The 288,358-nt window shown below is 42.8% G+C and overlaps 1 protein-coding gene across 3 annotated transcripts; it reads left to right on the top strand.

Moving 5' to 3' along the window:
* The first annotated feature begins 40,349 nt into the window (after positions 1-40,349).
* Positions 40,350-204,119, top strand: LOC146347135 (cadherin-7). Of its 3 annotated transcripts, none has more exons than XM_084849948.1 (12): positions 40,350-40,750; positions 57,124-57,536; positions 115,171-115,465; positions 136,050-136,169; positions 141,043-141,210; positions 145,278-145,465; positions 157,667-157,920; positions 167,050-167,186; positions 168,436-168,557; positions 177,721-177,838; positions 185,302-185,553; positions 202,799-204,119. In XM_084849948.1, the coding sequence occupies exons 2-12, from the start codon at positions 57,327-57,329 to the stop codon at positions 203,290-203,292; spliced, it is 2,358 nt and encodes a 785-aa protein (XP_084706074.1). In that variant the 5' UTR covers positions 40,350-40,750; positions 57,124-57,326; the 3' UTR covers positions 203,293-204,119. The 3 variants fall into 3 exon arrangements, with proteins under 3 accessions (XP_084706074.1, XP_084706075.1, XP_084706076.1); XM_084849949.1 differs by lacking the exon at positions 40,350-40,750 and adding an exon at positions 40,814-41,253; XM_084849950.1 differs by lacking the exon at positions 40,350-40,750 and adding an exon at positions 44,411-44,462.
* The last annotated feature ends 84,239 nt before the right edge of the window (positions 204,120-288,358 follow it).

A 288,358-nucleotide genomic window follows, 5' to 3' on the forward strand; every position in this document is an offset into this window, starting at 1 on the left:
AGGGCATGGCATTTCACCCAGTTGCATTGTTATAAAGCCAGATTTAATTCTCCAAAATTATCAGGAGATTTACAGCTTGGAAATTCTGAAGGCTAAAATGCAATCTGCAAAAAAAAATAGCAAGGGAAGGAAAAGCAATTTTCTTTTGCGAGCATATACTATCAAATTTACTAATTTGGACACTAACTCCATTCCGAAGCTTAGCCAGCCTTTAATAATTTAACAAGTAGCCCTGATAATCTGCTACATTGTGCACAGTCATTGTGCCGTTTCTAATTAAAATTGACAAACCCCCTGAAACTTGCCCTGGACAAATGTGCTGGCTTTGAAACAGTTCAAATTAATTTAACTATTTGGGAACATTTTTGTTTAAAATGTGGACATGTTGTAAAGGCAGACGGAAGCTTCAGTGATAGGTATGAAATTCTTTTGAAATGTCATAGAAAACACGATTAAGGTTTTTAAAAAGCAATGATTCACAGAATGTGTAAGTAACAGCACTGCAATAGCTTAGCCCAATGAGACTACATTCAGGTCTTTTTGTTTTTTTATTTTACTTCTGGATAGGAAAGGGGAAGTGGAAATCTCTTTCCATTGTAAAATATGCTACCATCCCACTCATAGAACCTATGGGATGTAAATGTGACATATATTACCTTAGGTACTTTATAATACTTGTGCATGTACATTCTGTATATGGTCTCATTTCCTCACTACAGAACAAGAACTCACATTCCAGCAAAGTATGAACCTAATGTGTATGAGATGCAAGCTCATATGTACAGTAAATGAGCAAGTGCACAGAAATTGCTACGTAGTTCATTCCCCAAATCCATGACCATAGATCCATAAAACCTATATCGCCAAGTAGTGAATATGCACTACAGCGGTATTCACATCTTTCTTCTGCAAACTGCAAAGTTGTGAAATTAAGTTGTGCTTATCTCTATGCCAGTGATGGGCAACTTGTGGCCCTAGGTCTGTATGCAGCCCTTGGTTTAATTCCATGTGATCCTTGACCCAATCAAAAGCTCTCTGCAAATTATCAGTTCAGACATCCAGCAAAAACAATCTGTCTCTCCCCTGGCAGCACAGGTGGGAAGGAAAAGGGAGAGAGAGAGAAGGGTAAGAGAAGGGGGGGTACGGGGGGGGAGAGAGAGAGATAGAGAGACAGAGAGGCAGAGAGACAGAGAGGAGTGACCACACCCACCACTGGCCTCAACCCCATCCACTGCCAGCATGTAACCCCTGACAGATCGCCTCAAAGAAAATGTAGCCCTCAACACAAGGAAGATTTCCTGTCCTGCTATGGAGGCTGTCATTTCCCCTCTCATAACATTTCTGGAATGATGCTACATCATGAGGTAGCATCGTTCCATGTGAGCCATTAACCCTATCGATTCGAGGCTTTCAAAGAGCACATGTGAGAATAAAGTGTAGAGGGTAGACAGGGCAGTGTGAGCCAAGCCCATCGTCCCTGTCCCTGCCAGTTCCACTCCTGACCTTTCCAGGTTGATCGGGAAGGTCTTAAGGGGGATTCTTTGGCTGAACATGCTTTGAATTCTCCCTGTGATTGGGAACCCTGAATACGCACTTCATACATACATCACATACATCATATATGACAATACACATATATGGTGCACCATACTAGGGATGGACTGGTGCCCACCCTGCCCTGTCCAGGTTCCCCAGGTACCCGTCAAGCCCCTGCTCCAACTCGCGCACACCTGGAACCACACTCAAGCTCTCCTCTACTCGCACTCACCCAGGCTGCTCGCACCAAGCTCTGTGATCGCCATTTTTTGAAAAATACAATGGCGATAGTGAAAATGTACATATCTGCATATATGGAAAACAGGGCCATTAATGGTCCATATACACAAGATTACAGGCATTTGCTTGCCTGTAATCTTGTATATATGGACCATTTACAAACCCATTTTGCATATATGCAAATATGTGCATTTGCAAAAATGCACATATTCTCACATATGCAAATATGCAAATTTGCAAAAAAAGATGCACTCATTTGCATATATGCAAAATGGGGCCACGAATGGCCCATATACACAAGATTACAGGCAAGCAAACACCTGTAATCTTGCGTATATGGGCTATTCATGGCCCCATTTGCGTATATGCAAATATGTGCTTTTTCATGATCACAGAGCTCGATGCCCTCACCAGGGTGAGTGTGGGCAGCTTGGCGAGCGTGGCCAGGGGCAGGCTGGGGCAGGGGTTTGAGCTGGGGCAGGGGCTTGGCAAGTCCAGCTTGGGGGCACGGGTGGGCTTGGAACAGGGCTAATGCAAATGTTGTGCTAAGAATCAATGGAGGCTATTTTATTTTATTTATTAAATTGCTTAATTGCCCATCTGGCCAGTCACCTGGCCTCTCTGGGCAATGTACAATAATAAAAACAGTTTAAAAACAATAAAATTACACATTAAATATCATTTTCTAAAATTTCCCTAACCCACCCCAAATGCCTGCCTGAACAACCATGTTTTCAACGCGTGGTGGAAGCTTATTAAAGGGGGGCATGGCGGAGTTCCCTAGGGATGGAGTTCCACAGAGTGGGGCCACCACAGAGAAGGCCCTCTCTCTCATCCTCACCAGCCTAGCGGTCCTGGCTGATGGGATAGAGGAAAGGCCATCTGAGGCTGATCTTGTTGAGCGGCCTGTCTGATGTTGTGGGGTGCTCCTTGAGATAGGCTGGGCCGGAACCACATAGGGTTTTAATAGGGATGTACGAAACACCTACCTGGCTCTGTGCTGGGCAATCTACGGTGGGGGGAAGGTGCTCTGTCCCTCCCCCTGGAATCCTCCCCAGCCGGCTCCGCTCCACGGCAACTCTGTGGAGCTGCCAGCCGGGGCCGCCCGTAGCTGGACATCCAGCCACTGGGCTGCAGAGGGACGCAAATGGTGGCTGCCGTAGCTGCCGCCATTTGCGTCCATGTCTTTAGCCGTGATAGGCTATGTAAATATATACATAGCCTATCACGGCTAAAGACACGGACGCAAATGGCGGTGGCTACAGCGGCCACCATTTGCGTTCCTTCCTATTGCCGTGATAGGCTACGTATATATTTACGTAGCCTATCACGGCAAAAGACAGGGGCGCAAATGGTGGCAGCTACGCCATTTGTGTCCCTGCCCTGAGCCGTGATAAGCTATGTAGATACTTACATAGCCTATCACGGCTTGCCAGGGATGCAAATGGCGGCCGGTGTAGCAGCCGCCATTTGCGGCCACAGCCCAGCAGTGGCTGGAGTTGCCGCTACTGCCAGAGCTGCCACCGCTGGAGCCACAGCCAGGTAGACTCCATTTTGCAAGGCTTTCGTGGGGTGGTGGGGCAGGTTGCTCCATTCCGCCACGGATTCCAGGGGGCTGAATTCACTGGAATTTGGCCTCCCTGGGATCCGTGGCAGAATTCTCTAACATCCCTGTTTTAAGGGTCAAAACCAACACCTTGAGTTTGGCCCGGAAAACAACTGATAGCCAGTGAAACTCCTTCAGCACCAGAGTGATGTGATCACGCTGGCGGCTGCCTTTAATCAGGCGAGCCACCGCGTTCTGCACCAGCTGCAGTTTCCGAACCATCTTCAAGGGTAACCCCATGTACAGTGCATTACAGTAGTCTAGATAAGAGTAGACCAGGACATGTACTACCAATGGGAGCAGATGGTCGGGAAGGTAGGGGTGCAGCCTCCATATCAGATGGAGTTGGTATAGCACTGTCCGGCTCACAGCTGACACCTGAGCCTCCATGGACAGCTGGGAGTCCAATATGACCCCCAGGCTGCAGACCTCGTCTTTCAAGGGTAGCTGTACCCCATTCAACACCAGGTCAACATCCCCCAACCGCCTCTTGTCTCCCACCAAAAGTAGCTCAGTCTTGTCAGGGTTCAGCTTCAGCTTATTCAATCTTGTCAGGGTTCAGCTTCAGGTCACATTTTACTATTAGGAAAAACCCTAACATAGTAGTACAGAAAGTAAAGTAACTTTAGTTAGACAGTGCTAGAGCTGGGCCATAGGCAGATGGCAAGCAGGAACTAGGACATCAAGATGGTAAAGATTAGGGATGGAGAAGACATCTGTTTGGTCCATATTTTCATGTGAAGTTAACTAATTTTGCACTGGTAAACCAATATGTAAATGGAAACTCAGTTATCCTTTGAAATTTACACTTTAGCAATATAGTTTCATTCAGTATTAACTGAGCCAGAATTTCCCTGAAGGAGAATTTTCTGAGAAATGTTCAAAGAACTGTATGTTTCAGCCCACCCCAGACAGTTGGAAAATTTGCATCTTCCTGGAGAATATTCAGCAAAATGACCCTCCCAGTGGGCCAAATAAGGTAGAGAATTTTGGAAGAGCGTTTTTACTCATCATCCCTAGGTTTTACGTAGAGTGAACTAGGTAAGGCTGGTGCTTCTGTCTGGTTAATGCTAGGAAACAAAGCCTTCTTCTGCTGTTGTTCAAATGTCAGTAGAATATGCTTCCAATAGCTCAGGTCGGGGAGGGATGATCTGGAAGATTAGGAAAGCTGATGATCTACAAGGTGGCCACTGGGTGGGGCAAAAGTGCATGTTTATATAGAGAAGTTTGTGCTATTGGATTCTGCAGAAGAAGACAAGAGGTTCTTAACTGTTGTTGTTGTTCAGTCGTTAAGTCATGTCCGACTCTTCGTGACCCCATGGACCATAGCACGCCAGGCCTTCCTGTCCTCCGCTCTCTCCCGGAGTGTGCTCAAGTCCATATTCATTGCATCGGTGATGCTATCTAGCCATCTCATCCTCTGCCGTCCCCTTCTCCTTTTGCCTTCAATCTTTCCCAGCATCAGGGTCTTTTCCAGTGACTTTTCTCTTCGCATTAGGTGGCCAAAATATTTGAGCTTCAGCTTCAGTATCTGTCCTTCCAATGAGCACTCAGGGTTGATTTCCTTTCGGATTGACTGATTTGACCTCCTTGCAGTCCAGGGGACTCATAAGAGTCTTCTCCAGCACCACAGTTCAAAAGCAGCAATTCTTCGGCGCTCAGCCTTCCTTAATAGTCCAGCTCTCACAGCCATATGTTGCTACTGGGAAAATAGCTTTGATTATAAAAATATTTGTCGGCAAGGTGATGTCTCTGCTTCTTATTATGTTGTCTAGGTTTGCCATAGCTTTCCTCCCAAGGAGCGTCTTTTAATTTCATGGCTACAGTCACCGTCTGCGGTGATCTTGGAGCCCAAGAAAATAAAATCTGTCACTTCTTCCATTTCTTCCCCTTCTATATGCCAGGAAGTGATGGGGCCAGATGTCACAATCTTAGTTGAGGATCTTAATAGGGTCTAGTAAATTATGCAGTGGGAACTAAGAAAAGTATTCTTAATTCATAGCATTAATAGAAATGACAGCGAAATGTTAAGTGTAATCCCACAAGGGACTGAACAGCCAGTGTGAGAGGGCCTGTGTGGCCCTGACCTTCTGTAGATTTCTGATGTCTGTCTGATTTGCGTGAATGGCATGGCATCTAATTCTGATTTGGGGCTGCCAGCTATCCAATTTTTCTCCACAGAAAATGCTTTGCATGGGAATCCTTGGGGAAACGTACTGTCCTAAATATGCTCCCTAAATTCATAAATGTGTCTTAAATTCATTGTATTGTTCAAAATTGTAGGGATGCATAAGAATTCTGTTTCTGTTTGCAAATCATGTGGACATGTCCCACTCGCAATCCCGAGCACAAACATTAGTAGAAGAGCTTTTTTGAGAGAAATGTTGAGAAATTCCCAAATTTGTGATTGTATTACAAAATGTGTGTGCGCGTTTTTAATATGCAGTTGGAAATGCAGATTTTTAAAAAGTATTTTCATGCTTTAGTCAATGCTGATGACACACAGCTCTATTTCTCTTTTTCATCTTCGTCAGGTGAGGCTGTGGATGTGCTAAATCGGTGCCTGGCTGCGGCAATGGACTGGATGAGGGCTAATAAACTGAAACCCAGTCCAGACAAGACTAAGATGCTGTTAGTGGGTGGTTCTCCTGACTGGATGGAGGGTGCTCAACCTGTTCTGGATGGGGTTGCACTCCCCCTGAAGGAGCAGGTCTGTAGCTTGGGGGCCCTCCTGGAGCCATGTTTGTCCCCTGAGGCTCAAGTAGCCACTATGGCACAGAGTGCCTTCTACCAGCTTTGATTGGTGGCCCAGCTATGCCCCTATCTGGACAGGGATAACCTGGCTTCAGTTGTCTATGCTCTGGTAACCTCCAAGTTAGATTACTGCAATGTGCTCTATGTGGGACTGCCTTTGAAGACAGTTCGGAAACTGCAGCCTTTGCAAAATGTGGCAGCCAGACTGATAATATATCAGTCTGAATATATAAGACCAATCCTGGCCCACTTGCACTGCCTGCCTATATTCTTCCGAGCCCAATTCAAAGTGCTGGTTTTGACCTGTAAAGCCCTACACAGCTTGGGACCACTGTACCTGATGGAACACCTCTCCTGGCATGAACCAACCAACCAACCATGCTCTGCCTCAAAGGCTCTTCTCAGGGAGCCTCCTCCGAGGGAGGCTCAGAGGGCAGCAACAAGGGAGCGGGCCTTTTCGGTGATGGATCCCCATTTATGGAATAATCTCCCTGATGAGGCCCACCTGGCACCAACCTTGTCATCTTTTCAGTGCTAGGTTAAAACTGCCCTCTTGTCTCAGGCATTTGGCAGTGTATAATGAGTCTCTTGATTGTCTCTGACTGACTGTTTTTGTTTTATATATTTGTTGTTTTTGTTATTTGTTCTATATTATTATGTGTATGGCTTTAAAATTTATATAATGTATTTTAATGGTTTTAATTTTTGCAAACCACCCAGAGAGCTTTGGCTATGAGTTGGTAGAGAAATATAATGAATGAATGAATGAATGAATGGGATAAAAAGGTACACTTTTGAAAAATATGCACTGAAATGCATAATTTTCCCATTCAAAATGTGCACTTTTCTGGTTGAATGAGTGGAAAAACAGGTTGAAAATGAAAATGGAAGTGAGACAAAATGAGCTTCTAAGTGAGTTTTGGAGAATTTAGGTGAGCTCAAAAATCACTGCTTCTCCCATCTTGGTCAGGACTTCCTGAAGTATACATCAAAGCTTCATATTATTTTACTAAAGAATGTGGCCCTTTTCTTTTTCATTAGGCAAATCCTCTTTTTTTTAACCTTTAGATGCTTGCCTTAAGTGATGGGCTTTCATATTCCTTTCACCCTATTATATTTATAAAGTGTGACTATCATTTAGTAGTAAAATATGACAATATGTAAACAAGAGTATATGCTTTTAATTGCTTTCTCTATTTGCATGCTAGAATAATCTTCTCTGCCTGCAAAGCAGCAAGCTTCCTCTTATAAATACAAATAACAGGCAACTTTGACTAAAATCTATGCTGAATAATGCATTTTCTCCCCCACCCCTGCCATGACCACCATAATTTCTGCTACAATGAAATGCATTCAGTGGGAGTGTTCAGATGCTCTGGTTCTGAATGTAGTATGTATTATTAATTATGTCACAAGGTCAGCGGTCAGGTCTAAATAGCTTTCCCTATTTCTAAGTGGATGATTGCCCCCAATGGCCCCTAGAACATGTGCAAGGAAAAGGGGAAATAAATAAATTGGAGGCTAAGCAAAATGTTAAGCAATGGCAAAGTTAGACTTCTGATTGTACATTTCCATGCAAAGAGAAGAGGCACAAAGTGAGTAAATAGAAATTGCAACAATGAATGGAAAGGAAGGGGATATTTTCCTGGAGGAGAGTTGGTTACCAAATCTGATTTCTCACCAGCTGCTTGAGATCCAAGCAAGATAAAGGGCCAATAGTTGTTTGCTGCCTGTCATGGCAACTAAAGAGCTGGGTTTGCTCCACATCAGTCATGACAGAAAACTAAAAGGTATTTATCTCTTTCCAGTGGGGAAAGGAAGGGAAATAAACCCTCACATAAACACCAATAAAGGTTTTGCCTGACAGCAAGTGATCTATCTGCTCCCTAACGTTTCCAGCATCCAATTTCCCTCATGCTGAGGCAATTCCTGTCTTTATCAACTTCCATGGCCTCATGTGCCTAGAAATTACATACAAATCAACAGCATAAGAACGAAAATATAGGCCCCTTTTTTTAACGGGGACAGTGGTTTATAATAACGTTAGACAAATTGCTACTCTTGCTGCAATTCCTAGTGGACAAGAGTCCCCACAATTGGCAAAAGAACCATTGAGGGATGGCAAGATGGGCAACTGCCCTTCCGCCTTGTGTTTGTGACTTCGTGTCACTATGTTTCACTGGCTCTAGACACTGTAATTATTGCTTCAAACAGTGAAATGGGTCTAAGAACTAGCTATCTATGTCAAAAAGATGTGTCCCTGCATTCTCCTTGCAAAAAGTGTCGAAGCCCAGGTCGCTCTGTGGAATGCAGAGATGACTCGGGCGGTTGACACGATTGCACCCAAGCACCCTCTCCCTCTGAGCAGAGCCCGGCCAGCTCCTTGGTATACACCTGAGCTGAGGGCAATGAAGCAAGAGGGGAGACGGCTAGAACGCAGGTGGAGGAAAACTTGTGCTGAGTCTGAACGAACACAGGTAAGAGCCCACTATCGAGCCTACTCTGTGGCGGTGAGGGTGGCAAAGAGGCAGTTCTTTTCCACCAGCATTGCATCTTCTCAGTGTCGTCCGGCAGAGCTTTTCCGAGTGGTTCGCGGCCTGTTACATTCTGGGCCAGGGAGAGAGACGGTGGAACCCTCGGTAGCACGCTGTGACGAGTTTGGATAAACTTTGAGGATAAAGTCGCTCAGATTCGTCATGAATTGGACACCACCATTAATGCAGTTCCATTGGTAGAGGCGTTCATAGCACCGTCTGGTCCAGTTTTATTGGATGAGTTTCAGTTACTGAGGCCTGAGGATGCGGACAAGGTGCTTGGCCAAGTCCGATCGACCACTTGTGTGCTTGACCCTTGCCCTTCATGGCTTATTAAATCAAACAAGGAGGGGTTGTCCGGCTGGGTCCAGGAGATTGTAAATTCCTCCTTGAGAGAGGGAGTGGTGCCTGCTGCTTTAAAAGAGGCAGTAATTAGACCACTCCTGAAAAAGCCTAACCTGGACCCAGAGGATGTTAACAATTATAGGCCAGTGGCCAACATCCCCTTCCTGGGCAAGGTGCTTGAGCGGGTGGTTGTAGGACAGCTCCAGGCACTCTTGAATGAAACGGATTATCTAGATCCATTTCAATCGGGCTTCAGGCCTGGTTTTGGAACAGAAACTGCCTTGGTCGCCCTGTGGGATGACCTCTGCCGGGAGAGGGACAGGGGGAGTGCGACCCTGTTGATTCTCCTGGACCTCTCAGCGGCTTTCGATATCATCGACCATGGTATCCTTCTGGATAGGTTGTCTGGGTTGGGAGTTGGAGGCACTGCACTACAGTGGTTCCGCTCCTACTTGGATGGCCGATTCCAGAAGGTGGTGCTGGGGGATTATTGCTCTGTGCCATGGCAATTGTGCCATGGGGTTCCACAGGGCTCTATTCTATCCCCCATGCTGTTTAACATCTACATGAAACCGCTGGGGGAGGTTATCCGGGGGTGTGGGCTGAGGTGCCATCAATATGCGGATGACACCCAGCTCTACCTCTCTTTCTCATCAAAACCAGGTGAGGCAGTGGCTGTTCTGAACCAGTGCCTGGGCACGGTAATGGACTGGATGAGGGCTAATAAACTGAAACTCAATCCAGACAAGACGGAGGTACTGTTAGTGGGTAGTTCGTCTGCCCGGCTAGGTGATATTCAACCTGTTCTGGAGGGGGTTGCACTCCCCCTAAAGGATCAGGTTCGTAGTTTGGGGGTGCTCTTGGATCCAGAACTGTCACTTGAGGCACAGGTGAACTCAGTGGCACGGAGCACTTTTTATCAGCTTAGGCTGGTATACCAACTATGCCCTTATCTGGACAGAGATAGCCTTGCTACAGTTATCCATGCTCTGATAACTTCTCGTCTGGATTACTGCAATGCGTCATACATGAGGCTGCCTTTGAAAACGGTCCGGAAACTTCAGCTGGTCCAAAATAGGGCAGCAATATTGTTAACAGGGACTGGCCTGCGAGCTCATATTACGCCATTACTTTTCCAACTGCACTGGCTGCCAGTCCATTTCCGGGCTTGATTCAAAGTGCTGGTGTTAACATTCAAAGCCCTTAACGGCTTGGGGCCAGGTTACCTGAAGGATCGCCTCCTCCCATATGTGCCTGCCCGGACCTTAAGATCATCATCAGCGGCCCTTCTCCGTGAGCCCCTGCCAAAGGAAGTGAGGCAGGTGGCTACTAGGAGGAGGGCTTTTTCTGTTGTGGCACCCCGGCTCTGGAATGAGCTCCCTAGTGAGGTTCGCCTGGCGCCTACATTGTACTCCTTTCGGCGCCAGGTGAAGACCTTTTTATTTTCCCAGGCATTTTAGCATTTTAGCTTTCTAAATTTTTAGCTTTGCTGTTTTAAATCTGTATTTTAAACTCCTGTACTGCTGCTAGGTTTTATTGTGGTTGTATTGTTATATTGTGGTTTTAATGTTCTATATATTTTAAATTGTTTTATTGTGTGTTGTTTGGTTTTAGTTTTTGTGAACCGCCCAGAGAGCTTCGGCTATTGGGAGGTATAGAAATGAAATAAATAAATAAATAAATAGTGCCTGTTTCCCTTGGGGCGATGGGGGGCTCAGGGGATACAAAAGGGCAAATCTGAAAGTGACTGAAAGTGGCAGGTTTTCTGTTTCATCTCAAACACAGTACAGTTGTGTTGGGGCTTTTCCATAAATCACCCCCATGCTGCTCTGGACTGCATGCATCTGAATGATATAGCCACACGAGCTAGGCTCATTCTATGTTTTTCCCATGTGATCAGTGCTGATTCTGTGAGAAAGGCTAGGGCCAGCACTAGGGACTGGCATTGTCAGGCACCTGCTGAGGCCTACAGCCCAGAAGAAGGCCCACTAGTAACCTATGGAGCCCCCTGGGCCAGCTGCTCCTTCTCCTTGTCACTGTTGTGGCCCCACTGGAGGAATCCTCCTCAGAGGAAAAACTAGAGTTCTCAGAAACCACTGTCACCAGATCAGGAGGAGCCTGGGCCCTCAGGGGAGATGGCTGCAGGTCTGTCCCTGTCAGGGGAAAGCGACTATGCCTCTGAGGCCAAGGCTGAGCAACCTCCTGGCCCCCAGGAGCAACGTCACCTCAAGCAACAGGCCAGGAGGGCTCCCATGAGAAGGAGTGCTTGCTTGTAAAGAAAGACTCCTCATGAGCCGGGCTCTGATGAGAGAGCTCTGATGTACGGCTCTGGTGTGGAAAGCATGCACTGTCTGTCTAGCCAGCGCTGGGAAAAAACAACAACAAAAAAACATTCTTTCAGCTCCTGTGTCTTCTACCTTGCCTTCCCGACCTTGCCCTGTGAATAATGCTCTGTGCTACTGACCATTGAACTCCTTCTTGACTCCGCTTCTGGACTGTGTAACGTACCTGACTTCCTAACCATGCTTTGACCTCTGCCTGCTATCTTGACCACTCCTGCCTTAGCCTGAACCCCATTGGACTGAAAACCATGTGCTTGAACATTTGCCTGCTTCAATACTTTGCTCTTTGGTTAGCTCCCTTCACTTGGAGTCTGCTGCAGCCAGCGCAGGACAGTCACTGCCTGTTCACCTGCTAACTTGTTCTGAGTTAGCTAGTAATGACAGAGTGGAGGAGAAGGAGCAGCTGCCCTCTCTACTTTCCTTCTTGGTCACTCCACAGCTTAGGCCCAGAGAGGTAGGGGCACAGGGCAAGTGAATGGCCAGTGATGACACATCTGGTGGCCACAGAAAGAGGAAATGCATCACCAAAAAAGAGGACCAAAGAGGATAGTGATTTGCATAAAATGTGCATATGCTAACACGTATACAGCGATGCAAATTTTAAAATATTTACTGTAATTTAAACAGATGTACTATTCACCCTAGTGGGGAAGACTGTGACCAGGTGACCTGTGCACCTGCTCAGTCTGCTGTTCAGGTGCTAACTGCTGATGGGCAACTTCCAGGCCCCTGCTCTCATGTCTCAGGGGTTTTTCATCTTTAAACTGGTCTTGGACTGGACAGCCCATCAAACAGAGGACTGTCCTCTAGCAGACTGTAAAGTAGGACACATGGCTGCCCTAGGGCAGCAGCAGAGGGGAGGTGGGCCCACTAAGGAAAAGGGCCCACTAAGGGCATCTTACCTAAGGACCCCAAAACCCGGAGCCAGCACAAGGAAAAGCCCACATGACCAGCCTCTAACATGGTTGCATCATTCAAATGCATTCCACAGCCACGAGAAATTTTCTCCTAGAGCAGCAGCTCCCTGGCATATATATCCATATATGTTTGAAAGGGTTTGTTCTCACTGTTTATTCAAACATTAAATACTTAACATGTTTATAGTGCCATTATTATTCATCAGGGGCATATTACATAATCCTTCAAGATGCTAACTTGAGCACTATTCTTCTTTAGTTATTAAGAGGTATAAAAATAGAAAAACTAATTTTGAGACTCTGCTGGTTTGTGGAGGCTACTGCTAAAAAGATGGAGATGGAAATGCCACCGCATCTGTGGACCTCACCGTACAGCCCTGGGGTTCAACCCCAAGAGCTTCCTTTACAGTATCACATATGTGTTCAAATATTTAACAAGCTGTTGTCAAAAGTAAACCAAGTATTAGATTAGGGTTTAAAGTAAGCATAATAAAATATTCATAAGCACTAACATTAAAATGTCTGCATGTAAAACAAGTTTAAAGAAATAAAATCAAGTTCAAGGTTTAATATGAAAAAACAAAGAAACAAAAGAATATTTACTCAATAACCCCGATTGGCTTAAGCATAGTCAGTTTCTGCAACATAATCTTGCAAATTACTTCAGTGAGATATAAATGTAACTCTCTATGCTCAGTAATTATGGGTGTGGCACACAAGAATGTGTGTGTGTGTGTGTGTGTGTGTGTTTTAAAAAATGTTATTTCTGTTTAAATTTAGATAGATTATGTGCAAGTACCGTCTGTAGCTTAGCAGCTTGCAGTTTACATTCTATCTCTGCCCTATACCTACTTACGTTTGTATGTCCTAGTGTGTGTGATTTATATCATTTTGTGGTGTGTGTGTGGGGAGAACATACACTTCCAGTTACATACAACAAAAAAGCAACTTTGATAATTTGTCTCTAAAACATAGCTATGGCTTTTCTATCTTCTGACATCGACACTCAAGAAGTAAACTTTCTCCATGTTATTTGATTTAACTTTTTGCTTTCATAGTCAGTAATACTATCATTCAGTGGAATGAATAGATCTATATCTATATCTATACATCAGTATATTATTATAAATCCTACCCACCACATTAATGAAAAGACTAGTCATTTTAGCATATCTGATAAATCAGAAACCCATGTAAAGTTTCAATCACCTTTTTTTGCCCTTACTTAAAGTATCTTCTTCTAAATTGTTTAGGCCAGAAGTAGGCAACCTATTGCCCTCCAGATATTTTGGACTACAACTACCACAACCCTTGACTATTGGTCATGCTAGTTGGAGCTTATAGGAACTGTGGCCCAAAACACCTGGAGGACACCAGCATGTCTATCCCTACTTTAGGCCATTTATACTGCTAAACACAACAAAAATGTGGCAAAAAAATAATGTTTTACATATGTCTGATACATTTATCTGAGATAAACACAGGGTGGCCTTTACTGGTTGGTCCGTGAAACTGTATTCACCATTGGCTGAGCTGCTGTGATGGAAGAGAAGCTTGAAGGCACAGCTGCCAGAGTCCTGTTAGCATACTGAAGTGATCCCCACCCCCATCCGGAATATTCTGCTCAGGACTAAACTGTGATCACAAATAGCCTGGGCACTGAAGGTCCCCCTGTGCTATTGATGCAAAGGTGAGGGGACACAAAAATGATAAAGTCTGAATTTAAAATAAACTGATTCTCTCTATCAGTAGAATATAAACCAATATGAAAGTACCAGTACAATGTGCTATTCCCCATCATTCATATGCTGGGCATTATTCTGTCGTTACAGTTATTGTAGCAGACATTACAAGGCTGCCTCTCTCTTGCTCTTGAGAATTCCTTTGTTTCTCATGTGTCAATAATCCTCAAAAGCCCACCGTGTGGTGCACCGTTATTCCATCATGACAGCTGTCAACGTGTCACAATCCTGCATCATTCTTGCTGTTTCCTGGGCCCATAATTTAAAGTACAACAACATACAGTGCCTTAAAACATGTCAGAAGACATGATAACATGGCCATTCCAGAAAAATGACACCCCAAATAAAATGGAGGGACTAAAAAGAAAAGACAAATTAAGTAACCTCTATGAAAAAGACTTTTGGCTATAAAAGGCAAGAAATGTATAAGTGACTCAGGGCCACTTCATATGTAATGAATTCAGAGCATGCAATGAATATACATTTGGATGTACACAGTATACAACAGTAGCACAGGAGACAGAGCTGTAATGAACCAGATCTCCAGGCCACATATAGCATGCATACACATGGGTCCTGTTTAGGTGTTTACCTGAACGCATATGGGCTTAAAGCGGGTTCGATGGGGCTGTGCACACTGGCCCTGCCCCCTACATCTCCTGGTGCCCCCCCCCCCCAATTCAGACTGTTTTGAATTGGCAAGGTCTGAAAGGGAGTACTATTCACGTTTGCTTGAATGCGAGTAGAACTCACTGTGCAATCGTGGACCCTGCCTTATTAGGGTTCCCAGTTCCACTGAGATCTATTTGTGTTCAGGAGAGTAGTTCTTTCAGACTTTGCTGATTCAACACAGCAAAGTCGGAACTGAGGTGAGCAGGGTAGTGCACCCAGAGACATAGGGTGTGGGGCCAGCATGTACAGACCAGTTGCTATACCCACTTTAAGCCCTCCTGCATTCACCTGAATGCCTGACCAGGGCTATGGTGGACAACAACAACAACACCCTTTATTAACCTTCCTAGAAGGCATACCTATATTTTACATAAGTAATACAGGAAGTTCCTCCTAAGGTTATAATCCTGTGCATACTTACTTGGAATTAATGGGGTTTATTCCATTTGAATTTATGTGTGCAACTTTGGGGCTTGTCCGGGGAGAGGTACACTGGGAAGGATCCAATGGCATGCTGTTGGAGTTGCGCTAGCAGTGAGTGATGCTTGCACTAGCAGAGACCAATAGTTCTGGGTAGCACAAGTTACCCAAGAAACCGTTCACATCAACAAGCATTGTTGATGATGCACAAGTGTTGGTTTCTGCTGGCGCAACATCAATAACATTAGCATTTGTGCTCTGCTGGATCCTTCCCATTTAGTATAATGATTCATAACATGGATGAAGAGGTCAGCTACTCTCCCTCTTATTCTACCGCCTCAGTCATTCTTCTGTGAAGATGACATGCACATCTCTCTCCCCATATGGGGTATAACAGATGCTCACACAGTTCCAGTCTGGAGGTCTTCAGTCAGCTGCCCTGAGGCACCAATTTCTGGCAAACATGGAAGGTCCGGCACAAATACGGGCCACCACCCCTGCTGCAAAGACTTGCCCATTTTTTTCAAAAGGAGAAAGCTCCACAAGTGCAAAGGTATAAGAGCTGTCCCCCTCCCTACTGAAATGAATGGGCAAGCTTAGCTGACTTACATGTGAGCATCAAAATGCACACGGAGCTCAGTACTGGGGGCAACTTGATTAGGGCTGGGGTACCACCAGTCTTTTTCTCATTCTCCAGCAGCTGTGCTGAGCAACATATATTAGCTTCTGGAAAACTTGCCAGTATTTAAAATATCTACTTATGAGCCAAGAATCGGTCAGTGAAACATTGTTCTAAAAATATAACTTATCAGTATTCAAATATGTGTCTTGCTCCATTTCAGAATAATCGAAGTACTTATTTTAGAAACTCATTTCTACCATATGCAATAGAGACTCCTCTGTTATAATCTTTTAAGGCACTTTATGTACTGTCTATATAGGATTTATATAGCTATCTGTGCTGTGTATTGTAGTTTTAACCCTCTAATTTTTTGCTAAGTAGTGTAGCTGTATTGATTCAGCATCTATTGCACTACAAAGTGGTGTGGCCTCATTGATTTAACTTCTAAAATGCTACTGAGTAAATCTAACAATTTTCAAAAAATAATCTTAATTGAATTCACTTACAAGATCCTGATTCAATTTCAGAAGAGTCGGTCAATAACTGATTATTCAAATCTGACTCATCATATTTCTTATCCTCCACCACCTAAAACATAGAAAAAACTTTGGATGAAATGGTGATCACAGTGAAATCAAGGTCAAATCTTCCACTGAGTTTAGCCAAAACAGAATTTCTCCACTGGGTGAAACCACTTTATTTAGGCATTATATTAATACAAAAATTATAATATTATAATAATGCAAGATCCTTTACAATTTCATCACAGGAATTCCCAGGACTTTTGCCAAGTGCCACATCATAGATACAGACTATCTTGAATTTTCTTACTTTGTTTCAGATCTTTCTAACCAGAAGATGCAAAGCACTCAGCGCCTGCAATCTTTCCTGTTTTACTGTCCAAATAGATATTGAAATTGTAGATATTGAGTAGGACAGCAATCCCAGGGCCCATCTATAAGGCACTGCTTTGACCCCCCCATCACAACTGCGCAGCAATGCGACTGTGAATCAGCAAGCCCTGCAATACACTTGCGATGTACTGCGCACTTCCCTAGGAGACTTGCCATGCCCTCTTCTTTTTTTGCTATTATACCGAAATGCACAGCTGTGCAGTCCTGTGAGTGTGGGGGTGCAAGACTTCAATGGCTGCTTTGTATTTGAGGAGCTCTGCTGTGTGGTTCCGTCCCTTTTTAGGTAAAAAGTGGGTGTTTTGTGCTCCTTCATTTCCACACCATCAGTTTGTCAGTTACCCAGTCTGAGACTCTCGCAATGGTTCTCACTCACATGCGTGAGTGCTTCATGCCTAGCCATCGCTCCGAAATGGTGGCTGGAGTGATGTTGGTCCTCCCCCAAGACCTCCCCCCCCCCGGCCCTTGGGTACTGAGTCCAAAAGCAACCGTTGTGAAGATATGAAGCTGCAAAAATGTGCGAAAGTGTGATTAACTAGATGAAAATGCCCCTCTGTGCCTCTGTAACTGCGCAGCTGCGAAGGGATGGGGGAAGTAAAGGGGGGGTCATAGAGTGATGCACGCACTACGCATGCCTGCAACACGCCCACTGCAAAATGTGAAGTTGGTTTGGGGAAGGGACAGATAGCTCACAAGCGCAGGGAAACCCATAGCAAACAAAAAACATGGCAGCAAAATGGCTTCTTGGAACTCTGCATTTTCTGGGCGAAAACCACTGATGGCTGCGAAGTCACAACTGTGTCATCTATGACAAGGGACCTTGACTTGCCCCCACCCTGGAGTAAAAGCCAGGTGTAGATGGGGCCCTAGGCTCTCTGGAAGAGTAGATTAGGGGCCATAGGATGCTGCAGACCTCCCTCTCTGCCTGGGAGGTCCATTTCCAAAGGCGTCCCTAGTATGGCAGCAGGAAGCTCTACTACCATTACTGTATCACCAGTGGTGCTCTGACAGCAATGGGAGAAGGAACAGAGCATTCTGGGGGATGTCAGGGAAGCCATGGGTCCACAGGATCCTAAGACTCCTTGTTCCTATGAAGACTCCAGGATCCTACTCCTTGTTCCCTGGGAGTAGTACATTCCCTCCCATTGGAGTCAATGGGAAGAGGGGGAAAAATAAAGAAAAAAATAAGGCCCCACCCCCAGTACTGCTTTCCCTGGCCACAGCGAAGTCTACAGTGGATCTCTCTCCCACCATGGATAGGCAGGATTGCTCTGACTGGCAGGGCCCCATGTTTGCAGCTTTAAACAAAATAAGCACCAAACTTTGGACTATTGAATTCCAATGTTTGCAACTGGAACAATTACACATTTAAGATAAATGTGAAAACCTGCTTATTTTGCTTAATTTTCTTAATTTGATGATTAACGTGTAATTTATATGTACGTGCTACAGCAATTGCTTGTGCAAAGCAAGTGTTCACCTGTGGCTTTCATGTTCAACCATAACGTTACAAGCAATGGTAATAAGTGGTTGTGTTACCTTGGATGAATCTATAAAGACACACTTCACACAAATGACTTTTCATGTGGGTCAGCCTCCATGTGGTTGTGTTACAAATGGCAGCTGCACTGCTGTTTGGCTCTCTGAGCCTGACCTTAAATCCATGTTTTGAAACAAGAAATGGGATGACTGAAGGATGGAAGGATTAGATAGCCAGTGGTGAATGGGAATAGTAATCCTGACAGAAGGTGCTAGTAAAACAAGGCCTGCTTAAACAAACGAACAAACAAACTCTGCCAAGGCAGCATCTAATTTCCTAGCCTTCACCAGACTGTCCACACATTTCCGATCTTTTCTCTAGACTGGACTAGAAACTTCTGCCCCCGCCACCCCCGCTGTGCCATGGAGCACTGGTTATATTGTGGTGAGAATCATAACACAGCAGCTCATGACCAGTAGTGCAGCTAGGTAATTTTAGACCTTGGACTTAAAAGGTCTTACCATGGGTGAAGCCATGTTTATTACCTCCATTTTGAAGCACACAATTCACAGTTCTCTTCTCCCCCCTTCTCCCCCACCATTCAATGCTTTACAGCTGCTTCTCAAGTCCTGTTAACATTAGAGCAGCATTGGTGGGGATACATTAGAGCAACAACAACCACAATCAAAAACCAACAACAACAACCCCCCAAACAAAGCTGTTCACTAAACCTGATACCGAAATAAATACTCTGAGCATGTGCAGTTTTGCATTTTAAGCTCCCTTATATCACAGCACCGTCATAACTCCAGGAATAAAATGGTGTGTGCTTCTGCTACCCTGGTGCCAAACACATTTACTGGAGAATAAGTATTATTGAGTTGGAGAAAAGTATAATATATTTTAAAGTAAAAATAATACAATGAGCATGCATATATGGCTGCCAAATGACCCCAACTTTCAAAAATATGAAATGGTGAGGCAGGGACCTCCAGCATCAGCCTCAGGCCTAGGCACTGACAGTGGGCCTCTTTGCCATCACCCTCATCACCTGCCACTCTCTGGGTGGTCATTTTGGGGAGGGGGTTGGACTGCAGGGCCCTAGACTTTGCCCCAAGGTCCAGCCCTAGCTGCACCACTGCTCATGACTTTTCTGTCCCAAGTCCAATAGCAGTTGCATGTGTGTGTTAATGTAGCTTCTCCAGTGGTTGCCTCTGGCCTCTGTGGAGCCTATAAGGGCACTCTTGCCAGGGTTGGCCCATACTTTTTTGTTCTCAGAGGCCGAGGAGCAAATGCCCCTTCCCCAAGCATTTGGATGCCCCTTCCCCAAGCACTTTCCCCAAGGTGCATAGTATCGACTGCCAGCCAAATTCCTTTGACACCTGAGGGAGAAAATCCCACAAGCACCTCTACCCCTCCCCATCAGTAATCCCCTCCCCCAACCACCAGCTAACAATTCGCTGCCCTTTCATGACACCTAAAATCAGCTGCTTGAGGTGGCTCCCTCACTCTGCTTCATGGCAGGACCTGGACCTCTTGCCACCCTGTCAGGAACAGGGAGAGGACAGAAGTTCTTCCGTTGTGCCACTGCTGTGACAGTCTTGCTGCAGAATCCTGTGCCCTGCTGCCATTTCACAGAAGAGCAGTGGGCCATTGATGTGTTAATTTATCTGCTAGGGCCGGTCTCACTTCACAGATTTGCTAGAATGATTCTTTGCACAGATGGAAATGGCAGGATTTGAGAAACGTGGTCTGGTTACAATCAGCAGTGAGGAGCTTCGCTGAACACCAGTCGAACTGCGGCACCATCCACTTTTGCCTACCAAAGTATGCTGTGTGCTTCTATGTCTTGAGTGGTGAACTGGAAAGCGCATGAAAAGAGGTAAATACATACCAAATTCTGACTGTTTGTCTCATGTTGCATTTCCTTTATTTAGCAACTAGTGTGTTGCTTCCAAACACTAAATATGCTAAAATAGTGTGAACTGGTGGTTTGTTATGTGTGTGTGTGTGTGTATGTGTATATATATATATATATATATATATTCCTTTAAGAGAAATCACAGGCAAGGATTCTAAAAGTTTTATAAAAGTGGAGAAAATACCACCACCTGATGTTAGAGACACAGGTTTAATGTCTGCAGAAAAGAAACTCTGCTGTATTTTGTGCTCCTGCAGCTCGGCCTATTTCTGCCGTCTGCTCTCGCTCCTTTTTAATTAAATATATTCACACATGAAATAATTTGGTGTAACTTAATAAATGTTTAAGCACCATTCTCTTCCATGTAACTGTCTTGTAGTTTATGTCATTATGGCCTACTTTTCAACAGGAGAATGTCTTAATTTTGAGTGTATCAAATCTAATCCTACGGTTTATTGTGGGTAACCCCGGTTGGTCCTGTTCGAAGCCTTTCCTCCTTTTTCTGAGGAATGGAAGTTGCACGGCTGCACTGCTGGTGGCCTGAATCACCTCAATTTGTTCTAGCAATCAGAGGCAGCTGCTCCGTGTGAAAGGAGTGTGGACCACTGAACAGAGCATTAAGACTTGACCTCAGGCTGAATGTGAAAGACTCAGCCTTTTCTACTAGGCCACTGGAGCATGTGCAAACAGATTCGCTGAGGTACAGAATGCTCCAGTGATTTAAAGCAAGTTTTCGTCTCTCTTTCTCTCATTTTCCCTTTTAGAAATGAAACAGGACAGGAGACAGACTGGGGACAATCTTAGTAACATCTGTTGCCTTTCACTTGTGCCTTGGCTGAGGACAATATCTTTTCAGAAAGTACTGACATGCATGAGAAAAGAGGGGAAAAAGGCTTCAACAGAGAAGCATTAGGACATGTTTCCCAACACACACCGTTGGTCCTCCCCCCACCCCCCGTATCTTCCACAGCCCTTTTGATGGAAAGTAAAACTCCCTCCAGTTCCCATCTCCCTCCCCTTTCTGGTAAAATTGTATGAAAACAAATCTTTAGCCAATTACAAAGTCCAAGTGGGCTCTCTAACACTGCAGAACTGTTAAGTCTGCTGTCTTTTGCTTTTCTTCTTGCAGTGAAAGGATGCTTGACAGCCCTAATCTTAAACACACTTAATAAGAAGTGTGAAGAAATTTATGCTTAACATTGGTTCACATCTGTTACTTTTTAATTTTCTCATTAATTTAAGTCAGCTAATCATAGCTCAGTAGCAACGGCACTATTTTAACACTTGTACTGTGAGTTTTACATTATAGTGGGTGTTCGGGGTTGTTGGTTTTGTTTTGTTTTTGTAATTGTTTAGACAAGTTCCTCTCCAATTCCTCCGTAACTATCCTGGTCCCCTCTACTCCACCCCTTCCAAAGCAAGACAATGAAATAAGTGCTAATTTTACCTAATTCTGAGGGAAACAATTATCTGACCCCTTCCTCACATTGCTTTTCACAGTCAATTTTGCTCAGTCCATCCATGACATGCCTTCATAAAAATGACAGATGAAGCAGCTGAGTAACTGGTGGGTGTATTTTCCTCCTGCAGGCATCTTCTGCTCAGAAAAGCACCTATTCTATTGTTGGCCTTAGGAGTGAGGAGTAAATTCTATATCATACATGAAACCATTTTTAGATCCATTCCGTTGTTGTGGAGATAAATTAAATGGGATCCACTCAAAAGAGGACCAATGCCAAGGTACCAGGTTTATATAGATAAGCAACAAATATGTATGCATGGCATGGAGAGATAAAGCTGTAAATAAACAGGAAAGTGTCATCATCTTCTACAAGAATATACATGCAGATATTGAGGATTTAACACATTTTAATGTATTTTTAACCACTATTTTTAAAAAGAGAAATAGCATTATATAGGTCATGTCCATTCTTATCTATGGGTTTCTAAACCTGTGTCTCCAGCATTCCCTACAACTATGAAGTCTTGTGGTCTATTGCCTATCAGTTTGGAAGTGAATTGAGGCCAACTCAAAAAATAAGAATGTGGCTTCCACATGCTCAGGGAATTCCCTAGACAGGCAGAAGAATAGAAGTTTGTACATTAAAAGAACATCAACCACCACCACCACAACCAAATGACCTGACAAGGATCTGTGAGCTTCCAGGGCATACGAAAATTCCAGAGTAACACATGCCATTGAATGGAGAAGAAACATTCAGGTTTACATTGAATGCCAAAGACAGGAACTCCTGTGATAGTTGCTACCTTTTGATTTGGGGAAACACACTGCTGCCCAATCACAGCTATGCTACAATTCTGGGTTTCTCTATTTTCTATGAGCTAATGTCATTTCTGCCCTGGGGAAGGAAAGAAAAAAAGACAGAAGAGGGGAACCATAGGTTAGGCAAAGAGTATGAGTCTATTTAGTCTATGACTGAATGCAATTGAGACATGGGATGTTAGCATGTCAGTTGGAAAAAATGGTGAGGACAGGCTGAAACATGGAATGCTAGAGCATGGGAATGGAGGGGGTAGGAAATTGATCTGCTCAAGCCCCTTACAGCTTAAAGTAACTATCCTGGAGGTTCATGTTAAAGTTCAGGAGCATGCCATGTGATTAAAAAACAACAAACACCTACCTTTCCTCTGCTATATTGTGACATTTCATGAGGAAGTAAAATAAAAGGAACCTTTTCCCTTTCCTGCTCTTCTGAGCTACCACCTCTGCAGAGAATGCTCAGGCTTGTGACTGACAGCCAGCTGCCCCTCCACACAGCACAGCAACCTCTGCCTTGAGAGGCCTGATCTCTATAAGGCTGGGTGGAGCCCTGGACAAGATCCCATGACATAGAAATATACTGCAGCATTTTGTTGCAGGTCCCATTTGCTTGATGCTAAATTATTTCCTAATCACTCAACTGCCTTTGCATACTCCTTGGGGATGAATGGACAAAACCCAATGCTTCTCCAAGTACCCAATATTTAAGATGTTCAGAGTAGGCCTTTCTGGTTGGTCCGTGACTAACAGAATGTTGCTGTGTAATACCTTGAAGGCAGGCTTCTCAGCGATGGGGCCTGCCCTCTGGAACACCCTCCCTGTGCAGCATGGCAGGAAGCATCTGAGACATGTCTGAAAGGCTTCTTGCAAATACACTTGCTCGCCCAGGTTTTCTCTGGCGTGTAAGTAATTGCGATTAGTCATCAATTGCTCCATCTTACTGTTCCTTATATTGCTTTGTATCGTTATTGTAGTTGGAATTGTTTTCACAGTGTATTTTAAATGTGATTTTTTAAAACATTTATACGTAAACCACTTAGAGTTTTTATTATATGCTGCAGTAATTATGTATTATCAATGAATCAATAAATATATGCAAAGGGGGCTGAAACAGATCACTCAGATGTTAGTCCAACAGACACCAGTACTGCTTCTTTCTAAGCAATGACCACCATTTGGAGACTATTATATTTTATTTATTTATTTATTTAATTTATTGATCGCCCATCTGGCCGGTCACTCAGCCACTCTGGGCGATGTACAACAATAAAAACAGTTTATACAAAAAAATTCAACATTAAAAACAACACATTTCTAAAATTACCCTAGCCCACCCCAAATGCCTGCCTGAACAACCATGTTTTTAATGCGTGGTGGAAACTCATTAAAGAGGGGGCATGGTGGAGTTCCCTAGGGAGGGAGTTCCACAGAGTGGGGGCCACCACAGCGAAGGCCCTCTCCCTCATCCTCACCAGTCTAGCTGTCCTGATGGGACAGAGAGAAGGCCATCTGAGGCTGATCTTGTTGAGCGGCCTATCTGGTGTTGCTGGAGGCGCTCCTTAAGATAGGCTGGGCCAGAACCGTATAGGGTTTTAAAGGTCAAAACCAACACCTTGAATTTGGCCCGGAAAACAACTGGTAGCCAGTGCAGCTCCTTCAGCACTGGAGTGATGTGATCTCGCCAGCGGCTGCCTTTAATCAGGAGAGCCGCCGTGTTCTGTACCAGCTGCAGCTTCTGAACCGTCTTCAAGGGTAACCCCACGTAGAGTGCATTACAGTAGTCTAAACGAGAGGAGACCAGGGCATGTACTACCGATGGGAGCAGATGGTCGGGAAGGTAGGGGTGCAGCTGCCGTATCAGATGGAGTTGGTACAGCGCTGTCCGGCTCACAGCTGACACCTGAGCCTCCATGGACAGTTGGGAGTCTAAGATGACTCCCAAGCTGCGGACCTGGTCTTTCAAGGGTAAGCGTACCCCATTCAACACCAGGTCAACATCGCACAACCTCCTCTTGTCTCCCATCAAAAGTACCTTGGTCTTGTCAGTGTTCAGCTTCAGCTTGTTCCTCCCCATCCAGCCACTCACCGTCTCCAGTCCAGACATTTGGACAGGGATTCTATGGCCAACCTTGGTGAAGATCTGAACGAGAGGTGGAGCTCTAATATTGATTACCTGTGGGTGGGGAGTGGGAAGGAAGCACCTGGAATTAATTCTGACCATTTCTTCAGCAGTGTCTGTGTGTGATTTATGTATTTATTATTTATTTGTTACATTTATATCCTGCCTTTTCTCCAAGGAGGCATACATGATTCTCCTCCTCTTTTTTTATACTCACAACAACCCTTAGCTGTTGTTAGCTTAGGCTGAGAGTCAGTGACTGGCCCAAAATCACACAGTGACCTTCATGGCCGAGCGGGGACTAGAACCCAGGTCTCAGTCCAACACTCCAAACTTGGCACCAGATGCATTTTTTCCCTCCCATGCAGTACCCTTTGTCCTCCTAATGAACTGTACCCAGAAGGATAAACTGATATGTATCAGCAGCAATCCACTTTTTAGCTGTATCAGATAAACATGTAAACATGTAAAGGATAAGGTTGTAAACCCCCCCCCCACACCTTCATATTACTTCGTTAGTATTATCACTACTGAAGAAGATATATCAAATGCTCTCTTAATACAATAAAAACTAGGGATGGCGGAGAATTTCTCCACGAATCTCCGGGAGGCCGAATGCCAACGCATTTGGCCCCCCGAAATTAGTGGAGAAACGGTCCGCCCCCCCGCCCCCCCCGGGATGGGACTTACCTTTGGCGAATGTCCCTAGCGCTGGCGGCTCCCGGCGGTGGTTCGGCGGCGGCTGCTACCGCTGCCATTTCCCTGTAAAAAACCCCCCAAACTCAAGCAAACGTGATAGGCTATGTAAAGATTTATGTAGCCTATCACGGCTAGATTTTCAAAAAACACCATGATAGGCTACGTAAATCTTTACGTAGCCTATCACGGCTGACTTTGGGGGGAAAAAAAAGCACGTACGCAAATGGCGGCGCCCATGGGCGCCGCCATTTGCGTTCCTTATTTGGGCACGTGTAGTCTACGTAAACATTTACATAGACTACAGCGAAAATAAGGGCAACGCAAATAGCGTTGCCCTTATTTTCGCCATAGTCTACGTAAATGTTTACGTAGACTACACGTGCCCAAATAAGGAACGCAAATGGCGGCGCCCATGGGCGCTGCCATTTGTGTACGCGTTTCCCCCCCCCCCCCCAAGTCAGCCGTGATAGGCTACATAAGGATTTACGTAGCCTATCACGGCTGAATGCAGGGACGCAAACGGCGGCGGCTATAGCCGCCGCCATTTGCATCCCGGCCGGCAAGGAGGATTTGAGGCCGGAGGGACGGGGTGCCTCCCCCCCGGCCAGAATTTCGGCCGGAGGGATGGGGAGCCTCCCCCCCGGCCAGAATTTCGGCCGGAGGGACAGGGTGCCTCCCCCCCGGCCAGAATTTCGGCGGGGAGGGATGGTGCGCCTCCCCCCCGCCAAGAATTTCGGGGGGAGGAAGGGAGCGCCTCCCCCCCACCGTGAAGCAAGCTGCGGGACGAGGTAAGGGACTTTCGTCCATCCCTAAAAAACGGAGAATTCACATGACCATATTTATTATGTGCCTAATAATATATCTGCCTCATGATATGACAGGCAAAGTGTGTGGGTAAGGAGCAATTGGGGGATAGGTTGCACACCGAGACACACTGCATCTCTGTGCAACCGCTCCACTGCCACTGGGGACCAGGAGCCACCCAGTGTCAGGGATGAAGCACATAGCTACATCCTGATTTGTGTTTCTTGATCAGACTAAAGAGAGACAAAATGTAGGAAACTGGAGGGATAGTTTATATATAATTTCAGTAATGATGGGTTGACTTGGTTGAGTGAAGCTATTATCATAGATTCATCTACCATGAATAGATGTTCTTTGCATATGAATGCAGGTCCTGTCAGTGGAGGCAGTCTTATTAAGAACTTTTCCAGAAACCAAATAAAGTATGTCTGAACCACATTTTATACTTAGCATAATATTCCTGCAAGCCTTGAGCACAATCAAGAAATATCCTATATTTACATAAATGAAACAGGAGGTAAGCTTGCTCTCTGTGTTTGTGTGGAGTGGGGGTAAGGAGGAAATTATTATGCTGTGTTTGTGCATCTGTAGAGCACACAGACTACAAAGAAGTTTTAAAAATAAAATAAAAATTAACACATGAAGAGTCTGAAATACTATTAAAGTGTGGGGTTATGAAGGAGTAGCTTGCTACTGCTATACTATTTTGAAACATGTCCACAATGAGTGCTCTAGTGGTGGGATAGCCCTTTAGGGGCCTGAAAAGCCATTCAGGGGCCTAAAAACATTTGTGTTTAAGTATTCACAAAATGGTGTAGACCAGGGAGGGCAGAATTTCATTTCATTAATTTTATTTCTATACCACCCAATACCCAAAGCTCTTTGGGCGGTTCACAAAAATTACATCCCAGAATATAACATAATAAAAACATAATATAAAAAACTTTAACATAAAAAACTGTGAACAATTTAAAACAGCTAAAAATGGTTACAATGATACAAGAATCATGTTATAATGAATGACATCACAACCAATAACAAATGGGTGCCTCTTGAAAGAAGCTATAGATATATCAGTCATAAAGGCTCTCTGTAGCGGCTTAGCTAAGCTTAACACTTGCTTGCATTGTTTTTATGAACCAAAGTCTGTTTTGGGGTCTAGATATAGGAAACCTGTCTCAAGTCAAAAAGTTGTTTATGGCTTAGAAGTGATAGTGTACAAAGTCACATTAAGAACAGTACCAGAGGAACTAGAGAGGAATCGACTGTGGGCTTTACCCTATGAGAAAAGACACAGATGGTAACAGAAAAAACCCACAGGGTAGAAATTAAGAAATTTTGGGAATATTCTTTAGAATGAAGACGGTAAACACCAAGTCACTTCATTACTCAGAAGAGGTGTGGCCCTAAAAAGACAAGGAAGGGTCCTTAAAAGAGCTAAGGGACCAATCAGCTACTATGGTTTCCATATATAGCAATGGGTGTTTTAGAATATCTGGCAAAGAAATAGGGTATGAAACCTGATGTCGTGTTAGTACTGGGGTCTATTTCCATAATCAAGAAGACTGGTGTTACCACAGCCTAGATTCTTGAGTGAAGTCGTCTTTTGCTAGCAGATTTTTTAAGTGTGTACTGTTCTTTATCTTTGCATCAAGGGCATATGGTGATTGGTGAATGTGTAAGTGTGAAATTGTCTTTCTTAAGTAATTAAAAGCAAATTGTACTCCTTCTGTCCAGTTGTTATTTGAGGCTCAGTACTTTCCAATACTAAAGGCAAACCACATTCTAGAACCTTATGCCAGGCAGGGCATAGGAACCCCCAGAAATTCTAGGATGGCTTCTTCCTTGGGCAAGTGTACTTTTTAAATGGTTGAATGACATGTTGGCTAAGGGACTTTTATAAAGTACTTTTAAATTAAAGTATTAGTACTATTTGGGCAAGGGATCCATCGATGATCCTTTTAAATTGAACAGCAGTATCAACTGGTAGAGAATCTAAGGATCCTTTAAATTATTCCCATTTATCCAACTTTTCTTACTCTGGAATTTCTTCCTACACTGCCATACTTTTGTGGATCACATTCCACATTGCAATAGATGTGCTGTCTGGATAATTTTCTAGGTATGAAATATAGTGCATCCATCTTAAACAGAAATTCAGCCTTGAGGTAGATGTTTGTGTGGTGTATAACAGATGGTTAGGAACTTGACATTTATTGTTCTAAAAGCAAGTTGCATGGAAAAGTCCCTTGTGATGAGCTGATCACTTGATAATATCCACCTGTAAATTTTTAAACTGCATCACTCTGGTGCAATTAAAGCAATAAAGAATGCAGCCAGGATGTTTTTCATGAGAAGGAAGAGATGAACAGTGCCTGAACACAAAGGGTGCTTCCAGATGGAGGAATCAGAAGGTATGGTGCAGATGAGCATAACACTGCCAATATCATACTGCCCCTATGGTGCAGCCACATTTGGAATACTGTGTACAGTTCTTGTCACACCTAAAAAAAGATATTGTAGAGCTGGGAAAAAATGCAGAAAAGGGCAACTAAAATGATCAAGGGGCTGGAGAAGCTCCCCTATGAGAGAAGGTTATAAAGGCTGGGTTTGTTTAGCTTCGAAAAAAGGAGGGTAAGAGAAGACATGATAGAGGTCTACAAAATCATGCATGGTGTGGAGAATGTGTATAGGGAGACTCTTTTCTCCCTCTCACATAATGCTAGAACCCAAGGTCATCCCATGAAGCTGATTGGCGGGAGATTCAGGACAGATAAAAGTACTTTTTCACACAGCACATAGTTAAACTATGGAATTTGCTACCACAGGATGTAGTGATGATCACCAATTTGGATGGCTTTAAAAGGGGGTTAGACAAATTCCTGGAGGAGAAGGCTATAATTGGCTACTAGTCCTGATGGCTATGTGCTACCTTCATTACCAGAGGCAGTGAGCCTATGTGCACCAGTTGCTGGGGAACATGGGTGGGAGGGTGCTGTTGCACTCATACCCTGCTTGTGGATTTCCGGTCGATAGCTGGTTGGCCACTGTGTGAACAGAATGCTGGACTAGATGGATCCGTGGTCTGATCCAGCATAGCTCTTCTTATGTCCTTATAAAATCTATCTTGTTCTCCTTAATGAAGAATGTAATTGTTCTGCAGTAAGAAAAAAGATGGAAGTGGTGGGAAAACATGGGAGGGATACGAATGGAAGATGAGGATGTCTGGACACCCCGTAAAATTCTGTGAATGAGGCAGGATGATGGAACTATAAAAATCTCACCTGAAAGCACCCCAAAAGAACTGTGAAGGAAATGAAAGGCACGCAAGTAAATATTTTCCTTGATGACAAGCATTTCAACAGGATGAAAGGGACTTGGTTTTTGGTAGGCACTTTCTATAGATGTCCCCTTATCCAGCATTATTCCCCCCCCACACACAGATTACCTGTGCTCCTGTTTTACTACCACTACTATTCTATTAAGGAATTACATAAATGGACACATCCTTGTGACTAACAGAAAGCTTCTCCAAGCATTGGCCAAGCTATGAATTGTCTACCCATGTCTAGCCAGAAAGCACAATAGAGTCCTCACTGTTTATTTGACAATGGGTCAAAGTCATCACCTTCTTAAAGGTTCTTCACACACAGGTAACCTTTAGCATTTTGTCTATAAGCAATCTCGTACCCCTTAGTAAGCTAGAATTGCCTGCCTCGTCTTTCTTCTATGATAAGACTTTTATACTTCACAAAACACCAGCTTCCCCATACAATATATTAATGCCTCAGTCAAGATGCAGGCAGTTATTTCAGTGCTTTTCTTTGTTCTTGAAAAATGAACTCTTAACTTGAAAAAAGAACTCTTGTTTTCTGGTGAAACAAGATAATAATGGCACAAAATATATAATAATGCATTTTTTGTACCATCGTGTTTCATTGGTAATGGAACTAGTGTGGATACCAACAGGTAATGCAAAGAATATACTCACAGTTACATGACAAGCACCATGCTTATGTACATCCTAGCTGGGAAATGGCAACTAGAGTAAACTAGTTCAGTCCGGAAGTAGGTAACATGAGATTTGCATACTGTATCCACTGCATTACAGTATATTTTTTGCTAAGTATTTATACCTTTGAAATTTGCATCTGCATAACTCTTCTTAACAGATATATGCCCCAAACCAGTGGTTCTTTTTGGGTTCCACACACATGGTGCTTCTTTATTTACTTCACTGGAAAGAGCAAAGAGATGTGCTAAGCAAAACAATGTGCTTACATCAGTGGTGGGCAACTTGTGGTCCTCCAGATGTTTCGGCCTACCATCAGCCTTAGTCAGCATAGCCAGTGGTGAGGGATAATGGGAGTTGTATGCTAAAAACATCTGGAGGGCCACAAATTGCCCACCTGACTTAGATCATTGGGTTAAGTATGAGTAGAATTTATGTATTATTGATTGTTGCTATTAACAAAACAATGATCAAATGACATTTTTATTGTATCATCAGCTGAGTAATCAAGGTTTAAGTCAACAGTGAATTAATGGATAAGTGGGACATGGAAACAGAAAGGAGTATTTCAATATATAATGAATTATAAATGGCCATTGAATTGAGTTCTTTACTATTAGGAAGTTTTTAGTTTTTTTCTTGACAGGTGTTTGTTTAGCTCTTTTGAGAAATTGGAATGAAGGAAATGAGTGTAGATTGAAGAGAGTCAGAGCATATGTGTCTGTGTTTGATTTATAGTTATATCAGCTTGGATATGGAAATAGATTGTATTCTCACATCTCAGGCTGAAGGTCATTTATTCAAGTCATACACATGGATTTTGGCTTCCACGGAGAGAGAGAGGGGGAGAGAGGGAGAGAGAGAGAGAGAGAGAGAGGGTGCGTGTGCTTGGAGCTACTTATATAGGTGCTTATATAGAGAATATGGAGCGCAAAGCACGCTATCGTTCTGATGGATTATTAAATGGCAGACTCCATCTGGCAAATGAAAGATAAACATCCTGAGAACTTTTCTTTGCTGTTCCAGAAAATCATAGCTGTGTCTGGGAATGTAATGCTTTATAATATTCCATACACCTAGCAAACTGTTGTGCAATTGAGTTGGTGTTTGTTTTTTTAAGAATTAAGCCTAACTCAATATACTGCCTTTTAAAGCATATATGTTGATATATCTGAATGTAGCATTACACGCCATAAGATAAATCATGTAATTGTTTTAGGATTAATGATGGAATAGCTGGCTTAAAATGGTATATAATGCTCTCTGTGTTGTATTCTTTCAAGTTTCGATTTCAGTGTTTGTTTTCAAATGATTTTATTGTATTTGTATGCTGCTTTGGAAAAATTCTGCATTTTGAAAGCGGACTACAGCTTGTTGAATTAAATCAATAACATGAATAAAGTCCATAGGTGTGTCATGAGGCTTGAGTACATTAGGAACTGAGCATGGAGTTTAGTGTGTGCACAGGCTGAAGGTCCTTGTGAATAGAGGACAGCCAGTATATGCTTGCTGTTAATTTGCCTTTCATGACCAGTTCTGTGCTAGATCACTTTCCCAGGCAAAAAGGGGACTTGTGAGCCAAGGTGCTGGTGAAATTACTCAAAATTGAATGGGAACTTTCCTTCTTGCATGTAAAGTGATGCATGTTGGGACAAAAAATCCCAGCTTCAAATATAACCTGATGGGATCTGAGCTAGTGGTGAGCAACCAAGAAAGAGATCTTGGGGCTGTGGTAGACAGCTTGATGAAAATGTCAACCCAGTGTGTGGCTGTTGTAAAAAAGGCAAACTCCTCGTTAGGCATAATTAGGAAGGAAATTGAGAATAAAACTGCCAACTTCATACTGCCCTTTTACAAATCTATGGTGGAACTACACTTGGAATACTGTGTACAGTTCTGGTCATACCTAAAAAAAAAAAAAGATACTGTAGAGTTGGAAAAAAAAAAAGCAAAGAAGGGCAACTAAAATGATCAAGGGGCTGGAATATCTCCCCTAAGAGAGGTTACAACAGCTGGGATTGTTTAGCTTGGAAAAAAGGAGGGTAAGAGGAGACATGATAGAGATCTACCAAATTATGCATGGTGCAGAGAATGTGGATAGGGAGACATTTTTCTCCCTCTCACATAATACTAGAACCCGAGGTCAGCCCTCGAATGAAGCTGATTGGTGGGAGATTCAGGACAGATTAAAGGAAGTACTTCTTCAGACAGTACATAGTTAAACTATGGAATTTTCTACCGCAAGATGTAGTGATGACCACCAACTTGGTTGACTTTAAAAGGGGGCTAGACAGATTCCTGGAGGAGTCTATTAATGGCTACTAGTCTTGATGGCTATGTGCTACCTCCAGTACCAGAGGCAAACAGCCTATGTACCCCAGTTGCTGGGGAGCATGGGTGGGAGGGTGCTGTTGCGCTCATGCCCTGCTTGTGGGTTCCCGGTCAATAGCTGGTTGGCCACTGTGTGAACAGAATGCTGGACTAGATGAACCTTTGGTCTGATCCAGCATGGCTCTTCTTATGTTCCTTGGTAACAATACACTACACCCAGCAGAGCTGAGGGGATATGATACTAACCTTCATTACAAGGTTGTTGCAAGGATTGCTGAAATGCTTTCAGAATTCTAAAAGCTCTCTTTATGTTAAATATTATCTTCAATATGTCTCTTCATAAAGAATAATTTTCAAAGAAAAATGTGTTCTCTCCTCATCTGGATACAAAGCTGAAAAATTTGCATCCAAATATGAATAACTGAAGATTCGCCGGTCGCCTCCATTGCACACGCTCTGGTTCCATCCAGACTAGACTACTGCAATGCAGTCTGTGTGGGGCTGCCTTTAAATGTGGTTTGGAAAGTTCAGCTGGTACAGAATGCAGCTGCCTGGATGCTTGATAAGTGGGGAGTTATTCAGAAGATGTTACACCAAGATTATACCAGGTATATTGGTTGACTATTTCTGGGCTCAATTTAGAGTGCTGACCAGGAGTGGACAACCTGAGGCCTCCATAGGACTCCATAGTTTAATTTCAAAAGCCCTCTGCAATCCATCAGGTCAGCAGCCTGCTAGGTAGGAAGGAAACATGTGTGCATGTGTCAGAAAGAGAGAGAAAAGAGGGTGGCAGAAAAAGGGGTGGCACTACGCCATTTTGGATCTGGCCCCACCCTCCTGGTATTGGCCCTGCCTACCACCATGTGATCCCTGACATATTACCCAAAGGGAATGCCACACTCGACAGAAAAAAAAGGTTCCCCATCCCTACCCTAAATGTTTTGGGATCAGGTTATTTGTAGGACCACCTGTATCCATATGGGTCATAAAATCAGCCTCCAAACCCATGCTCACAGGCTCATTAGACTGGCGGGAACTGGAGACAGTGCCTTTTCAGTGGTGGTCCCTGAAGGAAATACATTTGGCTTCATCCCTGTTAGCCTTGTTTAAATAGACCTTAAGAATGCCTTTGTTTCAATCTGAATTTTACTCTAAGTGCTTTGCTGGGCTTTTAGACTGTTACTGTTTTCAGTTTTGGAATTTGATTGTTTTGTATGCATTAAAAATGTTTTAGATTGTGTTAATTATGTTTCTAAATTGCCTTGGGGGAGCTTTGCCCTGAAAGGTGGCATCTAGATCTGTTAAATAAATACATGCAATAGTCTGATCTCATCGCAAAAGACTGCATACTGAAGCATTTGTACTGAAGACTCTTCTGTTCTTGAAACCTGCTCTTTAAAGCTTCTACTTTTCCACAAAAAAAGAGATGCATTTGAAGGGCAGAATCAGTTCCCATGGTTAATTGCACTTGGAATCTATACACACAAGGATGTTGCAGGCTTTTTGTGGTTGAATGCATCATATTATAATTCATCTACGGCCTTGGGTGCATAGGTTTGAGATGGGAGTTCTTCTTGTATCTTCAAAATATTTGTCCCTGGCTGGATGCACAGTGCAAGGATGTTATGTTGTTGTTCTCCACACAGAGAGCCTCATCATAAATGCACACCTCAAAAAAGAGGTTAGGGGACATGGTAGCAATCACACTAAAGCTGCTCTTTGAATTTACACTTACTGAAATATCAGGGTTTGTGTTTTATGTTTCAAAAGCTACACAATTTGAGACTGACATATTTGATTTTCTGAGTGATTAGGAAAACATGCACATACACCACCCTGTCCTGTTTTCATTTTTAAATGGGGGGGAATTGCTTTATTCTTGTGATATTTAGTTATCAGTGTTGCCACAGTTCACAATGTGCTTTGAATTAAAGAACTACATTTAATTAGAAATCTACATAACAGCTTTGGTCTTTGAAAGTGTGCAAAAGCTTTGAAGAAGAAGCGAATTTGCCAAAAAGGCAAATCAAAAGACCAGGTTTATTTTGATGATATTTCCGTGGTTGTAATCCATGTTTCTAAATGGGAGAAGTTGAAAAATCTGAGTCTTAAGAAAAATGTGATCTTGGCACCAGCTGCACCAGTGTTTACTGTATGCCATTTATATTATAAGACAATGCTATCTTTCTGGCTAATATCCCTCCCAGATTTTCCTCTCCAAGAAAGACAAAAATTAAACAATTAGAAATTAAGAAAGAAATATTGGGATTCTTCTTGTAAAGATGACTGGGATTTCAATCAGTTTTAGATGTAATTGCTCTATTTTTCAGACACTGATTTAATTGCTGCATTTTTCAGATACCCGAGCAGATTGTTAAAAGCTGCCGTCTCTTTGTGCTTCCTGTCAATGTAAAATGTTCACCACTGCCTTTAAATATTTCCTATAATTTACTAGTATGATAACCCCGCTGAGTCACTTTAGGCTGTTGGTTTTGACATGAAAAAATGATATTGTCACTTCAGGGATACTACAGCTTGTTGGATGCTGCCCAGCCATAGGATCCCAATTACATCCCAGTCAAACTTGATCTAGGTATGGTAGGACACGGTCTTTAAGGCCCTGGGAGTTTCCCTACCACTCCCCAAATTACCCTCCATACCTGCCTCCCCTTTCTGGGGCTATGATCTGATTTTTTAATAAAAGAAACACCCCCCCCCCCACATTTATAAGTAAACATGTTTCAGAATGAGATTAGATGCCACTTGATAGCAACAGGACTATCATCCATTTCGTGATGATGAGGTATAGACCCTCTTCAGCAAACCCACTCACCAACAGTCCAGAGGTGAGAAGGTTGGTGAGCAAGAATGGCCAGGAAGGAAGGTTGCATTACATCACCTAAATTTGGCTGCCAGAAAAACCTGGAGTAGTTTTGGGGAGAAAGTTTGTTCTCTAGTTCTGAAAGGCACCGGCAAGGGTTATTCTCTTTGCCTTCCCTTTTCTGGGAATACTGTGGATCTGATTGGTTAGCTGAGGGGGGAGGTGTAGATACACCATTTTTTGATGTCTCTGAGCTGCTCAGTATCTTTTTTCAGTTTCTTTCCCTGTCCTTGTGCAAAGCTGCTTCCCCCTCACTGTAACTTGCTTTCAAGTAAGATTCAGAGCTCTTTTCATTCCCTCCCCCAGCACTATCCTCCGTGAGAAACTCAACAGCAGGTGCTGCAAAGAAACTTCCTTCACCTTTATTTATTTATTTAATCATGTATTTATAATTCCAATTGCAGCCAGAACTGGATGGGCTGCTTTGTAAATTGATTGACTGACTGGTGCCTTTCGTTCCCCCCTGTGTCACTACCTCAGCAGACTTCCTCCACTCCCCAGTCCCACTTGAAACTGGCATCACTCTTTCTAACTCCCCTTTTCCACACCAGAAAGAAAAAAAGGCTAATTAAGGTAAGAAACAAAACAAATGAACAGGGGAGGGGGGCTTTGAGGTAGAGGGCTCTTAGAAATAACAATCAAATGGTATCATGCAGCTTTTCTAGATTTTCTTCTGTAACAGATTTTTTTCTGATAAGAAAAAGGATGGAAGGAACAGTGGGAAAACAAAGAGGGCTGCAAATTAAGGACAATGTCATCTGGACCCCTATAAGATTATGTGAATACACAATTAAAAGCTTTGTCTGGAAGCACCCAGGTTGTGATGGGGAGCTGCTGCAGGGAAGGAAGAAAAATCTGGGATGGATTTCTTTGGGGAAGGGAGAGAAACTGTGTAGCCTAGGCTTTTTAATTCTGGTTTTGAAAACATGCTTGCTGTGCTGGCGATTGCCAGGAAACTGGTGACAATATTTAATTTTCAGAAATTAAAAGACCTGCAGGGTTTTTTTACCCAGGCTTATGGGTAAAATGCCATCTGTGCTATTAGCCCTCCTCTTTAATTCTGTGTGAAGGACAGGTCACCACTAGCTTGGTAGAAAAGGAACTCCACACTCTGTCTTAAGAGACACCTTTACTATATTTTTGCTGGCTAGTAGAAATATATTTTGACTCCTAATCCTAGACATAAATTGTGGAAAGGAAAGGTTCCTCCTGTGCAAGCACCGAGTCATTGCTGACTCCTAGAGGGACGCCGCTTTCGCTGGCATTTTCATGGCAGACTGTAGCGGGGTGGTTTGCCATTGCCTTCCCCAGTCGTGACTACCTTTCCCCCAGCAAGCTGGGTACTCATTTGACGAACCTCGGAAGGATGGAAGGCTGAGTCGACCTGAGCTGGCTACCCAGGACCCAGCTTCTGCTGGGATCAAACTCAAGTCGTGGGGAGAGTTTCGGTTGCAATACTGCCACCTACCACTATAACTTTATTGGGACAGATTCCACCATAGTGTGTGAAATAAGGAACTAAAGAAAGATTCTTATGTTTCCTGGGCACCAGTTATCTCAAAGGCTGAAAGCATAAAATGTTTTATGTGGCACACTATATTTTCAAAGAGGTAGGTCTCACTGTGTCCACTGACGCTTCCTTCCAGGTGAGTGGGCATAGGTCTGCAGCCTTAGATGGAAATGAGATTCTTTCTTAGGCACCCAAAGCAGGCATTTCTCTCTTTTACTCTAGAATAAACACAGGGGGCCTGATCCAAACTGAGAGCCTAACATGGGGTGAGGGTTGACCCTCCCCTACTGTGGTCTCTAGGGATGGCGGAGAATTTCTCCCCGAAATTTTGGGGGGCCGAGCGCCAACGTGTTCGGCCCCCCGAACAAGTTTCGGGGAGAAATCCTCCGAACCCCCCCTGCCCCCGCACCCCCCCCCGGGACGGGACTTACCTTCGCCGAATGTCCCTCCCGGCGGCGGGTCCGACCAGCGGTTCGGCAGCTGTTCGTGCAGGGCGGGAGCGGCAGCCAGTCTTTTGACCAGCTGCCGCCGCCGCCATTCCAATAAAAGAAAAAAACAAACAAACGCCCCCGTGATAGGCTACGTGACGATTAACGTAGCCTATCGTGGCTAGATTTGCAAAGTCAGCCGTGATAGGCTACGTTAATCGTCACGTAGCCTATCACGGGGGCGTTTTTTTTTTTAAAACTTTCGAGTTCGCAGCCGGGCAAGGCGGGAAGCCTCCTCCCCGGCCTGAATTTCGGCCGGGGCGAGGCGGGAAGCCTCCCCCCCGGCCTGAATTTCGGCCGGGGCGAGGCGGGAAGCGCCTCCCCCCCACCGCGAACAAGCTTCGGCGAAAGGTAAGGGACTTTCGTCCACCCCTAGTCTCAATACAGATTGCCCCCCCCACATGCCTGCAATTTATATTACCAAATAGTGATCCATTTGCTTGGACAGTATTTGGTGATGTAACTTGCAGGCAAAGTGGGGGGGGGGGGATTCAGGTTTGCACTAATGTATCACTATTTGGAAATAAAAATTGCAGAGCGTCGAAGAGGTGAACTGGATCAGAACCGCAGCAGGGTGGGAAGAGTCCCCCCCCCCCCCGGTTCATGTGAGAGTCCTGATCCAGCTCAGTCCTCCTGCACTTACTCTAGAGTAATTCTTTAAAAGCAATGTTTGCTTTGGGTCCTAGTAAACTGAACTTGCTTCTGAGTAAAAAAAAAGTTATGGTTGCAGTTTCATAATACACTGCAGCCCATAGATTTATTGCCTGGACAAATAGTGTACACATTCAAGGCCAGGAGACTTGAAGCTACCTGCATACGTAGATATTCTTCAGAGATTCTTCTCAGGGTGCCCCAGGCATCTGAAATGAGGCAGTAGAATGCTCTGTCCAAGGAGAATTGCCTGAGCTGGTTCCCATACTGTTGTCTTTCAAGCATCAAGTGAAGACCTTTTTATTTTCTGCTGCTTTTAATCTATGATGGATTTAAAACAACAATCACCAGCTGCTGTTTTAATATTGTTGCTTGTATTATGTTATAAGCCACCCCAGGAATGTTTGTATTTATTTATTTTTACACTTAACAGTAGGATATAAAGGATTAAGGGCACAAACAGGAAAAAGTCCTACAACTCCCAGCATTTCCCGGCCAGCCGTGCTGGGAGTTGCAGGTCTTTTTTCTGTCTAAACATGCATAGGATTGCACCCCAAATAAGCAATTAATAAAATCATCCATATGCAAGTTTGATATGGCATCATTCCATTTGTTATCTCACAGACTGTATAAATCCAAACTCTGGGAATAATTAATTTCTGGCTCAGAGACTCTCATTGCCAGAGGGCCAAATCTGTTGTAGCCACTTCAGCTTCTGTCTGCTACGCCTGTCCCCTATCCTTGCATCACCAATGGGAACAATGTGGGTCTCAATGGAACTGGGTGGGTGAGTGCAATGTTGAGGAAAGGCAGGCAGGCTCTCCTTGCAAAATAAAGTGAAACTGGGAAAGCTGAGGAGTCGGAAAGGGCACGTCTATAAGGCAAGAAAACAAGTTCTGATTAGTTGTGCGACTTTGCTTTCCTGCCTCGGGAGCTCAATTGATCACTGCTTCTATGACAATCTCCCTCACTCTCTTGCCACCATTTCTCACCCTTCGCTTCAGTTTTATCCCGCTTTCAAATGCAAATCCCACCCCAGGAGCTAGTTTAGCTGCAGCCCCTGCCCCCTCTCTCAGTAGAAATCCACTCCCTGGTTTTGCTTTGAATCCATCTGGATTTAGCCATATCAAGAGAGGACTGGATGACAGTGGTAGGGATATTAATAGAACAGTGGTGGTGGTATGTTAAGAAGAAAATCCTTTCCACCTCAAAGAGATCCAGAAAGCCTCCATGCGGGGGGTCAGTACTGTGCAGCAGCTGTCCAAGGCCCAAGGCTTCAGGAGGGCCCACTGGCCCTGACCAGCTCATGCTGGCATGCAACAGCCTCTGGGAGGTCTGCACTGGTCTTGCCCCTGGTCTGTTGTGCCATGCACGGCAAGGGCAACAGCAACTCCTCTTCTTCTTTCTTCCACTGAGGCAGAGGGTGGCACAAGGCAGCTGATCTTCCCATGCCAACATAAGCAGGCAGGAAACCAGTGATTGAAAGGATCGGCTACCCTTGGCTCCAATGGCTGGCCTGCTATTTCACTTCAGGAGGTGCAGCGGGAAGGATTTCATCTGATGTGCCACACCCAAGGACTGCGTGACGAACGTGCGAGGAAGAAGAGGCGGGGGCCGCTTTTGACTGTGCCCACTTGCTTGCCCTCTCTCTAGGCAGCGTAGTCAGGCCCAATACCCACCACACAGGTATGCAAGTGAGCAAAGTCAGTCGCTTGTTGTGCACCCTCTTGCAAGTTCACCTTTGTGCTCTCGCTCTCTTTCTCTCTCTGGATGGTCCAGCAGCCGGGGTTGGGTGCAGTGAGCTCAGTACTGCCATCCCGCTTGCTCGCTCCAGGTGACCCTTCTCAGCCCAAACTTCCCGGCCCCCCAACTAGGGTAAGAGAGAAAGTCTATGTGGTGCCTGCTCCTAATCCTCTACCAGGGCAAGAAGAGAGGATGCTCCTCTGAGCGCTCTCACCCTCTGGCTCACACAGCAGCAGGGCCGGGGCCCAGACTCCCCACCTGTAGGGAGAGATCAGGGGAGGGCAAGGAAGATGCTGCTGTTCCTTGCGGGATCAGCTGCTGCCCCTCCACCCTTTCTCTTAGTATAGTGGGGGGGGGGAGAATTAGGCAAGCGGTGGCTGGCAGGGTGTTACTCCTGATCTCTCAACTGCCCTCTCTCATCGGGGCAGGACTGGGCTCAGGTGGTCTGCCAGGAGCAGAAGGGGTGACTGCTAAACTCACCCTCTCTCGTTCTCTCTGGTGGCACAACAGGGCACAATGCCCCCCCCCCCGCCCCACACACTATTGTGCCACCCCCAGAGACGGGGCCGGGGAGCTCCTGGAACAAGCCCCCGGCTCTGCCTGCTTGCGCACCTCCCGCGCTCTCCCTTCGGGTGCTGGGCCCGCGAGAGGGCTGGGGCTGCCCGCACCACCTGGACGGGGGTGGGAAGCACTGGCAGAGGCAGCCGCCCCCTCCTCTTGCTTCCCGGCCCTCTGTGAGCACAGCACAGCGGGCCCAGTCCTTGCCCTCGCTCCTCCTCCAGGGAGCCGGCCCTTGGGAGCGCGGGCAGGCCGCGGCAGCCGCCCTCCTCCTCCTCCTCCGCGGAGGCGTCGCTGTCCTGTGCCGGGCACGGAGCGCGGGAGGGGGCAGCGCTGGTCCAGCCGATGGAGGCCAAGCCTCCCCGGGACTTCTGCGACTCGGAAGTGGCCAGCGGGCCCTCCTGCGACGGCAGTTGCCCCGCGGCCCTAACCGCTGGTCCGCTCGCTCGCTCGCTGCGCGTCTCCGTCGGCAGCGCGGCGGAGAGCGGCAGCGCGGAGCGGGCACGTTGCGGGGGGCCTCCGCGCCCTGGGCCCGGCCCCGTCTCCTTGGATCTCTCGTGCCGGGAGGAGCGCCGAGGCCGTCCCGATGCCGAGCTGCAACGTGGTCGTCCCCCGTTGGAGGAGGGGGCAGGTCGGGCATCTCCCTGCGCTTCTGCTCCCCCCCCTCGCCCTCCCCAGCCGCGAGGAGCGCGGCGGCCGAGCGGGCGAGGGAAGACGCGCGCGTCTCGCCGCTGACAAGGGGGGAAAGGGGAGGCGGGAGGGGCCTTGCGCCGAGGAGCCGCTGCGCTCGCACGGGAGGCGCCGATTGGGCAAGGCGGGGCGGGGATCGCGCCGCAGGAGCGGCCCCCTCGCCGCTCACTGGCTCGCTCCGCCTCTCGGCAGGCTCTGATTGGCGAGGAGGGAACCCCCTGTGTCGGAGTCTGCCCGAAGCTAAGCCGCTCGCCTAGGCGAGCAAGTTCTATCGCGGCGCCCGGGCACATGGTCGAGGACACGCGGCAAACGCGTCGCCGCTGCAGCCCAGCCGCTTGGATTAAAGGCTTCTCGCGCCGCGGCCGAGCGGCGAGAGGGGGGACAAAAGCGGAGAAGAGTGGGAGGGAAAATAATTTCAATTTTTTAAAAATTAAAAACAAACAGGTAAGGCTGCCTCGTGAGCGATCGCGAGGGGAAGGGCTTGTTCCCCCCCTTGCCTTGGTTGTCCCTCCTTGCAAGCCCCTCTCCCGAGTCTCAGGGCAAAGTCGGATGACGAGCTGCAGCTTAGACTCGCAGGCGTGTGTCTTGCATGCATCCCGAAGTTTCGTTTCCGATCGCGTTTGCTCTTGAACTGCTCCGTGGCAAAGACGCTGCCTGTGCTAATAGAGCCTTTCCGGAGAGAGGTTTAGCATAGCTTGCAAAAACCTTCAGAAGGAGATTTCTGTGTGCGTGTGTGTGTGTGTGTGTGTGAGAGAGAGAGAGAGACACAGAGAGAGAGTCCCTCCCCCCTCCATCCATCATGCCATGGGAAGATATTCCTGGGAGCAATCGGACTACTACTGATGACCCTTAAAAAGAAAACCACCAGAGAATTTCTCATGAAGTAAATCACGTAGGCAGCTGGGACGAAGCCGGCTACTCTTGCGAAAGGGAGCAAAAAAGAAACAAGCCGAAACACAAACAAACAAACATGCTTGTCTTTTTTTCCTTTTAATGTGCTGGAGAGCTCAAGTATCACCACCTTGTGCTTGGCCTAATATCCGGTACCGATGCTGTGGATGGAAAGGATAGTGATGCAGAGAAGATCTGTGCCAGTGCCTCTGTAGCTTCCTCCATCCCTTGGAGCCTAGGATGTTTCATAGTTGTGCAAATGTGGAAGTGAGAAGCGGGCATGTTTAAAAATTAGCATGCACTTAGGAAGGTTAGCTCTGCGGTGTTTGGATGTTTTGCGTTTGAGTATAGTCTCAGAGTTTTTAGAATTGGCTTTTCGCCCTGTTTGGATGCTCAGACATCCAGTTGAGGAATAAAGTAAAAAAAAAATTTAAAAATGACCTTTTGTGTAATGCTCAGGTCTTGCCTCTGTAATTCAGGTGAGTCCCAGTTGCCTCAAATATCACGTTTGTTAGCAAAACAGGGATGGGTTTATGAAAGGGGGAGATTTGTGACCAGTGAAGCTGTTTGATTCTGCAAATTGAATCGTTGATACTTTAATCCTTTTTCATTGTTAGGAAGAATAGCCCTGTTTGATAGATAGTGACTGGAATCAGAGCTGACTTGAAATGGCATTCTTGACTTTATAGTTTCCTCTAGCAAGACATACTGCCCTGTCTCTCTCCCTTCCTGCAAATTAAAGTGAGTTATCTCAAAGCTTTGCTGGATATAATAATGTATTGGTAGGAAAACAACCATCACCACCACCTGAGCATGGTAATGATGTACAAACTACTTTAGGGTTTTGGTTTTTTTCCAGACGATGTGAATAATTTTGGTGGTAGATGGCACCAAAGACATCTCTTCCATATTCTTTTTTAGTCTAAGTTGGGTATGCGTTTCTTTCGGCAAAAGTAGATTTTCTTTTGCTACCTTAATTCTTGGATGATGAAAGTGATAGGTAAGTAGCCAGATATTCTAGCAGGTTTGCTCCAGGAAGCAGCAGTAAGAATTCTGGTTGAAGCCTGGCATATGAATTGTAAAGGCAAAGCAGACAGATTATCAAAGAAGGATCTTAATTGGCATACTGGCACTAATGTTATGAAGAGTTTCAAAGGTCACAGCAATTGGAATTATGATGTTTAGCAATAACATTACTGTAGATCTCATTAAAAGTATGTGCCCCGTCTGCGTTGTTACGCTTACCGTTGAAATTTGTGGCTAGAGATTAGATCTGTCTTCTGTTCAAAATCCCAAATCTAACTTTTAAGTCCCTGAAGCTGTGAGTACTAGAAGGATTGTAAGGTAGATGGCCTGTTTTGCCTATAAAAAAACAATGACAAAGAATCCGCCAACCCGCAGAAATAGGACTAAGAGATTGAGTGATGATGTTTTTGCATTAAAATAATGTTCCCGTTGATTTAGATCCTTTATTATCAAAGCATAATTAGTTAGGGATTAGACAGGGAAACAGGACATAGTGATATATGTATTACAGCCCAAACCAGTAAGGCTATTCATATGTGAATATCAAAAGTTTACAGGCTTTGTTAGAACTACACCTGGAAGGTTTGAGCTGGTTAATAAGAAAGAGATAAAAAACAACACCATTCAGTCTTTAATAATGATCATCTTTCTGCAGAAAGATATTAATGTCTTCAGGGTTAATCAGAGGACATTGTACCTTTTACAAAGTAGAAGATTATAACTAATTAAGTACTGCTATAGGTCAGAGGGATGGTGTTAAAAATTAGGCAGACATCCTTCAGTCTCCTTGTGCTGATTTAATTGCAAGGGGCTGCTTCCCTTGCACGTAAGAGAGTAATTTCAAAACATCTGTAGAACTGCAATTCATCTTAGAGTTTGTCCAACAACTACAGCCAAAGTGTTGGCATCTATTTATCATTCACATATTCTTCAAAACTGCACCCTAGGTCTTTGGTGCATGCATGTGTTTAACCTTTAGAAAAGTCAGCCGCTAAAGGCTTGGCATATTAGCCATTCATATAGAAACCCATGCTTGATTTATCCTGAGTCAATGTTCTTTCAACAAAGAGGGGCATGTTTTTTTAAAATCCCGAACGTACTCCAAATTCAGCTGGCTAATGGAAGTTGCTTATTTTCAACTTTTAAGTGATCTGGAGCTAAATATAGACAACCAGGGGACTTGGATGAAGTGAGACTGTTTTGCATTCCACTGGCTGTTTCGCCACCAAATATTGCAGTAACACTTCTTTCGTGGGGGGGGAGCACTCCTCATTTGCTTTAGCTGATCAGGCACCATTTGTTCATGCATTCTTTTATGCCAGCCCTGTGTTCTACTTTCTCATGACAATAAGGAATCAGATGAGCCTTGCTGAGGGGGGTGGGGGTGCAGAAAGATAGATGATGCTTACCTTAGCCTCTGTCTGACACAGCTATACGTGTGGCAGCTATAAGCAGCAATACATGAGTGCCTCCTTTGGGAACATGGTGGCTCTGCAGGGAGATACCACAAAATAATCTCTTCTCCTGGGTATTATGGAGACGTCTTAATCCTGAAGGGGAAATCAGAACCAAACAAAGACAGAGTAAGTGCTAGAATTTGATTCACAGGTCTCTGTTTTAGCTATAGAAATAATGTAGTGTAATAAACTGTAATTTCTCTTCCCCCCCTCCCCCATGGACACTTAGGGGATACTTAAGATGTTGTCTTCAGCAGAAGTTGTGGAAGACAAAAGAAGGTATGCTAGAACTGCTAAGAACTTGCATGCGTGCACAGACAGGTAGAAGAAGCAATCCTTTGATAGGCTATCAAAGGATTGAAGTGGAGAGATGGCTTTCCCTTCTAACTAGGAAATGGTTTTCCTCTCTACTTATATTCAGAATGAGAAACAAATAGAATGAGAAGAGTTCAGTGGAATGAATGTTCATTCATGTCAAAGGCTCGTCTGAGATACTCTAGGCTTCAGTTACCCAATTCCTATGGCAAAGTGATTAAAATGTCCGCACCTCAGTACTATTTCCTGAGCCTTGTATCAATAGCTACAATTGCTTTTCTTTTTTTGTCATTTGTTCATTGTGGGAAACCATGCAATTCCCAGAAGTATAGCTACTGCTTGTCTGTAAACTTGTCAATCCCCATTCATTTGCACCTGAGGAACCTGGAGTTAGTTCAGTGTAGCAAGGCCATATGTTTGGACCAGTGCACACTCCTTGAACAATGATCAAATTTAGATTACAGGAAGCATGCCATATATGTGTGAGTCCTTTGGTGACTATTTAGCCAAGTTTAATAATAAGAGGATGTGTTCTGTAGTAAGCACTCTCATCCACTACAAGGAATTAAATGGGTTGAATCATGCCAGCATTAGTTTTAGAGACTCATCTTACTGAGGAGGGCCCTTCCATACCTCTTCCAATTAATGACTTCTGCCTCTGTCTTTAGCTAAAGCCTGGGTCAACTGCAATTTAATTATAGTTGTAATGTATGCTAGATAATGTATTTTCTAGATTCTTCCACCCCTTAATTATCTAGAGTTCATGGAACAAGTATAGTGTTGAACATGCCTGTGAGTTAAAACAAAAGAAAAACGTTTTCTAAGATTGGAGATGTAGTTCCACTTGAAAGCCCTCAGGAGAGAGACTTCGGCGCTGTACTAAAAACGATCCAGTTTCCAAATGGGATTGTGAAACAGAATGACAAATTGTAAATGCTATAGCTGATCAGCTATCATGGGGCAGACCTACTGCCTCCATGGTATTCAAGGGGTTATAGTTCAGACACCAGGGATGACAGTCAACTGTAGAATTATCGCAACACACAGGACATCACTTGACTGAAAGACTGTGGAGTAGTGCGAAAATGAAGGGATAACTCTTGCACTGTTGACCTTGATGGAGCACAATTTTCAAGCTACCATTGCCTGAACTCCCGATCAGGGGTGTTTCTGGGAATAGTAAGAATCAGGGTTAACATTTGGGCAATGCCGTAATACTAAGATGTTAAAGCCATTAAGAAAAGGGGAAGCAGATGTGAAGGAATAATTGAGGGCTTTAAAAGGCTGTACATGACTGTGTGATGGAGGACTCTTGTGAATAATCCTGGCTTGGAAAGCTTCGAGAACAACTGCCTTTACAGAGTAGCCTAACTTATTTTATAACAATAATGCACTGGGGAGTGTGCAGGCTGGAAATCAGGAATGGAGAAAAATACTGATTGGGCAGAGGCCTGTACAGAAGATCAATCTTCCAATAAAATGGCAGACTGAGATTTGGGCTGGAATCGGCCTGTGGATGGGTTTAAAGGGAAAGCAGGGGAACGTTTACCTGAAGGTAAAGGTCAGGATAAGGTTGGAAAAGTGTACATCACTTCAAAAGAGCAACAAGAGAAAGTTTTACTGTTGTTGTAGATACTGTTCATGTCATAAATTCTATTCAGGTTAATGATTCATGACTTCTAAGCCAACTTCATTACCATTATAATTATTATTATGATACTAATGCTAATTATAGTCAAATATAATAATTAGCATTTTTAAATGTAAGGAAAATCTCAGCCATTATGCATCCTGTCTAGAGCTGTAGCAGCATACTATAGTTAGTCTTTATTATGATTGGTCACATACTGTCATTATTAATCAGTCTTTTCTGATATCAGTCCTCAGTGCTAAACATATTTACATGGGAGTACTTTATTTCAATAAAACATATTCCCGTATGAGTATGCTTAGAGTTACATCAGGAGCATCTCATTCCAGAGATTAACATTGCAATCTTAAAATGTAATTTACTTGGAAATAAGTTCTGTTGAGTAAGTGGAAGTTTTTTTCCAAGTAAATGTTCTTGGGATCAGGTGTAAGAATATTTAGTGAAATATTTTTGTCACTGTAGTTTAGAAAACAGTTCCATTCCTGAATGGGACACACTGAAATATATAAAAGTAGCAAGAATTTTTAATAAAAAGTAATCTCTGTAGTTTTATAGACTAGCTATTTGAATATTTTTTTTTAAAAAAAAATCCAGATAAATCATGCAGGATGCTTCTTAGTCAGGGTATATTGTTGTTGTTGCTTTTAAAATCCCTTTTCTATGAAGTATACATGAGGATCACTGCATCCTATTCCAGTACAGAACAAAATAACTGAAGGTTTGTATCACAGAATATGCATCTGTGTGTTCTAATATTCAGATTACTGAACTGAAATTGCTGAGTTGTTTCAGAGTACATGGAGTGCAGTGATTCAAAATGAAAATATTTCAAATCATTGTTAAAAATAGAGTTTTTAATAGAACTTGAGGGGTTTTTTGGAACCCCTTTGAACTGTTTGATCTTCAGTTATAATTAGATGTTTAACATATATGCTAATTGCAACTGCAAATAATTTTTCCTCCAGCTCCTTTTGCCTGTTCATCAATTGTGCATTCCGAAGACATTCAAGGTTGAGACAAGTGCATTTTAAAATGGAATCTTTGAGTCACTTTCTCCTTCACTTAGTACTTTACGCCTTGAAGCAGAGATAACACAAATGACACCTAAATCGTAGGCGGAAGGTGCAGTCTCTTTATTGCTTTCAGTAGTAGTAATATCTGTTGCTCAAGCTGACAAACACAAGCCTGAATGTATGCCTTGGCAGTTAAAAGGCCTTTCAGTAATATGAAAGCTGTGATGATATTTAACGACTTTGTACAGTAAATGATCCTGAAACGATGGTTATACCGGCACATACATATAGCACAGTAATGTGTATTTGTGTGTTTATAGCTATAATGCATACATCTATATGAAGCAGGGGATAAAGTATATTTAATAAATAATTGACTGTTCTGCAAGAATGCAAGGGTATTATAAACTAGATATTGCTTTCTCGTTTTTTAGAACTTACCGCACTGCAATGTTAAACAGACTGGAAAGGCAAAGAAATAAAAGTAAAGAATTTGTGCAGATAAAATAACAGCCATTAAGACTAAAGCAAGTAAACTACCCAGTTGGAAAAATGTGTTGCCACTTAACTGAACAAAAATAATTAGAACAATGAAACACCCTGTTCGCATAATTTGAAAACGGGTAAATAATGAGGTCCTCCTCCAAATGATGCAACTATTTTGTAGGCCAAACTAATTCACTCATTTATTTTTTCAGGTATCCTGGATAGAAAAGAAAACCACTCTGTGGGTCAGGCACCAGGTGTGCATAGATTCACCCCTCCCCCTCTTGTTGAGGGCACCTTCTGGCCCATGGTTCCATTGGTTTAGTATAGTAATGCTTTCTGATATTTTGCATTTTCCTAAGAAAAGCTGTTGGGTTTCCTCTGTTATGAGGTTTGTGAGGTTTCTTACTACATCAGGATTGAAGTACATATTATCAGAAACACAGAGCGTTTGGCCAAAATAGACCTATATCGAGTTTCCCTCTCGTAGTTCAACTTATCTCACAGCTTGATGTCTTTACAGGGGTTCCTAACCTTTTGGAGAAAGTGGGCACTTTTGAAATGTTGAGAGAGTGTTGTGGGCACTCTTATAAAATGGCTGCCATGGTGGGGCTTGCCTGTTCACAAGATGGCAGAGGTGGGGTTTGAACTCCAAAATACAAAACCACTCTGAGCCATCTTTATTGCACATTCCCCCCCTCCCCCCCAGAACACCTCATGTTTACCTGCCAGCAGAAACCAGTGGGCTGGATTAATGCTTAGCATAAGTGAAGTCATGACCTGATGGTCTGATGTTCTCAACGTTCATGCTGAGGGCACCTTGTCAGGGGTGGCTCAGGATACAAATTAGGAGACTTCTTTAGTACAGATGGAGAAGAACTCCTAGTGGGTGCAGTCGAACCCTGGTGTGTGCCTGTGGTAAGGTATACTCAGAGGCAGTGAGGGCGGCAAAGAAGCAACATTTCACTGCCTCCATTCAAACTTCTATATGCCGCCCAGCAGAGCTTTTCAGGGTTGTTCATGGCCTATTACATGCTGGCCCTAAGGAGACTGTAGACTCATCTGAGGCATGCTGTAATTCCTTTGCTAGGCACTTCCAGGATAAAATGTCTTGCATCCGCCAGGTCTTAGACTCAAGTCTTACAGCAGGTGAATCGGGTGAGGTGTCCAGAGCACGGGTTAATCCTGTTTTCTTGGATGAGTTTCAGTTGGTACAGCTTGAGGATGTTGATAAGGTGCTTGGACTGGTTTGTGCAACCACTTCAGTATTGGATCCTTGCCCCTCTTGGCTTATAAAAACTGTCAGGGAAGGAACAGCTGGCTAGGCCAGGGAGGTGATCAATGCCTCCTTGCGAGAGGGAGTGGTCCCGGGCTGCCTCAAAGAGGCAGTGGTGAGACCTCTCCTAAAGAAATCCTGCTTGGACCCAGAAAATCTTAATAATTTAGGCCAGTGGCAAATGTTCCTTTCCTAGGCAAGGTTCTTGAGCTGGTGGTTGCCAACCAGCTCCAAACAGTCTTGGATGAGACTGATTATTTAGATCCATTTCAGTCAGGGTTCAGGATGGGTTTTGGCACGGAAACAGCCTTGGTTGTCCCGTATGATGACCTATGTCAGGAAAGAGACTGAGGGAGTGGGACCTTGTTGATTCTCCTTGATCTTTTGGCAGCTTTCGATACCATTCACCATGGTATCCTCCTGGGGTGATGGTCTGAGTTGGGGGTGGGAGGCACTGCATTGCACTGGTTTCACCCCTACTTGGATGGTCGGCTCCAGAAGGTGGTTCTTGGGGGATATTGCTCAGCCCTGTGGACTCTCCAGTATGGGGTTCTGCAGGGGTCAGCTTTGTCCCCCATGTTATTCAACATCTACATGAAACCGTTGAGTGCGGTCATCTGGAGTTTTGGAGAGCACTGTCATCAGTATGCTGATGACACACAGCTCTATTTCTCCTTTTCGTCTTCTTCAGGTGAGGCTGTGGATGTGCTAAATTGGTGCCTGGCTGCAGCAATGGACTGGCTGAGGGCTAATAAACTGAAACTCAATCCAGACAAGACTGAGATGCTGTTAGTGGGTGGTTCTGCTGACCAGATGGAGGGTGCTCAACCTGTTCTGGTGGGGGTTGCACTCCCCTTGAAGGAGCAGGTTTGTAGCTTCGGGGCCCTCCTGGAGCCAACTTTGTCACTTGAAGCTCAAGTAGCCTCAGAAGCATTGAGTGCCTTCTACCATCTTCAGTTGGTGGCCCCACTTTGCCCCTATCTGGACTGGGATAACCTGGCTTCAGTTGTCTGTGCTCTGATAACCTCCAAGTTAAGGTTACTGCAATGTACTCTATGTGGGACTGCCTTTGAAGATAGTTTGGAAGCTGCAGCTTGTGCAAAATGCTGATAATGGGGACCAGAAGGTCTGAACATATAAAACCAATTCTGGCCTGCTTGCACTGGCTGCCTATATCCTTCTGAGCCCAATTCAGAGTGCTGGTTTTGACCTGTAAAACCCTACACAGCTCGGGACCACAGTACCTGACAGAACGCCTTTCCTGGCATGAACCGACGTGTACACTATGCTCTGCATCGAAGATCCTCCTCCGGGAGCCTCCTCCAAGAGGGTGACAACAAGGGAGAGGGCCTTTCGGTGGTGGCTCCCCATTTATGGAATAATTTCCCTGACGAGGCTCGCCTGGCACCAACATTGTCATCTTTTCAGTGCCAGGTTAAAACTGCCCTCTTCTCTCAGGCATTTGGCAGCATATAATGAGTCTCTGATTGTCTCTGGCTGATTGTTTTAAATTGTTTTAGGTGTATGTTGTTGTTGCGTGTGTTAGTTATTTTTTTTGGTCATTATCTGAATGGTTTTATATTTTATATAATGTATTTTAATGGTTTTTAATTTTTGTGAACTGCCCAGAGAGCTTCAGCTATGGGGCGGTATAGAAATATAATAAATGCAATGAACTGATATAACTTGAAGCTACATGTCATGGAGGAAGAAATATGACATGGGCCTGCCATTTCCTTCAGCCTCCTGTTCCTGATAATTTGTCGTTTCACAGTAGTGGTTTGGGGTATGCCTTTGGCTCCTTTCAGTTTGTGGATGAGGTTGTGCATTATAGTTGCACTCCACATGGCAATTTTCACACTCTTCATCAGGTTTAGTAGAAAGGGTAGCAGCAATTTTGTGTCACAATAAAGGTTACAGCGATCCTGGAGTATAAATGTTGCTTTGGATCAAGACATTTCAAAGTGCTTTGAAAAGAGGCCCTAACATGTTGCAAATGTTTTACTGACATTTCTTATGAAAATTGAGTTGGTATTTTTATCTCTGTTAAATAACAATCTGTTGCCTCTCTGAAATAAGCTGACAGTTTATCAATATCAGATGGAACTGTATGGCTGTAATGGCAGCTGAAGGGGGCACAAACAGCCTCTGTTCAGCTATCTGCCAAACTTTGACTAAGGAAGCTTCACTATTGTTTGGCGGGATGTCTGAATGGTAAAACCATGATTTGAAGTAGGACTTATTTACTGATTGATCTCTTACATTTTAGTACTGCTCAATAGCTCACATTCTCTGGACAGTGTACAAATTAAAAACACCAAATGCATGTGCTCATTATGGTTTGGGAAGTTGTCTGAATGGACAAACCATACTTACAGCCGTAGTTCCATCTCCAGAGCCAGCTGCGTAATAGAAGCAGGAGTGTTGAGTAAATGGAAAACAAAATGAAGCGTGCAAACTCTCAATCGTGGTTTGTTGAGCAGATGAAAAACAAAGCAGAGAAGCAGCTCCAAACCATGACTTAAGTGTGGAAGCTCAAACCATGGTTTGTGTTCTAAATTATGGTTAGTGCAAACCGTGGTTTGGCATGATGTCCAAATTGAGCCATCTTCTTGATTACACATTCCCCCCCCCCACACACACACACACCTCAATTTTTAGCCATGAATGGGGTTGGAAACAAATGAAATGATACCTGTTATGTGTTTAACTGCTAAGCTTTATTTCAAACTGTGGTTTAATTCAAAACTCCACATTGAGGTCATCATTCTGCTTAAAAGATACTGAATCTCCATGTGATAGGCCGGAGTATTGGTAATCCATGATAAGCTTAACAGCGTCCAGCTTGTCTCCCTGTTGTTGAATATATTTCCTTAAGTGATAAGGGGGTGTGATCCATCATGACTCATCTTTTGGTGACTATGATATTAGCTGTTTCTCAGGTCCAGGTTATCAATGAGAGCTGCAGTTATCACATCAGTAATGTAAACTGTATCCTCTTCATGTTGATATTCAATGGTGGTTATTATACTTGTTTGCCTATTATATGTAGAAAAGTTAAAATAAAGAGAATTTCACCCTCCTACACCAGTGGGGTTTCTGTGGGCCCCACAGCAGCTGTTTGAAATAGTTGTAAAACATTTTTATTAAGCATGAGCCACTTCATACTCCATGTTGTGGTTCTTTGATATTAATGTTGAGTCATGCTGAAATCAAATTGTATCTTTATTTTCTGCTAGTACTTTAGAGGAACTCCATGGGACTTCAATAGCAGACTTATACTGTCAAAATAAATGATGAAGGAGGGGTAAAATAACATTTGTTGAATGTGGTTTAATATTTTTTGAATTCACAATAAGCAAAATCTTGATCCAGCATTTTCTCCTGACCAGTGTGGTACTTTAGAGGTTATTTGGGTCATTAGCTGAAGGTATTCTCTCTCCAAGCCAGTAGAGACTAGGGATGTACGAAAGTCACTTACCTTTTCGAAGGGTGACATTCGATGTGGGGGGGAGGCGCTCCGTCCCTCCCCCTGAAATTCTCTCTGGCCAGCTCCGCTCCGCGGAGATTCCGTGGAGCCACCGGCCCGGGCCACCTGCAGCCAGACATCCGGCCGCTGGGCAGCCTGCAGGGACGCAAATGGCAACTGCTGTAGCCACTGCCATTTGCGTCCCTGTATTTTGCCATGATAGGCTACGTAAATATTTATGTAGCCTATCACGGCAAAACTCCCCCCAAAACAGCAGACACAAATGGCGGCAGCTACGGCGGCCACCATTTGCGTTCCCTTTTGTTGTTGTTGTTTTAGCCTACGTAAATATTTATGTAGGCTATTACGGAAAAAAAAAAGGGAACGCAAATGGCATAGTGGCCGCCATTTGCGTTCCCTTAGTTAAGCTGTGATAGGCTACGTAAATACTTAACGTAGCCTATCACGGCTTCCGCAGGGATGCAAATGGTGTCCCTGCGTTAGCTGTGATAGGCTACGTAAGTATTTACATAGCCTATCACAGCTACATGGAAGAAGTGAATGGTGGCCGCATCTGTGGCCGATCACAGCTAACGCAGGGACACCATTTGCAAGTCAGCGCGGACGGCAGCAGGTAGGTGCTCCGTTCCGGGCCCATTTCGTGGAGTGGGGGGGCGGGGGGGCTTCGTTCCGCCATGGATTTTGGGGGGCCGAGTGCACTGGCATTCGGCCTCACCGAGATCCATGGCGGAATTCTCTGACATCCCTAGTAGAGACTGAGACATTGGTGTTTTAAGTAGAGAAACTTTTAAATTGCTCCCACTTCGTTAACAAAGTCTGTTTGTGGTTTATTCCACCAGCCTCTTAAATAGAGACCTTCTGGAGCAAGGAAGTACCTCAGGAGGGATTACTATAAAAAGACATTAAATGGATTCTTTAATCAGAAATGCTTTTATTTGCATTATGGTTTTGCCCTCTGGGTACCTTTCGGAGAGTATTACGCAGAAACTGCATAGCTGAAAGAACTGTGCAGAGAGCCAACGTTTGTTAGCATAAGTCTGCTTTTAAGGCAGATGACGGTTATTAAATATATGAGGTAAATTCATTTATTATCTAGGATGTTTCATGGCTTAGCGATTCAGAGATATGGAAGTTGGCAAAGATGAATTCTTATTTCATTTGAGGCTTCCTAAAACATAATACTTCTCCTCACTGCTGCCCCACAGTATATGTGACCTGGTGTCTGCTTTAATTTCCCTCTCATTTCCTTGTTGGTATCTGACACTTTAAAAAATTGTCCTGTCTGCTAGACATCTTGGTCTGACAAGGAGGAGAAAGCATTCCCATAAGAGCGAGAAAGCTTACAGAGAATTAAAACAGTCATAAGATGTGCCTGCTGTGTGCCAAAGCTTTTATTTTCTGCGCCTGGTCTGTCCTACCACCCAGCATTGTCTTATTTAAGATGGTGAACAACAAACAACCAAAACTACAATATAACCAAGTCACTTGAAAGATGATTTAAATGTTCTATTCACGCCTAAAGAACCCATGAGTGTGCCATGATAACATAAAATCACATTTCTCTCAACCCTTGCGTGACCCTTGTGAAGCATTCCCCTGTAATAATATTTTTTTCTTACAAAATTGTACCAATACCTCCAATATCAGAATCCCTTGTATGATCTGGAAAGGCTCATAACCAAAGGCACATTTTTTTAAAAAAATTACTCCTCGAAAATCACTTGAGTTTATGCCAACATTGCATTGAACATCTAAAATCAAATTATTTTTTAACTTTTGAGAAGGTACATGGGCAGGAGTTTAATGTGCAGCACAAGATATATTACATTCCATTTTAAAGTTTGGAGTTGATCCACTCACCAGTTCACTTGGTCTTATGGACAGGAGGTTTAGGCTAACATGCACCTTTTATACTTGTTTTTAGCTGGTTAGATCCCTAATTCTGACAGCTCAAGTTGGCTATTTGCAGAATATATGGGAAATAAAGAGATGAATGAATGAAAGATGATGCCTGGTTTGAGTTAAGGATGAAAGGCTTAAATGGAGAGAGCATTTCATAAGATAGATAGTTGCTTAGATTATAATGCTCCATCCACATGAAGCCAACGTATCTCAGTTAACAGACTATTTGCATATTACATAAATATTGTAAATACATAAATATTACAAATATTACACATAGGAGGCATGTGTAGCTTAACATATTGCCATTAATGTTGATGGAACTTTCCAAGAACAGCAAGTAGTTGATATTTACACCCTCCCTTTCTACTCCATGGTTCAGAGTATTGTGTGTATTGTTTCCCCCCGTTTTATTCTCTAAGTAGTCCTGTGAAGTAAGTTAGGCTGAGAAATAGTGGCCCCAAATCACTCTATGCTTTGTGTGTGGGTACTGGACTTCAACCAGTGTCTCCTGTTTCTTTAAGAATGCTCCTAAAATCAACCAATCACTAACGCTGACACACAGCCTGCTCTTAAATATGTTTATTCAGTTGTTAAGCCCCAATCAGCTCAGCTGGACTTCCTTCCTTGTAAAAATGCTTAGAATTACAGCTTTTGTTGTATTCAGATCAGTAGGACTAGCATCTTGATGCTAAATATTTGTACCAGTGCATCTGCCTGTGACACTGGCGTAATATCACTGTAACATTGCAGTAGCATCATGTGTTGAGAAATACACCTAAAAAGTACATGCATCTGGTTAGGGACTGCTCTTACCAGAGAATGACATTGAGAAAGGAATAAGGGATAGCAGGCCAAAACTCCATTGACTTATCCATCAAAATGGCCTGCTACCAAGCCCCATGCTACTGGTTTTGATCTTCATAGCCCTTAAATAGCCTGGGACAAGCATATCTTAAGAAATTGCCTCTGCCATACAAACTGGCCCATGACCATTGTTCCTGCTTGGAAGCCCTCCTTCATGTTCCCTCACCAGCAGAGATGAGGCTGGTTCCACCTAGTCCCTTTTGGCTATGGCATCCAGATTGTGGAGTAGCTCCCCAGAGAGGTATAGTTGGCCCAACACTATCTGCTTTCAAAATGGCAATAAAGCTAATGGGTTTAATACAGACTAAGTTAGTTGAACTTATGTCCTATTGAAATCATGTTCATTAAGACTTTATTCCCACTGATTTCAATGGAAACTTAATTCAACTAACTTAGTCTGAATCCAGTCCAAAGTATATGCATGAATTAATAAATAAACACCTGATAATATTCCAGTAAGCTTTTGGACTCTCTTAAAATGATTGCCTCCGTGAACTGTTTGTTTTTATCTAGCTGCATTCTTGTTTGATGTCTATTACTTGTTGGTTTTATTTATATTATTTGTCTCCATGAAGTGTTTGTTTTTATCTAGTTGCATTCTCATTTGATGTTTATTTGTTGTACTATTTGTTGGTTCTATATTATTTGTCTTATTTTATTTCTTGTAAGCTGCCTTAATTATATTTTACACCAAAAGGTAGAATATAAATGAGTAAACTAAATTAAACAAATGCCATTCTATCCTTTGCCTTTGTGTTGAAGACTACTACTTATAGATAAGAAACTGCTTTATACTGTGTCACACTAATAGTTCATGTGACCTCTTACTGTTGATCATAAGTAGTAAGTCTCAGTCAGAAGTATTTCCTAGAGCTTCTTTTTGAAATAATTAATTTGAAATATCAGGGATTGAACAGGGACTAAGTATGCATACTAGCACTGAGCTGAAGGCACCTTATCCTCCTGCTTACACTTGTGATCTTCAAACTAGTTATTTGACAGCCTTGCTTCTAACATCTATAACAACCTTATAGGCATCAAGAGCTAGCTTAGGGACTTCCAGGTGCAAGTCTTGGGACCAAGCCTGTAAAATGACAAGCAGCAGCCAGAAAAGTCCTGATCCCTTGGCCTGTGAAGCCCTGTGATACCTAAGTAGATCAACTGCCTGCTGGTTGATGATAAAGCTTTGCACCAGCCATGTGTTTTTCGAAAATCCACAGACTAGATTTCTAAGGGGCAACAGAAACTATTCCAAAATACATGACATCATACTGCCTTTGCTAGTAAAATTAAAGAAGACTACATGCCACTTTCAGATATAATGATAATCCAGAATTGCTGAGTAATGTGATAGTGCATGCTGATTGATTGTCCCTTCTTGGATCCTCACACCACCAGGAGTGGTTAAGCTAACCAGAATCTAATGAGAAAACAAAAGCTTCCCATCTGAACCCAGACTGCTGGTTTGTTGCACCCCTAACGAACTGTAATCTGAAGCCAGGATTTGAAGTTGGTTTCCCATTCCTGGTTTGTTAGGGATTGACAAGCCAGGGTCAAGGTTCAGACATATCGGGAACATTTCCTTGTTAGTTTCTCAATAGATCTGAGTACTCCGGCTAGTGGGGGGAGCCAAGCAGGGATTGGGCATCAGGCATGAGCAATGCAGCTTCATGAATGAGAAGCCAGAATTCCCAGCAATTCTGGCTTATTGTTACGTCCATATGTGGCCCTCTCCCTCATATACACACAGACACTACTTAGCAATAGTAATGTAATTAAAAGAAAAACACCCAGAATGTCAAAATATTACTTCTAACTTCCTTGTGATGGATGAAATGAAACATTTTGTGAACTACAAGTTGTAGCAAATGAAACCTGAAAGAAATGTCATTTACAAGAAACAATACTGACAACAATTCTTGTCTGCTTTTCCTTTATAGGTACCTCTTATACCATTTCTCTTGTGAAGGCCATTCAGTAGTGGAGACCTTTTTTAATCGAACACTCTGAAAATTATTATCTCTGGACTCCCAGCTGACATCCTGCTGGAGGCTACAGCTACTAAGCCAACTGGAACTGTGCCCACTCTTGTCAAGGTTTTTTTTTATTTATTTACTTTCCTTACACAGGGAGAAGAAAAACAATGAAGTTGGGCAAAGTGGAGTTCTGCCATTTTTTGCAGATAATAGCTCTTTTCCTCTGTCTTTCTGGGATGAGTCAAACAGAACTCCCAAGATCCAGATCAAAGCCCTATTTCCAATCTGGGAGATCACGAACCAAGCGTAGCTGGGTGTGGAATCAGTTCTTTGTACTAGAGGAATATATGGGAACTGATCCTCTCTATGTAGGAAAGGTAGGAAATCGAATCAGACTTTATATGGCACAGCTACTTGTTTGATGCAAGCCATTAAAATGTCATCATGAATTATATTTGTGTTGAGTAAGCTGTTATAAAAGATTTTTTTAAAAAAAATACAACAAATACTGAAATTCCAAGCACATTTACTTGGAAGTAAGTTCCATTTCTTTCAACAGACTTCGGTCTCCCCTTAGAAATGCCTCGAGCACCGGTAAGGATATGTGTAAAGTCTTCTGCTCTGTCAGTGCCTCTACCATCATGGTTAGCAACAACAGAAGTCAAACCTAGCCCTTTGTGATAGATCTGTGTGTTTCCCAAAATTAAGATGAGAGCTTTTGCCCATGTCCCTTTGCTTGGCTATCTGGTGTTCCATACCGATCTGCCTTTAGGGCAGCGGTCCACAACCTTGGGTCCTCAGATGTTGGATTACAGTTCCCATCATCCCCAGCCATCATGGCCTGTGGTCAGGGATGCTGGAAGGTACAGCTCCACAATGTCTGAAGACCCGAGGTTGGGAATCACTGCTCTAAGGCCTCTGCAACCTCCTCTTGAGAACTGAACCATCCATTTAAATATAAAGCTGCTAGAATCTGCTGTGAGAAGGTGCTGTGATGTCCAGGAACTTGGATGAGTTTCGAAGGGAATCAGACGAATTCATGGCTGTCAATGGCTACTAGTTATGATGGCTATATGTTGCTTCCAGGATCAGACTCTGAATATCAGTTGCTGGGAAACAATAGCAGGAGCGGGCTGTTGCCCTCATATCTTGGTTGTGGGCTTCCCAAAGGCATTTGGTTATGGTGGGAAAGGGGTGCTGGTCTAGGTAGGCCTTTGGTTTGAGGCAGGTGGGCTCTTCTTATGTTCTTCTGTAACTGCTTTACAATCTTCAGATGCTTGGGTATTTTTCTTCTTTTTTGAGTTAGCAAATGGGTTTCATCTTTCTTACGTATGTCATTAGTATGACATTTCTTGCATAACAGTTTAGGCACCATAACAGGATAAAATATTATATAGAGGGACCCGAATTCCACCCTTGAGTCTTTTCCCCATCCTCTGCAGTTGGATTAATTGCCCGCCATGTTATGCACCGTTTGGACGACACTGGTTTCTCCCCCCCCCCATGTATTTATGATATTATTCAAAAAACACCTGCTGCTGTACATCTATGATTTTTATAACCAGAAATGAAAGTGATGGACTATTGGAGGCTCCATGTGGTGCTCCCATATGGTCCCTAGAGATACACTTGCTTGGAGAACCATAGCATAGCATATGAGCTGAGCCCTCAGTTAATACAGCCACAGCTTCTTGGCGGCGTTGGTCGTTCTTGCAATCACGGTGGCTAAATAATAGGAATAGTTGCGGTTACATTGCAACGTGAACCAGCTTTTACTTTGAATAGGGAATGAAGCATTTAATTGCTGAGCTCATTTGGCTAAGTGCACATATGTTGGCAATAGTTAGGAAGAGGTAGGTGACTTGGAAGCCGACTAACTGCAAATGTTTGTTATTACTGTAGAGTATGCTGGGTGAAAATGGATTGCTTTGTGCTTCTTTTACTTCAACAGGGATTGTTTGGCATACAAATAATAGTGCGCAGCACTCTGAGATTCTGTGCATGTGGATTTGAAGCTGCAGAAGAAATATCATGTGCTATTACATTCTCTGAGAAATACTATAATTAATGTCTGTATGGAAGTACATGTACACAGGCAGGCAGCGTTAAAGATGTGCATGAAACCATAATATGGGAATTTCCATATTTCGTTTGACTGCTTAACCATGCAATCTTAATGTTCTTTAATTGATTTGCTTTGGATTGAATACAGATAAGAATTCTTCTGAAGCAATGAGTTTGGCATTTCAATAGCTCGCAAGTTTATCCAGCCTTTCTAAACAATTGAGAAAGCATAGTGTGGCTAGACAAAATAAAACTTGCAACTTAAACAAAGTGATTGATAAACTGTTTTCTGATCTTAGGACACTATCGTTGCAACAACCCTTTAGTCCAGGGGGTCCCGAATGTGGTGCCCATGGGCACCCCCTTGATGTTGGCCTGGTTCCTTCCCCCTCCTGATTTTGTTTTACTTATTTTTGTCATTTAAAAAAAAAAAAGTTTAATTGTGAGTTAGGTAAGCTGCAAAGTTGCGCTGCCACCGTTATTTCCAAGGATGCCCCTGGGACCCCGAGACATGCTTAGAAAATAACAATGGTGAGTGGCTGGAGCCTAGTGCTTTATTTTGAAATGTACCCAGAAACCCCCCCAAAGAGAAAAAGGTAAGCTGGGGGTAGTGGTAGGGTGTGTCTTCAGGGGCGAGATGGATTGGTGGGAAGTAACAAGACGTATTTTGCCTGTGCTGTGTATGTGTGTGTGTGTGTGTGTGCTTTTCCTTTTGGGTGCATGCATATTAGCTTGTTTGTTTTGTTGTAGTGTGTGTGTTTGCCTGGGTTTGTATTTTCTTGTGTGTGTTTTACCTGGAATATTTTAGTGTGTGTGTATTTTTCTGGGGGGTGGGGACAGGAGGTTGGTGCAGCTTTGTGGTGTGGGTGGGTGTCTTTCCTGTGTGTGTGAGTAAATTCAGAACATTTTATTTATTTATTTATTACATTTATATCCCACCTTTCTTCCATTATGGAACTCAAAGTGGCTACATGTGTTTCCCAGATGGTCTCCCCTCCTAGCACTGACCAGACCCAGACCTGCTTAGCTTCAACAAGGTGGCTGCCTCATGTGCCTTCAGACCATGCCTTGGGATGTTAGGCCTGTGGTACAATCTGGCCCTCTAGAGATCCCTATCTGGTCCTCCAGCATTCCCCAGAAGGCCCCACCGCCTTCCCCTGGCCCCACCTCCTCTCCCAGTCACTGATGTTTCGGTGATTTCTGGCATTTTGCAGTTCCTTGGCCCTGCCCCCTTCTCCCAACCATTAAGTTGAAACAGAAGCTTAAATAAGAGCTTTAAGCTACAATATGCTAGTATTTTGGTCTTATCCCTTTGGCCTCACCCCTTTTGCCTTCAGCCTTCCCCACCACTGTAATGCAGCCCCCCCGCCCCTCCAAGCATATCTGAAATGCAGTCTGGCCCTCTGACCAAAAGAGGTTCTGTGCCCCTGGATTAAGTCAATCAAACACTTTTTCTACTTTGGGGGAGATTTGCACAAATTTGCATTAACACATTTGCACGCATGCACGAGTGTGCATTAGCGCAACTGGAATGAAATTCTCCTACAAAAAATCCATTTCCATCAAGGAGCAGATGACAGAGCAAAAGATGCCTGACAATCTGCGAAACACAGATGGAATGGATTTAACAAAATCCAGAAATCCCAAAGTCTAACACATCTCCAGGGTACCAGATTGGAGAAGGCTGCTCTAGGCCATTACTTTCCCTGTAAGGCTTATTGTATGTCCTTTCCAGAGACTTTGATTGTGATTGTACATGCTACACATGTTTTGCTGTCGTAACTCTCTTCTATAGTCCTTTAGTGACAAACTGACAAAAGACAGTGGGGAAAGAATGGGAGAGATGTAGAGATAAAGTTGGACAATATTCTGTCTATCTGTTTGTCTGTTTGTCTGTTTTTGTACTTTGAATCAGAAGGGAAAAATGGAAAGCCCCATGACTACAAACCTGCCTTTTCTCATTTATTAAAGGAAATTTATTATAATCTACCTAGTGAGATGATTTTGAATGGGAAAAAATGCCCACTCTCAGCATGGAAGTCTCTCTGTTTATAAGTATACATCAGTATTAATCTTAAATAAGAAGGCTTTCTTTTCAGTTACATGTGACCTGATTCACATGTAACAGCAATCCAGACTATGGGTTGAGTATGGGTCATCGTTGAATCATGAGTTGTTGTTATGTGCAAACCTTGCACTACGGTTTAACTATGGGTTGTTAAACACGGACAACTGAGAATTCACAACCCAACAACAAACCATTGGTTCTCTTCCTTGGTTGTTCATAGTTAACACGTAACAACCCACAATTCAAGAACAACCCATACTCTGGGTTGTCGTTACATGCAAAGCAGACCAGAGTCTCTACGATTGGCTTACAGATCACTAACATATGCTTTCTAAAAAAAACATTGGAGAAGTACCCTATGTTGTACAGGATCTTGCTCTGAGATGACCTCTGAGTCCACCAAGAATTTATAAACTACACCTTCATACAAACATGGATTTCAGGCTGGTATATGTATATATTTAAAAAAAAAATGCAATATTAAATGACATAAACACTAAACAACAATACCATAACATTGAGAGGATTAAAACTATTACTTGCAGCCAGACTAAAATATAGTTTAACAAGAGAGACTTTAAGTGGTCAGTAGTGAGTGAAAGTCAGAATTTAATAAATTACTGGGTGAAATCAGAATGAAAGCTCGAGCCATATAATATTACAGTCCTCTAATGTGCAGCTTATTGCCAACTACAGAGCCCTCAGACCATTCAGTGGTATTTGACAGATATATGAACAGTTTATTTTGTATCAGCTGCAGGCCAGTGTATCCAGTCTACAATTGATTGTATAGGCATCCAAAACATTTTGATGGCTTTAAGAGGCAGTCCATGTGAAGCCAACCACTGAACTGATAATGTCCTTATTTGAATTTACTAAGAAACAATCAGTGATTCAAAAGTTGGACTGATGAGAACTGCTTTCCAGAAACCAATTGAGGATCTTACAGTGCAGTGGAGTTCAATGGGTCTTACTCCCAAGTAATCATGTATAGGATTGTGTTCTTAATCTTACTGCAAGCTTCCTCAGAAGTTGAGCAGTGTAACAGGTAAAGGGGTATATCTTCCATAGCACACTTCCCACGTAAGCAGTGCCACTAGGGGATTTTGGTACCCTCTTTTTCCATACTATTTTCCCAAGACTAGTTATCTAGACTTGAGCAAACGGATTCAGTCATGGCTGGGGATGCTTGAGGATTTCAGTTGGTCCACATTTTTAAGCAAAGCAATCTGATTTGCATTGCCTGGACACAAGGCATGGAACACAGTTATCCTTCTGTTTTCTTACTTCACTGAGTTTTAGGATACAGCTTTTGGCTCAAAAACATACCAATATGTGTATAACATGTACATTTTAGGTTAAAATCATTAAAAATATGCATTTTAGGGTAAACTGCATACAAAAATACTTGTTTTGGGGAAAATGCATTAAATAATGCACATTTTGTGCTTTTTTTTAAGAAAAAAGATTGATTTGGAAAACCTTTTGTTTTTCTGGGTCATTGGAGAGCACAGGTCTGGTTGGTAATCTCACCAGTCTTAGTTTCTGAGTGGTGAAAATTTCTCCCCAAGAATAACACTGAAACAATTCCCCCCTTTGTCTCTATGTGGCAAAATTGGAATCCTCACAACCTTTAAACTATTGAACCATTTGTTCCCTCTCCCACAGCTGTTTCTTTGTCCTTTTGCCTACTGCAAATTAATCTCCTTTTGTGATCGAGCCCTTTCCCAAATCTGTATTTTTACGCATTCTATGCCAATAGTTCTTGAAGCCCATGTGGATAGCTGTTGTCCATTTCCAAGTTAGTCTTCTTTCTCGATCAATACGTTTCTACTTAAATGACACATTATAGCACGTCATACACCAAGGGTGGGCAGGCTTCAAGGATCTACTTTGGTTTTTACTAGAACCTCAAATGCACCTTTTTATTTAAGCCTAAGTGGGGGTAGGGAAACAAAACAAACAAGTCACATAATAATTTATTGCGAACAGAAAAGAAAGTCCCCCTCCCAATTATTTTGAAGCTATTATAAAGGGGAAAATACACTTTATTGAGGATGCACTCCTACTGAAACTTACCTCGAGGTAAGCATGAATACAAATCAGGCAGCATGCCACCTAGGCATGAATAAAATAAAAAAACTGAGTTAAAAGCAGGAGAGAGATACTCTCTCACCCCAATTGTTTTTAGTCCTGAAAGAAAATAAATGAATGAACCATTTTCTCACATATTAAGTAAGCCAGCTGATATCTATAACTCCTCGGGGATTGGGGGGGAAATTTGATTTTCACAATGTGATTCCTCATGTGCTGTGCTGGCCACCTCCCATTGCATTGGGAGGAACTGGAATTCCTCCCAATTCAAATAGAAGATTCAGAGGAGCAATTTTTGTCAGGATCACAATAGAGCAGTTGTGATCTTTCCTGCCTGCTGTGATCTTTATACTTATCACCCCTCCCCCAGACTATTTGAATTAAAACAAAAACAAAAAAACCCATCCATGTTAAACGCAAAACATGCACATTGAATTTTATAGCATGGCTTCCTTGGCCCGTAGTGGCACAGTTTAGATTCCTATCTCCAGATCAGTATCTCCATGAGCCAAGCTTACTTTTCTCCACAGCTGCTATTCCAACTAGATGTCTGCCTTCATCCGCCCTGATGTTTCCAGCTTACCCACTTCCTACCCACACCTATATTTGTCCTTTTGGCTCTAGCTTGTTCCGCTAATCACTGCCCGAGTTCTGTGGCATGCTTGTTTCATGTGTCATATTCACCAAAATTATAGCTTCAGTGTAGTGTACGGGCAACTGTAATACAGTGTTGGCTAGAGATTTACGTATAGCACTTTTAGCCCTTGGCTCATTCTCTTTGGTGAGTGGGATGGGAGAAAAAAATAATTTACCAGGCAAAAATAGAGAATCTTTACTTAGGAGTCTTCATCTCAAGTAAGAAGACTGTTGATTCTTTCTTTCTTTCTTTCTTTCTTTCTTTCTTTCTTTCTTTCTTTCTTTCTTTCGTCATTTAGTTTGAAAAAACTAGACCTCAAAGTAAAACTCCCATTTCATCTCTTCTCTCGCTCCCCCACATCCACCTAAACTCTATGCATGTTTAGACAGAAAATACTCCTACAATTCCCAGCATTCCCCAGCCCGAAGTGCTGGCTGAGAAATGCTGGGAACTGTAGGCTTTTTTTCCTGTCTAAATAAGCGTAGGATTGCACCCTTAATCTACCTCAAATGAATGTTGTAAGGGATACTGAGGTGTTTTATATGATGTTTTAAGCATTATATTATTAATCCACATAGAAATCTGTCCTTCAGATTAACAGTTGTTACCAAATGTCCAGTGAAATGCAAAATAAATGGAGAACATAAAGCTCTGAGAGAAAGTGTGGCAGAAGCAAAGAGTGGCAGAGAGCAGTGGGGAAAGATCTCACAGAGGAAGGACCCTGTGGTGCTGGCAGAAAGGGAATGGACAAGCAAAGGAGCTTTGGTTTCACGTTCGGTGTTTTTTCAAGGGGATAAATGGATCATCAAGCCAAAGAGGCAGATTCTGCAGGGCTGTGTGAATGAACATTCCCATACTGATTTGAAGTAACTGATTTGGTTTTATCTCTCTGTTATACTGATTTTTTTGATTAATTATATTAAATGGAACAGCAAAAATGAAACATGTGCTATCAGTTCATTTTGCAAGAGAAAAGATATGCAATAATTAACAACTTACTTAGATGAAAAGGTAAAATAAAAAGTGAAATTGACTCTCAGCATTCTTCATATTGGTTTATTTAGTGCCCAATGGCCCTGATTTTTATTTTCATTATTGTTTTGCCTTCATAACAGTTGTTTGCTGGATGTCATATGTAGGACTGAAACTGAGAGCTAAAGCCATAAAGAAACTGCTGAGCCCAGAGCTGTAGTGGGATTTAACATCTCTGATAGGACGTCCAGCATAGTTTTCACTGATTCATGTGAGATTTCAGCTGAGGGTTTTATTCCACTGAGATCAGGAGAAAAGTGTGACAATACTAACTGCTTATTTCCGGGTGATTATTAACCCGTATCGTGTTATAGTTCAATGGATCATAATTCCTGAACATGCTTACCTGGCAGTTCAGGTAGAGCTTCGGTAATGTTGGCCTTTTCTAAACATGAACATAATTTACATTATACAGCACAATCCTATGCATACTTACTCAGATCCAAGTCCCATTGAGTTCAATGGTCTTACTCTTATCTAAGTGTGTGGATTATATTGCAGCTTCACAGTGCGGTTCTATACATGTCTGCTCAAATGCCAGGTAAGTCGGTAGTGGATATAGGATTGCAGCTTTACAGTTCAGCACTAAGAGGGGTCATGGAGGAGTGAAGTGCACATCTGTCACCTCATCCCAGGGTAGAGGGGTGGCGTTGGGGCAGTTTTGTTGCACTTTTCAGACCGGTGGATCTTTTTCTTTTAAATTGCCCCTGTTGGAATCATTGAGGAGCAGGGAATTAGTGATGCCAGCTCCAGTCTGATCTTGGCCTCTCTCAGGAGAATGGAGCAACTTTGGCCCTACCCACCTCCATAATCCCCATCCCCCTTTGGTGGTCTTGCACTCTCCCCTTTAGAGCCTCATTCTCTGAGCACGTGGAACTGGGCACCCAGGGCAAGTGGGGTTTAGCTCCTCTCTACCAGTAAGAGGGTACCTCATCCCCATCCTAATATGCTGCAGCCAACAGATCCGGGGGTTAGGATTGCTCTGTCCATGTCAGTATTTTTCCTGGTATGTTTGCATTCTGGCTAAAAAATTATTGTGATCCTATAATATGAATATTTTATTTTGCTGTCATAAAAGCATGACAAATGAAAGTGCTAAGATTCTGACCCTAATTATTTATGGATTTTTGTCTTAGGATATATATTTTTTCAAATGCCATACCAATACAAAGCAGCCACCTGTCTTGCATTCTAATTGTAATAGTAAAGACCTTGGATCATTTTTACATAAAATCAGGTGCTATTGATAGAAACATTACTTGAAATGGAATCATGTTTGTAATTTTTGCTCACATAGAAAACATCTGTTTCGCCTAGAAAGCTTCATTTTTTTTTCTAGGAAAAAAGATATTGCAACTTGCTTAATGTAACAGTTGCTTAATGTTTATTTTCTACAGTCTTTGTGTATGTGTGCATGTGGGGGGGGAAAACTTGAGTATACTTGAGGAGAAAATCTGTTGTTTTAATTCTGAGGGCAATACTGATAGAAGTTGTGGTAAAAAGAGCATGGCTTCAATTCAAGAGAGCACATTCAGAGCAGCCATGAGTATACAGGCATAGCCCTTTTAATAAAGCTACATTCTTGTTGTTCTGCTGTTTAGCCAGGAAGGGGAAGCATCGGGGATGCATCCTGTTGTGACCTCATAATGGCTTACTTGCAAAATGCTTACTTCTATATGTACAATTCTGACCATTCCCAGCTATACAGTCATGCAGACAAGGTGATGTAGGAACCACATGATTATCAGCACAATTACAGTACCGCTTACAGCACCACTGCTGTAGCTGTTTCAGAGACTGTAAGCCTGTCCCAGGAGACCCTGCTGACTATTGGTCTCAGAGCAATACAAAGATTAGATGAGGTCAACTTTCCCAGTGAAGGAAGAAGGAAGAGTTAGCGGACCTTTGGATCTTCGGAGGACATTGTCACACCTGGGGAATTGGTTGGGTATAGATTAAAACAATTGTATCCACTTGGTGTGGTTTTTATGTTATGCACCACCTAGAGAAGGTTCCACCCTTAAAGGCAGCCCTGGGCTTCCCTTCAGCCTGGAAGAGGAGCCTTGACAAGCTCTGCCTTCCACTCAGTGCTGCTGTCCATGGTCCTGTACAGCCACTACTGTCTACAGCATGCTGCTGTCCTTGGTACTGTACACTCAGAAGTACAGATTTTATGGGCCATAGAATTGCTAATTACAAGTCCTATTTTTTTTTGTGAAAATTAGGGCAAAGGTTATTATTCTTCCCTCCTCCTCCTCCTCCTCCTCCTCCTCCTTCCGTAATTTTCTTTCTAATCCTGTGTGTGTGCGTGTGTGCGCGCATACATAATCTGAGTGCCTATTGGAAGATACATGGAAATTTGTATTGAACCTAGTAAATTCCATTTAAATCAGTGTAACTTAATTCCATGTAATGTCTTTCAGATTAATATGTTATATGGGGGATTGCTTCATATTATATTATAAAGGCTTATATTTCTGCACTTAGGGAACTCTCTGCCACTCTAACTCAGAGTTTCACAATCTGGCCCTTTCCCGCTGCCAGAGCATCCTAGGAAATACTGTTTGAAGGATTATCTGCCTGCTTCCTAGGATTATCTAAGGACTGGGCTTCTATGGCAGGGCCCCCCACCCACCCTTTCATGGGTTTTTTTTTCCTGGAAAAAATTGCATGTAACAGAGTGTGGGGTATCAGGATCCTTCAGCAAAGGAATGGATTAGAGGACAGAGAAGGACTATGAATCAGGATTCCTGGGTGGCTGAGTGGTTTGAGAATGGAGGTTTCTGGGAGGAGTGTTGGTTTTATCCAGTCAAAGCAGCTGTCAGGCCTCTGAAACTCTTGGTCAGGAATTGGATTTGAGTGTGTGTGTGTGAGAGAGAGAGAGAGAGAGAGAGAGAGAGTTGTATGTTGTATGTGAGTTTTATACGAATGCAGGTGTATGTGCACATGCATGTGAAACCCCCACCACTCTAGCAGACACCAGATGCAACCCTTGGGCCGAAAAGGTTGTGCACCCCGATTAGAATATTAGGGAATAGTAGTGGGTCTGGGGATAGGATGCCCAGAGATTCTTTAGGAGTTGGGCTCCACATGTCCTTAATTTGAGCCAGCGCTTCTGTTCCGTGCCAAAAGTTACCTTTGAAACATGTGATTAATAGACAAAAAAAGCCACTTATCATCCTCAAAACCCAGAATCAATCTATGCAGATGAAGGGATGGTTCCTACTGAGTGCCATGGGATAAAGTGGACAGTCTGCAATATGGGACATTGCTCAGAAGGGACAAAAGCTGATCATCCAAGAGAATTTTACATCCTGCTGACAGAGAGTATATTTTCATTTCACCAGTTCACCAGAATTGCTTTAGATTAGACTATTTTTTGATTTCTACAACTTCAGTATGTCAAATCAAAGATTGCAAGACTGATACATTGGTAGTGTGAGATCATGTCCCAGTATGTTTGGAACTGCAATTTTCTGATACTTCCTTGTCTTTGGCATTTTAATGTTCCACTTCTTAATGATGAGAAGTTTAAAGCCCAGATGTTAGCTGAACTAACATAGTATTTCAGTGCTAATGAGGGTACAGCAGGTTTGTGCACCATTGAATGGGAGGCTTGTAAAGCTTTTATAAGGGGCTGAATTATCTCTTATGCTTCCTATTAAAAAAAGCTTTAAAAAACTCAACACACTTAAATAAGAAGCTAAAATCTCTCATAACTCAGTTTGCTACTTCCCCCACAGCACAACTTTATCAAGAGCTACAGAATACGAAGTATGAGTTGAATAATATCCTTTCAGAACAGGCAGAATTTGCTCTAATTTGTCTGTGACAGAAATATTGGAAAAATGGTGAACGTCCTAGTAAGATTCTTGCACATTGCCTTAAACAGCACCAACATCAAAATATTATTTCAGCTGTTAAAGATGAGAGTGGTGAAGCATATACGTCTCCTACAGACATAAACTCACAATTTTTAAAGTTTTATTCTGATCTGTATATTACTGGTAATAAGATAACAGTGCAAGATATGGACACTTTTTCCCCTCATATTCATCTTCCACGTTTAGATTCTTCACAAAAACAGCTCCTTTTAGCTCCTCTGTGTGGATTCCCAGTTGAATGGTATAAAACATTTTCTAGTTTTTTAGCCCCAAAGTTGTATCGCCTCTATAACCATATTTTTGAAGTTGGCACCCTTTCTTCATTCTTAAATGATGCTCACATTACTGTGTTTCCTAAGCCAGGCAAGGACCATACCTACTGCACAAACTATCTACCTATATCATTAATTAATGTAGATATCAAAATATTAACAGAAATCTTGGCTGATAGATTACAACAAGTCATGGCTGTATTGGTTAGACCAGATCAGGTGGGATTTATTAAAAATAGACAAGGGGCTGATAATCTTAGATTAGTTGTTGATCTGGTTGCTTTAAATTCTGAAAGAACTGATCAGGCGGCCATCATTTTCTTGGATGCAGAAAAAGCCTTCAACAAAATTCTTTGGAAATTTATTTTTACTACATTGACTAATTTTGGTTTTCCTATAGAATTTTTGAAATGGGTTAAAATTTTATACTCCGCTCCTAGAGCAAGAGTAATGACCAACGGTTTATTCTCAGCGTTGTTGTTGTTGTTGTTGTTGTTGTTTTACTAGGGTGGGGCACCAGACAAGGTTGCCCACTTTCCCCATTGATACTCAATTTATGCTTGGAACTCCTGGCATGTGCTATTAGACCAAATAAAAGTATTCATGGAGTGGTCCATTTTGGATTAGAATTTAAAATTAGTCTTTATGCTGATGATCTTTCGTTGCTTATCTTGAGACTCCAGTCGTTGGTTCCAGCTTTGATGAAATTGATTAATACCATTGGTGAATTGTCTGGCTATTAAATTAAAGTCAGAAATAATGCCGATTGGACATAGGATATAATCTAGTGTATTAGCCAATTGTCAATTTTGATGTTGCCCAGAGTTTATTACTTATTGGGAATAATTATTCCTAGAGATATATGTATCTCAAATGATTAGTTTAAATTCAAACAAGATGATTAATGATATTTCACGAGATATAGATAGATGGGCATCTTTAAAGCTGAGTTTATGCGGTAAGGTGAATAAACTTAAGATGAATACCATACCCCAAATTATTTATGTTATACGTGGGTACTCTATATTTATGTTGTTGTTGTTGTTCAGTCGTTAAGTCATGTCCAACTCTTCGTGACCCCATGGACCATAGCACGCCAGGCCTTCTTGTCCTCCACTCTCTCCCGGAGTGTGCTGAAGTTCATATTCATTGCATCGGTGATGCTATCTAGCCATCTCATCCTCTGCTGTCCCCTTCTCCTTTTGCCTTCCATCTTGCCCAGCATCAGGGTCTTTTCCAGAGAGTTTTCTCTTCGCATTAGGTGGCCAAAATATTTGAGCTTCAGCTTCAGTATCTGTCTTTCCAATGAACAGTCAGGGTTGATTTCCTTTCGGATGGACAGATTTGACCTCCTTGCAGTCCAGGGGACTCGTAAGAGGCTTCTCCAGCACCATAGTTCGAAAGCAGCAAGTCTTCAGTGCTCAGCCTTCCATATAGTCCAGCTCTCACAGCCATACGTTACTACTGGGAAGACCATAGCTTTGATTAGACGGACCTTTGTCGGCAAGGTGATGTCTCTGCTTCTTATTATGCTGTCTAGGTTTGCCATAGCTTTCCACCCAAGGAGCAAGTGTCTTTTAATTTCATGGCTACAGTCACCGTCTGCGGTGATCTTGGAGACAAGAAAATAAAATTTGTCACTTCTTCCATTTCTTCCCCTTCTATATTCCAGGAAGTGATGGGGCCAGATGCCATGATCTTAGTTTTTTTTAATGTTGAGTTTCAAACCAGCTTTTGCACTCTCTACTTTCACCCTCAACAAGAGGCTCTTTAGATCCTCTTCACTTTCTGCCATTAGGGTGGTATCGTCCATGTATCTGAGGTTGTTGATAATTCTCCCGGCAATCTTAATTCCAACCTGTGATTCATCCAACCCGGCGTTTCTCATGATGTACTCTGCATATAAGTTAAATAAGCAGAGCGACAATATGCAGTCCTGTCGTACTCCTTTCCCAATTTTGAACCACTCGGTTGTTCCATGTCTGGTTCTTACTGTTGCTTCTTGACCCTCATACAGGTTTCTCAGGAGACAGGTGAAGTGGTCTGGTACTCCCATCTCTTTAAGAATTTGCCACAGTTTGTTGTGATCCACACAATGAAAGGCTTTAGCGTAGTCAATGAAGCAGAAATAGACGTTTTTCTGGAATTCGCTTGCTTTCTGCATGATGCAGCGAATGTTGGCGATTTGATCTCTAGTTCCTCTGCCTCTTCGAAACCCAGCTGTACTTCGGTAGTTCTCGGTTCACATACTGCCGAAGCCTAGCTTGTACGATTTTGAGCATCACCTTGCTGGCATGTGAAATGAGCACAATTGCTCATTTCACAATTTTCAAGTGCGGTAGTTTGAACACTCTTTGGCATTGCCCTTCTTTGGAATTGGAATGTAAACTGACATTTTCCAGTCTTGTGGCCACTGTTGAGTGTTCCAAATTTGTTGGCATATTGAGTGCAGCACTTTAACAGCAGCATCTTTTAGGATTTTAAATAGCTCTGCTGGAATACTGTCATCCCCGCTAGCTTTGTTGTTAGTAATGCTTCCTAAGGCCCACTTGACTTCACTCTCGAGGATGTCCGGCTCAAGTTCAGTGACTGCACTATCATGGCTATCAGGGACATTCAGATCTTTCCTGTATAGTTCTTCTGTGTATTCTTTCCACCTCTTCTTCATCTCATCTGCTTCTGTTAGGTCCCTGCCTTCTTTGTCCTTTATCATGCCCGTCTTTGGACAAAACGTTCCCTTGAGATCTCCAATTTTCTTGAAGAGATCTCTAGTCTTTCCCATTCTGTTGTTTTCCTCAATTTCTTTGCATTGTTCATTTAAGAAGGCCTTCTTGTCTCTCCTTGCTATTCTCTGGAACTCTGCATTCAGTTGGATATATCTTCCCCTTTCTCCCTTGCTTTTTGCTTCCCTTCTTTCCTCAGCTACTTGTAAAGCCTCATCAGACAGCCACTTTGCTTTCTTGCATTTCTTTTTCTTTGGGATGGATTGAGTTGCTGGCTGCCTCCTGAACAATGTTACGGCCCTCCGTCCATAGTTCCTCAGGCACTCTGTCTATCAGGTCTAATCCCTTAAATCTATTCCTCACCTCCACTGTATATTCATAAGGGATATGATTTAGGTCATACCTGAATGGTTTCGTGGTTTTCCCTACGTTCTTCAATTTCAGCCGAAATTTTGCAAGAAGCAGCTCATGATCTGAGCCACAGTCAGCTCCAGGTCTTGTTTTTACTGACTGTGTAGAGCTTCTCCATCTTTGGCTGCAAAGGACATAATCAATCTGATTTCGGTGATGTCCATGTGTAGAGTCGCCTCTTGTGCTGTTGGAAAAGCATGTTTGCTATGATCAGCTTGTTCTCTTGGCAAAACTCTATTAGCCTTTGTCCTTCTTCATTTTGTACACCAAGGCCATGCTTGCCTGTTATCCCGGTGATTTCTTGACTTCCTGCTTTAGCATTCCAATCCCCTATGATGAAAAGGACATCTTTTTTTGGTGTTAGTTCTAGAAGGTGTTGTAGGTCTACATAGAACCGATCAACCTCAGCGTCTTCAGCCTCAGTGGTTGGGGCATAGACTTGAATTACTGTGATGTTGAATGGTTTGCCTTGGATTCGTACTGAGATCATTCTATCATTTTTGAGATTGCATGGATCACTGCCTTGTTTTGGCGAAGGGGCTTACGTAACTCAGTGAAGCCATAAGCTATGCCGTGCAGGGCCACCCAAGACAGACAGGTCATGGCAGAGAGTTCTGACAAAATGTGGTCCACTGGAGAAGGAAATGGCAACCCACTCCAGTATTCTTGCCAAGAAAACCCCATGGAACGTATCACAAGGCTAAAAGATACAACGCCGGAAGATGAGCCCCTCAGGTCGGAAGGTGTCCAATATACTACTGGGGAAGAGCAGAGGGTATTTCCAAGCAGCGCCAGAAAGAGTGAAGCAGCTGGGCCAAAGCCTAAAGGACACTCAGCTGTGGATGTGTCTGGTCTGGTGGTGAAAAGAAAATCCGATGGTGTAAAGAACAATATTGTTTAGGAACCTGGAATGTAAGATCAATGAATCAAGGTAAGCTGGAGGTGGTCAAACATGAGATGGCAAGAGTGAACATCGACATCTTGGGAATCAAACTAAAATGGTCAAGCATGAGCGAATTTAATTCAGGTGACCATCGTATCTACTACTGTGGGCAAGAATCCCTTAGAAGAAATGGAGTAGCACTCATAGTCCACAAAAGGGTGGGAAAAGCAGTACTGGGGTACAATCTTTAAAACAATAGAATGTTCTCAGTACAAATCCAAGGCAAACCATTCAACATCACAGTAATTCAAGTCTATGCCCCAACCACTGAGGCCAAAGAAGCTGAGGTTGATCGGTTCTATGAAGACCTACAACACCTTCTAGAACTAACACCAAAACAAGATGTCCTCTTCATCATAGGGGATTGGAATGCTAAAGTAGGAAGTCAAGAAATCACCGGGATAACAGGCAAGCATGGCCTTGGTGTACAAAATGAAGCAGGACAAAGGCTAATAGAGTTTTGCCAAGAGAACACGCTGATCATAGCAAACACTTTTTCCAACAGCACAAGAGGCGACTCTACACATGGACATCACCAGATGGTCAATATCGAAATCAGATTGATGATGTCCTTTGCAGCCAAAGATGGAGAAGCTCTATACAGTCAGTAAAAACAAGACCTGGAGCTGACTGTGGCTCAGATCATGAGCTGCTTCTTGCAAAATTTCGGCTGAAATTAAAGAATGTAGGGAAAACCACTAAACCATTCAGGTATGACCTCAATCATATCCCTTATGAATATACAGTGGAGGTGAGGAATAGATTTAAGGGATTAGACCTGATAGAGTGCCTGAGGACCTATGGACAGAGGGCCGTAACATTGTTCAGGAGGCAGCAACTCAATCCATCCCAAAGAAAAAGCAATGCAAGAAAGCAAAGTTGCTGTCTGATGAGGCATTACAAGTAGCTGAGGAAAGAAGGCAAGCGAAAAGGAAGGGAGAAAGGGGAAGATATATCCAACTGAATGCAGAGTTCCAGAGAATAGCAAGGAGAGACAAGAAGGCCTTCTTAAATGAACAATGCAAAGAAATCGAGGAAAGCAACAGAATGGGAAAGATTAGAGATCTCTTCAAGAAAATCGGAGATCTCAAGGGAACGTTGTATGCAAAGACGGGCATGATAAAGGACAAAGAAGGCAGGGACCTAACAGAAGCAGATGAGATGAAGAAGAGGTGGAAAGAATACACAGAAGAACTATACAGGAAAGATCTGAATGTCCCTGATAGCCATGATAGTGCGGTCACTGAACTTGAGCTGGACATCCTAGAGAGTGAAGTCAAGTGGGCCTTAGGAAGCATTACAAACAACAAAGCTAGTGGAGATGACAGTCTTCCAGCAGAGCTATTTAAGATCCTAAAAGATGCTGCTGTTAAAGTGCTGCACTCAATATGCCAACAAATTTGGAACACTCAACAGTGGCCACAAAACTGGAAAAGGTCAGCTTACATTCCAATTCCAAAGAAGGGCAACGCCAAAGAGTGTTCAAACTACCGTACAATTGCGCTCATTCATTTCACATGCCAGCAACGTTATGCTCAAAATCCTACAAGCTAGGCTTCAGCAGTATGCGAACCGAGAACTACCGGAAGTACAAGCTGGGTTTCGAAGAGGCAGAGGAACTAGAGATTAAATCGCCAACGTTTGCTGGATCATGGAGAAAGTAAGAGAATTCCAGAAAAACGTCTATTTCTGCTTCATTGACTACGCTAACGCCTTTGATTGTGTGGATCACAACAAACTCTGGCAAATTCTTAAATAGGTGGGAGTACCAGACCACCTTACCTGTCTCCTGAGAAACCTGTATTAGGGTCAAGAAGCAACAGTAAGAACCAGACATGGAACAACCGATTGGTTCCAAATTGGGAAAGGAGTACGACAAGGCTGCATATTGTCGCCCTGCTTATTTAACTTATATACAGAATACATCATGAGAAACGCCGGGTTGGATGAATCACAGGTCAGAATTAAGATTGCCGGGAGAATTATCAACAACCTCAGATACGCGGACGATACCACCCTAATGGCAGAAAGCGAAGAGGATCTAAAGAGCCTCTTGTTGAGAGTGAAAGAGGAGAGTGCAAAAGCTGGTTTGAAACTCAACATTAAAAAAAGAAGATCATGGCATTTGGTCCCATCACTTCCTGGCATATGGAAGGGGAAGAAATGGAAGCAGTGGCAGATTTTATTTTCTTGGGCTCCAAGATCACGGCAGACGGTGACTGTAGCCATGAAACTAAAAGACTCTTGCTCCTTGGGAGGAAAGCTATGGCAAACCTAGACAGCATAATAAGAAGCAGAGACATCACTTTGTCAACAAAGGTCCGTCTAATCAAAGCTATGGTTTTCCCAGTAGTAATGTATGGCTGCGAGAGCTGGACTATAAGGAAGGCTGAGCGCCGAAGAATTCTGCTTTTGAACTGTGGTGCTGGAGAAGACTCTTACGTGTCCCCTGGACCGCAAGGAGGTCAAATCAGTCCATCCTAAAGGAAATCAACCCTGAGTGCTCATTGGAAGGACAGATACTGAAGCTGAAGCTGAAATATTTTGGCCACCTAATGTGAAGAGAAAACTCCCTGGAAAAGACCCTGATGCTGGGAAAGACTGAAGGCAAAAGGAGAAGGGGACGGCAGAGGATGAGATGGCTAGATAGCATCACTGATGCAATGAATGCAATGAATATGGACTTGAGAACACTCCGGGAGAAAGCGCAGAACAGGAAGGCCTGGTGTGCTGTGTTCCATGGGGTCACGAATAGTCGGACACGACTGAACGACTGAACAACAACAACAACAAGATGCTGTCCTGCTTGTTTTACTGTCTCGGAGTCTCCTTTGCTATTGGAAGTACTTATTGAAGCTAATCAGATGTATCGACCTACGATTCATGTCTATAAACATTTATTATCAATGAATAAATATGACACAAGTGGTTTACAGTAGGAATGGAACAGGGAATTGGAACGTCCTATTTTGCTTAATCAATGGACTGCCGTTTTGGGGTCTGTATCGGACTTTTCAATGGATCTTCAGTTACTTTTTCAGCAAAAGCTCTTGTTTCAGATCTATTGGATGCCACAATGTCTTTTTAGTAAACTAGTAAAGGCTTGTCAAATTAAGCTAATTGTTGGAGGTGTAATGCAGTCAATGCTTCTTTTTTTTAGGTTTTGTAATGTTTTCAGTTTGTTTTGTTTTGTAAAAAATCACAATAAAAGATTAATTAAAAATATATATGTTAGAATACTTTAACACCCCCCCCCCCCCGTAGCTGATATATGAGGCTTAGGTGTGAGATAGGCATGGACGCTAGAGACAAAATGAACTATTAAACCAGTAATTTATCAAAGGGATATTTCGTACATAAGGGGTTACTAATATTTACTTTGAGGTTTTCAAAAGACTGCTTGGTGACAGTTCTTTAGACTCAAAAGACACTATTGCTGTTACAAACCTCTAAGGACTTCTTTTACCTCAGGCCAAATTTCCTAAACATCCATGTCAGCCAAATACACTTACAACCAGCTTCTGGGTACAGTCTTCCTTTGACACCAAAGCTCCTCCCGTTGTATAACCGGCCACTTGGCAGTTTATCTGGGTTTTTACTGACTGCTTGTATAACCTTCCTCCGGCAAGATCTCTGGGCAGCCTCCTGGCATAACACGGCCACCTGATCCCTACTCCTGGTCTTCACCATCTACCGAAGGTTATCCCACAGAGAAAGAATAGCTATTCCCTTTCTCCTCAGTTTTCTCTTTGTCCTTCTCAAACATCAACCAACAGACCTTTTCTCTCTACCCCAGACTAACTCTGACTAAGCTCCTTAACTGTCAACCATCATACCTTACCTGTCATTTCCCAACTGCTGTTTTCCACCTAGCTAAAATCCACAGCCAATCAGAATTGAATTTACTCATCTAACAATATTCAAAGCGATTGTCTCTCTCTCTCCCCTTCAGGATGTCACTAAGCAACTACTGCACAGGACTAACAAAACAAGACTTCAGGCCTCCTCATATACATTGTAGCTTCACAAAGGCCACACAAAGTAAACCTTACAGAACAGCAAGGTATATACAGGCATTTCTCCACAGTGTGCATTCTTACATAGTCTGAGTGCACATTGGAAGATGCATGGAAGTTTGTACTGAACTTAGTAAATTCGATTTAAATCCATGTAACTTGATTCCATGTAATGTATTTCAGATTGGTATGTTGGATAGAGCAGTTAAAGCAAAATTGCTACTCAAATGATGTACGATATATAACTTCCAAGGCTTATCAGATTTGTAGATCAAGACAACAAAAGGGCATCGAAAATAAGGAAATTATACATAGAAAATAGAGTCATTGGTAGAGCACATGAGGTGCATGTAAAAGGTCCAGAGTCTGGAATATCCAGGCAGATTAGTGTAGACATGGAATGGTCTTATGGGTAACTGTAAGCATGACACAGACAAGCAATAGGGAGATCTGTTCATCTCTAGTTTCAGCCAGTTTGCTTGGTCATTGTTAGAATGGATTTCTTTATTCTGGGATTATGGTCTTTTCCTTGGTTTGGTTAGAGAGCTGTACAACAGTCCTAGCCCAGTGGAATGCTGTAGTTGAAAGTGAAACTTGTGAAAGTTCATTACGCTTTGAATCATACATCATTTGGCAAATGAGGGACAGCATGAAGAAGGAAGGTACTCCACATTGACTACTTCTTATACCTTCTCTCTGCATCCTCGAACACTCTTGAGTATGAGGTAAAGCAAAGCATAATGCAGAACAGCAGTAGCAGCAGGGTATGGTTATGTGAGAGTGGGTTACACAGACATCAGTAGGCTTAAAGCTGGATGAGTGAGTTGAGAACAACATACCCAAATGTGGTGGAAGTCAGTGGCAAAACAGCAACAGAGAAATGAAATATCGATCAGGGTGAAAGCTCCCCATAAACTCAAACTGCACTAGGTGACCAAATTTAGTTAAGAAAAATTGAGTTGATTTAAGTTGGCTTTAAGAAAGCATTTGGCACATAGTGTCTGCATATTTCCAAAATAAATTTTAATTGATCCTTATAAGAATCTCCTTTAAAAATACAGATATTCCATTTTTATTAATTATAAGGTAGTAGCTATTACTACTATGCTGTTGTATGAACTTTTATTATAATATTATTATAATTTTCTTTCAAGAAAGAACTTCAGTTTCTGGCTTTGTTACTTGAGGAAGGGGAGTAAACTGATCTTATTAACAACAACAATAAAAGAATGAGGAAGTGATCTTAACTTAATTGCATGCTGTTGTCCTTCAGTAACTATTAATGGGTCCAATCTAGATATACCTTTACCCCACTGAAATCAATACAATGTAAGGGTTGTATCCAATTGGTGTCACTCTGCTCTTTGATCCAGTGGAAGCTTACATCAATGGAATATTGGGGAGGCAAGTTTTGATGATTCTCCCTCCCCATTGCAGCCCTCCTTACAACCTCCCATACTGTTCTGAAGGGTCCCCCAACCCTTTGAAGCAGAGTTTTGGAGGCACAGGGGAAAGGGGGATCACTGAAAGTCACCTCCCTCCATGTTCCATAGGTGGAAGCCTCCACTGGATCAAAGAGTATTCCATCAGCAGAGTGACATCAAAAGGATACAACCTTTTGTCATAACTCATGAGTAAACAGAAGGTAAATTGACAAGTATAACTAACTACTTGGATTAGCCTTTGACTATAGTATTTATATACATTTCCCTGAAAATAGTTGAACCAAACGGGATATCGGAATACAGCCATATATGATGGCAAGGAGCTTCAGAATGAGATTCATGTCTCTGGGAAATTATAGAATGATTACCAGGAGGAGGTTGCAGTAAGTATCACAGCTGGATCATTAAGAAGAGAGGTGTAAAGTTTATAATTAAAAAAATCAGATGAAGAGTAGTGTAAAAGAGCTTGTGGTTAGTGTTTTCTCATCTGAAAGGTGTTCTTTAGTATGATAGAATATATATTTTCATTGCATTTATGTAGAGACATCCAACAGAAGAATAAGTTGAAACAATATTATGCCTTTTCCTGGCATAGGCACCCTAGGGACTCCAGTCCCTACAAGAATATTGAACTCTCACTATTGTATACAACAACAACAACAACAAAACATGTACCAGGTAGGACAGTGATGCAAAAGTGTGGCCTGCAGATTGCCCCTCAAGCTCTGTCTGGCAGCTCCCCAGATCCCCAGAACAACACCGGGGGGGGGGGAACCGCTCTAGGACTGGGCTCTATGGTTTCTGCCATCGAAGCCTCATTCCTAGAGCATTCCCAGAGCATCCTAGGAAACACTGCTTGAAGGATCCTGCCTGCTTCCTAGGATTATCTAAGGACCGGGCTTCTATGGCAGGTACCCCACCCACCCTTTTATGGTTTTGTTTTTTTCTGGAAAAATTGCAGATAACAGAGTGTGGGGGATCAGGATCCTTCAGCAAAAGAATGGATTAGAGGACAGAGAAGGACTATGAACCAGGATTCCTGGGTGGCTGAGTGGTTTGAGAATGGAGGTTTTTGGGAGGAATGTTGGTTTTATCTAATCAAAGCAGCTGTTAGGCCTCTGAAACTCTTGGTCAGGAATTGGATTTGAGTGAGTGGGGTGTGTGTGTTGTATGTTGTATGTGAGTTTTATGCGAATGCAGGTGTGTGTGCACATGCATGTGAAGCCCCCACCACTCTAGCAGACACCAGATGCAACCCTTGGGCCGAAAAGGTTGTGCACCCCAATTAGAATATTAGGGAATAGTAGTGGGTCTGGGGATAGGATGCCCAGAGATTCTTTAGGAGTTGGGCTCCACATGTCCTTAATTTGAGCCAGCGCTTCAGCTCAGAACCTGTGTTCCGTGCCAAAAGTTACCTTTGAAACATGTGATTAATAGACAAAAAAAAGCTACGTATCCTCAGAACCCAGAATGAATCTATGCAGATGAAAGGATAGTTCCTACTGAGTGGCATGGGATAAAGTGGACAGGCTGCAATATGGGATATTGCTCAGAAAGGACAAAAGCTGATCATCTGATTTCTCTTGCATTCCAGTGGTGTCCTGAAATACAGTATTTACCTTCTTCTTTATAAGCAAGTAGCTATCATTCACTGCTGCTGAGAAAAGTAAAGACCTTTACATAGGATCAGCATTGTGATGGGGACAAAACCTGCCCAACATGCATGACACTGAGTGGCTTGGCTTCCACTTAAAGGGACCTCATAGATGCTGGTGCAGTATACTTCAAGAGGCATAGCCATGTTAGTCTTTTGCAGCAAAAACAATGAGGATAAAAAATTAAAGACTCTTAATTGAAATGTAACTCTGTGCGCAAAGTGCGCAGAAGTGTGTTGTATCCAAGGGCTCCCACAGTTTGCAAGGCCTTTCTTTTGAGCATGTGTAGGATGCCTTTGCTTGCTGATTAATGACAAGCAGCAGCAACAACAAGCCTGACATTAGGGGTATCAGCTTTTAGACAAACACCATTGCTTCCAGGTAATTTGGAGTGCCAATATTTCTTGTTTCAGTTTTTTAATGCAGTGCTCCTTTATTTAGGATCATGATGTTAATGCCAAGAAGTAATTAACCTGGAGAGGGTTCTTTCCCCCTGTAAATATAGGGTGAGGGCACTGTGATGGGGAAGTGTAACCCACCTAATATCCTGAGCACTTATGTTTTCTCAATATTGTCAGCAGCAGGTAGAACTGAATAGTTTCACTTACAAGTTATACCTGCTTCATGGTTTAGGCTTATTGTTAATTATTGTTTAAGATGATAAAGTTTATTTTATTATATTAATGATTAACATTGCTTTGCATATTGAATAAAGTTTTTAAAAGTATTGAGCTGTGAAGTTGTAAACTGTTACTTATGCCTAGAAGTGGGGCTTACTTTTGAGTAGATGTGCATAGAATTGAGCAGTGCTGCTGAAGACTGTTGCTTGTGCCTTCTTAAGAATATTGATCTCTTTGTGTGCTTTCTTTGGCTTGGATTTTTAAAAAACAGTTACTTGTAGCTTGCAGTGGGTCTTACACATCCAGCAGACATTGCTTTCTACTGAAAATTGCACTTTTGGAACTCACCCCCTGTGCTCTTGGCCTTGTCCACTGCTGGAATGCAGCCCCTGAAAGCTCCCTCAAATTTGAATTTGGTCCTTGGCTGAAAAAGGTTCCCAGTCCTGGTCTAAGTAGATGATCCATATGCACAGTTATCAATAGAGCCCAGATCATATTACTTTCATTAACAAAAGTATGAGGTCAAATTTAGAATAGCCTGAGCAACATTTAACGTTTACACAAATGGTAGTGACATTTACATCAAAATACCATCTTCTGAAACACAAATAAATAAGAGGATTCAACTACTTACTCTTTCTGAGTTGCCCCAATTTTATAGCACTTTTCAGTATTAAGGATGGGCGAACCAGTGATTTTCGAGCTCACCTAAATTCTCCCCAAATCACTTTGAAGCTCATTTCGGCTCGCTCTCAGTTTTGTTGTTTCGACCTGTTTTTCATGGAGGATAAGTGTATCAATGGCTACTAGTCATCATGGCTATGTATTTTCTCCAGTAGCAGAGGCAGTATTCTTTAAATTGCTTTCGAACTGTGGTGCTGGAGAAGACTCTTACGAGTGCCCTGGACTGCAAGGAGGTCAAATCAGTCCATCCTAAAGGAAATCAACCCTGAGTGCTCATTGGAAGGACAGATAATGAAGCTGAAGCTCCAATATTTTGGCCACCTAATGCGAAGAGAAAACTCCCTGGAAAAGACCCTGATGCTGGGAAAGACTGAAGGTAAAAGGAGAAGGGGACGGCAGAGGATGAGATGGCTAGATAGCATCACGGATGCAATGAATATGAACTTGAGCACGCTCCGGGAGAGAGCGCAGGACAGGAAGGCCTGGTGTGCTATGGTCCATGGGGTCACGAAGAGTCGGACACGACTGAACGACTGAACAATTCTTTAAATGCCAGTTGCTGAAGTATATGAGCAGAAGCATGCTATTGCATGCTTATGCTGCTTGTGGGCTTTCCATAGGCATCTGGTTGGCCATGGTTAACAGAATGCTTTAGGCCTTTAGTGTGATGCAACATGGCTCTTTTTATATTCTTATGATCTATTCACTAATCCACAGTGAAAGTTTTAATCTATACTTTTGAATGACAAAAAAAAAATGGGGTAGGGTTGGTTTTACAATCTTTATAAGTAGAAAGTAGGCTTGAGTTAAGAATAACGCTAAAACATTTCCAGTTTGCTTTGTTTCCCTTTTATGGAATTCCTTTAATGGTTTTATGGACTTCCATAAGTGTTACTGGGGACAACAGCAACTGCTTGCACCACTATTTTGTCTGTGTAACAATCATGTCAAATTATGTGTGTTTAAAATGATATTCATATTAGCTCTCTTGGGTCAGCAGAACTTTAAAACTCTCTTGGGTCAGCAGACCTTAAAGCTAGTTGGATTTATTTTCCTTTTTCACTTGGTCATTAAAATCAGTATGTTCACACCCCTCTGTTGTGTAAGACCCGCTGATTTTAATGGGGATTGCTGGGGAATTGTGTTAAGCGGTGAGCTACAGTTCTGTTGTGCAATCTACAGGAATCATAGGCACTGAAACCTCCAACCTCAGATCTAACGAGGAGTCAATATTTGGCACCGAGGAAAGCATTTGAGAATAAATGGAATCGACAAAAGATGAATTAGATTTGGTTCTAGGTCTGTAAACAGTTTTCAGGAAGGAAGGCTTAGGGACATAGGAAGCTGTTTTATGCCAGGTCAGATTATTTGTCCACCTATCTCAATTTTTCTCTACTCTGACCAGCAGTAGCTTCCCACGGACTCAGGTAGTGTCTTTTCCATCACCTCCAAGTTGATATTGTCAGTTAGAAATGGCAGAAGTTGAACCTGGGACCTTCTGCCTGTGCTCTACCACTAATACAGTGCCCCTTCCCTTAGAAGCATCCTTACTTTCCTCTATGGGCCCCCCTTTTTCTTTTTCTCCAAAGGTGCTAAAGTAAAAGTTGAAATTATGCCCTTGTATTGCCACCCCGTTTCCTGTAATTCAAGCAATAAATGTAATATTTTCTTCGCTGGTTTTTTTTTACTGATTATAATGCATGATAATTGAAAATACTGTTTTTACAAGACTGGATGGATTTGGGGAAGCTGGCATAAAGAACCAGATAATAAAACTTGTATTTATAAGCTGAATGTCTTTGGTGTGAATACAGATTGGGAGAAGATGAGAAATTTTATCGGAGCAACTTATTGGGTATGCCAACCAAAACAGTACACTTGAAGCTTCACACTTGTGTGTGTGTGTGTGTGTTTGTGTAACCTGCCCAGCTATCTGCCACTCCTGGTGTCTCCACATAGAGCTGTGGCCCATTTTGAGGCCACTCAAGAGTACAGCCTTTAGTGCATTGACTCTCTCCCTGTGGATCTCCCTGATTGTTGATATCAGGCAAGCACCAACTGTATTTCATTTTTGGTGCCTGCTGAAGACATTTTTATTTAACAAGCCTTCCCTGACTAACCAGCCATGATTTTATTGGTACAATCTGATTTAAAGGTTTTAACTCTTCTTCTTCTTCTTCTTCTTCTTCTTCTTCTTCTTCTTCTTCTTCTTCTTCTTCTTCCCCTTTTATTGTTCACTGTTCAGATATTGTATTGATGTAGAGCAGTATATAAATTGTGTAAATAAATAAAATGAATAAAATCTGCTGTGCAAGGCAAAACTCTTGCAAGCAGATGGCATATAATTGAAGCTGGTGTGTACTGGGTTGTAGTCACTAGGGAAAAAAGGACAAGAGGTGGTGGTGTACAGCTGACAGAACAACCAGCACAAGTAATGCAAGGAACATGTAGCCCCAATGAAGTCACACTGAGTTGCACAATGGTCTGCACAAGCGGCATCAGAGTATTGGATTTGACACGTGTGTAAGGATGAAAATGCGGTTTCCACAAGTAGCAGAAGCTTTGCATTTGCAAGATAGATGCACCCCATAGGTCAGGGCTGCCAAACCACTTTCAGCTTGAGGTTTGAATTCAATTTTGGAGAAGCTCTCAGGGGCCACATTGCAGGCAGGGTGGATCCAGATGCAAAAGAGGTGGGCCAAAATACCAGCATATTTTAGCTTAACATTCTTACTGATGGTAACTCTGGCCTCACTGGAGTCCGTGGCAGATTTCTCCAACGTCCCTAGAATAATGTTGTTCCAATGTATCAGTTCAGGCTGTGCAATGCACAGTGTGCAAACCCACTCCCGTCCGGGTTCTCCGAGTGCCTGCCCAGCACCTGCTCCCACTCGCCAGTCCCCAGACTGCGCTCGAGCCCCTCCCGTGCTTGGCGAGCAGCCCGCACTCACAAGGGCAGCCTCATCAAACTCTGCAGTCGCCATTTTTTGAAAAATAAAATGCCGATCACGAAAATGTGCATTTTGCGAATGTGCATATTTGCTTTTGTGCAAAAATATACATTTTCGCCCATACACAAATGTATGCATTTTTGCAATCACCATTTTATTTTTCAAAAAATGTCGACTGCAGAGTTCAATGACGATGCCGGGGTTAGTACAGGCTGCACACTGAGCAGGGGAAGGGGCTCAGAGAGTGGGGCTCGGGGTAAGGGCAGGGGTGCTTCCGCCAGATTCCCAGATGGAATCGGGTGCCTGTGCCATCCCTAACTGCTGGAGTTGTGAAGTCTTTCTCAAGAGAGATGTAGATAGACAAAAAGGGGCGTGGTGGAACAGGGTGTAGCAAATGCCAGTAATATACCTTACCTTATCCATGTCAGCAAGAGCTTGTGTAGTGCTGCGGTAATATATGTATTAATGTTTGCTCCATAGAATGGGGCTCCATGATACTGAGAAGACTGTGTAAGACCCACAAGATGGTAGTATTCAGGTGAGCTTCAGTAGTGGACTGGATGAGGCTCAGTGATACAAGATGGAGGTTCTGTTGCGGGCTGGGTCATCTAGCTTGGGAATGTTGTGTTCAACCTGTTCTTGATGGGGTTGCACACCGCATCCAGCACACAGTTGGGAGTGCTAATAGATCCAGCATTGTCTCTGGAGGCTAGGGATGTCAGAGAAATATGCTGCGGCTTCAAATGAGGCTGGATTCTTTGGAATCCGGCCTCAGGAATCCGCAGTGGATCGGGTCCACTTACCTCTGCTCCAGGAGGACTGGAGGCGGAACGGCACTTGGCTGCTTCTTGCCAGACAGAGCCATTCGCCTCCTCCCTGTCCCTGCTGATTAAAAATAAAAATGGCGATCGGGAGGATGTGCCCGTAGACTTATACACAAATACAGTCATGAATCTTGTGTATAAGTCTATGTGTCCATGGGCTGAAACGCAACATTCACAGCTCTATTTTGCGTATAAGTCTATGGGCACATGCGATCAGCAGGATGTGCCCATAGACTTATATGCAAAATAGAGCTGTGAATCTTGCGTATAAGCCTATGGACACATAGACTTATATGCAAGATTCCTGACTGTATTTGCGTATAAGTCTACGGGCACATCCTCCCGCTCGCTTTTTTTTTTTTTAAGACATGGCAATCGGCAGGGACAGGGAGGAGGCGAACGGGTCTGGCTGGCAGGAGGGAAGGTAAGCGCCCCCAAGACAGTCCCCCGCCCCGGAATCCGAGCGGAGTAGAACTGCTCTGGAGGATTCCGGAGGGGAGGAACGGATCTCCTCCCCCCCGCCCATGGATTCCCCACCGGAACAGACAGTGGGGAATCCGTACACCCCTACTGGAGGCCAAGTGGCTTCCATGGTACAAAGCACCTTTCCCTGCTGAGGTTGGTGTGCCAGTTGTGAAATGTCCTGGATAGAGGTACCCTGGCTGTGGTTATCTATACTCCGATAACTTCTGCAATATGTTTTATGTAAACTGCCTTTGAAGGCTTCTCAGTAACTTCAGAATACAGCTGATATTTATTTAGGCTCAACTGCTTGTATGAGGGAATTCAGTTCTTTAACATAATTAAGACTACTTAGGATGAAATCCTATGTATACTTATGTGAGAGTGAGCCCCACTGATCTCAGTGGATTTACTTCCTAGTAAATGTGCATAGGATTGGGTTGCATGCTGACTTAAATTCAAATGATTCAGTCAAAAGGGGTGCAAATTGGAATGATGGGGTGATCCCTTTGAAGTCTTGGCAAAAATCCCATTGATTTTTTTTTCCTGGACTAGAAATGCAGCCATAAATAGCACATTGCCCTTTCAAGATAATTGGAAGAACAGGATGTGAAATAAAGCAATTGTTCTAAAGAAAGTAAAAGACCAAAGTTAAAACACTTCGTATATAAAAAATGATGTACTTTTTAAGCAAGCTACAATTAGTAACAGAAGGCCAATCAATGAGACAGTATTGCTTTACAATACAGAAAGATGAGATGTCTTGGAGACAGAAAGCTTTAACATGGGTACATGAAAGGGGGTAACAGAGGGCCTGCAAATCTACCATATGTTTTGTACTCATAGTGATTACATTGTGATCACATGGCCCGCATGGATAGAAGTGAAAGACGATTCTGCCGGGATGAGACTTGCAAATTGGATCAATTAGGATTGGAGAGTGCTTAGACAATCTGGTGGAAACATTTACATGCTGTGTCAAGTGAAACTTCAGGTTGATCTGTTACTGGCACCGGGGGCAAGTGATACCAGTTTTAGCTCTTATACATACAAATAATATATGCTGTGAGGGAAATTCTGGTTGAAAAAGATCTGTTTAAAAACAATCCTGTGGAAGCTATAGTGGCATCTCCCTTCAGGAGATGGCTGATGATGTACACTGTCCAAAAGTGTGGCAGGCACATTAGTAAGAATGAGCTTAATGAAGACAGATTTGGTATAGGTAGGAGAGAATGGGGAGAGTCTGATTTAGTTTGCAGTTAATGGAATCATTAATGTAAATAGCTAGTTTGCTTACTGTCATCATAATCACAATCCTTCAGTTAGAGGAAAGGGTCGGCCTCTGGGTATAGGTGGAGCTCACTGTGCTTAACCTGAGTTCATTTCATTTGGAGGGAAAGACAGCAGGGGGAAAAGATGATTAAAGAAGAGAGCTCTGATTTTCATCAGTGGAAGTTGGAAGCCTTTGTGTGCTAAAGTGATGTATCCTCCACCAAATCTTTTGTAAGGGCAAGTTGAGTCTGCGTTATAGTGTTGAATCAAGTATGTGTGCATGTACATCTTAGCTTCTGTATGGCACATAGACTATAAGGCTGCAAACATTTCTAGGAGACTCTGGGCTGTTTCAGGATTTGCTCAGACTGCACAATCTGAATATTAATGAAGATTCAGCAAACCCACAGGACCAAAATATAACAGCACAAGTCATTTTTGTAATTTCTCACCGTTGGGTTGTTAATGGAACATAAATCTATTATAATACTAGCAATTAACAGTCATGGCTAACTTACAAGAAATGCCAAGAGAAGGACATAGCAAAATACAAACTCATGCTGTTTTTACCGATCTAGGTGAGGGGAGAAGAGCTAATGTACTGCTGTCTCAGTTCTAATCCATTAATGTCTTCATTTGCACTTTAAATGTTGCAAAGTGCTTTGTTAAGCAAATATATTTCACTTGCTTGTGTGGGGCTGTGAGGAGATTATGTTTGTTTAGTGCTATGTATATCCAGTTGAATAATGGCATAAAAACATACATGCTAGAAATGTTTCAAAAGATCTGTGGTGATGATGCACTTTATACTGAATCCAATGCAATTACTGCTTATTATTTTTGAGAGCTGTGGTTTTTCCACTTAAACTCTTACAATGTTTCTCCCCTTGCAGCCCACTCCATGTGAAAGATCACAGCCTATCCACTACCTTTCATCTTCCTCTCCAAGGGTCAAAGGCTTATTAGACTTGCTCATCCTTGTAGCAGGGTTGGGCGAAGATTTTGTTGTGTTTGCATTTTGGTGCAGACTTACCCAATTCACACCCCACAGACCAAAACACAGACTGGAATGCAGTCACAACTGGAAATTCACATTTTCCTGAAGTGCCATGCTCATGTTCTGTCAATTTAGAAAATGTGCACAAACAATGCACATTTTAACAAATGTGAACCTTTGGAAAAATATACACAGCATTGCTTTCTCTTATGGGGGGAGGGAAGAATGCGTACATATCTAACATGTACACAAGAATGGACACACGTGCACAGCAACACACACAGATTTATTTGTGCTTTTTAAAAAGAATAATCTGAAAATCAGAATGGAAATGGGTTGGAACAGTTTTTGGTGGTCAGTTCCAGCAACTTGCTCAGAAACTGACTTGGCAGGATCACCTTGACGGAAACTGACTTGACGGGATCTCATGGAACCCTAATGGCAAAGGACATAAATGTCCTTACATTATAACTTTTTCGTTTGGAAGGTTGTGTTTTAATCAGTCACCAGGACTAAACCAGAATGGGGCTTAAAACATATATTTGAATTGGTGTAAAGTAGGGGGTTTGAAGCAAGTGTTGGCAACGAGAGGGGTATGGAGTGCTAGAATGGTTTTTATTTTATGTATTTATTAACTCCTATATCGCTTAATATATTAACTCCTATATCGCTTAATATATTAACTTCCCCAAGTGGTTCACATTGAAATGGTTGCCATCAGCAAATTATTACATTAGACATCTGGCATGTGGAGTCCATTTCTTATAGCACCATGAACTCAGTGAAAGACCAGTACCTGGAAACATCTCATCAGTCTGATGGAGTGGGGAGAAAAAGAAAGACATAGAAAATGAATGAATAAGTCTTAGACTGTCCTTCCAAGTTCTGTGTTGCCTGAGAATAGCTTTCAGCTGTTCCTGTTCATTGAACTGTCCTGTGATGGAGAGCATCTCAGATATTTTATGATGGCTACCCCTTTACAATAGTATTATGTAACCCCTCAGTCCATTCCACATTCTTGCACACTAGTTTGTTTGTTTGTTTATTTATTTCATTTCTATACTGCCAAATAGCCAAATGCTTTGGGCAGTTCGCAAAAATTAAAACCAAAGAGCACACAATAAAACAATATAAAATATATAAAACATTAAAACCACAGTATAACAATACTACCAGAATAAAACCAGAATAAAACCTAGCAGCAATTCAGGGATTTAAAATACAGATTTTAAACAGCAAAGCTAAAAGTCTAGAAAGCTAAAATGCTAAAATTCCTGGGAAAATAAAAGGTCTTCATCTGGCACCGGAAAGAATACAATGTAGGTGCCAGGCGAATCTCACTAGGGAGCTCATTCCACAGCCGGGGTGCCACAGCAGAAAAACCCTCCTCCTAGTAAGCCACCCACCTCACTTCCTTTGGCAGGGGCTTGCGGAGAAGGGCCTCTGAGGATGATCTTAAGATCCGGGCAGGCACATATGGGAGGAGGCGATCCTTCTGATAACCTGGCCCCAAGCCATTAAGGGCTTTGAATGTTAATACCAGCACTTTGAATCAGGCCTGGAAATGGACTGGCAGCCTGTGCAGCTGGAAAAGTACTGGCATAATATGAGCTCCCTGGCCAGTCCCTGTTAACAGTCTTGCTGCCCTATTTTGGACCAGCTGAAGTTTCTGGACTGTTCCAGAAACAGACTAGTGTGTCTACACATTAGTAGACACACTAGTTCCTGTGTCTACTAATCCCTTCAATTCTGCTATCTGCACTCATTTGAGCCCATGTGTGTCATATTTGCTATATTCATCTGGCATCCATTTTCTCAGCATAGGGATGCCATTTCACATTTCAGATTGTGAGAGCAGAGATTTCAGTGGGCATGGGAGAATCAAGATTCACATAGAGTGTGATCCTGTGCATGTTTAGACAGAAAAAAATCCTACAACTCATGGCATGCTCCAGCCATAGGATTGCACCCTTAAAGACACAAAGGCCCGCTCTTGAATGTATCAAAAATACATTGCAAAAAGGATGTATTTAACAGCATTTCTTGTGGTTACCTGTTTATATCTCATATTAACCAGCGGTATAAGTGGTCCTGAGGAATAGTAGGAATAGTCACTTGATGTCTGAAATTTGAGTGGTAGAAGGAGAGTACTGGCTGTAATACTAAACACAACTACTTCCATTCTACTGCTTATTATTCTGCTGCTGTTTAAACCCTGCATCCTTCCCTCTTTTTAGCCAGGGCACAGAGAACTAAAAAACTATTGCCAAGCATACTGCTACTTTCTTTCCCTTCCCTTCAGGAGTAGCTGAAATCAAAAGATGAGGAAAGAGATGTGCACAAGCCAAGAACTGTGCATTCTACAGTCTTGTCATGCAACTGCGGAACTGGTATTGCTGGATTCAGCATCATGCACCAAAAAGAAAAAATGGAGATAGATAGAGAATGTTTCTAGTCCTTAGAACAAAATAAAACCCAAGAGTCCGGCCAAATCTCAGAGGTGGGCAAAAATGTCTTCTGTGTGGTGAGGCGGAGGACCATGATTTAGTGACATGCACAGCTTCATGATGGCTGGCAGAAGAAGAACATATTTTGCAAAATAAGTGGGTGTGTAGAAATGTGCTTAATTTTTTTTTAATCCTGGTTTTCTTTGTTTTGATTTTGATTTTCAGAAAGCCTTGCATGTGCTCCATTGAAACGTTGGAAAAAGGCTTTCCATTTCAGCTGCAGGCATTTTTTTTCTTTCTCACATCTGCCCCATCATGCCCCAATGAGTGCTTCTGTGTCTACATAGGCATTAGTGCCACACTTTGGGAATGAGGACTATAATCGAATTCTTTCTCCTGTTTAGTTGTTTTTCTTGCAATTAGCCTGCACATTCCTCCTCCATTTTTCTCCACACTCTTGTTCATTAAAACACTCAAAGCATTACAAGCGTGCTAGCCCTCCCATCCATTTGAGCACCTTCTTGAGAACCCATTCACCGAGCTGAATTGTGAGTGAAGTGTGTGTTTAAGCACCATTTCTGAGAAGAGATGCTTTTCTGGAAGGGCTTTTATTAAATTTGTATCTGGTGTGACGCAGACTCAGATAACCTCACTCCTATTATAAGCGAGCCCAAAATGTATTGCTGAGGCAAAGGGTTGTGTGGGGAAATAGGATATAGTATAAAAAAGAGGCTACAGAGTACTCAAAAACGTACATGCACACACATACCCATCCAAAAAATTCAGCAGTATGACCCAATCAAGAAAGGAAAATCATTCTGCAAGGCATATGTGGTCCTTGGCCAAATATCATGTGGACCTTGGCCTGCTTTCGAAAGACCTCTGCAAGTGTTCAGTTCAGATTTCTGGCAAGAGTGATCTGTCCTTTCCCTGCAGGCCACTGGGAAGAAGAGAGAGAGAGACTGAGAGATAACAAGACAGAAAGAAAGGGCTGTCAGGAATACACACAGAGAGAAAAGGGAGTGGCAGAGAGGGGTTAAGACCAGGAAGATGAGAAACTGAGAAACACCAAAACTGATGGATTTGCCTACTCCTGCTTCTGATAACCAGGTAGGGAAGTTGTTGTAAATAGGAAGAGAGTTGAGTCTTCATTTCATTTAGGGTGCTATTCTGCTACAAATGACTAATATAGGTATTTGTGGGCAGGCTGGGTAGTTATTTTTCATGTGGGCTAGTAACTTTCGTAGATGTATTTACAAGTCTGGGATAAAATCTTCATTTCCTTTGGAATTATAAAGCCATTAAGTACAGATGGTTACCATCCAAGCACAATATCTAGAAGCTTCAGCAAGATCCAGACTTTTTTTTTTTTTAAGAGCATGCTCTTGTATAGACTTAATGACTGAGAAAAGCCTGAAAACACAGGCAGTTGCTGCTAAAAAAAACACACACCAAAAACCCAAAACCCTAAATGTGGATTTTATGAGATCTCAGCTTCCACGGAATAGGCATAAAGCAAAGAAAGACACACATAAAACCCATTGAAAGAATAGGTTTACAGCCCAGTCCTCTGTGTGTTTACTCATAAACATATTCAGTTTACTCAGAGTTCATAGAATCATAGAATAGTAGGGTTGGAAGGGGCCTATAAGACCATTGAGTCCAACCCCCTGCTCAATGCAGAAATCCAAGTCAAAGCATCCCTGATAGACGGCTGTCCAGCTTCATCTTGAATGCCTCCAGTGTGGGAGAGCCCACTACCTCCCTGGGAAATTCAGTTTAGTTCAGTGGGACTACCTCTCATTTAATTGTGCATTGGATTGCAACCGTACATACTCAGTTAAGTTCTACCACTATGTTACACGCACATACTTGGGATAAATCTCACTGAACTTGGTGGGAGGTATGACTGAATAAATATGGATATTATTGAACTGCACCAAGTCTAATTGATTTGAATGGGACTAAGAATGCACTCCCATACCACTAAATTTAATGGAAGAACTCATCTAGTTTTTAAAAGATGTTACAGTTTGTTCCTAAACATGTTTACTCAGAAGAAAGAAAGACTTTAGCAAGACGTTCTTTCTAGTAGGTATGCTTGGGAGTTCTGATTTAGGCACTTTTAATGTTCTCTGAATTATGCCCAATATATTTGGATCAAGGTTTTTTTCCCCTGATAATGCTCCTGTGTTCTATTTATCTGCTATTCCATGTCCAAAGTCTTCTCTTCTAGTTAGTGACAAATAATCAGAACAAAATAAGATTAAAACTAATACAAATAAAACAAATATGCAAGGTTTAGAAGCAAACTAATTTATGGAAATCCAATCAATTCATATACCTGCCTCTAGTGTACATAACCATTTCATAGTTTAAGGGGCTAATTGCAGAATTTGGGCATTTCTGGGGCAGAATATGAGAACCTTTTTATATAAAAAGTGTATGTTTGCCTTTTTTCTTAAAAAGAATGACCAGATCTGAGAAAATACCCTGTTTCTTTACTGTGACTATAAGACATAAAATAGCTGACATGATTATATATGCCATTGTAGAATTATGCATCTTTATCAAACAAAAATGGAAAGGGAATTAATTCTCAGCTATATTGAGAGAAAGATAAATTATTAATGAACTCCATATTAATAAATTATCTTGCTTAATGGTATAGTTGAGAATTAAAATCATGGAGTTAGAAGGGACCTAATAAGGCATTTAGTCCATCCCTCTTGTCAGGGCAACTAAGGCAGCTAGGGCTTCCATCCTAAATATACTTACTAGAAGTAACAGAGTGATCCTAAAGCCCAATCCACTTGCTCCAGGGGATTAGGATGAGGTGGATGTACTACCCCACCAGCAGAAAGGAACTCTCCTGGCAGGTTAGGGGCTCCGTCCACCCTGGTGGCCCAGTTCCGCTTGCTGAAAGTTACTGCCAGTGGTAGCAAGTGTAAGGCCCTGGAAAGAGGCACTCCAGATAAAGGGGCAACTTTGGATCTGCTGGATCGAAAGCCACTTAATTCCAGTGAAGGAGGCCCAGATTGAGTCACTCAGCCATGTCAGCCTGGAGCTGGTGGAAATACCCCCCCCCCCCCAACACACACACATTGCTTTCAATGAGGTAGTTTAAAACAAAAAGATCTTCCAGGCTGAAAAGCCTAGCAAAAGCATCCCTTACTTTCATGGCTAGTCAAAGCCATCAGGCCTTGGGATGAGGCAGCGGATCCACTGCTTTACTCTTCCCCAATCTCACTTAGGATTGCAGTGTACTGAACACAGTACAAAAACATAAGATTCCTGCTGAATCAGACCATCTAGTCCAGCATTCTGTCCAGTGGCCAACCAGCTGCCCACGGGAAACCCACAAGCAGGATATGAGGGCAACAGCACCTTCCCGTCCATGTTCCCCAGCAACTGGTGTACATAGGTTAATACACAATAAGGCACAATATTTCAGACCAACAGCATCCCAGACAAAAGTCTGTGTAGCCATTTATTAGATCTCTGATGAAAGAAGATGCCCTAGTCAGCAGCTAGTTTTATTTTAAGGGCTACTTTCAGAAAAGTAGAAGAAGAATGTAGGGCAGGTCTGCACCTAAAGTATCCTGTCATCAAGTGCCACAGCCACCACTTTCTCCACCCACTGCTCTTGCCTCTGGATTAGTACTGGGAGACCAGGTATTCCTCTTGGGGCAATGTGGTGGATCTAAGTTCCAGATTTGTCTGTTCACTGGAATAGACACATGGAGTCTATGCATGTGGACGATGTTGGTTACCAACTGGGTACTTGTAACATGACATGGTAACTTCAATGGCATGATAATTTCAGTTGCATAGACTTCATATGTCTATTTCAGCAAACATACAAATTTGGGACTTAGGTTTACCACTCTGTCACTGACAGCCATCCACCTCCATGGTAGTTGTGAAGCTGGAACTAACCACAGCATAGGATATTATATTGCCTCAATAACACATCTGTTAAGGGTGTGGCCCTTAACAGCTGCAATTTCCTAGCATGCATTTTGGAGCTTCAGTGAACATAGAAATCCTTTAACACAACATTTTAAATCAAAAGGTTTATTGTTCATGAAATCACTTCCTTTGGTTATCTGTATACTTTGGAAGCTTTTCTCCTACTGTCTAAAACTACATACTTCTAGATGAACCCCATTGCTTCTTGCTCAACAATGTTTATCAAACCCCCTCCCACATTTTTTTCAGTTATCCATCTTTCTGTTCAGCTTATTAAGAAATTCTGTATAACCAAAAAGCTTGAATGCTCTCACCCCCTACTGAAGATGGTACAATTAAATATATTACCATGAGGTCCCATTTTGATCAATATGGACACAATTGGTTTCTACCAAAAATTGTTATTGTGTAGCTTAAATAGTTGCAAAAGTGTAGGAACTAGAGGACATGTGGTGTAATGAGTGGCTTTAATCATGTTTCGATTCAGCAGGTTTGTGTATTTTATTTAAATATTTGTTGACTGTTTTTATAGAATTAACGATTAGAATGTGGTTCCAATTTATTGTAGCTTTACCATACTATAAATCTTTCATCATTAAAATGCACTGATTTTGCGTAGCGTTATAGTCCAGTGCTTTATGGCCTTCCTTTGAGTCAATTAGTCACAGTAATTACTTCAGTGGCTTTACATTCACAGATTTTACCATTTTCACCCGTCCTATTAAGTTGCAAGGTTTCCAACAAATGTGAAATATAACATTACAAAAGGATTGGGGCGGGGAGGGGGAGCATTAGAATTTTTGACCACTGAGCAGTTTTCAGCAAATGGATGCAATGTTTTTTGTGTTTTTTTAAATAGCCTCTGGAAACCTATTTCTCTGCATTAATGTATTTTGGAAGCAGGGTCCTGTAAGAAAATCACTATGAACCAAGTACTGCTGCAAGCTATTTTGGATGGTTTACATCGAAATGGAATCATCCTACCAAACGATACATCAGTGATTTGACAAAAACACATACGTTATGTAATGCTGACAAATTCCGAACCTACAAATGTTGATGCACACATAATAGTGTAGTCAACTTTAAATGGTTTGGGGAACAAAGAATCTCATTCTGAAACTGAGGTAGATTGGGGTGTATTATGCGGAATACTGTATGATGGGTTTTAATATGATTCTCACTCACTAGTGCTTGTTCAGGTCACTAGAGATGTTTCTGTCTTATTTTTTCCTCTAGAATCCTGGGCATGTTCTCTCTATGGTAGTTCTTGCTTGCTCACGTAAGTCCTGATTTTGTTATGAGCTCTTTTACCAGCAAAGGCCAGTCAGTCCACCCATTTCAAAGCTCTGCAGGTGGTCTGCTGTGTACATGATCTTCTTCAGCTCTGTGTGATTTTCCATTCATTGTAATGGAAATAGCAGTTCTGCATTTTCAGGAAGGATACACATGCTGGCCTTTCCACTGAAGTGAATGGAAAAGCCTGAGGGGATTCTGGACCAGGACAAATATGAGCTTCAATGAGCATGAATGACCATACAGCAGAATGTCACAACTCTTACCTTCATGTGCAATTGTTCAGTATGCAGATCAGGTGATCATGCTGCTGCAAATTATATGGTGGCTTGGAGAAAACCATACAGTCTTCATGGTAAGCTTCTGCCCATATAAGCAGTACTTTTCTCCTTCTAGGCTATTAAATTATTTTCTCAGATAAAAGGCAATGACTAATTAAGACAATCTACTATTGTCTTTATCAATCATGAACTTTACTAAGGAGGAAAAATACACGTCAGCAATGTCAGTAACAACAACATCTATTTTGTAGCACAGTTCACAAAATTGTTAAACTGCAGAACTTAGAATTATTCTGATTATTGACTTAGTATTAAGTGATTATTGAATCAGTATTGCAGTACAGTATACATCCAACTGTGTGTGTTCAAGCTGAGCCGGGTCTGTGGAATGCATCGTGTACATCAGGGGTGGGTGTGAAATGTTTCCAACATGACATAAGCTAGGGCAGGAAGCAATATCTGTGGAGATAATCTTTGTTAAAGGTAAGGAACAGTTGAGGGAGGACAATAGCCACCAACAGGAAAGAGGTACAAAAATTACATTCATAGAATGGTCAGCAGTATAGCAGACATGAACCCGGATGCATTATATAAGGCTCCCAGCCCATCAAAAAAATATGCTAAGGGCGCAGTCCTATGGCCACTAGACAGTGGCTAGACGGTCATAGGATTGTTCGGTTCCTGGAAAACCGCCTCCCTGCCCTTCTCGTGTCACCTCGTTGGCAGCGCAGATCGTCGCTGGGCTCCGCGCTCAGATGAGCAGCACAGAGTGGGGCAAAAAGGGGCGTTTCTGGGGGCGGGGAAGGGCAGGGAGTACGGAAGTGCCGGTATGATGCTTCCTATGCATTGTCTGGCCTCCCCCCCCCCCCCAGCTCTGGAGTCCCATGGCTAGACAGTTGAAATCGGTCATCTAGCATATCCATGCTCCGCCCACCCTTCATTGGATAGGTGGTCACCTCTGAGTTTGGAGGCAGCTGCCTCTCCACATAGGATTGCTCCCATTGGTACTTTCCCTCTTAAGACGGACAGTAAACTGGATCTGTCCTTTGACAAAGTAGCTTTTTTGTTCTGTGAAAAATGTTTTTAATGAGGATACACATACAGCAGTCCCAGAGTATGCACCATGAACGGTTTGATATTGTTGTGTGTGTTTTCATTAAAACTTACTACACTACTGAAATAGTAAGAGATGGTTACACTAGCCACTTCGGTGAGACTAAATAAACTGAACTCTCTTTGTTCAGAAATTTTGATTAGCATACAAACTGGGAAATAAATGCAGTGTGCAGAGGCCAATTTGAATGAAATGTATACATCAACTAGTTCATTATTATTTCAAAATTATTTCCCCAGTTACTTTGCAAAACCCCGGGAACATTTTTAAAAGAGCTGCATGTAATTTTGTGATAAAGGGCCAAACCAGACATTGCTGTAAATCTCAGTCTAGCAGCTATGACCTCCCCCCGCACACCCATTTTTACTCTGTAGTAGGTGCAGGGGGCCTGATCCGTATCGTAAAAGCCTCCCATGCAAGGGTCCTGATCCAGATTGGGTCCCCTGCACCAACTCTAGCTTTGTTTGTTTGTTTTAAGGATGTAGCTCCTAGATTTGGATTTAAAGTAATGACTATTTTGGCTCAAAGAGTTCCAATTGAATCAACATAAATAGACCCCCCTAGAATGTATCCTTTTAATATCTGGCTGCAATCCTGTTCCACCAACGTCAGTTGGAGTCCTGCCATTTATTTCTGTGGGAGTAGGTCACTTTTACCTTGCTTTTTTCCTGTTGTGATGGTGGTTGGTACTGCAATGAAAAGTTCAAATTAAATCTTCAAATTAAATCTTAGGTTGAATACTCAAGATCTTGACAACTCATGTTACTTACCCTTAATGCGTTATTCCTCCAGACATATTCAATGCATGGATGGTAAAAGGATAGATTTGGTTTACTTTTCCAGTAAAAGCTTAAAGGTGACATGGAAATACTAATCTACATTAATGATTCTAGGTATGAGATAGAGTGCAAGGCTGAAAACTTACCTGTACCGTATCAGATGATAAGCAAGTAATGTACAGTATATGATCCAGTTGATTTTTACCACCTTGATTTGTTGAACAGCATTTTAAATTTGTTATTGACAAATGACCATTGTACTGATGGGCCTGCAATGATGATGGCCCATTAAAAGCTCTCACATCTCCATGACACACTAGCTTTTTCTTATTCTGCTCTACCTGTAACAGCCACTGGCCTGTGGTTTTGCTGTGGCTGAACTCCTCTTAATGGACTGACTTCATGTTTCTTCATAGCCAAAGGGCTTTCAGTGCTGTTATTAAAATTGGGAAGGGAGTAAAGCAGAGGTTTATTGCAATTTACTACAGATGGAAAATGCAGACAGCTTGGAAAACAGATGCATGTTTATATATGTGTGTGACAGTGACAGTACTTGAAATGGAACTTATATGACTTGGGTAGTACCCCTCCTTTCCTCTATCATCTCTCTCTCTCTTTCTCTCTCTCTCTCTCCATCTCCATCTCCCCCACTTGCTCTAAAACACACACACACACACACACACACACACACAGAGATTTCAGTATTTTTAAAATCGATTATTAAACCCATTAGCAACTGCATTAGAATACTTCATATTCCCAGGGGGAAACTGTCATTTGCCTTTAGTCCTCTGTGACATATAAATTGTAATTTAGCTGTGGTTTGGAATTATTTACTTTACCCTCTTGGCTGGCTAATACTTGAACAAGGACTGTGGCTGTGTTTGTTTCAAAACATGGTTTTACATATTGGTTTACAAGTGCTCAAAGGTATTTAGAAATATGGCTTAGCTAACAGCACAGTTAGCACTAAGAGACATTATTACCCTAAGCTGTCTAGTACTAGGTACAATAGAAATGTGATTAGACAGACGGACTGAGGGAGGGTGTATATCAGAAATGAAAAGACATCAGGTGTGTGGGATCTAGTAGGATTTTAGTAGGAGCCTGAGGGTCACCAGCCAGAGCCAGGTGCAAAACAGTGGCTTGGGGGATGCGTTGGACACACGCTTAGAATTAAGGAACTGAATATATGCTTCAAAGTACATCTTCAGCCTAGGAATTTGTTTGTTTTCTGTAACATAACGAGAGCTCACAATCTTTTCATGCAAAACTCAAATTCTCCCCCCCCCTTTCCTTTTTAGCTTAATAGCCTAATTTAGAGAGGGAGAAGCCTTTTTGTTGTTGCTACTGTTAAACAGTTGGGAGTCAGAAACAGTTGCTAATTGAGTAGAAAATTGCTCAGGGTGCTTCCTGGCTGTTTATTGTACAATCACCTTGCCTTATTCATGGAATTTTATGGAGGGGGGGGGAGGTTCCAAACATTGTCATCTTCAATTTCTTAACCCCCCCCCCCCATTTTGCCACTTTTTCTTCCATCTTTTTCCCCCTACAAAAATATCTGTTGAGGAAAGGACAGAAAAGCCTCACAGTGCCTTTTGATTGGAGATCTAGGAACCTTCTATCTGAAAGTACCCCAAGTGATCTACTAGTGGATCCCATTGGCTCTTCTACCCAGCCTGGGTGTATGTATTACAACAACCATTTGGAGGACAGTCTAAGTATCCCTTTGTGCTTGTTGGTGCCATACTCTGAACTATTTACTTCAAATGGCTTGCCCTGCCCATCAGTGACTTGCTACATGCTACTGCAGTTCTTGTGAATTCGTTTCTCAATATTTCCTGAAATGTTGTAGACCAGCAGGGATATTGTCACTACAATAGAAGAATACTACGCAGTCTTAAGGCAAGGGATACCATGGGCTTCTAGAAGCAAGTTTTATCCAATGGGCACAAATTCTTTCAGAAGATGTCATTTATTGCTTGAAGCACTCCATCTGTTCTGATGTTCCAGGTACTAAACACTACAGATAGGAGAACCAGGGATGTTTGAGCTCACCAGAATTCTCTGAACTTCACTTTGAAGCTTGATTTGGCTCACTCCCTTTTACCTTTGCAACATATTTTGGTTCGTTTGAATGGGGAAAGTGTGCATTTCGAATGTGAAAAATGCACATTTGAGTGCATTTTTTTTAAAATGCGTACTTTTCCCTCAGTGATTAAAGTGTGAAAATCAGAAGGTTTTAAAAATGCACATCGCAAAGTGTGCATTTCTCAAATGTGTCACAGGTTCGGGAGTGTGCAAACACTTTTTAAATGCGAACAGGGCAAGTTCAGATGACTTGCAACCTGAAATGAAATTCTCATAAATCCCTACTAAACACAGGGACCTTTTTAAATAGGGAAAGCTTTCATGTTGTGAATGCCCTCTTGTGGTTGGATAGAAGACAAAACAAATATTCTTTGTATTCAGACCTCATAATTCAATTAACAGGTGCTGCCTAAAGAGATGAGCAGTGTGAATGCACTCTTTCCATAAACTTTTGCACTGTCTTTGAGTCTTTCAGACTTTTAAGCCTCTGACTTTTGAATTGTACAGGGTTTGGTTTCTGTTCTATAAACAACCATGTTCACTAGTAATCTGCAAGTTTGGGGAATTATATTGATTACATTGCATTAAAGATCACACTGCTCCCAAACAACAATAATAATGTGTTGCCCCATGCTGTGATTCCAGTGCTGGCTTTTTGAGAGCTCATGGGCAAGACACCCTCAATGGGCCCCTTCTTCAGTGAGCCTACCTTCTCAATGCTGTTCTCACCAGCTGCTATTGCCCCTTATCCTAGTTCTGGTCATTGGTACCACTTGCTTGCTTGATAGGCAGAGAGCCAGTGAGCAAATAAGCAGTAGCATCTAGTGGTCCTCCATCTCACCACCACCATTGGCTGGCCAGAGTGAGAAGCAAGTGAATAAGCAGGTTACAATGATGAAGAGGAGGAGCAATTCCAGGGGGCTCTTATTAGTGGCCTCCTGTTGGGGTGTGGGCTCTCAGCTTGGTGCCCAACTCTGCTTACCCTTGTCGGTGACCCTGTGTAATTCCAAAGGAAATAATATTCCTGCTATTTCCTTTCCCCCATAGTATAAGCCACAACATTCCTTGGCTACCAGAAATTAGAGACATACGGTTTTACTTGTTAGATGCCCAAACCATTTTTTTATTATTATTTTGGTACATTTTAGTTATTTATTTGATTAATACTTTGCCCTTCAACAAGTCCCCATGGTGGCTTTCCACAAGTTACAATTACGCTACAATAAACTGAGATAAAAACGTTAAAGCACCACAGTATGAAAGAGCAGTCAGTAGAATGGAAAGCAGATACCAAGCATCATAAAAGCAATGCACAAAGGATTAAAAAGCCTGTGAAAATAGGAAGAGGTCTTTGCTTGACACTGGAATGACATCAGGGTAGGCAGTAGATGAAGTTCTTGGTGAAACCATTCCATAGTTGGAGTGCCACTACCACATAGGCCATTACTCTCCTGCCTCACCTCTGATGGCAGAGGCACCTGAACAAAGACCTCTGTTGAAGATCTTAATGTATGGGCATTAAGGAGATAAGCACTTCTTCAAGTATCCTGGTCCCAAGCTGTGAAGGGCATTTTGAAATTGATCCCAGATATGAAATAGGATGACAAAACACAGGTGTAATGTGATCATAACACCCAGTCCCAGTGAACAGCCAAACACCTTTATTTTGGACTAATTGCAGTTTTTAGACCCTCTTTTAAGGCAGCCGCATGTAAAACGCATTACAGTAGTCTAATTTGGAGGTTACCAGGACATGGGTCACTGTGACCAGTTTAACTTTGTCCAGGTGTTGTCACAGCTGGTGCACCAACTTAAAGTGTTAAAAAAAGTTATCCACGCCATAGAGGTAGTGCCTCCAGTGAAAAGATGGACCAATGAGCACCCCTAGACTGTAAATTTCATAAGGAGTGCAACCCCATCCAGCAGAGGTTGAACACCACTAACCCAGACATATGAACCACCTACCAGATTGAGCTCCAGTTCATTGGCCCTCACCCAGTCCATTGTTGCACACAGGCATTGGTCTGGCACCATCGCCACCTCACTTTAACTGGATGAAAAAGAAAAAATGGAGTTTGGTGTAATCTACATATTGCTATTGCAGCCAAAACTTTTGGATAACCTCACTCAATGGTTGTATATGTAGGTGTTAGAAAGTATGGAGAGCAAAACAGAATTCTGCAGCATCTCATTGTATAGATGCCAGGGAGGTGAGCAGTAGTCTCCCAGCACCACCTTTTGAAATTATGCACCCCCTTGAAAGTCACCAGTACACTCCCTTCCACAGGGAATGAATAATCCTGTGAAACTGTATGTGGGTGGCAGGGAGGATATTTGGCTCAACCTTAGTTAAAACTACCTAAAATTACACAAATGTTAAAAATGTACCTAGCCTGATCTTATGGCAGCATGCGCTATTAACTGAGGATTAGACCTCTTACAATATGAATTGAGAATGTCTGCTAACCTGCTCTTCCAATAGCAGAGCCGATACACAAATTATTATAACATCACTAGCCACATTCAGATATCATGTTAAGCCAGGAATTCTGGCTTAATGCATCATGATGTGAAAGAACAGTGTGCTGGTGCATGCAGCCCACTCAGTCCTGCTTTTCTCCTTCCTTCCTTCCAATCCTGGCTTATTTGGTCACAGTTAACCATAATTCTAGGTTCAGATGTAATGTAAAACTATTTATTTATTTTATTTATTTAAAATTATTTTATGCCACCTTTAAGGCCACCCTCTCAAGGTGGAGTACAAGCAAAAATACACAATTGCTTCCTAGTTTGTTTACCCACTTGTGTGGTTTATTAAACCAGGATTCCTGGCGTAATGTGATGTCAAAATGAAACCACTGAAAGTATATTCTTTAATAGAAATAGAAGGTGCCTATTAACAGTGTTTGGAACTGAAATCCTTTTCATTCTACCTTTTGCAGCATAGCACATTTATGCTTCACTGGGCTGCTCCATCAAAATGTTCCCATGATCTCGAGGAACGGAGTGAAATGAAGTGACTGGTCTTCATGTCCATCCCAAACTTTACCTCAAGGGACAGCAGCTTCATTTGCAGTGAAAAATTTTAGCAATTACAGCCACTCGTTTTTGTTTTCATCTTAGTGAACCAAACCCTAAGGGATGCAGAACATACCAGCTCAATGGAGAACAGTCCCTAGGCTGCTTTAAATTACTCAGGAGGCTGCAGGACAGTATAAGTAACTGGAAAAAAATGCAAAGGCTGTTAAAAACCATATTTCCTTTCAGTCTACTAAGCTTGGACAGCTGAGAGGCTGGACCTCAGTTTTCAGAAAGGCAAATCTGTTCTGCTGTTCCATAAATATGTGGTCACTTGTTTAGTAATCCAATTCTTAATAGTTTCCTACTAGTCAGTATTTTTGTTGTAAACTGTGGCCGGTTTACATCAAATTATACAATTTTAGCTGAGAATATTCTGAAACTCAAGTCAGTGTTAGTAGCAGTCACGTAAGGAATACATACCATGTATATTATGGTTGTGTACTGTCACAGAAATGATAAGCATTTCTCATGGATGGCAATGTGTGAGGCTCCCATGTGTACCATTGAAATTGTACATTGAAAATACATGTGTCTGTTGTAAGGGCGGGTGCATTGCAATGTTTTGAAGCTTCAAATCTTTGAATTTTCAAATCTTCGAAGATCATGCCTGAATTGAGGGAAAAAATCGCAGAGAAGCCATGATTCTTCTAAGATAACACCTTAATTTTTTTAAAAAACAGCCAAAGCGGCAGATAGAAGGGGGTAAAACTTAGTTTCATTTGAAGGGATAGAACAACCCCCTGCTCAGTACAGGAAGCCTGATTCCCAGGGGCCGACCCTGCTTAGCTTCCGAGATCAGAGAAGCGCGCGCACATCCAGCCCTTTGCTTGTTGCTGAGGAAACATTCTTAGCACTGTATTTGTTTCAAAGTGCGGCTTCTGGTTGATGAAGGCAAGTTCATCACAGTGACTCGGGAACTTTAGGAAATTCTTCCTAGCCTATAATCATGTCCAGGTGCAAGGCAGGTAAACTAATCCGCTGCTTTGAAACTGCAGTGTTCTTGTCATCCACTTTTCAGATTAGCATATGGCTTGGCTGTGGCTAAAAATGCAGTAGCAGTAGCCAGGAGAATTTACAAAGAACTAAGTGGCTAGCTGGGGCTCAGCTGCTGTTGCTCTTGCCACTACAGAAATACCTGGAGGTGGCTGCTCAGTACACGTTCAGTTTTAGAATGTGAGACAAATGTATGCAGTGAACAGGCTAGCCTTATCCAGTATCTCTAACTTCGTCTTCTAAGTAGCCAATGAAGTCCTTATTTGCTGTTTTTGCTGCATATAGAGTAAGCTGTCTCTGGTATCTTTATTATGTCTTCTTTCTTGTGTCATGCTGGGTTCCATCCAATGTTGTGCCAGTGGAAAGGAATTCATGGAAGTGGATTTCCCAGACCCCTTCTTCCCCCAGGGCCTCCTGAAAATGCTACACAGAAGGTTCGAGGACCCTCCTGAACAGGGTGAGCTGTGGCATGCAGGGCCGAGGGAGATGGGAAGATCCCCAAAGATCAGGCAGGCAGAAGCGCTTCCCGTGAGTGGGAGCTCTGCCTGCTAATGGAACGGCACTGTTGGCTACAACCCAATAGGGCTTATCACATAACACATCAGCCCACTGTGGGTTATTTAACCCATGGTGAGGCTGCAGTGTGTGTGGCTGCCATTTTGAATGTGCAACCCCTACTCAGGGGTTGTTGTGTGGTGCAAAACTGCTGAGTGTGGGTTATGCAAGGGTTAAACTTTTTAAATGTAATACGCAACCACTTGTGCAATGGTAAGATTTGGCAGAGCTCTGCTAATGCTATTTGAGTTTGGGGAATGACACTGTTGGATTCTAGTGAAGAAGGGGTAGACAAGCCCTGGTGCTCGAGAAAACAAAATTGATTGTGCTCGGCGCATTTTGGGATGCTTACTTCCTGAGGAGCTGTAAATAAACCCAAAAACTTAGATTAAAAACACTGTCTTACAGATAACACCCTGTTCCTGTATTACAACATTTCATAAAACCTTCTTGTATACAAATGTTAAAATTCCGCCCCCCAAAAACACTCAAGAAAAGAACAATTCCCATTTACACACAGTATAAAATACTCCCACGCATTACCTTCAGACTCAGGAGATCAAGTAAGCGGTAGCTTCCTACCTGCTGCTTGGCTTTTTAACAAACACACGAATGAATAGGCATCGTGTCAACTCTTCTCTTCCGAACCAACACTGGCCTTATACAAGTCATTTGATTCCTTGCTCTGAAATACATTAATGTTCTTACTTCTGGATACTTGCAAATGCTATAGTTGAAGTCTACTGCTCTCACATCAGGTGCGGAGCCTGCAGCGTGCCTTATATATCCAAGATGATTTAAAGCTGAACACCACCCCATTGTATCTTCTATCGTGTGCTACTCCTACTCCTATTATGCCCTACAGATAACATTTCACACATGATATTTATGGCTGATATGACATGTTCTTACGATTTTCTGATTTCATTTTTATTATTATATGATGTTATGCATTAATTGGGCTGATCCTAATTCTTTTTCTGCCTTTATTTAAACCTTGAGAAGTCTAAATCCTCATTGAGTCCTATGGGCCACATACTTTTTAGGGAAATGATCCAGAACAGTTCCCTTTTGCTTAATACTCTTTCATCCCCATTCACCTTTTCAATAGCCCCCAAAATGATGTTGTTTGGTTTATGTGGTTTTTCACTGAAAAGCTTGTCCCTTGGTGCTCCTGTCCTTTGATGTCTTAGATTACACAAATGCTCTTCTACTCGGAGTTTTAAAGGTCTCGAGGTCTTCCCCATGTAGATCTTGGCAGGGGCATGACATTTCATAAATCACTCCTGAGGAGTTGCAGGTTAGAAAGTCAGAGATCTAGATGAGATTTCTAGTGTTTGGGCTCACAAAAGATGTTTTCGTTTTGGTGAATTTACAGTATGCACAGTGTCCACATGGATGATGTCCTTTTGGCCTTGGTGTGTGAAACACCATTGGTTGCACAGTCTTTTTTGTGTTCCATTAATTTGGATCAGCCAAATTAATGCATAACAGGATGTAATAATAAAAAAGTGAAATTAGAAGATTGTAAGAATGTATAATATCCATCAATGCGCTCATTTCACATGCCAGCAAGGTGATGCTCAAAATCCTACAAGCTAGGCTTCAGCAGTATGCGAACCGAGAACTACCGGAAGTACAAGCTGGGTTTCGAAGAGGCAGAGGAACTAGAGATCAAATCGCCAACATTCGCTGCATCATGGAGAAAGCAAGAGAATTCCAGAAAAACGTCTATTTCTACTTCATTGACTACGCTAAAGCCTTTGATTGTGTGGATCACAACAAACTGTGGCAAATTCTGAAAGTGATGGGAGTACCAGACCACCTTACCTGTCTCCTGAGAAACCTGTATGAGGGTCAAGAAGCAACAGTAAGAACCAGACATGGAACAACCGAGTGGTTCCAAATTGGGAAAGGAGTATGACAAGGCTGCATATTGTCACCCTGCTTATTTAACTTATATGCAGAGTACATCATGAGAAATGCCGGGTTGGATGAATCAGAGGTCGGAATTAAGATTGCTGGGAGAATTATCAACAACCTCCGATACGCAGACGATACCACCCTAATGGCAGAAAGTGAAGAGGATCTAAAGAGCCTCTTGTTGAGGGTGAAAGAGGAGAGTGCAAAAGCTGGTTTGAAACTTAACATTAAAAAAACGAAGATCATGGCATCTGGCCCTATCACTTCCAGGCATCTAGAAGGGGAAGAAATGGAAGCAGTGACAGATTTTACTTTCTTGGGCTCCAAGATCACCGCAGACGGTGGCTGTAGCCATGAAATTAAAAGATGCTTGCTCCTTGGGAGGAAAGCTATGGCAAACCTAGACAGCATAGTAAGAAGCAGAGACATCACCTTGCCGACAAAGGTCCGTCTAATCAAAGCTATGGTTTTCCCAGTAGTAATGTATGGCTGTGAGAGCTGGACTGTAAGGAAGGCTGAGCGCCGAAGAATTGATGCTTTCGAACTGTGGTGCTGGAGAAGACTCTTACGAGTCCCCTGGACTGCAAGGAGGTCCAATCAGTCAATCCTAAAGGAAATCAACCCTGAGTGCTCATTGGAAGGACAGATACTGAAGCTGAAGCTCAAATATTTTGGCCACCTAATGCGAAGAGAAAACTCTCTGGAAAAGACCCTGATGCTGGGAAAGACTGAAGGCCAAAGGAGAAGGGGATGGCAGAGGATGAGATGGCTAGATAGCATCACCGATGCAATGAATATGAACTTGAGCACGCTCCGGGAGAGTGCGCAGGACAGGAAGGCCTGGCGTGCTATGGTCCATGGGGTCACGAAGAGTCGGACACGACTGAACGACTGAACAACAACAACAATAATATCCATCATAAATATCATTTGTGAAACGTTATCTGTAAGGCATAATAGGAGTAGCACACGATAGAAGATACAATGGGGTGGTGTTCAGCTTTAAATCATCTAGGATACATAAGGCATGCTGCAGGCTATGCACCTGATGTGAGAACAATAGACTTCAACTATAGCATTTGCAAGTATCCAGAAGTAAGAACATTCATGTATTTCAGAGCATGGGATCAAACAACTTGTATAAGGTCAGTGTTGGTTCGAAAGAGAAGGGTTGACATAATGCCTATTCATTCGTGCGTTTGTTAAAAAGCCATGCAGCAGGTAGGAAGCTACTGCTTGCTTGATCTCCTGAGTCTGAAGGTAATGCGTGGGAGTATTTTATACTATATGTAAATGGGAATTGTTCTTTTCTTGAGTGTTTTTTGGGGGGCGGAATTTTAACATTTGTATACAAGAAGGGTTTATGAAATTGTGTAATATAGGACAGTGTTTGTAATGTAAGTGTTTGGTTTGATTTAAAGCGCCTGAAGAAACAAGCATTCTGAACTGCATTGAGTGCAATAAATTTTGTTTTCTCAAGCACCAGGGCTTGTCTACCCCTCCTTCACTGTCTTTTCATGGTCCTTTTTCCCTCTTCACTTCTACTGTTGGATTCTGCCCAGTGTTCTGCTAGTTTTTGGAGTATTTGGCAATGAAAACTAGCAAAATAGCCGTAGCAATCATCCAGAAGTTAGAAGGCAGCTTTGCTGGTGAAAGAATTTGCTTCCATTACTGCTCTCTGCTAAAGGCCTTGATCATGCTAGTACTTTACAACATATTGGTGCCATTGATGCATCAGTGGGAATTGATGCAGTATCGTTGTATCGGCTTGTTTACACTATTAAGTATTCAGAGGCTGTCATCTCAGTTTCTTCACCTGAGATGACAATTCATATCTAAGCAGAAAATACGTTCTGGAGTATTTCAGTCAAACAACCCTGTTGACTAACTTAGGTCAAACAGAGGTCACTATTATGTCTTTAGGGATAGATACATCCGTATATCAAATATAACAATTTTGCAACTGTCTGTATGGTCAACCATTGTGGAAAAGGGAAGTAAACCAAAATCCTGAACCAAAACCCTGTGAAACTGAGTGGAAGTCATTTGATTCATCTCTTCAATTCAGAAACATTTGCTGAAAGTGCACTATATGTTTTCTTATCTTCATGGAACTTCTGGAATTTGGAGACTACTTTACATATTTCAGTGTAGTTGATGTAGAATCATAGAATCATAGAATCATAGAATAGTAGGGTTGGAAGGGGCCTACAAGGCCATCGAGTCCAACCCCCTGCTCAATGCAGGAATCCAAGTCAGTGAGTCAACTGGTTTTAAACCATTGACTGAAGGAGAATTGGACTTCATTCAAATGGTTATGTTATATATGTATTAGAATGGTATTATTAACTGCAGTTAAACGATTTTAATAGTTGGTGGCTGAAAGCAGTAATGGGGAAGGGGAATAAACAATTGGGAATCCCCCTTCCATAGAGCAGTAGTGGAAGACTGCTGAACACTGGCTGCTGATGTTTGGAGGGTGGTAAGCAGGAAGGGAAATATTTTTTACCTCTCATTCCACATAATGTATGGGAGAGACTTTTGCAGAGAGGGGAAGTTAATTTTGGTCAACAGATGTCTCAGGACGTATTTTCCTTTTTCTCCCTCCTGAAACTTGTTTGTAGGGGCATTCAGAGGGGAGGTTTTTAAAACTCATCACTCACTTCCCCTTCTAGGCTAACATAAATGGTTAGGGCCTTGATCAAGCCAATTCCACAAGCACCTTCCCGATTTCCTGTTTTTTCTTTTTTGTACAATATACTGTGGCTCGTGGAGGCCACTGATAATTTTTGGTGCTTCTTACCTATTTTCGTTTTCTTTTAGTTTACAAACACTCTGAGTATACGGAAACCACTACCTTGTCAGTGAATGGCCCTGTCTTACTGCTTAGCTATAGGCGCTAGAACTCATGTTCAGCCTTAGAAGGAACAAAATGTTACAGTGTACTTCAGCCAGAATGGAACTGGAGCCTTGTAGTGCTGTTTGGGGCTGAGAGAGGACCCCATTTTTCTTACTTTCTCCATTGTACAATGTAGTGCTAAATGTTTCAGGATTGTTACTGGCTTCCTGGCTTGAATGCAGTCTTCTGTTTCTACTTGGGGGAATAGCATGGTTGAGGAGAGTTAAAAACAAACAAACAAAAAACCTCATAGTGTTCATTCTCCTGACCCTAATCAATTTCCCCAGAATACTATGTAGTGCTAGGGGTTGAAGCAGTTCAATCCCTTACCTCTACTCCATTGACTTCTAAAAAACTGACATGTGCAATATTCCATGATTTAACCATAGACTACCTGTCTCAAACTTGCTGAGCTGCTCTGTGGTAGAAATCTGTACTTACCAGCATAATCCTATGTATGTCTACTTAGGAGTAAGTCTCATTGTGTTCAATAAGACTTACTCCCAGGGAAGTATATATAGGATTACAGTTTAAGAGTACAATATTATGCTTATTTAATATTTTAATATGTTTTTAGGAGTTTAAATTATTTATTGTTTTATACTGTTTAAATTGATTTTATCTGTACGCTGCCCTGAGATCTTAATGATATAGGGCGGGATAGAAATGTTTTAAATCAGTCAATCAATAAATGCAGAATTAGAAGTAAGCCTGTGAGTATAGGATTGCAGTCTAACTCTCCTTCTTCAAGACCATTTTTATCATTCTACAGAGAGTATGACTAATATGAATATTGCTGAGAAAATGCATATTTGACCCTTTTCAACATATTTTGGTTAGGCATTGTTCCCTTGTCATGTTCTTTCCCTTTCCTCATGTTGGCACTAAAATACTCATAACAATGTTCACAGAACCTCTTCAGAGTGCTCTCTACAGCACTGGAAACATCACAAATGCTGTAATGAGCCAACCTATGGTAATTAAGGCTTTTTTCTCAATGGGATCAAGGTTTTTGTACATAGAATTCTGTTCTTTTTAAAAGCAACCTTTATCGAAGAACCCAGAGAGTACAATAGTAACATCATGTTAGAAGAGCTAGCCTTTGCAGCATCAAAGTAAATTGTAATCATATTTTTAGTTCTCTGGGTAGCACTTATTCACTAAAGTGCCACATACTAATCGCTATTATTAGTGTGCAGAAAGCAAATGCAGTAATTTAAATCATGCAGTGGCTATACATCAACTAATACATATGTAAAACAAGGATATCCTTAGTTAACATGGCCCTTTTAAAATCCAGTTTCTAGCTCGTTTGTTTTCAGTCCTCAAATAATGCTGGCCCTTCAGATGTATTAAGTCCTTACTCAGACAGTGGGTTTTAAAAAGTGTGTGTCTCTGCTTGTAAGCCTCTTAGGGATAGGCAATTCAGCAAAGCTTGAGCTCAGGGTTCTCCAATTTCCATCTTGAAGCTCATTATGGCTCGTGTCTGTATCACATTGCGAGTTTCGTTTTCGCACAAACTTTCATGCACATTTTTGTGTGCATTTTTCCAATTGGACTCATCAATTGTACACGTTTTTGAAATGTGCACATTTTTCAACAATTGACCAGTGTGTTTGTATTTGTTTTTCAACTGTTAAGTATTTATCAAACGTATTTTTGTTACATAAATTGCACTGCGAACTTGGTAATGTACAGTCATCAGACCACAGATTGTGTTCATTTCTGAACTGGATAAATTTTGGCCAACCCCCCCACCCCAAAAAAGAATTTCCAGCTTATCCCTAATCTTCATGATATTTCTAGCTGGGAAGGAAAAAAAGTGATAATGACACGGTGCAAGAAAGCTTCAAAGTGTGATGAATGAATCTCCACACAAAGGATAAAATCCTATTGTGTCTGTCCACTGATGGAATGGGAACGGTATTTGCCAGTAGAGTGGATTTCCTCTCCCCTCTGTACCCCTATCCAATCTGTTCTTGAGAGCTGGGGGACCCTCCAGAGAAGATACTTTGGGGTGCAGGGGGGCTTCATGGGGGAGGAAAGGAGAGGAAAGATTGGTTGCCTGAGCAGGTCAAGCTTGTGCACTGTTGGATGTAGCCCAATGATAAGAACAGTGGGAAAATCTATGTGCAATATTTCAAATACCTTCTTTTTAAAACAAACAAAACAAAACAAAACGGACCATCTTTTGTTAAAGCATTGGTGGAATGCAGAAACGTTTTTATATTTGTGGATTTATGATATGGCCAAACATACATGAAAGTTGGAGATTAAGAAGTTTCTGGAAAGATACTATTGACTGAGTGTGTCTGACCGTGCAACAGTTATCATGTGCTATGTATGACATGAGGGGAAAGGAGGAAGCCCTGCCTTTCCTGAAATGAATGTTGGATGTTGTACTATTTTAATATGAGGGGAATGCTGATGCACCTAGAATTATATTGTGTACACATTTAGGGCCTAGTTGTGTAATCAGCATTGAATCCACAAGATGCTTCGTAACCTATCCAACCTATCACATAGGGCTGGTGGGAGGATAAGATTGGAGGGAGGGGAGAAGAACCATGCACACCACCTTGAGCTCCTTAGAGGAAAGGTGAGATATAAATGTAATGTAATTAATTTTCATGATGAATGTTTAATATAAATTGGGGTCTCACTCCACATACATTGTGGATAAAGTTTCAGCAATGCTCACATCCACATAACGTGGCCATTGTGATCCCCATATTGCAAGCAAGGAGGTTCAGGGAAAATGGCTTGCCAGGGAATAGCTCACTGAGATGAGATTTGAACTGATGACTTCCTTGCGCCCAGCATGCACTCTGTATTATGCCAGTTCCCAGAAAGAAAGGTCAGTACAATCCATTGTCAATATGAATGCCCTTTCAGTTGCATCAAAGGAGACTAAACTGATGGTGCAGATCAATCATCAGTGGAATTGGACAGGCGTGTGGATAGGACTCCCACTCCAACTAGCTGCAGCAAAGGGAAACCATCTTCTGGTTGCTGCCTATTATTACTACCATTACTGTGCAACCCTTGTTTCATGTCAGCAGTGTGTTAGACTGGGCCTTGGGTCAGGGGTTGTTCCCATTAGGCAACTGCTGAGGACCTGCCACTGACCCAAAACAGTGGCAATAGTTGCCTGGCCTGGCAGTTCTGTCAGTGCCAAGTGGCTACTTTTCGCCCAGCACTGGAGCTTGGGTGGCTGCAGACAAAACTGCAGTTCCCTTCCCCACACCAAGTAGCATTGCTCTGTAGCTCGGGGCAGGAGTGTTATGGAAGAATTAAATGGTAGGCTTCTGACTAGAGCAGTGTTTATCCTGCTCTAGTGTTTTGTTATTACAACAGTGACAGAGAAAATTGTTGTTGTTCAGTTGTTCAGTTGTGTCCGACTCTTCATGACCCCATGGACCATAGCACGCCAGGCCTTCCTGTCCTGCGCTCTCTCCTTGAAAATAGAAGACACCAAAAAATGCTGCACTGTACTCCCAGTAGCCTCTACCAAGGTGAAGGGAAGAGCAGACCTTGTTTTGGCCTTTAGTTCTTGCTTGCTGGGTCCAACCATTGCTAACCTTTCAGCCACATAAAGGGAAACACAGAAGTTACCTCCTGATTCAACAGCCCACGAGGTAAGATATTACATGTGCACAAATATCTTAGACTCGAGTGAATATTCCTGTCTCAAACGTACACATGGAGAAGTGTTCTGTGTCTGGTTTTCCATAATAACTGTTGTTGTTGTTCAGTCGTTAAGTCGTGTCCGACTCTTTGTGACCCCCTGGACCATAGCACACCAGGCCTTCCTGTCCTCCGCTCTCTCCCAGAGTGTGCTCAAGTCCATATTCATTGCATCGGTGATGCTATCTAGCCATCTCATCCTCTGCCATCCCCTTCTCCTTTTGCCTTCAGTCTTTCCCAGCATCAGGGTCTTTTCCAGGGAGTTTTCTCTTTGCATTACTAAACCATTAATTTAGGTATAAAGTATCAATTACTGGTGCTTTGGAATTATTCTCTTATGGAGCAGGATTGGTTTTGTTTATAACATATGAGTGTACTTTACAGTGGTCATCCTGCTTATGTAAATGTATATAATAGATTAATAAGCTTGTGGGTATTATTCCATGGAATGCAGTAGTGCCATTTATTTTATGTTTGTACCAATCTAGAATGATCCGATCGTCTAAGGAAGCTGCCTTTTTGATGAAGTTTAAGATGGAATATTTGGACTCCCTCTTGATCGCTATGCTATTTTAAAGGGCTTACAGAATTTCTTTTGTTTTGTATACGATGAAACTGAGAGCAGCAATACAGCTTCCCTAAGACCACTAGGGATGTAAGGACTTTGGGGGGGAAAACCTGAAAAAAAATGTTTATTTTTAATTTATCAAAAATCTCTGGAAAGAAACGGGGAAAAAAACACAATTTCCCCTGAGACCTTTACATCTCTAAAAACCACACAGATAATTTGTTAAGTAAGAACAACCTTGAATGGCCCACTATCATACTTCCAAATTATGCAATGTGATTAGGAAAAATACAGCACCTTTGGCATCAACCAACAACTATATTGAAAATGTGCATGTATTCATACAAATCCATTGTGTTACTTCTCTTCTATGATTTTGGAGACCTAAATACTCAAAAATCTTAAGCGAGAAGCCATATACTCACTATTGCAAAGCTCAAGTAGGGTAGCATGTGTCCTCTTTTACAGAGGACAGTTCCCTACTTGAAGGGCTGCCAGAGGACTATCCTCTAGTTTGAAGGCATCCTCTATTTGAAGGGTTGTCTGGTCCAAGTCTGATATAAGGATAAAGAACCATCAGAAGGAAGAGCTGGCCCTTGAAGTTGCACATCAATAGCACCTGAATAGCAGAAGAGCACAGCACATAGCTCACCTAGTCAGTCTTCCACACTATGGAGAGATGTACTGTACTTTTATTTAAATTATAATAATTATTTCTAAATGTGCAGCTATACATATAAATTAGCAGATGCAAATTTTATGTAAACTGATGTCTCTATTTTTTGGAATGTGTGTCCTCTTTGTTGGCATTTCACAAGTGGCCATCCTAAGCTGTGTAGATGTAGAGTGGTATATAAATGTTGTAAATAATAAAGAAAAATAAGCTCAATCTACTTATTTCAGAGGAGGTCCGCTGACCCAGCAGGATTACTCTGGGGTAAATGCTTTTAGACTGTCAGACTTCTACGATCAGCTGCTGTTCTCAGAGAAAGCTGGAGCAAAAGGATGTTATTCCTTCAAGTGGACAATGAAATGCTTTTGAAAATAAGATTGTTTGTGGAACAAGATGGGACTGTCTGGCTCACAGGAGCTAGCTGACAGCTTCCCATCATTGGCTACATGCTGTGCATAATCAACATTTGGCTTATCGTTCCAAGAACAATAAAATTTCACATACTGTGGTATGACATGTGAATTATTATTTTTTAACATGTATTCGTATCACCAGCTTTCCTGTAAGTTAATCTCATCTCTCATCAATTTTTCACCAGCTTCACTCTGATGTTGATAAAGGAGATGGCTCCATCAAATACATCTTGTCAGGAGAAGGGGCAAGTTCCATTTTCGTTATTGATGAGAACACGGGGGATATTCATGCCACAAAGAGGCTTGATCGGGAGGAGCAGGCCTACTACACCCTCCGCGCCCAAGCGCTAGACAGACTGACAAATAAACCAGTGGAGCCCGAGTCAGAATTTGTCATTAAGATTCAGGACATCAATGACAACGAACCTAAATTTCTGGATGGTCCTTACACAGCTGGAGTACCTGAAATGTCTCCTGTGGGTAAGTACTTATCACTGAAAATCAGTTCTCTTTGCCTTTCTGATATTTTCTTTCTTCCTGTAATTCATTACACCAAACTGTTGTGTCATCAGTGACTTAAGTTCTCCTGAATGGAAAATGGAGCTTTTAAAAAAACTGTTAGATAAGCTAACATATGCCCCATTTGAAGTTTCTAGATAACTTCAAGAATAAGAGATGGTCCAAATTGATGAAAATACTTTTTTTCAAACAGAGAAGAGATATTTTCCATTCATATGCTTTGGAACTATCATTCTAGAAAGTTTGACTGTATGCTGCCACCTAGGAACATGACATCTTTTTCCCTGCCTTGTCAGTCTTAAAGGGCCAAAATCTGTATTAATTCTGTCTGCTAAGTTATTTGTCTTATTGAGCAGTTTTATAGGGCTAGACCCCTTGTTGATAACGATATTGGTCAATCTATAGCCATATGTTGTGATCATGCCACCCCTTCGTTAATAGCTATGCTGATGAAGTTCATAACTCTTCCACCTGAAAAAATATGTCTGATTTTGAATCAAAGCCACACCCAGGCCTGGAGCCAGCACCTGGCATCCATGGGTGGCTGCTAAGGCCATCGGACAGCTGTCAGTCTGTCAGCTCTTCCTGCCATTGCAAAAGTGTTTTTTGGTGGTGCAGTGGGAAGGCAGAACAAAACCGGTTGGACTTTTAGAAATGTTTGATAAACTCACACATCACTATACCCTGGTGTTCTTTTCACGTCCCCAGCAGCAGACTTCCCTCCCTCCCTAGAGCCCTTAGGTACAAATGCTTGGTTACCTTCAGGCAGGGGCAAATGATTGCCAATCTTACTTTTGTATTGCCATTGTTATCAATTTAGGCGCACTTGAAGCTTAACCATGCAAGGAGGAGAGGGGCATTATGGAGACTATGTAGGAGGTTGCCTGGCAACCAGTAGTGTCCTTGAATGGTTCCACATTGTGAGGGGCAATTGGTGGTTGCCTAGCAACTGCTCATGTGAAAAGTCAAAGGTCCCAAATTTTCCACTCCTTCCATTAACAATGCTCCTCGGAGTCTTGCATCATCCTATATAGAAAGAAATGGAGATGACAGTAGTAAGTGACTTGAGACAGGTGTTTTTTCTTAAAACCATTTCCACCCAGTTCTTTCTCTTTGTTCCTTATGAAGTTTCATACTGAAAAATATATCTCCTTTAGAGTGGCCCATGTCTGTAATTGTTTTCCTTAAGTCAGTTGTGTTTAAAATAGTTGTGAAGGGCCTTTAGGGGCCTTCGGGTAGACAGAAAGATAAAAATGGGAGTGGAGGATAATAAATATTTAAGTGTCCATAGTTTTATTCGTGAAGAAAAAAGTGCTTCAGTAACTTAGGCTGCATTCCATAGCTCATTCATGCTAGAGCAATCCTATTAAAGTCACCCTGGCTTCACTGGTATAATTGAGTTGTGGCTTGCAGCCATCGAGACTGAGGGGTTTATTGTGGCCTGACCTTTTATAGCCAATGACTTACTCCATTTGATACAGTTTTAGGCTGCAATCCTGTACACCAGAGATAGGGAACCTTCAGCCTGTGTGCCTAACAAGGCTCTATCCAGCCTGCCAGCTTCCCTGCCTTATCTCCAGTTACCTGGAAGTAAGTCCCACTGAGCTCAGTGGGATTTACTTCTGAGTAGACCAGTATAGGTTGTACTATTAGAGATTTGTCTACTCTCCCCAAAGCTAATGTGATATAAATGGCATATTTGAACAAGCTTATCTCAAGCCAGTCGTCTCCTGATGTTTTTTGTGATTCAGTGAGCTCCAGATTGTATCCAGAACTAGTTTCTCCTAAAATGACCATGCATAAATAGATTGTGTAGTGCCATCTTGGGTGTTCTTGTAATTCATGTAAATTTGTTACCAAGTAACTCTTCCTGATTGCAGAGCGAGAATATAAAAAACAAACAAACCCAGACCAGAACAAACAATCTCCAATTGCTGAGCACTGTGCTTGCTATGGTTTGTCCCTGTAGCAACATAAAAGGAGAGTGGTTTGAAACATGAGTCAGGGGCAAAGGGAAGAATAGCAAATCACTTTTACTGCAATATGATTTTACTAAAATGTAAGCGTAAATATTATTGCTGAGTTGATAGCTGGCTCTTTTCCACAGTCCTTTAATACAATGTCAATGGAGGAAACAAAGGAGAGTAACCTCTAAAGGAAAAAATGAGTTGAGTGTTCTCTCTCTGTCTCTCTCTCTCTCTGTCTCTCTCTCTCTCTCTCTCTCTCACACACACACATACACATGTGAGAATATATATATATAAATAATCTCACAAGGGCATATGAAGTAGAGAAAATATTCTTAAAGTTGCTTCCAGCTGCACTCTGGAAGAAGAGGATACCCAGATGGGCCAATACTTTTACGAACAAATAATCCCACAGCTTTTAAGGAATCTATATTTGAACAATGAATACCCCAAATGCTGAGATTTCTTTCTAGTGGCCTCTGCTCGGGTTAGGAAAATTTGACAGAAGTTTCATAGTTTGGGTTGCCTTTGTACTAAATATGTATCGTTCTTAAATCTCTGTGTGTGTGTGTGTGTGTTTTAGTGATTTTTTATTTCCAGAGTTCAGCAGGGGTAGCACTGGAAAGTATCTCCCTCCCTCATCTCCCCACCCTCACCCCAAAGAGCACTGATCTCCATCTTTCAAACATTTATTATTTTTTCTTCACTTTCCATATGTGGATTTTTCAACTGAGGGCTATAATTCCCAAACCACAATCAATCAATCAATCAGTCAATCAATCAATCAGTCAGATACTGCTCTGGAATAAATGTTGTGTGGATTGCAAGGTTTTATAGGGTTCCAAACACTCTTCTCCTTTTTTGCACAAGTGGTATTTAATGTCTCTATGCCACCCTCCCCACTTTCTCCTGCTACCAAGGTAATTGAAAGCACCACCACACCTTCTAGGATAGAGGTGGGTGGAAAGTAGATCTCCAGAAGTTCAAGTCCCAGCACTCTTGACCATTGGTCTTGTTTGTGGGAGCTTCTGAGAGTTGAAGTCCAAAACTTCTGGAGATCTACTTTCTACCCACCCCTATTCTAGGATACTCTGCTCTCCCAGCCATGATCAGTTTAGATCTCTGCCCTCCCATGCCTATCTTTCCATTGTCCATCATATGCTGGTTAGTTATGCAGCAGGAGGGCAGCCATTTCACTGCTTTGACACCTGTTCCCACAGCTTTCTCATTCATTATTTGTTGACCCAATCCATGTAGAGATTCTCACCTCAGGGATGACGCCAAAATCCAGTTTCAGGATGTTGTAGACATGTATCCTTGTTGACAAACCTGGGTCAATACATGTCAGTGCATATGTCAACTGTGAATTTCTTCCTACATCTGCAAACCACAGATAGTAAATCTACTTGATAACTTTTTCCTAAATGAAAATGCAGTGAGACATGGCCCTCTTGTAGTGGGATATTTCCTTCAAATCAAAGAAGGAAGAGACATGACTCAAGTGGATGCAGTATTTGTTTATTTGCTTTTGTAAAGGATTCAACACTTTTTGACCTTGAGTCTTCCTTAGAGTCAAAGGATCTTCATGTGTCTTGTTCTAGTGCAGCAGCAGCAGCAACAACAAATATTGCAAGAACATCCTAAATGCACCATCTGTTTCTTCATGCTTTTTGTGTGTGTTTCTTCCCGACATTTTCTCTTGCTCTTTCAAATAATCCCCAGTATCTGAGATAGGGATGGCGGAGAATTCCACCACGGACCCCAATGAGGCCGGATTCTTTGGAAACTGGAGTCCGTGGTGGAACAGGGCACTCACCTCTGCCTCCCTCCACAATCTGTCCAGGCCCACGCCTCCATGCAGCGATCCTGCGGAGCAGGCCACCGGGTCCACATCGCTGGCGATACGGCTGGCCGCCATTGCCGTGCCGTATCGCTGGGCTAACTTCAGATGCAAATGGCGTCCACTACGCCATTTATGTCCCTCGTTTTTCCACGTGATAGGCTATGCAAATATCTACATAAATATAATTTGCGTAACCTATCGCGTGAAAAAATAGGGACGCAAATGGCTTAGTGGACGCCATTTGCGGCCGTAAAGCTGTTAGATTAACCTAAATGCAGCCATAAATGGCTGCATTTAGGTTAACCTAACAGCTTTACAGCCACAAATGGCATCTACTACACCATTTGCATCCAGAGTTAGCCCAGCGATATGGCACGGCAGTGGCGGCCGGCTGTATTGCCAGCGATGCAGAGCCAGCCTGGATGGGTTCCGGGGGGAGGGAGGGATTGCCTCCCCCCAAGGGCAGATTCCCACCTGGACCAGCAGGTAGGGAATCTGTCCATCCCTAATCTGAGACCACCTTATATATAGCTCACAGCAGCATGATTTTCTCCATGACTGTAGTTGTTCCCATATCAGTTCCAGTATAAGTTTAAATTCTTTTACCCCATGTGGGTACATCTGAAGACACATTTTGTCCCTGATTTATGAGGCTAACAGCTTACACCGCAGTCCTAACTAGTGCTGTACCGGAAATTTCACACATATTTTTCAACCATTCTCATTCAATTTGATAGAAAATTGCTTTCAAAAAGAAATTTAAAGGAGAAGAAATTTTGAAGAAATTCTCATGTATTTGGTTCAGGGTTTTTATGCTTACCTTATTTATGAGGTGGCTGAGATGAGTGAGTGTCCTCTCTTCCATTGTACAGTCATCTCTCTGAGAGCCTGTAGCCTCCTTGGCTTCCTGCACTACACGCCCAGGGGAAGGCACCATGAGATAATTCTTCCCATAGGGCTTTTTCAGATCAGGAAGTGCAGGCAGCCTGGGAGATTGCAGGGCAATGGAGAGGTACATAATAGAAAGGGGGGGGGGAACAGACAGTACTCTCAGCCACCTCGCAGTGATTAGATAAAGTTAAAAGCACCACCAAAATAAATTCAAAATATATTATGCAGTGCCCTGAGAATGAGGCAGAAAATGGAAGCCTCTTTCATGGGAGAAGAAAATGTTCAGGAAATTGGAGATCAGATTTTGACACAGCACTAGCTCCAGCATTTCCCTAGAGCTGGACGCAACACTGCCACCACCCCACCCCGCCGCCACCACTTCACACCTGCTACAGGGCTTTCAGGGAAGGAGTGATGCTGCCAGCACCTGCATTAGAGACAAGATGTATCCACAATCACTCCTCAGAAATGTAACATTTGGAAGACCCTGGGGAAGGTGCTGAACTCTAAAGAATGACAACTAGAGCTGAGCCAAAATTTCTCAGGATACATTTTTCTCAGAAAAGTCCTGAGATTTTTCTTTTTCTTACCGCCCTAGAAACAAAAGGACACTTTGCAGAATGTTCTCCAAATGCTCTTCACTATTACTTTTTGTGACAGCTGCATTCCCTCCCCTCAATGCCCTGGAATGATGCTAAATATATGGGATATTGTGCAAGATGCAAAATGGGGGCCAGACTCATGCCAACCACGGCACAAGGTGTTGGGATGGCTTTACCAGGCTATTTAGCCCAGCAGATCTTATTTTAGGGGAATCCTCCCCTGAAACCAATGGACAAAATTAGCTATGCCATCTCTGGGCTACTGCTGGGGGAGGGGGTGATCTCAGCCCCTTTTGTAAGGACAGACAGACTTTGGCTCCAGCATATCCAAAGCTACCTCCTGCCCCCATAATGCCCCATTTGGGGGCCTCATTCTGGTGGGAACACTTCCAGCAGTAGATGTACATGCATGGAGCTTTACATGGGCATACGTGGGGCCTCTGGGGTGAATATGCACTCCCACTAGCTAGTGATGCAGCTATTCAATCTTTAGACCCTGTACTTAAAGATCTAATGGGGCCCCCTTTAGATGGCCATGCATATTACGTCGGTGGGAAGCGCACAAATAACATTCCTCTTTTCCCCACCTCAGCTACCATTCTATGCTTTACTACTGCTTCTACATTCCTGACAAGTTAGAAGAACAGAAAACCTGATTTTTTAAAGCCTGATTTTTAAAACAAACAAACAAACAAAAGAATAATCTGAGCATTTGCAGTTTTGCATTTTAAACTTACTGAAATAATAGTACCATTATGACTACAGGAATAAAATGGAGTTTGCTCTAGCTGCACCCCTGCCACCAGCAGAGCTTCTCTCTGCTGATGGAGGGTGCTTCCCTCCCATCCTAACCCTTGTCTGCCGGCAGATCTGGGGGTTAGAATTGCTCTACCCATGTGGTTATATATGGTGAAATACTTTGTTAGTTCTGTCACATATACCAGTTATTTTTGCTCAGAGTCTATGCTTGTTAAGATGGTAAAATAGAGTGAAATTAATTCCTGCAGAAAGGCCTAGCCAACGGTGTATAAATCACCAGAAAATAAGGTTTGAGTGGGACTGCATGTGGTACATGGGCCTTGTAGTCTTCAGAAAGTTTAATCTACTTCAAGCTTCTTGGAATGGTATATTTAAATGCCTTTGGGGTTATCAGTAGAGTAATATTTAATACTGCATTAATATTGGATGAAGGATTTAGTACCATGAACTGCTTGTGTGGCATTTATCTTACACAGTCACATTGATTCATTGTTTATTTATATGACACAGTTTCTAATTAAGCTTCTATAGCATTCATGAAATATTAAGGGGAAACTACCTCCTATTTTGTTTAAAATGCTATCCATGACAAGGATTTTATGAATTAGGTACTGAGGACAGCAAAAGAATTTTCAGCCCAAATGAACTGAAAATTACCAAACTATGCAAAGTCCCTTATATAGATTTTTACACATTTTGGTCTTAGTTGTAGATTGGCACCAGTGCATTAGTAATCCACTGTTTTTCCATTTTTATTTCTAGTCTATATAAAGACCACTGTGCATGCAGTTTTCCTAGTGTTCTTTGCATGTCTTCCCCACTCCCCCATCCATGTTATGAATGTACATAGACATTTATGTACATCAATGAAACACAGCACAAAGCATCCTGGTGGTTGTGAGAATGTCACAATTCCCAGGGGAACCAGCCCCCCAGCAATTAATGGAAAGCTGTGACAAACTACATGTGCATTAGTTTCGGAATTAATTTTAGAACATTTTTATTTAAAGGTAAGAAAGAAGATGGTGCAAAACATGGAATGGAATGGAGGGAAGTCTGCTTTATCCATAGTCTCTCACCAATGTATGTAATATAACATAAGCATTTCAGTAGATCAAGTGCCATTAACAATTTCACTGAAAACCTTAGCCTATTCCTATTTACATTTACTCAGAAGTAAGAACCACTGAAGTTTACTCATAAATAAGCGTGCATAGAGTTGTAGTCTTGGAATACTCTGCAATGTGCCTACATTTTAAACAAACCTTTAATCTTCGTATCTAAGCTTCAATGAATACATCAGATTGGAGAAATATTGGTAATTTAGATATCTTGATATCTCTTTTCTTTTCTTTTACATGCTATGGATATTCAACCCATTATATGTGTAGCATTCCTGTTGATGGCAAAGGAAGTACTCTGAAGCAATTTCTGGAATTTTCCTGTGTGTTTTTTTAATTACAATTTATGACACATATAAATAGCAGATGGTGTTTAAATTTCAGTCTATAATGCCTGTCTTATATCAGGTATCTCACTCCCCAGGAGTCTTGGCTCAAGCAGAGATTGGCATCACTGCAGTTAATGCAGCATTTCTGTCCTAAACCGGAGGAGCAAAATTGCACTTAGACATGGGAGATCACGTTGGTGGAACCTGGGATCTGGTACAAGATCTGTCACACCACACCCTATCTTATACCAACCCAAATATAAGGCAGCGTAAGATGTCCCTCTGACTCAGAACACTCGCTGTCACTCCCCTTGCCCGCAGCCACCCACACTGTACAGGCAGTCTCCACAATGCTTTGCTTTGAGGAAGGACCCCTCAAAGTGCATAATTCAGGCCTGGGCTGCTTTCCGGTGAGGTCGCCCACCTGATCTCTCATTTTGAGGACTCTGTCAGAGCAAGAGATTGGAGAGGCTGCTTGCCTGATCTCTCAGTCTGGGAGAGTCCTCAGAACAAGAGACTGGGCAGGCAGTCCTTCTGGAGAGCCATGTCAACTACTTTGTGTGGCTGATGCAGCTCTCCGGAGAGGCTGTCCACCTGATCTCTTGCTTTGGGAGTCTTCTCAAAGCAAGGGATTAGGTGGCCAGCCAGGCGGCTAGGCATTCAAGAGAGCCCACCGCCCAGTCTCTCACTGTGAGGACTCTCCTAAAGTGAGGGCTCTGGTGGGGGGCCTCTCCTTGGGTCACCTACTGCCATCCCTCACTCTGGTAGTGAGTGTATTTAGAGCAAGAGATGGGGGACTGCTCCAAGGAGTCCTGCTATGCTCTCCCACTGTGGCATTTGCCAAAGCAGGCAAGTGGGGCTGGTGTGGTGGTGGCGGCAGTCACCACGGGGGCCCTCCTGGTGATGTGTGTGTGATCCACCACACTTCCTGACCCAGCACCTGAACAGCAGATTCACCCTGCCTCATGAAAGGGCTGGCCCTGCGAAATGGAAACACTAGCTTCCTGCTGCCCAGTCTTATGAGTTGCTGTCTCAGTTTGCTGCTTATAAATCAGACATGGTGCATTTAGACCATGGCACTCCCAGACTTTGGTCTGCTACAGAACCCAGATCCCTGCTTGCTAGGACCCTTGATTGCACTGCTGTGCAGGTGCTGGGAGGGGAGTGGACTAAGTGTCCTCCTCCCAGTCATTTGGCTACACAGAGCCTGGGGAGGTACAGCAAGGCCAGTCAGTGTCCTTTCTTGATCTACATGGACTGGGACTAGCATGGAGCAGACCTGGAAGGAAGAATTTCCTCGAAGAACTTTCCTCCAAGTTATTTAAGAGAGGCCTCCATGTTGCTCCATGCCTACTCTGTCTTTCCCACCTACCCTCCCTATTCCAGGCTCTTGCTGCTATGGACAGGAGTTAGTTGCTAGTTGATGAGACTGGGAAGGAATTTTACCTGCTGGAGCAACTGGGCCACATGCCCACAGGATTTTTGCATTCTCTATAGCAGTAGAAAAGTTGTATTGTTTTGTATTCTTTTGTTAACAACAATAGTATATAACTTCCACCACAACTGTGGTATAGCAGGCATTGTTGGCATTGGGATGGACACATTTCAAGAGTAAATGGGGGTTGGGACAGCCCACTCCTCAAAAGGGGGGTTCCCATAAGGGACCTTGGGGATGGAGCATTAAAAGGCTCCAGCCGAGCTTACGGGCTGGCATGTCTGCCACAACTCAGATTGCAGAACTGGCCCACATCAGTGGTCCACATTTCATGGCCTATAGCTTCCTTCTACTCCCACTGTTAGCTTGGCACAATAACTGGGATGGAAACTGGCGAGCATTCGGGCTGTCAATGGCTGGATCCATGCCCTTGGCCACACCAAAACTCTGTAACTAATAAAAGTTGTGGCCATTTATAACCCAATCCAGTCTATATATGGTTTCTCCCTGCCCATTATATCGTCTCCCAACATGTGCTGCTGATGCAAATTACAAAGTTTAAAGCAAGTTGGCATAGCAAAAAAGGTTGCTACACAATTTGCATGTGCGAAAGGGAAAACCTTGTATAACAATTATTCCTGCAGCGGGCAACTGTGGCTATGTGGCTACCTGTGGCTTCCCATCACAATCTGTGGGCAAAGAGAAGGATGTCTGCCTGGTCCTACCATTAGGCAGAATTAGACAGCTGCCCCAGACAGTTAATTTTGAGTGCAGGATTGCAGCTGTAGCCATTTATTTGGTATGTTTACATGGCCTTCACCATGAAAGCCCTAGATAGGATGGATAATTGTGGAAGACTCACATATTAATCTGTGATGTGGTCTCCATCACAGTCTTCATACTAGGAGTATACAACTTCTTTTTTCATTTCAGTGGAGGTTTACAGGAAATATTCTTGGTGAATGGTAGCCTTTATTAGAAAGAGAGAAAAGAAAGGTGACACTGTGTATCTAACCTATTTTGGTTGTAGGCAGATACTCATAGAGGAGCAAGTACAGAGAGTTTTCCTGAGGACTAAGGTCTTCTTCTCCCTCACTATTGCTTCTGTACTGATACAAGTATATGGTTCTTGAATGAAAACGGATTGCTGCCTCTTCCCCATGTTTGGGCTGCCTGCTTTGTTCCTGGATTTTCATACCCCACCTCCGAACCTGGCATGGGTATAGGATTGCAGCCTAAACCTGTGGCCCAGTTCTCACTTCTTGGGCCATATTTGTCTGGCCATGGTATCTTAATATTTACCTTAGTTTTTGATGTACTGAAATCACCAACCATGTTTTTCTCATGGTGACCTTTCTTCTGAATGCATCTTCCCATAGTAACATCTGAGGTTCCTTGCCAATATCTGTATACTGTAAAATACAGGCCACAATCTATGGAAAAGACAGGGTGGATTGGCTCCTCCCATAGAAGACTGGAAGCAGTGGTGAGCAAATGTAGGCTGATAATCATACATGAAGGGCATCAGAGAGGGGAACAGGCTGCTGTAGTTCATTCTCCCTCCTATCAGCCTCTTTTCCTTCATGTTGTGGTCAGCCTACAGTACTTGATAATTAGGGATGTACAGTCATTTAATCCAAAAGGAACAATAATATTATGAAAGAGTCCTATTCATATTTAATTTAAATTAATAAATATGACCTAAAAATAATCCAAATTCAGCAATTCCATTTTTTTTACAAAGAGTTCTTGTGGATTTTTCTTTCATATTTGTATCTGTATTTCATTTTTATTTTTATCTGTAATTATTTTGCATGAACATCAGTAGTTGTTATTACTATCTCCATTGTCTTGTTTGGAAGGAAAGAAAGGCTTCACCTCAAAAGTGACTAGTGGGAAAAGACTACCCCCTTCCAGCAAGGACCCTGTTGCTACAATACAGTTAGAAAAGTGTTTAAATGCCCCAGTCATGAAGTAAGTTCTGATTGCATGGAGTAGGATGTAACTGCAAGTTGTCACAGTTGTGAGTTGTTACAGTTGTGAGTTGTCACAGAATTGGCATCTTCCACCAGGCTCTGTGCTGATTCCGTGGAAAGATCCATATCATCATTCTATGATAAAAAACAACCCTGCCTGTTTAAGACCAGAGTTAAGGCTATCTCATGCTGGCTCAAGATCAACAAAGCCAGGACAAGTTTAGTCTGATGCCTTAACTCAGGGGTCCCCAACCCCCGGGCTGCGGACCTGTACCAGTCTGTGGCCTGTTAGGAACCGGGCCATAGGGGTGTGAGAAATGGTCTTCCACGAAACTGGTTCCTGGTGCCAAAAAGGTTGGAGACCACTGCCTTAACTGATGTGCCCCATGATCAGTCATGATGTTGTGCAATGTCACAAACTGTGCTTGCTTACAGCTTACCTTCCATGCACCCACATGTTGCCTGGGTCTTTCAGGCCCAAATTCCGCCTGAAGAATCCGGCCCCTCAGAGTCCGTGGTGGAATGGACCACCCATCTCCACCACCCCACGAAGTTTCCCTGGAACGGATCCTACCTGCCACCAGCCGGGTCCGGTCCGTCCGCTGCTGGTCTGCGGAAGCAAATGGCGTCCGGCGTAGCGGACACCATTTACATCCCTTCTCTTTGCTGTGATAGGCTACGCCATTTGCGTCCCTGCTCTTTGCCATGATAGGCTATGTAAAGATTTACATAGCAGACGGAAGTCCAGCTGCAGATGGAAGTTTGGCTGCGGATGGACCCGGCCGGCAGCTCTGCGGACTTGCCGCGGAGCCAGCTGGAGAGGATTGCAGGGGGAGGGACAGATCACCTCCCCCCCACGGACCCCCCCCAGCGGACTGGTGAGTGGGTTTCGTACACCCCTAAAATTTATTATTACAGTGTTCTGAAAAAAAAAATGAAGTAAAAAACAAAACACAAACAAAGCATTAAATGAGTAGAAGTGTACAAATTAATAGATATGTCCCTGTATGATCAGAATAGCTTATTTCTGAGTAAGCCTGCACAGGATTCCAGCATAGCTCTTTCCTTTTCTTCCTTCTCTTCATCAGTGAGAGTGATTAGGGATGGGCGAACAAACATTGTTGAAGTTCACCAAGATTCTCCAAACATCAACTCGCTGCTTATCTCTCCTCGATTTGCGCTCATGTTTGTGATGGGTGTTCATTTTGCATGCATGAGGAAATTACGCAAAATAGCTATCAAACATGAAAGTTGTGCAAAGGTCCCTCAAAATCTCCAAAGGTGTACAAATTGACCCCATACAGTGATTTCAGAATTTGCATATTTTTGAAATTTGCACAAAACTGAATAGGGAAATTTGTGCAAATTGAATATGACCACATGCTCGACAATTTGTGAACACTTTCGGTGGCCGTGTTCCCCTGCTCACCCTCACATTTGAGGTTGCAAACAGGGGATGCTCTTACGTTTTGTGAGGAGAAACAAAATTCTCATACATGCCTAAGAACTATTCCCTCAGCCTTCAAAATCACCCCACTCTTTTCTCAGTTGACAGTTCCCAGATATCCCCATACCACCACCGCCACTGCCGGAATGCTGACAGGAACAGTGGAATTCAAAGCACTGGCAGCATTCTAGCCTCAGAGTGAAACTGAGCATGCCTGACATAACTTTTCCAGCTGTTGCTGCCGTAAACTTTCATGGGGAGGAAAACCTTGACAATTTTTAAACCGTTGCTTAGAATTTCACCAAACTAATGAAAGGCACACTTCTTCAACAAGCCTGAATAAAGTGTATCAGTAGTTGCCCCCATATTTTAAAAGAAATACAGCTTGAGTAAAAAGTACAACTGTATCAATTTTCAGCACTTTTTAACTTGCTGTTATCTGTGGCAGTTTGTATCAGATTGGTTTACATTTCTCCATGCTTTTAGACATCATGATATAGATTATGGATGCCAAATTTTAAGTCATTAGATCTACAGGGGTCATTTTTATGATCTGTAGAATTTGGAGACTTATAATTGCTGGACTATCTTTTCTTTTCTTTTGCCCCTTTAATTGTTTGCCCTTGTGAGGGATAAGTTTTACTTGAGGCCCCTCTACTTATGCATGGAGGGGGAGGACTGGGATTGCAATTCCTGGCCCCAATGTCATGTCCCTCTAGTCCTGAAGTCCCCCCAAGCAGCTGACACATGTTTAGTGCCTGAAGGAGCTGTAGATGTGTCCAGACGAACACATGTAGAGGCTCCTCCAAACGAATGGGAAGCCTGATGAACCAGGGTTCCCATGCACATGGAGGATCTGCATGTATATGTGTGTATGGCCCCTTCACACTGGCACCAAATGTGCATGCATTGGGCGTGTGGCCAGAGCACATGGCAAGCGGTAGATATGGCTAGCAGATATGATCGTCCTGATCCCCCAACCATGTTCTTCGAACATGTGAAGGGCTTTGTGTGCATACCCCCTAGGCCATTCTCCCTTCTGTGTGGGAATGTCTAATGAATAAGGAGCTTCAAAATGGCTGGGAGAACTTCTGAAGGGCAAGTCAGTTTCCCCAGGTCAGGCTACTTACTGCAGAGCAGCAGTCTGCATGCAGATTTAAGGCGCTGGATGTTCACAGATGAGTAAGGCATCATTAGTGCCCTCACTATTAAGGAGTGGTACACACTTAAGAGAGAGTGTGCCATTCTGAATATTTCATGTTTGTTGCTAGTTAGTAGCCAGAAGGCAGAATAGTTGTGTGCAGAGCATGTTTACTCAGAATCAAGTCCTACCATGTTGAATGGGGCTTACTACCTAATGAGTGTGTTGAGGATTGCAGTCTTCATTGAGTGACATTGAGCATATGCCTGAGGTTGGAGTTCTTTCTTCGAGACAGATGCCACACTCAGGCCTGGGTAAATCTGTACTTAATTTCTGAATAAAGCCTGTCTGGGAATACCAGCCTCTGATCCGAAAGCTCTTTCTCCATAATTCTGGATGCTTGGGCCCTCTTAATTACTCAGTAGTTGATCTATTCTTGCTTCATAGGTTCCAAGAATGAACTCTGGTACAGATTAATCCCCACTGTAAACTCAGCCCCAAATAAGACCCCACTTATTGGCTTGCATTTCTTCTGTGGCCTCCATACTTGATGAGGGGAATAACCCAGGCTGGCCTATCCTTCCTCTCCACGTTTCCTTTTTGTTCACGCATCACTGAGCCCTCCCCTGCCAAATTCAGGTCCTCTGCACACAGGGCCAGCATGTTCTTCTGTCTACATATGGCAGTCCTGGATCATCTTACCTGCTTGCCCCTCAAGCTTCTCTTTATAATCTTCTCACCATGATAAAATCCTCACTCTCAGTTTGTGCTTGTAAATATTCCATTTTATTTTTTTAACATTTACTTATTATATTACATGGTATGTTGGATTCATTTTATATAAACATTTTAAAACAAAGTACCTCACGTTCTACATTTTCTGGGTAGGAAAAAAATCTTTATCTTCCATACCTATTATGCAAAGAAGTTTGGGCAGTTGGGAGGATAAAATTGTATATGAATTAAGTAGATGTTCTGATTCCTTGCTTTATGTGACCCCTGGAGTTTAGCAACTGAGTTGGCTTCATCCATGATATTGTCTGCAGATGAAGTGGCATTAGTAAGCCAGCAGGATTTACAAGATACCCCTAGTGTAGTTGTAGAAGCTGTCATTGCAGTTATGTATGCTTCCTAAAGGAAATCAACCCTGAGTGCTCATTGGAAGGACAGATAATGAAGCTGAAGCTCCAGTATTTCGGCCACCTAATGCGAAGAGAAAACTCCCTGGAAAAGACCCTGATGCTGGGAAAGACTGAAGGCAAAAGGAGAAGGGGACGGCAGAGGATGAGATGGCTAGATAGCATCACGGATGCAATGAATATGAACTTGAGCACGCTCCGGGAGAGAGCGCAGGACAGGAAGGCCTGGCGTGCTATGGTCCATGGGGTCACGAAGAGTCGGACACGACTGAATGACTGAACAACAATGCTTCTGTGGCTCCCTAAAGTATTATCAGCAGTAAATGTGGAGCTTACTGCTGGAGGAATTTGTATGGATTGTCATCAGTAACTGCAGGCCTTAAGAACTCTGTTGGCACTTCCTAGAAAGATTGTAAATTCCAGAATGACAACGTGGGCATTCAGAAGAGAGAAGGGGCACTGAATAAAGGTTATGACATTTAAAGGAAAAAGGGGGGTTTAGGAACTTGATAATAGGACCCCATACCGCATTCACTATAGAGAATGGAGCAAACATAGAGGCCCAGTTTGAAAAGTAGCCATTTTACTTTCCCAGTTAGATTTTCATTCCTTGTCCAGCTGCCAGAAAGAGACGATGCTAAGCTTAATTTACCGTAAAACAAGCCATGGGTTATTTGAGAGTTGTCTAACCCTTAAATAAACACTGCCGCCTGGGTTTGCACGACACGACTAGCCTGCAGGTGCAATGCAAAAATTGCTCCCATGGGTGTCGAACACAACGCAACAGACCCTGTGGGTAAATTAAGCCACAGTGGGCTGTTGTGTCATGTGAACCAAGTCATTATGTCCATTAAAAAAAAAAACCTGAAGCTAGATCACATCAGCAAGGAAAGGCTTTTGGTATACATTTCACAAATGGCCTCACAAAATTCTCCACCCTACTTGTTGGCAGAGAAATTGGGAGGACCTTTCACTGAATGTCTCGGGGGGGGGGAGCAGAAATTCTACAACAGCTTCTTGGGGGTGGGGCTCCCCATTAGTCGTGGAAGTAGTACAGCTTCCTTCTTCTTTTCTAAGGTTTTTTTTTTCTCCGCAGCTTCATGCAGCAGCAGCAACAGCCGCACTGTGTTGGCAGCCTTGCCACCATTTTGCATCCTCCACAATGTCCTGGACCTAGTGTCTTTCCAGGGTATTGTGGGAGAAAATGGCAGACATTTCCCCCAAAGGGTGAAGAATACTTGGACAAAATTCTGTGAGGTGGCCTTCTTTTTTCTAGTGGGGGGTGGGGGCATTGAGAAAAATAAAAATCTCAGGAATTTGCTTAGGAAAATGGCTTCTGAGAAATTTTGGCTCAGATCTCATTTAGACAAACTTTAGTCTGAGGTCAAGAAATCTGCACATGCTCAGAGGCAGTCAACCTAAGATAGCACAATTTTTTAGAACAAAAGAGTTCATTCAGTGCTGCTCAGTTTACAACTCCTTACATGACCTGTGTGGCCTGGGGAAAACCATATTTGCCAGTGCTCACCCAGAGAAGCTTTTCTCACATTGTCACTTGTATGCACCATTTCAAAAGAATCTTCACACAAGTCCTTAACACAGGTAAGACTGGGGAATTGCTGCCACAGCACATATTTTCTGGAAACTGCTCAAGGGTTTACTAGTTCCTGAGCACCTCTGGCCTAGCCTACCTCACTCAATAGTCCCATTCACCCATCTTCCTGTGCCACAACCAGTGAAAAGAGGCTTCAGGTCAGCCTTCCTCAACCTGGTGCCCATCAGATGTTTTGGATTACAACTTCCAGCATTCCTGACCATTCACCATGCTGGCTGGGACTGATGGAAGTTGAAGTCCAAAACGTTTGGAGGGCACCAGGTTGGGGAATGCTGCTAGATGATGGCTCTGTTTATGCTTCTTATTCATGGTGATAGGAAAGTTAATACACTACAATCAGAAACATTTTGATCATAATCAAGCATAAACAATCTTAGTATTCATTAAGCTATTCTGTTACTGCTTCATTAGAATCTGAATCATATCAGGACATGAACCTAAGGAAAATATTAAAATGGCTTAGTATGGAGGTGTGCCCCCTTACCAAGTTACTGTCATATTTAAATGGGTACACATGTCTTTGGATTTCAGAAAACCTAAATGATTTTCTGAAAGGGAAGGGTTGCTTTATCTTCCTGAGGTTTACCTTTTCCTACCACTTTCTTGGGAGACATGGGAATTTTTCAGTTTTCAGTTCCATCCTATATGCTAATAGCAAACTCATTCTCCAAGTGCCGATCCTTCTGTAGTCAAAATAGCATCATCCATGCATGACAAGTAGGTATCAGCAGACGTAGAGGTACCCCAAGTTTTTCTGAAGGACATAAAAAAAAAAAAATGAAATACCACAAAGACCAGGCCAACGAGGACTGCGTATGCTCAGTTGCCACAGAATGCCGAGTATCTGTTGTGGGGGGAGAAATGGAAAATTGGCAGTGGGCAGTGGTGGGAATGACAGTGATCAGACCTGTCTCAGCAGAGAAATGCTGAGTGAAGTGGTTGTACTGCTACTGATACCTTCATTTTTCAGGAAGGCAGCAAGGCGGGTCTTGGGATGTGGAGGGCAGCTTGTCCAGAACACTTTCAAACCTGGCCCAAGCCTTGTTCGCTTCTATTAATTAGAATACTATTTATTTAGAAATTAAGAAGTTGTCTAGGTTAATGGGACACACAGGAACAGTGCTGCAGATTCAGCAAAGGGGGGGAGAAATAGTTGATAAGGAAAGCAAAGGAGCGAGACAATGGTCAGGAAGAGGCATAGTGAGACACCTTTCTCGAGGCTGGTTCTGGAAATTAGTGCTGTGTCGTACTCCACATTTGTTAAATTCTTCCCTCACTGCGAAATTGGCATTGCTTTTTCTGCTTCTTTTGGTGGGAGGGGGAGAATTTTCTCATGGTAGGTGGGGTTCCTTTATCTTTTTAAATACAGGAGGTGGCTTAGGGGTGTTCTTTCTATTTTCTACTCGGTGCACTATCGCAGAGTTGCAGGACTCTTTGCAGAGAGGCTTTTAGCCCAGGATCAATTCTTGAATGCTTACGCAGCCATGTGAGGTTATGATGTTGCAACAGTGCATGGAATAGTACAAAACAGAAAGAAGTCCCCCTCAGCCACCTCCTACACTTTAAAAAGGTAAACAGAACCCCTGCCCCAGTGCAGCCGTTCTTCAAAATTCTCTCCCTCCCCAGCCTCTTTTGCTCAAGGCTTTATTTCGCCCCTGCCTCAGGCTAAGGAGCTCTTGAAGCAGAGAAGTAAAGAACAATCCTATATATCCTAATGCAATTAAAACAACACCTTTGTACGTATCAATTGCCCCGAACCCTTGTGTAGCTTTCCAATTAGTACGGAAACACACCCACCTGAAGTCAAGCACCCTTCCATTTAGAAAAAAATGCAGGCAATCACCCTCCCTTTTCTTCATCTGGAAACTCCCCTTTTAGTTGCCTGCCTGTTTTTTGTTTTTCCAAGACTATAACTGGTCTTACACCCCTAGACTTGGCATTCTTCTTTGGGAGTGTCCATACTGGCCTTCACATTGCCTGTAGCATTTCCACTGCCCTGAAGATCCTGGCCAAGATACCCGCTGCATCTCTACCTTTGGACTTTTGTACAGTTTGGACAATGGCCTGGAAGGTAGCTAGTCTGCCCAACCCACTTCTGGGAACCTGGTTTCAATGCCTGCTTTCTGTACACTTATAACCCACACCTTTGCCCAGTAAAGCCTTGCTGTGGGTCAGAGCAGCTGATCCCTTTGGATTTACCCCAACACTGAGGATTTCTGATCTTCCTCCCTCTGATATGTTTTGGACAGATTATAAAGAAAGGAGAGGTATCAGACTGCAAAATGTCCTCCATTCATCTGATTATTTCTTCTTCTTCTTCTCCTCCTCCTCCTCCTCCTCCTCCTCCTCCTCCTCCTCCCCCCCCCCCGCCCCTTAATAGCTTTTGGCTTACCATGGTTCCCTTCCCACCCCAACTTATAGCTGCCTTTGGCTCACTGCTGCCTCATCTTTCCTTCTGCCCATATTTCTCTTCCTTCTGCAACAAGACTTCACTAATTTCCCTTACACTTTGCCTTTTATTTTACTCTTATAAATGAAACCTCCTTTTCTGGAAAATCTCTGGCCTTGTTACTCCACCTGGGAACCTTATGATGGCCCTCCGCTACCTAGGCCAGAATCCCTAAAGTTACTCAAGTTGTGCTCCTGTGTATTTTAGTAAAACATGCTAGTTTCTGGCCAGCTCTACCAGAATGACAGCAACCTGCCCTCTAGCAGAATAGAGCTAAGGCTGCAGCAGGTAGAGGTTCCCCTAGCACTAGAGTGATTCTCCCCAGTAAAAAAAACACACAAAAAAAACACTCCCATGTGTGTGCTTAAAGGGTATATTCCCAAAATTGGAAAAGTAGGTTTCAGTCTTGTATGGAGATGTGTGCTTCCAGCAAGCATGGTAACAGTGCGATTGTACAGATTGGGCCCAGAAGAAGTGAGCAAATGAATGAGCAGCAGTGACAATGGCAAGGGTAAGGTGGGCCCACTCAAAGAGGAGAGCCCACTGAGGACATCTTGCGTAAGGGCCCCTATCAAAACCTGGAGCCTGGACTGCATTGCATGACCACAAACCACAGAAAATTGTTGCCAAAAAAGACCGCATAAGTTGATGTGATCTCTCAAAGCCTGCTCACTTGCGGGAATAGTTTGATGGAACATTGTCCATGTGCTGGCATATACAATTATGTTTATAGTGTAATTTATGTGAAAGACCTTATTAAACAAAAAAAATGATAGAACCATTTTCAAATGTGAGAGGATTTTTATGTTTTCAGATTTTATTAGTCACCAAAGGGTAGTGAAACTACAGTTTTTCATAAACTTAACATTTTTTTTTATTATTAACAATCTGCTGCTCCAGATGAGGCATACGGACTTCAGACAGAACAAAACCATATTTCTGCACATAGTGAGAGGTCAATAGTGTGTTTAGAATGGCAGTACTCTGATTGCCTTATATATACATTCACAGCTGTACGTTTATAATGAGCTGGTAACACAAGTCAATTTCTGAGTGAATAAATGTTTACATAGCAAATTACTTCTACTCAAGGATTTTCTTGTTTGTAATCTCATCAGAGAGGCCAAAGGTTAAGTGTTCACAGGGAATGAACAGCCACTTCACTCCAGTCACGGACTGGGGCAAGTCACCTTGGCACAGACAACTTGAGGAAAGCTTTTTTATGCAATTTTGTTCTTCTCCTTGTGGATTAGTGGAGCACCAAGATCATTAAAAGGTGATCAAATCAGCATTTTTTAACAGGATAAGGAATCACTTTAATAGGAAGAAAATAGGTTTAATGGCTTATTAAAAGCTCAGTTCCTCTCTATTTTGAATGGATCAACTATTTTGAGTGGCAACTTTTGATGTGCAGTTACAGTTCCATCACAAAACTTTTCTTAAAGATGAACATACAAGTCCTGTCAGGATGGTCAAATTACTGCATTGTCTTGACAGGTGGTTTATATGCATTTTCTATAGCAGCAAATAGAAGGAGCATCCTCCTTCCAGGGCTACTGGTTTTTGCACTTGGGGAATAAGGTTAGTGATGGAGGTCTGAACCCTGCCTGATGTGAAAAGAAGTCAAGGGGATGCTAGACGACATGCACAGAATACATGCTAAGTATTATTATTCACCCTGGGATGGATCTGGACTTTTAGTACTGCTGAGCAGATAAACTTTCACCCAGTACAGCAGAAGAACACAATGTGTTATTGCTCTGTCACATGACTATTGTTCCAGACCATGCAATTTTTAACAAAGCTATTATTACTCTTACCATTCTTATAGGAACCTCGGTGGTGCAAGTAACTGCTACTGATGCAGATGACCCTACATACGGCAACAGTGCCAGAGTGGTTTACAGCATTCTTCAAGGACAGCCTTATTTTTCTGTGGAACCAAAGACAGGTAAATCCTCTCATGCTTCCCATATTATTTATTATTTATTTATTTATTGCATTTATATCCCGCCTTTTTTCCTCTTGCAAGGAACCCAAGGCGGCCATATGTACAGCACTTCTGAGGAACCCCCTTCCCCCTGCAAGAACATTAGCCTGTTTCTGAGACAGGAGCAAGTGGGAAGCATCAGACAGAGTATGCTGGAATACTCTGAGGATCAAGCTAGAAGATCAGAATCTAGGACTGAGTAGAATCACCAAGCAGGAACGTAGATCAGAGTTCGTCTGTGGGTCAAGTCAGGATCACAGAGGGAAAGCCAATCTGCTCTTTGTGGTCAGGAGAAACAGAGAAAAACTGGTGTTAATCAAACAATGGGTTAGATCCAGATTTAATCATATTTAAAGTAGATCCATTGAGTTCAATGGGTCTTGTTAGTTGTGATTAATGTAAGTCCCACTGATTTTGATGAGTCTACTCTAAGTATGATTACTAAGTCTGGATCTAACCCAATGGTCTCAGGTGTCTTCAAGCCTCTTATGCAATTACCTGCAAGAGCTAACCAATGGGATCAAACTCTGGATATGGGGCTTACTTGGTAACAGAAAAGAGCCAGATTTGCAGAGCATTACTTCAGTTCTTTTCTGAGTCTCTCTACCCAAGGTGGGCAGTTCAAGACCCTCAGAAAGCCTGTGAGCATCCTTTCCATAAAGAGAATGTAAACATTGCTTATGTCTTCCCTTCCCATGGCAAATGTGCATTTGCGCACACACACTCTTACACACTTTATGAACCTTCCAGTTCTACTGAAATAATCAACTGATACCCAACATGGTCACAGAATACTTAAATATACGTATATATTTTATGTATATGGTAGCATGTAGTAGTTCCATATGGGTCAAGAGGAAAAGGGTTTGGGTAGACAGCATAATAGCATTTCATTTTATTTTCCTAGCATAAGGGGTTACTCTGTCCTAGACCTTGTTATGCATAGATCGAATGTTACCCACAAGTAACAACTAGTAACTCCATCCCTTTCATCACACCATATAGCAGTACAGATGTCCTGGACTCCTGGGATTTGCAGGTGCTTTTGGCCCTCTCACTTTGCTGAAGCTAAGAGCATTAGAAGTTTTAACAGTTGAAGCAGGGGCAGTGTGGCAGGAGGGGTGCTGGACGCCCTCAATCAAGTCCCTGAGTTGCCTGTCCATAATGGTTAACTCATTGCTTCCTGCCTTTCCCTCAACAGATCATGACAATGATTGTTCTCTCTTGGATCTGTTTTGTCAGCTTTGCTGTAGCTTGTAATAAAATTAATTACAGAAACATACAACCATTTGCATGGAGGGAGACATCCCATAAATGCATGAGGTCAGAATTTGATTTAGCTAGGGAGAGAATTGCAAATATAACACAATAATTTGTGAAAGTGCACTTAGCCTTCCCAGTCTGTTTAGTATGGAGAAAATAAAGCTATGGAATTTTTTTTGTTTTGTAAAGTCAAGTCCTTTCAGCAAAGAGATGAATAATGGGCTGCTCTAAATTCAAAAGAAGAGGAAATAAATAAAACTGGAACTAAAGAGCTTACAAACATCAGATGGAGATGGAGAAGCCCCAGTGCACCTCTCAGTTATCCATGTATTTTATGTTTCCTCTACTGGTGATATGTAGCAGTGGCGGAGTAAAAGCCCATCTCTCTGGAAATCAGAGTCGGCAGCTGTACTATGTAAAAAGAATGAAATAGTTTTTTCTAGCTGTAAAGCCTTCCTGGTTTGAGGAGAAATATTTATTTATCTGATACTTATCTGCACAGCAGAATGGTGGCAAGCTAGCTTTTCTCTCCCTTCCTTTTTTTTTTTCCTCCTCTAAATTTCGAACCATAATTACACATGGCACAAAGATGGCCAAATGGATAAAACTTTAACACTATTTCAGATAATACAGTGCTTCAATTACTACATCAAAGCTCCCTAATTACAGTGAATGCTTTAGAAGTGGTTATTCGGGTTTTTTTAAAGCTAATTCAAGATAGCTTCATTGAAGTGCATAGTATGATTCAAGATTATTAATAGCAGCAAGATTCTGTTGGGTCATTTACAATTTTCAACCATTAGGAAACTCATTCTGACCAGCTGGCAGTTTGGAAACCAAATGTTGTTTATTGTCTCTTTTCTTGTCCCCACCTTGGCGGTAGACAATATATGGAATGACTGGGTGCATGTCCTCACTAAGCTTCTTTTATATAGATATTGAGTGCTCTTATTTAGCAAACCAGTCTATGCGCAGACTGTACCAATCCTCACCTGTCCACATTGTAGATATGGAACATCACCACAGAGGAGAAGGTGTGAAGACAGACACTAGGACATACATTTCTTTTCAGGAACAGCTTCCAGTTTAGTGTTGAAGTAACCAAGTGGGAGTGTTGAAAGCCCTCATGTGCCTCAGAGGCAAAAGTAATTCACATAAAGGACTAATTTTCACAATCCAGTGACCACTTTCTGAGTGGCATCTATACCATGGATAAGCTATTTGTTTATATTAACTTATTACAGATTGCCCCATTTTATATGGTCTGTCCCTAAGGCCTAGTCTAGGGGCCAGGCCACCACCAAACAATCCTGACAGTGGACATTTCTACACCAGCCTAAAATCCTGCATTTAAAACGGGGCTTTCTGCTTCCGTTTTAAATGCAAGATCACCACTGACTCCATTTATGTGTGCTTCTTCCCCCCTGCCCCTTCTCCCCATATCTGAGTCTTCCATTATCTTTCATTGATCTCACTCCTCTTCTTGCCACTTTTATTCTGTTCATGGAGGGAACTGCAGTGGAATACAACGGGGTAATTTGATAGCTCATTATCTGTGATCGATTTAAAAATGGAACAAAGGGCATTTAGTGTAGGAGGGTCACAGTAGGGTCACAGCATCATGTAAAGAGCTCGCAAACTTCCGTGAAAGAGCAATCTGAATCTCAGGATAAAAGCTCCGTGTGATGAAACCCAGTAGCTTGCAGCAGCATGGAGGGAAAGCAGACATTCAGAGCTTTGAAATATTAGGAGATGTACGGGCTATAGCCTACCCTTATATCAAAAAGGTATAAAAATACCAAATAGGAGCCTTTGCTTAGGAGCTTTTTTTTTAGCTTGAAATGCCTACAAGCAAAAGAGCTGCACAAGCCAACCAAAAAACAAAAGAGGAAAGTATCTACAGGCTCTATACAGGATTAATTTATTATTATTATTATTATTATTATTATTATTATTTTGGAAATGATCCAATGTATTTAAACATTTTAGCACTTTTAGATTTTTAAAATTTATTATTGTTAATTTGTAATATCCTGGAACTGTGTCTCTTGATTGTATATGCATTAAAGGATTTGCTTTTCCATTTCAGCATTCAGGTTGTGAATTGGTATAGCCATTCTTGTACAATAATTACATATAGTACATTGCTTACCTGTATGACTGTAAGCTAAATTAATAGAAATAGGAATGCTGGAAGATGTAGAGTAATTCTGACTTTCAACAATATGGAGATCTGTAGTGAATTCAAATGCATAGGAGTTCCAGCTTTATTAAGGAACGTCTATTTCAGCTACATGAACCTAACCACAGCGTATATTTTCACATGATGCACAACACTGATCTTCAATTAGTGGGTCAGGACGCAAAATTGGGTTGTGGACCAAGCTAAGGAAGATCAGAAACACAGCTACCATTTTCTATCTTCTTTAACATTATTGTTTAAAGAGAAGGGGAAAGAAAGAAGGTTAAGCATGGAGAAAGGAAAGGGGATACTGAGGGAGGAGAGGCAGAAGCAGAAAGAAAAAATGAATCTATTAAGCAAAGTAAACAAACAAGTGTGTGGGTGTCTTAATCTGGAGGCCTGATCTATTCAGGGCCCAGTCAAGGTAGATTGTTTGGATTACCAAGATGAAACTAGACTACTTGTGAAGGGAATTGATAGTTTATTGATAGAAAATGGATGCAGAATAAAAATGCAAAGAAAGCTTACACATCTCTTCGCCCCACGGAGCTGGCAACTGCCTCACAGCTGGCATATGCTGGGGCTGCAATCAGCAACATCTGAGAGATTGTTCTGAAGACCCACGGTTCTCCAGGTTGGTTGTGCACGTTCTCCCATGGAGCGAAGCCAAATTGGTTAGGCATCAGCCCGATCTTTTGTACTCTTTTCTGATCTTTTAGTACATGCCCAAAGTATTGCAGGCAGGTAATAGTTACCTTTCCCTATGACTCAGAAATTCCAGCATTCCGACACGGGGGGGAAGAAACCCTCCTCAGTGTGATAGAAAAGTAAATCAAACAGAGGAAATTAGGCAGCCACGTAACTGTTGAAATTAGGATTACACCTTTATCAGCATCAGACAGCTAGCAATTGTTAACATGTGAATTGGTGCCTGCTTGGCACGAGTCTTTCTGTGAGAGAAGCCTACAGAAGCTGGCCTACTCTAAGAAACGAGAAAACCACCCTAAACAGGCCTGTATACATTTAATAAACAGCATATAGGATACATGTGCAAGGTCAGTACTTTACTTGACCCCTCACCATTTCAAACTCAGTACAGTGGGTCTGAAAAGGTTAAAGGTGTGCCTTGTATTCTGAATGCGTCTAGAGAAAATAGGCACATGCTACATCCCACTGGTGAATACTTGTTAACATTCATTATAATAAGGCCTAGCTACATGTGACATCTGTTGGATTTTGCCCATTGAAATATTGGACCATTTCAATCACCATGCTTCATTGTATTCTGCTGATTTAGGGGTGGGGTGTTAATGTACATTTTGCTGCTATGCTTATTAATTGGAAACATAGCTCTCACTGTTTTACTGTATGTATTTTGGCATATTCCAGGTGTTATCAAAACTGCACTTCCCAACATGGACAGAGAAGCAAAAGACCAGTATCTACTTGTCATTCAAGCAAAAGATATGGTTGGGCAAAATGGGGGGCTCTCTGGGACCACTTCTGTCACCGTCACCCTTACAGATGTCAATGATAACCCTCCACGCTTTCCCCGCAGTAAGTTTCCGTAGGTGATAATTGAGAGAGACCACATTTCACGGAGTACCAAATTTGCTTCTCGGGGGCAATGCTCAAGTTCATTTTAAACAGAGATGCAAAGTATTAATTAAACTCCACTCAACTAACTGCACCAGCTTATTATGGATAGGTGCTAATTCCAGATAATAGCTGTTGGCTACTTTCCATGGGCAGCAACGACAAAGTGTTAGCAGTCTCCTAGAACTTGCTGAAATATACAGTACCAACATGTCTGGTGTAAGATATGTGCTCTGTTATGAGGATTCTTGGCTTTTGGAGTGTTTTGACTTATCTTGATAATGTGTGGTTTCTTGAGTCATTCAAAACGATGTTCTTTGCAGGTACATTTCTGCTTTCTACCTGTAATACATTGTAGTCTGGATAGCATTGGTTTTACAAAGTTAATGAATGTGGGATCTTGCCACATGTCCTTGTTCACACACACGTGAACTTCCATATATATACCAACATGGGATTAAGAGGGCCTTTAACCAGAGATGTGGTGTGCACACAGCACATTTATACCCTATGCTCTTACCAAAGTGGGGAATACCTACTCCTAAAATGGGGAAATTAGCTCAAACATTCATTAAAGTCCAAAAAACATAGACTTTATTTTTACAGATTTTTGTTCTTAAAATGTACACATTAAGGATGTGCGACACTGAGAATTCTGTTCCGTTTAAGCCCGATGGGATTTTGCAGTGTTTCCCTTCCAGTAAGTGGTAGCAGACTGTAGTAGATTTTTTTTCTGATTCTGGAAATGTTCGTATTTTTTTGCACATGTTAAATAGACATTTTTTCAGGGGAGGGGGTCCCACGATTTGCACAAATGGGATCATGTTTTTGTTTTCATTTTTTTGGCATCCAGAAATTTGTGCAAATGGAATCTTTTAATTTTTCCCCCTTTGGGTCTTTAAATTTATTTAAATGGAGTCATACTATTTTTTAAAATCTTTTTTATCGGAGGTTGTATGCACTTGCACAAGTCCTGCTGTCCAGTCACTATGGAGCCTCACAGAGGCAAATTCCCATTGTAGACATCCTTGCCAGTTTCATCCTCTCCACACACTACTTTATTTAGCCCAGCAGAGCCATATTCCATACCTGTCAAATAACTTTTCATCCTTCACTTCAGATAGGCACCAGAGCAGAACAGACAATAGTGCAAGGAAAGAGTCACAGGAAACATTATTAAGCCAGTCAGACTGCAGGTTATTCTCAGAGCTGAGACACCCCAGTGTGAGGGATTGCCAAGCAGAAAGTAGAGATGTATGAGAATTTTGTTTTTGCTTGCAAAACCCATTCGAGGCTCTGAACGTGAGTGCAAGCATGTAATACATTGTTCACTGTATGTGTTCACTGAAAATATTCATAAATTGTTGAACATGTGCTTGTTCCTGATTCCCCGTTTGATTTCCACAAATTTCTTCAGTAGACTGTATCAGCCTCGTTTTAGCCTGTGAAGGAAATTTGTGCAAATGTGGAGATTTGCACAAATCTCCTATTTGATTGCTGCTTGATTTCCATTCGCATTCAATTTGCTGCTTGTTTCCCATTTGCGCAGAGCAAGCAGCAATCTCAATTAGGAATTGGGCACACGACAAGCAAGCAAGAGAATCCTAGCAATCTCAAACATTGTTAATTCGCCGATCCTTAGCAGAAAGGATGATCATCAACCGCCCAAACTCCAAGGCAGTTAGAGGGCTTGAAACAAAGAGAACGAAGAGGTCAGTGGCTGAGAGGCTCAAATCTCAATGGGTCAAAACAAAAGGAACAATAGCTTAGTTCTGGGGAATGAATAGAAAGCTTACAGAGGTTCCTTGCCCCTTGATTGATTAATTTATATCTAGCTTGACTATACAGGCCCACCGCAGTACAGTACTCTAAACAAAGGGATGGTATCAAAGGTACTCAGGCAGTGCTTGACCTTGCTGACCTGTCTAGAAAGTGGGGGCATTTCAGGATTGGCATATTTTTTCCTACCAGGACTTTTGATTCATCCATTCAAGGGTACCCCCATGGGTCAGTCAACTGGGTAATGTCATAACAATCAGGCAGGCATTTACATGTTTTTGCAGGACAGCTCCCTTTAATCAGTGAGGACACATGTATATTCTATCGCTTCTGTTTTGCAGTTCAGAGCCTTCACAATGTTCAGGGTGTGCCTTCCAGAACTAAAATGGATTCATGAGCCAAGCTGTCAGGGCTATGCCTACTGAATACATAGTGTGCAGTGTAGCACATGCGTCAGAGAGCTAGCATGTGAACAGCCCAGAGAGCTTTGGCTATTGGGTGATATAGACATGTAATAAATAAATAAATAAATAAATGTCTGACGCTCCTGTGTAACAGGGAGGGGCCATGGTGAGAGAGTTTGTGAAACCCAGAACAAATATAAATTGTCATTTCTATCCCCACTCTCTCCCCACATTGAAATGGGCTGTTATTGTTCTCTGGTCAGCACTATATACACTTATGATTCTCTATTCGTTTGTTTGATGGCTTCCTAGAGTTCCACAACTGGCAAATTTTTGTGCCAATGTACACCTAAGAGATTAAGCTAGTCTCCCTTGGACCCCTCAGCCTTGTGGTCTTTAGCATGTAGATTTAAGTCCAAATTTTTTCTCTGTTGCCAGTCTTTGGGGTTTGTTGGCTGGGCTACACAATAGACATGACTATGTCTGCCTATTTACCCTACACGTCCTCCCTATACCATATACATCTCAACATCCCAAGTGCCAAGATGTTATGAATGCACATGTGTTTCTGTTGTTTGCATTTGAATATCTGTTCCCATCCCAATTATGGGTTGTATCCAATGTTAGTCTAATGTATGTCCCATTCATTTCAGTGGTTCTACTCTAAAGAGGACTAATGTTGGATACAACCCAATGATTGTAATACTTCTGTGATTAATAGAAAGATGGAAGATGTGCACCAGAAAGCCCTGGATAGCCGGATGCCCAGCTTCTTCTATTCGTGTGTGTGTGTGTCACATTGCCTGAGCATCTCCAACAATTTTTTTTTCCTCTGCAGACACTCAGTGTTTCATAAAAAAAATCAATCTATGGAGAACTAGGAAACAGTCTGCCCTCAATTTACTTCCTTTGACCAAGGTGGCTCATGACTAAACTAAGAAAGGGGAAGAAACAAGTCTATTTCCAGACTTGAGCTACCCTGTTTATAAGCAGTCGGGTGCTTTTTCCCACCTTTCTGCATCTTGTAAAAGCCATTGCAGGAGTGAATTAGACTAATGTGAGGAACATATGCATGTCCAATCTGGCCTCTTCTCAAACGGGCATGAAAAAACAAGTCAATCAAAAGGCAGAATGGGAATTGGATTCTTTTCTCCCTTGAATTATTTGGGTAATAATAAAACACTAGAGATTCAGTCTCTGGAAGTGAGAATGTTAGTGGTTTCAGCCTGCATTTTGTTAAGCTGCAATCTGTATCAATTTCAGCTTGAGCTGAAGGTTTAGAGTTTTCAAGAAAGAAGAAGGATGTCTTTGCAAGAATAGCATTTATCTCAATTATTTGGCATGAAGAGCCAGGAAACTGTCTCCTTAAGATACAATTAAGACGTATCTCTGATCTTAGAAATGTTTTTTTTTTCCCGCCCCTTTGGTGACGTGGGACATACACAAGAGAAAATGTTATTGCCTGTGGTCTCCCACTGTAGACATGTTCGGTATTTGTGCATCCAATGCTTTCATGAGTCTATGGTTTCAGGAGCAGGGTAACATGGGAGAAAGGGATTCGAGGAACCATATATTGGGTTACATGAGCAAAATGTACTGTTTCAGAGCTGATCTCACAGAATCTGATCTATGATCTTTGTGTGTTCCCTCCTCCAACAATACATTGAATATTATGTGCACTAGGCCATTCAAGTCAACAGTTACATCCACAAGTAAGTCAGTAAAAATATAAAATGCATATGTTTATCACTGAGATTTTGTGTCTTTAGCTATAAGCTAGGTGATATCATTATTTAATTGATCCATAAACCGATAAAAATTCAATAATCATTTTGAATTTTATAGGATCGTATCAATATAACGTCCCAGAATCGCTACCGGTGGCTTCAGTGGTTGCTAGATTAAAGGCTGCAGATGCTGATGTGGGACCTAATGCTGAAATGGAATATAAGATTGTAGATGGTGATGGCTTGGGAGTTTTTAAAATTTTAGTGGATAAAGAAACACAAGAAGGAATAATTACGATACAGAAGGTAAACTCAGCTCATTATTTCTATTTTGGTATTCAGATAAGATCATTTAATTCCTAGAATCCACTATGGCCAGCATTACTCTTTCTCCCTCCCCTCTGCCCATTGTCCCAGTGTAAGTGAAACCAGGCACAGTGGATTCTGGGAGGAGGAGTTCTTTCAAAAGGCTTGGAAAGAACTATTCTTCCCAGAATCCACCATGCCAAACATCACTTACATTGTAAGGGACAACGAACAGAGGGAAAAGAGAAAAAGAGGCAGAGGGAAGGGGAAGGGGAAAGGGAAAATGCCTCCATTTTGTCCCTTGTTGCCACTACTGGTACTGTTTCCGCCAACAAGAAGGGGGCAGAGGAGTGTGTTTGGGGCCTAGCTAGGGGAAGCTTGGGTAGCTGGGAGGGCAGCACCCTTCTGAGGCCTTCTTTGGATTGGCTTCATAATTTTTCCCATTTTTACTGTTTATTTTGTGTTTGTGGCAGGAGGGTGGGGGAGGAATTGTGAAAAAACAAAGCCAATCCAAAGAGAGCCTCGGATGATTTGTCCACCTCTAGTCTAAAGTATTATCCTTTTTTAGTTGAACAAGATGAAATTACGGTTGCTTACAGTTGTAGAATTCTATACACACTTACCTGGGAGCAAGTTCCACTGAATGTCATGGGCCTGAGTAGATATGTATAGAATTGCACTGTAACTTAGGATTCTTGCAGAATGTACGAACTCCCTGGTAGCATAGCTCTGGTTCATACATTAAGCTGGATGGTGCTGCTGTAGCAAGATGGAGGAGTGGCACAATTCCATATGTAGTAGCATGATAGAAGAGTGATGCAGTCTTATCCTCTCCATCATCAAAAAGCATCCAGTGGGAGCCAGGCCCTCCCCTTGAGTGCCTGATGCATTAGTTCCTGGTTTGTGTGATTTTTCCTTGCCTTTTTAAAAACGTCTTAACTTGTTATTTAATCAAACAAACACATTTGGACAGTACACAACAAAGTATAATGATGGCCTTACACATCTAATAGATGCTTTAGTTGTAACAATTCTGGAAAGATGTATTTGCACACAGCTCAGAAATGACACAACAATATATCCCTCTTAATCCTTTATTAGCAGTATTAGCCATTTTTACACTGAGTCTCCGTGCTGTCTGGTGCTTGCACAGTGCAAGGGCCGGAGAGCATGGTGCTTGCCTGTCCTAGAAGGTTGTCTATCCATGTTGAGGGATATAACCTCATTTCCATGCAAAGGCGACAGATCTTGGTTAATTAACCCACAATTTGTCAGGTTGCGTGCCATGCGTGAGCTGCTCCCCATTTCGGACCGATCGGCGGTTGCTTAATGAAGTGCCAACCCAGACGCTTTGGGTTGTTTGTGGGTTAAGCAATCTGAAGTTAACCTATGATTAGTTATTAGGTTAATGAACCCACGATTTGCCACCATTACATGTGAACAGGCCTTGTGTGTGCTTGAGGGAATGGGCTCATGCTGCTCCTCCACCACTTTTTGTAGTAGCAACCTCACTACATGTTCAAACTGGGACATAGATTGGAAGCAGAGTTGAAAAAAACATTTAAAAAGTTTGTCCTTCCTTGTTCAGCAGCCAGTGGAATGTGGCATCCATAGCTTACTCATTTAATATCTTTCAACAGAGATCTGGAAGAATTATGCCTATCCTATAAGGAGAACATTTGTCAGTGTCAATGAATATCTCAGTGAATATCTCAGGTCTCTCATGTGCCAAGTAGGGTGGTCAAATGTCCTACTTTACAGGGGCAGCCCTCTGTTCGAAGGCCTCCTCTATTTGAAGGGCTATCTAGTCCAAGTCCAGATTAAAGATATAGAACCATAAAAAGGGAAAGCAGGGGCTTTGGAATTACCCATCAGCACTTGGCCCCTGGACAGGAGATTGAACAGGCAAGACACTGAAGTCACCCAGTCATAGTCTTCTCCATTATGTTAAGTTATATTTCTATTTAATTTCTAGCTAAACTAGAGTTATTTCTGAATTTGCATCTATGTGTACAAATTAACATATGCAAATCTTTGCCCTCTTTTGCCCTCTTTTTTGGTAATGCACTTCTTGTTTTTTGATGATGTGTAAGTGACTACCCTAGTGACAAGTCAGGATGCACACTGACTGAAAATCTAAGCACTTTATTTTTTTAGAATGGTGGAGAATGTCATAAATAATTGATATTTTTCTTTGTTTTAAGATTTTATTCACTGTTGTCGGGGTCACAGAGGAGACAGATGTCCCTCTCAGTCACACTGCTGAGAATTACATCAAACCTGGCAGAAGAAGTACATATAGTTTGCAGCCAACAACTTTGTTACATCCTTCAATAACAATTTTGCCTAGTGCTTTAAACATTTCTTTTCACGCTATGCAAATTGGGACACTATTCCCTAGTAGATAATTTAGTACTGGAAACTCTCATCTTTCATTTATAAAATGAAGCAAGTTTCTAACTGATATGGCTTTAAAATGTCTAGTGTCAGGACCTTAGAAACACAGGATACTCAGCAGTGCAAATAATGTAGGAAATCATCAATTTTTTCCCTATTGGATTTATTTCTGTAGGATTCAATACGGCAAGATTAGGGGCCCAATACTTAAATATCAAGTGATTTCATCAAGTCTCAGCATACATACATTAAATACAAACAGATGGAGTATCTACATCAGTTATGACAGGCGTAATATGCAAGTAAAATGGGTCAACAGTAGTAAGAAATAGGTTGTATCCAATTGTGCTGTTCTAGCAGCAGGATTTCCTGCTACTGGCTGCAGCTCCCACTCACCCTCCAGATTTGCTCCAGAGGGTTAGGTGAACCTCTGGAGCAGATTTGCAGTGCATGCAATGGGGGTGCAGAGGAAGGAGAGGACGGAGAAATCCCATCATGCAACTGTTGGATCCAACTCAATGTTTATCATTCCATTGTTGGAGAAACAAAGTGAGGGATGGATTCTGAAATTTAGATCATCTTCCAGTTTTGTTCTATAAAAATGGACACCGAAGGACAAATGGAGTCATTTGCTTCCCTTTTTCCATGGACAAAGCCCCTCAGTTCCTCCAACCTGGAGACAGTTTAGCTAATCCCCTCCCCCGTTTCCAATGGAGCGGGGTGGGGAGATTTAAAATAAAAAGATCCGGTGAGTTGAAATCAGCAGCACACCATCTACTTTGGCCAGCACAAGCCAGGTGTGTTTGGGATGAAGTAGTACTTTGCTCCTATCAGACCCCTGTTAGGATAATACTGCTACTGTATTTTCACATTTTGTAAGTTTAGCACCTTTATTCTTACTATATTGTTTGTTTTATAAACCCATCTTAAAACTGCCTGGTAAAACAAGCTTCCTGGGTCTCTTGTTCATTTGAAAGATAGACAAGTCTGATTTACCTAAAGGATACACACAAAACAAAAAAAGGATTTTCTTTAAAAAGAGATTCACAAAACTGCTCTCTGGAAAAACAAAACAAAAAACTGCACATCAAGCTTTTTTTGTGCGCATGATAGGGATAGCTTGTTTTGCGATTTCCTTCACACAGGACAAAATGCTCACTGTTCTTTCTTTTTAAAAAAAGATAAATGGTTGAGACATAGGATCTAATCAGATAACACTAATGCGCAGATATTAATGAAGCTGTCAAGCTACATTCACTGTACTGAAGGAAGACCTAAAGTATGCACTGTCCTTTTAACCTTCAGTGCTGTTGTGAGATGGTAGCTTGCTATTCTAACAGAATCCCATACTTGAGTCATAGTAATGAAAGGACAATCCAAAGGCCAGCTAAATGATGATTGGTATGAAATAAACATTAGTGCTGTCAGATCCAAAGTGAAACAGAAAACCCTTTACGATGTGACATCTTCATAACCCAAAGCATCTTCCCTACTTAAGCATGTCTACTTTGCTTTCCAGCATAATATTAATACAGGATTTCATGGTAGTGGTACATATGAGGAGACTGATAAATGTTTATTTAAAATAACTTTAGATTGTTCAAACTAGTATTTGGGAGCAAGAAGCCTTTCGGCCAGATTGATCCAACCGATTACTCCCATCTGCCTATTAGTCCAGAGTCAGCAGCACCTCATACAATGGGAAGGGGCTGGAGGTAGTACATGACAGCTGCCTCTTAGCAGTGACTACGTGGGAGGAGTCCCCATGCTTTTACTGACAGGGAGCTGGGAGAAGCCTTCTTCAGGCATTCACTTCTCAACCCTCAAAGCAGCCTGCGTGGATGTGTGGGGCTAGCTCTGTCCCCTCAGTGGTGCTGGCAACATTCCTGAGATGATATGTGATTGGCTGAGGATGAAGCGTGGGCAGTGGGCAGATGGCTACTGAATATTTGTTTGTTTATTTATTACATTTCTATACTGCCCCATAGCTGAAGCTCTCTGAGCAGTTCACAAAAAGTGAAAGCTCAAGGTACGGTGTAAAACAGTATGAAATATAAAAGCTTCAAACTACGGTATAAAAGTGCAACCAGAATAAAACCCAGCAGCAATGCAGAGATTTAAAATACTGATTGGAAACAGCAGAACTAAAAGACTAGAATGCTAAATTGCTGGGAAAATAAAAACGGTCTTCACCTGGCCCCAAAAGGAGTACCACCCTGGCTGGATGTGCCTGGTCTTGCCTGATCTCGGAAGCTAAGCCCTGGTTAGTACTTGGATGGGAGACCACCTGGGAATCAGGCTTCCTGCATTGAGCAGGGGGTTGGACTTAATAGTCTTTTAGGCCCCTTCCAACCCTATGATTCTGTGATTCTGTGAATGTGGGCACCAGGCAAACCTCACTAGGGAGCTCATTCCACAGCTGGGGTGCCACAGCAGAAAAGGGCCTTTCCTGGTAGCCACCCACCTCACTTCCTTTGGCAGGGGCTCCTGGAGAAAGATCCCTGAAGGTGACCTTAGGATCTGGGCAGGCACATATGGGAGGAGGCGATCCTTCAGATAACCTGGCCCCAAGCCATTTAGGGCTTTGAATGTTAATACCAGTACTTTGAATTGGGCTTGGACATGGACTGGCAGCCAGTGCAGCTGGAAAAGTACTGGGAAAATGTGGTCTTGTTGGCCAGTCCCCATTAACGCTGCCCTGTAATCTCACTGCCTTGTTTTGGACCAGCTGACATTTCTGGACTGTTTTCAAAGGCAGCCCCACGTATAACGCATTTCAGTAATCCAGGTGAGCAGTTATAAGAGCATGAATAACTGTAGCTAGGGCTATCTCTGTCTAGATAAGGGCATAGTTGGTATATCGGTCTAATATCCAGGAACACCCAACATACCTGCCCATACTGGACACTGCTGGCTGTTCAACATTGTGTACCATTTCTGACATTTTGGCAATGTCGTAGAAACTCTCCACTCAATTGGGGCAACCCATATGATAAATGTTTTCAGGGATCACATCCTCTATGAGCAGCAGAAAGTATGTCAGAGGACTCCTCCAACCCAAGGCAACCAACAGCCACAATATCACCATGATCATAGTATACAAAAATTTAACAGAGTGTTAATGCAGTAGTGAAAGATCTGACTTAGTCCATGGTGCTCCATGTGTTTGTGGGCACAGTGGGGGAAATAACTTCCCTTCCTCCTTGACCATCTTATAGCTAGGGATGTACAGACTGTGTAAAATCTGCTTCATCTGTGTTTTGCGGATTGTCAGGCGTCTTTCGTTCTATCATCCGCCTACAGACGGATGCAATTTTTTTTCGTCATGTGGAAAAATACGGAAATAATTACGTAAATATTTACGTAAATATTTACGTAAGTATTTGCATATTTACATAATTTACCTCATTACACAACATTTAGTGTATTGTCCCCCGTTCCATTCAACGTTTCCTCAGCCGAAACGTGCGTATTTTTCTACTGATTTATATGCGTACATTTTGATAAAGTAAAAAAATCATCCGAAAGTCCATGGACTCCACTTGGCCTGAGGGGGCAGTCCGCAGTAGATTCCACAGGTCGGATTCTTAGAAATCCGAGCTGATTTTAATCTATCTTGAATTTCTCCAGAATGCCTACTTGTAGCTCATTTCACAGGATCAATTCAAATGGTGGTAAAGTTGCCATGTTTTAAGTCTGCCACCTTAGTTTCACATTATGAGCCCCTTCAGACCACATTTGGGGAAAGAAGAGAAAGAATGTTAGTTTTAAAATGTTATCCCTGATGTGGTGACATTTTATACTTTTATAGAATGATGGCCTGCTAACTAATTGAGTATTGAGTTGAGTATTAATCTCACCAGGTGAGATTGTTTTTGCAATCTTAAAAATAAATATCGGTGTGGGTCCAATGTATTTGAAGCACTTTCAGGATATAATAATTATATGATCCAGATCATTTTCAAAACTTCTTCAGATTGTAGTTGCTTCCCTGCCACATGGCCAGATGAACTGACAGAGTGCCTCCCAGCCCCAGTGGATAAGGCTGTCAATAAGATATGCCCATTTCTGATTCAAGAGAGAAATGGAGATCAATAAATCGCAAGAAACGTAAATTAAAGGTACATGCCTTTGTGCTGAGTGACTGTTACAGTATGGTCAGCAAACTCTTTCCTCCTGCTGTGTTTTAATTAGGCCGCTTCCAAGAAGGCTGCTTTAAATAGTTTTCTTTTTTTGTCCTGTATTTAATGCCTTGGAAAGCTGGCATTGAATCATACTTCATTTCTCATTCCTACTAGCCAGTTTTGTTATAATTTTCAGTAAAAGAGTCTAATTGCGCATATATACATTGTATCATATACCACTCTTTGGTCACAGGAGTTTGTTCTTCAGATGCAGGACATCTTACTTCCAATGTAACACAGCCCAGTAGATTTGAATAATTTTGAGTATGACATAGAGATTACTATAATGTTCAGTACTTACAAAAAAAAATTAAGGGCCCTCATTAATCACGAATGTAATATGCTATTAGGCCACAACTCAACACAAAGGCAGGCTTAATTCTTTGCTAGTTTGAGGCCTTTCTGGGTTTAATAGGCAGGATATAAACACAATCAATCAATCAATCAGTGGGTTAATAGCATCTTAATTGCAACGATGCACTCTTACCTGAGAGTAAGACCCACTGAACTTAGTGGGGCTTACATGTAAGTAGTCATGTACAGGATTGCACTGGAAATGGAATGTATTGTCTATGGAGGAAGGGTCAAATAAATATCTTTATAATCACGTGCCTGTTAAGGAATAAAAATACATTCCATTAAATGATATGGCATAAATCTTTTAAATTAATTTTTAAATGTAAATGTGATTAATTTCTGTATTATTTCAGTTTACATTAAGTCCTTTAGGGTGCAATCCTACTGGGATGCGAGTCAGCCTCTGAACTTGGAGGCTGACGGGTATCCTATGCAGAGCATTTTTGCTAGACAGGCTTTTTCACCTATCTAGCTGGGGCTCTGCAGAGCAGGAGAGAAGGGGGAGGCCAGAGAATTTTTTGTAAGCTGGCCTCCACAGTCCGCTCCCCTTCCCACCCACAGTGGGGGAGGGTGTGGGGAGTGCGGTCTCTTGGGTCTGGATCCAGGAATCTGAACTATCCTATGTCCCCCCAGATGCTGTTTAGGGGCCATAGCATTGCTCTCTTGATTAGGTTTCTAGATCTCGTAGCTGTGGACATAACTTCATTCAGAGGAAGTCAAATGCTATTTAATTAAAGGGCATAAAGCAATGCTTAGTTTTAGAACTCTGTCGGCGGGGATGAAATGACTCTCATAGGCTGTCTTCTCTGCATCCCTGGATTTAAATTGGAAATATGTCAGCTGTCCCTGACATCTGAATCTGAAATTCTATCCAACATATAATGGACAGTATCCAATGCTGACAATCCGCCAACTCTAAACACTTTGTGCTAGCAGGAATGTCTGCTAGCACTTGCTAGTGCAGCCCAGGAAACAATCCAAAACAAACTCAGGAAACCCCTTCTGCAAACTCCACTGATTTGTCCTATTACAGAAGCAGCAGTTTCAGCTAGTTTTCCATTGCACTAGCGAGTGCTAGTTTCCCGTCATGCTACTAGACATTGGATAGTGCCCAGAATCTTTCATTGTTTAATTATTTCAGAACTATTCCAGACCAAGCATTCTACATCCTTAACAACTATGGGAAGTAGAGTTTTGAGGAGCAATGCAATGCACAAACATTCTGCAAACATAAAACAAAACATAAACATAAAGTGGATAAGGTAGACATTACCAACATTTAACTCTTGTATTGCCATTATAAAGAGTATCTGCAGCACTGGATTGTAACCAACATTAGAATTTGGCTGCAGAGTAAATGGCCACATGAACCTTATACAGGCATTTCCTTGAATGTATGATAAGAGTTCTCCGTGTGTGAGGAGATGGAGGTGTGTATAGTGGCCCCACTCCCTATGTTCCCATGTGCCCTTGCCCCCCTCATCCCTGACCTTGCCGCATTGAGCAGCAAGGTCTGAAGCGGGTTCTACTTGCATTTGCTTGAACATGAGCAGAACTCTATGCTGCTCAATTCAGCAAGATTGGGGACTGAAGGGGCAGGGCTAGCGCACATGGGGACTGAGGAGTAGGGCTAGCACACTTTCAACACTTACTCATTTGGGAGGACACCTGCACAGGCCTTATGTCTACACAGATTCAGTGTATTCCCTAATTGTGCAAGCACTATGTAAGCACTAGTTTACACAGCAGCATGCTGTCCAACATAGGCCAGTGTTGTTACTTGTGCTTTACAGCAGGTAGGGCATGGAGACGGGGGAAAAGGCCGTTTGCCTAATGTTTAAATTGCCAATGGCAAAAGAGAGGCTTGAACTTGGAATTCCTAGCTTCGAAGGAGCAATTGCATGAGATGGAACAGGGACTGGGTGCCCTGTATACCATGTTTATGTCTGTGTTTATGTACACGCTTAAACCAACGTATTTTTACTGCATTTGCTATTTACACTACTTTAGCCAATCCAATCTCTGGATAAGGTGCTTTAGGAAAAATGCATACCTTTGCTTATCTAGAAATTTCAACAGTTCTCACTAGATTTTGTTTGTGTGGTTTGTAAAGCCCTCCAAAAGCAAAATCTGTGAAGAGATGCTGAGATTTGTAGATGGGCAAAGTCATGAATTCTACATATAGAATCCTATTCGGAAATAGGCTAAACTATAGTAAATAGCAAAGGTAATCATAACATGTTGGCTTAAGTGTGGTTGAACACCATATGTATGTATGTATGCATGTATATGTGTGTGCACACACACATTTGGAATGTGTGTGAAATCTAGGGATGGGTGGACTCACCTCAGTCCAGGTTTCCTGGGCGCTTGGCAAGCTGCCACCCTCACTTACGCTCATCAAGCAGCCACAAGCCCGACCAGCAGGCTCCGACAGCTGCCTGCCCTCCATGTGAGACACCATTTTTACACAAAATGGCACCTCGCAGTTTTCTGTAAGTTCAATCTTATGGAAATGACAGGTGTAAAGGGGCCATTTCGGCAAGATTACAAGCAGTGGTTTGACAGGAGGAGAATGAGAGGGGCTTCCCTCTCCCTCATTCTCTGTGGTAGCAATGGGAGCGGGAGAAGGAGCTCCCTTCCCCTCCTCCGATCCCAGCTACCATGGGGGCAGCAGTGCCGTCAGGACAGGAGGAGAGCGAGTGGGGCTTCCCTCTCATTCTCCTGTCAAGCACTGCCACTGTGGTAGCTGGGATGAGAGGCACCCACAGCTTCCCTCCTCTGTGTGACAAGCACTCTGTCAGTCTCTCCCCTCCTCTGTGTGCACAAGGGCTTGACTGCTGGAGTTGCCATGTGTGCCTCAACCGCTCCTGCAAGGAGGAGATGGCGAGAGTGGTTGGTGTACGTGTGGTGATGGGGACTTTGGGCTGTTCCTGGCTCCTTGCCGAGCCCCGGGGCACTCGGCAGCCCGGTCCGTCAGTGCCCCATTGCTCAGCAGACGAGGGCCAGGGGGCCAGATGCAGGGGAGTCCACTGGCCTCCTGGCCCCAACTTGGTGCTCATGACATCCCTAGTGAAATCTGCTCCATCTGATTTTTTTTTTGCAGATTTCTCCAATCCACATCACTTAGAAATGGACATTGACCAGGCGCATTTTGCGTTTGGAAATCCGTACATTTCAGGACTTGTGATGTGTTCCATGGAACAGAAAAACTGTCCAGTAAAATGCACGCATTTCAAAAGTGAACAAAAAAACTGCCAATTTTAAAATGTGTACAAACACAGTCTTTAAAATTGCTTTTATTTGCAACATAACAATAACAACAACAACAATAGGAGGGAACTCATATCATAAAAGATATCACTTACACAGTAATCATTAATATCTCCCTTGGTATAGGAAAAAAAGAACACAAAGTGAGTGTGTGTGTGTGGGGGGGAGTGTTTAACACTTTTATTTCAAATATGTATGTTAATATATGCAGTCCATATATAAGCATCCATATGACTTCAACAGTTGTAGAAGATACGCTCAAATGTCGCAAGAGTAGTGATATCCTCAGCCCATGGAGAGATAGGTAGTGGGTGTTTTTCCTTCCAAGCTTGATGTATTCTCTTACTATTTGTAAGGGCTCCCAGTATCCACTTTTGCTGACCATCTGATAATCCTCACTTCACAGGGATGTAGTTTAAAAGTGCATGTACATCTACTGTTATCACAGATTTTTCAAGACCAATCCGTACACTTCAGGACTTGCGATGCATTCACGGAACAGAAAAGCTGTGACTGATAAAATGCACACATTTGAAAAGCGAGCAAAGAAAAATATGTACAAGCACAGTTTAGTCAATGAATGGATGTGTACAAAAATGCATACAATTTGAAAAATGTGCACAAAATTTATATTTAAAAAACACACCAACAAATCCATATTAAAGTAGATTTTACTAATAAACACACACATTGTCTAGCTATAAACAGAGAGAGAGAGAGAGAAAGAGAGAGAGAGAGAAACCTAACCCCATACTGTTCGTGCTTCTTAGTGATAGAAAACTGGGAAAGATTTCCTCCTCCTCTTTGAAAAGGAAGAGTGAGGTGCTTGAGTATCTCCTGCCAAATCCCAAAACGGGGAAACATGACATTCCGATCAGGGATCATGTCAGACATGTGTCTGGGTCTTCCTTTTTGGCACAGCATTCTTGCCACAATGTAGTTCAGCTTTCCTGAGACAAGAGTAAAATCAGTTCCCGACTTGCCTAGGAAAGCAGTACCACCTGGAAGAATTGTTGATAAATTGTACCTGAATTGTTTACTAATCACTGAGTTGTAAAATGTCATACATACAAAGAAATGGACTGTGACCTGAGAAAGCATGCTGCCACCTATCAAATTGACATGAATCTTTGCTTTGGGACCTGGCCAGGCATGCAATTTGTAGGCAGTTTTCTTATCTGCTGTCTCCTCCATGACACTGTGAACTGCAGTGATAGTGACATTAATAGTAATTTGTACTACCATTCTTCTTAATCAATCCAATTTACATGTTTGATTGTGACATTAGCAGCAGTTCAACCAATTTCCTTTTGGTTGATTTATGTGATATGAAAGCAGTGTCTCACACACACACAAAATTACCTGTCATTGTTAGTTTGGATTCTGCTGTTTACTATAATTAAATAATTATCTTGCTCTCCAATTACCCACATTTCCCCTCAAAGAGGGAATGCAAATCCTGGTTTCTTTTCTGGATCATATGATATTGCTTTGATATTTCAGATCTTCATGTACAGTAAATTGGAAAATTAGCAATGGAAATAAATTCAGTTAACACTGCTGGAAATGACATGACCCAGGTTATATGACAGTGTTCTTTCATCATGCAACTATTTCCTCTTAAGAACTCTGTCAAACTGTATCCTATAACATGTTTAAAAGGCTGGGGAATCCTATTTGGCGCTCCAATCTCCTGGATTTTTTAGGGCTGTCATTAGTGTGGTGGTTTTGGGATGGAAGGCATCAGGATCTTTTGCAAGACTGTAGTCCACTTGGACCTCTTGATTTTTAAAATCTCAGTTGTGGAGAAATATGTTATGTGAATTATCTCCAACTGTGAGAAATGTTAGCATTTGGTAACAATTAACATATTGTACTTAGGTAAAACCAATATATTCAGTGATATGTACAAATCAAGGACTTTGCTGATTCAGCTTTGGAAGTTTACTTTAGCTGGTGCTTAAACTTCTGCATAACCTTTTGCTTGTAGGAGCTGGATTACGAAGCCAAAGCCAGCTATACCTTGAGAATAGAAGCAGCAAATAAGCAGGTCGACCCTCGCTTTCTAAGCCTTGGGCCATTCAGTGATATGACGACAGTGAAGATCATTGTGGAGGATGTCGATGAACCACCTATATTTACTTCCCGTTTGTATACCATGGTGGTATCTGAAGCAGCCAAAGTGGGCACCATCATTGGAACTGTAGCAGCCCATGATCCAGATTCATCGAACAGTCCTGTCAGGTAAGTTTACAGCTCCTTCTCTTTGCTCCATCAGTTTCTGTGGTATGTTTTTATCACAGGATCATTCCCAAGTACGGAATTTGAGGTTTGGTAGTTACATCATATTTATCCAAAAATTGTTATTATTTTTGATCTAAAGCCAAAACTTGAGAAGGGGCAGAACCCAACGAGGCGCTTACACCCCTGCTGATTCGCTTACTAATTTCATTGCAGAAGTGGCCCCTACAGCTTGCTCAATGGCAATTTAGCACTTTCAGGATAACATAAAGTGAGCAGCGGTCATGTAAGGGAGCTACGCCAACCTGCCTCCTTCCGAAAACGAGTGTTTCTGCTTGTTTCACGGCTTTCCCTATAGACCATTAAATCTACGTTGCATAACTGGTGGGTCCCTGTATGGTCCTGCAGTGGGCTTCCAGAATTTAGAGGTGCCGAGATAATGATAAGCCAGATCCAGGTTTGCTTACAAGGAGACTTCACTGAGTACTTACAGCACACAGCCGTACCCAATGGTTGGATCAGACAGCTTCTCTAAACCCAAAGCCAAGGGGTGCAGTGGGTTTTATACCATACATGTTAGCAGTGAGGCAGCATGACAGCAGCAAGCGTTCATTAGCGTTCATCTGCAACTTTCCCAGCATAGACTAACAATGCTTGTTCAGGAGGAAAACCATCAGAACTTTCCCAGCACAGACACCTGTAGCTTAGCATAAACAGAGCCTCCCGTCTCAGGCGCATCCGAGGTCCTGATAAGAGAAGAGGTGCAGAGCTCGTTAGCATGGAATGTGCTGAGGCAAGGATATCGACCTTTGACTCATTTTACCAGCCAAGAGGCCCACCTTGCAAGAGAATTGCACTAATAATGAACTAAAGGAGAGAGCATTATGGATCTCTAGGCCCCTGTAAAACTACTGGTGACTTGGTTACAGGCCTGGGGCCATTACAGTCCCACTTGTGCAATGGAATTGGCAGGACCCACCACTTGCAGAAAGGAATCGGCAGGGCAGAAAGGAATCTACCAGGGCATAAGCAGCTTGTTGGATTCTGCCCATGGATTTGATCAGCACACAAAGAACTGCACAGTCAGGACCTTTCCAATGTTGATGAATGATCTGTGCATGCCCTTTGTGTTATTGTGGACTATGTAATAAATGCAGAAGATCCTTACTCACATGGAGGTTCACTGTGCTGTAGACACTGGAACAGCTAAATCCACATAACACTAGTTTATTTCTGTGTTGTAGCTGTAAACAGGCTTAATTCTTTTAGGGGCACAACACTATACAAACGCTCAAATAGATAAATATTCCCTTTCCCCTTGCAGTATGCATCCATATTAGTGATGGGCGGATGGCTCACCTGCCGTTTGCGGGGGGGGGGTGTCCTCAGCAGGGGGAGGCGATCTGTCCCTCCCCCCAGAATCTTGGCTGGCTGGCTCTGCTCCGCAGTGATTCCACGGAGCCTCCGGCCGGCTCCAAAGCACTAGCGATACGGCCGCCATTGCTGTATCGCTGGCTGGGCTGATTGGTGTTGAATGGGGTACGGCTACCCTTGAAAGACCAGGTCTGCAGCCTGGGGGTCATTTTGGACTCCCAGCTGTCCATGGAGGCTCAGGTGTCAGCTGTGAGCCGGACAGCGTTGTATCAACTCCATCTGATACAGCGGCTGCGCCCCTTCCTTCCCGACCATCTGCTCCCATCAGTAGTACATGCCCTGGTCTCCTCTCGTTTAGACTACTGTAATGCGCTCTACGTGGGGTTACCTTTGAAGACGGTTCGGAAGCTGCAGCTGGTACAGAACGCGGCGGCTCGCCTGATTAGAGGCAGCCGCTGGCGAGATCACATCACTCCAGTGCTGAAGGAGTTGCACTGGTCACCATTTGTTTTCCGGGCCAAATTCAAGGTGTTGGTTTTGACCTTTAAAACCCTATATGGTTCCGGCCCAGCCTATCTTAAGGAGCGCCTCCAGCAACACCAGACAGGCCACTTAACAAGATCAGCCTCGGATGGCCTTCTCTCTGTCCCATCAGCCAGGACAGCTAGACTGGTGGGGATGAAGGGCCTTTTCTGTGGTGGCCCCCACTCTGTGGAACTCCCTCCCTAGGGAACTCCATCATGCCCCCTCTTTAATGAGCTTCCGTCGTGCATTAAAAACGTGGTTGTTCAGGCAGGCATTTGGGGTGGGTTAGGGTATTTAAAAAAAAAAATTATGGTAGAATTTTATTGTTTTAAATTGTTTTATGGTGTGTTGTACATTGCCCAGAGTGGCTGGGTGACCAGCCAGATGGGCGATTAATAAATTTAATAATAAATAAATAAATAAATTGACTGCGGACACAAATGGCGTCCACTATGCCATTTGTGGCCGTAAAGGTCTTAGCTTAAGCTAAATGCAGCCATTTAGGTTGCAAGGCTGCATTTACCTTGCATCCTTATGTTTAAGCCAGAGATATGTATGATGTACTTCTGCTTGATGTATGCATATACATACATATGTGTGCGTGTGATTGTTTGTTTAGGTAGGTAGGTAAGTAATAAGAGAGGTAGAGAGGTTCATGAGTCACCAACATTGTACTCCTTTCGGTGCCATGTGAAGACCTTTTTATTTTCCCAGCATTTTAGCATCCTAGTCTTTTAGCTCTGGTGTTTTAAACCTCTATTTTAAATCTCTGCATTGCTGCTAAGTTTTATTCTGGTTGTACTGTTATATAGTGCTGTTAAGCTTTCATGTTTTATTTTGTTTTATGCTGCACCTTATGGTTTTAATTTTTGTGAACCTCCCAGAGAGCTAGAGCTATGGGGTGGTATAGATGTGAAACAAACAAACCAATAAAGAAAGAAAGAAAAGAGGTTGGATGAAAAGGGAGCTCTCCAAAAGAACTTAGTTTAACTCAAAGTACTGTAGAATGTTCATGGAATGATTATCTAATAAATGTGTACCAGAGCAAAAGCAACACATAGGCATGATCTCTGTCTAGTTACAGTTCAGGAATGCCAGCTTTGCAGTGCTTACTTTGAAACTGTGCTGACACTTTTTCAGTGCTAAGGCTCACCCTTGGAAATGTTATGGTAAAATAATGGAGGGAGCAATCCTATGGCCACTAGACAGCGGCAAGAGGAATAAAGGCGGGATATAAATGCAATGATAAATAAACAAAATATTTATTTATTTATTTATTTATTTATTTCATTTCTATACCGCCCAATAGCCGAAGCTCTCTGGGCGGTTCACAAAAATTAAAACCAAACAACACACAATAAAACAATTTAAAATATATAGAACATTAAAACCACAGTATAACAATACAACCACAATAAAACCTAGCAGCAGTACAGGAGTTTAAAATACAGATTTAACACAGCAAAGCTAAAAATTTAGAAAGCTAAAATGCTAAAATGCCTGGGAAAACAAGCCATAGGATATGATGTTTTCCAGGAACCAACCTCAGAGCCCATGCTCCGAGGTCGGTTCCTGGAGAACCAACCTCCCCCCACTTCCGTGCTGCCTCCGAGGGAGTGCAGAACAGCCCCATCCTCTGCGCTCGCAAGAGGAGCGCAGAGCGGCTGAAAAGGGGCATAGCTGGGGGCGTTCCAGGGCAGGGAGGGTGGAAACGCCTGTACGACACATCCTATGCATCATACAGCAGCCTCCTTCCCCATTCCGTGCTCCCTCGGCTAGATGGCCGCAGTCGGCTGTCTAGCTGAAAAAGCAGGGCAGGAGAAGTGCTCCGGGAATAATCACCTCCGTGCTTCTCCTGCCCTGCTTTGGATAGGCGGTCGCCTCCGAGTTCAGAGGCGGCCACCTATCTGGATAGGACTGTGCCCTAAGAAGCGAGTCCCTTGAAACATATAAGCATGTCTTTTCATCATTACAGAGGAATCACAGACAGATACTAAACATCTAGGTTTGGGGAAGGGCCTTCTTGTTCAGAAGAAGAAACTTCCAGGACACAGACAGCTATGAAATTCAAATAAGAACAGGTTTTTCTTTCCATGATATGAAATATATGGCACACAAAACATTTTTATATGCTTCCTTGCCTTGATTTAGCCCTGATTAGTATTTTACCAAAGTTTGGCAGGTTGACAGAAAGAGGAAACAGGATCATATATCTGATAATACAGGTTGTTGTCACCACTTATTATAAATAGGAACATAGGAAGCTGCCTTGGTATAAGTCAGCTTCCAAGTCAGGCCATTGGTCCATCTAGCCCAGTATTGTTGATACTGCCTGGCAGCAGTTTCCAGGGTTTCAGGCAGGAATTTTTCTAGCCCTACCTGGAGTTGCTGGGGTTCAGACCTGAGACCTTCTGCATGCAAAGCAGGTGCTCTATTACTGAGACACGGCCCCTTCTATCGTACACTTACTTATTACATGCTTCTGCTTAGCGCACACATTTGTGCTAGAGATTCCCAATTAAATTAGTCTGTTCTGGAATCAATATTTGTTTCACAATCTATATTTCATGGAACTTTTCCAACTGTGATGTGTGCTGCTTTTAAATGACTGATCCCATCATTTAAACAGAACGAGAATCACCGGTTTAGGAAACACGATTTCGAATCTGAATATAGTCAAAGACTCCTTGGACAGTCTTGGGTAAATCACTCTCTTACAGCCTCAATTCCCTAGCTGTAGCATGGGAATTATAATAATTTACTTCAGTTTAAGAGATATCCTACGTTTTGGTAGTGCATGGATATTCAGATGTTGAGGAAGAAATATGTTTTGAAGAGGTAGACAATGCACAAAAATATTTCTAATAATGTTATGAGATTACTTTTAGTACATTTAAATAATCAGTTGATTTCCCCCCCTCCCCTCAAGAAAATCTGACATGCAAACTAATGTTCTCTAACCTGCTTTTTACCAGCTATGCTGAACAGTGTCAGGGTTAATAACTAGGAAACGTGAGAGCTGGCCAGAGATTAAATTCCATCTGCCTGGGTCTGCCAAGACTGACTACATTGCAAAGGTGACAGGCAATGTCTCTGGGGAAAGGATGCCAACCATGAAGCTGTTCAAGAGCAGTGCATTGCTAACCAAATGCAGTAGTTCAGGCATGGGGAAATACAAAAGCAGGGACTAAAATGAAAGCCAAATGGGTTTGCCCTGATTACAGAAACACTGCAAAAATCCTAATGGGTAGAAATAAAAATGACTGACCCTCCTCGGAGCCATTAAACTGGAGAGTGGTGTAAAAAAGATGGAAGAAACGAACAAATAAAAATGTACGGGTATAAGCCGAATAAACATTGATTTATCTGCTAAATCTTTAGTTGTTTCATAGAATGAGGGGCCAATTTCTGCCAATTCCCACTTCAGTCTGCAAGGGTCTTCCAACCCCCAGGAGCAGTTTTTCAGGGGTGCAGGGGGTTGTACAGGGAAGGAGGAGAGGGAAAAGCCCCATTCTGTTAATGCGAACTCTGTCCCATTCATGGAAGGGAGATTAGGATACAAGATACTGTTAGGATACAGGCTACTGTCTTCAGTATCTCAAAAAGATGCTCACAATGAGATTGATTGCAACACCTTTCTGCTAAAGCTCTCCAATTTACCGCCCAACTTCCAGTGGTCTAAAACATGCAAAACAGTGCTGTTGCCAGTGCCCCACTCCCATGTTTCAGTGCTCTGCACCAATTAATTGGCCTGTTTCCAGTTTCCTAAACTGACATGGAGTACTCAGGTGGCAGAGAAGAACGGGAAATAGGTCAAGAAAGAAGAGGGTAATCCAGAGAATAGAGACAGATGGATCTGCCAAGTTTGTCTACACTGCATTGACTGACTGTGCTCTGCAGTCAGTCTCGCTACCTGGCCATGCCTGGGATTGAACCTGGGATCTTCGCCATGCAAACATGTGCTCTACCAAGAATATAAGGCCACTCCCTTGAAATTCCTCTACGTGGGTGAACTGGGAGCAGGTGAAGTCCATACCAGCCAAGGCTATTTATGCATAGGCAAGTTTGTAGGAGACAAAGGAAACCATGGACTGAACTCTGCCGACTGAGAGCAGCTGAAAAGATTACTATTTATGGATCTTCTTTCCTAATGCACCCGTGTCCCTCTGAACACCAAAGAATTTTGTACTTTCTGATCTAAGACAGAAGTAAAATGCCCATTATCTAAATTTTAGCCACATTAATGTAGTACTTATCCATATTCATCATTCTTCTACTGCTAGTTACAGTTGCTCTGTCTGTATTTTCCAAAGACAATCCCCATTTTCTGGTACTTGAACATGATAAATTACTGCTCCTATTTTGTCCCAAATTCTTCCTCTTTGGGGTTTTTTAATGTTAAAATGCACATACATGCATTGAAGTTGCTGTTCTTGAGGTTCCTTTCCTCCCAAACCTCTCAAATTAGGGGCAGATTAATCTTGACTCTAATGCATATGAGTATATGAATGCAAATGCAGGTTTGCAATCTGCCATATAGGAAATTATGTTGTTGTTAGTTTGGTTTGGTATAACTAACAACTAACACGTTATGCTGTTGGGGGTGGGGGTTAGTATAAAACTCCTTTTTGCTTTTAAATCTCTGACAAGAGGCTGCTGGTAATTCTTACTTGATTTTCTAAACACAACATACCAGTGCACTGTTTACCTCAAACTAAATGTTACTGATGCATTTGAGCTGCAGTGATTCTACAGAAAGTGAAATTGTAATCATTGTGAGACTGTATGAAACATTCTTAAGCTGCTTTTTAAAACAAACATTTAGGATTGTTTTACTAGCTAATAATGAATAATAATGAATAGCATTATTATATATACTGTGTCATTAGTGTATATAGCAGCTTACAGGATTTGTTCCAGACTAAGGGTGCAATCCTATGCCTGTTTAGACAGAACAATGTTCTAAAATTCTCAGCATGCTGGCTGGGGCATGCTGGTAGTTGTGGGGGGGGGGGGTCCGTCAAAACAGGCGTAGGATTGCACCCTAAGATATAGTGCAATCTTATACATGTCAATTCAGTTACTCCCAATAAAGGGATACAGGACTGAAGCCTTAGTCACATTTTAGTCCCATTGAAATCAAGGTAGCCCTAACTAACCTGTCCCATTGATTTCCATTTGACTAAAGTATGATTAACCTAGTCTGGATGTAACCCACAGAGCTGCAAAGCAAAAGAATAGACCGGACAGATCCCTTTACCAAAGGTGCTTGCAGTCTAAGATATACTGTACAGTGTTAGAACAACAAACAAACAAGCAGAAGTCACGGAGAGACATAGATATTAAGGAAGTGCCATCAGCAGTTGTAATGAGGCGTACTGTTGTGAGAATCTGGGTGTCCATATTTTCATTTGTGAAATGTCGGCGGGTATGAAAATCCTAAAACCAGAAGAGAAGGTTGTACAAGGTCCAGCCGTACCCAAGCTGACCAATTAGTAACACTTCTGGCTCTGTACCCCATAGTCCCTGATTCTAGTCCTGTAGGGCCAGCATTTGATGTTCCTTTGAAAATACAATGAAAAATTCTGCCTTTCCTGAACTGTGAAAGCATTGCTGACTCAGAGAACCACTGTGGTGGATTACTGTACTAAAGAATCTGATAAAGGCTGCCCATCTGGGAATAACACAGTAAAGTACAAATGTGCAAACTGTCTCATCTTTATAGTCAAAATCATCACTGTTTGAGCAATCCATCCTTTTAGTTAAAAGGGAGTGTAGATAAAAATATACATCTAAATGTAAGTTCTTTTATTTGTCGAGAAAGAACTTCTGAAGAATGTGGAAGTATTTCATGTGAATGGAACATAATTTATAACAGCTTGTCCTTGGCTTTTTGCAAGTAGCAGTATTTGCATCCTTAAACATGCTCCCACAACATTGTACCTTGTGTTCTCAGCAGTTGCTATGGAAGATATAAACTGCCACCTCTGCCATCCTGTTTTTTTAGACCTTGATTGGTCCAAGAGGTGAAGCTCCTCACCAGCTTATTTCTTTCTAATCACTGAAGCCCTAGAATCCTATGTGGACTATTTATCTCCATCTTTCTCCACCATATATTCATCGTCTGGAATACAGTTTGTTTTTTTCAGATCCTTTTTCCTTTCCTAAAAATCCTCCCTCAGAGAAGTTAAAACAAATTGTACTCCCAAATTGTGGAAAACCCCAGTCAAGCCATTCTCCACACTACGTACACGCATGCTACAATTAGGTAGCAGTTTTATTTATTTTGCTTTTGTTATCCTTCAGGAACCTTGAAGAGCTTCCACCTCCTTGCCCCACCTCCTTTATGTAAAGAGATGCACAGTAACAGTGTTTGAGAGTTCCCATTTTATACTATTCAGGACTGTAGAACAACGTTGATGATGATGGCAGAAAGGTGATTTAGAGCTGTCATAAATCCCCTGTCAATCCACATTCAGTTTAGCACAATCTAGCCTTCTGGTAAATGGTGTTATGTCAAGGAAGCATTTCTAATGAATCTATCAACTACACAGCCATTTTCAAAGAGGGTAACTAAACAACTAAACATTTCTAGAGTATTTTCACTTTGAGCTTTTCTCCTCCTTGGAAACAGTTTGGAGGATCAAATAGCATGTGTTTTAAGCCAGAAGAGCACAATGACGGAAGCCTGTGTTTGTATGATGACAATAAGGCCCCAGGAGCAAATGTGGTAATACATAATCCCTGACCTACTCCACAGTTTTCTTATCTACCCCAGGGGCTTTTCTGCTGGTGACAGAAAGTTCTGAATCGCACAGTGGAAGCTCTGCTGAAAACTGCATGAGGTTGATTCAGCCAGGTGGCATACTTCCAAATCTATTCCACATTAAGATTGGGTTCAGAGGTAGAGCCTTCCAAAAATAAATGAATGACTGCCTAGGGAGTTTAAGAACAGAAAAGGAGAGGAAATACCTATGACCTCACTTCAGAGAGTATTATAAAATGTGGGAACTGAGCCAGCCTCCCATACCTCAGAGTATTTTGCAGAGGCAGATGGCTCTGTATAGTGTAGTCTCCTCATCCTGGAAGCCCCAAAGATGTCAGATTTTGAAAAGAATCTGGATGAAAAGGGAAAATAGCAAAAAGCTCTCTCTCTAATGTGAAATCAATGCAACATTTTTAACAAACTGCAATTATACATACATCAAAAGTTTGCTTTCATCTTTCATCCAGGTACTCAATTGATCGAAACACAGACTTGGAGAGATATTTCAATATCGATGCCAGCAGTGGGGTCATTACCACAGCAAAGCTGTTGGACAGAGAAACAAATGCTGTTCATAACATCACTGTCTTGGCTATGGAAAGCCGTAAGTTGCCATTTCAAAGATTTTGTAAGCTTTCTTAAAGTCTTGGTTTTCATTATAGTATCTGTTGAGCAACATTGAATCAAATACTTTGCCTAAAGCAGGGGCGGGCAACCTTTTTGGACACATGGGTACATTTGGCAATTCGAGAAACTGTCCTGGGCACCATGGGAGGCATGGCCAGTCACAAAGGACAAGTAATGTGCCCAAAAGACTGAGTACAGGGCACAGGTGAGGTCTAAGCCCCAACACACTAAACAACACAGCTGATAAGAAAACGTGTTAATCTTTTTTCTTTTGTTTCATTTAAATGAGAGGGGTAGGGTACCTTGGGGGGTGCCAGGAAAAGTGTCTGGTTGCCTGCCTCTTGCCTAAAGCCTAAGTATCTCAGCAGAAGCTGAGGTAAAAGATAAGAGATAAAAGTTAATGCTATTACATGTTAATTTTCTCTTGTGTTTGGGGAATGTATGGCTCTCTAGATGCTGTTGGACTGCAACTCCCATCAGTCTTCACTGTTGGCTATACTGACTAAGGCTTATGGGAGTTGCAGTCTAACAATATCTGGAGGGCCAGTTGTTCCCTTTCCCTGTCTTAAAGTACTATCATTGAACCATGATCATAGAACCAAATTGAGTCAGATACTGTAGAAACAGCCCGACAGTAGATTACATTGTATTGTTTAATTTATGTTGCCACAGGCAGCTCTTTAGATAAAAAAACAGGATATCAGATAAACAAATAAATAAATATATGGTGTTAGAATTGACAAAGTAGCACTTGTTGATCATATAATGTAACCCCTTGCAACTTTAGAATTATATTTGTCTTATATTGTGCATAATAAAGGTTCAGTATTCATCTCTACTGCTGCTAAACTAGGACACATCATGTGTAACTGATGTATCTATTGTTAGTATATGGTCAGGGTGCATAGATTCATTATATTATGTAGTTGCTGGAAGAGGAAAGGAAATGGAAGAAGTAGGATGGTTTACCCGTGTTTATTATGTACCTTTCTCTCAGACACCCAATCTGGGGCATTAGGAGAGTCAGGACTGAGTACCTGTTCTGATCAAGTATGACAAGTCAGTGGTCTGATCAAGTATGGCAGCTTCTTTGTTCTTTTCATTTTTGGTGACAAAAATCCCACTGACAACTTCATTTCCTTGTCCCAGACATATAGAACACATTTAATACTTACAAAATTGGTTCATGATGGAGAATAATAACTGGTTCTTGTCCTTTTAAACAGAAAACCCCTCGCAAATTGGGAGGGGATATGTGGCCATCACTATCCTTGACATCAATGACAATGCTCCCGAGTTTGCCATGGATTACGAAACTACGGTCTGTGAAAATGCAGAACCTGGCCAGGTGTGGATTTATATTCCTAACAGCTTGATGATATTTGCTGCACAGCAGTAATTTGATTTGCAGTGATGCCTCTTTTAAGATAAAATATAATCAGTTTATTGCAGTAAAAATGACATGTTGATTTGAAGCTAAAATAAACATTAACTAGATCTGAAGCCTTCATCATCTGAAACCCTGCGAGAGAACTGCACAGGTAAATCTATATTGCATACAATTTTGAACCTCTCCTAGACTTCCTAATTTGTGAAAGTAGCACGTTTCTATTCTTCCAGTTGTTTCACTTCAGCAACGCAAAGAGGTATTTGTTAGAGTAAAAATACACTGAGCATCCATTGATCAGCTAGACTGGTGTACAAGGAATTGATGTCAGATTCCATAAATGACGTTCTCTCTCAATTGTCTTCAGGTACTTGGAGTAATGAATCTCACTCAGTTCCTACAGCCAGACTAAAACATTTTACTTCTTTGAGGTTCCTTCTGTATCAGATCCTACTTAGGCCGCCAATGGTTCTACACCTTCAATTGTTTCTTTAGTTGTTACATTTTTATTCCAGCCTTTCTCCAGTCAGCTCAGAGCAGTTGTCTTTCTTCACAACAATTGTTTCTTCACAACAAAATAGACTTCCCTTGGATCAGATCTGTATGTTGCTTGCAGGCAATGATGTATATGTTACCACCCAGGTTGCAAAATTTTCCCTGGCTGCCAGAAAATGAAGAGCCAGGCATCATACTGTACCCTGTTATAAATCTAGGGGGAAGGACTTTGTGGTGGCTGCTTTGGAGGGGAAGTGAGATGCAAACCTGTCATTTTAATTATTGTTTGTGTACTGTTTTTACATTGCTTTTTATTGTATTTTATCGTGTGTGTGTGTGTGTGTTTTAATTGTGATGGCCTATGGCTCTGAACTATAAAGGTTCATTCATTCATCACAACAATCATGTAAGATGTAGACTACACTGCTTCATACAGCGAATGCCCCCAACACAATAACCTCCAGAAGTGAATGGGGCTGCAAGACACTGTCAGTGAGGCCAGAATCCCAGTTGTTGCATGAACCAGCATCTCCACGCTTTCTGTGTGGGCGTGGCTGGAGCAGCTGTTTTACAAGCCCCACGTGTGGTGCTGGTTCATGTAGTCTGCCATGCCCCACCTTTCACACTGCTTAACTGAGTGTGGATTTGAACTTGGGCTTCTCAGAACTAGGGATGTATGGACTGTGAAAAATCCATTCTGTTTGTGTTTCACAGATTGTCAGGTGCCTTTTGTTCCATCGTCCGCCACTGACAGAAACTGAATTGTTTAAGTTCCTGAATTTGTGCAAATTCAGATGTGCAAAAATGTGCCAGTTCCCCCAAAATACACAAATTCACCCCAACTGTGCATTTTCACACTTTAGTGCATTTTTTTTATTTTTGTGCGGGAGGGGGGATGTTACAATGAAATTTGCATAAAATTCTGGAAAGTAAAAAACAGTCCTCAGTTTCTGTGGAATTGGCCCAACAGGGTAAAACCTGGTCCGCTGTGGAATCCACAGGGCAGATTCAGAAGAATCCAAACTCATTTGGTTCCATTGTGGATTTCTCCAACATCTCTGTTGGAGATGATGGACTCTGTGGTTAACTTCCAGTGAATAGAGGACAAAGCATACGTTATTCCAGTACAATCAGAAAGCTAGAAACAAAAAGAGAATAGAGACTATGGAAGGAAAAGACTCTCCAGTGGTGGTGGCCTGCAAGGTGTGTGCAATGATTGTTTTCTTCCCTGAGATCAACATGGCCTACATGTGCAACAAGTGCAAGTTGATTACACTGTTGGAAGAAAAAGTAAGAGGACTGGAGCTGCGAGTGTTGACCTTCAAGAGAATAAGAGAAGACAAAGAGTTCTTACACAGAATGATGGAACTACAGCAGCAAAGCGAAGTACAGGAGCTAGAAGACCAACAGCAAGCTGAGGCAGAAGAGGAAAATGCTGAGGTGAGGAAAAATGAAGTAGAGGATATTCCTTGGGAAAGGGTGACAGAAGCAGAAGAACTAGACGCCACTCTGCACCAGTGGAAGCAGTGAAACTATGGAACTGTTTTCAGGTACTTGAGGATGAGACTGGAGGACAGCCTGCAGAGGAAGAAGTACAGGGGACCCCACATGAGAGTGAGCAAGAGGCTGAAGGTCAGTCAAGCAGAGGCAATGAAACCAAGGCCTACAACAACAAGAAGAGAAGAGTAGTAGTTGTGGGAGACTCCTTACTGTGTGGGATTGAAATGCAAGTATGTCGCGAAGACCCATGGACTCACCAGGTATGCTGACTCCCAGAAGCACAGATTAGAGACATGACTGAAGGGTTGCCTACACTCATAAAGCCCACTGATATGTATCCCTTTCTTCTCATCCATGTGGGAACAAGTGATACCGCCAAGTGGAGCTACGAAGAAATCACGTCAGATTTTGAAGCTTTGGGAAGGAAACTCGAGAACTTTGGGGCCCAGATAGTTTTCTCATCCATACTTCCAGTAGTTAGAAGAGGGATAGAAAGGGAAAGAAAATACTCCGGGTGAATGACTGGCTACAAAGGTGGTGCTGACGTGACAGCTTTTACTTCCTGGAAGATGGACTGCTGGCAAGGGATGGGTCTCACCTCACAAGGGCTAGGAAGAATGTGTTTGGCCACAGCATGAAGAACTTAATCAGGAGGGCTTTAAACTGAATCCTACGGTGGAGGGAGACCTAAAGTTTGGGGTAACAGTGGACAAAGGCTTATGCACCACAATGGAGAAAACAGCTCTAATAGCACTGAATAATAGTCTTCAAAAAATGCAGGAAGAAAGCCAGACTATGAAGCACATGGTCTTCGATGTCTATATACTCATGCCCAGAGTATGGGAATCAGACAGAACAAACTTGAACTCTTAATACAGGATGGAAAATATGACTTGATAGGTGTAACTGAAACTTGGTGGGATGACTCCCATGACTGGAATACAGCAATTGAAGGATATAACTTGTTCAAAGAGAACAGAAGGAACAGAAAGAGAGGTGGAGTTGCACTATATGTTAAAAATACATATCTCTGGACAGAAATACAGGAGGATGAGCTTGGTAGCCCCATCAAGAGCATCTGGGTTAAAATAAATGGAGCAAAGAATAAAAGGAACATGGTGGTCAGAGTCTACCACCCAATCAAGGAGAAGACGAGAATGAAACTTTTGAAAAGCAAATAGCCAATGTTTCAAGAAGGCATGATGTAATAGTAATGGAGGATTTCAGTTTCCCTGATATCTGTTGGGAGACAAATTCTGCAAAACATGGCCACTCCAAGAAATTCCTGATGTGTGTTGCTCATAACTTCCTCCTACAGAAAGTGGAGGAAGGAACTAGAGGATCGGCTATCCTTGATATCCTATTATATCCTATTGGCTTGATCCTAACCAGCAGAGATAACTTAGTGGATAAAGTAGCAGTTACAGGATGTCTGGGGGAAAGTGACCATGTTATACTTGAGTTCTTGGTTCTAAAGGAAGCAAAAGCTGAATGTAACCAAACATGTACCCTGGATTTTAGGAAAGCCAATTTTAATAAACTCAGAACAATGATAAGTAAGTTCCCATGGCAAGCGACTCTAATGAGAAAGATGGGTGGGAATTTTTTAAAAAAGGAAATTCTAAAGGCACAATTAGAAATAATTCCAACAAGACAAAACGATGGAAGACAACAGAAGAAGCCACTGTGGCTTCACAAAAAGTTAAAAGATGACCTGAAAACAAAAAAAAGGACACATATAGGAAGTGGAAGGAAAGACAAGCTACAAAGGAAGAGTACAGGCAGGTAGCACAGAATTGCAGGGATGGCATCAGGAAGGCTAAAGCTGAGAACGAGCTGAGATTAGCGAGGGATGCTACAAAAAGTCTTTATTCAGATATGTGCATAGTAAAAGATAGAGGAAAGAAATGGTGGTTCAGCTATTCAATGAGGATGACAAAATGATAACAGATAACAAAGAAAAGGCAGAAGTGCTCCTACATTGGCTCAGTCTTCTCCTGAAAGAGGGTCTATGAGTCCCCTGGCAAAGGTGAAGTACAGGCTGGTGGCGCAGGATTGCAGCTTGAGATTGATAGGCAAATGGTCAAGGAACACGTAATTACTTTGAATGAGTTCAAATCTCCAGGGCCAGATGAACTGCATCCTTGAGTAATAAAGGAACTGGCAGAAGAACTCTCAGAACCGCTGTCCATTATCTTTGAGAAATCATGGAGGACGGGTGAAGTGCCAGAGGACTGGAGGAGGGCTAATGTTGTCCCTCTCTTCAAAAAGGGCAAAAAGGAAGAACCTGGGAACTATAGACCAGTCAGTCTGACATTAATCCCTGGGAAAATTCTGGAGCACATTATAAAGCAATCAGTCTGTATGCACCTTGAAAACTATGCAGTGATTTCTTGAAGCCAACATGGATTTGTCAAGAACAAACCCTGCCAAAGGAATCTGATCTCATTTTTTGATCAGGTAACCTCACTTGTGGACTGTGGGACTGCTGTGGCCATAATATATCTTGACTTCAGCAAAGCTTTTGGCAAAGTGCCCCATGATATCCTGATTAGCAAACTAGCTCAAAGTGGACGAGATAAAACAACGTTCAGGTGGATCCACAGTTGGCAATAGAATCAGACTCAAAGAGCGCTTATCAATGGTATCTTCTCAAACTGGGGAGAGGTAACGAGCGGGGTAATGCAGGGCTCAGTCCTGGGCTCAGTGCTCTTCAACATTTTTATTAATGACTTGGATGAGGAGGTGCAGGGAATGCTTATCAGATTTGCAGATGACACAAAATTGGGTGGGATAGCTAATACCCTGAAAGACAGAAACAAAATTCAAAGTGATCTTGATAGGCTGGAGCGCTGGGCTGAAAACCCATATATTGGATAAATTCCAGTTATTGAGGCCTGAGGATACGGACAAGGTACTTGGCCAAGTCCGATCGACCACTTGTGTGCTTGACCGTTGCCCTTCATGGCTTATTAAATCAAACAAGGAGGGGATGTCCGGCTGGGTCCAGGAGGTTGTAAATTCCTCCTTGAGAGAGGGAGTGGTGCCGGCCTCTTTAAAAGAGGTGGTAATCAGACCATTTCAATCTTGCTTCAGCCCTGGTTTTGGAACGGAAACTACCTTGGTCGCCCTGTGGGATGACCTGTGCCAGGAGAGGGACAGGAGGAGTGTGACCCTCTTGTTTCTCCTGGACCTCTCAGTGGCTTTCGATACCATCAACCATGGTATCCTTCTGGATAGGTTGTCTGGGTTGGGAGTTGGAGGCACTGAACAGCAGTGGTTCCGCTCCTACTTGGATGGCTGATTCCAGAAGGTGGTGCTGGGGGATTATTGTTCTGTGCCATGGCAATTATGCCATGGGGTTCCACGGGGCCCTATGTTATCCCCTATGCTGTTTAACAACTACATGAAACCACTGGGGGAATGTCATGTTTCCCTTGGGCACCCTCTTTCCTTATGCACTCACACACACAAATAGAGAGGCTTCAGTCTCATGCCTTATGCCTCCAGGGGATTCAAATGGAAACACTGACATTGCCTGCAGTTTGAAGTGAGGCTTGCTGGCTAGACTAACTTAGGGAGGGATGTCCTGCCCTTCCAGTGATGCTTCCCTACATCGCCTCTCACGCATCGCTAACCGGGTCGACCGTCTGAGCTCCGCCCCTGACATTTCCCTCTTAGCTCTGCGCTGCAATCTAGAATCTCTTAGGTCACAGCCCCCACTCTCCTCTTCCTCCTCCTCCTCTCGGCTTCTCACAGAGGGGGGCAAGGGGGGGCTTCAGGCCTGGCCATCTGGGAGTTGGTAACCTGAGAAGCACTCCTACCCATATCTGAACTGGCTTGGGAAAATGCATCCCCCAGTTCTGGCTGTTCCTTTTCTGAATCTGAGCTGCTAACTCCCTGCACTCAGAATCAGTCTTGACAGGGAGGGTATCCGGAGGTGTGGGCTGAAGTGCCATCAATATGCGGATGACACCCAGCTCTACCTCTCTTTCTCATCAAACCCAGCTGAGGCAGTGGCTGTTCTGAATCAGTGTCTGGGCACTGGATGAGGGCCCTCATTATTGGCCCTCATTGGATGAGGGCCAATAAACTGAAACTCAATCCAGACAAGATAGAGGTAGTGTTAGTGGGTGGTTCATCTGCCCAGCTAGGTGATATTCAACCTGTTCTGGTGGGGGTTGCACTCCCCTTAAAGGATCAGGTTTGTAGTTTGGGGGTGCTCTTGGACCCAGAACTGTCACTTGAGGCACAGGTGAACTCAGTGGCATGGAGCACTTTTTATCAGCTTAGGCTGGTATACCAACTATGCCCTTAATCTGGACAGAGATAGCCTAGCTACAGTTATCCATGCCCTGATAACTTCTCGTCTGGATTACTGCAATGCGTTATATGTGGGGCTGCCTTTGAAAATGGTCCGGAAACTTCAGCTGGTCCAAAATAGGGCAGCGAGATTGTTAACAGGGGACTGGCCAACGAGCTCATATTACGCCAGTACTTTTCCAGCTGCACTGGCTGCCAGTCCTTTTCTGGGCCCAATTCAAAGTGCTGGCATTAACCTTCAGAGCCCTTAATGGCTTGGGGCCAGGTTATCTGAAGGATCGCCTCCTCCCATATGTGCCTGCTCAGACCTTAAGATCATCCTCAGCGGTCCTTCTCCATGAGTCCCTGCCAAAGGAAGTGAGGCGGGTGGCTACTAGGAGGAGGGCCGTTTCTGCTGTGGCACCCCGGCTGTGGAATGAGCTCTCTGTGAGGTTTGCCTGGCCACCTACATTGTATTCATTCCAGCGCCAGGTGATGACCTTTTTTCCCCCCAGGTATTTTAGCATTTTAGCTTTCTAGACTTTTTGCTTTGCTGTTTTAAATCTGTATTTTAAATTTCTGCATTGCTGCTAGGTTTTATTCTGGTTTTATTCTGGTTGTATTGTTATATTGTGGTTTTAATGTGTTTATACTTTATATTGTTTTATTGTGTGCTTTTTGGTTTTAATTTTTGTGAACCTCCCAGAGAGCTTTGGCTATTGGGCTGTATAGAAATGATATGAAATGTAATGAATGAATAAATGAATAAATAAATAAAACAAAATGAAATTTAATAGGGAAAAATGCCAATTCCTGCATCTAGAAAAAAGAAAGCAGATGCACAGTTACAAGATGGGGGATACTTGGCTCAACAACACTACAAGCGAGAAGGATCTTGGAATTGTTGTCAATCACAAGCTGAATATGAGCCAACAATGTGATGTGGCTGCAAAAAAGGCAAATGCTCTTTTGGGCTGCATTAATAGAAGCATAGCTTCCAAATCATGTAAACTACTAGTTGCCCTCTACTCAGCACTGGTTAGGCCTCATCTTGAGTACTGTGTCCAGTTCTGGGCACCACACTTGAAGAAGGATGCAGACAAACTGGAGAGGGTTCAGAAGAGGGCAACGGAGATTATCAGGGGACTGGAAACAAAGCCCTATGAGGAGAGCCTGAAGGAACTGGGCATGTTTAGCCATGAGAAGAGAAGACTGAGGGGAGCTATGATAGTGCTCTTCAAGTTCTTGAAAGGCTGTCACAGAGAGGAAGGCCAGGATCTCTTCTCGATCATCCCAGAGTGCAGGACATGGAATAATGGGCTCAAGTGACAGGAAGCCAGATTCCGGCTGAACCTCAGGGGAAACTTCCTGACTGTTAGAGCAATATGACAGTGGAACCAATTACTTGGGGAGGTAGTGGGCTTTCCCATGCTGGAGGCATTCAAGACAAGGCTGGACAGCCATCTGTCAGGGATGCTCTGACTTGGATTCCTGCATTGAGCAGGGGGCTGGACTTGATGGTCTTATAAGCTCCTTCCAACCCTACTATTCTATGATTGTATGATTCTATCCCTACTCAGACCGAAGCAGTGGTTAGAACACACTGGATGTCTCTTGATAATTTCATAGCAGGGAGAAGATAGTGCTGAGCATTCAGCACAGGGTACCTGACCATGTGAGCATCATGTTCAAATGACAACAGGTGGAATCAGGGCAAGCATACCTTAAACAGGCTTCCTACCATGTGCTAATACTGTATCCTCTTTTCACCACCTGCTACCTATTTCCCGCGACAAAAAAAAGTCAGACAGTCTGACCTTGGAGAACGTAGGTAGCAGGCAGTGGAGGGCTCCCATGATGATGGACAGGAAATGATACTCTGAGCATCTCTGTCTACTGGTAATCATGGGACTAGGCTCATGATCATAAGCAGCAGAAGGTGCTTTCAGCCAATGACTGCCCTTAATGTGTGTCTCTTCCAGTGGAAATGAAGGTCTGATTGTCAGTTGCTGCTAAGGATGGTGGAGCTTCAAGTCCCAGCCCATCATCCCTGGTGAGGAAAGATGCTGCAGGTATCATTTTCCACTAGAGGAGAGGCCCCATGGGCTTCTGCCATCATCACCAGAGCCCTTTGCCACCTTCTCCTTATCCAATGTGAGGCCTTTTTTTTTACCTTGTGGAAGGAGGAGGGGAGATTTGCAGGTGAGTCTGGCCAGTCATTGAGCCAAATCTGCCTACATTGTTCATCCAGATGTGTTGTAGTGCAAGCCATTGGCCATGCTGTCTAGGAATGATAGAACTTGCTATCCAACACATCTGAAGGGCATCATGTAGGAGAAGGCTGCTTTTGGCACTCTGTTATATAACCACAAAATTTACTGGTAAAGGAAAGTGGATTTCACCTCATGCAATGGAAGTTTCCCTTCTTTCTTCTCCCCTGCAGCCCCTTGCACCTCCCAAAAATCTGCTCTGGGGGACCCCCAACCTTCCAGAACAGATTTCAGGATGGATGGGGTGGGTGGGTCCTGCAGGGCTAGGGGAATCTGCTGACAAATGCCATTCCATCTGTGGAAGCCTCTTTGGATACCACCTATTAGTCTTTCACACACCCTTCCCTCCCACCCACTGACAAAAATATATTAGCAGAGGAGGTGTCAAGAGGGAAACTCTAAATCAAATTATGGGAAGTGCCTGAACATAACAAGAATTGACTCTGGGTCATGGCAGGTATATGTAAAATTTCCCCTCCTCATTAGAGCTCTGAGCAGTTATCTTGTATGTAATACAAACTAAAATCTAACGTGAAGGCAAATCACCTTTTTTCTAGGTAATTCAAAGGATCAGTGCCATTGACAAAGATGATCCACCTAGTGGCCATCACTTTTCCTTCAGTTTGGCAGGAGAAGCAGCAAATAACCATAACTTTACATTGCAAGACAGTAAAGGTAAGGCACCAACTGTGGTTGGCAACACAAGGGCATTTGAGCATTGGCATACCAACACTCTTATTTCTTCAGACAAGCCATACTGATTGTCATCTGGAGTAACGTCCTTGTCAGGAAGAACATTAATTAAGAGCAGTCGGATCCCAAAGTAATTTTTATCTATAGATTATCTGTCAGGAAAAAGAAACTGCTATTTAAATCTCTTTAAGCCATGAGTCAAACAGATGGGCTTCAGATCCTTTCTTAAACTGATTCTTTTCAGTTTTTGTTTTTATAGGTCTTTATCTAAATTAGGTTATACCTCAGGATAGCAGCTGAAAAATTTCCTGGGTCTCATGTTTGATTAATGTATCTCAAGAAATACAGAAATGAGCCCTTAAAACACATGGCAAAGTGGCTGGTGCTTTGAAATAATAACTTTTTCAACTATATCATCTGCTGCTAAACATGCTTTGGAGATAAGAGCTGAGGAGTCCACATTTCTAGGCTGTCAATATTATTTCATTTGCCTCCATGGAACTACATTTACTGATGGGTAAAGATTTGTGCTGAGTTCCAAAGTGCTGCTCTGGCTTTATTTATGTATTATGTATTTTATTTGCTATTATTGGTAGATGCTGGAAAAAATCCTGGAGGGCCCCTTTTGGCTCAGACACAATAGATAAATGTTGCAGATCTCAAAAATAGAAACCCATTATCCCATTCTCAAGGAACACACTTGTCTGAGCCCTTAACTGGTACATGGCCTGGTTATGGGCATTTTCAAGGAGGACAATCTTTGTGGCATGCAAAGCATTACTGGGATGGCGCATCTCCATGGTTCTCAAGGGACAAACCCTTATCATACTACCATTGCAGAATGTATTCATTCCCCTTCTTCTTTTTGCAAATGTATATTTGTGTTCTTATACTAGAGTGTCACTATTGACTAAGCATTTCCTATTGGACTGTGCTTTTCCCCACTGGCCTTCTGTTTCCTCTCGCTGAATCTTCCAATCAGGTTTCGAAGAACCTCTCTGTTTTTCATGAAGTTCTGAAAGAGGAAACTCACATCAGCCACACTTTCTGTTTTTGCACCTCCAGGTCAATGTGCAAAGAAGTTACTTGTGCATTTTCCCATAGGGAGATATCTGTACTTCAAATTGGACAGCTCATTCATCTCCTAACTAGAGAGATGCTTGAAATTCCCTTTTCTGTGTTTCCCACAAAAAGAGGAAATAGAAACTCACTGCAAGCAGAACAAGAAATTAGAAGAGAAACACAAGGTCATCAATATTGTGTTTCCTTCATTACACTGCCAGCGGGGGCTACTGCATTACACTGCCCCTCCCCAAGCCCACTGATTCTCCCTTGAGAATATCCTCCAGGCCTTTAATTATTTTCCCCCCTCCAGCCTGGCTCCAAACCTACCTAAGGAAATGGGGAGGGGCATCAGTAGGGTAGAATTGGAAGGACAGCTAAGCACCCATCCTTAGGAACACAGGAAGCTGCCTTATACTGAGTCAAACTATTGGTCCATCTAGTGCAGTATTGTTGACACTGACTGGCAGCAACTCTCCAAGTTTTCAGACAAGACAGTCCTACCGTCTGACTGCGGACACACTCCAGTATTCTTGCCGAGAAAACCCCATGGAATGTATCACGAGGCTAAAAGAGATGTCACCGGAAGATGAGCCCCTCAGGTCGGAAGGTGTCCAGTATACTACTGGGGAAGAGCAGAGGGTATTTCCAAGTAGTGCCAGAAAGAGTGAAGCGGCTGGGCCAAAGCCGAAAGGACACTCAGCTGTGGATGTGTCTGGTCTGGTGGTGAAAAGAAAATCCGATGCTGTAAAGAACAATATTGTTAAGGAACCTGGAATGTAAGATCAGTGAATCAAGGTAAGCTGGAGGTGGTCAAACATGAGATGGCAAGATTGAACATTGACATCTTGGGAATCAGCGAACTAAAATGGACAAGCATGGGTGAATTTAATTCAGGTGACCATCACATCTACTACTGTGGGCAAGAATCCCTTAGAAGAAATGGAGTAGCACTCATAGTCAACAAAAGGGTGGAAAAAGCAGTACTGGGGTACAATCTTAAAAATGACAGAATGATCTCAGTACGAATCCAAGGCAAACCATTCAACATCACCGTAATTCAAGTCTATGCCCCAACCACTGAGGCCGAAGAAGCTGAGGTTGATTGGTTCTATGAAGACCTACAACACCTTCTAGAACTAACACCAAAACAAGATGTCCTCTTCATCATAGGGGATTGGAATGCTAAAGTAGGAAGTCAAGAAATCATCGGGATAACAGGCAAGCATGGCCTTGGTGTACAAAATGAAGCAGGACAAAAGCTAATAGAGATTTGCCAAGAGAACATGCTGATCATAGCAAACACGCTTTTTCAACAGCACAAGAGGCGACTCTCCACAAGGACATCACCAGATGGTCAATATCGAAATCAGATTGATTATGTCCTTTGCAGCCAAAGATGGAGAAGCTCTATACAGTCAGTAAAAACAAGACCTGGAGCTGACTGTGGCTCAGATCATGAGCTTCTTGTTGCAAAATTTCAGCTGAAATTGAAGAACGTAGGGAAAACCACTAAACCATTCAGGTATGACCTAAATCATATCCCTTATGAATATACAGTGGGGGTGAGGAATAGATTTAAGGGATTAGACCTGATAGACAGAGTGCCTGAGGAACTATGGATGGAGGTCCGTAACATTGTTTAGGAGGCAGCAACTAAATCCATCCCAAAGAAAAAGAATGCAAGAAAGCAAAGTGGCTGTCTGATGAGGCTTTACAAGTAGCTGAGGAAAGAAGGGAAGCGAAAAGCAAGGGAGAAAGGGGAAGATATATCCAACTGAATGCAGAGTTCCAGAGAATAGCAAGGAGAGACAAGAAGGCCTTCTTAAATGAACAATGCAAAGAAATCGAGGAAAACAACAGAATGGGAAAGACTAGAGATCTCTTCAAGAAAATCGGAGATCTCCAGGGAACGTTTTGTGCAAAGACGAGCATGATAAAGGACAAAGAAGGCAGGGACCTAACAGAAGCAGATGAGATGAAGAAGAGGTGGAAAGAATACACAGAAGAACTATACAGGAAAGATCTGAATGTCCCTGATAGCCATGATAGTGCGGTCACTGAACTTGAGCCGGACATCCTCGAGAGTGAAGTCAAGTGGGCCTTAGGAAGAACAACCGATTGGTTCAAAATTGGGAAAGGAATACGACAAGGCTGCATATTGTTGCCCTGCTTATTTAACTTATATGCAGAGTACATCATGAGAAACGCCGGGTTGGATGAATCACAGGTCGGAATTAAGATTGCCGGGAGAATTATCAACAACCTCAGATACGCAGATGATACCACCCTAATGGCAGAAAGTGAAGAGGATCTAAAGAGCCTCTTGTTGAGGGTGAAAGAGGAGAGTGCAAAAGCTGGTTTGAAACTCAACATTAAAAAAACGAAGATCATGGCATCTGGCCCCATCACTTCCTGGCATATAGAAGGGGAAGAAATGGAAGCAGTGACAGATTTTATTTTCTTGGGCTCCAAGATCACCGCAGACAGTGACTGTAGCCATGAAATTAAAAGAAGCTTGCTCCTTGGGAGGAAAGCTATGGCAAACCTAGACAGCATAGTAAGAAGCAGAGACATCACCTTGCCAACAAAGGTCTGTCTAATCAAAGCTATGGTTTTCCCAGTAGTAACGTATGGCTGTGAGAGCTGGACTATAAGGAAGGCTATGTGGACTTCTTGAGCACGCTCCAGGGGACTTGAGCACGCTCCAGGGGAGAGCGGAGGACAGGAAGGCCTGGCGTGCTATGGTCCATGGGGTCACGAAGAGTCGGACATGACAGAATGACTGAACAACAACAACAAATCATGGCAAAGAGCAGGGACATAAATGGCGGCCGCTACATCATTTGCATCCCTGCTCTTTTCATGATAGGCTACGTAAATATATACGTAGCCTATCATGGCTAACGCAGGGACGCAAATGGCATAGCAGCTGCCATTTGCGTCTCTGCATTAGCCGTGATAGGCTACGTATATATTTACGTAGCCTATCACGGCAAAAGGCAGGGACGCAAATGTCGTAGCGGAAGCTATTTGCATCCCTGCTCTTTGCCGTCATAGGCTACGTAAATACTTATGTAGCCTATCACGGCTAAAGTAGGGAGGCAAATGGCGGCCACAGACTGGAGCAGCCATTCGCAGCCGCAGACCTGGGCAGTGGATGGACCGGACAGCTGACAAAAGGTAGGGTCCATCCCAGGGAAATTTTGCGGGGTGGCGGGGGGGGGGTTGCTCCGTTCCACCACGGACTCTGGGGGCCTGGATTCTTTAGAATACAGCCTCATTGGAGTCCGTGGCGGAATTCTCTAACATCCCTAATTATATTTTAAAAAATTACAAATATCCAAAGTAAGATTTCTTGCGGTATTAACAGGTGAAGTTTAAGCCTGCAGATCCCCCAGAGAGAAAAAGATATTTCTGTTCTGAAATATTAAAACTGTCAGAAAATTTTTTGAAATCCATTAACTATCTTTTCATATATATTTTCATATCTAAGCTGAAACTTTATTTTGACTACACTTAAACAGCTTAGATGTGATCCATCACCAAACAGTTAATTATTAGCTTTATCTGCTCAGCCCTGTCACTAAACATTGAAAATCAATTGTGACAGCAATATTTATTTGATTCACATACCACTTTTAAGAGCATTTTCCATTGGATTATGAGCTGCAAATGAAATTCCACCTCTTTTACAATTTTATTATTAGATTTGAAGTGCACCTCTTTAAAAATATATTGCAATGTAATTTATGTGTGAAAGGCAAACTAACATGCATTACATTCACAACTTGTATTTGTAATTCATTTTCACTTATTTTACACTTTCAAAGTGTAAAATAACCTAATGCCACACAGATGTACTATCCACATTTTAATCTGAACTTTCTTAGATTAGTGCCACTGTTATATTTCCAAACATAGGCATTGTCTGAATTACTGAACAACCACATTTTTTGGTTTTGAAGCAATCTAATGTTTTAAAGCATAAACCCCCGAAGACAAGTCCAACTTTCCATCTGATGTGATGAACACCCACCAATGGTAGCGTCCGCAGCCATGAAACTGGTGATAGAACTATGGAGAACAGCAAGAGTCAGGATAAAAATATCCTTACCTTTCCCATATTGTTTAGAGCAAATAGATCTGCTTTACAAAGTTATAACTAATGTTATAGCATTGCTGCTTAATACCAGCAGACAGGAAATTCAGGATTAGTAAAGTTCGCTTGTGCCCTACAATAGCCGATCATCCAGTGCAAAGCTACATCTTTAGCACAAATCACGTGTGTGTGTACACAATAGTTCTCTTCTGCATAAGTAAACAGTTGTATTCATATTGTGGTTGGCAGGAGAGGCAGATACAGATCTTGGATTATAACTTGGCCAGAACTTTATTTAAGGCTGCCTTCCCCAACCTGATGCCCTCCAGAGATGCTGTATTACAACTAGTTCTCTGCCAAAAATTTCTCCCACATTTTTTCAACCGTTCTCATTGAATATGATAGAAGGGTTATTGCTTTTGAAAAGAAATTCAAAGGAGAAGACATTTCTGAGAAATTCTCATGGGTTGGGTTCAGGGTCCTTGTCCTTACTTTACTTATGAGTTGGCCATGGAGTGTGTGTGATTGTCCTGTCTTTCACTGTACAATAATCTCTGTGGCAGCCTGTAGCTTCCTCAGCTTCCCACACTTCAATTAAAGCCATCATGAGGAAGACCTCATGAGATAATTCCTCCCATGAGGCTTTTTCAGTTCAGGAAGTGCAGGTGGCCTGGGAGGCTGCAGAGCAATGGAAGGATGTGTAATTGGGAGAGAAAACACACACAGCACCCTCGGCCACCTCGCAGTGATTAGGGAAGCTCAAAAATACCATCAAAAGAAATTCAAAATTCTGCCTCACAGAAGTGGAAGCCTCACCACAGTTGATGCTGTTGCCACCTACAGAGGCAGTGCAATAAACCCAAAACTCTTAGGAAAAAAGAAAGAACCTGTGCTACAACCCCTGCCAATAGTGAGCCCTATCTGTGAAAAACTGTTGGAGAATTTCTCCTCCCCAGGAGAAATTCGGTGAAATTGCGCCCCTCCCCCATTTCTCTGCCCACAAATAGGCTGGAGAATTTTGAGAGGCCGTTTGTACACAGCTCCAATTACACCTCCCCCAGCCAGCCATGCTTCCCCTGTAAATATCAGGATGAGTAGAAGCTCCTAGTCATCATGAGACTTCCCCTTTTTGCCTGTGATGCTAGGAATGCTTCCCCAGAACCATGGACAGCTCACAACTAAAGAGGAGGGACAGTGCTGCCTACTTTGGCTGCACAACCCTCCCCCTCACCAGAGGCATGGGATGTAATTTACTCTGTGTCATTCACATGCATTAGATTTCTGCACAGTACAAGTGCTAGGCCTCTTAGGGACACACTTCATCAGTTTAAAGCACCTTATTGAGCCTGACTTGACAATGTATCATCTTCTGAGAAGATGCAAGTTTTGTTTAGAACAAGGGTAAGATGTCACCTTAAATCCATATCTAGCAGTTACAGCTTTCCTTCATTTCACTCTAGAGTAGGCACAGGAGCCCCAGTCCAGATTGGGACCTTAGCATGAGGTGTAGGGGGGTCTTTTAAGATCTAGATTAGGCCCCCTGTGCTTACTGTAGATTAAAAATGAGAAAAAAATGATGTAGCTGTTAAATGCAGATGTAAAGTTTTGGTCTTAATAATGGCCCAGTTCAGATGCTTGACTAAGCAAAAGATTGTATTATGGTTGAAGAGCAGATAGATGCCCCCCCCCACACACACACACACACTCACACATACACGCTTATAATTGTCTAGCTCTGCCCTTTCAAAAAAAGGAGAAACCTGAGCGATATATAAGCATCCGCATGAAGTGGCCATGACAAAGGTTGCTTTATGAGCGTGCTGGTGAAGATCATGTTTGCCTGCTTCCTCATGTGAACAGGAGTTTAGGTCAGGGTAGGCTTCTGAACTGGACCAATGCTGATAGATGAGGTAGAAACATTTAACCTTTCCTGTTGTCTTTTCTTGGGCTCTTGTATCAAGATTATATAATTTTCAAGGCCTGTCTTCAGGAAATGTGGAAGGTTCGTCACAGCCTGGCTAGAGAATGAGGAGATGAGTCATGGAACTGGGTGAAACAAGGACTACATATTTATTAACTATTTACAAAGGACTTGCAGCGGGATATACTCCAACTTCCAGGGCTTTTTCTTTGCAGTTTCAAGCTCTGACTGCTACAAGTTTCTTTCTATTGCTGTGGCTAAAACTCAGATGTTAGTAAATGAAAATAAGTTTAAAATGACCCATGGAATATTTCTTTAAAAAATCCTATTTGTTTCACTCTTGTGTTTTCTTTGATCTAGACAACACAGCATCTATACTAACCAGACGAAGTGGATTTCGGAGGCAGGAGCAGTCGGTTTACTATTTGCCAGTATTCATTGTGGACAGTGGCTCTCCATCACTAAGTAGCACCAATACGCTCACAATCCGAGTGTGTGATTGTGATGCAGATGGCAATGCCCAAACATGTAATGCAGAGGCCTACATTTTGCCAGCAGGACTTAGCACTGGAGCACTCATAGCGATCCTGGCTTGTGTTCTGACATTGCTAGGTACGTCTTTGGGGTTTGTTCATTTCATGTTACTTATATTTATGCATTTGTCACTTTTTTCCCAGGGAGCTTAGGGCTCCCAAGAGAATCTCACATAGAGGTACTGACCAGGTCAAGCTTCAGTAAATGAAGCAAATGAAGGTACATCAGACATCTTCAAATATTTATAGTAATTTATTTCTAAGATGTCTACCATGCTTGTTATTTATTTATTTGGTATATTTTGGGGTTGCCCCTCTGCTAAGTGAGTGCTAGAGGACATATACAGATAAAACAAGAAAATAAAATACAAAATGCTAAATGTTAAGCTAAATGAGGCAATCTGAAAAAATACAAGAAAACCAGGGATCACTAAAAATCAGAGAGCAGCATTAACTATTAAAAGTTCAGCAGGATTATATTGTTTTCACCAGCCATCTAAAGGACAATAAGGAAGGAGTTGATCTAACTTCTCTGGGAGAAAGTTCCACAACCAGGGTGCTGCTACACAAAAGGCCTGTTTGAGGGTCCATAAGGCTCACTTGTCTAGGAGGTAGAGCAGTTGGGACTTAACACAGGCTTGGCCCCTTCTGGGCAAATAGTGATCATGCCAGGATAACCAGCACCTCAGATTTCTCTGAAGTAGGTTTTTCAGCATCTCTGTAGGAAATGATTGCCATGCATATAATTAACTGTCTGTAGTAAGCACACATGGGGTAAGAGTGCTGTATTCACCAACAGGTTTCTTAAAGGCATGATTTGTCACTATTCTTGTAAGAGAGATATTCTGTATTCTAAAGCACACAGTAGCATTTGTTTTACCTTTTAAAATACATAATGTCAAAGGTAAGGATTTTCAAGGAATATGAAAAACAATTCTGGGAGCAGAGCTGAGTAAGGTACAAGCTATGGTGGAAAGTGCAAATAGGAAGGATAATGGCCGCAGTCTAAAACAGAGTGAAGCATGCCATCCTATACATGCCTACTCAGAAATAAATCCCATTGAGCTTGATGGGGTTACGCCCAGGTAAGTGTGTATAGGATCACCACCTTTGTCCGTTGAAAGTAATAGGCTTAGGGCACAATCCTAAGCATGTTTAGACAGAAAAAAAGGTCTACAACTGTCTGGAGTATGCTGGGAGTTGAAGGCCTTTTTTCTGCCTAAACATGCATAAGACTGTGCCTTTAAGAACACTTACAGTTTACTAACCATTAAGCATATTATTCTACAATACTGGAAAACAAACAAAGCCTCAAATATACACAGCTGGATTCAGGATTTATTGACCTTAGCTGCTCATGAAAAGGTATATTACTAAAAGAAAAGAAATTCAAATTAATATGGGGATGTTTTCTTGAATTATATGGCGAGTAACATGACCCACTGCAAAGCCAGTGCAGGCCACCAAAATGACATGCTTGACACAGTGTTTTTATTTTATTTTTATTTTTTCTGTGTAACTATCAGTTTATCCATTTCTTGCTTAGGGCAAAAAAGGACACTTATTCCTGCATGGGTTGATTGCCAGAATCTCTTAACAAATACAGTTGGCAATTTTAAGGTTATCTAGGGTATAATTAAAGTATAATAAGACTAGAAAATGCCAATCCTTACATATTGTGCTTTCCCAATATTATTTATTCATATAAAGCTGCTATGGCACATATGGAAATTAATGATGTTATGTCATTAATACAAATATAGGCATTTACATATATCTTTAATAGAACATATTTTTAACAGCACAACAGCTTGGGTGAGCAGGTAAAACTGAAAAAATAAATAACAAAAACTAATAAATAACAAATTAATTTTGATAATTCCAGATGTCTGGGGCTTTCTGTTTCTAAAAAATTGACCAAATATTGAGAAATGTCTGCTTAGTGGAATACAAGGCTAGTAGGGAATGAAATACATTCACCGCTAGCTCTGTGCAAAATTCAGATCTAGTTATAATCCTTGCATTTGGTTCAGCTTGTCAGAACTGACACTTCCTTCATCTAGGGGTTCTGGTTTCCAGCCCAGGCCTCCTGTGGGTAAGGTTCTTAAGAAGAGACAGAACGAGTTTCCAACAAAAGCATAAGATTCAAAGGCGACCGCGTTTTATTGAGAAAGTGACATTACTGCAATGAGGAATGGTAAATGTAAAGACTGAGATCTCCAGACAGCCTTTCAAAACTGCAAAGAACACCTTTCATAGTTGACACATTAAATCCGTGTGTTACAAATACCCCAGTGTAGCAGAAAAGCAAGTTTCAAACTAGATTCAACTTCGTTCAGAATTACCGAGGAATTCCAAATCAACTCAAAACAGAATATAAATTATTAGATATAGAAAATATTAAGCAGCCTGGTTTGCACATAATGCTAACCCATGATGTGGGTTGGTGAATTCTGGGTTGTTGTGATGTGTGAATGCCGCCACATTAACAAACCATGGTGTGTTAACCACAAACAACCCAGAAAGAGAACTCATGCTTTGTTGTTGGGTTGTGGACTCTGGGTTGTTTAAGCCATAGATTGCCATTGCGTGTGGATCTAGAACCATGGGTTGTTTTGCTGGGCTACGGAGGTGGTAAGCAAGAACATAAAAAACCTCAGCTGCTCCACATGCCAGTATTTCAGCACCGAAAAGCCTTTTGGGACACAGGGAGGGAGCAGCTGAAGGAGGAAAGGCACCAAACAACCAAGGGATTGAGAGAACAAACCACAGTTTGTTCAGTCATCTGCCAGACAAACCTTGGGTAGGTCAACAAACCATGCGTTAGTGTTATGTGTGATACAGGCCTATAGTATTGCACATTGTTCAGTCATCTGCCAGACAAACCTTGGGTAGGTCAACAAACCATGAGTTAGTGTTATGTGTGATACAGGCCTATAGTATTGCACATTGTTCAGTCATCTGCCAGACAAACCTTAGGTAGGTCAACAAACCATGAGTTAGTGTTATGTGTGATACAGGCCTATAGTATTGCACATTTCCAAATGATTGAAACATCTTCTCTAGCCAACTCTTGCCTGTATTAGAGCATCATTCGGAAATACATCTTTCAGTCCAATCCTATTCTTGTTTACTTGGAAGTAAGTTGCACTGATTTTGAACAGGTGTGTACTGGATAGCTCTCTCATACTGCAATCTGACAAACAGTTAAGTGTGTTTACATTCGTTTAAATCTATGGGCTTAAGCTCACTTAACACTGTATTAGATTGTAGTCTTTATAGCATTTCTATTTCCGTAGCAAGACTCAAGTGAACCCTTCTTAAATTAATGTATTAGCAAATTAATTTATTAATCTTTGACTGACAAACACTTCCCTGTTTGTTTCAAGCAATATTCAGTTCCATTTCCAAATCTTAACAAATGTTTTCTTCCTTGATAAAGTCTTCCTATAGCTTTGAGACTCATATAGTCTTTTAATATAAATGATATGAATTGTGACATGTTTAATGAACCCAGACCCAAATACCTTAAGGCTCACCTAAAACAATCTTCCTGGATGAAAAGTTGAATGCTTCATCAAATTCTTATATTGTCTTGCATACTTGGCTGTCAAAAGTCCAAAGCTAATCAGACCCATAGCAATGTACCAGGAACATGGGTTCATTTATCCAGATCATGAAACCAACATAGAAGCTCCACAGATGGATTTTCTGATGGTGTGAGCAATAAAATGCAGGCCAGTTGTACATGAGAGTGCAAAGTTCTCTCTGAAAGAAATGCAGGTGAACGAGGCTATCTACATAACCTCAATTGCATTGTGTTTGCTTCTTTCTCATGTAATTGCAAAGTGCAGCCTGCTGGAATACACTTTCTTTGGCCCCAATCTTGAAACAAATTTGTAGCATTAGGAAGCAGATTTGGAAGAACTAGTCACAAAAGAGAGAATTGGGAGGAAGTCCATCTGTGCTCATGTGGCTAAGAATACAAAGCATCAGATAAAACTCATGCTAGGCCAAAAATGCCCCACAACATTTGTGGGGCCATTCATTTGTATTATTTGTAGTAGCAGTAGTAGTACATTTATATCCCACTTTTTTCCTCTTGCAAGGAACCCAAGGTGGTTTACATAGTCCTTCTCCTCTCCATTTTAATCCTCACAACAACCCTTTAAGGTAGGTGAGGATGAGAGTCAGAGACTGGCCCAAAGTCACATGATCTATGAAAGTACAGAGTTTCAGAGCCTTGGGTGGGGGTGACATTTCTAATTTTTTTCAGCGGATGATTTACCTGATAGATATGAAGAGGAAGAGTGCTGTAGTTAGTCTTTTTTTTATTACTGTTAAAAAAAAAAAAAAGTTTTGCTGTTGCTTCAGTGGTGGCAAAGCTTAATAGAAGCAGCAGCCAGCAGCATTCCTCCTAGGGAATGGCCCAGTTGAAATGACATTACGTTAAGGTGGGGCAATGGAATGTCCCTTATTGTCATTGAAACGATCCATGCAAATGCCTGTGATACTTATGCAACCGCCTTACACTGAATCTGCAGCAATGATGAGCTAGATCAGGGATGGGGAACCGCCAGACCCAATATGGCCTTCTAGGGCTCCCCAGATGGTTGTGTCCCCTCCCACTAGCTCCCTTTCCCCTAACTACCAATTGTTTGGTAGTTTTCTGGTTTTGTTTAGTTCTTAGGGATGCACGAATTGTGTACCTTCCGTGCCGCTTGACTTCCGCAGTTTGCGGCCAGTGCTCCATACCGTCTTTCGCAAGCCCCTGGAATTCTCCTCTTCTTTTCTGCTCCCAAAATTACAAAGATAAATCCATACCGACAATTGTAATTCCAGTGCCCAGCTGTCTCCCTGAGTCTGCATAACTTCCGTAAGAATGGCTATTTTTTGTAAATATTTACGTGTGTTTTTAAAAATTGAAATCCTCTGTCTCCGTTTACTTTCAGCCAAAACACTTCCTAGGAGCTTCCCCCAAAAAAGGCTGTCTTAGGTATGCCTGAGCGATAAACTATTTGTTTAAAGCAACGCTGTTTTAAAGAAAGAAGAAACCTTTTAAAATGACCATGCCGCCCCAGGTCATTTTAAAAGTAAACGGAGACAAAGGATTTCAATTTAAGAAGAACAACCACAAACAAGGTGGTGAGCGCAATTCATTTTTTTTAAAAAAAAATTACGTATTTTAGGGATGTTGGAGAAATCCTCCACGGACCCCAATGAGACTGGATTCTATTGAATTGGGCCCCCGAAGTCCGTGGAGGATCGGATCTCCTACTTTGTCTTCCAGCGCCAAGTCCTCACCGGCAGATCCTTCCTGGCTCTGAAGAACCAGCGATACGGCCACCATGGTCGTATCGCCAGACTGCAGATGCAAATGGCATCTGCTACACCATTTGCGTCCCTGCTCTTTAATGTGATAGGCTACATAAATCTTTATGTAGCCTATCATGGTAAAGAGCAGGGACGCAAATGGCGTCCGCTACGCTGGACGCCATTTGTGGATGTAGACCGGCTGTGGTTGGAAGTGCGGCGGCAGCCGGCCCCGGCCAGTGGCTTCGCAGATTCGCCGCGGAGCGGAGCTGGCCAGGGAGAATTCTGGGAGGAGGAGGACCGGATTGTCTCCCCGCCCCGCAGACCCAGGTAAGTGGGGTTCGTACACCCCTGACATATTTATTATCAGAATATACTACACTGCGCTTTTATTTATGAAAATTCCGCAACTCTTTGCGGACAATGAAAAAAAAAGCCGCATGACTGCTGGCTCCGCAGGACCTCGTGGTGCCGTTCCGCAGAGGATTCTGTGGCACGGACTGAAGGGAATTTGATCCCATTTCAGTCCATGGCGGAATTCTCTGACATCCCTAGTAGTTCTTCCCCACTCTCCTAACGCTAACATCAGATGGTTTTAAAAAAATTGGCTGCATCCCTTTTGCCTTCAGCCTTGTCCCCTTCTCCTTTGGCTCTGCTCACCACTGAAATGCAGCCCCTGAGGGTTTCTCCAATTGAGTTCAGCCCTCAGGCTGAAAGAGATTGCCAACCCCCTGAGCAAGAGGAAGAACCAGCAACCTCAGATCACAGTCTGATCCAGCAGTTGTCAGAAATCCCAGAGTCTGAACCTGGAAGCCAATGTGCTAATGTTTAGTCTTAGTCGTGTAAGCTTTCTAGCAATATTTCTGTTCAGGCATCAGAGCCCTCTTTAGAAAACCATGATGTTCAACATCCTATGAATGGCAGTGTGAAGCTTCTGGAGTAGCCAGGCCTCCTATAGACACCCAGCTCTTGGTCAGGATAGCTGTGTCTCCTGCCTGCAGCTTTCTCCTGAAAAAGCTCTAATGCTTTGACACAAACTCCAGCACCTGTGCTTCCTGCTGCTCTAGCAATGGACAGCAGGGAATTTGAATTGATAAAGGTTTCAAGTATGGCTGTCCACAGACTGGCCCTGGGAGCACTGGAGACACAACTAGAGATAAGAGGTTTGTATACCCTTTGCTCAAGGGGCTGCTGGGTGTGCTCTCACCTCTCACAAAAAGTCCAAGGTCTCTATAATCCAAAGCTGGATTAGGATCTTAAAGGTCTAGATGATTCCAGCCTTTGCCCATTAATTGCCAATTCAAGCTCTATTCTCCATTTGTAGAAAGGGAGCAATAGCAACCTGCTGCTGTCATTTTTATTTGTAAATGTAAGAGCTGATCTATATATTATGCAATATAAGGTGATAAACTGAAGTGGCAAAAATCTGGTCTTCATCACTTCCAGCCAAAGATGTCAAGGTCACAGTCTGAATTTTCTCCTATGTTTCAAAATTCCCTGCATGTAGTAAATGAGCACATCAGAGAAAGGAGTGCAGTGTATCCATCTCTCTAGTGGGCTACTTTACTACATTTGGGGTCCTTTTTACATTGGGGGGAAAAATCAGAACTCCACCATCACCACCCCATTTGCAGCCCAACATGATAGAATCCATAATTCTGTTTCTTCAGCCTGTTACATTCACATTCTGTGTAATGTGTAGATAGGCTCATCATTCTTTCAGATCCACCTAGCACTGCTGTTGTTGAAGGCCTTTAAAATAGCATAATATCACATAAACAGCATAAAACAGGCTGTAAATCTAAATTTTATTCCAAGTCAGTATCATCTGAGGAGTGATGTTGTTTTCAAGACAGATAAATAAACAAATAAATAAATAAATACCTAAAAATATGATTATAACTTACAGAAGCACATGAAAATCATCATGCTGGGTGTCATTATTTTTATAGTGTGTATAATTCTTTAAAGAAATAAGTGAGAAAAATCTTTAAAGCGTCTGAAAATTATATGGCAATTGCAGTGGGGAGGGGGTTCAGTTAACATCACAGAAACACAACAGTAATTGCTTTTACAATAACTGTTTGACATAATTGTAACTATCATTTTGCACACAGAGAGAACTCTCTTTTTTCTTGGAAATGCATATTTGTTTCTGAAACTCACTTTCTTACATGTAGACATGGAACGGTCTTGAAAAGCCAAAAGTCTTGAAAAGCCAAAAACCTTTCCCAGATCTGATGTATCAGAGCACTAGTATGCAGAGGAACATACCCCAAATATGCCTCCCAGATCAAGGGTGGGCAATGTGGTGCCTGTGGGGCACCAGCGTGCCCTTGGACAGCTTCCTTGATGCCTGCCTAGGCGCCCCACCCCTCTCACTTCTAAAAAAATTAACGCATTTTCTCACCAGCAGTCGGGATTCCATCAAAGCAAAGTGAGGGCCTCCGGCAGCTGCCATCTTCATTTCCCATGAATGCCCCTGGGCCACACATGGGCTCAAAGATATTCTTAGCAAATGAAGATGGCAGGGGGCTGCAATCCAGCCACCAAGAAAAAGCAGGGGGGGGAGCCGGGAGAGAGAAAAGGGGACTCTGTCAGACAGGAGTCCCCTTTTCAGCTGTCTGGAGTCCCCTTTTCAGCTGTCTGGAGTCCCCTTACCAGCTGTCTGGTAAACTGCGGGAAAGAGAACCGGGGGGGGGGGGGGGCTAGGAGAGGAAGTGGTAAACTAGGTGCAGGTTGCAGAACTTGACTCTGCCCTACAGTGAACTTAAATAATATAAAGGGAGATATTGACTCACTTGCTAGATAAAATCTAATAAGGTAGGTTTTGTGGGGAGAGATGGGGGGAATGCCCCTTCAACATACCACAGTAGCAGCTATGAGCATTACAAGAGCCGAAGTGTAGCTTCAGCTCTTGGCTGGCTGGAACACAGGGGTAGGCAACCTTTTTGGCCCAAGGTCAGGGGCTGCACACATGTGCACGCACGCATGCACACGTACCAGTGATCCTGATACAGTTTGCTCTTTCCTTACCACTAGCAGCAGCGGTGAAAGAGTGATCTGCATCAGGATCTCCGGAAGACTGAATGAATGGAGAGTACAGGCAGGGGGAAATTTGGCGGAGGTGGCAGGGTCAGGGCACCCATGGGAGGCTGCAGTAGAGACCCTGAAGGGTCACATGCAACCCTGGGTCTCAGGTTGGGCATCCCTGCTGTAACACCAAGTGTGAAAGAACCATCGTAGGTCAGCCACCACAGCTAAGAGCTTTTTATTTTGCCTCAAGCACAGTACTTTCCAATGGAAGAAAATAATGCATAGGTTATCAGGAAAGTGTTAGAGCATCTCTCTCTCTCTCTCTCTCTCACACACACACACACGCACACACACACACCACCACCACCACCAGCAGCAATAGCACCCTTGGTAACTGCTGCACCTGGTCTGCAGTCCTCTGTTCCACGCCAGCTGGGATTTGAACTCAAAGAGGTTACTTTTCGGGTATTATTATTAATAGTAGCAGCAATAGTAATAGTACCAACAGAACTTTATACCACCTATTAACAATATGTTCCCAGAGTTGGCATGCAGTTTTTTTTAAAAAGAAAACACACACTATAAAAAATACAAATGAACGTAAAATTCAAAACAAGTTAAAACGTGTTCAAAATAAAACAAAAAACGGTAGTATCCCAGGCCAAAAAAAAAAACCTGGAAAAATAAACAGATCTTCACCTACCTAAAAGACCGCAGACAATGAGGCAAGCCTATCTTGGGAGGCTGTTCCACAACAGGATGCCTGTTTTGCTAAAAAGGCCATCTTCCTTAGTAGCTGCCCACCTCAGTTCATTAGGCAGGGGCACCTGGAGATGGGCTTCTGAAGGTGATCGTGGGATCCAGGCAGGAATATACTGCAGAAGGTGATCCTACAGATAACGTGTCCCAAAGCCTTTCCCGCAAAAGAAGAAAGCTCATTCCCCCAAAGAGGGTCTATGACCCCCCCTGGCAAAGGCAAAGTACAGGCTGAAGGGGCAGGATTGCAGCTTGAGATCAATAGGCATATGGTCAAGGAACACCTAATTACTTTGAATGAGTTCAAAACTCCAGGGCCAGATGAACTGCATCCTAGAGTAATAACAGAACTGGCAGAAGAACTCTCAGAACCGCTGTCTATTATCTTTGAGAAATCATGGAGGACGGGTGAAGTGCCAGAGGACTGGAGGAGGGCTAATGTTGTCCCTCTCTTCAAAAAGGTTAAAAAGGAGGAACCTGGGAACTACAGACCAGTCAGTCTGACATCAATCCCTGGGAAAATTCTGGAGCAGATGATCAAGCAATCCATCTGGAAGCACCTTGAAAACAATGCAGTGATTACTCGAAGCCAACATGGATTTGTCAAAAACAAGTCCTGCCAGACGAAGCTGATCTCATTTTTTTATCAAGTCACCTCCCTTGTGGACTGTGGGAATGCTGTAGACATAATATACCTCGACTTCAGCAAAGCTTTCGACAAAGTGCCCCATGATATCCTGATGAGCAAACTAGCTCACAGTGGGCTAGATGAAACAACGATCCGGTGGATCCACAGTTGGCTACAGAATCAGACTCTGATTCTGACTGCTTATCAATGGGATCTTCTCAAACTGGGGAGAGGTAACGAGTGGGGTACCGCAGGGCTCAGTCCTGGGCCCAGTGCTCTTCAACATTTTTATGAATGACTTGGAGGAGGAGGTGCAGGGAATGCTGATCAGATTTGCTGATGACACAAAATTGAGCAGGATAGCTAATAGTCTGGAAGACAGAAACAAAATTCAAAGTGATCTGGATAGACTGGAGTGCTGGGCAGAAAACAACAGAATGGCATTTAATAGGGATAAATGCCAAGTTCTGCACCTAGGAAAAAGAAACCAAATGCACAGTTACAAGATGGGGGATACGTGGCTCAACAACACTACAAGCGAGAAGGATCTTGGAATTGTTGTCGATCACAAGCTGAATATGAGCCAACAATGTGATGTGGCTGCAAAAAAGGCAAATGCTCTTTTGGGCTGCATTAATAGAAGCATAGCTTCCAAATCCCGGGAAGTACTAGTTCCCCTCTACTCAGCACTAGTTAGGCCTCATCTGGAGTACTGTGTCCAGTTCTGGGCACCACATTTTAAGAAAGATGCAGACAAACTGGAGAGGGTTCAGAGGAGGGCAACAAAGATGATCAGTGGACTGGAAACAAAGCCCTATGAGGAGAGCCTGAAAGAACTGGGCATGTTTAGCCTTGAGAAGAGAAGACTGAGTGGAGATGTAATAGCGCTCTTCAAGTACTTGAAAGGTTGTCCCAGAGAGGAAGGCCAGGATCTCTTCTCGATCATGCCAGAGTGCAGGACACAGAATAATGGGCTGAAGTTACAGGAAGCCAGATTCCGGCTGAACATCAGGAAAAACGTCCTGACTGTTAGAGCAATACGACAATGGAACCAATTCCCTAGGGAGGTGGTGGGCTCTCCCACACTGGAGGCATTCCAGATGAGGCTGGACAGCTATCTTTCAGGGATGCCCTGACTTGGATTCCTGCATTGAGCAGGGGGTTGGACTCAGTGGTCGTGTAGGCCCCTTCCAACCCTACTATTCAATGATTCTATGTGATTCTAAGCCATTTAGGGTTTTACATAGCACTTTGACCTTGGCCCAGAAATAGACTGGAAGTCAGTGCAGTTAAAAAACCACTGGTATAATATGATTGTATCAGCTCATTAACAATCTTGCCGCCATGTGTTGGACCAGCTGAAATTTCTGGATGGATTCAAAGGCACCACCACATAAAATGCATTTTAGTAGTCTAAGCAAGAGATTACCAGAGCATGGATAACTACAACTTGGCTACCTCTGTCCAGATGGGGTTATAGATGGTATATCGGCCTAAGCTGATAAAAGATGCTCCGAACCACTGAGGCCATCTGTGCTTCCATCAACAATGCTGTATCCAAGAGCACTCCAAATCTCTGAACCTGGTCCTTTAAGCGGAGTGTATTGCTCTCCAAACAGGTTGAATAACACTCTGCTGCAGAGATGAACCACCCACGAAGAGTTCTTCTGTCTTGTCTGAATTGAGTCCCAGTTCATCGGCCCTCATTCAACCCATTATGGTACCCAGTCACATAGGACTGTGTTATACGTTATAGTTCTTTTCCACCTGCATTGGCTGCCAATCCATTTCCAGGCACAATTCAAAGTGCTGGTATTAACATTCAAAGCCCGAAATGTCTTGGGGCAAGGTTACCTGAAGGATCGCCTCCTCCCATATGTGCCTGTCTTATTCCTAAGATCCTCTTCAGAGAACCTTTTCTGGGTGCCCGCACCAAATGAAGTGTGGCAGATGGCTGCTAAGAAGATGGCTGCTAAGAAGATGACCGCTGCTGGAGTACCCCGGTTGTGGAATGATATCCACAGAGAGGCTTGGCTGGCACCTGCATTGTGGTCTTTTCGGCACCAGGTGAAAACTTCTGATTTTCCTAGACATTTTAATCTTCCATTTTGTGCTGTTTTTAAACTTGTTACTGTATTTTATATCTTTTGCACAGCTGCTGGTCTTTATTCTGGTTTTATACTGTAGTTTCGAACTTTTAAAGGTTTTTATTATGTTTTATTGTGCTGTGTTTTATGGTTTTAATGTTTGTGAACCACCCAGAGAGCTTCAGCTTAGGATGGCTTAGAAATGTAATGAATGAATAATTAATTAATTAATTAACTAACTAACTAACAAGGTTCTAACTTCCTGCCCTTGGAAACCTGCTGAGCCTAAGCCTGAGGATTAGAAACCTTGTTCATTTAGTCTAGGTTCTTTGTGCCTGGAATTGATGTTATATATATTTTTCTGTTATTATCAGATCTGTTTTATGTAAGTATATTATGTAATTGTTCCCTGTCTTGAGCCTTTTAGAATGGGCATGAAATGAATTAATAACAAACATACTTGCACACATAAAATATTGTTTTTCATTTCTGTTTCTTTCAAACATGTATATAATACCAAGAGTGTACTAGGGAATGCACTACATAAGTTAGGGCATGATGAAATGAAAGTTCTGTTTATTTCAATAAAATAGAGTTAAGTATATCCTTATATGTCCCACGTTGAAATCAATGGGACTTGCAAGTACTTAATCTTGGCTAGATTGTAGCCTTACTTTATTATCCATTTTGAATTCATTCTTTCGTTATTTGTATTATTTATATTATTTATTTTACAAATAAATCTGAAAGCGGTTCAGAAAATAACTACTTTGTATTTGTCCCACAGAATTTTATGGTTTATTCTAAAGTAGGGATGCCAGTTTTCCAGACCCATTCTCAGAAAAAGATCTTCAGGGGCTCATTAAAGCCTGCTTCAAAGGAGAGGCAAGCTTTACCCTCAATTCTTCTTCTTCGATTGAAATCAGAGCTGGAAACTAATTGCCAGCTTCTCCTATGCAGTGTAGTAATGAAGCAACATTGCCCCATTACGAGAGATGAACCAGAGCTCAGTGGTGGAGCACCTGCTTTGCATGCAGAAGGTCCCAGGTTCAATCCCCAGCATCTCCAGGTAGGGCTGGAAAAACTCCTGCCTGAAACCCTGGAGAGCCGCTGCCAGTCAGTATCGGCAGCACTGGGCTAGACGGACCAGTGGTCGGACTCACAGGGTTCCACTACATGGGCAGAGAAATCCGCATCAATACCAGGGCTTTCTCCACCTGGTTTCATCGCGGGATTAGATGGGACTCCTTTACACAGTTGTGAAGGAGCCCGATCATGGCGCTCCTGGCGTGCAGGCTGGGAAAATACTGCATTTTTTTCTGTTTGGGGATAACACGGGATAGGCAGGGGGGAATGGCGGGGAAATCACTGGAGGATTATGATGTCATGTAATGGACCCACAAACCTCCGTGAGTGGCCAGTCATGAATGTGTGATAACAGATGCCCATAGGCCGCTTCCTATGTTCCTGTTACACAGAGGAAAAGTAAGAGGCTTCAGGGGCCCAGTACAAGGGGAGGGGAGGGGAGGGGAGGGGAGGTATATCCCCTGCTGAGAACCAGCAGGGAGTAAACCCTCCTGCCTGTGGAGTCCCAGTCCCGGGGGTGGGGTGGGGTGGGGTGGGAGGAGCTACCCACTGCCGGTCCTCAGCAGAGAGAGCTCCATTAGCTTCTGTGGGGGGGGGGGAATCCTGCAAGGGGCCATTCCGAGAGTTGGGGAGAAATCCGATACCCTGTTGAGGACCAGGAGCTCCGTCCCACAACCTCAGATTGGGCTTCTACAGGTTCCCCTTATATAAGCTAGTGGAGTGACTTCAGCTCTATTATCATGGAATCATAGGGTTGGAAGGGGCCTACAAGACCATCAAGTCCAACCCCCCGCTCGGTGCAGGAAGCCTGATTCCCAGGCAGTCTCCCATCCAAGTACTAACCAGGGATGACCCTGCTTAGCTTCTGAGATCAGGCACATCCAGCCCTTTGCTCACCTTGTAGTGGAGGAAGAAAACACTGGAGAGAGAAGGGGGCAAGATGTCAGGAATTTCTGGGTTAATCTAAGGTCAGCTTTAGAGTATTTACCCATCTCTCTTCTAAAGTATGTGGTTTGATGGTCCACTTTGTGACCAAAGGAAATCTGTAGCAATGGCAGATCGTTCAGTTCTGAGTCCTAGAAATGTTCACTTCATGTAATGCTAATGAACAATCCTGAACATTAGCTTTCCTGGTCATTCATTCAATCAGACAATAGTTACTGGCTTGTTTCAAAAAACGAATTGCTGCTGCTGCTGCTGTTGTTGGTTGTTGCTGTTGTTGTTGTTTCAAAAGAGCCTATTCTGAAATAGCTCCTATTCAAACCTAATTGTTCTTGCGCTGGAATTCAGCACGCGCTGGTTTTGTAGGCAGTGCCATGGCTCTTGCACAGCTGCTAAAGTGGCATTTATTCATATAGAGGTTAAAAAATATTGTTCATGAGCAGTTGGAGTGATTAGAAATTAATATTCTCTTAAAGCCATTTAAATGCTAAAATGTTTAACCTTTCAAAGGACTTCATATTTTTCTTGGCTTCAAGCAATCGTGGGCTGTGCACGGCATAACCACATAAAACATTCATTTTATCTTGATTTTTATTGTACCTCTAGGCAGGCAGATCTACTAAGTTTCATATATTTTGCACTTATTAGCAGGTATTGAACTCCCCAGTTGAAGTCTGCTGAACATGTCATAGTGTGAAAACACATTTTCACTGGAGTAAAGAAGAGATGAACTGCTCGATACATGGCTGTAATACTACTCTAGTGTGGTCAGAAGTAATTTTTATTAAGAGAAAAAAACCTAGCTTCATCAATGTGGGTCTCCATTTGAATTATACTTTTATTCTTCGTTTTTTATTTCATAATATCCTAGGGCTAGGCAAGATCCTGAAACATTTCTCATTTAAAGGCCTTATACTCCTTACCACATTTCTGCTACATGTAGCCCTATGAGATATGCTAGGATGAGATCATTGTTTGACACAGGCTAGGGAGTTTCACGGCCAAGCAAAGAACTCAAACCCAGTCTCCCACATCCCCACATGTATTCTGCACCAGACTTTTGAAGAGAACAAGTGTTCTGTATACAAATTCAGCTTCATGAAGTTTCCCATATTGCTTGTAATTATTTTATACTACAAGCAGAGCAGTGCCCAGAAAGATGTGTGCCTCTAGGTCAAAGAAAAGCATTGGAGCCACTTCTGATGCCATTTTCCTGAGCAGTGATAGTGCTAGAACAAGGGCGAGCAACTTGTGGCCCTTCAGATGTTTGACCGACGACTTTCATCATCCCTAGCCAGTGTAGCCAATTATGAGGGTTCGTAGAAGTTGTAGGATAAAACATCTGGAGGGCCACAAGTTGTCCATTGCTGTACTAGAAACGAAACAGAAAAACTTCATAAGTAGTTCCTGTTATTCATAGGAGAGTTGGAGTTGGATGGGGGATTATATTGGATTTATTCCAACTCAGAGCTTCTGCAGGAGCGGGGAACCAGTTAAGGAGGCCAAAGGAACTGAATTGTTTCCCTGTGTCTCTTGGGGACTTTTCTGTTACTTTGGCAACTGATTCTGTTGAAGCCCTGGTTAACTTCTGGAACAGAGAAATGTTGGTTGACGCAATCACTCCTGAGTGCCCTCTCCTACTGTGTAGATCCAGACAAGCTCCCTGGCTTCCAAGGGAGCCAGGAGTGATTAAATAAGTGGCCTGATAACTAGAGTGACATTAGCAGAAAAAAAGCAGTTTGAAGATCAAGATGTCAATTTTTCAACATACATTGACAGTAATGTATCCTTTATACAAATAGTGAACTTATTCTCCGAATATGGTTCCTTATGTAGCCAAAACATCACCAACCATGCATAAGGGGGAGGCATCACCAGGCTTGGGGGAACCTCAGGTTTTGCAGAAATACAAAAGATATTTAAGGGTGGGGGGAGAGACAAAACTATAGCTAAATGAGAACTGAGCATGCTTAGTGGGCATGGATTCCTGTATATTGGGGGAGGTTGGAAACCATGGTGGAGGAAGGGGGTGATATGAAGTCTCTTAGAAAAGAGCATGGCTGGCTGGTTGAAATCCTGAACATGAGCACCTGATATTGCAGCATTTTGTTACTAGTCCCACTTGTTAATGTGCGTACAAAGGAAAGGGGACACTGTTCAACCCAGAACAATGTGGTGAACATTGGAAAATGTGGTTAAATTGGAATATCCTCAAATGTGTGCATTTCTGTGGTATTATGCTGACTTTATCACTGAGCTATGTGTATACTTATATGTAAAACAAGTTTTTTGGGGGGAGGTATATTCTGCAACATGTGTTATTCTAATTGTTAATAAATGTTATATAGTAGCAGCCATTGCTCCTGCCACCAAAACCAATAATCCATCACTATTTATGAGAAAACATGTGTTCTGTCTCTTGTGATATACTTTAGATCCCCAAGACCTGTTTAATTATCTTCTTACTGGAATTTGGATTATGATCCAAATCATAATTTCCTTCCAATGGGCTACACTGTTAGGAATGTTTAGTTAATGGAAATAAGATAATTGAGGTACTTGGTTGCTAAAATGAACTAAACTAATAATTTTGAAAGGGATGAGTGACCCTTAAAGCTATGTGTAATTTGAAACTTGAATGATGTGTATGCTTGACCTATGAACAGTACTTGTTACAAATTATTATAAGTGTGTAGTACAGCTTAAATGTTGAATGGTGTTCTGGCTAATTCCCTGAACATTCATCTTGGCACTAAAGCCAACAAGAAACCCTCGTTAAGTATCAGAAATTTCAAAATTATTACTACCTGTTATCATCTGCTGATCTAATAAATGCCAACAGCCTTTGCAGTTCTTGTTACAAATAATTCACAGGTACATGGTGCAGTACTTTGCACATTAAAGCAAAATGCTATATATTAGAGCAATGCTTTTAATGCACAAACCAAGACTTATACTAGATATTACTTAACAAGTCTAAATTTCCCAGTCCAGGATCAAATAGTTTATCAGTCAGCCTATCCTCATATACTTCAATAATGGAGTCACTTCCCAAACTCTTGACACTTAAATTACACACGGTGTGTTTATGAATGTGCTTTTATCACTTGAGCAATTAAGAGTTCAAAAAAAAGGTCTCTTTTTATTTCATGGTTGTGAGGTTGTAATATTCAGCCCAAACTGGCTCTTAAAATTAATGTTTTGGCAGCCAGTGTAGGATATGGAATTACATATGATGATATTAAAACAGGATGAATGTGGTAATAGATTCTTTAATGTCTAAATGCTCTTGGTCTAAAAGCCATTTTAGAAACTCTTAACAAATTTTAAAACTAACTGTGTTGTGTAACCATAGTAGTGCACAGTGTGTTCAGTCATGCATAATTTAGGAATTGCTCCATTGGAAAATGGGAGCTCAGTGGGGCAGGAGTATTCAGAATTCACCTTTCTTTAAACTATCACCTCTTGCATTGCAGTGCTTGTCCTGCTGATTGTTACAATGAGACGACGGAAAAAAGAGCCCCTCGTTTTCGATGAAGAGAGAGATATCAGGGAAAACATAGTCAGATATGATGATGAGGGAGGTGGAGAGGAAGACACAGAGGCATTTGACATGGCTGCCTTGAGGAACCTGAACATCATCCGAGACACCAAGACCAGGAGGGATGTGACTCCAGAAATCCAGTTCCTGAGCAGACCATCATTTAAAAGCATCCCAGATAATGTTATTTTTCGGGAATTTATTTGGGAAAGACTAAAAGAGGCTGATGTGGATCCGTGTGCACCTCCATATGATTCCCTGCAGACATATGCATTTGAGGGAAATGGTTCAGTGGCTGAGTCACTCAGCTCGTTAGATTCTATCAGTTCAAACTCTGATCAGAATTATGATTACCTCAGTGACTGGGGGCCTCGTTTTAAACGGCTTGCAGACATGTATGGAACTGGACCAGAAAATTTGTATTCATAGCCTTTGAACCTTTCTATGACAATGCACTAAAGAAAAAGAAAATAAAAAACTCATTATCTGAACTAAGAAAAATCTGTAAATATTTCTTCCATTTTTAACCTTTTGGGGTTTTTTTTGCCTTGGTGAAGCATATCTTCATTAGAACTTTGTCCTAGGGACTGCACTGAACACACAGATTCTGAGCATCCAATGGCATTTTTGGTAACATTAAGATGCTCGGCCATGTGCAAATAGATAGCAACCCTCATGTACCTGCAGAGGCAACTAACCTCTAAGAGCAAGTAGTGCACTGTGACCTCAATGAGCCAATGATACCCTGTAGATGCCTTCACAGTACTGCTGGGTCTAGACTGCAGAGTCTCTATTTAGTTGGGGCGGGGAGCGGGGAATCATTTACCACTTACAATAGTATTACAATATATTGTATTCTATGGATGCAAAGTTAAGTTCTTTCATTTACAGTGTTGCATGCAGTTGGCTGGCTCAGAAAATATTCAATACAATGACTTTTAAAATGTTGTTTTTAAAAGCTGTTCAGTCCAAAAGCCTCTGTAAATATCTGGGTAATTCTGAAAATAGATTACAATTCTTATTAAGAAAATCTGCAACATATGCCATTGCCTTATCAAAATTGTTTCCAGGATATGTCAATTGGAAAGCTGGAAAGTGATTCTTGCAGTTTTGTGATGCCTGTGTAGGTATGGGGAGGAGTTGCTGTCTATTTATTATTATTGATATAATTGTTATTATTATTAATTATTATTATTCTCTTCTGATTAGTGCAGGAGAACATATTCTTTCTCTCTCTCTTTTTAAATAAAATGTTGACATGTAGATGTATGTTTATTTTGGAGCACCAATCTCCACCACATTCAGGTTTATTATATTGCATCATGGTATTAGATGCTTGAGAACATGCTGTTTTTTTCCCTCCAGTCTCAGCTACATGAAGGAAATGAAGCATGGAAATAGAGAAATTACAGTGAAGCAATTGAGCTCGCCGTTCATCTCTCCGAGAGGAACACTGCTACAAGGACACACAGCTGTCATTGTTCTTCTGAGCCATTACAATGTCTGAGGTTTTGAATAAAATGTTTGTACTTTGCATTTTCAAAAGGAGGCAGTCGGGAATGTCTATAATGGAAGTTGTAGTTTTCAAGGTTATCCATTCTATGTGCTCCAACGATTTAAACAAACCTGCTCCTTCCATCAAGTTCCCTACCTCTTTTGCTGCTGTGGAATCACAGCAAAGGACTCTTTTACATTTCTTTCATATGTTAAGCAGTGTGATACGATTAGCACCAAAATCCATCTTCAGATCCTGACGCACGTAAGTATTTCCCCCCAGGGAACTAACTTCATCACACATCATCTCTAGGCTGGTTCAGGTGTGCCAAACCCGAAGGACGATTGCAGTCAGTTGAAATAACGTTGGATTTTTTTGAAGTAGGATTTCTTAGAATATGACAAGTTTTTATGATTCAGGCAATATTTATATTTTAGCTGTCCTGATTTATTACTAGCAAATAAGACATGGATTCAAGTAGAATAGTGCTTTATTTTAATAGTATTTTCCTATTTTCTCCCTCTGTCTCAAGATTGGTTGTTGAGTTCCTGAATAAGGACCAATCCTGAAAACATTTACCCATATGCTTAGTCTTAAAGACTTTGCAGCAGCAACATGTGAAAATAGTGCTGGAATAAGACCCGAGTCCAGAGAAAGCAGAGATTCTGTAAAGCAGGGGTTCTCAGGGCCTTTTAACGTGAACCTCCCTGAGTCAAGAGCCAAATGGTTTGCACCTATGTAAACTTTGTAGCTTACACAAAACCAATTTGCTGAATGAGTTTGCTCTTGTCCTAGGGGTGGGCAACTTGTGGCCCTCTAGACGTATTGACCTACAAGTTCCACCAGCCCTAGTCAGTATAGCCAGTAGTGAGGGATGATGGGAGTTGTCTGTCAGAACATCAGGAGGGGTCACAAGTTGCTCACCCCTGTCTAGGCATACAGATCAACAGAAAGCCACATCAAGGAAGGGCCATTAGAACTTCTAATGTGCTTTGAAGCACCATAAAGAGGCAAATGACCCTTGAAGTGTTAGCAGTCTCTCACATCTCACTAACACAGCCTCTCAGTTACCTAGCTGGCATCCTTTACAAGTTCATACTCTGCCTAGGGAACAAATGAAAACACATCAGACAGATGCTTGTGCCTTCCCTAGCAACTATTGACACCACCCTAGAGAGGCCTTCCTTACTTTTTGATAACCCTAGCTATAGAAGGTAATGGTCACTCTGAAAATGTTCCTTTTGAAAAAGGACTGTTGTAGAAAAAAAATCCTGAATATAACTGTAACATGATGGAGGGGGGAAATTACCTTAAGGCTCTGTAATTCTTGCAGCTCAGCATTAACAATGAACTACATGAAAGTGGCCTTCAGTTTCATCAAAAGAATAAAATTTGATCATGCGCAACACAATTCTTTAGCTTGGGTAACTTTTTTTGTAGACAATCATTGTTTCATGACTCAGTAAACTCTGCTTCATGTGTGTGTGTGTGTGTGTGTGTATACACGCGCGCACATACACACACTGTTTTTGTAATGGAACTCAACAGTATTGTCCTTGATTTTTAATCACGTATATAAGATTTCCAATAAAAAAGTAAACAAAATTGTCAAGTGTATGAAACTCAGTAACAAGTTGAACCACAAGACTTATGTAGGTGTTACATGAGTGGGACTGTTTCACAAGGGAATTGTTGTGGAAGAATCTGCTTGTTATCTGGAAAGTACTATAGTTCAAGGCCAGGATCCAAAGACCAGTGCAACTAGCTCTACATACCCATGGAAGCTTTTGGCTTGTGTTTCTCATGCCAGATGGCAAACTACTTCTGAAACTTCAGAAGTGATTTTTGATACGACATTGTTCAAAGAAAGAAATGTCACTGAACATGGTCAAGCCCTTTGAGAGACTAAGCCTGCAATCCTATATCCAATTCCATGGAAGTAAGCTCCATTGAACTCAGAGAGGCTTACTTCCGAGTACACATGTATACCATTGCATTATTAGGCTACAATCCTATATGTAGTTACCTGGGATTGAGCCCCATTGAACTCAGTGGGACTTCTGAGTAGACATGCATAGGATTATGCTGTTAGACTGCATTGCTATACTTACTGGGGAATAAGCCTCCCTGACGTACTTCTAGGTAGACATGTGCAGGATTTCACTGCTAAAATATTTCTGCGGATCCTGGCCAATATATTTGCATTTAGATGTTATCATATATCACTCAAAGTAGACAGAATTATGATGTGCCAATATGCCTCTTTCTCTTTTTTATATAAAGCTGTATAACATACATTTTATAAAATACTGACAGCATTACCTTGTGTTTCTGTTATCTATACAATTTCAAGCGTGAAAACCCACAGAATAGATACCACTGGCAGAATGGGGCTTCTGTGTCCTCTCCTTGCACTCCCCCCAAATCCACTCAGGAGGGTTGGGGGACCCTCCAGAATAGATTTGGAGGGCATGTGGGAAGCTGCAGGGGGGAGGAGAGGATAAGTCCCATTCTGTCAGTGGTATCTGTTCTGCAGGCACAATGTGGAAGTTGGATCCAAACCAGGGTGTGAACAGAAATGGATGGTGTTGTAATGCTACCGTTTTCAGTTGCATCCACACGTTGCATATAATACGTAGTAGTGGACTGAGTGTTCTTTGTAAAAACCACATTTATCATGTCTGGGGACTAACCAGAGACTTCAGCAGTCCAGCATTGTGGACTTATCTATCTTAATTCTCCTAATAAGTTATAGTCGGCAAAGCAAAGCCCAAGGTTCATTACTTGTAACATGGTGTCTTCATTATCCGTTATACTGTATGCTTTATCTGGGTGCATAACAAGGGGAGGAAAGATATAGAAGAAGCAAAAGTGAATCAGGCTTCAAAATTTTCTGCACACACTGACATTTATTACAGTCCTGCTCTGCCTCAGCACTCCCTGATATAATTATAGCGCAGCCTTTCATTGAGACTAACTACTCATCAATTGGGATTAAATGTGATATCAAACCCGACACTGAAGACACCATTAGACCATTCAAGTCTGACCAGAGTGGTCAGTCTGAGTTTTATTGCCATTGTATTTCCTAAACAATTGAAGTATTTATAAAAAGAGAGTCAGCCCTTGAAAAAGTGCAGCACAATGATAGGATGGTATGAAGAGAAAACTACTTGTGAAATGCTCGCAGAAAATGCAGCCAAAGGAAAAGATGTGAAACGACCATTAGAGTCATTAAGAGAGAGAGACTGGCGAATCAAAGTTGAATGCTCCGTCACTTCTTTAATTACTTTTTTCATCCATCCTTACACAGGTGAGCATTCATTGCACTGCCACTGAATAAGTGCACCACTTGTTTTACACCATTGTCTGGCAAGGGTATTTTAATGATGAAATTGAACTGCTGTTAGTATGGCACACTTAACCTTGCATTTAGAGTCAATGTCCTTGGGTTTCCCAGGTTACTAGATACTGTATGTGGGTGGGGATGGACAGTATTGCAAGTGGCTGTTGTGATTGTAGCAGTAGAATGTTAAGAGTAGAAAAAATAGGTGCAGAGGTTCCTTGGTTAGAAGACGAGTGCTGACAGATAGGTTTCTGAACAACAGCTTGCCCACCACTCCTGATCCCCCCTTGCAACATGTAGCCGCAGGGAAGGGTTGGGTAAGTTCTAGGGTACACTCTGCACTCGCACAAGGCAATGGTGATCCTCAGCAGGACTGGGTATTGCTCTGTGGGAACTGAATGTGCACCCAAGAACATGTCGCAGAAACCATGGTGGCAAATGCTCCCCGAAGGCAGAGGATTTTTGAACCACTACTCTAAAGAGTTACATGAACTCTTAAATATTTCTCTGCCCGGTCACTCCTTACACAAAATGAACAGCCATTTGCTGTGATGGCACAGTTGGCCTGGTCCTACAGAAGCCCCTTAGCTCTTGAGAAGGGCCAATCCCCTAAATTAGAATTAAAAGTATGTCGACAACATGCCCTTCAAGCCAATCACGTTGTGACTGGAATGCAACGCGGTAAGGATAGCATTGCACTTACCTTACCCAATACTGGAGACAACTTAAAATAATGCATTGGCTTGTATTTATGACATTTTCAGGGGAAGCCTCTTTGAACAGCTGGTCAGCTTTCCCCATGTTTGGACAGTAATTTTATTGTGGGTTTTCAGCACAAGGTGATGAAAAGCAGTTTACGATCCTGCCCTATGGGCCAACTCTAGGTGTTGTATTCCACTGCATTCTATTTCATATGAACTTGCAGGATGACAAGTCAATTTATAGCCTTCACATAACAATGGCTGATCATCCAGTACGCTTGACTAACCTGGGGAGAAAGAGAAGGGAAGTGGTTCATCTCTTCATCTCTGGCTGCATCAGAGAGGGACTGTGGCTCAGTGGTAAAGCACATGCTTTGCATGCAGAATGTCCCAGGTTCAATCCCCAGCATCTCCAGGTAGGGCTGCGAAAATTCCTGCCTGAAACCCTGGAGAGCCACTGCTGCTCATTGTCGACAACACTGGGCTAGATGGACCAATGGTCTGAGTATAAGGCAGTTTCCTATGTTCCTACATTTTGGAGAGTTGAGTTAAATGCAACAGGCCTGAAGGACAAAGTCAGGGCGCTCCTACAGGCCAGAGCTGTAGTAACATCTTATCTTGACACCCTGCCTCTTAAGAGATTATGCTGAGACCAGATAATGTCCATTGTTACCAGCATCCCATTTAGCCAATCTGACTTTAGGGCTAATTTGTAGATTTGCATAGAAGACCAGTAGTGTGATAAAGAGTGGCTTTAAGGGGCTTCTCCTTGGAGGTGCGCGTGTGTGCGTGTGTGTATCTCCAACTGACTTTAGTGAGAGCTGAACAGGTATTTTCAAGGTCAAAAATTGGGCCTGAGACAATTGCTTTCTCTGTCTTATTATCTGAGCAGCAATGGAAAGAAGCTTTGAGGCTGGAAGACAAATGCTGTTTATAGAACTGGTAACTGCAGTGTGAGTACGTGTTATAGTAGGATGAGGGGGAACAGCAGCCTTGCACTGGAAAAGGGTGGTTCGCTTGCAATAGAATCATAGAATAGTAGGGTTGGAAGGGGCCTACAAGGCCATCAAGTCCAACCCCCTGCTCAATGCAGGAATCCAAGTCAGAGCATCCCTGGCAGATGGCTGTCCAGCCTCATCTTGAATGCCTCCAGTGTGGGAGAGCCCACCACCTCCCTAGGTAAGTGGTTCCATTGTCATATTGCTCTAACAGTCAGGAAGTTTTTCCTGATGTGCAGCTGGAATCTGGCTTCCTGTAACTTGAGCCCATTATTCTGTGTTCTGCACTCTGGGATGATCAAGAAGAGATCCTGGCCTTCCTCTCTGTGACAACCTTTCAAGAACTTGAAGAGCGCTATCACATCACCCCTCAGTCTTCTCAAGGCTAAACATGCCCAGTTCTTTCAGTCTCTCTTCATAGGGCTTTGTTTCCAGTCCCCTGATCATCTTTGTTGCCCTCCTCTGAACCCTCTCCAGTTTGTCTGCATCCTTCTTAAAGTGTGGTGCCCAAATGGACACAGTACTCCAGATAGGGATGGCGGAGAATTTCTCCCCGAAACTTCGGGGGGCCGAGCGCCAACGTGTTTGGCCCCCCGAACAAGTTTCGGGGAGAAATTCTCCGCACCCCCCCCGCACCCCGCACCCCCCCCCCCGGGACGGGACTAACCTTTGGCGAATGTCCCTCCCGGCGGCGGGTCCGGCCGGCGGTTCGGCGGGTCTTCGTCCGGGGCGGGAGCGGCAGCCGGTCTTTCGCCTGGCTGCCGCCGCCGCCATTCCAATAAAAGAAAAAAAAAACCGCCCCCGTGATAGGCTACGTGACGATTAACATAGCCTATCACAGCTAGATTTGCAAATTCAGCCGTGATAGGCTACGTAAATTGTCACGTAGCCTATCACGGGTGACTTTAAAAAAAAAAAAAGCGCGTACGGATAATGGCGGCCCCCATAGGGAGCCGCCATTCCCGTTCCTTATTTGGTCGCTGTAGTCTACGTAAAGATTACATAGTCTATGGCGAAAATAAGGGCAACGCTATTTGCGTTGCCCTTATTTTCGCCGTAGTCTACGTAAAGATTTACGTAGACTACAGCGACCAAATAAGGAACGCGAATGGCGTCTCCCTATGGGGGCCACCATTTGCGTACGCGCTTTTTTTTTTTTTAAAGTCACCCGTGATAGGCTACGTGACGATTTACGTAGCCTATCACGGCTGACTTTGCAGATCTAGCCGTGATAGGCTACGTTAATCATCACGTAGCCTATCACGGGGGCATTTGTTTGTTTGTTTTTACTTTTAATTTCGCGGCCGGGCGAGGCGAGGCGCCTCCTCCCCGGCCTGAATTTCGGCCGGGCGAGGTGGGAAGCCTCCCCTCCGGCCTGAATTTCAGCCGGGCGAGGCGGGAAGCCTCCCCCCCCTGGCCTGAACTTTGCGGGGGGAGCAGCGAAGCGCCTCCCCCCCACCGCGAAAAGCTGCGAGACCAGGTAAGTGACTTTCGTGCACCCCTAACTCCAGATGAGGCCTAACCAGTGCTGAGTAGAGGGGAACTAGTACTTCCCAGGATTTGGAAGCTATGCTTCTATTAATGCAGCCCAAAATGGCATTTGCCTTTTTTGCAGCCACATCACATTGTTGGCTCATATTCAGCTTGTGATCGACAACAATTCCAAGATCCTTCTTGCTTGTAGTGTTGTTGAGCCACGTATCCCCCATCTTGTAACTGTGAATTTGGTTTCTTTTTCCTAGGTGCAGAACTTGGCATTTATCCCTACTAAATTTCATTCTGTGGTTTTCTGCCTAGCACTCCAGTCTATCAAGATCACTTTGAATTTTGTTTCTGTCTTCCAAAGTATTAGCTATCCCGCCCAATTCTGCATCATCTGCAAATTTGATCAGCATTCCCTGCACCTCCTCCTCCAAGTCATTCATAAAAATGTTGAAGAGCACTGGGCCCAGGACTGAGCCCTGCGGTACCCCACTCGTTACCTCTTCCAGTTTGAGAAGGTCCCATTGATAAGCACTCTTTGAGTCCAATTCTGTAGCCAACTGTGGATCCACTGGATCGTTGTTTCATCTAGCCCACTTTGCTCATCAGGATATCATGGGGCACTTTGTCGAAAGCTTTGCTGAAGTCAAGGTATATGATGTCTACAGCATTCCCACGGTCCACAAGGGAGGTTACTTGATCAAAAAATGAAATCAGATTTGTCTAGCAAGACTTGTTTTTGACAAATCCATGCTGGCTTCGAGTAATCACAGCATTGTTTTCAAGGTGCTTCCAGATGGATTGCTTTATCATCTGCTCCAGAATTTCCCCAGGGATTGATGTCAGACTGACTGGTCTGTAGTTCCCAGGTTCCTCCTTTTTGCCCTTTTTGAAGATAGGGACAACATTAGCTCCCCTCCAGTCATCTGGCACTTCACCTGACCTCCATGATTTCTCAAAGAGAATAGACAGCAGTTCTGACAGTTCTTCTGCCAGTTCCTTTATTACTCTAATGATGAAATACAGGGCTTTTGGAAATAAACCCAAACAACTGCAGCCCTGTCAATCTTCATGGGGGTTGGGGAGCATAGCAAAGGATAGGACTGGGATCGTTAGCTTCAGCCCTATACGAGATTGTACACCTACTTCCCTGGAAGCATGCCCCGTGGAACTCGGTGAGGGTTTACTTCTGACCAGGCATGTACAGGAGTGCACTGTTAGTCCATAAGGAGGTTCAAGGCCTTGATGGTCAAATATTGACCTGATTAATATAATGAACCTTCTACATTATTTCTCTTCCCCTGCCTACAACACTCCATACTCTTTATGTCAACAATATATTTCAACATGCCCTCCAATGTTCTCTGGGATCCTTTTGTCCCAGGACTGGGTAATGCCTGCCATTGTAACTTCCTCATGGTATCTTCATCACATGCTTTCAGTTCCTGATAAAGTTATTCCGGAACTGAGCTCAGAGAACATGTGGAAGGAAATAACTTATTTATCCGGGGAGCTCGTCACAGCGGCATCTTCCATGTGATATCCTGCAGTTACTGAAATCAGCACAGAACCTTTCTGCATTGGCCACTGTGATGAAAACTGAATTGCTGTTGGTGACTTGTCAAGTGCATCGTGCCAGGAGCATTTTGCGTTAAGTGCCAATCTCTTTGTGTGTGTCAGGGAAGGAGTAGGAGAGACCTGTCTGATTAGCAAGTCCAATAAGATATGACATAATTATCTGATTATTCCATTGAACTGCTTGGCTGATTCTGAGCATGTGAAGTGGCAATGTTTTCTACAGTCATTGTGGGTAAAGAATAAATGTGGCCATGCAATTAAGCAAGCAGAGGACTGTTTTGCTGTAAAGCACATTGAATATGCTGCATGGCTGCTGTATGTATCCCATCTGTCCTTCTGGATCAGCAACCCTCTCAGTCTGCAGGACTCAGTGTTTGCACTCTGCACCAGCCTTGGAAAAGTAACTCAGCCAACTTGCCTGAGGACACTTATAACTGTGTGTGGAGGACATCGATTACAACCATGTATTTGTGCCTAGTATTTTAATCAGGCTACCGTGACGCAGATATTGTGCTTGTCTGAATCACCCCATTGTGTGCATAATGTTGGGATTGTGTGGATCTATTTGGGATATTGTTACCAAACTTTCTCAGGGTGCATCTCTGCTATCTACCACAGGACAGACAATAATGCCTTGTCGTGACATGAGCATATACATTTCTGCCCTCATAATGTGAGAATTCATAGTAATTCTCTAACTGACATTAATAATATTCTATCCAATTGTTACCTCTCCCATTATGTTTTGTTTATTGTGAGATTTGGGGCTTTAAATAGAGTGCTCAAGGCATTTAAATCATTAATTAAAAACATGGGAAACATAATGATACAAAACGTTGGAACTTTGACTCTAACTTATGTTAAATATTGCATGTGCATTCCATCTTTCTTGTTTAATGAATGAATGTAGACATAGCCAACAGTTAACTAATCACTCGGGCTTACTTCCTGATAAAAGAAAGTAAGACAGTACTGATAGCTTGGTCAGCTGTTGTACTTCAGAGCATCCTTGACAAATACATTTAGTCTCAGCATCTACCTAACTAGCCTTGTGCATCTCCTGGACTTTGATATGTGCACTGCAGTGTCTGTTTCCAGTTTTATGTGGTTACCCAGCTGATTGCCAGCCTGCTGCCTATTGTCCTTAATGCCCTTGGGTCTCAATCCTGCCAGGCTTCTGATCTAGAACTGACTATGTTTTGTTTCCTGGCTAGAACTGTTAATCCCAAATCTTACCTCTCTAGTCCTCCTGGAGGATAAGGCTAGCAATGGCTACTAGACCTGATGGCTATATGCTACCTCCAGAATCAGAGGCAATGTGCCTATGTACACTGGTTGCTGGGGAACATGGGTGGGAGGGTGCTGTTGCACTCATGTTCTGCTTGTGGGTTTCCCATGGGCAGCTCGTTGGCCACTGTGTGAACAGAATGCTGGACTAGATGGACCTTGGACTGATCCAGTAGGGCTCTTCTTATATTCTTATTCTGCAAATGGTCCTCTCATAATAGCCAATGTGATGGAATCACAGTGATGACTCAATAGAATATGAACTACAAGTGTAATGAAAAGTGCAAGTGTTACAGTAGATTTACAAACAAGCTAATTTCTTTTAACTACAGTACAGATGATGTACTTCTGTGTCTATAGCAGATCTACATCTACTGTAACTAATTAACACCGGAAATAGGAGCCTATGGGAGCTTTTTCTGTCAGTGCCCAATACCACCAGGTAAAAGGGACTTTCCTGTAGGTTTATGCCAAAAGTGAAGTTGCATTTTGAGAGCCATTGGATGGAATGGATTGAGCACCAAGTTTCAACAGAAGAGAATCAAGGTCAAAGATTTGCTCAACGTGCAACTCGTCGGGTGGCCTTGAGCAAGTCACTTCAGCACAAGGTCGTTGGGAGGATAAAGTTAGAGAAGAGTATAATAGTCCACACTGAACACTTTGAATTGGGCAGAAAAGAAAACAGTATTAATAGAAACATACTTCACTATAAGATGCATTTGCTAGTGAATTAATGCATGTTATGGAAGGAAGCCAGAGCACCTTCTTCTGACTATTATTTATCATTCCTCTGATCTTTGTGTCGTCATTATCTACACAGTCAGCAATGATTTTATATTCCTCCTGTTTAATCAGCAGGTCTTAAAATATCTAAAAGCATTCTCCAGATAAAATGAACAGATGTGCTGCCTCACGACCTAACAAAAAATAGCCTATCACCTCCCTACCATTTTTGCATTTTTCAAACACATCGTTGGAAAGAAACCTTTGCTAAACATTCAAAAAGAAGAGCGCACGCACACACACACACACACACACACACACTTCTTTCCTGAGATCTAAGACTGACTGAAGCTTCCTTTAGAAGTTATCCCCCCCCACACACACACACATTCAAAGAATGCATGGAGGGCAAGCAGGGCTGTTTATGCCGCACCCATTCCCATTGTCTCTCCATTCCCACTGGCTCCACATTGAGCAGGAACATCTGAAAAGGGGATCTTCACATGTTTGGCTGAACAGAATTAGAATCTTCCCCATGGTCAGGAACCCCAATCTCACAGTTCCCAACTGCATGGAGGATTCGAAGCACAATCAAGACCTATTCCAGGATTCTGAACCTGAATAGGGCAAATGTGTGAGGGGAAGGAATGTTCCAGCCCTCTCCCATTGCATGTAACACTCTACTCATGCAGGGTGAAAAGGAAAGCCTCCTGCATCCAAGGAGACTCTCCACACAAGCCAGAATGCAGATTTTCTGGCATTCTGGCTCCACAGTGATGAATATGATGAGCGAGAAGGGCAGGGCTGGAGCATCCCTTCTCCTCATGCAGTTACCCTATTCAGGTTCAGAATGCCTGAACAAAGCTTCATTTGAACATGCAAATAATCTCTCCTCAAACCTTTGGCCTCAAGGAAAGAAAGCTGGGGATGGAACAAGAGGGAATGGGGATGCTGGAGCTGGGCACTATAGAGCCCTGCTTCTCCTCCATGGGCTGTTTGTGCAGAGAAAACTTCTGAAGAGGGCTATAGTGTTGACTGAAAATGTTAAAGGTTTATAATTATTTTCCACATTTAACTTGAACATTTAAAAGGATGCTAGTTTTCTGCTCTTTTCTGTCTCCAGAAAATTGAAGACAATTTGAGACTGTAATGCTGAACATTTAATATACCCACTCTTTCATTAGAATGAAATTTCTCAATAATCAAAAATACTGAGAACTCCTACAAAATAGGGGCCTCAATAAGACAGTCTATTAATTTTGCCCTCCTATTCTCACCCAGCAATTCAGAGGGGAGAGAGCCATCTACTGACTGAAGTACAGCATTATTTGGCATCTATCTGATGATCACCCATGATTTACTTGACTTCTGTCTCTATATTGAAACAGTTGGCAGAAGACGGCTAGTGGAATCAATTATCTTGATGGTATAGAAGAGAACAGGTAATAATTTTAGACATTCTAGTTCTATTCCAGCCAGAACTATTTGCTATAGGCATAATCCAAACAAATGTGCCTTTAGAAGCCATTAATTTCAATGGAATTTGAGAAAATATAGCTTTCTCCCATGCTGACTTGCTGGGCCAAATATCACCCCCCCCCCCACACACACACACACACATTTACACAGAACGATATGTTCCTGTGAAAGTGGAGAAGGATACTTGGTGACTTTCAGGGAGATGAGGCAGGGGAAAATGTGAAGGATTTGGCGGTGGGGCGGGTCTTACCTTGTATTTAAATACAAGGTGGCTGAAAGTTCACAGAGAGAGAGACATTTTTTTACTTTCTTTGCTTCAAGCAGTGGCTTGGCTGCTGTAACCCCATTCCTGGGAGAGAATCCCCATGGGAATGACATTACTCCATGATATAGTGATATTCCCAGGTCATAGGGTGGCCATGAGCCCTTTTACAGTCCTCTATTTGTAGGGCTGCCTGAGGACGGTCCTCTGTTTTGAAGGTGTCCTCTATCTGAAGGGCTGTCCCGTTCAAGTCCAATATAAAGATAAAGAACCATTGGAAGGAAGAGCTGGGCCTTGAAGTTGTCCATCAGCAGCACCTGAACATAAGCAAAACATACAAAGCTAAATGTAAAAAGGGCGGCAGAACAGTTTTTAAACTAAACCCTGGGGGAAAGCTGACAGGAGCTGAGAAGCATGCAGTTTGGGTTAAATCATCCCAAAGGGATGAAGATGTTTTTGATTGCCCAAATGTAGAAAAGGAGGAAATAGGCCAGGAGTACATGGCAGAACATAATAGCCAATCAAAGGGGCCAAAGTCCCATAGCAAAAGATGCACACACCAGAGGCATCTGGGGAGGGACACTGTGTATAGGTGTTTCTATGCAAATACTAGAAGCCTCCAAGCCAAACTAGGAGAGTTGGAGTGCCTGGTTTTAAAGGAGACTCTCTATATAGTGGACATTACAGAAACCTGGTGGAACAGAGAGAACCATCTCTGGATAAACTCTATAGGAAGAACAGGGAAGGGCATACTGGGGGAGGTTTTGCCCTGCAGGTCAAAGAGGGCATAGTATCAAGTGGACTAGAACACCTAAAAGGGGAAGGCTCTTCCACAGAAGCATTGTGGGTGAAAACAACAGACTCCAAACCGAATTTAGTACTAGGAATGTGCTATCGCCCCCAGACCAGAATGCTCAGAGCGACATTGAGATGGAAAACAAAATCAGAGAGGCCTCCAAACAAGGAAGTGTTGTAATAATGGATGACTTCAGTTACCCCCACATTGACTGGATAAATGCATGTTCCAGTCATGACAAAGAGGTTAAATTTCTTGATGCCCTAAATGACTGTGCACTAGAACAGTTGGTCATGGAACCGACAAGAGGGGAGGCGACCCTGGATTTAAACCCAAGTGGTGTCGCCCAGGACCTAGTACGAGATGTAAATGTTGTTGAACCAATTGGAAACAGTGACCACAGTGCTATCAGATTTAATATATATTTAAGTGGAAAACTTAATCTGCCCAGGAAGTCCAACACCGTCACATTTGACTTCAAAAGAGGAAACTTCTCTAAAATGAGGGAATTGGTGAACAGGAAGTTAAAAGGTGGAGTCATTACATCCCTTCAAAATGCTTGGAGATTAGTCAAAACCACAATAATAGAAGCCCAGCTAAAATGTATACCACACGTTAGGAAAGGTAACACCAAGTCCAAGAGGTTACCGGCATGGTTAACAAGCAGTGTTAAGGGAGCCATTAGAGATAAGAGAGGTTCGTTCAGAAAATGGAAGTCTTGCACAAGTGAGGAAAACAAAAGGGAGCACAAGTTTGCACAAAGGTGATGCAAGCAGACAAAAAGAGATGCAAAAAAAGCATTTTGAAGAGCATATTGCTAACAACATCATGGCCAACAATAAAGAATTCTTTAAATATAATAGAAGCAGAAAACCAGCTAGGGAGGCAGTTGGACTATTCGATGACAATGGAGTTACAGGACTGAAGGAGATTGTAGAGAAGCTGAATGAATTGTTTTCATCTGTCTTCACTGCAGAAGACATAGGACAGATATCTGTGCTGGAACTGATGTTTTCAGGAAGGGAGTCTGAGGAATTGAGGCAAATAGTGGTGACAAAAGACCACTATTCTCAACCTTATAGATAAACTGAAAGCAAATAGATCACCAGGCCCAGATGGTATCCATCCTAGAGTTCTCAGAGAACTCAGGTATGAAACTGCTGATCTTCTATCCAAAATATTCAATATGTCCTTAAGATCAGTCTCTATACCAGAGGACTGGAAGATGGCCAATGGAACACCAATTTTCAAAAAGGGATCCAGAGGGATCTGGGAAATTACAGGCCAGTTAGCTCAATGTCTGTTCCAGGTAAATTGGTTGAAGGCATTAATAAAGATAAAATTAGTAAGAATATAGAAGGATGAGCCTGCTGAAACACAGCTTCCACAAAGGTGATTCCTGTCTAACTAACCTTTTAGAGTTCTTTGAGAGTGTCAGTGAACATGTAGACAGGGGTGATCTGATAGACATTGTTAACTTGGACTTCCAAAAGGCATTTGACAAAGTCCCTCACCAAAAACTCCTGAGCAAACTTAGCAGTCATAGAATAAGAGGACAGGTCCTCTTATGGATCAGTAACTGGTTAACAGAAAGAAGAGAGTAGGAATAAATGGTAAATTCTCCCAATGGAGGGAGTAATAGTGGGGTCCCACAGGGATCTGTATTAGGACCAATGCTTTTCAACCTGTTAATAAATGATCTTGAATTAAGAGTGAGCAAAGAAGTGGCCAAGTTTGCTGATGACACCAAATTATTTAGGGTGTTTTATTTAAAACAAAAAGGGAGTGTGAAGCGATCCAAAAGGATCTCTCCAAACTGGGAGAATGGGCATCTAAGTGGCAAATGTGGTTTGAAGTAAGCAAGTGTAAAGTGATGCATGTTGGGGCAAAAAATCCCAACTTCAAGTATAACCTGATACTAGAACTCAGGGTCATCCTATGAAGCTGATTGGTGGGAGATTCAGGACAGATAAAAGGAAGGACTTCTTCACACAGCACATAGTTAAACTATGGAACTTGCTACCACAGGTCAGGATGTCGTGATGGCCACCAACTTGGATGGCTTTAAAAGGGGGTTAGACAAATTCCTGGAGGAAAAGGCTATCAATGGCTGCTGGTCTTGATGGCTATGTCCTACTTCCAGTACCAGATGCAGTGAGCCTATGTACACCAATTGCTGGGGAACATGGGTGGGAGGGAGCTGTTGCACTTATGTCCTGCTTCTGGATTCCTGGTCGACGACAGCTGGTTGGCCACTGTGTGAACAGAATGCTGGACTAGATGGACCCTTGGTCTGATCCAACAACAGCAGACTGAACAAGGGACACAGGTCACCTGGTCAGTCGTCCACACTATTGTGTGATGTACTGTATTTATACTTAAATTATAATAATTAATTTGAAATGTGTATATGCATGTATCTCTGTGTGTGTTGCAAATACTATGCAAATCTCTGTCCTCTTTGTTCTGTCCTCTTTTTTGGTGATTCCTTTCCTCCTTTTCGGTGATCCACAATTGGCCACCCTATTCCGGGAGCATTCTTGGAGAAATTATGGCTACTGCCATTGACTACAATAGGAGCAGTCATCTGTCTGTCCCAACAACATGCCTGAAGTAGCCAGGACATCACTTGAAGTCTTAGAGTGGCAGAAGGGTTTTTTTTAGTTTTGTTTTTGTTTTTTTCCCGAGAGAGAGAGCGCGAGAGAGCGCGCGCGAGAGAGAGAGCTTGACCATCTCATATTGAAAAGCAAGACCATCCCACCTCCAAAACCTTAGCATTTCACCTGTCCCAAATATTAATCCAATCCTTGGTGTATGTTTTCACTTCCCCAAACCCTCCAAAACAAAATGAAAATGGCTATGTCAGAAATACTTTGGCTGAGCACTAAATGCAATCCATATGCTTCATGCCAAATTTTGAAAAGAGTGGGCTCACAGGGTTAAGCTTTGGCAATCAGGAATAAATACCTCCTTCTTCTATCCCTGATTTCTGCTGCTGCACAAAATGATATTTCTTTGAAAACCACATGTAAAGATTATGATGACTGTGATTATGATTATGGTTTCTTTCATCTACCTGGGAAACAAGAAGCACAACCTATGGACCTTCTTGTAGAATATTGCAGCATTTATTATGCTTCAGACACAAAAATGCATGGACACCAGCACAACCTCTGAGAGCACACTAGTGTCCAACGTAGCATGGAAACTAACCCACCATAGGAAAGGACAAATATGTCACTGAAATGAGAGCTGATGTCAGTTGAAATTGTAACTACCACCTCCTTGGGACATCATCCGCCCCCCAGTTTGTGGAGAGAAAAACACTATTTACATGGGAAGCCTTCAAATAAGGGAACAGCCCCTGAGCTAATTCTGGAATCTGCTTCAGTCAGGGCTACTGCTATGCTGAAGCTGACGTATCAATTGTGGAGATAGCTAGGATAGTATTGTGGCAGCATTGCGGCCAGTCACGCGTTTCATGGAGCTCCCTTCATCTCACTGAGAAAAGGCCTTTAAATGCTCTGGCAGTGTGCCGTGTGATGCTTGCATGTTTGCATTAGTAACACTGAATTACTTCCAGCCCGTCTTGATTATAGTTATATGCCGTCCTATTATAAAAAGTTAAACAACCAATACAATAATACAAATGTTTGCATGTGGTGCTGAAAAGATAATAGTGTGAGAGCTAGGCAAGCCTCCTTGGGCAGAACATCCAATAAATAGGGTGCCGCAACAGAGAAGGCCCCTCCTTCTGTTTAAACATGCATAGGATTGCGACCTAAATTTCACTTTTGTTTCCAAGTCATTGCACGAGTCACATATACTAAAATCCTTTTGAAATTCTTCTTGGGTTTTTTGGAGCACGTTTATTTCTTATATGTCTATACTGCTCATTAGCTGAAGCTCTCTCGGACGTTTACAAGACAAAGCTTGAAATTATAAAATACAGTAACATAATAAAATATAACATAGAGCTTTTCTACACAAGGCTGTTAATCCACTGTATCTACTTTCACTTTCGTCACATACTTGACATCCCAGCACTACGAGCACTTCATTTCTGGCTTTTCTGGTACATATAACCTCCAGATGGCACTGTGGTATAGTGGAATAGTGCAAATTCACAAGTGGAAATAGCTTTCTTTTCTTTTTTTTACATTTATGAAAGATTTCACATCTTTCATAATACCACATTTTCCCTGCTTTTAAAAAAAACAGCACTTGTCAAAAGTGCTATTTAAAAACAGAAGTGAACTCGGAGGGTCAGGATGCCATCTAAAGAACCCATATACAACCATTAGTAGGGAATGCCAAGCACACAATAAATGCCTCATATAGCAAAGCTCATTGTGAACTGCCCAGAGAGCTTCGGCTATTGGGCAGTATAGAAATGAAATTTAAAAAAAAAACTCCAGAAGTTTAAAACAGGATATTTTGTAGTTATTCTGATTTTCTGAAATTATTTACCATCATCTCTCCTGTTCATGTTTCATGCTGGCAAATTGCATACTGGGTTAAACAACATCACATCAATCTTTCTTCTTTGCAGTTTTGAAAGATATAGTAACTTCAAACCCCAACATGCATTTGGATTCGGCTTCAAACTGTCTTCTGGCAGTTCTGTTTCAAAGGACATTAGGACAGTGTCTCATTGAACATCTTACAACTTTTATTTTGTTGACCTAAATGAGTCATTTTGATCCCTGACATTTAAAGTTATGATGCCAATTACATAGAATCTCAGAAGACACAGAGGAGGAAGTGAGATATTCACATCTAGTAGACAGAGCAGTGAAAAATCTGCAAAGCTGACTTAAGGTTAGAATATGATGTTGCAACCCTTACCAGCAAACATCTGGGATGGCTTGTTTACAACTAGACGTATTCACTGGTGAGCCGTTAACTTGGGAGCATTTAATTTATGACAGTTTAGGAATGAATAAAACTGAGCACTGGAGACTGAAAGTATAAATTGTATTTCACAAGGAAATATAAATCTAACCTGCTTCTAGCTTTAAATACATAGAATAATGCTGCAAGCAAAATTAGAGGTCAATCATTTAAACCACACAATAACAACAACTACAGAGGTTAATGATTTGACTTTCTCTTTGATGTCTTGAGAGGAATGGACAGTCACATGATTTTATAGATTTTTAAAATCTTGATTTCCTTTACTTTTTCTTTTATTTACTCTTGCCTTGTTGCTGTGTGAACTCCTTGCCAATGAAAACATGTTATTTTACAGCTAATCAGTTTTCAATTTATTTTCATTAAATTCCTCCCTGGTCATTACACAAGAGACTGCTGCTATCGTCCCAAAGCTATGAACACAACAAACAATGTCATGTATTAACTTCTGCCTTGCTATTGGTACTTTGACAAAGTCATGAATTATTATTCAAGAGAGTCTGTAGTGAGAATTTATGTGCATGTCAAGGAGTTGATACGGTTTGTACATAAAGTTTTCCCCCATGTTTGTATTAATAGGATGATAAAAGAGACAATCCCAACTGATTGTCAACAGAATACTTTTCTTAGAAGATTTTTTTATATATCCTCACAAACCAGATCAATGCAATCTCCGTTTTTGACATGACATGACATGACTGCATTTATAAATATGTGTGCTGCAACATTTGATTAAAGGCAGCCACCGGCATGATCACATCACTCCGGTGCTGAAGGACTTACACTGGCTACCAGTTGTTTTCCAGGCCAAATTCAAGGTGTTGGCTTTGACCTTTAAAACCCTATATGGTTCTGGCCCAGCCTATCTCAAGGAGCGCCTCCAGCAACACCAGACAGGCCGCTTAACAAGATCAGCCTCAGATAGCCTTCTCTCTGTCCCATCAGCCAGGACAGCTAGGCTGGTAGGGACGAGGGAGAGGGCCTTCTCTGTGGTGGCCCCCACTCTGTGGAACTCTGCCATGCCCCCTCTTTAATGAGCTTCTGCCATGCACTGAAAACTCGGTTCAGGCAGGCATTTGGGGTGGGTTAGGGTATTTTTAGAAATACTATGTTTTAATGTTTAATTTTACTGTTTTAGTTTGTTTGTACTGCTGTACATCACCCAGAGTGGCCAGGTGACCAGCCAGATGGGTGATTAAGATAATAAATAAAACAAACAAACAAATAAATAAATTTGAAGGTCTCCATGGTACGTTTAATTAGAATCTACTGAAGCACTTTTCCCCATCTGGTCCTAGCTTACTCTGGGGCAGTTTTTAAAAATATCTGTGTGAAGTTTGGTCCAGAGTTCAAAGAAGCAAGTAACTGGGAAGTATTTGAAAAGGAAGCTGTCACTGGGCATATGCCATTGCATTTGTAGCAACCATTGGGGAGGAAGATGGAGGGGGCAGTAACCAAACATAGCTAGGGTTGGGTTAAAAATGGCCACAACCTTGATGGCTAAAGCTTACATAAACTGGGTTCGGACAATCCATGTGGGAAACAACACAGTATGAGTTGTTTCTCCCACCCCCGGGCATGTCAGTCGCATGACTGGCATTTCCTGAATTATCTGTGCCACATCACGGGTTGCTGTGTCATCCCAACCCAGTGTGTGGCACAGTGAGGATGGCTTCTTACCCACCCTACAACCCATGGCTTTCAGTAGGGGTCATGGGATGGGTGAGAAGCCATCCCTGCCATGAAATGCTCCAGGTTCAGATGACATGGCAGCCCATGGTGCAAGTAATTAGGGAAATGCTGGACACATGACCCATACTGCCTTGTTTCCCCTGCTGATTGTCCATACACAGCCACAGCCTCTGTTTGCACATAACGACTACCTATGGGTTGTTGTGATGGCATGGGAGCAAATGAGAATGCTGCTTCCTATTCACTTGCCTGATTCCGCATTGGCGTCCAATGGTTTCATCCAGCAATAGAATGGCATCCCATCAGTAGAATGAATTACCCCTTCCCAGTGCAGCACCCTGCTCTCCCCGAGAAAATCTGCTCCAGAAGGTTGAGGGACTCTCTGGAGCAGATTTGTGGAGAGTGGGAGAGTAGGAGGGGAAGGGAAATATCCACTGTGTGAGCAGGTCTCCTCATGCAACATCAGATGCCACCATGAAGCAAGGGCATGGGAATCTCCCAAAGCATCAGCAAGTGAGGGTATAAACTGACTTAAAGGTGACATACACCAGAAGTAGTTTGTGGAAATATTCACTGGAAGATAACAGGCCCCTGATCCTGAATGGCAACTGAGAAAGTAGGTCAGGTCGATGCGGTTACCAGAGTATAGCATGTGTTGCAATTGCTTTCAGACCAACTCTCAGAAGACCTCTAGTAAGAGGAAACTAGTAACATGACTAAAAGCTGCACGGCAGCTCAGTGCAGTCTGAGTGCCCTCCAGTGGGAGGTGGAATCTAGGGGGAAATGGGAGGGGAAGGTTTAACCTCCTCCTCCTGGAGTGCCATGGTCCCAGTTTGAATCAGGGTTGTTCATGCTTACAAAAGAGTAAGGAAAACTTTAATCTATAGTTACACTATATGGGATTAGAAGAATGTTTAGTTTAGCCTAAAGTGTCCCAGAGTGGGACAGGGTGGCTATCAGGTTTGTGTGGGGACAGCATGATGGGTTTTGTGCTTGTGTCTGTATGAGAATGGATGTGTGTTTGTGTGAATGCTTGGGGTTGTGTGTGTGAGAGAAGGAATGAATGGATAATGGATGAATGAAGGGAGAGAGTGTGTGATGTGTGATGGCGGATGAATGAATGAAGGGGAGAGAGGGGGTGACAGAGAAAAGAGGTGGGTCTGCCCACCATTGGCTTTGGCCCCTGGTGCTGTGATGTGCTCCCAGCCACTTTCCCATGGGGGAATGTGACTGTTGATCCCAGAAGATTGCCCACCCTGGTGTAAAGGGACTACTATTGGTAATTAATGAGTGGTAGACTAATCAAAGCCATGTGTCAGCACTGCCGGGCAGACTCTGAGGGGCTTGGAGCAATTTCGTTGGCCATGGCAGAGAGAATTTTGCACAAGTTTGCAAGCAGCTTCTTCAGAAATGTTCCCCTAAAAAATCTGAACTGCCTCAAAATGGATTAGAGCAACTGAGAAGCTGTATGCCATCTATATTGCAACTGTCAGTTGTTGGCTGCTATTTGGCCTATCTCGCCTAATACGATTTACCTTGAAATGTGTGCCTTGTCTTGACAAAATGGAACCTTGCAACTCCAGCCTTTTTATGTTGAAAAACTGTTCCTTATTTGTTAAGCCAAATGATTCTGAAGTTTTCATGTATATCATCCTTGCAAGCGTGACTGGAGTGACTATATATAGTCATATGCCACACAAATCATGCAAGGCAGATTGCCGTCTCCCACTGATTCACCATCCCTATTTGGGTGTGTGTGTGTGTTTTCTTCCCATCTGCACGAATGAAGTGTTAAGCTATAATCGGCCATTTCTATATAGCCACTTGCCTCAAATGGGTCTTAAACTTTTTACCTGTTTAAGCTTTCCATTTTTAAACAGCACTGAGGGAACCCAAAGCAATAACACAATTGGCAGATGTCCCAATGTCATCAGGAGAGGAGGGGAAAGGGGGGAGGGGAATTCAAAATGCTACGCTACTATGGAAAATGTCAGCAATTAAAATTAATTAAAACTCGTTAAGTAACTCCTATCTTCATGCTCCCTCTTGGTGTTTATTTAATTTTGGCATTATGGTTGTGGTCACCATCAGCACAGACGATTAAAAACATAGGAAGTTAACAACAAAAGGCCTTGTTTACAGTATGATTTTCTTTTCTATTTCTTTCTGGTGCTAAATTAGTCATTATTGGTTCCTCTTTGCACATATGAATATAAATGATCAGTGTAGCCCTGTCAAGGCATTCTCTCTCTCTCTCTCTCTCTCTGTCTCACACACACACACACACACACTTACCATCACATGAGGGGGACAGCAGGGACGAACCTGTTGGTCCTGCCCACTTCTTGACATCGCCATCACTGTTTCTTCAGCCTCTCATGTGTTGGGACCTGAGGCGGGGGTATTGCTATTTCTACCCAACTAGGCTCCCCAAGCAATTTAGAACCTTGGAAGATCAGGGTTCTAAATCGCACAGAGAGCTTACTTTAGTAATTCTATTAATGGCAATGGGGGCGGGGGCAGGATCTCTTCCCCCTAGCACAGTGGTAATTCTGTGTGTTGGGGGTGGGAGAGAGCGGGGAGGATGCCTGAATAGATCTTGTACTATTTCCTCCTACCTTTAAGTGGTACTATGTATTGCTATTTCCAGGGGCTGACTGGAAGAAAAAAAAAGATGGTGTCCCCCATGGGCCCATGGCGCTGCCATCTTTCTTTTTTCCATGTCGACTCTAAAAACTTGGGTACATAATCAATAGCACCATTTCCAGGGATAATTCCAACCCCATTTTGAAATTGCATGACTGGAGCCACACTCCTTAGCATATTGGAGAGGCTTTTCCCTATAAAGAATTGTAAACATTTTTTTTAAAAGAACAAAATGGTTAAGAAGTCCTCAGACCACCTTGTAGTACTGTGAGTTTACTAAGAGCCCTCCCACCCCACCTCCCTCAAAAACCGCATGCAGATGATAATGCTGATAAGCTCTCTGTAATACAGGTTAAGCTCTTAGTAAGACATGAACCTGACAATTTTAAATATTGCTGTGCATCTTCCACATTCACATATGACACTAACCTGTGGTTTATTTAACCCATGGGTTGTTGAATTCTGAGTTGTTGTGATGTGCAAGCCCAGCTGTGCTAACAAACCAGTTTGTTAACCATGAACAACCCAGAAAGAGATCAACCATGGTTTGCTTTTGGGTTGTGAACTCGTGGTTGCTTAAACCATGGGTTGTCATTACATGTAAATCCAGAACCATAGGCTGTCTATGGATTCTTTCACCAGGCTACATAGGCGGTGGGCAAGAGTAGTAAAAAAAAACCCCACCAGGCAGATGCCCTTCATGCTACTACTACAGTGCTGCAACAGCTTTTGGGATACAGGAACAGAGCAGACGAAGGAGGAAGGAAACAAACAACCCAGGGAAGGATCAGACAAAGCAGTTTGTTTGATCATTTGCCAGACAAACCCTGGGTAGGGCAGCAAAGTATGGGGTGATCATGGGTTAAATAAACCATGAGTTAATGTTACGTGAAAACCAGGTCTATATCTCCTGTATTCAGCAGCAGCATTATTAAAGTCCAGCGAGATAAGCCAAGAATTTAGGGAGCATTTAGAGGCTAAATTATTCACCCTTCCCACATGCACCCCAAATTGTCCTCTCTTAATGCCAATAATATTGTCTGAATATTCTCTGGGTGTTGTAATATTCAGGGAACATTTGCCATTTGCTGTCACATTTAATATCCAAATATTAAATTTTGCAATAGCCATCAACGGTTGACAGTATTTGACACCTGACATGCAGTAGATGTCATTTGATCTTCGGAGTCAGCATTTGACAGTATTTGATGATTTTGCATTAGAATTTATCAACATTTATAGTACATTAACAGTGCAAGCCTATACATGTCTACTCATACACAAACACAAATCCCACTAAGTTCAATTGGGCTTATTCTCAGGTAAGTGTGCATAGGACTGGAGCCTTATCCATTTAACTATTCAAAACACTTGCATTTTAAAGTCAAATACTATTCTGAAATGCAAATGCCAAATTTGGAGGTCAAATGTGGACATCAAATTCCAAATTGCAAAAATTGAAATTTCAGTTCACTTCTAGTTTACAGCATGGATGACTACAAAACAATATCCACCATAAAACACAATACTTAAACATGCTGCTTCATTGGACAACCATCATGTGAATACCATGTTTGCTAAGAGGTAGACAACTGTTAGCCCTATTACACTTAGACACAGAGACCACACTACTCAGAACTATGCAACATTATTATTATTATTATTATTATTATTAATTTGTCTAGAGAAAATTATTTTATGAGGCATTTAATAAATAAATAAATAAATAAAATGAGATCAACATAAAATCCTTGATTTTTTTTTTTTTTTTTTGTCTAAGTCTTCCTCCATACCCCTTCATGGATCACTGCCTTGTTGTGGCGAAGGGGCTTACATAACTCAGTGAAGCCATAAGCTATGCCGTGCAGGGCCACCCAAGATGGACAGGTCATGGTGGAGTGGTCCATGACAAAATGTGGTCCACTGGAGAAGGAAAAGGCAACCCACTCCAGTATTCTTGCCAAGAAAACCCCATGGAATGTATGACAAAGCTAAAAGATATGACGCCAGAAGATGAGCCCCTTAGGTTGGAAGGTGTCCAATATACTACTGGGGAAGAGCAGAGGGTATTTCCAAGCAGCGCCAGAAAGAGTGAAGTGGCTGGGCCAAAGCTGAAAGGACACTCAGCTGTGGATGTGTCTGGTGGTGAAAAGAAAATCCGATGCTGTAAAGAACAATATTGTTTAGGAACCTGGAATGTAAGATCAATGAATCAAGGTAAGCTGGAGGTGGTCAAACACGAGATGGCAAGATTGAACATCAACATCTTGGGAATCAGTGAACTAAAATGGACAGGCATGGGCAAATTTAATTCAGGTGACCATTATATCTACTACTGCGGGCAATAATCCCTTAGAAGAAATGGAGTAGCACTCATAGTCAATAAAAGGGTGGGAAAAGCAGTACTGGGTATTGTCAAAAACAATATAATGATCTTAGTACGAATCCAAGGCAAACCATTCAACATCACAGTAATTCAAGTCTATGCCCCAACCACTGAGGCCGAAGAAGCTGAGGTTGATCGGTTCGATGAAGACCTACAACACCTTCTAGAACTAACACCAAAAAAAGATGTCCTCTTCATCATAGGGGATTGGAATGCTAAAGTAGGAAGTCAAGAAACCACTGGGATAATAGGCAAGCATGGCCTTGGTGTACAAAATGAAGCAGGACAAAGGCTAATAGAGCTTTGCCAAGAGAACACGCTGATCATAGCAAACACGCTTTTCCAACAGCACAAGAGGCGACTCTACACATGGACATCACCATATGGTCAATATCGAAATCAGATTGATTATGTCCTTTGCAGCCAAAGATGGAGAAGCTCTATACAGTCAGTCAAAACAAGACCTGGAGCTGACTGTGGCTCAGATCATGAGCTTCTTGTTGCAAAATTTCGGCTTAAATTGAAGAACGTAGGGAAAACCACGTTCAACCATTCAGGTATGACCTAAATCATATTCCTTATGAATATACAGTGGAGGTGAGGAATAGATTTAAGGGATTAGACCTGATAGACAGAGTGCCTGAGGAACTAAGGACGGAGGTCCGTAACATTGTTCAGGAGGCAGCAACTCAATCCATCCCAAAGAAAAAGAAATGCAAGATAGCAAAGTGGCTGTCTGAGGAGGCTTTACAAGTAGCTGAGGAAAGAAGGGAAGCGAAAAGCAAGGGAGAAAGGGGAAGATATATCCAACTGAATGCAGAGTTCCAGAGAATAGCAAGGAGAGACAAGAAGGCCTTCTTAAATGAACAATGCAAAGAAATCGAGGAAAACAATAGAATGGGAAAGACTAGAGATGTCTTCAAGAAAATCGGAGATCTCAAGGGAACGTTTTGTGCAAAGACGGGCATGATAAAGGACAAAGAAGGCAGGGACCTAAGAGAAGCAGATGAGATGAAGAAGAGGTGGCAAGAATACACAGAAGAACTATACCGGAAAGATCTGAATGTCCCTGATAGCCATGATAGTGCGGTCACTGAACTTGAGCCGGACATCCTCGAGAGTGAAGTCAAATGGGACTTAGGAAGCATTACTAACAACAAAGCTAGCAGAGATGACAGTCTTCCAGCTGAGCTATTTAAAATCCGAAAAGATGATGCTGTTAAAGTGCTGCACTCAATATGCCAACAAATTTGGAACACTCAACAGTGGCCACAAGACTGGAAAAGGTCAGTTTACATTCCAATTCCAAAGAAGGGCAATGCCAAAGAGTATTCAAACTACCATACAGTTGTGCTCATTTCACATGGTAGCAAGGTTATGCTCAAAATCCTACAAGCTAGGCTTCAGCAGTATGTGAACTGAGAACTACCGGAAGTACAAGCTGGGTTTCAAAGAGGCAGAGGAACTAGAGATCAAATCGCCAACATTTGCTGGATCATGCAGAAAGCAAGAGAATTCCAGAAAAACGTCTATTTCTGCTTCATTGACTATGCTAAAGCCTTTGATGGTGTGGATCACAACAAACTGTGGCAAAGTCTTAAAGAGATGGGAGTACCAGACCATTTTACCTGACTCCTGAGAAACCTGTACGAGGGTCAAAAAGCAACAGTAAGAACCAGACATGGAACAACCGATTGGTTCAAAATTGGGAAAGGAATACGACAAGGCTGCATATTGTCGCCCTGCTTATTTAACTTATATGCAGAGTACATCATGAGAAATGCTGGGTTGGATGAATCACAGGTAAGTATTAAGATTGCCGGGAGAATTATCAACAACCTCAGATACACAGACAATACCACCCTAATGGCAGAAAGCGAAGAAGATCTAAAGAGCCTCTTGTTGAGGATGAAAGTGGAGAGTGCAAAAGCTGGTTTGAAACTCAATATTAAAAAAAACGAAGATCATGGCATCTGGCCCCATCACTTCCTGGCATATAGAAGGGGAAGAATGGAAGCAGTGACAGATTTTACTTTCTTGGGCTCCAAGATCACTGCAGATGGTGACTGTAGCCATGAAATTAAAAGACGATTGCTCCTTGGGAGGAAAGCAATGGCAAACCTAGACAGCATAGTAAGAAGCAGAGACATCACCTTGCCAACAAAGGTCTGTATAATCAAAGCTATGGTTTTCCCAGTAGTAACATATGGCTGTGAGAGCTGGACTATAAGGAAGGCTGAACGCCGAAGAATTGATGCTTTCGAACTGTGCCGCTGGAGAAGACTCTTACGAGTCCCCTGGATTGCAAGGAGGTCAAATCAGTCAATCCTAAAGGAAATCAACCTGAGTGCTCCTTGGAAGGACAGATACTGAAGGTGAAGCTCAAATATTTTGGCCACCTAATGCGAAGAGAAAACTCCCTGTAAAAGACCCTGATGCTGGGAAAGATTGAAGGCAAAAGGAGAAGGGGACGGCAGAGGATGAGATGGCTAGATAGCATCACGGATGCAATGAATATGAACTTGAGCACACTCCGGGAGACAGCAGAGGACAGGAAGGCCTGGCGTGCTATGGTCCATGGGGTCATGAAGAGTTGGACATGACTTAACGACTGAACAACAACTTCCTCTATATCCCAGCTGGTTTGTCTGGGCTAGCAAAACAACAACAGTACAATGTAAGTCAGAAATGGCTGAGAAGATACATGAAAGAGAAAAGAGTCAGGGATGCTTTGATGACTTGTTAAGAGAAACAGGTCCTCCAAACCTGATTCGTACTAATGTGTCAGAACATATCCAATTTTTGCTATATCGCTTACTCACTTTTCTCATTGGAGCAGGTAGTGGGTGTCACCCCCCCTCCCGGATCCCCCCTTCAGGCTAGCACTGAAGTGAGGAGGATTCTGGGGGGAGGAATAATGGCCCCCACTATCTGAAGTGGATCACACTTTTGGCAATTATAGGAATGCAGTCAATAAATAAGTGCAGTCATTGCTAATATCACAAGAATTAAAAAGATGTTCAGAGGATTTCAGAGAAAGCCAGTTGCTTCCAGATTCCACACATGTATTCCACAAATGAGGTCAGTCGATATCTTCTGTTAGGCATTATTATCATGTCAGCTTATCTTGGCAAGAGAATTTGTGGAACTCTGAAGCAATACTGTATCCTTTATACTTTCATCTTTCACATGGTTCAGCAAGAAACCTTATTCTACTTGCTGCTTCATCAAGTATTCCCATGATATAAAATGCACACTTCCCACACCTCTTTCTTGTCTTTCAGTTTTTAACATTAATTTCAAATAGGTATCTTGCTTTCCCCTTTATCTTTCAGTTTGCTCCTAGTCCCCCAGTCAAGTAAGCACAATAGAAACTTTAATAACAGTTATATCTGCTTTAGTCAGCATAGCTTTGAATGCACCTTGGCTCGCACTGCATGTATTCTTAATGTCATATTGTAAAAAGCTGCTTCACTAGTTTCTGTGATTTGGCCACATAGCAATTCCAATGCATTGAATCCTCCTTCTTCTAGAGGTTGCATATCCATACCTTAACTTCCACTCTCCCATAGAAAAGACTTGAACTACTCATGTCTATAGGAGAAACTATAGTGTGAATGAAGTGTGAAGCAGTTGAGGAAACGGCACAATACTTTATTCACTATCTCTGCTTTATTGCTGGGTGACAGAAAGGAAACAGGTTTTGGTCTCCAAGAGAACAGCACTTTAATCTGTTTCTACTGGGAAAATTAAAGTAAGGACAACCAAAAATTAAATAGTGAGTCATAGGGAAATGGCCATGTCCCTGGGGTTACCAGTGCATAGGTCATGTGTCAGATTTTGTTCCCATTTCAGCAACATCACTGCCTATAACTCTGTTTTTTCTCTTATGAAGTGCATGGTGGCCATTCATTGCTTGTGAGGAAATAAAGTACTGTATTCACACAGCCTGCCTCTATCACACACTAGTTGCCCTGGCACTACTGATCCTGGGACATATCACAAAATATCGGTGTAGTCTGCATACAAAGAGAACCTAGGTGGACCCTTCCTACCTGCTATGTCCGTCATAATGATGGCATTCTGTTAGTTTCTTATGAGAGGGCTTTACCCTTAAAGGTGGCCTAAGAATGGTTTAAGATAAACAAATAAATAACAAGAGCAACCAATTGCAAGGATACCTCAAGCACCTTTCCCTCAACCTGTGATGAAGTCTCATCATGCTGTATCATGATGATGAAGGAATTATGGGAGAGGAGGATGGTGGCTGCTAGCCAATGGCCACTGGGAGGATAACTGATGCTGCTGTGGCAGCAAAAGGCAAAAGAGAGAGGAAAATTTACTGCTCCCCCTTTCACATACTTCTGGAATCTCCAAATGCAACTGAAAGTTCTCACTGAAAAAAATTTGGCCCAGTCTTACATTTATCTCCAGCCCGTATTTTACTGTTATTAGATGCTACCTTTTCATGCATTACTTGAACATTGGGCAATCACATCTGACAGAGAATGAGATCTTGCCACTAGCCCTACTGTCATGGCTGCATCCCACTGATCAAGCCCTCTTGACATCCATGCATTCAGCATGGACATCTGCAAAGGGGAACCCACTGCTCACGTGTAGACACCCCTTTGCAGACTAAAATGATTTTCATTGATTTGCAGATGTCTATGCTAAGTCTGTGGAGGACAAGCTGGTGGGTCAGTGGGGGATGCAACATTAGGGGTGGGGCGAGCAGTATGGTCCCACTTCCTGTTGTATTTATGTTTGCTCTCCACCTGGGTGGCATGTGAAAAGGACCTTGTGTCTCTTTTAGGAAGAACCCTGTGCATCTAACTGGCTACCTTAGGCTAATGAACATGCTAGCACCAGTGGCTTTCCATCAGAGTAACTATTTTTGTTTATCTGGAAAGAAAGATGGTTATCAAGATAGAGGAGCCAATGGTGACATGGAGCAGCAGACAACAAGAGTAATAATGGTTCTGGACAGCGTATCAAGAGCTCTCCCAAGAATTTCACTGATTATACTGTTCTAGGTATGTCATAAAATTACGCTTACAGCTTACTCATTTGCCATTTTAGCTTTGTTCTTAAAGAGAAAGGCCTGGGATATCTGGAACATCTGAAATCTCTGACCACTTCAATGTGCTTCCAGTGAAAATTATGGAGCTCTGTGGTTCTTGGCAGGGAAATACATTGGTTTTCTTCAAAAAGACTATCAGTGCAATCTTATGTATGTCTACTCAGAAGTAAGTCCCACTGATTTCAACAGGACTTAGGTAAGTGTGTATAGGGGTGCAGTCCATAACATTAACAAAGCCTAGATTTTAGCTTATAATGTAAGAAGTCAATTAATCCTAGATATGAAGTTAAATTTGGATATGTCTCACTGCATGTAAAGGTACAACAAATGTTATCTTCAGGTCTTCGCTGTTACTTCCCACTGTTTGTTACTATAACAACAGTTGTACAGAATTAGATGTGTGCCAAGGATGAGGTAATATTACTTATTAAATTAATCAAATCAGGTTTGATTCTCAGATCACTTTTCTTTATTGAACAAGATGCTTATTTGCTTCATTGAGTACTGAAGCAAGACTTGAGGGGCAAATTTGCTCATGTTGTAAGCAGGTCTGTTGGTAATTAAGTCAAGGGGAATTCAGTTGCATATAGGGATGTGCAAACCTACCCCCATCTGGGTTCTCCAGGCACCCACCCAGCTCCTGCCCCTGCTCACTGGTTCCCAGACTGCACTCGAGCCCCTCCCATGCTCGGCAAGCAGCCTGCACTCACCCCAACAGCCTCATCAAGCTCTATGGTCACCATTTTTTGAAAAATAAAATGGTAATCCCCAAAATGTGCATTTTTGCACACATTCAAGTATGTGCATTAGAGCAGATGCACATTTTTGTGCATATGCAAATATGTGTATTTGTGCAACCTCCATTTTATTTTTCAAAAAATGGCAACCATTTTTTGACGAGGCCACTGTAGTGAGTGTGGGCCACTTGCTGAGTGTGGGCAGGGGGTTCTGCCAGATTCTTGGATGGAATTGGGCACCTGCAGCATCCCTAGTTGCGTAGGTAATGGTGACTGTTCTATCAAATATGAGAAAAATTAATACTTACATATCTAGGGCTTCTCCACACAGAGGCTTTTTATCTCACAACTTTACTGGGGCTTCTGCTTCTGGATTCTTTGCAGGATTAAGAAGGGCTCTTTCCCACACATTTCCTGGGGGTTTCGGGGGGGAAGATTGGCTTTATCTGTGAGTTCTATATGTTCCATTATACAGCCACTAGATGGCACCATTGTTATAGTGCCACTTGCTCTTTAAACACTCAAATTCAACCCGATTCAAAGTGCTTCTTTTTATTAGCTCATTATTTTAGGGATGGGAGGATTCCCTACATTCCGGTCGGTGGGGAATCTGCCCATGGGAGGTGTGTGTGTGTGTGTGGAGGCAATCCGTTCCTCCCGCCGGAATCCTCTTTGGCCAGCTCCGCTCCACGGCGATTCCGTGGAGCCGCCAGCCAGCTTCAAAGTGCCAGCGATATGGCCGCCATGCCATATCGCTGGCTGAAGGGGACTGACTGCGGATGCAAATGGCGTCCAGGACACCATTTGCATCCATAAAGGCCTTAGTTTAAGGTAAATACAGCTGTAAATGGCTGCGCATTTAGCTTAAACTAAGACCTTTATGGTCACAAATGGAGTCCTGGACGCCATTTGTGTCCCTGTTTTTTGACATGATAGGCTACGCAAATATTTGCATAGCCTATCACGTGAAATAAAAGCATGGATGCAAATGGAGTCCAGGATGCCATTTGCAACCATAAAGGCCTTAGTTTAAGGTAAATGCAGCCATCAAGCCATTTCTGAAGCTGGTACAGAACGCGGCAGCTGGCCTGATTAAAGGCAGCCGCTGGCGAGATCACATCACTCCAGTGCTAAAGGAGCTGCACTGGCTACCAGTTGTTTTCCGGGCCAAATTCAAGGTGTTGGTTTTGACCTTTAAAACCCTATATGGTTCCAGTCCAGCCTATCTCAAGGAGCGCCTCCAGCAACACCAGATAGGCTGCTCAACAAGATCAGCCTCGGATGGCCTTCTCTCTGTCACATCAGCCAGGATAGCTAGGCTGGTGAGGACGAGGGAGAGGGCCTTCTCTGTGGTGGCCCCCACTCTGTGGAACTCCCTCCCTAGGGAACTCCGCCATTCCCCCTCTTTAATGAGCTTCCACCATGCATTAAAAACATGGTTGTTAGGCAGGCATTTGTGGTGGGCTAGGGTAATTTTAGAAATGTGATGTTTTTAATGTTGAATTTTATTGTATAAACTGTCTTTATTGTTGTATATCACCCAGAGTGGCTGGGTGACCGGCCAGATGGGCAATTAATAAATTTAATAAATAAATACATAAAATAAATTTACCTTAAACTAAGGTCTTTACGGCTGCAAATGGCATCCTGGATGTCATTTGCGCCCGCAGTCAGTCCCTTTCAGCCAGTGATATGGCATGGCACCTGTATCACTGGCAATCCGGAGCCGGAGGATCCGGCCAAAGAGGATTCCACGGGGAGGCGGAGGTAAGTGTTCTGTTCCGCCATGGACTCCAGGGGGTCAGATTCTTTAGAATCCAGCCTCATTAGAGTCCATGGCAGAATTCTCCGCCATCCCTACATTATTTCCATTTCAAATTCAGCTGCAGAAATGATCAGGAAGCTTGGGAGACGAGCTGGAGGTTGATGACATCATGTAAAGCACCAGCAAACTTCCTTGAGTAACGAATCTCAATCACAAGATAAAAGCCCCACGCGGAGAAGGCCCTAGGCACAACCTGGTCCCTTTTATAGTGCAGTGCCTACATACAGAAGCATCGCTATAGAATTATCTCTCCCTCTCCCTTCTCTTATCACATCAGCATCTGCAACAAGTTATTATGGGGAATGGGAAGTCCACATACATCTGATGCATCCCCATCCGGTGCTTACCTGGCACTCAGTCAAGTTTCTCAAGCTTAAGTAATTTCACCAGCTGGAGAGAGAGGGATGGATGGAAGAGGATATGGGAAGCACACACAGGCTACACATTCAAAATGACCTGCCTGTGTAAATGTCCATGTATATGTTGACAAAGGGAGGCAAAGGAGTAATCAAGGCTCAATTGTAAACCTTATGGGGATCCCTCCATGTACAGGCTCTGCAACTGCATAGGAAAAGAAAGATCATGCTGTTTATATGTTTGCAAATCAAGTTTCACATCACCCATAGTTTGCACAATGGAATTGTACATTTATCTGCACAGAGCAATTTGTCTGTTGCAGAAATTAATGTCTCACCAGAAAGGGTAGAAAAGCAGGGGGGAGGGGAATAGTATCTTGCTGGGTTTCCATTTCCCACAAGGATATTACTTACCTGTTTGTCTGATTGTTTCAGCCATTGTCCTCACACAGTGTCATTACTGCTCAGTAAGCAGTTACATTGGTTTCATCAGTTAATGGTGACAGAAAAAGCTTTTGTTTACAACAGCTTCTGTTAGGAACTTTCTTTTGGGAAGCTGACTGACAACCAAACCATTTTCTTAATGAGGTATTGATTTTCTTGAACTTCTTTGCCATGTTAGACATGGGAAGTTCATACTTTAAAGATACTGGCTGTAACCAGGAAAGCAATTCAAACAACATATAGTTCCCCATATGTTATGTTCCCATTAATTCTTGTTGAGTTTTTTCCCCCCTCTGTTCATGCTGTGCCCTTAACTTTCTAAGTTACAGACTATGTTCAAGGGCAAAATATCTAAAACGTTAATGTCTAATTAGAGCTTTAAAGTAGAACTAACATTACAGAAGCAACTTTGATATGTTATGGTTCCATCTCTTTGAAATAAACTGGTTTCATGACTATGTTAAGGATTTTCATTCCTAGACATTTCTCATTAAAACTTGGGATTCATTTTGTGGGGTCCAAGAAGACACTGATGTAACCTCCTAGTCTATAGAAGCCTGTACCTCATGGTGTACTTACCATCAGTAATTACCCCCACCGTACAAAGGGGAGTAAATGGTCTGGCTTGGATCAACAGAGATCTGCTAATGACTGAGGAAGAGGGGTAGGCAATTTTTCCCATCTCGCCTTCCTCACTGCAGCCCCCTGTGACCCTGAAAATCTTCCAGTGAGGGTTGGGGGATCTTCCAGAGTAGCATGAGAGGCAGTGTGATGGACTACAGGAGGAAGGAGAAAATGACAAAAATGGCCTCCCCTCCACTTCTTCTAACAGGGAACCCTCTGCTGAATCAGTCTGTACCATGAATGGAAGGAGCTTTTCCATTCACAGAAAAGCCAGCAACAATCTAACCCATACTTCTTAAAAGATGTAAATGGATCTTATTTGAAATGTACTGACAAAGGCTGAATCTACACCTAGCAGTTTTACCCTTATCATACTGCAGTGATAACTATTGGTGCCCACTGGTGTCATGTGCACCAATAGTTATCATTGCAGTATGGTAACGGTATAACTGCTGTGTGTAGATTCAGCCTAATAGAAGTTAATTACTTTAAAAAAGCGAGGGGGACCTCTTTCAACCCAAGGTCTGAACTGAGTTTCAGAGAAGCTTTTGTGGGGCACAGGGGTGTACAGAGCTGGAGACAAAGGGGGCAGAAGCAATGGCAAGGGACAGGGTCAAAATAAAAACTCTCTCTCTCTCTCTCTCTCTCTCTCTCTCACACACACACACACACACACCATACCAACATATTGTAACTTAAGAGAGTAATCCTATGTCTGCTAGACAGCACCTGGGGGAGATAGGTTTTTTCCGGTTTCCCAGCTCCGAGCTCATAGCCAGGAAACTGTGCTCCCCACCCCCGCATAGCTCACAGAGGGAGAACCGTGCCACCACCGCCTCAGTGGTCATACTCATAACATGGAGCATGGAGGGATGAAAACAGGGCATTCCTGGGGGCGGGGATGGGAGGACACCATGGAAGCTGTTTTGGACAGCTTCCTATGTGGTCTCCAGCCCCATTCCCACCCTCTCCCCGAAGCTGTACTTAGACATGTGAAAATGTGTGTCTAAAGCAAAGTGCAGGACAGCTGCAGCACAGAGGGAACCCTCTTCTCTGTGCTGCCTCCACCCTGCATTGGATAGGTGGCTGCCTCCAACTTCAGGGGAGGTCGGAGGCACCCGTCTATCTCTATAGGATGGTGCCCTAAAGCACTTATTGCCAGTAACTAAGCCTTAGGAGAGGCATTTCAACTAGAGCTTGCACAAATGGCCTCTTGAAATTATCCAGCTCACTCGTGGGCAGAGAAATATGTGAGACAATTTCACTTGAATTTCACCAGAGGGAGGAGAAATTCTCCACTGTTTCTCCAAGGCAGGGCTCCCAATTGGCAGGGCTTGTAGTGCAGCTTCTTTCTTTTTTTTCTTAAGGGTTTTTGGGACTTTCATACTGCAACAGTATCAACTGTTTTGGTAGGCGAGCCCCCAGGACAGTTTGAATCCACCACAATGCAGGTAGGGGCAATCTTGTGTCTAGCTCCAGGGATGAGGTGGAGTTAGTGCTCTGCCAAAATCTCTCCTCCAATTTCCTGAAAGTTTTCTCCCCCCCACCCATGAAAGAGGCTTCCATTGTTCTGCCTCCTTCAGGATGTTTTATAAAGTATTTTTGTTGGGTTGGGCCTCCTAGGCAGCCTGCACATCCTGATTTGAGAAAGCCCCATGGGAGGAATTACCTCATGGTGCCTTAAACAGGGCTTTAATTGAAGTGTAGGAAGCTGAGGAGGCCACCGGCTGGCTGCCAGAAAGATGATTGTACAATGAAAAGCAGGACACTTGTGCTCAGTCCTCAGCCACCTCCTAAGTAAGGTAAGCCCAAGAAACCCAAACTCAACCCAGGAGAAGTTCTCTGAAATTTCTTCACCTTTGAATTTCTTTTCAGAAGCCATTTCTCCTCTATGAAATTGAATGAGAACAGTTGAAAACTATGTGAGAGAAATTTTTGGCACAGCACTGATTTTAGCTTCCTAGAGTGGGTGGGTGGGGAAACTGCACAAAAGCCAAGAAACCATCAAACGACCAGTGGTTGTGAGAAAAGGGGGTGGAGCCAGGAAACGGGGAATGGCTCTCTGGAAAACCCTAGAGGGCTGGATTGGGCCTCCAGGCCTGAAGTTCCCCACCCTTGTTCTTAGAGTGTCATGGTGTCCCCCCCGATTTTAAATCCATGGAATCAAACATGATCATTGTCATCACTCCCACAACTTCTTCAAGTACGTTAAAGCAGAGAAAGCTGCTGGCAAAAAAAAAAAAGATGGCTCGAATCCTATTATAAGTTAACTTAAGGACGTTCATGAAAGGAAAGTGTCTCATCCTCTCTTCTCCCCTGCAGCCCCCTGCTCAGCCCAAAGAAGCTGTCCAGGATGGGGGAGGCAGGCCTTCTGAACAATTTGGATGAGGCACAAAGGGGATGGAGAATTGGCCCCAATTGGGCTGAGGTCTGCCTAATTGGGGGCAATTTTGCCTTTCATCAGCAGACCTCTGTGTCCCATCTCATGTGGTTCAGCAGGGCCCCTGACCCCTCAGACAGGTTTGTCAGGGGAGTGCAAGTGGCTACAGGGGAGAGAAGGGGGAGGGAAGCTTTCTTTCCATAAACTTCATTAAGTTACATTAGGATCCAAGCCTACTTAGATGTAATGAGCTTCTGTTTTTCAGTGTCTCCAAAAGAACTTGGGGCTATGAAAGTAATCATATTCACCCTACTTCAGTACATACGTCCTCCCTGTCTCTCCCCATCCTTGAGAAGACATTTGGAGAATATATGATGGTTCCATTAAATGCAGTGGCCAGGTAGCATCTCTTATTTGTTTTTGTTTTTTTAAAACCTCAGGGGTTGAGGAGCAATCCTATGCATGTTTAGATGGAAAAAAGAGTCTTACAATTCCTAGCTAGCTAGCCATGCTAGCTGGGGAATACTGGATACTGTATGACTTTTTTTTCCATCTAAACATGCATAAGTTTGTGCCTTTAATTACACAGGTAATTATCTTTTATATTCTTTTAAACTGTTGTGCTATTTATATCTTAACATTTTAATATGTGCCTGGGAGGACTATTGGGCAACTCAGGGAGTCAGAGAGGTGCCACCATAACTGTGGTCACAGGCAGGGGGAGGTATGGCGTTGGGGGATTAACAGGCCAGATGAGGAGAAGAGGAGCTAGACACCTTACAGCTGTCCCCTCTTCTGGTTCTTCCCCCAACCTGATGGTTCCTGGCAGCCTTACCAGTCTGCCCTCGGGTCTGGTGGTGCTGCTGCTGAATGCCAGGTCGGTCCAAAATAAAATCTCCCTCATCCATGATTTGATTGTGGATGAGGGGGCTGACCTGGCATGTATTACTGAGACCTGGGTGGGGGAACTGGGAGGGGTCACTCTCTCCCAGCTGTGCCCTCCTGGGTACTCGGTGCAGCACCAACACCGACTTGAGGGTTGGGGAGGGGGGGGTTGCCGTGGTCTATAGGAATTCAATCTCCCTCTCCAGGCTTCCTGCACATTCGAGCGCAGATCTTGAGTGTTTGTAACTTGTGTTGGGTACCCGGGACAGATTGGGGATTCTGTTGGTGTACCGCCCACCCTGCTGCCCATCAGACTCCCTGCCTGAGCTGACAGAGGTGGTCTCGGACTTGGTGTTGAGGACCCCTAGGATGATGGTCCTGGGGGATCTCAACTTCCATGCCGAGGCCGCTGTATCCAGGGCAGCTCAGGACTTCATGGCCGCCATGACAACCATGGGGCTGTCCCAACATGTCATCGGCCCAACGCATACAAAAGGACACACGCTTGATCTGGTTTTCTCGACTGGGCAGGAGGATGGTGATCTGAAAGTGGAGGAATTAACATCTGTCCCTTTGTCATGGTCAGATCACTTCCTGCTGAGGTTTAGACTCCTGGCGGCCTTTCCCCTCTGCAAGGGTGGGGGACCTATTAAAATGGTCCGCCCCCGGAGATTAATGGATTCCAATGGATTCCGGAGGGCTCTGGGGGATTTTCCTGCTGGTATGGCTGGTGCTCCTGTCGAAGCCCAGGTCGCTCTGTGGAATGCAGAGATGACTCGGGCGGTTGACACGATCGCGCCCAAGCGCCCTCTCCCTCTGAGCAGAGCCCAGCCAGCTCCTTGGTATACACCTGAGCTGAGGGCAATGAAGCAAGAGGGGAGATGGCTAGAACGCAGGTGGAGGAAAACTCGTGCTGAGTCTGACCGAACACAGGTAAGAGCCCACTATCGAGCCTACTCTGTGGCGGTGAGGGTGGCAAAGAGACAGTTCTTTTCCACCAGCATTGCATCTTCTCAGTGTCATCCAGCAGAGCTTTTCCGAGTGGTTCGCGGCCTGTCACATTCTGGGCCAGGGAGAGAGACGGTGGAACCCTCGGTAGCACGCTGTGACGAGTTTGCACTGCACTTTGAGGATAAAGTCGCTCAGATTCGTCATGAATTGGACACCACCATTAATGCAGTTCCATTGGTAGAGGCGTTCAGAGCACCGTCTGGTCCAGTTTTATTGGATGAGTTTCAGTTACTGAGGCCTGAGGATGCGGACAAGGTGCTTGGCCAAGTCCGATCGACCACTTGTGTGCTTGACCCTTGCCCTTCATGGCTTATTAAATCAAACAAGGAGGGGTTGTCCGGCTGGGTCCAGGAGGTTGTAAATTCCTCCTTGAGAGAGGGAGTGGTGCCTGCCGCTTTAAAAGAGGCAGTAATTAGACCACTCCTGAAAAAGCCTAACCTGGACCCAGAGGATGTTAACAATTATAGGCCAGTGGCCAACATCCCCTTCCTGGGCAAGGTGCTTGAGCGGGTGGTTGTAGGACAGCTCCAGGCACTGTTGAATGAAACGGATTATCTAGATCCATTTCAGTCGGGCTTCAGGCCTGGTTTTGGAACAGAAACTGCCTTGGTCGCCCTGTGGGATGGCTTCTGCCGGGAGAGGGACAGGGGGAGTGTGACCCTGTTGATTCTCCTGGACCTCTCAGCGGCTTTTGATACCATCGACCATGGTATCCTTCTGGATAGGTTGTCTGGGTTGGGAGTAGGAGGCACTGCACTACAGTGGTTCCGCTCCTACTTGGATGGCTGATTCCAGAAGGTGGTGCTGGGGGATTACTGCTCTGTGCCATGGCAATTGTGCCATGGGGTTCCACAGGGCTCTATTTTATCCCCCATGCTGTTTAACATCTACATGAAACCGCTGGGGGAGGTTATCCCGAGGTGTGGGCTGAGGTGCCATCAATATGCAGATGACACCCAGCTCTCCCTCTCTTTCTCATCAAAACCAGGTGAGGCAGTGGCTGTTCTGAATCAGTGCCTGGGCACGGTAATGGACTGGATGAGGGCTAATAAACTGAAACTCAATCCAGACAAGACGGAGGTACTGTTAGTGGGTAGTTCGTCTGCCCGGCTAGGTGATATTCAACCTGTTCTGGAGGGGGTTGCACTCCCCCTAAAGGATCAGGTTCGTAGTTTGGGGGTGCTCTTGGATCCAGAACTGTCACTTGAGGCACAGGTGAACTCAGTGGCACGGAGCACTTTTTATCAGCTTAGGCTGGTGTACCAACTATGCCCTTATCTGGACAGAGATAGCCTTGCTACAGTTATCCATGCTCTGATAACTTCTCGTCTGGATTACTGCAATGCGTCATACATGAGGCTGCCTTTGAAAACGGTCCGGAAGCTTCAGCTGGTCCAAAATAGGGCAGCAAGATTGTTAACAGGGACTGGCCTGCGAGCTCATATTACGCCAGTACTTTTCCAACTGCACTGGCTGCCAGTCCATTTCCGGGCTTGATTCAAAGTGCTGGTGTTAACATTCAAAGCCCTTAACGGCTTGGGGCCAGGTTACCTGAAGGATCGCCTCCTCCCATATGTGCCTGCCCGGACCTTAAGATCATCATCAGCGGCCCTTCTCCGTGAGCCCCTGCCAAAGGAAGTGAGGCGGGTGGCTACTAGGAGGAGGGCTTTTTCTGCTGTGGCACCCCGGCTCTGGAATGAGCTCCCTAGTGAGGTTCGCCTGGCACCTACATTGTATTCCTTTCGGCGCCAGGTGAAGACCTTTTTATTTTCCCAGGCATTTTAGCATTTTAGCATTCTAAATTTTTATCTTTGCTGTTTTAAATCTGTATTTTAAACTCCTGCACTGCTGCTAGGTTTTATTGTGGTTGTATTGTTATATTGTGGTTTTAATGTTCTGTATATTTTAAATTGTTTTATTGTGTGTTGCTTGGATTTAATTTTTGTGAACCGCCCAGAGAGCTTTGGCTATTGGGTGGTATAGAAATGAAATAAATAAATAAATAAATAAATAAATAAAGTTATCTTGCTGATGACATCCAATTATTTAGGGTAGTTAAAGCGAAAGGTCTTGTGAGGAGTCAAAGGATCTCTCCAAACTGGGAGAATGGGCAGCAAAATGGCAAATGCGATTCAACATAAGCAAGTATAAAGTGATGCACATAGGGGCAAAAAATCCCAACTTCAAGTATAAGCTGATGGAATTTGAGCTAGCAGTGACTGACCAAGAAAGAGACCTTGGGGTTGTGGTGGACAGCTCAATGAAAATGTCAACCCACTGTGCAGCTACAGTGAAAAAGGCAAAGTTTCAAGTTAGGCATAATTAGGAAAGGAATTGAGAATAAAAGTGCCAATATCATACTGCCCTTATACGAATCTCTCGTGTGACCATACTTGGAATACTGTGTACAGTTCTGGCCACCGCACTAAACAAAGATATTGTAGAGTTGGAAAACAAAAGCAAAAAAGGACAACTAAAATGATCAAGGGGCTGGAACAACTCCCCTATGAGGGAAAATTACAACAGCTGGGATTGTTTAGCTTGGAGAAAAGGTGAATAAAGGGAGAATGATACAGGTGCACAAAATTATGCATGGTGTGGAGAAAGTGGATAGGGGGACATCCCTCATAACACTAGAACCTGGGGTCATCCCATGAAGCTGATTGGTGGGAGATTCAGGACAGATAAAAGGAAGTGCTTCTTCACACAGTGCATAGTTAAACTATGGAATTCACAACCCCAAGATGTCGTGATGGCCACCAACTTGGATGGCTATAAAAGGAAGTTAGACAAATTCCTGGAGGAAAAGTCTATCAATGGCTACTAGTCCTGATGGCTCTATGCTACCTTCAGTACCAGAGGCAGTATGCCTATGTACACCAGTTGTTGGGAAACATGGGTGGGAGGGCGCTGTTGCATTCGTGTCCTTCCTGTGGGTTTACCCGGGGAGCTGGCTGGCCACTGTGTGAACTGAATGCTGGACTAGATGGATCCGTGGTCTGATCCAGCGTGGATCTTCTTATATTCTTATGCAGGTCAGCAGCTTATCCTGGGGATGCAACGGAATCCATATTTTTTTCCATACAATGACCCTGGGAATGGTGGTACATCATTATACACAGTTGCTCCCAGAGCAATCGGGGCTCCAACTTTATATCACGCAGCAGTTGAACTGAGGCATGCCTTTGAAATTAAGCTTTATTAAAAGAAAAATAAAGAAGAAAAAACACCTGGCCACCTCATCTAATATTAAGCACACACCCCCGTCCAAAATACTGTGATTTTCATGGCTCTCCCTAAAGTGACAGAAATTCTCCCACCCACCTTTGCAGGGGATAAAGGTGCGACCAAGGTGTGGGAGAGATGTTTAGCAGAACACTAATAAGCAGGTATTAAGTGGATTCCAGCCTTAGAGGTAACCTAAAAATAATTTTAGATAGGTTTTAAACAGACAGACAGACAGACGATAGATAGATAGATAGATAGATAGGTATGCATGCATGCACACAGACAAACACACAACATTTCAGTTTCTATTTGATATGGCAAATGTGGAACAATTCTGAAAATGCTGAAAGTAGAATAAAGCCTAAAATGAGAAAAAGGGAAGAAGCAGCTCTTAACTCTGTGAATAGTTTTTCAACTTTTAAGCCAAATATTTTCAGCTTAATCTCCTGACCAAAGGAACTCTGATAGTTGTAATTGGCAACTATCTATCACTGTTTCCCTTTAAAGGACAAAAGTTGCCTCTAGTCTTTGAAAATCCTTGAACAAATGCTCAGATGTCTACCTACGCTTGCAGGGAAATGTAATCAAGCATAGCATCATTAGGGAACAGAAGATTACAACACCAAGATATATGGCTAGTGTAACTGTTAATGAACTTTAGGGCCAGATTAGAAGTGACCCAGGAGATCTGTGATCAAGATCATCTGCATTTTTTTAACCTCATTTAAAAAAAACCAAAAACCTCTTGGGGCTATTAATTTGATCAGGGAAGAGGGAGTGCTTGAACTTTTCCTCCCACACTGTTTCCCCAATGAAATTTACTTCCTGAAGCTGCTTTCTGAACCTCCCCCCACCTCGCCATAGCAGCTTTGGGGCTGGTGATGATTTAGATTAGAGAAATGGCATGAGAGGAAATGGTTAAAATACTTCCTTCCCCCAGTGCCACTCCTCCAATCAAATCTGCAGCTCACATAACTGCTCTGAAGTAAAACAACAACCAACACCCCTGGGGAGATCTCGATTATGGATCTCCTGAGTCTGACTAGTTCAGCCTTTAGTGAATTAATTTCCATTCTTTTAGTCTTTAAAGGAAGGCTTCTTCTCACACAAAAGGTACATGCACCTTGTCAACTTCGGAGGGCATATCAATATGTCTGCACAATTTCCCATTTGTTCTTTTATAATCTATGAAAGACACCTGGGAACGGATCAGCCACCAGTTCTATGTATTTAAAAGAGCCACATGGCCATTTGTACACACATGTGAAATTAGTGCAGCACACACAGATGTTGTTGTTGTACTTGGCGATCTCTACTTTGAGAACAAAGAACTCTATGAGAAACCACCCTGAGGATTAGTTAAAATTCCTGAGCTTTATCCCCGACATCGACAAGCAGCATATTCTTTGATTATGTCTTCAAAAGTTAGCATTTAACATCCCTTCTTCTGTTAAATATTTAATGAGCCTGGGGTAGGGGGAGATATTTTAAATCAAGCCAGTTATGCTGTAACATAAAGCACAGAGGTTTTGACCTCACAGATACAGGACTCTCAACCAGTTAAATTGGTGATCATTATCACTTAGATGTACAGGCAGAAGAGGAGAACAAATTTGCTCTGGTCAGTTCTCCTGAGTTAGCTGCTTTGCCATCTAATATTTTTTCGTTTAAATGCTATACTTAACTTCACTGAGGGGAAAGTTATTATGGATTGCTTCTATTCCTAACTTGATCTTTTTCATTCCATACAAAGAATGTTTTTTTTTGTTTTTTGTTTTAGTAAAGTCTTACATTGTCTTCATAATAACCTTTGTTGTAAGGCATATACATTTAATTTCTCTTTCCTATTTGAGTAGTTAATATCATCATGCACATCTAAAATAGTCTGGAGGGTATGAAGACTACAGACTGGCAAGAGGCCTTATGGTAGTTCAAGGGGATGTACTTTGGAATAATGGATTGAAAAAATAACCAATACTCACAGAATGATATAATTTCCCAAACTATTTGAGATAAGGAAATCCATTTCCTGTCCAATTCAAAATAACACAAAGTAATATGCAGATCACAAATGGAAAAAGCAAGAATAGAAGAAGGGGAGAAATGAAAGAGGAAGTCCGAAAGAAAATGAAGGACAATAGGAGTTGTGCCTGGATATCAGACAAACTGGAGAGGGTTCAGAGGAGGGCAACAAAGATGATCAGGGGACTGGAAACAAAGCCCTATGAAGAGAGACTGAAAGAACTGGGCACGTTTAGCCTTGAGAAGCGAAGACTGAGGGGAGATATGATAGCGCTCTTCAAGTACTTGAAAGGTTGTCACAGAAAGGAAGGCCAGGATCTCTTCTTGATCATCCCAGAGTGCAGGACATGGAATAATGAGCTCAAGTGACAGGAAGCAGATTCTGGCTGAACATCAGGAAAAACGTCCTGACTGTTAGAGCAATACGACAATGGAACCAATGACCTGGGGAGGTGGTGGGCTCTCCCACACTGGAGGCATTCAAGACGAGGCTGGACAGCCATCTGTCAGGGATGCTCTGACTTCGATTCCTGCATTGAGCAGGGGGTTGGACTCGATGGCCTTGTAGGCCCCTTCCAACCCTACTATTCTATGATTCTATGTTCACGGAAGCAGAATTACAGAAGGAATGCCAAAGCAGCAGTTCATCCCAAAGCAGGTCCTGACAAAAACAAACAAAAGGAAATGGAATTGGAATTGCTGACTTAAATATAAATACAATATATTTAGGAAGGTTTGGAAATGTTCCAATACAATTAAGGCAGCCTGTTGATGTCAGTAATTAGTGTGAATGAACCACTGTCTCTGAAACTGAAGCAAGGTGAAGCACATATGCCACATGTGGACCTTCTGTGAAAGTGTCACTGAATTAAGTGGGTGTTCTTAGTGAAGATATGTCAATTAAGATTACGCACTCCACATTTCTTCTATGTTCCTAGGTTAGGGAAGGTCTACAAAGTGAACAGTTTAGGGACCTTTCTATATTATGACCACTATGCTACCCAACTCCTAACTATAAATGACACGTAGTAGTCAAAACGTTCTGACTAGCAGGCTGTTAGGCCAAAGGTCTTTTAGGTTTGGTCAATATCAGCTGTTATAGCCTTACATGTTACCTGTTTTAAGTGTCTGTAGTTAAGTTTTAAAATGGTCTGCAGAACTGAAGTGGGTCATGTTTATCCAAGTCAGCTATAGACACATTGCTGTCTCATCTTTACTATTTGGGATGTGAAATTAAGTTTTGCTGTTGTAACTTTGCCATATGACTTTAGCCGTGTTCAGGCCTACCTCCCCCTACACATGGAGAGTGAGTGGCACCATGTGCACTGGCCTACCCCTGCTGGACAGGTCCCTTTCTGGCCATGCTCCTATGCTTGTCTGCAGAGAGGAAGCCCACTGAATGTTTATCGGCTGTCCCTGTGAGCTTGAATCCTGAGTGCTCAGAGTTCCATCTTATGGGAGCAGCTGCTGTGTGCTCAGCAGGATTCCACTTTGCAGATAAGCTCTCAATGTGTGGCCAGAGTGGAGATAAAGCCAGCACAGCATGCAACGGTGAGGGCAGGACCGGGAAGTATGACTCCACTGTCTCTCTATATATATTATATTAATTTTGTGGAGAAAACAATGCCTGAATAGGGCTTATATTTCAGCCTGAAGCAAGGGTGTTGAACCTCTTTCAGTCCAAGGGCCAAATACCATTTCAGAGAAGTTCAGGGGGGGGGCACATTCCAGTGCTGGGCAGGGCAACCCCCCCCCCCGGGAAATACCTCAAATATCAGCATATTTTAGCTTAAATCTCTTACTGCCAGTAATTAAGCCTTAGGGGAGGCATTTCAAACTTTAAGAATGGGGGGGGGGACAATGCCAAAGCTGTGAAACCAAGGCATGATTGGCAGTTGGGGAAATGAGCTGAGGCCAGGGAAAGAGGAAATGGCCATCTGGCGAACCCTGAATGGGCCATATTAGGAACCCAGGAAGGACAGATTTGCCCTGCAGTCCTGAGGTTCAACACTCCTATTTTAGAGTAGTGCTATTGATTTAATTGCTGAAATCAATGGTTTGGATTCAAATATCCCACTCTATTCATGGAAGGCACTCCTACCCATGCAGGAGATGTTACTGATCTACCCCTCTCCCCTCATTTGAACCTATGGCTTACCAGCTTTCACTGCTTTATACTACTGTCCCTTATTGTGTCTTTGGCCTTCAAAGATTCTCAGCTGAAAGATGGCTAGAGTCTTGCTGCCATTTCCACAACTGCTCTTTATAAACAGTTACTTTGCAAACTTGGGAAGTGCGCCATGATGCTCCATCCACAGGGGTGCCTTCCTAGGCATACAGCTCAGTAGCAATTAACACGCATTTACGGCAATCTCTCTTGAAAATAAAATGTAAGAAAAATAGAAAGGAAATGCCATATCACGATGTTTGGTGAAATGTTAAGCATTTGAATCAGATAACCAAGATGAGAGAGTTCCTAATGAACCAATGAGAGCATATGTTTCAGACTGGGTAGGAGGGATCACTGGACAAGGGGAACCTGCTCTGCTCTCCCTTCTGGTTATGATCTTCACAGGACACACATACAGCTATCACAGGAATTGGTTTCCACCTAATTTTTTCTTATCCTGAATATCAAGAGAGAGAGAGTGATTCTATCCCACCAATGATGGTTCAGAGATTTCCAAGCTCAGCTGTCCTTTTCTTACAATAGTCATTTCCTCCAAATGTCCATATCCTGTCATCTTTTGCTCCCATTGATTTTTAGCCCCCAGCTTCATTCCTTAGAGAACACCTGCCTGTCCTTGTCATTAAAAGGCACCCTGTCTTAAGAAGTTAAAGACTTGAGAGCAATGCATCAAAAAGGTTAATGGCAAATGAAATGGTGCATTTCGGTGTCACTCTGGACTTCATTAAAATTTAGTATCAGTTACTGGGCGTTTAAAGATCTCAGCTTCCATTGCATTGTCCTATTTTGCCCTTGTCATTTCACTAATCATTCCAAAACTTTTTTTGTTTTGTTTCAAGCACCTCCTGTCAGCATCTCTTGTCAGTATCACACTAATAACTTGAACATTACCTGAATACAAACATCTGGCAATTTTGAACTTGTGGTGTGTTTGTGTGTAAGAAGAAATCAAGTCTCATACTAGTAAATGGGAGAGAGGAATTTATTTTTCCATAGAGTAAAAGAAATCATGTGATGGTTTAAAATAATGTCATACCTATTGTTTATTAAATAAAACCATAAAGCAGCATGCCATAACTACTTTGTAATATGTAATAACATCTATTGAAAAGTGACTGTCAGAGGTCATGAGATTTATTAGGAACTGTTTACAAGAAGGTTCCTGAGTTCAGCCTTTTTACCCAGACAGAGTAAAAGATGCCATCATGTAGCTTTGAAAGATGCCATCATGTAGCTTTGAAAGATGCCATCATGTCGCTTTGAAAGATGCCATCATGTAGCTTTGAAAGATGCCATCATGTAGTCAAATGGTGCGGCTTACTTTTTGCTGGGTCGCTGTTTGGATGTCCTTGGAGAACACTGTAGAGTGTTGGGATCAATTGTGAAAGATCTAGATTAAAGTTCTTATTCAGGCAGTCTCACTGGGTGTCTCTGCTTGGGCCATTTATCACATACTAATATTGTGAGTGTAGTAAGAGACATGTAATTATCGTACTGAAACCTATAATCCTTATATACTTTAGGGATTCACTAAATCAAGTACCATGGACTCTGATACTGCAGTCTGTATACTGATATCACTGAAGTGTATAATTTCCTGGCTTGGAATATAAACATTGGTGACTCATTTTGCTTGCCTCCAATCCCAGGTGAGTATTATGATGCCCTTGTAATCTGAGCCAAAGAATTCTTAAATTCCATCTCTTACTTACTTAAATAGTTTTACACCAGCTTTCAGGACTAAATAGCCCTCTTAAACAGTTCACAGAAAAAGCCAGTCCTCTTCCATATACCCCCAATTCACTCATTCACTCACCAACTTAGAGATGTTGGGGACCCTGGGAAAAAACTACCTTTCCCTGGCATGGAAAGCTGGCATGGCACCTCTGCCAGAATACAAGAAGTGACTTATTTGCTACTTCTACAGCCACAGCAGCCACATAAGGGCAGGCAGGCAGGTGGTGGTGGAGGAGGAATTTGCATTGACCACCATAGCAACTAGAAGGAAAGATGTGAAGAAGTCATCACCTGGGCAGATAGTGAGTGGAGCCTCTAATATATGTGTAGACTATTGGCATCGTGGGTTGGGAAGCGTTCCAGAACTTGGCTGGACAAGCTTAAGAGCTGCATAGCTTCTTTTTCCTCAGGGCTCCAGGGCATCACTGGACTTACCCACCAGTTCGAGGTTTGTTAAAAATCCCCCTTGGGGGACTGCTTAGCTCTGTCTGACTAGTAAATGGAGTCCAGGATTTGGACTAACCATACCTTTGTTACAAATCATTCCCTTTGCATAAATACAATCTAATTTTACTGTAGAAGATCTTTTGAGAGAAATGCTGTTAAACTTCTGTTGCATAGGAGCATTACAAGCTAGGTAATTTCATATTCTGAACTAGGGAATTACAAGATTTGGCAACACCAATACAATAAACACATAATTAGAAAGAAATGTTGTTTTAAATGCTCCATTTTGGTAGAATAACATATGGTATTACCTGCACAGTTCTTGAGTTTGTATGTTCCCATATATGATTCTTTCTCCTTTTTTAAACAGTAACAATCCAGGCAGACTAGCAACAACAAGAGTAATGGAGGACATATAATAAGACACTGGTCTCCATTAGCAGCAATGTTAGAAGATTGATTCCCCAGGTTCACTCTTTAGTCGGAGCTGGAGACGTAACATTTTGAAACCTTGGAACACCTGTCCCCTCTCCCCCTGCAGCCCATTCTGGAAAAAAAAATGTGGAGCTTTTGGGAAAAATATGCAATACACTTAGTGATCTTTACAGATCTAAAGTCACTTCGTTATTTTAAGAACATAAAATGTATTATGTATAACTTGGTTTGCGTGTAAAATTCTCATTAAACTTAAAAACATTTTGAAGCAAACTCAGTAAATTTGGCATTATTGTCTCAACAAGCTATACAAACAGTCAAAACCCTTGAATATTGCCTGGGCTTGATAATAGGCTTGATGAGGGTGAACAAGCTGAGATTAAACCTAGGCAAGATGGAGGTGATGTTGGTCAGTAGAAAGTCTGCCTTGGGGATCAGGATTCAACCTGATTTGGAAGGGGTTGTGAAGGATCACATTTGTCAATTGGGAGTGCTCCTTGATCCTACACTGTCCCTGGATCTTCAGGTTGCTAGCAATGGCAAGGAGTGGGTTTGTACAATTATGCTTGTTGCACCAGCTGCAATCCTCCTTGAGTTGGTCTGACTTGGCAACAGATATCCATACCTTGGTTATATCACATGTCAACTACTGCAGTGCGCTCTACATGTGACTATCCTTGAAGAGTGTCTGCAAGCTACACTTGGTGCAAAATGTGATGCTTAGGCTGCTAACCAGTGCACAGATCCGGACCATATTATACCTGTCTACCTGAGCAGGAGGAGAACTCGGGCAGAAGCTGTTCCTGCTGCAATTCTCCCTTACACTCAATTGTTAAAGCCATAGAATCCCCATCTATTACTGAATCTGACATGATTTGTTAAATCAGACCTAAATACAGGTTGGATTGCACAGCTAAAGAATCATGGCCAGCGCAATGGTATTCTGTTTTGTATCAATTGGGAAAAGCTTGAATTTCCTGAGTTATGTTCATCTCAAGAGATTCCTCTAAAAGTCAGTATACAAAAACTGGTTCAAAACCATTGAACACAAATAATCCCTGCTGTTTTGGGCAAATGTGTATGCGTTGTTCCCCTAACAGCAAAATAATACTTGCACTTTTTTGATGTATGCTACAAAAAGAAGACCTGCAGGGACAATTATTTCCTTTCATCACCTATCAATAAATCACTACCACAACACAAGACATGCCAAATGCCAGCAACATTTGCTATTTTTTTGCAAGAGTACCTTGTCAGCTTGAGACCTGCTGATTAAAGAATTTTTATTTTCATTAATCTCGGACCATATTGTCCCCACATTTGTTTGTTTTGGGTGAACTGCTACTTGCCATTGTCTTTTTGTAGGAGAAATATTTTACTTAGGTAGTGTTCAATGTGGTTTGAATAGTTTCACTTCCGTGAAAATATAATGTTTTTTTCAGAAGTGTGTTTTGTTAAAACATGGTGGATGTGTTCACTTTGATTGTTTTGTAAAAGGCTTAGCATGCTGGAATATCTGCTTTGTAGCCTAAAGCTTAGTTAAGTGCTTGATGTTAAGTTTTGCTCATAAATACTGAAATAACTGTCTGAGGTTAGGGGCGCCATCACATGAGGCTTTTATTGTGCACTTGTGGTGGTCACTCACGGAAGTTTGCGGGTCCTTCTCATGATCTTGTCAGCCTCCAGGGCACATCCAGCAGTATTTTCCGATTATTCCATATTTAAAAGATCCACAGATAATGAGCTAATAAAATATCCTAGATTTTCCTTACTGCGTATAGTCATTGTTGCACTATTAAAACAGCCACTAGATGGCGCTGCTTCATTGAGGTCTATGGAACACTGAAAATTTTAAACTTCCCTTCTCAGCAATTACATGGTCACCCTCTGGGAGCCTGCGATAAACGTGGAAAGGCTCCATAACGGTAGGATTGTGGGTTTTTCTTTAATGTAGAGATGCCCTAAGTGAATTTGGCAGAGACCAAAGGCTTGGTAGTAAAACAGATTGAAGCCATCAGAAAGCAGCAGCAAGCAGTTCCAACAATGACCTCATCTGTACAATCAAAACAGCCCACCATGGACTGTTGTTGGGTTATGCAAGGGTTGTTTAACCCACAGTCCCTGGGTTCGCATGCCAGGTATTGAATATTCAAAATGGCCACCCGCAAACTCCAGCATGCACCGCAGCTACCATAGCTTAAGTAAGTCACAGTGGGTGGTTCAATTGTGCAAACTAGCCCAATGTGTTGTAACATCCCTTATATCTCTGCTAGATGACCGCTATCTATGCATACAAATTCATTTTGTGTGCACCTATTTATCTGCAGACATTAAAATGCAACACATTCACACTCAAGTAACCATTTGCACATATATAATGCACAACTCTGCTTCAATTTTGTTATGTGTCCTAGGGGGGTACTGTGGGTGAGTTATTGTTTTTGAACCTTGGCAGCTCCTGCAGAGTTGGAGCAGCAACAGTGGATGGAGTTTCTCACTTCTGTGTGTGCTGAATAAAGAACAGTTGTGTTAGAGGCCTACTGATTCCTGCAGTCATTCCTACTGCCGATACAATATTTTTTGGTGATGAAGGTGGGATTCTGAGAGCTATACAGGCAACAAGGACTGTGAATCCATTTACACAGCCAACTGGTAAGCAGTCAGCTAGACTCACTTAAGAACTTGAGCAACTCCTGTGTATGTGTGTTTTAAGAGAATTAAAATCAAAATAGCTGCTCTTGGACATACTGAACAGTTTGATGTTAGTCAACCTGCTTCCTCGGATTATTATGCAGAACAGCTTTCATTCTATTAGGGGTATACGAACCCCACTCATCTGAGTCTGCTGGGGGGTCCATGGGGGGTGGGACATGAACTGTTCCTCCCCCTAGAATCCTCCCCAACTGGCTCCACTCCGCGGTGAGTCCGTGGAGCCGCCGGCTGGGTCCGTCCACTGCCAGACTTCTGTCCGGTGCCAGTCTGCGGACGCAAATGGCGTCCAGCGGAGCTGACACCATTTGCGTCCCTGCTCTTTGCTGTGATAGGCTACATAAAGATTTACGTAGCCTATCACGGCAAAGAGCAGGGACGCAAATGGCATCCGCTACACTGGACGCCATTCGTGTCAGCAGACTGGCACCGGATAGCAGCGGATGGCAGCAGACAACCTGGACCCAGCTGGTGGCAGGTAGGATCCAGCTGGCGCAAACTTCAGGGGGTGGCAGAGGTGAGTGGTCTGTTCCGCCATGGACTCCAGGGGCCAGATTCTTTAGAATCTGGCCTCATTGGTGTCTGTGGCGGAATTGTCTGCCATCCCTACATTCTATCTTGAAGCAAATAAGATAGGCAGTGCTGAACAAAAGCAAAGTGTGCTCTTAACTGTTTGTGGGCCACAGACATTTGCGATAATAAGATCTCTCACTACTCCTGCCTCACCCAGAACAAAGATATTTGATGAAATTTTAGGATTATTGAAGACATATTTCTCACCAAATCCTTCAGTTATTGTGCAGAGATTTAAATTGCACAAACAAATGCAGCAACCTGGAGAGGGCATTGCCACTTATATTGCAGAACTGCATAATCTTTCTCAACACTGCAACTTTGGGGATTTTCTAGAGGATATGTTGAGGTATTGCCTTATCTGTGGGGTTTTTGATGAAGCCCTACAACAATGCCTCATGTCTCAGCCAAACTTGACATTTGCAATGGCTCAAGTAAGGGCACTAGCCAGTGAGACTGCATCACTATATGTCACAGAACTCAAGAGACATGCAGATGATGTAAATGCCATCCGGAGCAAGTGGGCTGAGAAGTCTGGGCAGCAAGGTCAACAGAACACAAGAAATGCACCCTCCATAAAATCTGCAGATAGGCCCTGCTAGGGATGTGCAAAAGTCACTTACCTTTTTGAAGGGGTGATTCGCAGTGGGGGGGAGGCGCTCCGCATCTCCCCCTGAAATCCTAACCCGGCTGGCTCTGCTCCGCAGCAACTCCGCAGAGCCGCAGGCCAGGTGCATTCGCAGGCGTGCAGAGCCTGCGGATGCAAATGATGGCGGCTACGGCGGCCGCCATTTGCGTTCCTGTTTTTTTGCTGTGATAGGCTATGTAAATATTTATGTAGCCTATCACGGCAAAAACAAACAAACAGGGGTACAAATGGTGGCGGCTATGGCGGCCGCCATTTGTGTTCCCATTTTTTGCCATGATAGGCTATGTAAATATTTACATAGCCTATCACAGCCTCCGCAGGGATGCAAATGGCATCCCTGCGTTAGCCGTGATAGGCTACGTAAGTATTTATGTAGCCTATCACAGCAAAAATGGGGAAGCGAATGGTGGCCGCAGATGCGGCCACCATTCACAAAGCAGCACAAAAGGCACCAGGTAAGTGCTCTGTTTCACGCACCTTTCGCGGGGTGGTGGAGCGGGGGGCTTCGTTCCACCATGGATTTCAGGGGGCCGAATGCACTGGCATTTGGCCTCACTGAGATCCATGGCAGAATCCTCTGACATCCCTAGGCCCTGGCTTACCTATTCCAGGTTAGGCTGTGGAGGACCACACCAGTGCTCTCTGTGCAGGTTCAAGGATGCTGAGTGGAGGTTTTGCAAGAGGAAGGGTCACCTTGACTGATTCTGCTGTTCTAAATCTGTCAGCACAAGGCCAAGGAACTATAACAAGGAGTCACTCCACCTAGCGTCTCATGGGGTTGATTATCCACAGGGTGATGAAACTCAACAGCTATGTCACATTCAGAAGATCTGTGGCAATAAACCTCATGATTCTGGGTTGTATGCAACAATATTAATCAATGGTCAGAAGTGCAAAATGGAAGTGGATTTGGGGTCTGCAGTATCCATAATTAACAGAGACACCTTTAACCACATATTTTCTGGGATCCTTGCTCCAAAGTTGTCAAGTCCATCATGGATTCTGTGTGATTACAATGCAAAGAAGGTCAATATCATTGGATGCTGCATTGTACATGTACAGTATGGCTCCTTCCAAGGGAAGCTTCCACTTATAATTGTGGAAGGGCAGAGGAAAACCCTCTTGTGGAGAAACTGGTTCTCATCAATAGGGATTAGCATTCAAGGAATTCACACCCTTATTACAGGTTGGCTTGCAGCAATTGTTAATACATTTACAAGGGTATTTTCTGAAGAATTGGGAGAATACAAAGGGAAGCCAGTATCACTCCATCTGGATCCATCTATTGCACCAATCTGCATGAAAGCCAGGAATGTGCCTTTTGCATTGCGGGAAAAAAATTGAAGAAGAGATTGAGCATCTCATCAAACAAGGTGTGCTAGAACCAGTTACACAGACCAGTGGGCTATGCCCATTGTGCCATTATTAAAGCCTAATGGGAAGGTGAGACTGTGAGGATTACAAGTGCACTGTGGATAAGGCTCTTAAGCAGCATCCATACACAGTGCCTGCTGTCAATTAACTTCTCACTGTTCTTGGTGGAGAGAAGGTCTTGGCAAAACGTGATCTGGCACAAGCATATCAACAGTTGGTCATCAATGATTGTACAGCAGATCCCCAAACAAGAGTCACTCATTGAAGGGCATTCCAAGTAAAGTGTCTGTAATTCGGAATTTCTGTGGCCTCTGGACTGTTCCAACAATTCATGGAAACCCTACTTTCTGGAATTCCAGGTGTTGTACTATATTTTGATGATATCCTGCTCATGGGATCAACAGAGGAAGAACATGCTGAAGTCCTACATCGTTTTGACATATATGGCATTCATGTAAAAAAGGAGAAATGTGAAACTGGAACCTCCAGCATAACATTTTTGGGCTATCATATTGAAGTTTCTGGCATTCACCCCAGTGATGAAAAAATATGTGCAATTCACAATACACCTGCTCCAGAAACAAAGCAGGAACTTCAAGCCTTCCTGGGACTTCCCAATTTCTAGTACCATGTGCTTCTTCCAGGTATTTGTCTGCCACCTACATTGTATTCCTTCTGGAGCCAGGTGAAGACTTTTTTATTCTCCCAGACATTTTAGCTTTCTAGACTTTTAGCTTTGCTGTTTTAAATCTGTATTTTAAATCTCTGCATTGCTGCTAGGTTTTATTCTAGTTTTATTCTGGTTGTATTGTTATATTGTGGCTTTAATATTTTAATATTTTAATGTTTTTATATTTTATATTGTTTTACTGTGTACTTTTTGATTTTAATTTTTGTGAACTGCCCCGAGGGCTTCGGCTATTGGGTGGTATAGAAATGAAATGAAATGAAATGAATGAATTAATGAATGAATAAATAAATTCCACAAAAGGCTACCATTGCTGAGCCACTGCATCACTTGCTGGGAAAAGGAGTTCCATGGAAATGGACCAGCCAGCATGCGAATGCTTTCCAGAATGTCAAGCGCTTGTTGAGTTCAAATTCTGTGCTTGTACATTATGATGAAAAACCCCATACCCCACTAACTCCTGATGCTTCTTCTTACGAGACTGGTACTGTGCTAAGCCACAAATTTCCAGATGGTACCGAGGCACCAATGCTTATTATTCCAGGCCTATGTGATCCACTGAAAGGAACTTTGCAGAAATTGACAGAGAAGCCTTGGCTGTTATTGCAGGAGTCAAAAAGTTCCACAGCCATCTCTATGGCCACGCTTTTGAAATACACATGGACCACAAGTCTCTTTTGGGAATCATCTGTCCTGGTAAGCCTACTCCCTGCATACTATCACCTCGCATGCAGCACTGGAGCATTCTGCTCAATGCTTAAGATTATACACTTGTCTACACACACCAGGAAAGGCAATAGCTAATGCTGATGGATTGAGTTGGGTACCACTTCAAAAATTCCAGATTTTGTTGTACCTCCTCCACTGGAAGTCTTGATGCTAGATGCCCTTCCTGACCCACCTCTTCAGGCTGATCAAATTGCTAGGCTGATTGCTCAAGATCTTGTACCGGCTCATGCTTTGAATTTAAGCCATTCAAACACTGTCAGCATGAGATATCTGCACATAAGGGATGTCTGCTGTGGGGAAACTATGTCGTTAATCCAGATAAGGGCTGTCAAACCATCTTGACCATGCTGCATGCAGGTCATCCAGGGATCATTTGCATGAAAGCATTGCCCAGGAGCTACATCTGGTGGCCCAGTATTGACTCAGATATTGAAAAACTGTAAATGAGTGCAGTACTGGTCAAGCCACTAGGCACAATCCACCAAGGGCACCTATCTTTCCATGGGAAGAGACCAAGAAGCTTTGGTCAACAAGTCATACAGATTTTTCAGGACCATTTCAAGGAAAAGGCTTTTTGGTTGTGGTAGGTTCTTACTCAAAGTGGCTTAAAGTAGTCTTAGTACCATCACAAACAGCCGCTGCAACAGTCACAGCACTGCACCACTCATTTGCTATAGTCTCAGACAACGGGACTGCTTTTACGTCTGCTGAATTTAAAACATTTGCAGACAAGAACCTTATTTGGGCTGTCACCATTGCACCTCATCGTCCCTGAGTAAATGGCCAAGCTGAACGGATGGTGCAAACAACAAAAAATGCCCTGAAGCACATTGTGGGAGGAGAGTAGCCAACACGCCTTGCCAAGTTCCTCCTTGCTCAACATGTTCCTCCTTGTGCAACAACAGGAGCCAGTCCTGCAGAGTTACTTATGGGGTGGAATCTAAAAACTTGTCTTGACCATCTCCACCCAGACGTAGCTGAAGACTTACAAAGCAACAGGAGCAAGCTCTGGATGCTGCCTTCTCAGCTCCTACTCTCCGTTCATTTGCCCCACAAGATCAAGTGCTAGGAACTATGGTGCTGGACTGAGGTGGGTTCCTTCCTCTATCACTGAGGTCACTGGACCTGTACCATACAAGGTCCAGTGTGCAGATGGGTCAGTGTGGCATCGCCATGTTGACCAGGTGAGAAGGCGCTCTGGCCAGAGTGGGTTGTCATCAGCAGAGGCAGCTGCTGAAGGTCTATCTAGAACTGATGTGTTTCTCTCATCCCCTGGTGAAGTGCCAGAACCACTAAGCAATGGGAGCAATACACCTTCCTTACCTATAGCAGTTACTGAAAGGAAATAATCTGAGCAAGCTACACTTACTAGTCGAGTGCAGAGACTGTGCCATGAAAGAGTTCCTCCTCATTGGTCGAAAGACTATGATAGCTAAGGGGGAAGGAATCTTACATATTCTAGGGGGTACTGTGGGTTAGTTATTGATTTGAACCTTGGCAGCTCCGTAGAATTGGGAGCAGCAACAGTGTGTGGCATTTCTGCTAAGCCCTCCTTTCATCCAGTCCCTCTGCCTCTGTGCCCCCTACTACTCAGCTTCCTCATCTTTGAGGCCCATTTTCCACTCACTTTCCACACCTCCACATCTCATTGCCTGATGAACAATGCTCCTTCCCCACCACCCCTGTGTTGACAACAGCACACAGCACTTACCCTTTTTAGCGATTTCCATGCTGAACTGCTCCTTCATGCCTTCATGGAACTTACATTATTTTTCAGTAAATTGCAAACAATATTTCCATCAACAGCTAGAACAGTCATGAATATGACATGACATTAAGGGTTTTCAGATAACCTCCTTCATGTATTCAATGAATGGTATGCCTGTAGGGTCCATTTTTCACTAAATGTGGAAGTATGGGGTTGGGGGGAGGCTGGTGGCGGGGAAGGGTGGCAGTTCAGCTGGCACATTGGTGTGGTCAGGAAGAACTGTTTGAATAAATTGTTTGAAGTATCCCAAACATTGACTAGAAGGAGTTCCTCTAGTCCAGGGGTAGGCAACTTGTGGCTCTCCAGATATTTTGGCCTACAGTTACCATCAGCCCTAGCCAGCATAGCCAATAGTGAGGGATTATGGGAGTTGTAGGCCAAAACATCTGGAGAGCCATAAGTTGCCCACCCCTGGGCTAGAGGAACTTCAGGATGACCAGCAGACAACAGCCAGTTTTTATCCTACTTCGTACACAATATAGCTGCTTCTTACATGTTAGGGAAATGTCCTTCATTATGATGGGTGTGGGGGAATGTGGAAGGAGGACCCATATATTGCCAGCCCTATCATTAGGTAGAGTGAGGTAGCTGTAGCCGGTGGTGGAAGCTGGAGGACAGGGAACAGGGGAGTAGGAGAATCAGTGAAGTATTGGAAGGCAGATATGTGTGTGCCATATGGCTTGCCCTGTACCCTCTAAGCCAGCCTGCTGTCCTCATATGTGGCAAAGGATGTTGTCCTGTTGCCATTGCTGAAGTAAGATTCAACCAGTATGGTTGGCTTCTGTACATGGAATGTGCAGTCGGGGGTGGGGGAAATCTTGTCCTTCACCTCAGGCTGCAAACTATCTTCCTGAATCAGTGCCTGGGCATGGTAATGGACTGGATGAAGGCCAATAAACTGAAACTCAATCCAGATGAGATGGAGGTAGTGTTAGTGGGTGGTTCGTCTGCCTGGCTAGGTGATATTCAACCTGTTCTGGAGGGGGTTGCACTCCCCCTAGGATCAGGTTCATAGTTTGGGGGTGCTCTTGGACCCAGAACTGTCACTTGAGGCACAGGTGAACTCAGTGGCATGGAACACTTTTTATCAGCTTAGGCTGGTATACCAACTACACCGTTATCTGGACAGAGATAGCCTAGCTACAGTTATCCATGCTCTGATAACTTCTTGTCTGGATTACTGCAATGTGTTACACATGGGGCTGCCTTTGAAAATGGTCTGGAAACTTCAGCTGGTCTGAAACAGGGCAGCAAGATTGTTAACAGGGACTGGCCAATGAGCTCATATTATGCCAGTACTTTTCCAGCTGCACTGGATGCCAGTCCATTTCCGGGCCTGATTCAAAGTGCTGGTATTAACATTCAAAGCCCTTAACGGCTTGGGGCCATGTTATCTGAAGGATCACCTCCTCCCATATGTGCCTGCCCGGACCTTAAGATCATCATCAGCGGCCCTTCTCCGTGAGCCCCTGCCAAAGGAAGTGAGGTGGGTGGCTACTAGGAGGAGGGCCTTTTCTTCTGTGGCACCTGAACTCCCTAGTGAGGTTCGCCTGGCACCTACATTGTATTCTTTCCAGCGCCAGGTGAAAACCCTTTTATTTTCCCAGGAATTTTAGCATTTTAGCTTTCTAGACTTTAAGCTTTGCTGTTTTAAATCTGTATTTTAATCTCTGCATTGCTGCTAGGTTTTATTCTTCTTTTACTCTGCTTATATTGTTATATTGTGGTTTTAATGCTTAAATATTTTATATTGATTTACTGTGTGCTTTTTGTTTTAATTTTTGTGAACTGCCCAGAGAGCTTCGGCTATTGGGTGGTATAGAAATCAATCAATCAATCAATCAATCTTGGGTTGGCCCTACTCTCTCTCTCCCTCTCTCTCCCTCTCTCTCTCTCTCACACACACACACACACTATGAGATACTTGTCAGTGGATGCCAAGTCAAATGTGGTTAGAGATCGTGGGGAGTAACTTACATCTGAGTAGTAATAGTGAATGAATTCTGGTACAATTCTTACCTAGTTCAGATTCTCCTAATTGATACATCATTATTGCTCTCATTTACTGGCTGGAGAGTAAAAGCTGACAGTCTGTCCTTCCTTAAAGCAACCACAGATGCAATAGCTGAGTTTAGATCAGAATTCAGGCGTCCTCAGTCGTCTTCTTCTTCTTCTTCTTCCATACAATGTAGACATGTTTGTTAATTTATGTGTACTATGATAGATGCAGTCAAGGATATACAATAGGCGCATAGCTTGATTGTCCATGTGACTAGTGGCAATCTTACAACCTTCAAAGATGTAATCATTCTCAAGCTATCACATACATTACTCTTAACTCCAGTGTGGAATGTGAAATTTCCATGAGAAATGCAGGAGTGGTGATATATGAGGGGGAAAAAATTAAAACTGGGTAATGGAAGTTGTCCATATCTGTTGTATAGGTGTCATTACAGAAATGTGATGCAACTGTGGCAACATCTTGGGATTTTTAAGAAAACAAACTTTCTGGCTCAGTTGATTTCTTCTACATGTATTGTTTTATCAATAGTTTTCAATATTCTAGAGACTCGTGGATATTTCTAATGGTTTTAGATGTCTAAATGTTACTGAGAGGTGTGTCTGACTTCCACAAGAAACTTTCTTATTGAACTTTGCCCACAGCAACATAGCTATTTTCTGTCTCTAAAATGTTTTGGGAAAATAACAAGCAAAGCTGTGGAGAGGGAGGTAAAATGGCAGATGAATCTTTGGAAGATGCTACAGCAAAACAGAATGGCTTGAGAGTCAACAGTGATAAACTAAAGACTGTTCATTGCAAAAAGTGAGTGTGGTTTAAAATATTCAGCAATGGGTGACCCTCCTAACATATCACTTACTCCATCTCTCACGTTCTCTTTCTCTGCAGGCCTAGCAACTTTGTTGTAAATCTAATACTGATTACTTTGCAACCCCCCATCCCAGAAAACAAACTTACAGTCATGTAAAGAATAGACTCTGTTAATGTCTATCAGCTCCATCTAGAAATAGGGACTTTCATGACCATGTGGGGCACCTGCACTGCCCACCTCCCAATTAGTTGCTTCTTCTCTGCATGTCATCCAGAAATGAATGTGGGTGTTAAGTTTTAGGACTGAGATGAAATCATAGAATCATAGAATAGTAGGGTTGGAAGGGGCCTATAAGACCATTGAATCCAACTCCCTGCTCACTGCAGGAATCCAAGTCAGAGCATCCCTGACAGATGGCTGTCTAGCCTCAGCTTCAATGCCTCCAGTGTGGGAGAGCCCACCATCTCCCCAGGAAATTGGTTCCATTGTCGTATTGCTCTAATGGTCAGGAAGTTTCTCCTGAGGTTCAGCTGGAATCTGGCTTCCTGTAACTTGAGCCCATTATTCCGTGTCCTGCACTCTGGCATGATCGAGAAGGTCATGATCCTGGCCTTCCTCTCTGTGACAACCTTTCAAATACTTGAAGAGCGCTATCATAGCTCCCCTCAGTCTTCTTTTCTCAAGGCTAAACATGCCCAGTTCTTTCAGTCTGTCTTCATAGGGCTTTGTTTCCAGTCCCTTGATCATCTTTGTTGCCCTCCTCGGAACCCTCTCCAGCTTGTCTGCATCCTTCTTAAAGTGTGGTGCCCAGAACTGGACACAGTACCCCAGATGAGCCTAACTAGTGCTGAGTAGAGGGGAACTAGTACTTCTCAGGATTTGGAAGCTATGCTTCTATTAATGCAGCCCAAAATAGCATTTGCCTTTTTTGCAGCCACATCACATTGTTGGCTCATATTCAGCTTGTGATTGACAACAATTCCAAGATCCTTCTCTCTTGTACTGTTGTTGAGCCAAGTATCCCCCATCTTGTAACTGCATTTGGTTACTTTTTCCTAGGTGCAGAACTTGGCATTTATCCCTATTTAATTTCGTTCTGTTGTTTTCTGCCCAGCACTCCAGTCTATCCAGATCACTTTGAATTTTGTTTCTGTCTTCCAAAGTATTAGCTATCCCGCCCAATTTTGCATCATCTGCAAATTTGATCAGCATTCCCTGCACCTCCTCCTCCAAGTCATTCATATGTTGAAGAGCACTGGGCCCAGGACTGAGCCCTGCAGTACCCCACTCGTTACCTCTCCTCAGTTTCATATTGCTTGTCTTCACAAACAGTGCTCTCCTGCCTCCAATATTTGATCAGTTAAGGCACAGTTTTACCAATGGTGGTGATGGGTGCTCCCAGGGGTTCGGGTAGCGTCAATTCCACCATGTCTTACTCACAATACCATAGTTAGAAATTTCAGTTCAGTCCTAGTTACAAGTCATGCTGGTCACATCTGACCTTTTACTATTAAAATAGCATCAGGACTGTTTATGGAGTTTGGGGAATGACCCAAACAGGATTATTTTGGGCCAGAATTCCCAAACCTACTCACAAAGCTGGTCTGAATATTCTGCTGCCATTTCCAGCTGCTGCCTGTCTGCATGCTTCTACTTGTCTACTGCCGCTTCGCCTTACATCCATTGGGGTACTAGGTTTTTTGTACAGACCTGTCTATTAATCAGCACTTGTGAACTGCTGGAGAACTTACAGAGGTTCTCTGATACTATGAGCTCTGCTAAGGTGTACATGAGACATGCTGGCCTCACACCCATCCTCCACATGAAGGGACCTGTATGCCTGGAGCTTACACACATATACCAAATCACATCTAGGCTCCTGTATTTGTGAACTAGGACTCTGGCAAATGGTTCAAATGTACACATGTAGGGTTCATGCACATAGGACTTTTGAATGCATTGAGGGCAGGGCTGAGACCACTGGGTGAGAGCTAGCCACCCCTGCTCCTTGGCCCATGACAGCCAGCATTGGATAGCAGTTGAAGTCTTGGACTAGGACCAGGAAGCCCAGGTTCAAACCCCCATTCAGCTCAAGCTCCCTGGGCACCCTGGCCAGTCACTCACAAGGTACTTGTGGCTAACCGACTTCACAAGGTTGTTATGAAGCATCCTGTACAGTTCAGTTCTGCCTTCCTCTTTATTTTATGTTTCCCTGGTGCTCACATATTTAGCAAGGAAGAATAACAGGAGAGTTTATGAGTGTGCAATGCCAACACTGCATAGGGGGAAACAGCAAAGCAATTACCTGGGGTGTTCAAGACTCTTGGCAGTGCATTCATTTATGAATGGGGCTTCTTTGTATCAGTCAGTCATTTTTTGCCAACCTTGCTCTTTCTCTGTGTAGACAGTGTTCAAGGTTTTTCAGATCAGCTACTCTGGCTTTTTTTATAAAAAAAACACACACAAAACAAAACCTGATGTCAAGTTATCTGTCTGTCTATCTATCTATCTATCTATCTATCTATCTATCTATCTATCTATCTAATCATCTATCTATCTATCTATCTATCTATCATGCATCTCACCATTCATTTGTGGGGCATTGGCTGTGTTAAGGACACTAGTGTCTATTTCTGCGTCATTAACTCAGATCCTTCAAGTGGTATACCTATTGCCATTATCGCAGAAAGATAATGGTTTCAAAGAGTCATTCTATCATGGTCTAGACTGAGATGCCACCTATAAATGTTCTTTAACTCTCCTTTTGAAATTCTGACCTTTAAAAAGTAAAGGTCAGGTTTTTTTATATAGGATGGAAACTGCAAACTTTTACTTTTTATTTCTTTTACTTAGGCAGAACTATTCTTATTTACCCTTGCTTAGTAATATACAGTAAAATCTATGTGATACTCAGGCAGAGGAGTCCAGGTTTATTTCTATGCAGTTGGATGAGGCAGAACTGCAGTCCCCACCTGCAGTCTGAAGCTGTACAGTACAGTAAAAGTTGGATCACGATTCTGCTGCATGTGTATGTTGGGACTTACTTCCACGGGGTACCATAAATACAAGTTACGTAAGGCATATGTAATGTGTGACCGCAATAAGAGGGGGGGGGGGCATAATACATCTTAATAAATAATCAGAGTCACAAGTGACACCTGATAATCTTTGCATGTTTTAACTTGGATGCTGGTTTGAAATTGGTCCAGGAAATCTCATCAGTGTTGTGAAGAGGAGGAGTTTACTTTTCCTATGAAGGAAACAGTTATTTTGTCATGTTAGTGCTTTTGCTTTATCTGAAACAATTCTTTCCTGAGTTGTATCTTCCTTTTCTCTCAAACGAATTGTGGGAGAATAAAAACAAGACACTTGAAACCACAAACAAGGGAGAAAGGGAAGGGGATTTAGTGAATCCATGAAAGCCATTTGTAGCCTGCTGAGTGCTGGCTGACTTTTATCTTGTAATTACAGTGAATCGGCTCCTAAACCTTTTGTTTCTTTGGCTGTACCATCTTTTGCACAACACATCATCAGTATGTGCTTTAATAATACATTAACTGAATGACAACTTCAATGGCATACTGAAGCAACATCTCATCACAGCAGTAGCACACTCTGATGATTTATCACTCCAACACATCATCAGAATGATGTAGTCTAATAATATATGATTAAAAAACCTACAGGGGCATTATGCAGGAGCAGATTCAATTTAGGCCACTGCAGGTATACTATAAAACTACTCAAACATTTGAGACATATACATAACTAATGCTTTTGGATCCTTTACAAGGGGGTCACAGACTTGCATCCTAGACACCTTGTGAGTTCAGCACTTTCCATATGTTATGACATTAGACCAAAGCCGTATACAGCATCAAAGGCTGTATCTCAATGGTACAATCTTTTTGATGGAGACAAGGCCTTTACTATGCTTCAGGGTCTGGCTTTTCTCCCATTCCAGGCCAGCTAATGGAGCCATAACTGTTCAGCCCATAACAGCCTGGCAATGTGCATTTGAGGGATAGTCTCAAAGGGCACATCCAGAAATACAAAGCAGTTGAAGAGGATTATAGTATTTATTATTGCTGGTTACAAGGTGAAATCAGACTGCATAGGAACAGTAGATATTTGCTATGAGATAAGAAGTAAATAAGATCATGGCTTACTATAAAGGTGGTGAGTGTTTTTTTTTTAATAGAACACATGCAAATAATTTACTTCTTATGAACTAGCACATGTATGATTACCAAATTTAGGAGAACTATTAGTAATGACTTGGAGGAGGAGGTGCAGGGAATGCTGATAAAATTTGCAGATGACACAAAATTGGGCGGGATAGCTAATATCTTGGAAGACAGAAACAAAATTCAAAGTGATCTTGACAAGCTGCAGGGTGGGGCAGAAAACAACAGAATGACATTTCATAGGGATAAATGCCAAGTTCTGCACCTAGGAAAAAGGAACCAAATGCAGTTACAAGACGGGGGATATTTGGCTCAACAACACTACAAGCGAGAGGGATCTTGGAATTGTTGTCGATCACAAGCTGAATATGAGCCAACAATGTGATGTGGCTGCAAAAAGGGCCAATGCTCTTTTGGGCTGCATTAATAGAAGCATAGCTTCCAAATCCCGAGAAGTACTAGTTCCCCTCTACTCAGCACTGGTTAGGCCTCATCTGGAATACTGTGTCCAGTTCTGGGCACTGCACTTTAAGAAGGATGCAGACAAACTGGAGAGGGTTCAGAGGAGGCCAGTGAAGATGATCAGGGGACTGGAAACAAAGCCCTGTGAAGAGAGACTGAAAGAACTGGGCATGTTTATCCTTGAGAAGAGAAGAGTGAGGGGAGATAGGATAGCGCTCTTCAAGTACTTGAAAATTTGTCACAGAGAAGAAGGCCAGGATCTCTTCTCCATCATCCCAGAGTACAGGACACGGAATAATGGGCTCAAGTTACAGGAAGCCAGATTCCGGCTGAACATCAGGAAAAACTTCCTGACTGTTAGAGCAATACGACAATGGAACCAATTACCTAGGGAGGTGGTGGGCTCTCCCACACTGGAGGCATTCAAGACGAGGCTGGACAGCCATCTGCCAGGGATGCTCTGACTTGGATTCCTGCATTGAGCAGGGGGTTGGACTCGATGGTCTTGTAGGCCCCTTCCAACCCTACTATTCTATGATTCTATCTTTCTTCTTTGCTCTTAACACCATGAATTCCCTTCAGTCATAATGTTTCTTTTCTTAAGAGGAATGGATGTCTGAAGTGATCCATTAGGTTATTCCAATTGTTTTGGTTATGTGCTATAATATTTGCTGCTGAAAGCTTTAGAAAATTATGCTAAAAGAGACTGAGATATGTGATGAACAAATCTTATTTAACACCGTGCCACTTTTACTGCAATTGATCTTGATATGGCTATTGCCCTAGGTTTCATTTCCAGGCTAATGTTCCTCAGAACTGCTTCCCTCCATGGACCTTCCCATGAAACACTTGGTTCCTAGTAACAATATATCACCTCTCAATGCACTTTGTATCCAATAGGTCTTCTTATTTCTGCTTCTTTAGTCACAGGCAAAATCATCTTTGAAGTCTCACTGGCACTTTGTGCTGCAACACATTTGGCCTGTCCTGAAACTGGACTTTACCTGATGCAGGTACATCCACATTCTTAGTTGTTTTATCCATCACTGGCTCAAGACTTTTAATGTTCTGCTGTTCTCTTACAGACACATGCACAATCAGTCTAAACCAAATATAATCCTGGGCTCCTATGACGTTGCAGGTATCTGCACTCCATTTGATGAATGGGGAAACTATGTCTCCCAAATGCAGAGGAGATTAAAGCTTCACACTTTTGCCATGCTAACGTTTTGTTTCTCTTTTTTCTATTTCAGATGGGCTTATTATATCTTCTTGTATCAATTGAGGTTCTAACAATGGTGCTAAAGTAGGCAGCCTGTTTCTTGAACATTACCCCATTAAAAGTTGGGCATGTGACCCTATTTGTCAGAGGTGTTGAACCTAGGGATGGACAGCCCACCCACCCCCGTTCAGGTTCTCCAGGCACCTGCTGAGCTCCTGCCCCCACTTGTGCTCCTCTGGACCCACAGCCAAGACCCCCTGCTCGCCCAGCTGCCCTCACTCATCCCAGGCCCATGTGGCAAGCTCCGTGATTGCCATTTTCCAAAAAAATGGCAACTGTGAAAATGTGCACATTTGATCTTACACAAAATGGCACTGTGAATGGCTGATATACTCAAGATTATGGGCATAAATGGACCATTTACACTTTAATCTTATATGCATTGGCTATTCATGGCACTGTTTTGCATAAGATCAAATTTGAACATTTTTGCGATAGCCTTTTTTTCTTCTTCCCCAAAATGGTGACCGCAGAGCTTGCTGGATGGCCTGAGATGACTGTGGGCAGCTCAGCGGGCACAGTGGGAGCTCGAGTGGGGCAGGGGGCTTGGTGGGTGTGGCTCGGGGCAGTGGGTGGGAGAGGGTCCACTGTACTCCCAGACCCAATTGGGTGCCTGCACCATCCCTAGTTGAACCTCTTTCAACCCAGGGCCAAAATCCATTTTGGAGAATGAGGCTCTCAATCGCCCCCCTCCTCCAGTGAGTCTACCTTCTCATCACCACTGTCACCAGCTGCTATTGTTTTTCATCCTCTTCCTCATCATTGGTACCACTTGCATGTTTGATAGGAAGAGAGCCAGTGAGCAGTAGGCAGGGACATCTACTGCTCCTCCTTCCCACCACCACCATTGTCCAGGCCAGAGTGAGAAGCAGGTGAACAGGCACGTTGCAATGCTGACGAGGAGGAACAACTCCAGGGGGCTCTTGTCAGTGAGCCCTTGGTAAAATGTGAGTCCTAAGGAGGTACCTGACCATGTTTGCTCTTGATGGCAGCCTTACCTCTGAATATCAGTTGCTGGGGAACATAAATGGGGGGGGGGGATATTGTGGTCAAGTCCTTCTTGAGGGTTTTCCAAGAGACATCTCATTTCCCACTATGGGAAACAGGATGCTGGACTACATAGACCTTTGGTGTAATCCAGCAGGATTCTTCTGATGTTCTTACACTGCAAGCCAGCTTCACTGGGAGACCTCATGTTTACTCATATAAGTGATGGACAAAGTTTCTCTCTACTCCATTCTTTTCTACCCTTAGTCCTCTATCACGTCGTCATCCCTTCTTTCCCAAATCCAATCTATGTTCAAAACCAACTGTATATCTGCTCACTGTGGGCAGGAAAATAGAAATATTCTTGGCTTAATTAAATAGACCAATTTACATTCTAGATTCAATGGAAATTAAATTGTTTTAAGTCTCATGTGTCTTGTTTTGTGTGTGTGTGTGTTTAAAAAAAATGTTAAAAGAAAACATTACAATATTTTCCAGTAATAGCACTCTCAGTTTTTGTCAGCAATTTCAAATGATTCAAAGCTACTGCTCAGTAAAACAGAGTGATATCCTGCTTTGAAAATGCATTGTTGTCAATAGCAGCTCCATGAACAATGTAGGAAAGTATGGCTTCATTTCTTAGCCTTGCTTGCTTCAGAATATGCAGAGAAATGTCAGAAATCTGTAGGAAATGTCCTTGATTTTTGAGGGATTGTTCCATTCACGCTGCATATATTCCCTGCCAAAGGCCTTTGAAAAGTAGTATTAAAAATATTTCCCAATGTCCAGACCCATCACATGACAAATATTAACCAGTATGTCTACTCAACAGCAACACACCTATTTTAGAGGTCATCAAAAAAAGGTGAATCCTTTAAGGCAATAATTTGGCAAGGTTTAAACCTCAGCTCATGGAAGCATTTTATATTTTTGGCCTTCTGTGACTTACCAAGTCTCTGCCACATACCCCTTTGTCCTTTGTTTTCTGTGCTCATTTAAACTGCAAAGACAAGACTATGTAATCCTGTCTTTCAATGACATCCAGTGGAAATTTACATTTGCATGATTCTTCCTGTATATCGTAGCTCTGTTATTGTCTAGTGCCCTTATAGGTCCTGCAGTACTAGTTGGATTAGCTGGATGAAAGACAGGACTGAAATGATTAAAATTATGCTAGTCATCTTCTTAGCCTCATTCTGTTGGCACTTATTTCAAAGAGCCCTTAATTAGTCATCTGTAAGGTATATTCAGATCTTGAACCTGGTGATGCCAAGGGCACATGGAAGTTATGACAGGTCAGTAGAAGCAAGGAGTATACCAGTTGAACTCACCGGGAGACCAGTAATATGTATGACAATCCTCAAAGGGGGTAGTCCACTTTCTTTTTATTGCCAATATGTAAATATACAAACTTGTTGTTGTCGTTCAGTCGTTCAGTCGTGTCCGACTCTTCGTGACCCCATGGACCATAGCACACCAGGCCTTCCTGTCCTGCGCTCTCTCCCGGAGTGTGTGTGCTCAAGTTCATATTCATTGCATCGGTGATGCTATCTAGCCATCTCATCCTCTGCTGTCCCCTTCTCCTTTTGCCTTCAGTCTTTCCCAGCATCAGGGTCTTTTCCAGAGATTAGGTGGCCAAAATATTGGAGCTTCAGCTTCAGTATCTGTCCTTCCAATGAGCACTCAGGGTTGATTTCCTTTAGGATGGACTGATTTGACCTCCTTGCAGTCCAGGGGACTCGTAAGAGTCTTCTCCAGCACCACAGTTCGAAAGCATCAACTCTTCGGCGCTCAGCCTTCCTTACAGTCCAGCTCTCACAGCCATACATTACTACTGGGAAAACCATAGCTTTGATTAGATGGACCTTTGTCAGCAAGGTGATGTCTCTGCTTCTTACTATGCTGTCTAGGTTTGCCATAGCTTTCCTCCCAAGGAGCAATCGTCTTTTAATTTCATGGCTACAGTCACCGTCTGCGGTGATCTTGGAGCCCAAGAAAGTAAAATCTGTCACTGCTTCCATTTCTTCCCCTTCTATATGCCAGGAAGTGATGGGGCCAGATGCCATGATCTTCGTTTTTTTAATGTTGAGTTTCAAACCAGCTTTTGCACTCTCCTCTTTCACCCTCAACAAGAAGCTGTTTAGATCCTCTTCGCTTTCTGCCATTAGGGTGGTATCGTCTGCATATCGGAGGTTGTTGATAATTCTCCCAGCAATCTTAATTCCGACCTGTGATTCATCCAACCCGCGTTTCTCATGATGTACTCTGCATATAAGTTAAATAAGCACGGTGACAATATGCAGCCTTGTCGTACTCCTTTCCCAATTTTGAACCACTCGGTTGTTCCATGTCTGGTTCTTACTGTTGCTTCTTGACCCTCATACAGGTTTCTCAGGAGACAGGTAAGGTGGTCTGGTACTCCCATCTCTTTAAGAATTTGCCACAGTTTGTTGTGATCCACACAATCAAAGGCTTTAGCATAGTCAATGAAGCAGAAATAGACATTTTTCTGGAATTCTCTTGCTTTCTCCATGATCCAGTGAATGTTGGTGATCTCTAGTTCCTCTGCCTCTTCGAAACCCAGCTTGTACTTCCAGTAGTTCTCGGTTCACATACTGCTGAAGCCTAGCTTGTAGGATTTTGAGCATCACCTTGCTGGCATGTGAAATGAGCGCAATTGTGCGGTAGTTTGAACACTCTTTGGCGTTGCCCTTCTTTGGAATTGGAATGTAAACTGACCTTTTCCAGTCTTGCGGCCATTGTTGAGTGTTCCAAATTTGTTGGCATATTGAATGCAGCACTTTAACAGCATCATCTTTTAGGATTTTAAATAGCTCCGCTGGAATACTATCATCTCCGCTAGCTTTGTTGTTAGTAATGCTTCCTAAGGCCCACTTGACTTGACTCTCGAGGATGTCCGGCTCAAGTTCAGTAACCGCACTATCATGGCTAACAGGGACATTCAGATCTTTCCTGTATAGTTCTTCTGTGTATTCTTGCCACCTCTTCTTCATCTCATCTGCTTCTCTTAGGTCCCTGCCTTCTTTGTCCTTTATCATGCCCGTCTTTGCACAAAACGTTCCCTTGAGATCGCCGATTTTCTTGAAGAGATCTCTAGTCTTTCCCATTCTGTTGTTTTCCTTGATTTCTTTGCATTGTTCATTTAAGAAGGCCTTCTTGTCTCTCCTTGCTATTCTCTGGAACTCTGCATTCAGTTGGATATATCTTCCTCTTTCTCCCTTGCTTTTCGCTTCCCTTCTTTCCTCAGCTACTTGTAAAGCCTCATCAGACAGCCACTTGGCTTTCTTGCATTTCTTTTTCTTTGGGATGGATTGAGTTGCTGCCTCCTGAACAATGTTACGCACTTCCGTCCATAGTTCCTCAGGCACTCTGTCCATCAGGTGTAATCCCTTAAATCTATTCCTCACCTCCACTGTATATTCATAAGGGATATGATTTAGGTCATACCTGAATGGTTTAGTGGTTTTCCCTACGTTCTTCAATTTAAGCCGAAATTTTGCAACAAGAAGCTCATGATCTGAGCCACAGTCAGCTCCAGGTCTTGTTTTGACTGACTGTATAGAGCTTCTCCATCTTTGGCTGCAAAGGACATAATCAATCTGATTTCGATTTTGACCATCTGGTGATGTCCATGTGTAGAGTCGTCTCTTGTGCTGTTGGAAAAGAGTGTTTGCTATGATCAGCATGTTCTCTTGGCAAAACTCTATTAGCTTTTGTCCTGCTTCATTTTGTACACCAAGGCCATGCCTGCCTGTTATCCCGGTGATTTCTTGACTTCCTACTTTAGCATTCCAATCCCCTATGATGAAAAGGACATCTTTTTTTGGTGTTAGTTCTAGAAGGTGTTGTAGGTCTTCATAGAACCGATCAACCTCAGCTTCTTCGGCCTCAGTGGTTGGGGCATAGACTTGAATTACTGTGATGTTGAATGGTTTGCCTTGGATTCGGACTGAGATCATTCTATCATTTTTAAGATTGTACCCCAGTACTGCTTTTCCCACCCTTTTTTTGCTTATGAGTGCTACACCATTTCTTCTAAGGGATTCTTGCCTACAGTAGTAGATATGATGGTCACCTGAATTAAATTCGCCCATGCCTGTCCATTTTAGTTCGCTGATTCCCAAGATGTCGATGTTCAATCTTGCCATCTCATGTTTTACCACCTCCAGCTTACCTTGATTCATTGATCTGACATTCCAGGTTCCTAAACAATATTATTCTTTACAGCATCAGATTTTCTTTTCACCACTAGACACATCCACAGCTGAGTGTCCTTTCGGCTTTGGCCCAGCCGCTTCACTCTTTCTGGCGCTACTTGGAAATACCCTCTGCTCTTCCCCAGTAGTATATTGGACACCTTCCGACCTGAGGGGCTCATCTTCTGGCATCATATCTTTTAGCCTTGTGATACGTTCCGTGGGGTTTTCTTGGCAAGAATACTGGAGTGGGTTGCCATTTCCTTCTCCAGTGGACCACATTTTGTCAGAACTCTCTGCCATGACCTGTCCGTCTTGGGTGTCCCTGCATGGCATAGCTTATGGCTTCACTGAGTTACGCAAGCCCCTTCACCACAACAAGGCAGTGATATGCAAATTATACAAATCACACAAGAACATATAAGTTTCATACAAAATTCATTATCCATTTATTAAATACAATGCGTCACAATAATGATTTGCAGTAAAGAAAAGCGTATCTATGCTTGTGTTGGATCCTGGAATTTGTCCTTCCTAAATACCAGAAACAGAATGCACTTTTTAAAAAATCCATCAGTATTTATCTCTCCTTAATTCCCATGAAATAAGTTTTCATAGACATAACCACAGTATGTCATCTTTTTGAATACCAATCCTTTTTCTCCCAGCACAATGCTGGGATAATGCTTCATAATGTGCAGATAACAATCAAAATCTTGCCTGTATGTATATTGTATGTATGTATATTGACCCAGAAATCTGCACAATATGCTCTTCATGAATAGACAATGTGTGTATTCTCCATGAGGTGTGATGAATTTGGACAACAGCCAGTTGTTATGCATACTAGTCATTCGACTCACATTACCCTAAGGGGTGTGTGTGTGATCCCAACATCACCCTCTGCTTTCACAGGACTATTCCCCCTTAGGAAAATGGGATCACTGGGAGACTATTATTGTTGTTGTTGGTATTGTTATTGTTATACTTCCCTTTCCAATAGAATTGTCCAAGGTGGCTTAAAAGCAACAGGTAAAAGTTGCATTAGGTCAGTCAATTCAGGGATAACATACTTTTTTAAATGGCTAGAAAAAATCAAAAGGCCCTTGTCTGCCATTGAGAGACAGGCCAGCCTGCTTGGGAAGAGCATTGTACAACCAAAATGTGAACAGAATTCTTTTTGGAGGGAGAAGGGTTCAGGGAGTCATGACACTTAAGGTCTGTCTGTCTGTCTGTCTGTCTGTCTTTCTGTCTGTCTTTCTTTCTTTCTTTCTTTCTTTCTTTCTTTCTTTCTTTCTTTCTTTCTTTCTGTGTATCTTTTCCTTGTTATTTCACTTTAAGATTTTTTTCCCTTGCCCATTCTTGCACAATATTTTCTCAGAACTATGCAGTGATATTTGTTGTCCATGATCATTCATACAATGATGCACAAGCTACATTTAAGCACATGAATAGCCCTATTAATTTCAGTACTCAAGATTAAGCACATGTTTGGCTGGGTATGGGCCAAAATGTATTACAGTGACATTTCTTTCCTGGTTGACCTAACACCATAAAAAGCAATCTATCAGTGTGATGGGGTAAAGTAATATTTTACATTATTTAGATCATGTCTCGACATCCTCCCTAAGGGATTGAACCCTTCCACCAGCCAGTTTTTACACTGATTTTAAAAGAGGTGTCCTGACTTGCAAGACCTTGCATGTCCTTGGATTCTCTTCCTTAATCAGCTGCCGTCACTTTACATTCTGGCTGAGTGCTGAGTTCTCAGGATGCCAGTATGGCAGTATCTTGATTGTGCCAAAATTGACACTGAATGAGTTCATCAATGCAAGTGAACTGATATTTAAAATGCTGAGGAGGGTCAGAGTTTTCAGAACCAAGGTCAGTGCATGTCAATTTTTTTTTTTTAACATGTTGTGTTAAGGCAGGGGTGGTGAACCTCAGGCCCTGGGGGCTGAACCCAGCCCTCCTGGGGTCCAATTCTGGCTCTCTGAGGTTGCTCAGAAGGCCACAACCCCTTCCCTTTCCCCAACCACTGACCATTTGGTGCTTTCCCAGCTTTTGTGCAGTTTTTCCCATTATACAAGGTTGAAATGCCTCTCCTAAGGCTTTGTTACTGGCAGTCAGAGCTTTAAGCTGATGTATGCTAGTATCTTTGGTATTGTTAGCTCCACCTCTTTTGCCTTTGGACATGCCCACCTCTGGAATGCAGCCCCCGAGAGCTTCTAAAATTGAATTTGGCCCTCTCAAGCTCCAAGATGCCAAGAAAGTACAGCTGGTAAGGGCCAAGTGCTTAACAGATGTGTTATTTAGGCAATATGCATATGGAATGGTGTCCTATGCTGTGAGTTCCAGCTTCACCACTGCCTTGGAGCTGGATGGCTGTCAGTGGCAAAGTGGTGGACCTAAGTCTGGAATAGACACATGGCGTCTATGCAACTGAAGCTATCAGTCCATGTTAGAAATACCCAACTGTCAACCAATACCATCCACATGGAAGGCACCTTTTGAAATCTGAATACATATAGTGTGCAGCTGACCCTCCGTTTGTCAGGGCTGTGCACCACTTTGGTCTGAGGCCTGAAGCCCAAGTTGAAGTGAGCTTCAGGCCCCTTCAAGCCCCTTCTGAGGCAAAGTAGAGGGGGCACGAAGCAACCCAGAGTGGGTCAGGAGCTCTCCAAAGCACTTCAGTGTGCTTCAGAGCTTCAGCACCCCTGTACCAGCCATGCAGGCACCTCCAGGTCCTTATCTGAGCTGTCCATCACAGTGGCCGTTATCACCGCTGCCTTCATCGCCGCCACCAGCTCCTGAGGCCTGGACACATACTGGCTGTTATTGCAGGGAGTAGCCATTTTTAAAATGGCAACTTCCAGAAACTCCCAGGAAGTTGCCATTTTAAAAATGGTGACTCCTTGCAATAAGAGCCATCGCATGTCCAGGCCTCAGGAGCCACCGGCGGCAACAGAGGAGGTGGCGGTGATGGAAGCGGCCATGACAGAGGCGGAGGCGGTGACAGAGGAGGTGGCAGTGACAGAGGAGCTGATGGCAGTGGAGGAGGAGAAGGTGATGGCGATGGAGGAGGAGGTGGCCCAGGTAAGGAGCTGGGGGTTTGTGCTGGGGCATCAGGGGGGCCCAAAGCGGGATTTGGCCATCCAAACCCTGCTTCGGGTTCAGGGCCAAGTCGGGTTGGGGCTCCCCCAAATCAGCCCGAGCCGAATCAGGCCCACCTCTGACGCCATGAGGTGGCTTCTGAGTCGGATCAGGGGGTCCCTGCACAGCCCTACTCTTTGTTTTTAGTCACGAGTAGACATGTGGTGCCCCAGTCCAGCCTGAGGTTTAAACATCCCCTTCAGCCTCTTGTTTTCCAAAATTGCCCCCATGTGGAAAACAAGCCTCCACTGATGCCAATAAGGGTGTGTGTGTCTCCAGAAAATGAGGTGGCCTATTGTGGACAGAGGTCCTGATCCAGATAGGGGCCTCACATGCTTTGTTGCAGGTAAAAATCAAAACAAAGAGAAGGTCAGCTGCATATTACTTATTTAGCGTAACATGTGATTTGACTCTGAAGCCTCTTTGGATTGCTTTGAATGGGGGTGGGGTGAAGCCATCAGAATTCTGAAGAATGTAACACACCTTTTCCAAGCCACCATGATTAATGGGAGAGGCTGGTGTTGATGTGTGTGTGTGTTTGTGTTTATGAATAAGAACAAAACAGGAGCCACGGTTTTGGAAAAGAAAAAGAAAGACACCAAGAGCAAGCACTAAGCCGTTGCAGAAGCTGAAAGCATCTTGGAGTGTAGCATTCCCTCTCTGGAGATCATCTGGGGTAGGGAAGTGGACTTGCTGCTTGTAGAAATGCTTAAGCTGTCTGTCTCCACTGACCCTCAGTTTGTATATATGTAAATAAACCCAGATATTACACACACACACACACACACACACACACACACACAAATGGCATAAGTCTCTAGTGAGCTCTCCTTCCAAAGGAAACCAAGCCCAGGTAAGCACTGCCCCTTCAACTTCTTGCCAGTGAAGGAACTGGATGCTGCATAACAATGCTAAATATGTTAATTGCAGTTTCAGAGAAAAGTTCTTCCTCTCGTGTTGTAGCTGAAATACTGCATTCACCATTCATCATTCTGGCTGGATCATGCCCTTTTGTTTTAACTCTAATAATAGCATGTCTCATTTTAAATGAAGTTCTTAACCAGCATGGTCCATAAAGAATGTTGTCCAGGAAACTGATTCACATATGCATTTACACACTATGATAGAAAGTACATCGAAAAAGCATTTGTTGGTAAAAATTAAATTCTAAAAACATAATTATAATTCTACCAATTATATCTTCCAGTGCACAGTATGGCACTATGCTATGCATGAAAGCATATGAAAGATAAGTGAATATAAAAGTGGGAATGTTTTCTGTAATGGGATTACAAAATGAAGACAGACTGTTATGTAAATTTACTAATTACTATAATAATTTCATAGAGTAGTATGTTGACAAAAATCAATAATTACATTTACTGTCACACTTTCAATAGGAGGCAGGTGGTGTCACTCTCCAAACTTTACAATATCAGATCAGTTGGAGATAACCTAAACGTTGCTATACCAAACTCTAACCTGACACACAAAGACTGAGGGTTGGATCCAGAATTAGTCATACTTAGGGCAGGCCCATTGAAATCAATGGAGCTTAAGGTACTCATTAAGAACATAAGAGCCATGCTGGATCAAGCCAAGGGTCCATCTAGTCCAGTGTTCTGTTCACATGGTGGCCAATCAAGCTCTCAATGGTAAACCCAAAAGCAGGACACGAACGCAACAGCACCATGTTTCCCAGCAACTGGTGTACGTAGGCATACTTCCTCTGATATTGGAGGTAGCATAGAGCCATCATTCAGGACTAGTAGCCATTGATGGCCTGCTCCTCCATGAATTTGTCTACCCCCTTTTAAAGCCATCCAGATTGGTGGCCATCACTACATCCTGTGGTAGCGATTCCATAGTAACTATGCGCTGTGTGAAGAAATACTTCCTGTTATCTGTCCTGAATCTCCCACCAATTAGCTTCATGGGATGACCCCGGGTTCTAGTATTATGAGAGATGGAGAAAAATGTCTCCCTATCCACCTTCTCCACACCATAGATACCTTTGTACATCACTGTCATGTCTCCCCTTACTTGCCTTTTTCCCAAGCTAAACAATCCCAGCTGTTGTAACCTTCCCTCATAGGGGAGATGCTCCAGCCCCTTGATCATTTTAGTTACCCTTTTCTGCACTCATTTATTTCAATATGACCACTCTGACTAAGTCTGTTTCTCCAGACGAGTATGTATTTATAATTTTCATATTCATTGGTGCATCGTCCAACTCCATTTGTTTCTTGTGGTTCCAGGAGTTATGTTGTGCACATAAACTCCTTTCTGCAAGATATCCCTATGCTGTTCAGTGAAGTGATAGCTCTGTGCAAACAAAAGGATGTATGGGTGTAGCTGTTCCCTTTACTAAGGCTAATGGTATAGTTCTTTCACTTAGTTGCTCCATGAGCTCTTCACTCTTCAGAGTGCATGTAAGGGACACTGTGTGTGGACCTGATCTCTTCAGGGATGTTCTTCTGAAATGTACTGACGTTCATGCATATGGAATTCCCTTTCAGCTGAACAAACTAAAGCAACATAAATACACAAAGTAATGATAAATTTATACTATCAGTTTGATTAAATGATGTCTCTCCATAATTTTCTGTAGACACTCATTCCTTTAAATCCACTCTTACACAGTAAAATAGAATTTCAAACATGTGCAACAAAGTGATTAAAAACCATGTGGACATGCATTTGTAAGAACAACAGGTGGCCACTGAAGGGAAGACAACATGACATTTGACCATCAAAATTGAGCATAAAAATTCTCCCTCAGGCAGGAGAGTATAAGCTGCAGCAGTTGAATTCAATATTGCTGAACTAGCCAACTCCTCCACTTTAAGTGGTTTCAGATTTCAACACTAATATGTTTGAGAAAAGGTATAATGGATTTATCACAAAGAAAGCTGTTTCAGAAACACCAGATTCATGTTTTATTAAAGAAATGCTACAATTCATTACTGGAAGAGAATTTTGTTAATATGGAAAACTGGAGATTAGATTGTGTAGCATAATGCAATTCTGATTTTAAAAGAGATCCTTTTCAGAATGATCAGTTTCAAAATTCTACCCATGTTCATTATTGTCTTGGATTTATTTTAATGCATGCCAATGTGTGGCAGTATAATACTCATTAAAATACTCAGACGATCTTTGAAGAATTAGTAAAATGTTTCAAATACATTCTTGAACTGTCCTGATGTATCCTGCCTATGGCACTTATGAGTAATGAGGCCATCTACATTCATGAAATACAAAGATGGTCTGTATGAAGGTATAAAATACCTCTAATATATTTGCAGCTACAATCCTATGCTCACTTTCCTCAGAGTAAGCAACACTGAAGACAGAAAGACTTACTTTTGAATCAACATATATAGGATTGCACTTTCAGGCTGAAATCCTATGCACACTTTCCTGGGAATAATTGTAACCAACTATAAGAACATAAGAAGAGCCATACTGGATCAGACCAAGGGTCCATCTAGTCCAGCATCCTGTTCACACAGTGACCAACCAGCTGCAAATGGGAAACCCACAAGTAAGACATGAGTGCAGCAGCATCCTCTCTTCTCAATTTATCACTTCTCAATCTGCTTTTTATGTATTCCAAACCAAGGATTCCAATATTGAATCTCTAGACTCACAGCAAGGGAATATATGCAAAAGCAAAGAATTTCTACCAATCTCTTACATAATGCAATGTCTTGTTTAATCATACATGTTTTTCATCACATATAGTACTTAAGTTCAAATGAGTCAAAAACCAAATTTTATGTGCTGCCTACTAGGGATGTCGTGGAAATCCACAATGGATTCAAATGAGTTTGGATTTCTATGAATCTTACCTACAGATTCCACAGAGGACTGGGGGTGGGGTGGGTTGAGTCATGTGGATTCCACGGACTTGCGGACTGGTTTTTCACGTGTGTGTGTGTGTGTGTAATTTGCGCTAATTCGCATTAGTGCTAATTCACAGTTGTGCAAATGTGAATTAGCGCAAGTAGAATGCAATTCTGGTAATGAAATAAAATTCCAATTCAGTCAATGAGTGGACAACAGAACAAAACATGACTGACAATCCGTGAAACATAGAATGGATTTCATAAAATCCGTACATCCCAACTGTCAGCTTAAGTCAGTCTTTCTTTTGCAGCTCTCATTCTCATGCAACTTTCTCTGCTCCTTTTTCTTGCTCCTGGAAAGGCTGAATTTTTGCTTCACATACTGCTTTCAAAATAGTCTTGAGAAAATGGCTGCCAGTCATTTTCACCCAGAAAGGATCATCTCAAGCCCTGTTACTAGCTGTTCATGGCCTCACAGAATAAAAGAGTTAGTTTCTCCTTTAGCCACTAATCCTAACTGCACTGAGGGTGGTATCTACCTTTCTGTTACTCCACACTCCCTGCCCATAATACTGGGTGCCCCACACATCATTTCTCTACAAAGCATGTGCATAACTGTCCTCTAGTCCATAATTCTTAAAGAAATATAAACATGTGGGTTACATAAGCCCCACTGAACACAATGGAACTTATTTCTGAGCAGACATGTATGGGATTGTACTGCAAATGTTTTCACCAGTAAATGAATTTAATGCCAGATGACCCTGACTAGGTTCAATGCATAATAAAAGAAATGTGGAGTCATCTTAAACTAGAGAAAGAAAGACTGCGGTATTTATTAGGGCTGTGCACAGACCCCTCAAACCTCTTTGGATGCTGCTTTGGATCCTCCAGAGCGACCACTATCCACTTCAGGCTGATTCAGACCCCCTCCGCTTCGACTCAGATCCAAATCTAAGCAAGATTCGGATATCCGGATCACCCGTTTTTGGCGTTTTCCCATTGACTTGCATGGGAAAACACAACTGGTCATAACTTTTTTAGTTTTTATGACACAGACATGAACTTCGAAGACCTTTCCAAGCCCCTGGAGAGGAGGCCACTTGCCAAATTTCTGACAGTTTGGCCCAGGGTTTTTTTGTGCTAGGTGGAGTTAAAATCTGATGCTTTCCACAGAAACTCTCAAAGGAAAGCACTATAACTTCTCCCTGTTTCCACACATGCATGTGACATCTCCCAGCTTCCCTCAAGGGCATTGCACCTCCCAAAGTTGAGGCACTTTGGCCCACTGGCTTGTGTGCTAGGCGCAGGTGAAACTTGAGTTTTTCCAGGAAAACTCCCAAAGCAAAGAGCTGTAACTTCTCCCCACCTCTGCCCCTGCCAACACCTCAAAGATGCCTCATATTACAGTGGAGTGTTATTGGAATAAGAAGTTAATTAATATAAATAGTATGCGTGTAGTGCTTTTTGGACGTATTGCATTGGAGGAACACCACACAAGCACACACACACACAGATGTTTTATATTTAATTTTCTTTTAGGGAAGGCAGGTAAACTTCAAGAAATACAGGAGGATGGTGGAGGTGATAAGATAAGATAAGATAAGAGCCAAGACCAAGCAAACAAGAAAACCCTTCTTTAATTTCTGTTTTGGGAGGAACAAGACAGAAAAGAAACAGAAAGATCTCTTCAGAACACTGGCTGCTCTAGTGTGCCTTTATTTAAGAATTTAGAAAGCAAGAAAAAAAAATGGTTGAATATTACTTCGGGGCGGGGGGGGGGGGAGGAACATGCCCAGAAGTCAATGTTTGGATTTAAAAATCAAAATAAGACAGGATTTTTAAAAAGCTAGAAAACACACAGTAGAAAGACGAAAAGGACACAGAATGGAATGGAATGGAACCAGAAGCTGTGAGGGTCTAATTAACAGGAAACTTGGCGGAGTCCCTAGGTGAGCACCTCATACAATGATGGGAAGGCAGGGCTGGGAGCATAGCAATGGGTGAAGAAAAGCTATGTTTGAATGAAAAAATATTGAAAAGAGAGATGAATACCCACAATGAAACAGTTGGAGGATGACAGAAATAGAAGGCAGCTGAAGCAGGTGCTCAGGCAGAAAACAAACACTCCCAAAGGGGCAGCTCATCCATGGAATGAAGGACCGATCCCAGCACTAATGTAGCTGTTTTAGTTTTAGAAATCTACGAAAGCCTGGCTGATAGCAATTGAGAATGAAGGAACAGATGGAGGAACTACAATGACTGCACACATGCACACACATCAGATCAGATGACCATACCCCAGTCCTCTCCCAAAGACACAGCTTATGCAGTCAACAAATGCAGCCATTCGCTGAACTATATATAGAATCATAGAATAGTAGGGTTGGAAGGGGCCTACAAGACCACTGAGTCCAACCCCCTGCTCAATGCAGGAATCCAAGTCAGAGCATCCCTGGCAGATGGCTGTCCAGCCTCATCTTGAATGTCTCCAGTGTGGGAGAGCCCACTTCCTCCTTAGGTAATTGGTTCCATTATCGTATTGCTCTAACAGTCAGGACGTTTTTCCTGATGTTCAACCGGAATTTGGCTTCCTGTAACTTGAGCCCATTATTCCGTGTCCTGTACTCTGGGATGATCGAGAAGAGATCCTGGCCTTCCTCTCTGTGACAACCTTTCAAGTACTTGAAGAGCGCTATCCTATCTCCCCTCACTCTTCTCTTCTCAAGGCTAAAAATGCCCAGTTCTTTCCATCTCTCTTCATAGGGCTTTGTTTCCAGTCCCCTGATCATCTTTGTTGCCCTCCTCTGAACCCACTCCAGTTTGTCTGCATCCTTCTTAAAGTGTGGTGCCCAGAACTGGACACAGTACTCCAGATGAGGCCTAACCAGTGCTGAGTAGAGGGGAACTAGTACTTCCCGGGATTTGGAAGCTATGCTTCTATTAATGCAGCCCAAAAGAGCATTGGCCCTTTTTGCAGCCACATCACATTGTTGGCTCATATTCAGCTTGTGATCGACAACAATTCCAAGATCCTTCTTGCTTGTAGTGTTGTTGAGCCATGTATCCCACATCTTGTAACTGTGCATTTGGTTTCTTTTTCCTAGGTGCAGAACGTGGCATTTATCCCTGTTAAATTTCATTCTGTTGTTTACAGAATGTAAACAACAGAAATATACCCCCCTCCTCTACCATTCTCCCTGATTGGAGACTGCTGGTGTAGGTTCTGCCTGAGAATTCCCATTCACCAAAGCACTCTTCCTTCTCCTCCGCTCGCCTTCCCTCCCACCTCCCCCTGCCTCCCGCATCTGCTCGTCTTTCCCTTCCCTCCTCATTCTCCTCCTGCCCCTCCATGTGAGCATTTTGAAGTTGATACATTTTGTAGACAGCCTGTCTGGACTACTCAGGCATTCAGAAGAGCTCCAAATGTATGAGGCGGAGGAGGCAGTTTGCGGAGAGAGGCACCTCGCCTCATGGAGCCCCAGTTCTGCTCTGAATCTGATCCGTTTCATATAATGAGGAGGGTCCCCTGAAACAGCCCGCCTTGCCTCATTATTTGGGCTTCGTAATGAAGAGGTACACAGCCCTAGTGTTTACTGTGCTATTTCCCCTGTTACTATTATATAGACACCATTTAGGACCATTACATTTGTTCTTACAATATTCTTATATCTAATGGCTACTTTGATAGCCTCTGAAGTAAGTGTTCTCAGTTTGCCTAGAACATTTAACAATGTTTTACAAAAGTTAATTACAAATTGAATGAAACAAAGGGCATTTGTGGAATGTTATTTGTTAGGTTAAGCACTTGGTGGTCAGGAAACATGACTGCCAAAGCTACAACCCTCAAATCACCTGATTTTAAAAACAACTGCCATCCCATTGGTGTTGACAGGGTAATTTCAGAGTCAGGGGATTTTGTTTTTATAACCAAAAACAGAATATACCAACTCTACATCAAGCCATCTTGTGATTGTCTCTCTCATAATTAGTTTTCTCTGTAGAATACATGTGTGTGTTACTCCTAGCTGAGTCATTTACACTTTCACAGAGTGATCACAAAACAATTAGGAAAAGTTCACACTTCAGTAAAATGAGTAAAAGCACAATTTTTTTCTCTCTCCCCCAGAGCTTTCACACATCAAAATGAACAAGAAGTTACCATAAATCCCAAAGAGTCCAAACATGAAGAATTTAGTAACTGTAAACTATTACTTCAATTATGACAAGGATGCAGATGGAATAAATATGAATTACACTGTTGTTGTAAATGATGCTAGTGGCTCATTTAGCCACCCTTTCTAGCCCTGTCAGGTGTTTGGTACCTGTGGGTCTAGGAGGGACATGTAGTGCTAGTCCCACCTTCACTAAGATTATGTGCATGCTGACCACGCCCCTGGGTCTGAGGGCGGCTTCTATGGATGAACAATTTTCAATGTGAGAATGGGAACCCTGGTCATACACTGATTGGGGTATGTTGCTGGTGTGCGCATTGTTACTGAAAGGGCGAGGCTCACGCCACACATTCCCATTGGCTCCTTTACCTGTTTGGTACCGATGGGTACCGAACTCCTGAACAGGGCTTCTAGCTTTACGTATATCTGGCAGCTGTACTATACTCTAACCTCTATTGGTGTGCCTTGACTAACAGATACACTTTGTTTCTGTTCTATTATACACACTGTATGGATTGCCATCCATGAAATGTTCTGAGCCACAGGGAATCTTTGAGATTGGTGCACCCTCCCACATAGGTGTTTTCAAATACAATAGTCCAGTATGGAGATCTGTTCTATTTCATAGCATACAAACCTAATGGTTAGTCCAGCCTACATTCCATTTGGCATTTGGTATTGTTTTGCTATTGATTGTTGTATGCTACCTTGAGGGATACTAAAGCATTGTAGAAGGGCAGGGGCTATGTTTTCTTAAATAATAATAATAATGATAATAATAGGCTGCAGTTCTATGCATATTTATCTCGGAATACTCAATGGGGCTTATTTCTGCATAGATTTTCATAGGATTGTGCTGTAAATAAATCTGATTTCAGGGCAGAATATGTCTTTCTTCACCCTAATATAAATCACCATAAAAATGTCAGGTTCATCAAAAATGCCAAGGAATTTGGTACGTTGACATGACGTTTGTGAATAGGTTGTACTCTGTGTGGGCTTTTTAGATTTGATTCAAATATTTTCATGTTAGTCCCACTTCAACTCCTGGAGTTGCTGTCGTATAAATTTCCTCCCAGTGTTCTGGGGAATCTATTCTCATCTTAATATTCCAAAGGAATAAGTGCATAAATTCTATTAATACAAAAAATGAATTTCAATTTATCCATTAATTTCCCCCCACTGAGAGAGGAACAAATTAATTCCTCAGCCTCAATTTAGTCTGTTCTCTCCTCCCCCCACCAATTCAATATGCGTTCTGTAGAGATATGTGTTAGAGGAACACAGTGCCCTTGATCAAGCGTATGGTGAGTAGTTAGAATTGGGGGATGAGGGGGAGAGAAGATGAAATGAATTGCATCAGAAATTTCAGTGGAGTGACATAAGGGTGTGGATGATGAAAAATGTTTACGATAGATTAGAAGTCATTATGTACAGTATGTGCTCACAGTGGCGGTAGACAATCCTTGGAAGGAGGTCTTAGAATTTTCTCTTATTTGGTAAAGTGTGACTGACTGGTGAATGCTTCAGTGCACCAAGTACTAACCAGTACCATATTTTATTTGTATTTTTTTATCATTCGAGAAGAACAGGCATATATTTAGTTATTTGTTATTATTAACATTTATATACCACCTTATCTGCCAAAAAGCTATCACAGCCATGTAGAACAATTCAAAACAATGAAACTTTAAAATAATAAATGCAAGAAAATTAAAAGCGATATATCTCAACATTATATGTGGCCTTATACTAGCTCAGGCTATTTTCCCATCTAGCCTAGTATTGTTTACTCTGACTGGCTGCAACTCTTCCTCCCTCACCTGCCACTTGATTCTTTTAAATGTAAATTGAACTTGGAGCTAGGGACTGACCTTGGGGACAGGGACTGACCTTGGGACCTTCTGCCATGCAAAAAGAAAAGAAAAAGAAAAGCTCTACCTGAGCTGTGGTCCCTCCATCTAAATGCACTGAATAATTTTACAAATGAGACTATTCCAAGGTGATGACCAGTCAACACAGTCTCCAGAAAAGCTGATTGCCCAGTTAAGGGAAAAGAAACTGCTGTTTTGCAGACCTTTTCACCCTGATAAAGCTGCGGGAATGAGGCAGCAGTCTGTGTTCAGATAAGCATTTCGGCCCAACCCACGACCATTCTGCTGTTCACAGACTCTCACGTCTAAACCCTCCTCTCTTTCTGCTCTCGGTTCCAAGAACAAAATGCTGCTGTGCTCCTGCGTGAGAGGGACATGATGAAATGGGAACAGCTTCCAGCAGACACAGGGATCGCATGCTCATTCATGGCCCCTGGAGTCTACTTCAGGAGGGGGATGTTTTTTGAAATGTTTAGATGTCCCTTCCCCCCACAAGTATAAATAAATATTTTACATAATTTGGTAAGCCTTTAAGCCTCGTATTTTGTGAACCTCCAAAAGGATACCTTTCAAACAGTCTTGAAGTGATTGACCTCCCATGCTTGCAAGTATTCCTTCTTGCTCATTCATACACTAGGGGAAGCAGCTCAAGTGTAGGATAAAAAGGATATATATATATATATATATATATGAATGAATGCTTTTCTAATCTAATACCTTGCCCTTCCAATTTGCTTCAAATGAGCTCTAAAGCATGACCAAAATCAGGAATAATATTGCTTGAATCAGTAAAATAATT

This window comes from Heloderma suspectum, chromosome 4 (assembly GCF_057233095.1).
Source record: "Heloderma suspectum isolate Gila_16-S chromosome 4, 16-S_ref, whole genome shotgun sequence".
NCBI lineage: Eukaryota > Metazoa > Chordata > Lepidosauria > Squamata > Helodermatidae > Heloderma > Heloderma suspectum.

What these genes read in the sequence shown, in the direction of transcription:
- LOC146347135 (XM_084849948.1), top strand. Translation starts at nt 57,327, where the DNA reads ATGAAGTTGGGCAAAGTGGAGTTCTGCCATTTTTTGCAGATAATAGCT. An exon ending in CCCTCCACGCTTTCCCCGCA is followed by an intron (nt 141,211 to 145,277) that starts GTAAGTTTCCGT and finishes TGAATTTTATAG; the next exon opens with GATCGTATCAATATAACGTC. An exon ending in TGTCTTGGCTATGGAAAGCC is followed by an intron (nt 167,187 to 168,435) that starts GTAAGTTGCCAT and finishes CCTTTTAAACAG; the next exon opens with AAAACCCCTCGCAAATTGGG.